This window comes from Delphinapterus leucas, chromosome 6, assembly GCF_059928025.1.
Source record: "Delphinapterus leucas isolate spDelLeu-1000000601 "Yukka" chromosome 6, BTC_Dleu_Yukka2, whole genome shotgun sequence".
In the NCBI taxonomy this organism is placed as follows: Eukaryota; Metazoa; Chordata; class Mammalia; order Artiodactyla; family Monodontidae; genus Delphinapterus; species Delphinapterus leucas.
This window is the reverse complement of record NC_143134.1, coordinates 122,532,556-122,813,422: the sequence shown is the minus strand read 5'-3', so window position 1 is coordinate 122,813,422 and position 280,867 is coordinate 122,532,556. Positions and strand designations below refer to the sequence as shown.

At 59.3% G+C, this 280,867-nt stretch overlaps 4 protein-coding genes across 25 annotated transcripts in view; 1 reads left to right on the top strand and 3 right to left on the bottom strand.

Moving 5' to 3' along the window:
* The window catches only part of SARDH (sarcosine dehydrogenase), a 62,686-nt gene extending 33,953 nt beyond the window's left edge, over positions 1–28,733 (bottom strand). Inside the window, exons 1-11 of the mRNA XM_089913982.1 lie at positions 28,403–28,733; positions 27,095–27,273; positions 25,432–25,611; positions 24,605–24,728; positions 24,313–24,413; positions 16,327–16,431; positions 15,063–15,192; positions 10,726–11,227; positions 6,500–6,641; positions 3,861–3,944; positions 1,585–1,698 (exon numbers count right to left, since the gene is read on the bottom strand). Coding sequence (XP_089770108.1) covers positions 1,585–1,698; positions 3,861–3,944; positions 6,500–6,641; positions 10,726–11,227; positions 15,063–15,192; positions 16,327–16,431; positions 24,313–24,413; positions 24,605–24,728; positions 25,432–25,611; positions 27,095–27,273; positions 28,403–28,733 — 1,992 coding nt within the window. The remainder of the gene's footprint in view (positions 1–1,584; positions 1,699–3,860; positions 3,945–6,499; positions 6,642–10,725; positions 11,228–15,062; positions 15,193–16,326; positions 16,432–24,312; positions 24,414–24,604; positions 24,729–25,431; positions 25,612–27,094; positions 27,274–28,402) is intronic.
* Positions 28,734–39,713: 10,980 nt separating this feature from the next.
* VAV2 (vav guanine nucleotide exchange factor 2) lies at positions 39,714–219,425 on the bottom strand. Of its 13 annotated transcripts, none has more exons than XM_089913960.1 (28): positions 219,070–219,425; positions 178,732–178,848; positions 122,173–122,231; positions 101,627–101,695; positions 84,728–84,830; positions 81,847–81,945; positions 79,734–79,802; positions 78,621–78,721; positions 71,475–71,574; positions 70,517–70,612; positions 69,759–69,827; positions 68,153–68,239; positions 65,531–65,616; positions 64,441–64,573; positions 61,999–62,108; positions 60,798–60,899; positions 60,357–60,445; positions 57,766–57,782; positions 56,885–56,906; positions 55,762–55,889; positions 54,931–55,047; positions 54,406–54,480; positions 53,075–53,127; positions 51,657–51,773; positions 48,998–49,085; positions 47,783–47,906; positions 45,711–45,868; positions 41,770–41,934 (listed from the first exon to the last, which is right to left on the bottom strand). In XM_089913960.1, exons 1-28 carry the CDS (start codon positions 219,271–219,273, stop codon positions 41,887–41,889), a joined length of 2,640 nt encoding a protein of 879 aa, XP_089770086.1. In that variant the 5' UTR covers positions 219,274–219,425; the 3' UTR covers positions 41,770–41,886. The 13 variants fall into 13 exon arrangements, with proteins under 13 accessions (XP_089770084.1, XP_089770085.1, XP_089770089.1 ...); XM_089913961.1 differs by having other exon boundaries at positions 45,711–45,865; XM_022578205.3 differs by lacking the exon at positions 54,931–55,047 and adding an exon at positions 46,907–46,993.
* On the top strand, positions 216,894–247,129 carry BRD3OS (BRD3 opposite strand). 10 transcript variants are annotated; one of them, XM_089913980.1, is made up of 6 exons: positions 216,894–217,752; positions 218,116–218,177; positions 233,647–233,737; positions 234,714–240,096; positions 241,025–241,069; positions 241,408–247,129. In XM_089913980.1, the coding sequence occupies exon 6, from the start codon at positions 242,014–242,016 to the stop codon at positions 242,266–242,268; it is 255 nt and encodes an 84-aa protein (XP_089770106.1). In that variant the 5' UTR covers positions 216,894–217,752; positions 218,116–218,177; positions 233,647–233,737; positions 234,714–240,096; positions 241,025–241,069; positions 241,408–242,013; the 3' UTR covers positions 242,269–247,129. The 10 variants fall into 10 exon arrangements, with proteins under 10 accessions (XP_089770106.1, XP_089770103.1, XP_089770098.1 ...); XM_089913972.1 differs by lacking the exons at positions 234,714–240,096; positions 241,025–241,069; positions 241,408–247,129 and adding an exon at positions 221,881–222,076 and having other exon boundaries at positions 216,906–217,752; positions 222,442–233,738; XM_089913979.1 differs by lacking the exons at positions 234,714–240,096; positions 241,025–241,069; positions 241,408–247,129 and adding an exon at positions 221,881–222,076 and having other exon boundaries at positions 217,558–217,752; positions 222,442–233,738.
* Positions 246,651–280,451, bottom strand: BRD3 (bromodomain containing 3). The gene is made up of 12 exons (XM_089913970.1): positions 280,352–280,451; positions 265,585–265,910; positions 264,597–264,734; positions 263,864–264,011; positions 262,887–263,101; positions 260,705–261,076; positions 258,239–258,367; positions 255,874–256,065; positions 254,469–254,692; positions 251,226–251,518; positions 249,984–250,112; positions 246,651–248,226 (listed from the first exon to the last, which is right to left on the bottom strand). Exons 2-12 carry the CDS (start codon positions 265,795–265,797, stop codon positions 248,111–248,113), a joined length of 2,169 nt encoding a protein of 722 aa, XP_089770096.1. The 5' UTR covers positions 265,798–265,910; positions 280,352–280,451; the 3' UTR covers positions 246,651–248,110.
* Positions 280,452–280,867: the final 416 nt, after the last annotated feature.

Sequence of the window (280,867 nt, the reverse complement as noted above, 5' to 3'; positions counted from 1 at the left end):
CAAAGCTGCCACTTAGGGAGCATTTACGGTGTGTGAGGGGCCCACGCCATCTCCTCCCGCCCCGTGTGGTACAGACACCACTGCCTGGGAGCAACTGTGATTAGCAGCCTCACAGCCGGGTGCCCTCTGAGGCCCAGGGGCAGTTCGTGGGCCACTCAAGTTTACACAGGTGGAAACGATGAGCTCTTCGTCAGCTGGGTCTGTCTAGTAGTGCCCCGACCCCGGGAAGCCACTGTCCTCATCTCTCCCCGCTCTGCGCTCAGCGATGCCGCGTGGGTGGGTGGGAGGGAGCGGACGGTGAGGGCATTTATACAGGGGAAACTGGCCAGCGCCGGGGATCAGGCTTCCCCCCGGGACAGCTGGTCGTTACACGGCACCCCATGGGGTCTGCACAGCTCCTGAGCCCCAGAGACTGCTGTTCACCCCTCTCCAGACACCACTACTCTTTATGGAGCTCCCTTCACCCATCAGACATGTGGTACCTTCGCTTACACTGCTGGGGCTGCAGATCAAACCCCAAAACAGCTTCCTGGGCTGACTCTCGTCTAGCCAGGCTGGGGAAGTTGCCAAGGCTGAGAACAAGTGCATGTTTCATGCTTTGGGACTGTCGAGGTGCCTTTGCGCGGGTGGGATGCAGCCACGAAGCCAAGTTGGCATCCCCTCCCAGCGCCCACATCCTCAAGGGCCTGAACATCCCGCAGGCCTTGGAAGCCACCGTGCGGAGGTGCCAGACGGGTCCCCGTTTGCTCCCCGGAGAGGCAGCCCCCAGGGACTCCTGGGCTTTCAGACGCACATGCCTCCCCTTCCATTTCAGAAGCCCCCTCCTCCAATGCCTTTACTAGAGCAAACTTTGGAGGAAAGCGTGCTTCCTCCCCTTCAGGACCGGGTGCAGAACTAGTCATGATAAAAATGCGGGCCTGTTCAAAATGTATTAAGAGTTTCCAGGCAGCAACAGCAGAGCTTTGCTTCTAAGCAGGGGGCCCCACGTGACTGCAGGGGTCCCAAGCCCAGGAAGCTTCCCAGGCCAGCCATCCCTGGGGACCCCCGGGCTGAGGTCTTGGCCCCCTCTCAAACAGATACCGAAGGGACTTCTTTCCCTCCCCAGTCGGCCACGTGCACGGGGACACAGCACGTTCTGCCGGGCAACAAAACAGCTGGGCGGCTCAGAGGGGAAGCTGGCGTAGTCTTTTCTGCAGAAGCTGCCTGTGAGAACTTCCCTGTGTGATGCAGACTCAGAGGGACTCACCTCAACCCCAACAGAAATGAGGAGCCGGGAATAGAAGGAAGGGGTCAGGAGCCGCCAGGAGCGACCTGAGAATCGGAGCAGCTCCAAGAGGCTCAGAGAGGTGAAGCCCTGGCCCGAGGCCACACAGCCAGACCCAGGCCTGGCTCCAGCCCCACTCCTTGAGCAGGCCTCACCGCTGCCAAAGTCTTGGTACAGACGGGAGGGGAGGGCAGAGGAGGACATCACCGATTCCTCCACGAAACTGAGTCGGCCAAGAACGGGGGTGGGGATAGCCGGCAGAGAGGGCCAGCCCACAGAGACGCCCGCCTTTCTATCCCGTCAGGGATGGGGCATCCTACCACGTCGTGGTGGGGCGGGAAGTCAAAGGTGTACTCGTGGCCCAGCAGCCTGCCGTAGACGTAGTCCTCGTGCGCCCGCTGCCTGTAGGCCCCGTAGTAGTCGTAAGGGAGCACCTGGGGCAGAAGAGGGGTCGTAACCGGTCCCGCCCCCTCCTCCCCCCTACACGCACAGCGTGGCCCGGTGCCCGCGGCCTGGCCAGCCCTGAGCTGGGTCCTGCGGAAACAAAGGTCCACAGGGCAGAGCTGGTCCTGCCCTCTCCGAGCCCCGCTCTCGAGGGGCAACGTGCTGTGGACGAGGCCGGGGTGGAGGCGGGGCTCGGGCATGCCCTCCACGTTGCACAGGTGACACCATAATCTCCATGGCGGTGGGAGCGCTGGGGCCCTGGAGGGTGGAGAAGGAATGGGGTGTGCTCGGGTAGGGAGGGACGGCGAGGGATGGGGCTGAACGGGAAACAGAGGCGGGTTGACTGGGACCTCGGGGGCCACGCCAGGGCTTCCGATTCAGCGCCAAGGTGCTGGGATAAGGCCCGGGGATCAGCTTGCGGAAGGAGAGGGAGGGGGAGTCGGGGCTGGGGTGGCCGCAGCGGTAGCTCCAGGTGCTGTTGCCATGGTGAACCGGGACCAGGTCCTGCTCGGGGTCAAGCCCTGCACAAAGGGCCTCGCGCTTCCGGGAAGGGAGATCCTCTCTACAGATGAGGAAACCGAGGCACCGAGAGACCGAAACTTGCCTCAGGTCACAGGAGAGTCCTGAGCGCCTGGCGTGAGCCCAGGTGGTGGGCCCCAGAGGCTGGCCCTCAGCCATCACTTGCCTTGGCTTCTCCTGCACTCGGTCAGCCGCTCTCAGAGAGGCCCAGGACCCAACACCCCGCACCTGGTCCTGTTCCTGTGGATGGGGCCCCTCCTCCTCCCCCAGCCCTCCCTCCTAACTCTGCGGCCACTCCTGGAAAGGTGTGAACAAGCCCGCCAGTTCCCGCCTACCAGCACGGCCAGCCCTGCCCAGTCTCTTGTCACTGGTGAGAGCCGAGTGTGAGATTCTGACTGCGTCAGGCCTCTTTGCTCCCCCAAGCACACCCCCTACCCCACCCCACTCCAGCTCAACCTCTGGCGTCCAGGGAGGGGCCTTTACAGGAATCTCTGTAGGAAGTCATCTCCCTGGCCCGCCAGGTGGCTCCCCCTGGCACCTGAGTCCCCTGCAGGAACATCCCAGCCCACCGTAGCCTGGCCAGGGGTCAGGGGTTTGGGGACGTCTCGTCACCCAGTGCCCTGGACTCCCAGGATGGCTCCCGGGTGGGGATTGCACAGCCTGCCCATCTCGGGACCAGGGGTATGTCGCCGATTCCTGCTCTGGTCTCATCGCCTTGCCCGCGGATTCCGGGGGAGAGGGGCTTCCAGGGCGGACCAGGCTGGCTGCAGTGGGTTCTGCAGAGGCCTGCTCAAGGAGGGGTCTACCTAGGCCCCTCCTCTCTGCTGACCCCAGAGAAGCAGGGGCAGAAGCCATCAGGAACTCTGGCCTCCATCCACCTCACCTAACGTGCCCTGGAACTTGCCTTGGCACATAGCTGCTATGGAGATGGGAGATGGGTCGCACTGGAAGGGGACTGGTGAAACATAGCAACGGGAAAGGGGTTTTAATTTGTACAAATCTGGATTAAGTACTATCCCCCTGGTTGTATTAAAGCATCCCCTCAGCATCACATCACCTGCTCCAGAGACCGCAGGCTGAGGGTCTCACAAGCAGGACGGTTTTGACTCTTCTCTGAGGACCCGGGTCCCTGAGAGGCACTGGGTGGGGGCTGGGCAGCCCCCAGGAGGGCACCCAGAGGCCAGGATGCTGTGAAATACCAACTTACAAGCTAACACACAGAATGCATAATTTTGTGCTAAAATCCTCCTACTAACGTTCACAGTTGCAGTTGCCAAAAATATATGAACAAAATTACGAGAAGATACTCTAATTTCTCCCGTAAACTTGGGGAGTCTTGTGTGCAGCCTCCACTCTGTGGAACACCAGCTCTCCTGGCCCCTGGCCCATTTGGACCGTGGAAGGCCAGGCACCATGCGCGGTGAGGGATGCCTGTGGGGACATCCCACGACCTCAGGTGGACCGGCCGGGGCTCGGCTTCTCCAAAGGCCAGGTGACTCACCCGCCCCACGGCACTAAGGACAGAGAGACACACAGCCACCTCCGGTGGGGAGGACGTAGGCGGGACGGTGGGCAGGGGCTGGGCGCAGCCCGGGCTGGGGGCATGGCCGCTGGGTGCCGAGGAGCCACTCACCGGAGCCGCGCCGTGGGGACTGAACCATCCCGGCCTCTCCCAGCCGTGCCGCTCCTGGAACACGCAGCCTCGTGCGAGGAGTTCCTGGTTGTGGAGGGAGAAGAGGCCCACTCAGGCCTGGCCAGACGCGCAGAGCAGGGCAGGGAGGGGAGAATCCGCCACCCGGCACTGCAGTGGGCAGCGGGCAAAGAGGTCCCGGTACTCGGAACCAGGACCCAAGCCCAGGCTCTGACTCCAACTGTGCGGCCCTCCCAGCACCCACACTGCCCGCCTCAAGAATCCCCTGTCTGCAGAATTACCTTCTCTTATGGACCGAATTGCACCCGGAAATTCCTATGCTGAAGCCCTAACCCCCAGTGTGACTGTATTTGGAGACGGGGCCTGTGAGGAAGGAATTAGGGTGAAATGAGGCCCTAAGGGTGGGGTCCGAAGCCTTATTAGGAGAGGAGAAGCCACCAGGGCTGTCCCTCTGCCAGGAGCAGACACAGCGGGAAGGCGGCTGCCCTCACCAGGAACCGGTCAGCGGGCACCTGGATCCTGACTGCCCAGCCTCCAGAACTGTGAGAGATGAATTTGAGCCCCCCAGCCTGTGGTGTCTGTTACGGCAGCCCGAGCAGTCTGGGACACCCAGTGACCCAGCAATGCCACAGCTAAGTGTACACCCAGGAGAAATGACACCAGGGACGCAGACAAGCCTGTGCACACATGCGTTCACAACCACTCAGAGGTGGGGACAGCCCAGGTGCCCGTCAGCTGACGAATGGATGACCAGTGTGGTCCATCCATACGATGGGATGAAGGAAGAACATTCTGACACCTGTTACATCATAGATGAGCCTCAGAAGCAAGCTAAGGAAAAGAAGCCCGGTCACCAAGGGCCACACAGTGTACGATTCCATTTATGTGAAAAGACCAGAACAGGCAAATCCAGAGAGACAGAAAGTATAGATCAGTAGTTTTTCTAGGCTGGGGGGGTGGGGGCAACATGGGGAGTTATTGCTTAATGGGTACGAGGTTTCCTCTTGCAGTGACGAAAAGATTCTGGAACTGGATAGTGGTGATGGTTACACAGCTCCGTGAATGTACTTAATCCCCCTGCGTTGTATACTTTAGAATGGTTAAAATGGCAAGTTGTATGCTATGTGTACTTTACCACAATAAAAAATTATAGCAGGCACAATAAAGTAATATGGTGGCAGATTTCTTTGAAAATAAATTTAGCCTGGGGGGAAAAAAGAATCTCCGCTCTAAGGTTTGGAAGGGCCCTGTGCCTGGGGCCAACCCAGCCCAGCGCCCAGGAGGAGTGGGCTTCGGAAGCTGAGCGTGGCCAGGCATTCAAGTGCCAGGACCGATGGGCGCCAGAGGCCAAGACGGCCTGAGTCTCCCCCTCCCCGTGGGCCACCATCTCGAGGGGGAGGGTGCTCCAGGTCACATGCCAACTGGTGACCCCCGGATGCGTCCTCCCTGGACGTCCAAGGGGGTGGCAACCAAGGACACAAAACCCACTCCCCTCCAGTGAGCATGGAGACACCTCCACCAGAGACGCATCACCCTTCCTGGGAGGGAAAATGGAGAGCAGGCTCCTCTATTTAACAAAACACACGCCAACCGTCAACGGCTGGGAAGTGTCACCAGGAGGGTGCTGACGAGGAAGTGAAGTGTGGGTGAATGCAGATTCCTCCCCGGGGGCAGGGCTGCTGCACCCGCCAAGCCCCCTCCAGGCAGAACTGTGCACATGTGAGCAACGTGTCTGAGCCCATCTTCCACCTGAGAGTCATCGAGCAAGCCCTGCGCTCCTTGGGAGGCTGCTGCACTGCGGGGACGGTGCAGGCCCGGGGACAGGCTGGGGGAACCCGAGCCCACGTGGGGCCCAAGATTCCCAGCTGGCCCTCTAGGCCAGGCTGGAGGACAGGGCAGCCCGGGAGCCAAGGATGTCTCTGTCCTGGGGAGGTGCCGTGGGCACCAGCTCCCTCTGGGGTCCAGACGCTGGAGCCCCAGATGAAGGAGGCTTCTTCTGCTTAAATGTTACCTGCTCACTGCACCCTGCTCACCTGCCTCCCACCCCAGCCACCCAGTCAACAAACATTCCCTGAGCACCTACCCAGAGTCAGGCTCTGCGCTCAGAGTGACTGGGGCCCAGCCTCCGTTGCCAGGGTCCTCGTAGACAGGCAAGGAAGGGGGAACAGAGATGGACTTGGGGTTGTGGGGGTGGGTAATGGGAGCACAGGGAAGGCACCTGGGTTGTCAGGGGCCTGGGAGAGTGCCCAGGGGCAGGCCCCAGGAAAGGGCACCTGACGATGGGTTTCATCATGTAAGTAGAAGCTTGCCGGGGAGGAAAGACATCCCAAGCAGGCCCCACAAGCAGGAGCACGTCTTCTTAGCACGCCACTGCCTGGTCCTGCCCTCCTGATGGGCGACTGCACACACCTGCTGGCGCACCTGGCCCTCACGACCCCCCATTGTGCTCCAAGCACATTCCCTCGGTAAGTGCCCAGGGAGCGAAGGAGCCAACGCCTGCCCTGCAGCTGGGGGCGGGGGGGCGCTGCATGCACTCTGTCACCCCACACCTGGGGCTCCCCGAGAGCGCCGGCAGCCGGCACAGAGCAGGCACTGCGGGGGGGGGGGGGGGGGCGTGGCACCTCGTGCAGGGGGTCTGTCCTCATGTTGCGTCCAGCCAGGGGCTCGTCGTGGGGGAAGACGACCGAGTAATTCCTGGAGTAGGACTCGTGGCTGCGCTCTCGAATCCAGCGGCCGTGGGCCGTGAGCGAGTGATGGAAGCGCCTGTCGTGGATGGAGTGGCCCGTCACTGCCTTGGGGACCCTTGTCCCCTCTACGGGAGTCCTCCCTATGGTTCAGGCCTCAGGGGGGCTCCTGGCTCTCCGTTCTCCCACCAAGGGGCCTTGGGCAGCCCGCAAATCTTGGGGAGCTCAGCGTCCTGACCTGCAGCCCCCTACAGCTGACGGGCGCAGGGAGCGGACACCGCAGGCTCAGGGCCTCAGGCTGGGGACGTGCGTGGGGTGAGCCGTGCTCCTTGCCCCTGACCTGGGCCCCGGGCCGGACAGGCCCCGATGATCTCGTGAAAGCTAACGTGAGGGATCTTCGGAGTTTAGGGTTAGCAGATGTGATGGAGCGCCCCTTTCCCCTCGGTGCCCCTCAGCGGAGGCAAGGGGTGAAGGTGACGGCCTCTCGGGTCAGACCCCCAGGAGGCGCGAAGGAGCGGGAGAAGTCCCAGCTGTGTTGGGGGCCCCGCTCACAGGGATGGCGTGGCCGCGATCCCTGCACGTTTGTCCCCTGGCAGCTGGGGGGACACCAGGTGCAGCCACTCCACCCATGGTGGTGTCCAACTCTGCCCGCGGGTCCCACGCGATTTCCTGCTGAGCTGAGAGGCCCCTCCCCCAGCCTTCACAAAGGGAGGACAGCCAGGGCCAACCAGCAGCCCTTCCGTCTGGTCCCCAGAGTGGCCACAGCTGCTGGGCTGCGTTACACGCTGCGCCACGCAGCCCCTCCCAGGAACAGCCCACCTCTCAGGCGCCCAGCTCACTGCGGCCCCCGCCTGCCCACTCCTTCACTCCCCACCTCCCCCCAGCTGTGTCCCCAACAGTGCTGCTGTCCTCAGGGGCCTGGCCTGAGCCTCGGCAGGGCTACTCAGCGTGCTGCTCTGACCTGGGCAGGGGCTGGTGCTGCAGATGTGGGAATTAGCATGACAGATATTATTCGTAGTGATTGCCGTCGTGTAAGGAGCCCTTTTCCAGGGCAGGCCCAGGGCTGAGGGCCACCTGCAAGAACCCCTCGTGCAGTCCTCAGAGTGGCCTCAGGTGTGGGGCTCCTGGTTTGACTCATTCCACGCGACAGGAACCTGCTGCACTGAGCCAGGAGCTTCCGGAAAGAAGGCGGGCCATGAAGAACCGCCAGGGGCCTGGGGAGGGGTCCCAGCGGCGGCACGTGGGGCTGCAGGAGCAGGCTGGCGAGGGGCTGAGCCGGGGCGGGAGGAGGCCAGGAGTCTCACCCTCCTTGGCAGCAGGAGCCCAGTGGCTCCTGGGATGGGACGTGGTCACCCACCCAGCCTCGCTGAGAGTGGGGCTCCTGGGGGGCTCTCAAGAGGGGAGGTGGAGCCTCAGCTGTCCTCCCAGACCCCCTGGGTGGCAGGGACCAGGGAGGGGGATGGGCCTGAGGCAGGGCTGGGTGATCCCTGCACAGGCACATCCGGCCCCTCTAGACAGGCCCCCACCAGCCCCTCTGCTCGCCCCTGTGCACACCTGTGGGTGTCAGGGGCGGGGGCACTCAGCTCAGCCCAAGCACGACAGGGGTCAGCTGTGGAAGGACCACTCCCCGTGGCCCACAAGGACCTGGCTGCTGTTTTCCACCTGCATACAAGCGGGCAGAGGAGCCTGCAGCCGGGGTCCGGCGTCCAGCCACCCTCCTGACATAACAAAGAGCGACTTCTCCTTCCCTGGTTGCCAGGACCCCAAGAGCTTTCTTTAAAAACAACGGCCCGTGCTCTGGGCCCCACCTATGCCAGGCCCTGGGGGAGGCGACGCATCCCTACCATGAGCCTCAAATGACTCCACTGAGAGGGTGGATCATTGTTCCCATTTCACAGATGGAGAAACCGAGGTCAGAGAGGAGGAAGAACTGGCTAATTGGTGGGGAGCCGGGACAGCTGAGAGCCTGTTGGGGTGTCCAGAGGGGGTGCCACCGCCACCATCCGCGAGGCAGCTGCTGTAGCCTGGAGGGCACCTGGTGCCAGGCCAGCCCCGGGAGCCTCGCATGCAGGCCAGGGTCCAGACACGCCCTGGACCCGGCCCTGGACCCCGATCGCCTTCTCAGGTACCTCTCTCCCCAAGCCCGTCCTCCGCGTGTAAGACGAGGAGGTGACATGGGTCAGAGTTCTGCTCTGACCTCCTGAGTGTCTAAGCAGGGGCACAAGGCTGGCGCTCCCTCGTCCGGGTTTTTTGGTGACTCCCTGACGCAGTGCCCTCGTTTCCTGGCTCTGCCTCTCTTGTGGCGCCTGGGTCTCCATGCCCCGCTCAGGCCAGGGAAGCAGAACATCCCATCAGTGCTGAGAGGCCCTGGGTGCCGGTGCCACAGCTGGTCCGGTGGTGGCAGCCGTCCAGTATGTGAGTGGGGATGGGGGGGGGGGGGTGGGTGCTGGGTGGACACGGACGCCCCACATCAGTGACCGCTCAGGCCCGATGCCATGAGCCGGTCATCTCCTGGGTGCATTGCCCGGACCAGAAAGGCAGGTGGCCCAGATCACAGCCCCGACCCCTACCCACTGGGCCCCAGCACTCAGGGGCTCCCTCCCTGGGCCCTCTGCCTTCCAACCTGTGACGCAAGGCCCCAGCCAGGCCGGGGCAGAGGCAGGAGCTCTGCCTTCCACCCACAAACCCGCCCACAAGAGGCTCCCTCTAATGTCACACTTGTGAGAAGAGGTGGCTGAGGAGGGAGGCTCAGACCCATGCCAGGGGCCTCCACCAGCCCTGGAGGTGAGAGGCCACTCGGCGAGGTCAAGGATACGCCCTGGTCCGTCCTATTCCAGTGCTGAGGCCTCACCCCGCGAGGGAAGCCGGACGGCAGACAGCCCTGCAGGGCTGGAGCTGGGTCCCTGCCCACTCTGGCTCGCACGCGGGGTGACTTCAGACAAGATGCCTCTTGCGACGGCGCCTCTGTTTCGCTGTTTGTAGTGGGAGGGGCTTGGACTGGCCCATCCCTGAGGCCCCGTGCAGCTTTATCATTTCTGGAACATTCCTCTCTTGGGAGAGCACGTGGGCACAGACCCAGACAGACTCCAAGGTGGCGCCAGAGCGGACCATGCTGTGCCAGGCGCCATGGGGCGGGCGGCAGTGGGGGGGACCTCAGGGTATGTCTGTCTGTCTCTGTGGGGGCCAGACATCCCCCCCAGTGGACACAAGGTCCCCAGCGGGCCAGGCAGGGACGAGGTGAGCAGAGGAGCTGGGGTGCGCTGAGCTGAACCAGCGGCACCTCCAGCCCTGCCACCTCCAGCCCTGCTGGGCAGCTGGGATCTCCCCAGTCACGGCGGAGCGGGCCGAACACCCACAGAGGCCCCTCCAAGCCACTGCCTCGACTGCCACCTGCAGGGCTCGGGGCGCAGAACTGCCACCTGGGGGCCAGACCCCAGCCCCACGGATTGCCACCCTCCGGACCCGGCCTGGGGGCACCCGCATCCCTGTCCTGACTCATAGAGGTCAGTGGGCAACCAGGACGCCTCCCAACTCTGATATCAGTGCCCCCTGGGCTCAGCTCGGCTTTGTTTAGTGTTTCCGTGTGCAGACCTGATGCCAAGCGTTTTACCTACACAAACACGCTCACTGCTGCCGGCGACATTTACAGCATATACATCACACCCCAGGTTACAGAGAGGAAAGTGCTCGGCACAGGGTCTGACTGATTCCAGACACCCTGTGAGTGAGGGATGGATGCAGCTGACATGTCGCTCAGGGCTGCCTGTCTCCCAGACCCGCACATGTCCTAACAATGACCACCAATTCAGCCCCATTTCCTGGGCAGACTGTGCAGTCCCTCCTGCTCCCCGGGCCTCAGTCTCCCCATCTGCAAAGTGGGACGATAAGATCCCACTTCTGTTCCCAGAGCTGTCAGGTGGGTCAGGCAGGACACTGGGACAAGAGGTCCTGGAAACTGTAGAGGGCCGAGGATCTGCCAAACCCAGGGACCCTGCAGCACCGCCCCCACTGGCAGGCTTCTTCCCTTACTGCCACCTCTTCCAAGAAGCCCTCTGGATTTCAGGGAAGGCTCCTTTCTAAATAGCCCTGGATATTTACCCCACCCCACCCCACCCCATCCTAGGGCAGCCACCTCCTGCCCACGGGTCCCAGTGGGCACTTGCCTGATGTCGTAGCTGTGCATGTCCTTCTCCGGGCGCCCGTGGATGATCCAGTGGGCCAGCTCCTGCCCACAGCCACCTCCCAGCATCATTCCTGGCAGGAGCAGAGCCGCAGGTCTGCAATCCACCCCCAGGGCCCTGCACCTCAGTTCTGTGCCCCTCCCACCTCTATGGGCAGCATCAGCCCCTAAGCCCTGGATCTCACACCTGGGGTGCCACACACCTCCTAATGGGACCTCACCCCCTCCCGGCAGGCTTGTCCCATCTCCACCCCTGTCAGGGCTGCAGTACTGCCAGGCCCAGCACCCCAACCCGGGGTGGGGTGAGGGGGCTCTGAGAACTGAAGGAGAGGCCCAGTTGGCTGTCTTCACTTGCAGGGATGCCAGGGAGTCGGGGACGCACTGCTGCCCACGCTTACCTGCACTGTTGAAGCCGCAGCCCAGGAAGAACCCACGGAGCTCGGGTGCCTCCCCCATCAGGGGCTTGTGGTCCGGTGTGAATGACTCTGAAAGGGAGGGGTAGGCCTGAAGCTCCCTCCCGGCCACATGCTCCTGGGTGGTGTCTCCCAAGAGGGCACTAATTGAGGTGGGGGTGTGTAGGTGCCTCCTTCATCCAGACCCTCCCTATCCTCAAGACCCAGCTCAACGCTGCTTCCTCCAGGAAGCCTCCGTGATTGCTCCTGCCACATTCCCCTGAGTTCCTCAGCATTTACGACCTGAACTGGGTTCTGCCTTGGGGGGGGGGGGTCCTGGTGTGTCTCATGACTATCACCATTCTCCTGCTGGTGAGGGGCCGCTCCCTGAGCCCCCATCACTGCACGGGGCTCCCGGTCACTGTACCATCTTCCTGCTGTGTCACTGCAGGGCACTCTTGCCCACTGGACCACGAGTACCTTGAGGGCAGGGGCTGGGCTTTGCTCACTGTGTGCGGTGTCTCGAGGCCTAGCACAGGGCCCAGCAAACAGTAGGTGCTTGATAAATGTTCGCTGAGTGAATGAAGGATCATAAGTTCTTTGGGAGAGGAGACCAAGTCTCTCGCTTCTGTCTGCTGCCAGTGTGCCAAGAGCAGAGGCCAGGATCGGAGGGAGAGGGATCCTCGGGCATAACGATAAAGAGCTGGACTTTGCAGACACAGTCCTGGGTTCAAACCCTGCTTTACCCCTTCCCAGCTGTGTGACCTTGGCTCAGAGCCGCCTTGATTTCCTCATCTGTAAAATCCGGATCAGGGTATTTACTTCACGGGGCTGTGAGTTAGTCAGTCTGCAAATATTTGCAGCCCACCTGTTTGTGCCCAGAACTCGGCCACGGGAGGTGGCTCCGAACAAGACAAGCCCCACCCCTCGGGGAGCCGACGGGAGAGTGAGAGGGACAGAGAGTAAATGGGTAAATAAGGGGAAAAGGGAATGCCTGGGGAGAAAACACAGTGGGATTCTGGGTCTGGAGTGACCGGAGGGCTGGCTGCTCCTAACCGCCCCCCTGGCGCCATCATGACCCCGGGTCACAGAGGAGGACGCTGCACAGCAAGGAGCTGGGGCCACCGGTCAGGGCTGCCTGGCTCCCAGCCGGGCCCTCAGCCGCCGTGTGCACTGGTCACAAGCGCTGTCTTTCTCCCTGCTGGTGACCGGTGACCCTGGTCTCCGATCTTCAGCATCTGAGCTGAAGGAGGCCACCAGCCCTGGGAAGCTGGGGAGCCTCCCAAACAGCCACAGGGGAGGGTGGAAGAAGCAGGGCGGAGAGGAGGGCAGGGCCTAGGGTGAGTCCCTGGAGGCCACGGTGACACTGGTGAGCCTCCGGGGGAGGCGTCAGGAGGGGCGAGAGCCCTGTGAGGAAGCGTCAGGGGCCTCTCCGGGGACTGTGTGGAGGTCGGGCTGCAAGAGGCAAGCCGGGGGTGGGGGGCAAGCGGGGGGCGGGGGGCGCGGCGCAGGGGGCGGCTCCCGCGACAGTGATGGGAGGATGCAGTTATGTTCGGGGATGACCCGGTGAGCACTTTGGGAGTGTTGTAAATGTTTCCACAACGTTCTGAGCAGCCTTACAGAAAGCCAGCAGGAGGGAAGTTTGGGGGTCAAGGTCGCCTGGATGTTTAACAAATGACTCGAGAGGATGCAGGATGCACGGGACAGGGGCCCCCACCTTGGCTCTGACCTTCCGACCTTGGAACGAGAGGTCTCCCCGCCCCCAGCTTCCCCGAAGTCAAGGGGGCCTGGGACTTCCCTGTTCTGCTCCGGAGGCCGAGGGTCGTTGACCGGCCTGTCCTCCCTGGTGAGAAGTGCTGATGTCCCCACGGAACCTCCCTCGCAGCTGGGAAACCAGACTCCACATGCATCTCCCCCGCAGTAGGGCTTCCTGGGGGCCATGACCCCCAGTCCAATTAAAGCGAGAATGCTCCCCGTGCCCCAGGGATTGCTTCGGGCCTGGGTTTCTCACTGCCAGCCCCACGCAGCCCCGGGAAGCTGCCGGGGCAGTGAGCCCTCGGCCCTTGCCTCGCACCCTGTGCCCCAAGACCCTGGGGTTGGCCGGGGGACCCCAGCTGCCTCTCCCCAGAAAGCTGTCCTCTCACCAAAGGCTCTTTCATGAGCTGAACAGATTAAAGCAGTCGGGGCTGGCGGCTGTGCAGACACCGTGTGTGCCGGAACCAAGAAGTCTGGACTCCCCGTCAGTCCGCAGGCTGGTGTCGGGACCCCTCCCCTCCCCTGGTCTGGCCTGCCCCTCACGCCCTGCTCGGCCTGTAGGAATGGCTTTGCTGGCTGGCCTGGGCCTTGCCCTGTAACCTAATGTGTGGCTTCCTCGTCTCACTCCACCTGTCACCCATTTCACAGATGCGGACACCGAGGCTCAAGGAACTCAGAGCCTCAGACACAAAGTTTCCTCTTTGGGCAACTGTATCTTTCAGAACCTCTCTCCACCCCTAGGTAGGCACATCCTACCCGTTTCTTGCCTTTCTTGAGGATTAAAGCGATCCCATCCGCGCAGGAAGGAGGGGGGATGCCCACACGATTCTGCTGGAACCAGCCTGGAGTGGCGTGTCTCGCCCGCCCGGAACCCTGGCCCTGCAGCCCCCCACGGCACCCTCTGGGTGGCCCACCCTGCTCCCACCACCCCTGTACCTCCCGCCCTCAGCCCCGCAGCTGAAACGTCTGGGCCCCAGGGCCAGCTTGGGCCCCTCTACGCCCAGAGGCCACTGTCTGCCAGGACCCCAGGCCAGCAGCCTCACCCCTGCACCCCAGTGCCGTCACACGGGAACGTGCTGCCCCCCTGTCCCGAGCCCACCCGCCTTGGGTTCCTGCTTCGGGAGCTCCGCCCAGCCTCCCACACAGGCTCCCCCGCTGTGCTCCCCACGTGCCCGGGCACGAGGCAGGCGCTCAGCTGTCAGAAGGAGCTGGGCGGATGCTGTGCGAGCTCCCCCACACCACGTCCCCGCTGACGTTGTCCCGGGCTTGAATCTTATTCTAGAACCTTCTCCATCTGCACACAGCCTTTAAGACACTCAGCGTGCCTGGGCCTCCCCCACCCTGGGGTCCCTGAGCTCCCTGGGCAACCCCAGGATGGCCCTCTCTCAGGCTCCGTCGTCGAGTGGTCACCTCTCCGTGCTGAGCTGTGAGTGACCCGTGCTGGGACAAGTCACATCAGTTTGAATGTCCAAAGTCTAGCCTGGCCGGCAGGCCCTGAACAATAAACTAGTGGCCTTGGCCAAACGCGTCAGTGCTGGGGGTCTGAGTCCGTCCTGCCTGGTGTTCAATCCCCGTGGGCACCGGCCAGCCGGGCAGGGTCAGGGGCTGCACCGTGCATACCCAAGGGGGGCATCGGAAGTTGAGCCACTCTGTTCTCCCCCTTTCCCTCCAGCTTCCTGCAGCTCAGCTTTCCCAGGGGCCAGAGGGGAGGCACTGGCTTGGGTCTTTCCATGCTGTGTGGGCGTGCAGCCCTGCTGGCCTGCCTGCCGAGGGCAGAGGGCAAAGGGGGCGAGGCTGACCTGGAATGGGGGTCTCCAGGCCTGTGAGAATGGCATCAGGGAGGAGCTTGGCCCTGTTCTCCGTGCTCAGCCTCACCAGGCGCTGGGAGGGTGCTCATCCCATCTTACGGATGAAAACACCAAGTTCCAGGGACAAGTCAAGTAGGGATTGAGCCCGGCGGGACCTCAGGAGGGACTCACGCGGGCGTGGGCGGGAGGAAGCCTGGCCATGTGCCCGTGGGCGGACTTCTGCCCTCACCGAGCTCACGTCCTTTGCCTGCAGAGAAGAGCGAGCGCGGCACCCGAGGCCCAGGACGGAGGGACGGCCGGCGCGCGCCCGGCACAGGCCAGCCTCAGGGGGCAGCCCCCCTGCCGGCTCCAGGACCCCCACTCACCTGGGCCGCAGACTGTGGACTTAATCCCTGTTTTCTCCAGCACGGGGACCCGGTTGATGGCACCTTCAATGTGCTGGGTGAACACATCCCAGTCCAGGTCGAAGAGGCCAAAGGCAAACTTGTCTGACACCTGGGGAGGTGGGCAGGAAACCTGCCCTGTGACAGCGCCCCATGGGAGTGAGAGCCAGGCAGGGCCTGGCCAGCCTCTCGATTAGGTGGTGACAGCGCTGGGCTGGTCCCCGCAGTGTGTCTCCTCTCCCCCGACCCCTCAGCGGCCCGTCTGCACCCCCTTCCAGCCCCGCCCCAGGCCCGCCTGCTCTGCCCGGTCGCCCTGCCTCCCGCCCTCCTTCACCCCATTCACCTAAGTCAGATCGGCCCTACGTGAGCGGACCCTGCCCACGTCTACCACCAACCCACAGCCACGCTGACCTTCCTTTGGGTCTTCGGGAAAAGCAAGCCTGATCTGACCTCAGGGCCTTCACCTCCACCTGGGGCAGCTCCTCCCCCGCCTTCTGTCTGCAGGGCTCTCTGCTCGACGTCAGCTCCTCAGGGAGCCCTGCCCGACCACAGTCCGAAGGACATCCTTCCACGCCAGTCTCGCTAGGCTTATCCTTAACCTGCTAACTTCACTCAGGGCACAGACCACAATCCCAAATTGCATTACTTCTTTGCTTATTTACTGTGTGTCTCCCCACCAGAATAGAGGCCTCTGGGGACAGGGACTCTTATATTGGTCTCCCTCTTTCTCCCCAAAGTTAAACAGTATCTGGCTGAAAGGACTCATTTTGTTGTTCAATTTGTAGACTAAATGTATGAGTATGGGAGCTGGGGTGGCCCGTACATGCTCGAGGGGGCTGGGGGGTGCTGAGGGGGCCGCTGGCCCTGCATGAACCCCAGGAGCTGTGCCGGAGGGAGATACAGCTGCAAGCACGGGGGGTGGGGGGGCATGGGATTGTCTGTTGATGGACAGAGGGCTTCAATGCTTTCATAATCTTCTAAAGTCATTATTTAACACTTTGCAGCCTCTGACGATTGATGTTTTGAGGCAAGCCCTCCACCTGCCCCGAGTCTGGATTTGCCCGTGTGCCAGGTTCTTCAGGGGTTGCATAAAATGGGTTTGACCTTGACCTTGTGGGATGGGGGACCTGCCACTTCTCAGGTAAGCCCCCAGGGTCGGGGGAGCTCCGGGGGGACAGTCTCCGGAAGAAGGCTCCTCCACGCTGAGACGCAGCCCCAACCCCTCCCTCGAGCCCTGGTGTCTCACCTCCTCCCAGAAGATGGGGTTGGTCTCGTAGCCGCCCACGGACAAGGCGTCCCCTTGGAGGCGGAGGTAGATGGAGGCGTCGTGGTCGCGGACGTTGGGCATGTTCTGCAAGGTGGAGCACAGAGGCCTCGGGGTCAGGGTCACAGACCCAAGCTGGGCCCACAGCGCCACCTCCTCGTTGTAGGACCCTGAGGACAGGGTGGACCTGGGGCCTCTGCGTCACACAGTGGACAAGCCACCCCACTGAAACCCCATAAGATAGCAGCAAAGATGGAAGGATGGAGGGAGGGAAGAGAAAAGGATAACCCACAGAACACAGCAGACGGGGGATCTCAACCAACACCGGAGGTGCAGAGTGGATGGGGGAGGGCCGGTGCCTTAGCTCAGGGCTGGGAGAGGGGAGACAGTTTGCCAGCCTCTGTCCAGTCCCCTCCAATCTGCAAAGGCCGAGCCTAGGGCAACCCCAGGTCCCTCTGCAGGGGGCGGTGGGCCGAGTGTGTATGTGTGCATGCACGCATGTGTGTGAGTGTGCACGTGTGTGTGAGTGTGAGAGGGAGTACGTGCGTGTACGTGAACAGGAAGTTGGACCGGGGTCTTTTCAAAGCAATTGGACCCAGATACCTTCCATCCCCGCAGCGTGCAGCCCAGGGCCTGGCCCTACCCTGCAGGGGCCCTGAGGTCTGTCTCTGGAGAAATGGGTCCCCAGGGGCTCCAGGCTCCGGGGAGGTGAGAAGCCGGCTGCCATCCCCCCTCGACAACAGATTGGAGAGTCTTCTGTGAAGACACTGAGTGGTCTGGGGAAGACTCCAGACGCTGACATGGAGATCCCTCACCAAAGAGAAGGGCATTTGACAGAAGGACTGGATAAGGCCAAGGACATCTTCCAGATATTAGGCTAAAACAGATTAAGGCATGGAAATCAGGAAAGGGAAAAAAATAAGAAAATTAGAAATTCAATCCTGAAGGTTCGATGTCCACCTTACAGGGGTTCCAGGAAGAGAAAATGGAGTAGAAGGAAAGTCAAAGCAAAAATCCAAGATGATTTCTCCGACTGAAAATCGTGAATCTCAGTATTGAAGGGCCCACAAGTGACCAAGCCCTGTGACTGGACCAGGCCTGCACTAAGGCCACATCAGGATGGAACATCCGGTGAACAGGTGGGTCCTAAACAAAGAAACAGCATTCCTGGAGGCTGAAGACCTGAAGCAAAGTCCTCAAAATTCTGAAAGACGATTTTAAATACAGAATTCTCGACCCAGTCAATTCGTCAACCGACTGTAAGAAAGAATAAAGATTTTCTTCAGACATTCACGGACACAAAAACATTTACTTTCCAGGTACCCTTCTCAGTAAGTGGCCAGAGACCATATGCCATGGATCCAGAGAGTGGGAGATTCAAACAGAAGATGGGTGAGGAAGGTCCCAGGGTAACAGCCGATCAGAGGCTGATGGAGAAGATAAGAAGGCAGCGGGAGGAGTCCTTCAGGGAGGGGAATGGGACTTACAGACTTTATGGGATTTCTCTGCCACGTATGAGTATGCAGAAAATATTACTGATATGGGCTTCCCTGGTGGCTCAGTGGTTGAGAGTCCGCCTGCCGATGCAGGGGACATGGGTTCGTGCCCCGGTCCGGGAAGATCCCACATGCCGCGGAGCGGCTGGGCCCGTGAGCCATGGCTGCTGAGCCTGCGCGTCCGGAGCCTGTGCTCCGCAACGGGAGAGGCCACAACAGTGAGAGGCCTGAGTACTGCAAAAAAAAAAAAACACACACAAAAAACGAAAATATTACTGATAGGTGTTTGACAGATCTGTTGAGATGTCTGGGGGAAAATTGTGACAGTTATGAATACAGATGCAAATATCCTTGACAAAATACTAGGAAACTGGATCCAGCAACATAGAAAAAGGATTACATACCACGACCAAATGGGATTTATCCCAGGAATGCAAGGTTGGTTTAACATCTGAAAATCTGTGTAATATACTACGATCAATAAAGGACAAAATCCACTAATTATTTCAATAGATGCAAAAAAAGCATTTGACAGATAAAACACTTTCATGATAAAAACACCCAATGTCTAGGAATAGAAGGGAACTTCCTGATGAAGAGTATCTGAGAAACACCCACAGCAAATGCATGCTTATTTGCAGTGTTTCCCATAAGACCAGAGGTCAAGAGGGAGGTCCACTGTCGCTACTGCTATTCAACATTGTACAGGAGGTCCTGGCCAGGGCAGGAGTCAGGCAAGAAAGCGTAATTAAAGGCAACCAGGGGGATAAAAAGTAAAATTATCTCTAGGTGCAGATGACATGATCTTACATAGAGAAAACCCTAACGACCCCACTAAAAACTATTAGAACTTATAAAATAGTTCAACAAGGTTGCAGGATACAAGGTCAATATACAACAAGCAGACAAAACCCACTGTATTTCTATATACCAGCAGTGAACAATCAAAAATGAAATTAGGAAAATAATTCGATTTACGATATCAAAAATAATAAAATGCTTACAAATAAGTTTAACAAAAGAAGTGTGAAACTTGTACTCTAAAAACTAGAAGATGCCTTTGAAAGAAATTAAAGAAGATGTAAATAATGGAAAGGCCTCTCAAGTTTACAAAATGAAGACTTACTATTGCTAAGATGACAGTACCCCCCAAACTGATCTACAGATTCAACACAGCTCCCACCAAAATCTCAGCTGGCTTCTTGGCAGAAGTTGACAAGCTGACCCTAAAATTCATATGGAAGTGCAAGGGACCCAGAATATTCAAAGCAATCTTAAGAGAAGAACAAACACAGAAGACTTACACTTCTGATTTCAAAACTTACTACAAGGTTAATATAATCAAGACAGAGCGGTACAAACATAAGGATAGACATATATAGATCAATGGAATAGAATTGAGAGTCCAGAAGTAAACCCTCACACTTATGGTCAATTGATTTTCCACAAGGATGCCAAGGCAATTCAATGGGGAAAAGGATAATCTTCAGAAAATGATGCTGGAACACCTGAATAGCCTCCTGCAAGAGCACGAAGTTGGACCCCTTCCTCACGCCACACACAAAATTTAACTCCAAATGTGTTGTAGACCTAATTATAAGAGCTAAGACTATAAAATTCTTAGAAGAAAATACGGGAATAAATCTCTGTGGCCTGGTTTAGGAAATGCCTTCTTAAATATGATACCACAAGCACAAGGGACAAACGAAAAAATTACATAGGTTAAAATTACTTCATCAAAATTAAGAACTTTTGTGCTGCCAACAATACCAACAAAAGAGTGAAAAGACAACCCACAGAATGGGAGAAAATATTTGCAAATCATAAATCTGAGGAGGGACTTGTATCCAGAATACATGAACTCTTATAGTTCAATAGAACAACAATCCAATTAAAAATGAGCAAAGTATCTGAATAGAGGTTTCCCCAAAGAAGATATACATATGGCCAACAGGCACATGAAAAGACACGCAACATCATCACTCATTAGGGAAATGCAACTCGAGCCACAAGATACCACTTCACACCCACTACGATGGCTAGAATCAAAAAGATAGGCAATAAGAAATATTGCTGAGAATGTGGAGAAGTCAGAACCTTCATACACTGTTGATGAGAATGTAAAACAGTGCAGCTTCCTTGGAAAACAGTCTGACAGCTCCTCAAAAAGTTCAACATAGAGTTACTCTATGACTTAGCAATTCCACTTCCACCCAAGAGAAAGGAAAACATGTCCACACAAAAACTTGTACATGAATGTTCATAGCAGCATTATTCGCAATAGCCAAAAAAGTGAAAACAGCCCATATGTCCATCAACAGACGAATGGATAAATAAATTGTGGTTTACAAGAGTATATTATTCAGCCATAAAAAGGAATGAAATTCTGCTACATGTACCACATGGATGAACCTTGACAATGTCATGCAGAGTGAAAGAAGCCAGACACAGAGGCCACAAATGGTATGATTCCATTTCATTCAAAGTCCAAAACAGGAAAATCCATAGAGACAGAAATTAGATTAGTGACTATCTAAGTTGAGGGTGGGGTGGGAAATGGGGACTGATAATGTGTATGGGGTTTTAAGGACTAAGATAATGTTAGATAGACAGATAGATAGACAGATAGATAGATAGACAGACAGATAGATAGATGATAGAGATAGACAGATAGATAGGTGATAGATATAGATAGATAGATAGATAGATAGATGAGAGATGATAGATAGACAGACGGATAGATAGATAGGAATAAAGAATTAGTCACAGCTACATAGGAAACTGAACAACCAGAAAAAAACTATTAGTAACTCCAGGAAACACAAAACGTTGGACACTATTTGTTCAGGAGTTAACAATGTTCTCGTCGCCATTATACTGCAAATACTGACTACTGATTTAACCAATAAATGAACGGATAAACAAAACCAAAGCATTTTGGAAAGTGAGCGGAGTGGGGAGAGGCCCACCCCCACGGGGGTCCTCAGCACTGGGGCACCTGCTTCCTCTCAACCCTGCTGTCCGGTGCCCCTGCCCTGGAGATGGACACGTCTGATGTGACCCCTCCGCCCCACCTTCGAGGACATGCAGAGACCAAAAGGGATGACGTGGCAGATGCCCCTCCCTGCTCCTCCAGTCTCCTAGTGGCCTGGCTCCCCTGCAGAGCTGGACTAAGTACGTCTGCACTGATTGCAAGAAGGCCCCCGGGAAGCTCTCGGGAACCGAGCACGTCAGGAATAATAATAGTGAGAGCGTTGCCTCTGCCGTCACTACCACTCTGCAAACAAAACCAACAGAACGCCAGAGCTCTGTAGAGCAGGAGAGCGGGGACACCTGGTGGCCAGGGAAGCCCCTGGCTTTCGCCCAGCAGGATCAGGGTCCCCATCTCCCTGCCTTGCAAGGCCCCAGCTGCCCCAGAGCGGCCAGCACAGGCTCAGCTCAGCCCCAAGGCGTCCACAGGGTACCCTCACTGCTTCCTCCCTCCGGAAGCCCACCCTATAGGTGTAACGCCAATTCCACGGGTGTCTCTGCCTCCTAATCTCAGCCCGTTCCTTCCATCTGCTTCTCCCGGCCCCATCTCCATCCAAATCTTGTCAGCTGCTTCCTCCAGGAAGCCCGCCCGATGGCTCCAGCCTTCCCTGCTCTCTTCCTCCGAAGCACCGGCTGGCTGGACCATCCCATGCCCTTAGTCACGGTCGGTCATCGTGGCCGTCACCTAATGAGCACCTGCTACGTGCCAGGCACTGCGCTCAGCCCTTCAGCCCATCACTTGCTTCCTCCCTCAGCACCGCCCTAAGAGGTAGCTACCATTTTTACCCATTTTGCAGAGAAGGAAACTGAGGCTCAGGTGGCACCTTGACTCACCTGGCTGGGTAACGGGGGAGTTGGGATGCAGACCCTGAGCACGGGCCCTCTCCCATTGCTCTGTGTCCCAACAGAGCAGTTTCTGCAAAAGTGGGTCGAGGATAGCGGGGATGCCAGACCATGAGGGAGCATCTGGGCCACCACGTTTGACAGACGCAGAGGCCAGGCCCAGAGGGGAAAGGGACAAGGTCACAGAGGAGCTGGGGGCAGCATTCGGCTAGGACCCAGGACGGGGACGGCTTCTCAGAACTGGGGTCCCTAGGGCAGCACAGCCCTCTGGCCACCCATAAAGAAAGATAAAGGGCATGTGGTCCAGGTGGCAAAGCCCTGAGCCCTCACTGGCCAGCCCGGGGCCAATACCACGAGGCCCAGATCTGGGCAGGTGGTGTCCTGCTGCAGGACTGTCAACCCAGGGAGCGTCCCGAGCAGCGGAAGACAGGCCCAAGTGTCAGGGACCTCCCAGCATGAGCCCCAGAGCCCTGACTGCAGGAGCTGCCGTGGCCTAAAGGAGCTTGTTTTCTGACCCACCATGGCATCAGACCACGTGGGAGGTCAGGGTCAGAGGCCTGCCCTTCTCCCAGATTCAGGCTGCCCAGGTGTGGCCTCAGGAGAGGCTGGCCTCCCAGACTCCCCATGTGGAGGGGAGCATGGGGAACTTGGTCCCCAGCCCCAAATCTCCTCTTTTCTCCTGCAGAAGTCTCAGAGTTTCTGGGGCTGGTGGCCCTTTCCTGGAGCGCAGCCTGGGGTTCCCAGGACACACAGGTTGCTGGGTGGGGGCAGTGTTTGTGAGTTACATGAATAACCCCAGCCTGGCTCTGACCTTAAAATTCAGGGTGCGGGTCCCTGGGCCCAGAGTGGGCCCTGCTTCTCCCTGAAAGCCGCCTCAAATCTGGGCATCCTGCGCACCAGGACACGGAGAGACTGAGGCCCCAGTCTTGGGCTCTGTAGGACACAGCCCTGCTCTGCCCCCAGCCTGTCCCCAGCTTTAGCCCAGCCCCCGAGAGCCCACTGCGGCCTGAGGGCGACCCCTGGCGGCCACGGGGTATATTTCCCACAGAACCAGGGCCAGGGACTCTTCGCACCAACAGCTGCAGTGATGCCTCTTTCCCCAGAGCCCCACCCGGAGGGCACACAGCAGCCCTCGGGAGGAGTGTGTGTGCTGGATTGTATTAAACTCTTCCACGAACGGGGGAACCTTGTGTGGGGGGGGGCGGGTGGCAAGAGCGGTGGAGACCCCGGTCCCGTGCCAGCTTCCCCCACCCCTCCGCCACTGGGTCCACCCAGTGGCCAGCCTGGTGACCAGAGAGAAGCCAGGCTTGTCCAGGGCAGCGACGAGGCTCCCAGGACCCTCTTTGCTGGATCCTGACCCTAAACAAGGTCAGTCTGGTCTCTCACACTCTCCCCACACCCACACCCTCAGGCCCGCTTCTCTGAACTGCCTGCAGTTCCCCAGCCGCCAGGCTCTGCGTCCTCCCCTTCTCCCCCTCGTTCTCTCTCTGCCACCCTTCAGATGCCTCAGAAGATCCTTCAGACATGGCCTCCACCAGGGCACCTCCCTGGTCCATAGGCTGGGAGTCCCTATAGCCCCTGTTCTTGCCCCCTGGGAGCCCCTGTCAGCCTGTTTTAAAATAAATAATATCTTCACTTGTTTGTACCCTTCCCCCAGCTCACCTGGGCGAGAACTAGGTTCTTATCTCTGTTATAGTCCCAGTTTCTAGATGAGGGCTTGGAGCACAGAGCTTATCCAGTGAATGTTTGATGCAGAGAGGGGTGGGGAGGGAGGGTTAGATGGATTAATAAACGGATGGATGATGGAGGAATGGGTGCAGGGAGAGATGAATGGGTAGAGGGGGTGATGGCTGGATGGATACATGAGAGAAAGGACAGACAGATGAATGGATGGATAAATAGATGAATCAATGGATGGATGAAGGGCTAGAGGGAGGGAGGGATTGGAGGAGGGATGAACGGATGCAGGGATGGCAAGAGCAACAGAGGGAAGGAAATGAGTGGAGGGATAATGGATGGAGGGAGGGAGGGGGAGGAGGCTGGAGGGAAAGAGGAGTGGTCAGTGACAAGGCGACAGGAAGCCGCCTGCCACCAGCACAGGAGAGGGGAGGTAGAAAGGGAGGAGAGGGGAGGTAGAAAGGGAGGAGAGGAGAGAGGGCAGGGGGTGCACAGCTCCCCTCCCCACCACCACCTCCTCTGGCAGAGGTGTCTCCAGGGCTCCCTGGGAGGTTCTGAGGGCCAGGGATCAATGTCCTCTGAGACTGGCACCCAGGGCACATTTGGGAGCATGCAAACATTCAGAGGTTCCCAGAAACACCTGGGGCACAGAACATGGCAAAAGCCAGACTGGCCGCACCATGCAGGATGGGCTTGGGCATCAATGAGAAGCCATGCTCCGAAGGCAAAGGGGCTCGGGACCCTCGGGTTACACCTGTGCTACTTCATTTCATTCTCAGGCCACCCAAAACCTCCAGTCATGAGGAGTCCCATTTCACAGATGAGGCCACTGACGCTCAGGGCGATGAAGGAACCTACAAGTGTTGGGCTTCACAGCCAGGTCTGTGCACCACCCACTTGGTGCCTGGGACCGTCTGCTCACCTGGATCCCTTCAATGCGCTCGGTGACGACGTAGGCATGGTGCATGGCCACCAGCGGGACCTTGACGCCAGCCATCCGGCCCACGGCGACTGCCCACACTCCTGCAGGCAGAGCACAGACAACTCAGCTCTGCTGGCACCTGGCGGGGGCCAGCCAGCTGGGCGCCTCTGCAGGCTTGTCTGCCATGGCAGTGACTCCCCAGGTCACGCCTGGGCCCCCACCCCTAAGAAAGGTCAGGTTTAGGGAGCAGCCAGGGTGGCCACTTGGGAGCCCAGAAGAAACGTGTTCCCACCTGCACAATTGACCACGCAGGGTGTCTGGATGGAGCCGTGCTCTGTCTCCACAGCCTCGACCCGCCGCACCCCAAAATCATCCGTCCGCACACTGATGCCGGTCACCGGGCAGTTCTCGATGACCTGAGAGCGAGAAGAGCTGCTTCCAAAGCCATGTGGGCGCTCTGAGCACTGACCACCTACCCTCTCCTACCTCCAGCCCAGGCGGTACCCAGGACACCTGCTTCTGCTCAGGCAGGCTTCATGTGACCCCACTGGGGAAACGGGGTGACCACAGGGTGGAAACTAACTCCACGTGTTCCTTGACTTGGAGGACTTGTCCCCCCAGACAGAGGGTTTTTTTGAAAAACAAAACGAAAAGGAGGGCTCATTTGACTGAGAGATGCTTGCGGTAAAAGGTCACATACAGTGCAGTCTGCCTCCATTTGATTTACATAAACATCTTCATAGAAAAGTACTTGCAGTAAAACTACAACGTCAACATTGGTTACCTCTGGGTGATCCTCATTTCTTCTTTCTTGCTTATTTGTCTTTTCTAATCTTTCCTACAACTATGTGTGTATTCGAGACAAAAGAAGATAAAAATTACAAGAAGAGATTTGGGGCGGGTTCACTCTTCCAGCAGGGCCAGACCTCGGGGAAGGGAGGAGAGCTGACCTGGGGGACAAACCTGAGGCCGGCCGGCCTCTGCAGGATCGGATTAGAGGCTCAGGTCCTATGTGGAGCAGACAGAACGGCACGTGTTCTCTTGCCTTCTGGTCTTGGGGTTCTTAGGCAGGAGGGGTGGGCTGGGAGCAGGGGACCCAGGGCCGGAAGGCCATTGTACCTGTGCTCCGCGGGCAGTGGCGGCCCTGGTGAGGGCGGTACAGGTGCCGGCGGGGTCCATGGTGCCGTCATGAGGCACGTACAGGGTCCCGTAGAGGTCTTCCACATTCATCAACGGATACAGTGCCTTGGTCTCTGCCGGGCTCAGCACGTGGGACTCCACGCCATAGGCCTTGCCCAACTGGGGGACCCAGAGGAAAGTAACTGAGCCCTCGGGGAGCAGACCCCCCCTTGGCCACTCTCCTCCCCGTCCGGGCCTCCAAGGGTCAGTTCGGACCCTGTGTCCCCCAGGAACCCTTAGCCGGCCACTGTGCCCCAGCGGCCCCCGTCCCTCGGGCCAGCTCCGAGGAAGAGTAAGGAGCCCGGGTAGTGCTCGGAAGCAGGCTCTGGGGCCCTCCCGCCTCCCCCATCCAGCTCTAACATGAGCCATGTGACGTGGGGCAAGTTGCTAACGTCACCTGGGGGAATGGGGGTGATAATGGTTTATGTGGTTGACACCTTTAAAGAGCTTAGACCAGTCCCTGGCACATAAGGATTTACTGTATAACATAAATAAAAATAATCCCCATAGGTCTGATATTTTGAGCTTCAACCAGGTTTGATGGTCAGACCAGCTCCCCAGACGAGAGACCGCTGCAGTCCTCTGTCCCAGGCCCCGGACTGTGTGACAGACCACACCCCCGGCTCATTTGATTGGCCCAAGGGCAGCCAATCAAATGCCCCCAGGCATCCATCCATCGGGACAGGCTCCGCCCAACTGGAGATGAGCTGAGCCAATCAGATTCTCTCCCCGAGCAGTGGGCCTGAAAAGCTGCAGAGACCTCGCTCAGCACTTGAGCTGAAAGGTTGCCTGGGCACCTTTGGAGCCTCCATCGCAGCTAATGAGTGAGCAAGGCGGCGGGGGGCGGGGGGGGGCGGGGAGAGGTGGGGGGAGTAGGCAGAATGAGGCCACCTCCTAACCCCAGAGACCCAGCCCGTTCTAATGAAGCCAGGTGCCGCTGCTTCCGCCTGGGCAGAGGAACTCGGCATCCCTGTGACAATGCACCTCTGCTACCCACACAGGCCGCTCTGCTCGCTGGGCCCTGAGCCACTCTTCAGTTGGTGCTCAATAAGGAATGAACTGCTGGAGGAGCCAGTCTCGGCCACGCCCTGGAATTTGGGGTCCGGGCCTGGCTGCCCTGGGTGAAGAATCAACTCTCCACCCCAGCAGAGGGCCTTCCACAGCGGAAGGCTTTCTCTGCCGTCTCGCCCACAATGGCGTTCCCTCAGCCCCGTCAGCGGTGCCGGGAGAAGGGTGGTCCTTCCTCCTGGGTACTGCAGTTTCTCATCATGCATCCTGACTCCTGTGAGCACCGTGCATGCCGACACCTCCCGGTTATCGGGCCTCTCCTGCCTTGAGGCTCGGCAAACGGTGCTGCGTAACGCAACGGTCCCATTTTAAAGGTGAGGATGCCGAGGCTCGGAGGCAACGCCACTTGGCCCAGGTGGCCCGACCAGCAAGGGCAGCACCAGGGCTTGAACCCAGATCTCTCGGGGCTCCTTCCCTGTGCTCCGCTGCCCCACCCACCACCGGCAGGGGGGCACACACCAACACGAGCCACTCACTCGCCCGGGCGGGAGTGCACCCAGGGCATGAGTCCCCGCCCTGGCAGGGGTGCACCCACCGACATGAGCCTCTTGTACTCATCCAGACGCTGCCGGTTGGACGCGATGAACAGGCCCCCGTTCTGGATCCAGCCCGTGTGCAGCCCCGTCTCCTCCCCCAGGTCGCGGCTCACCACGCGCCTCGTGTGGGCCAGAAGCTCCACCTCCACGTCGCTAGGCCGCAGCTGCCACAGCAGGCCTGGCGGGGGAGGGGCGGGGCGCCGTCAGCCCCAGCACTGCAGTGCTGCACCCCGGCTCCTCCCAGCAGGCCAGGGGTCCTGAAGACCAGGCAGTGGGCGGGGAGCGTCTCTGCAGGCCGTGGAGAGCCCCGGGCGGGAGCAGGAAGTGATGGAGTCAAAGCTGAGTTCCAGGACGTCGCCCTTGGGCAGCTCAGAGCGTGACGATACCCAAGGCTCCCATTTATGGAGCACCTGCTGTGTACTGAGCCTATCACTGGGTGACAGAGCAGTCCTGGGAGGCAGGCATGACTATTTTATAGTGAAATTAAGGTGGCACCAAACGGTTCTGTGCCCAGGATCACAGGACGGGTGATGATGGGGCCGGGACCCCAACCCAGGACTGACTGAAGTCCAAAGGCAGCCTGTTCACCAACAAAGCTGCTCCCTTCCGAGCAGAGTTTGGGGAGCGGGGGGCCAGGGGAGAGGTAGCAGTGGGGGAGAGGCTGTGTGGGCCCGGCCGAGACAGGACGGTGGGTAGGCAGGGGCAGTGGCATGCAGGGCCGGCTGTGTCAGCTCTCAAGACACGTGATGCCTGAACCTCTCCTCAGCTCCACATCCAGTGACATCACGCTCACATTGGCCAAAGTGGGAGTGTTTTCCCCACAGAGCCTGGCAAACTTAACGCAGGGTTAAGGCAAAAGGTTGGCTGCCCTGGGGACGTGCACACAGTAGGTGCTTTTACTATATGCCCACTGGCTAGTTGGCTGAGAACCATGGTGCCCATGGAGGACACCCCCTGATGGCCCCTTCCCCGTCCATCCTCTGCACCCCGTGGACGGCGCTCACCCCCGGTAGCTCCGTCCAGGGAAGGGGCTTCTGCTCTTTGAATACACAGCTGCCTGGGCTCCCAGCTCTGGTCTCTGCTCTGCCCTCCAGGATCCCCCAGTCAGCGTCTGCTCCCTCCTCCCCTCCGCAGCTCTTCAGAGACTCAGGGGGCACGCAGGCTCACCCTCAGAAGGACCCCGCGTCTTTTCCCCATGTCCTCCCCCTCCAGCTCAGCTGCCTCTAACAGGCCTCCGGCTGCCAACCCAGAGCTGGCCCCCGGCTAAGTGCAGTCCCTCCCGCCCCCACGTGCACCCAGGCCCCTACCCGCCGTGTGCCAGGTGGTCCCGGAGGTCAGCCGCTCCCGTTCCAGTAGCACCGCCCCGCTCATGCCCAGCTTGGCCAGGTGGTAGAGGGTCTGGCAGCCCAAGCTGCCCCCGCCGATGACCACCACATTGGCTGTGCTGGGCAGGGGCCGGCTTGGGCCCTGGGCGCCTGCCCGGGGGTCCCGGGCCTCTTTCAGGGTCTGCTGGTAGGGCACACTCTTCTCAGGGCTGGGCCGGGCCCCGCTGCTCAGGAGTCGCAGCCCCAGGCCCCGGGCAGGGCTCCGGCGAGGACAGGTGGCGGCCACACGCAGGGCTCGGCTCAGCAAGGCCATGGGGACTCGGCTCGAGCACCGCAGGGAGCTGGGGAGAGAGTCGGGGCTGCCTGGGGCGCAGAGGGCTCTGTGCAAGTGAGCCCCAGGGCCCCCGCGCTGTCACCCTCTGGCCGTCCTCCTGCCACCCACCCACGTCACGTGTGCACCCGTGCATTTGTCCACGTGTACTGAGGGCCTCGTACGCTACAGGCTCTGGCTGGGCCCAGGGGAGACCACGGTGGGGGCAGAAGGGGGGCAGTGTGCGTGGCGGGGCAGGGCTGCAGGGCTGCAGGGCTGCAGGGCCACAGGGTGGGTGGCGGGGAGCCTGGGGCAGGGACACCCAACCCTCCAGCCTGTACCCAACACGCCCTCCGGGGCAACTCCCGTCTCAGCCCCAGACAGAAGTTATTTCTGCCACGTTGATTCCACAGCCCTTTGGGACCCGAGGCAGAAGGTGAGCAACGCAGCGGGGTCCAGGCCCCCGGCTCCCTCGGGCCATCTCGAATCCAGGTAGGGACTCGGAGGATGGGCAACCAGCCTCCCTCCTCCTCGGTGACCTCCCAGAAGCCTGCAGGGCTCACCTTGCATCCCTCCCCGGTCAGAAGAGCCTCATAATTCTAAGAAGAAAACTGTGGCGGGGACCCACCTTCTAAGGAGACAGGATGCAGCAGAGGTGTCTCCCCGGAGGCGAGGAACACAGAGGGGAAAGGACACCTCAGAGAGGCTCCTGGGCCCACTTGTGGGATCAGCAGGAAAAGTAAGAGGGGTTTGGCTGTGGTCGAGGGACTGAGGTGGGTCCCGCACCTACGTTAATAGCCGTGATTGATATCAATTAGCCAGTTAATTAAGACCACTTCCATTTCCAAGCATGTGCCACATGGCAAGCCGGGAACACACGCTCTCTCTGCTCAGAAGTCAAGATGACTGTTGTCCCCATTTCACGGAGGGGGGAGACTGAGGCCCAAAGAGGCCCGCCAAGGTGACCAAGGTCACAGGGCCGCCGTGTGGCCAAGCCTGCTGGCTGTCCTGCCCCCTCCCAAACTCCCAGTCCGCAGACATCTCGGGGCCTGGTCTGGGGGAGGAGAGGCTGGGGGGGGACCCACTGCCACACTCTTTCCCGCCCTCACAGGTGGGCACTGCCCACTGCACCCCCCTCCGCTCCCCCGCAGGCACCCGGGCTCTCAGGTCGGTCAGGGCTGCCCTGCCCTCACCACAGAGACACCCCCCCAGGGGGTAGGGGCAGAGGAGGGAGCAGGCAAGGGTGAGTTGAGGGGCTTCGGGGTGGGGGGTTGGAGGCTGGGGCCGAGCACCCCAGTCCCTCCGTCAGCTCTGCCCCGCTTCAGGCGCCCTGGGCACGGGGAGGTGCAGCCCGGCTCGTGTCTGCACTTACCTTTCGTCCTTGGATTTCCTTAACCTTCCAGGAGCCGCCAACAGTGAGGACCTACTGTCAGAAACTCAGCGTCAAGTGGGTGCCCGGGAAGCCTTTCCAAGGCCAGGCATCTGCCCGTCCCCTGCCCCGCCCCCTCCTCCTGGCCTCCGACCCAGATTCCTTCTTCCCTCCCCCTGTGCCAACGCGGGGGCTGCCACGTGCTGCCACGTGCCCCTTCCCGGCGCATGGCCAGTCCCGTTCTCCCACCCAGGCTGGGGGTAGAGGGGGCACGGCCCCAGCAGGGGCAGCCCAGTGCCCTCCCGTCAGGGCAGCTGCTTCCACATTGATCTGCACTTCTGCCCCCTCCAACTCTCTCCCACCCGAGTCCGCAGCCTGACCATTCATTGCCAGGGTTCGGGGTCAGACAGACCGGGTTGGCCTCGTGCTGTTAAGCGGGGCGGCCCAGAGAAGTCCTCCCCGCAGGTGGTAGGATGACGGGCCCGGGGGTGGGGGGATGGAGGGAAGGTCCAGGCACAGGCCTCAGCGGGAGAAGAAGGGCTGGGAGGGTGCCCAGGCCCCCTGGCCTCCCCCAGAGTGTCCCATGGTCGTGCCCAGCCAGCTCTGGGCCTGTCCCCACCCCGCCGGCCCAGGGAAGGGCCTGGGCCCTGCCCTCCCGAGGGCTGTACCTCCGGCCGGCCACTGCCCCTTGGCCCCGAGTGGCCTGCCAGTGCCGGGCCCAGTGGCTGCAGCAGTGCCGTCACCTCCTTCCTCCCCAGCAACAGCCAAGCGGGAACCCGGGGCCAACCCTGCCCCCACCCCCCGCTGGCCCCGCCCCTGGAGGCGCTGCCAGCCCCCATCCCACCCCCACCCTTGGCTGGGGCAGGATGCACCGCCCACGGCCAGGCTTCTAGGAGGCGGCCGGGCACAGCCAAGCGGGCAGTTCTGAGGGCAGCAGCACCAGGGCAGGAGACCTCTCCCCCTCCTCCCTAAAACAGGGGTCACAGGGTTCTGCAGGTGAACCCGTGCACCCCTGCCTGCCTGTGCCCGCCATGCTCCCCGTGCCAGAAGGGAGCTTAGCACGGCCAGGTGGGCAGAAAGTGCTGGGTCAGCAGCAGCGTCGTGCCGGGGCTGGGGCTCCTTGGTGGGGTGATCCAGGGCCTTAGCACAGAGCTGCCTGTCCAGCCTCAACTGCTCACCCCCAGGGAAGGGGCGCTCACCGCCCTCGGAGGCAGGTCAGGAAGTCTGGGTTGCCCGCACCACCAGCACTGGACAGTGCTCCTGACCTGTCTGCCCTCCAGAGCTCCCAGATCCTTCTGTTTCTGGGCGAGATATCCATGAGCCTCTGGCTTTTCCACTTCACAGCGACCAGCTTCCCAGGGCAGGGATGCCTGCCTCCATTTGACTGTTGGGGGCACCAGGGCCCAGAGAGGGGAGCCAGCTTGCCTCGGGTCACACAGCAAGCTAGTGGGGGAGCCAGACCAAGCCTGCAGTCAGACAGACAGAGTGGGGCCTCAAGCTAGGTCTAGGGCGTCTGGTTTGTGCTCAGGCAGGAGATGCCCAGAGGAGACGCCCAGAGGAAAGCTGGAACGAGTAAGTACGTCCACCTCTGAATGTGCAAAGAATCAGAATAGGTGCTGATGTAAAATAGGACCTCCTCCTCCCACTGGGTCAAAGAAAGTATTTAAATTTCTGTCAGTGAACAAAATAGTAATGCCAGCTGCTGATACAGGGAGTGACAGAGGCACGATACTGCTGTGATTAATACAGACAAACAAACATGTGTGTACTTATTCCCACTGAGCTGTCCATTTGTGTGCCCTCTACATTTACTGAGCACCTACTGTGTGCAAAGAACTGCAGGGAGACCCAGAGGCAACTATGACCCATTCCCTGCCCTTGAGGGCCTCAGGGTCCAGGAAGAAGATGGAGGCAGGGAGGGGCAAGGTGACCACGAGGCTGGCTGTGTTGGGGGTTGGTCCTGAACAAGCTGTCCTTCTTTCCAGCAGAAACCCAGGAGGCCATCTCGGAGGAGGTGGCTGGGGGCTCTGGCCTATGTGCTGTCGCCATTGTCAGTCCCTATCATGGGGACAGAGACTGTCACTCACCCCCCTTGGCCTCTCTGGAGGAAGGCTGGCTCCACCAGCACAAGGCTTCCCGGGGCAGTGCTGGGGTCCAGGGCAGAGAGGACAGCAGCCCGGTCACTCAGCAGATGGCAGGCTTGGCCTTGCAGCCCGAGGCAGGGGTGCCCTCCCTGGATGGGGTGAAGGACAGGTCAGAGAGGGCTAGGAAGGAGCATGACCATGTCCTCCTCAGACCCGTAGACACGAGATGCCCAGGCGAGGGACACAGTAGTCACTGCAGCCCCAGGACAGCAGCCGAGGCAGCCCAGACCTCTCTTTGCCCTCTGCTCAAAGACAGGCAGCTGTTGCAAAATTGTCCCAAGCAACTGGGCAGCACAGTCCCCCTGGACTTTGGACGAGGGGTGGTGGCTGGAGGGCTGGGCTTGCCTGTGGGTCAGCCTTGTAGGATTTGTCATCGATTGGGTGCTGCTTGGGTCTGGAAGAGGGCCACAGGTCAGGAGGTGGGCAGGCTCCAGCTAGGGACCCTGGGCCAGGGTCCTGCTGCCAGGTTGCTGTGCCATCTGGGCTGGTCTCCCCTCGAGGAGCCTCTTTCCCCATCTGGGAAGCAGGGACTACAACCCCCGGGCTGTCAGTTTCAGGGAATTTTTGTAAGTTTCTCTGCATGTTATTACCAGGCCTGAGACACCTCCTTCTGGCCCAGACTGGCCCTCTCCACAGCCCCGGCCAGCCCTCCACACCCACCTGCTGGCCAGGCTCCCAGGGCAGAGGGAGGCGTCTGCAGGCCGCCCTCTGACTGGGCAGATGTCCAGGGTGGAGCAGGGGGACTGGCCAGAGGAGGAGGTTCCTCCTCGGAGCTCTGCGTGTGGCCCTGCAGAGGAGGGACATTAAGTAACCAGCCAACAGTACCTGGCCACATCTGACCCAGCCACACCTGGTACCGGCCCCATTTGCCCCTGAGCCTTGCCAGCAGGGCACACCTATGGGGGGGGGCGCAAGGGGGGCCAGCAGTGTGCTGAGTAATTCATGTGTGTCATCTCAGGGGAGGGAGGAACACTGTTGCCCATTGTAGAGATGAGAAAACCAAGACAGAACACAGCTAATGGGCACCAGACCCGGGCAATTCATGGACCAGGGAAGTTTCCAGAACAACTGTTGAGGGCTGCATTTGCACTGCCAAGATTTTATTTTTCCAATAAGAACCTTAAAAAAAAAAAATGACATCAACTCCCTGCCCATGCCTTCGTGAAGACAATGTTTTATCATCTGGGGGTAAGTGGTGGTCCTTCCAGAGAGGCAGGTGGGTGCCCCTCCCCCTAGACGCACATGCCGAGGTCAGGTGAGGACGGCTGCGGGCTGCAGCTACCTGGGCCCTACCTCCACACACACACACACAGCGGGCGTGGGCAGCTGCGTGCCAGGGCCTTGAGGCTCGCACTTCACTCCGTCATTTCTTTCCAACGTTATTTGTGATGGAAACAAATGTAGGGCTGGAACTGGTCACTCCAGCCGCTGAGCCCGTGTGGGCGGGGCCAGCACCATGATCCGGACAGCAGGGGAGAATGGGCCTTCCCAGGAAACATCGTCCCCTGGTGGCCACATGTGAGTATGACACCCCCGGGAACGCTGAACCCCGAGACTGGGGATGCAGCCCCCTGGACAGGGACTGTCCCCAAAAGGGGACCTGCAGACGGGCAGGGAGGTGGACCCCCACTGGGAGTGACAGCCTGGGCTCTGTCTGACTGTCCCGCTGTCCTCCACACGGAACACTCCCCTGGCAGGGAGCTTCCTTACTGAATACCGCCGGCTATCTCTGAGTGCTGTGTGAGTGTCCCCCTCTGCGACTGAGATGTGTCCACTTCTCCCCATAATTCTGTGTGTTTTTGCTTTATGTATTTTGAAGCTATGCTGTGAAATGTATTAACCTCCAGGACTGTCATAGCTAATCGTTGTTAGCGAGCATCCTTATGCAGTGGGGTGCCGCTAAACGTTTAACACTTGGCTCTCCAGGTGGAGAGCGCTGGCTGACTTCTGCCGTGTACGTGCCCCCACCAGGGCCAGTTTCAACCTGCCGATGAGAAGGACGCCACCGAATAGAGACCTGGGAAGAGGCTACACCCTCAGCTCCCATGAGCTGGCACCAGCCCGTTCCAGTGCACCCACATAGGTTTTAGGTGCATGTGTGGGTTTTCTTTTTCTAGGGAAAGGAAAAGATCAAAACTAAATTGTTAAGGAAAATAAATTCATCAACTTGTGACTAAGGAACAGGAGTCTGAGTTAACCCACAAGCGTTGTAAAACCTTCTCAGTAAAGCTCCCCACTGCCACCACCCCCCCAGAGCACAGGGAACCAGCCGCCCTAAGACAGCCATCTGAGCCAGAGCCGTAATTTTAAAACCCTGTAATCTGTGCACATTTAATACATTTGTAATTTTCTTGGAAAATTTGGAAAAATTACTTTTCCAACTTGGAAAAATTGTTATTTTTTAAACAAATGGAGGCCACACATTTTATGTCTGAATATTTTATTTGATTTTGGCTGCGCCGCGCAGCATGAGAGATCTTAGTTCCCCAACCAGGGATCAAACTCGTGCCCCCTGCAGCGGAAGCGCAGAGTCCTAGCCACTGGACCTCCAGGGAATTCCAAAATTACATTTTAAATAGATAAGTTGAAAATGCTTAACGGAGACATAAAACTTTTGTTCAAGGAATCAATGTTTTGTTCCAGCCTGAAAGAAGGACTATGTGTGAAAAGAACAGCTACTTCCAGCCCTCTGCTTTTGCAATGCAAGCTATCAAGGTCACAAATTTTGGTTCAAGTTCAGCTTTAGTATTAGTCGACAAGTTTTGTTACGGAGTATTTTTTTTTAATTTATTTTATTTTTGGCTGCGTTGGGTCTTCGTTGCTGCACGTGGGCTTTCTCTAGTTGCGGCGAGCGGGGGCTACTCTTTGTTGTGGTGCGTGGGCTTCTCACTGCGGTGGCTTCTCTTGTCGCGGAGCACGGGCCCTCGGCACGCGGGCTTCAGTAATTGTGGCTCAGATCAGACAGAATCAGAGAAAGAGTAGCCCCTCCTGCACCCCAGGATCTGCAGGGCAGGGCAGTAGGCATTCCCAGACAACTCCCATAAGCACTGGAACCCAAGGAGTTTGCTTGTACTTCTCCCTCTGACATGGCCATTTTCTCCTGCTCCTACTATAAGAAAGTAGTCTTGGGGTAGGGGTGACGGTGTCATCCTCTGGAATGCAAACACACTGTGTCTCCGCCAGCAACACTGGCTTCTAGGCTCGCCTTGCAAATGTCTCCCAACAGTGCTTCTTCCTTGACCCACACCATGTCAAGCTGTGGTGTCCAGTCTGAGCCCAGCTGCCCGATGGTCCCAAAGTTTGATTACAGGTCTAGAAGTTTCGTTTGATTGTCTAACTGGCTTGGTTATTTTTCATGGTTCCTTGGTCATTACACACAGTTCCGATCCCCTTTAGGCTGATTTTAAGCACAATTATTTTGTAGTCTGCTTGTGGATCCGATCCAGTGGCCTGTGGTTTTTGTTACCCGTTTCCTTGTGTTACCTATGCTTTTGGACAGTGAGTGTGTATTTCTTGGAACTTTCCCTCAGGGACTATTTGAGGCTGAAATTGAAAGCGGATTCTTCCGGAGATGATTTGCATTTCCTTTTTCCGGGCACTCAGGAGTATCAACAACCTGTGATCCTACTTTACACTCTCAGCTCCTGGTTTTTCAGACCCGCAGGAAGCGCAAATTGAGGCGGCAACCTTCTTAGGTGCCAAGTTAGAGTTACACATGGTATGCGTTTCCTAGGGCTGATGTAGCAAAGTACCACAAACAACAGCGATTTATTCTCACAGTTCTGGAGGCCAGCAGTCCAAGATCAAGGTGTCAGCAGGGCTGACTGCTTCTAAGGGCTCTAAAGGAGGACCTGCTTCCATCTCACAGCCTGTTCTCCCTGTGTGCATGTCTGTCTCTGTGTCCAAATTTCCCCTTTTTATAAGGATACCAGTCATATTGGATCAGGGCCCACGCTCGTGATCTCATCTCAACATGGCTACACCTGCAAAGACCCTATTTCCAAATCCGGTCACTTTCACAGGTACTGGGACTTCATTGTATCTCTTTGGGGGGGATACAGTTGGACCCATAACACGTCCTCAGGGAAGTTTTTGCTTCTCCCTCCACCCATTGTCAAGGTCCAAGAAAAGGAATTTTCTCGGCCGTCCCATGATGGCTGCGGTGGCTGCAGCCGTGGTGAGCTCCCAGTCGTCTTGACGTGTAGAGTGAGGTCCACTGGGGTCCCAGCTTCAAGAAAGAGCTCACCTATTAGATTTGGTACTTTGGTGGGGGGCTGGGCTTTGTCCCCTCTCCTCCACACCCAGCCGGGCTCTATGAACTGGTGGTACTCAAGCTCTCACTAGGTTGGGCGAGGGAGCCAGCTGACCTCTCTGGACTCCTGCCTACACTCACCTTTTGGCTTCTGAGTGTTTCTTCTTCATTACCCGCTCACTGATGAAATCAGAAACACTTTCCCACCGCTTTTGTTGTGCTTACAAGGGAGACTGGTCAGAGTATCCAACGTATGGTTGTAGGCCAAATAACGGCCCCCCAGAGACAGCCACGTCCTAATGTCCGGCACCTGTGACCACGTTACCTCTCATGGCAAAAGAGACTTTGCAGATGTGATGACAGCGAGGGACCTTGAGATGGATTATGTGGGCGGGACCCATCTGATCATGTGTCCTTAAAAGTGGAGAACCTTTCCCAGCTGTGGTCAGAGGGAGACAGAGAGACGTGACCACAGAAGGGTCAGCTATACAACCTTGCTGGCTTTGAAGATGGAAGAAGGGGTTATGGTCCAGGGAATGCAGACGGCTTCTAGAAGCCAGAAAGGCCAGGGACAGATTCTCCCCTAAAGCCTCCAGAAAGGAACAGCCCCGTGCAGCACCTTGATTTCAGCCCAGGGGGACCTGTGTGGGGCTCCTGTAACCCACGGAACCCTAAGACGACAGCGTGTGCTGGTAATTTGTCATGGCAGCAACAGAAAGCCAGTCCCCCTACCCACCGCCGGAAACAGACACCAAGCCTCTTCTTTTCAGGCAGCATCCATCACCTCTACATGAGCTGTGATGAAACTGGACTATTTTCTCTTCCCTACCCTTCCTCTCTCATCTCCATCCAACTTTAGTTCGTTATCTCTTCTTAGTGTTTATCTTTATGCTGTTAAGCATACTTACACCTCTATTAGTTTGCAGGTTTCAAGACCAGGTCTTGACTTCTACCTGGAAAAGATGAGAAACCAGTGCACCTATGCTGCCTCTCACCTCCTGTCTTTTTCTCTTCCCAGCGCTTTCCTGAAATCATTTTGACATTCGTTCTCTCCAAGGGACAGGGTTTAGAATCGTTATATTAGGTTCTGAAACCAAATCTTCACCTTGTCTGAGACGTGTTCCTGCAGATAGAGGTTCAACATCCCCCCGATCCCGTGGTGGAGCATTCCCCCTCCTCAGGCTCCAGGTTGGACCCCGGTCCTTTCTGTAAGCAGCGCTCCCACGCGGAACAGTCCCTGAGATGCTGAGGGTGGGACATGGCCTACTTGCTGCCTTCCGTTTAGACTTTGTGAGCACGAAGGCTTGGGCACACTGACGGGCTGAGGTCCAGGGCAAACCCAAGCTGTTCTCCCGGTTAAGGCACTTGATCTTTCGCTTGCTGCCCTATGATTTTATTTTCTCTTCGAAGCCCAGGGTTAACCATTCTATGTTAATTCATTCTTTTATTTCTGGAAAGTTTTAAAAACACACATTGAAATATTTGTCCTGGTCCGTGATCTTGTTTTGATCCACGTGTGTTAGAGTTCCCTTTTGTTTTGATCCACGTGTGTTAAGAGTTCCCTGGCCTGTGAGGACCTGTGGCTGATGCCACGCGTGTTAGAATCCCAGGTCCCAACCCAACCCCGGGTGGCCCGAGAGCCTAGAAGCTGCCCTGGCGTTGGCTCCCGGTAGCTGCTCTGCTCCAGGTCTCTGCTCTCTGGGATGGGCCCCTTCTCTCAAGCTCAGCCTTGCATTCTGTGTCTTCCAGGGTGTTCCTGTCAGCAGTGGTGGAGTGGCGGGATGGAGGGGTCCACGTCACCTCAGCAAATGGGTTGTTTCCTTCTTTCACTTAGGGAGTGTTTCTCAGACTCTGGACACAAGAGGCCTCCACAGTGGCCCTGCCCAAGGGGAGTCTGTGGTCGTCAGAATCAAGGGGCAGGACACTCAGTGCCCCTAAGAGCCCGCAGGCAGCCACCCTGAGACCGGGAGCGCACGGCTCCCACCTGCTTCCCAGCGTCTGGGGTAACCTCGGGCGGGCAGGCCTGTCCCCGCTGGGCCTGCACCCCGTCCACACGCAGGCCTGGGGCTTCCCACCCTTTTCCGGTCTGGACCCCTCGGCGGGTGCTGCTGGTGCCCTCCCCAAGGGCCCCCCGCCCCATGTTCACCCGCAGCTGCCCCTCAGGCCGCCACAGCTCTCTGCTCCCCGGCCTGGAGCTTTCTCCAAGGCCGTCCAAGCTCAGGGCAGCTGAGTGCCGGCCCAGGGGCTGGTCAGTGAGGGTCTGGGCCTTTCCATCCCCTACGTGTGGACACGAGAACTCAGAACCAGAGGCTGGTTCTCGGGGAGGCGGTGTGGGAACACCTGGCCTCTCGGGGGACTCAGGCCTGAGAGATTCTCAGAGAGGGGGCGGTCCCCCCATCTGGTTCTCGGGGCACCAGCTTAAGCCAGGCTCCGAGTCTCCCTCGGCCCTCACCGCCCCAAGGTGGGTCCCGTCCGGTCCCATCTCCGCAGTAACAAGACCCAACATTCTCCAGGCTGTGCACCCAGCCCAGGTCCTGCGTCTGCAGCCCCCGGTGTGGCCACATGCCCAAGCCGGGGTAAGGAGAGTGAGGGGGAGCGCTGTGTCGGCTTCTGCATCTGCCCACAGCCTCGACGGCAGCAGCTCTGGCAGCCACCTTGGACCACGAGGTAACAATGAGGAAGGAAGTGCTTGCTGAAGGTGAGGGCAGCCTGGGGGGCGGTGGGGGCCCCAAGCCACCCTGGGCTACCACCTCTGCACTGCTTCCCCGTAAGGGAGAAGTCAGTCTCTACCATACTGTTCTGATTTTCTCTACCACAGGCCACGGAGTCACCCTCCGGAGAGATTATTTTTATCTCCAACACATATATATAAAGAAACACGCTCAGGAGGTGAAGGACATGCCCAAGTGGCAGGGCTGGGTTTTGAATCCCGTCCAAACAGAAGACAGTGACACCCGCCTCTGAGAGCTGCTGGAGGGGTCACAGGGCGCTGCATAGGAAGCCCGTGACCTGGGCCGGTCTGGAGGTGCCTGGTCGGTGGCCCGGCGTCACTGTCGCTCCAGACCCCCAGCGGGTGGCTGAGGCCGAGCCACCCCAAGGCCCATGTCTGACCCAGGCCACCGCCCCCTGGGCCGACAGTATCCGGATGGGGCAGACCCTTCTGGACACACAGGAATCCAGCCAGTCCCTCCTCCCCAGCATGAAAGGCCAGCCACTCCTGCAGAAAAGAACTCAGGTTTATTTGTGGTAGAAACCGTGGTCTGAAAAAAAACCTATTGGCAAATGTACAGTTTGCGTTGTGTTTGGGGTCCCCACCAGCTGCGGGACCCCCAGATCCCTGACCCACATGCGTCGGGCTCCTAAGTGTTCACAGCTAATCTCAGGCCCCAGGTCCGAAGCCCCGCCAGAGGGCGTCCCATCTCCTGCTGCAACCACCCGCGTCCCAGCCTGTGCCCGGCCCTCCTCCCCTGCTGCTTCCTGCAGTGCAAAAACTAACCCAACCAAGACAAGCTCCCTAACACACAAAAACAAAGCAAAACAGTCACAAGAACCAGGGTTCTAAATTAGGTTTTCTCAGTGTCCTTCGTTATCACGACGCCTTGTTTCATGATGACCTCAAATATACATTATTTTCTTGCTATTATAAAATCTCTTCCTTATTATCCACAGATATATAATGGGAGTTTTGGAGGAAATAACTACCAACCTGTTTTTCCCTTAAAAAGCAAACGAGCCAAACCAAAACCAAAACGAAACGAAACAAGACCCTATAACAACATCAATAACAGAAACCAAAGCTTTTCCGACAACCGTAAACACGAAAGGCGCTGGCCGGCTGGTTTTCTCCCCTCCCATCCCGGGCTCACAGCTGGGCCAGCTGCGCCGAGGTCACGTGCAAAGTGCTGGGTGCACCCTGACAAGGATTTGGGTCTGCTCTCTCCGTGGAAAATCCTTCCTTCCCCCGCTTTGCCCACCGCCCCCAAATACAATTCTGTGACCCTCATTTCCCAAAAGCCTTTGCTGGCTGCCTTGTCTCTCCTGCCTGCACACGCCCTCTCAGACCCCTCCCCATCTCCTCCCCACGCCAGGATGCTGCTGTGTTGAGCTGAGGCTGGAGATCTCAAGGCTGACCTCAGAGGAACCCCAGGGTGCAGTGTGGCCACCAGCGCCCACCCCGGCAGGGGCCAGCCTTGGCAACGCCCGACCTCATGCAGCTGACCGAAGGGAAAGGGGGACCCACGAAGCCCACGCTGCACCCGTAGCTTTGGCACGGAACTCGGAGGGGACAGCGTCACTGGGTCTCAGGCGGCATCCGGGCGGAGAGAAGAGGGTCCGGCCAAGCCAGCCAGAGGTCAAGGGCCAGGCGGGGTGCGGAGGGCAAGCTCGGGGGTGGAGCTTCCCCAAGAGCACTGACTTCGGGCTGTGGCCGCAGGCCCTGTTTCGTGGGCTGCAAGAGCCCTTGGAAGGAAGACTTGCCGAGGGCTAGAACCGACATCTGTGCAAAGGCTGGGAAGACCCTCAGGGACCCCCCTGCAGGACACGGGACACCCAGAGAGCCCGCCTGCTTGGGGGCGGTGGCGGGGGGCCTCCTTCTGGAGAGGAAAGTGAACAGCAGAGACCAGGCCAGCGGAAAGCCCCGTCTGCTTCCCGCCCACGGGAGGGCTGGCAAACCATGTATCCACCTGGCAGCAGGACAGGACAGACACACACCAAGGGCTCAGGGCAAAGGACAGTACCACTGACTGGGGAGCGGGGTCGGCAGCTTCAAGGTTCCTGAGGCTCCCTCCCGAGAGAGCGGCCACCCCAGGGTCTCTGCACACCCCCGGTGCAGAGGGACAGCAGGAAGCCGGGGGGCCGCACAGGCCCTGGCGATGCTCCCTCCCTCTGTCCCCGAGCACAGCAGCCTGGCTCTGGGCCCTTCCGCCTCCCCCTGGGAGCAGCAGGGCGGAGGGTCCAGAGGCTGAGCGGAAGGGACCAAGGGGAAGGTCCCCAGCCCTCCCTGGGACAGCATATGCCATTCAAACCTAAGCTCCTGCAGGCCATCTCGACAGGACAAGGGCAAGGTGAGCTCTGGCCTCAGCTGTCACCCAGAGCCTGGCTCGGGACGCCACAGGCGCTCCCTCTACTCGGCACTCTGGTGGTGGCGGCCAAGCAGGGCTGGCCCAGATCTCCTGTATGTACAAGTGGCGTACCCAGGACAGGCCACCAAGGGCAGGCTGATGGTGGGACGGATCACATGTAGGGTTCTGAACACCCTCCCCATCCCCATGGGCTGTTGAAGACTGGAAGGTTGGCGGGCATTTCCCCTCTGAGTCTCAGAGCTGGAGACAGGCTTCAGCACCGGAGCGACTCTTCCAAGAAAATCGGCGAGTCCTGTCCGCGTCCTTGCTGTCACTGGATGCCCTCTTCTTCTACGTACGTTGAAGGAAACCAGCCGATCTGAGAAAGATGACAGACTCACGTTAAGAGTGTGTGAAGGGTGAGGGCAAGTGGAGGTCTGTGGAGGTGGGCGACTCTTTAAGAGACTGGCCTCCTAAGGCAGGCCCACCCCCAAGAGAGGCCCTGGAGAAGAGGCAGAGAGCCTAGCGGAGCCGAGGCCCAGGAGCAGGGGTGACCCTGAAATGCACCAGCCCAGAGCAGTTCAAGGCGACCTGCCCGCCAGCTAACTGCCCGCCAGCAAACAATTAAATCCTCTCTGGAGGAAAATAACATCATCCAGAGCCTCTATGGTCTTTTATACGCAAGCTCGGCATTTAATCAGGAACAAGTGACAGAAACTAAGAGAAAATGCAGACAGCAGAAACCAGTCTACAGGTCATCCAGATACTGGGGTCATCCATCAGGAAACGTAAGTGACTCTAACCTGTCTGTTTCAGAAAACTGATGAAAAAGCAGAAAATTTTCCCTGAGAACTGAGATCAGAAATCAAATGGAAATCCTAGAACTGAAAAATATAATGACTGAAGTTAAGAGCAGATTAGACAAAGCAGAAAAGAAGACTAATAAACTGGAAGAGAAGTCAGTAAAAAGTAATGAGATGGAAAACCAGAGAAAATGGATGAAACACACATAAAAATATTATGTGGGCCATGGTGAACAAGATCTACCATCCATGTGAACAGATCCCCAGGAGAAAAGAGAGAAAATGGAGCAGGTACACTATCTGAAGAAATTTCCAAAACTGATGTAGGACATCAAACCACACATTCAAAAAAATCTCTGCAAATCTCAAACAGAATGAATCCAGAGAAAACCATACATAGGCACAGTAGAGTAAAACCGATGAAAAACAAAGACTTTTTTCCCATGGAGCCCGGGGGGGGGTAGTGCAGACACTTCCTCCAAAGGAATCACCATAAGGATGCTGATGGACTTTTCTACAGAAATGATGGAAGCCTGGTGACAATGGAATGACATCCTCGAAGTGCTGGAATAAAAGATCTGCCAGCCTAGACCTCTAAACCCAGTAAAAAATACCCTTCAAAAATGAACTCAATAAAATGGCTCACAAAAAGGAAGCAGGTCTCATTGGAGAGATGACGGATTGCTGGGGGAGAATGACCAAGCGGAGAAGAGAAAGCTTTTCCTTACAGTAGAACGCCCACTAATAAGTGTATAAAAAAAGATAGAAAATCACTATTCTCCACCGTGATAGAAATAACTGAATAGGCAAAATTCATCAATGAATGATAAGACGAGTAGGTGAAAGTTTGATGAGGAAGAGCCTGTTTATCTGATTTCAAAGTACTGCCCTGCACATTACTTATCAATTACAGTAAATTCAGAGTGGAGAAACTTGGCAGACATCACCTTAACCAAGTGATCAGAGTTAATGTCACAATAATGGGGCAAACAATAAACTTCTTGAAAGGACCCTACAGCCACCGAAAAAGAGAAAACATCCCCATTGTGGTGTTCCCACCAAAAAACACAACCTCGGTCTAATCACGAAGAAATATCAAAGAAACCTAAATTGAGGGATAGTCTACAAAAATAACTGGCCCATACTCTCCACATTGTCAAAGTCACGTAAGACAGAGAAAAGCTGAAGAACTGTCCCAGATTAAAGAGAGTTGAGGGTCATGGCAAGTAAATGCAATTCATGATCTAGGACCAGGGGAAAATAACTAGAGAAGACACTATTGGGACAGTTGTGAAATCTGAATATGGACTGGGGAGTAGATAATTATAGCAAAGGGAAATGTCCTTGATCTTAAGAAATACACACTACAGTTCTTTAAGGGTAAAGCGCTATGATTTCTGCAATTGATTTCCAAATGGTTTAGAGAAAAATAAGTGTGTACACACACACACTTACAGAGCGAGAGAGAGAGAGAGAAAGCAAATGAGAAACCAAATGAACAAACCATTCTTAATTGGTAAATTTGGGCATATGGGAGTTTTTGTAGGACTGCTACTTTTCTTTAAATTTGAAATTATATCAAAACAAATTACAAATATTTTATAATGAAAACATTTAAAAAAGAAAGTGAAAGAAAGATGTGTTCAGATCCAACAAAAACTGAGAATCTCTAAGTAGCAGACTTGCACTAAAAATCATACTAAGAGGGAACTTCAAGCACCAGGAATGTGGTTTTGATTGTGTGTCTGACAATGCAGAAAGAAATGAGGAACCCTGGGAAAGGTAAAGAGGTAAGTCTAAAGGAAAATTAACTGCTTAAAACAAAAATAATGTCTTACGGGGTTAAAAAATGTCAAATTAAGAAACATGACAACACCTGCCCAGAAGTTGGAAGGAAAATGAATACAGTCAAAGGGCGTCCGGTCCTTGCATTGTGTGGTAAGTAGTGAAAGTACTAATTTAAGGTGGTCTGTCAGAAATCAAAGTGTACATTGAACCTCTAAGGTAACCACTTAAGTAACAGGAAAAGAACGTGTAACTAACAAACTAAGCAAGGGGGGTGAGAAGTGGAATAGAAAAACTGACTAATCCGAAAGTCGGAAAGAAAGGACAACAAAGAAGGAATAGATGTGAAGAACAGAAAATAAACAGATGATACATTTAAATCTAAATATCTCAGGAATTACATTAAATGTAAATGGACTGCCTATACTGATCAAAAGGTCAAGGCTGTCGATCAGACTGGCTTGTAAAAGTCCATTTATAATAAGATTTTGTCATCTATCTTAAATGTAAGAATACAGCAAAGCTGAAAGTAATACAGGAAAGAAGAAAGTATGCCATGCAAAACACTAATCCCCTCAAAAAGCTGGTGTCTCTCAAACAGCGGGAAAAGCAGACTTCACAGCAAGAAGAACTGCGACATTTCATAACAGGGTTCCAGTATCAACAACAGGAATATCTAGCAACACTCTAAACCAGTGGTTCTAAAACTGAACGCTGCATCAAAATCACCTGGGAAACTGGCTGACAGCATGACTGGGGTGAGGGCCCAGCTCCAGGCGCCTCTTGGCACTTTTGAGAGCTAGCAGTCCCAGCCCTCTAGGTGGACTGCCTAGGACTCAGAGGCCTCACACTTCTGAAGGGCTGTCAGATGGAAAAAGGATCAGACCCAAGGGCCTCCAAGGTAGAGGCAGACCAGTTCCTTCCACCCAGCAATGGAATGGTAAGTGACGGGAGCCAAGTCTGTGGGCAGCTGCAGCCCCTGCAAAAACTGGACGTTTCCTAATCGGTGCTTTGTGGAGCCCAGGCACCCTGTCGGGTGACTGCCAATGGAACTGGTCAAAGCCAGGGGGTCCAGACAGGGTACCAGGATAAGGAGCCGTGGGGTTTCAGAGTCGCAGGCTGGCTGGGGACACTGTGTGTCCCCTCCCATCTCACCAAGGTGTAAATGGGGTCTTATGGAATGGCAGGAGCCCTGTGAGGACATCCCGACCCTACTCTCAGTCCTGCAGCCTCCCGGCCTGCAAAGAGGGTTGGGCACGTGCAAGGGACTTAAAGACAGCACCCAACATCTGTCCTCTGCCGTTTCCACAACGGACCGTAAAATAGGACCAAGCACAGATACAGCGTCAGACAGGCCGGGGTCCAGATCTGAGCCAGGAAGTCGCTTCCTCACTGTGACCTTGGCTCACGGAACCTGGGGACACCCAACCTCCTGGGCGCAGTCAGAGGGCACGGGGTCGGGGCAAGGTGGTGCTGCGGTGCCAGCCTGCCGGATCCCCACCTTCCCGAGCACCACAGGGAGGCGGAGCCCCCGTGGGGCCCAGGACCCAGGGCCGGTCCCACTCACCCGGCCGTTGGTCTCGCCCTTCCACCAGCCCTGGTCCCCACCGATGCGGCTGTAGATCTTCACCACGTCGCCTTCTCGCAGCGAGAGCTCCCGCAGGTCCCGGGCAGCGAAGTTGTACCTGGCCACGGCCGTGCCGATGACGCGGGGCGTAAACACTGCTGGAGGGAGACGGGCGGTGTCACACAGCTGCCAGGCAGGGCCGCCAGGGCTGAGGGTCCTTCGGGCCGAGCTGGGTCTCTCTCCCGGGGCCCAGCCCTGTGCCCACAGAGGAGCCCATGGAGCAGAAAGGCTCTGGCGGGACAGACCAGGCTCCAATCCCAGGGCCCCTCGCTCCTCTGTGGGCGCCCCAACCTGTGGGCACGTGGCCCACCCGAGCTCCACCGTGATTAAGTCAGAGCCTCACCGCCCCACGGGGGGCCGTCACGGGCGGCGAGCGTGCCCACGGGGATACGAGCGGGTGTCAGTGCTCTGTCACAGCTCCCTCGGGGCCTTCCCCCGTGTGCCCAGGGCCTGGGCATCACATGGCCAGTGGACAGCTGAGTGCCCGCTGCCCAGCTCCCAGCCTGCAGTCTGACAAAGTGCCTGGAATTGGACCCCAGGGCACTGCCGCCCGACTTCCCTCGTGTCCCCAACTCCAGAGCCCAAACGAAACCGGAAAGCCGGTTGGACCAGCTTGGCCCGGGACCCAGGAGTCCTGACGGACAGATGACAATGGCCCGTGACGGGAGGGGCAGCACATGCGGCTGCTGGGGAGGGCTCTGCCTCTGGCAGTAGAGGGCCGTGCGGTCAAGGCCAGTCGAGACCTGTCCCCCTGCACCCAAGCCCCACAGGTCCTCCTTAGTGTCGCCGAGTGGGGCCCGCCCCGGGTCTACTCCCACCTTCACCCCGAGGGGGTCGCCCAGCTGTTTGCTGCTGCCAGACGCAAAGCTCCCGGGGAGCAACGGGGGACAGTGGCTGATGAGCTGGAGAGGGGTCGTGGGGGTGAGCATGGCAGGGGTGAGGGCAGCGCCAGGCCGGACTGTGTCTGCAGGAGCTGCGGCAGCCCTGCCCCCCGCGCCCCCGCCACTCCCCTCTGCACACACCCGCCCCGCCCCGCCCAGGCTGCGGGCAGCTGCGGACACTTTCAGGCCGGGGCCGTGGCCCGCCAGGCAGCTGGCGGCAGGCCGGGCCCCCCACGCCCCGAGCAGCAGAGGTACCTGGCCAGAAGGGCACGGAGGAGCCCTGAGAAGCAAGGCTGAAGCCCTGAGGACTGAGAAAAGAAAAGTTGTAGGAAGCGCAGGAAGCTGCAAAGAGGCGAGAGAGACTGTGAAAGGGGGGCCGGGGAGCATCCACATGCCGTCCCAGACGCGGTCCCAGGCGGCGGGGAGGGGGCCCAGGCCCCGCCCAGGGCACCAGGAGGGCAGCGGGACGGCGCGGGCCCTGGCTCCACCTCCTGCACCTGTTTCCTGGGCCACCTCCTCCCAGTGGGCGGGCTCACGCGAGGATACAGGAAACTATTCGTGCAGATCACAGCCCCTCGCCCGGCACACAGTAGGTGCTCACTAAAGGCCCGTCGTTCCTCTCCTGGCCTGCTCTGCCCCCGTGGGACCCGAGGTCCTGCGGGCCCCTGCAGCTGGAGGAAGTGGGGTGGCTGGCTCCGAGGCAGAGGCCTGGGCCGGATGCCAAACACCCTGGGCCCAGGCTGCCCCTGCCCCCAGCTGGCTCCCATCTGCGCTATGTATGGAGCCCCATCTGCAAACAGAGGTACTGGCTCTGGCTCCCTCGTAGCTGGGGTCCCTGGGCGGGGCGGGGGGGGGGGATGCTGGGGCACAGGGATGGATTTGAGGACAGAAGGGACCTGCCCTGTTCCCTCCCCACTCTGACCTCCAGGCAGAGGTATCGAAACTCGGAGCAGCAATTCATAGCTGGCACCCCCCACCTGTCACATGGGGCCGCCCTGGCACCCTGGCTCAGGAGGGTGCTGGTGAAGGGCTGGGGGGCCTGGGCCACTGCTCCCCGGGGTGGGAATAGGGAAGGGGCTCCTGGCCGAGGTCAGTGTAGCCCACCGGAAGCCTTCCGCGCACGGGCGTTACCTGGGGACCGGCTGGAGGCCCTAGAGGCCACGCGTTCCCGTGACTTGTAGGGGTACTTGAGCGTGGTGTCCAGCTGCTTGAAGCTCTCCTTGAGCGAGTGGCACTGGTAGTACTCTACCAACTCCTGCAAGACGCACACACTCACTGCTACCTCCGCCTCCAGGCAGTCCTCCCAGACGCCCTGCCCTCCCTCTCCCACCTCCCCAGGTTCTCACAGGGGACTCATCTCCTTGACACCCGAAAACACCCCTCCTCCTCGCTGCCCCTCCTAGAACCCAAACTGGGGGCAGGGTGGTCAGTATCGCAAACTTTTGATCCTGCAATTTCTCTCCCAAAAGTTTCTAAGGGAAGAGTCAGGGAAGAAGGCCGGGATTGATGGACACAAATGCTCCCTGCGACACTCTTCGTAATGGAGAAACAGTTGATACGCCCACACGTTCAACACCAGGGAAGTGCCTCGAGAAAATCCCAGCATATTCACGTGACCGAATGCCACGTGGCTACAGTGGGGCAGGAAGAGGGTGGTGCCCCTGGTGAGCATTCATTGTGTTGAGAGGTAAACTAAGAGTTGGGTCCAGTGTGACCAGGGGCTTTGTTTGAAAAAAGAACCTATAAACCACACCTAGGCTCTACTTAGAGGCGGTGGGGGTTCACCCTGAGACGAGAACATCAGGTTTGGGGGCAGACTGTGGATACTCTCTGTTTTACTGGGTGTGTTTCTGCGGCCGCAGTGGGCAGTCTAAGAGCTCAAATGCTCCAGTTAGATGTTCTCCGTGCACGGAACAAGCGTAATTTAGCAAAGAAACACCAGGTCCAACTTTAAAATCATTTTAAGAAGGACTATGCCTCTCGCGGCTTTCTGGCTGGGCTGGGACAGCTGGGGGTAGGGGCGTTGGAAGCGGATGGGCTGTGATGCTGGTGGCCCTACTGTGTCCACCACGGGGTTTGGGGGACAGAAGCCTGACTCGGGGGCCTGCGACGAGGCCCTCCCTGTCCCAAGGTGCCCTACAATCCAGTTTCCCTGGATCTTTCCCACACTGGGAAGACTCTCCTCCCCGGGGAGACGAGGGCCCCTGCTGGGCTCTCCCCCTCTGCAAGCCCGGCCCGCAGGAGTGGGTGCAGGGGGCCCCTCCTCCTCGGTGTGGCTGCAGTGGGGGACCTGGGGCCTCCTACCCCCCTCGGGGATGGGCCGGCTGGAGCTGCGGGATCACGTACTGAGAGGCTTTCAAATTTCTTGGCTTCGGTGATGTGCACCCAGCTGTCCTTCTCCACCACCTTGATGTGTTTCACCTCGTCATTGAATCTGGGCAGAGCACACGGGAGCGCCGGTCACTACGCGAGCCACACGGCCCCCGGCCCCCCAGGGGTCCAGGCTTATTGTATGTTTGCTGAGCGAAGACCCCGGCCCTCGGCCCACACCTCCTGCTCCTATGGCTGCCACCTCTCTCCCCGCCCCGGCCGGGGCCTGTCTCCTACCGCTTGTCCATCCATCCACCAGACCACCCGTCTGAAGCCCAAACTCCCGGGTCAGCCAAGGCCTCAGGCCCCGAAGCTCCCCTCCTCTCCTCCATCCAGCGCCGCTGTGATGTCCTGCCCCGGATTCCACCTGTTCTCTGCACTGGGGACGTCCCCCTCCCCATTCCCCCATCACCTGGTGAGCCTTTCACAGCATGGTTTGTAAGTCAGAGGTCTGACCTTGGCCTGTGAGACCCGAAGGGAGCACCCTCACCCCAGCTGGCCCGAGGAGCTCTTCCTCAGACACGCCAGGCACAAGCCTGCCATGCCCTGGCACTGGCTGTCCCCTCAGCCCAGAATGCTCACCCTCTTGCCACCCTCACGACCCTGCCTTGTGTCCAGGTCTCAGTTCAAATGTGGTCTCATTGGAGAGCGTGCACCCCTTGCCTCCGAATCACAAAGCCACACAACGACACCACAAGTAAAGAAAACGACACGCCAATATCCCCTATGACGATGGAGGCACGAGTCCTCAACGCACTCTCTCCATATGCACATCTATACACACCAACGTATAAAGAGGCCTTTACACCACGACCGAAAGGGACACTCCAGGAATGCAAGGCTGGTTTAACATCCGGAAACCAGTTAATGGAATAAACAGTTGTTAAATAAGCAAACGCCCAGCTGGCCAGCCTCCTCTCCCGTGGGGCCTTGGAGAACACCTACCACTCTGTTTCTCCTGGATTCAAAGTGAGCTGAGCGTGCGCAGCCCCACCCCAGCTCCTTGGACAAGACCCGTCTGAGCCCCACTCCAGAATCCTGCGGGCCAGGCACCCAGAAGGTGCTCCACGAATTCCTATCAGGCGAGAGACGCCTCTGCCACTTCACTGCTTGGTGCTCCCAGTCTCTCTCACAGGCCTGCCAGCACGCCTCACGCGCCACTGACCTCCCAGGGCCCTGCTGAGACTCTCACTGCGGGAGGCCCCACCTGCACTGGGTCACACACCTTACGATGCTCCCACCACCCACGGCGGATACAGCTGATCTCTGCTTGAGAGCAAGTCCTATGTACCAGGTGACCCAGGTTGTGCCCAGCTGACATTCACTAGACATCTGTCACTTTCAAGGCTGCAGGTGTCCTTTGGTTTTTGTATTTTAGAAAAGCCAGCGCATTTGTTTCAGGCCCAAACATTAGTGGAGCCTCTTGGAAAGCCCGTGGGGACCATCGCAGTTTGTCTACCTAGGTGGGGGTCTCGTCCTCAGTTCTGGCTCCTCCTAGCTGCCCAGATCCCGACCCCTCCAGCTTTTCCACCCCAGGGGTCCTCCAACAGCCATTCTGTACAGTGGGACCCTGTCCTGGATGACCAGGGCATGACCATCTGCAGCCTCCCAGTAACACAGGAAGGGGATGGGGGTACGTTCACGCACGTGCACACGCGCAGGCACGCTGGCCGGCGGCACGTGCTCAGGCCGGGACCCGCGCCCTGCTGCTGGGGCGCTCATGCCCTCGGCCCCCACTGGGCACAGATGCAGAGAAAGCTGATGCAGGGGGCGGGAGAACAAAAGCTGAGATGGAAAGATGGGAGTGGGCTGTGTGCTCAGGACCTGGGTGCGGCCCACTGAGCCTGGCTCCCGTCTGCCCCTAACAGCCAGAGGCGCTCCTGCATCTCCTACCGAGAGGGCCTCTCTGCTCCCTCGCGTTGGCTTCTGTGACTCGATACCAGAAGCACCCAGGCGGTGACTCTGTGGCCGTCCGGTGGCCTGGTCGCTGGGCCTGCCCCACCCCCCACCCAGCACCCACCCAGCAGACCCGAGGGGGCCTTCCCTGGATACAGGTCACCCTGCTGGGGGCTCTTGACCCCATCAAGGTCACGGCAAACCAGAACCCTCTATTCACCGGCCTGAGACTCCTGTCCAGTGTGTGTCCTATGCCGATGGTGACCAATGACCAATCAGATTCTGTCTCTTGAAGAGAAGACAGAAGACCCACAAGGGGGCAGAGTCTGAGCAGGGTGGCCCCAGCCCAAAGGCCACGGGCTGGAGCCCCGAGCTGGCAGCAGCGTGACTGCCCGTGTTCTCCAAGGCCACCTGCGGGGCCGCTGGAAGTCCCTGACCTCTCACCACAGGCCTGTCCCCATCCCTGAGCTCCTCTGGTCCCCACCACCTGAAAAACGCCAGACCAAGCCCACGGGGCGGCTTCGGGCAAGGCCGACGGCAGGCCGGGATCACTCACGCTTGTCCCGGGCCAGGTGCATTGTGCAGACCCGCTGACGCCCTTGCATCTCAAAAGTGCCCTGGCGTGGGCAACGCATCCCAAGGCCACACCCAACAAGCCCAGAATCCGGAGGGGGTGTGGGCTCCTTGGCTCGGAACGGCATGAGGGGAGGGGTCTCTCTGAGCCCCAGGCTCCACGTACTTGATGCTTATGGCAAAGCGCTCGGCCTCGGCCGGCCGCTCCCTGATTAGGTAGGTCCCGCTGGCGTGGGATTTGAGCAGGTTGTCGGTCTGCTGCCGTTCCATGTTGCCGGCAAACCTGGAGCAGAGGGGGAAACGGGGGCTGTTCACTGACACGGCTCTAATCTGCCGAAGAGCCTATTGGGACGTGAGGCCACGCCCCCAGGAGGAGGGGCGAGCAGTGGGCGGGGTCTGGAGGAGACGCGCGGGGCGGGGCATCCGCGTGCCCGCTCACAGCCCGCACAGGGAAGGTGGCTGGGGGAGAGACGAGGACCCCAAACAGGCCCCAGACACTCCACCGCGGCCTCCACCCTCCAGAACCTTGGGCCTGCAGGAGGCGTTCAGGGTAACAAGACATTAGATCAAACTTCCTTTCCAAGTTGTCATTGTTTAATAAGCAGCGATAAACACAAACTGCTCATGGGGGGTTTTGTTCTGTGTCTAACATACTGGAGACCATCAGCATCTCCGTGGGTGGGTTTCCGACACACTGACTGAAAGCTTTTCTCGCCAGCTCTTTGGAAATGAAGCCCACCCCGACCCCCAACCTCAAGAACAAAGCCTGACCCCATTTGCACCTCCCTGTCGGGCTGAATTGGGACTTTTGTAAACAGATTCATTAGAAAATTAAAGTTCTGTGCGTTATCCCATCAAGTGAAAATCACAGCTTAAGTCCTCCACCCTCCACATTAGGCCCAAACGCAGGGTGAACAGCGTACTGGAACGGACCCAGGGGTCTCAGAGACCCAGATGGGGCGGTGCCGGGGAGGCCAGGGACACCGAGGGTGCAGGCACATCCCACCACTGGGCACAGGGGTCCCGGGGTGGCTTCAGGGATCAACCCCAAACCGAAAACCACAAGGGCAGACCCTCCCGGGGTCGAGCGGCCCACTGCCCTGGGGCTGCCACAGGGCGAGCTTCTGCAGGGCCATGGTCACTGAAGGGCAGTCATTCTTCCAGGCAGCCGGTGAGCCAGGCGGCAGAGCGGTAAAAGCTGGCCCCGAGGCCGACCTGCATCTGAGACTCGTACCTACCGCGTCACCTCCACGTTTTATTCATCAAACAGCCCCACTGCTCTCATCAAGCCCGTAGGAGCAAATACAATTATAATTTTGGCCTTAAATATACCTCCTTCTATATACTGGTATTTTAGACAAGGCTCAAGTAAGATCACATTTTAAAAAGGGCTTTGTTCTCCCAAATGTTAGAACCTGATGATCTGTTTATAGACGGGGGAAACAGCGGCCTCGGGGTAGAGAAGACTGCCCCGGGGCTCCCAGCGATTCAGAGCCGAGGAGGGGAGAAGGCGGCCGCGTGCAGCCTGGCTCAGCTGCCCTGGAGACACGAGAGGCAGCCTGGGGCCCCCGCTGATCCACTCACCAGGGGTATGCGGTGTAGTCCATATCCCGGGATGGCGGCCGGCTGATGGGCGGCTGGCAGGAGAGAACATTCGGGTTGGTGTATCCCCAGGCACTGTCCACAGAGCAGGGCCCAGCGACGTCCTATGATCAATGACCCCGGGAGCCCAGCACTGGCTACCAGGACGTCTGTGGACTTAGGCCCAGAGCCACCGTCCTGGGAGGTCCCTGAGGGCAGCAGCCAGGACTCACCATCTCTGAGTAGACGCTCAGTGGGTCTGATCGAATGAATGATTGATTGACTGACCGAATGAATGAATATATAGCATCCAACTAACAGTGCAGTGTAAGGAGAAAGAGAGCAACCTGAAGGCGGCTACGACGGCTCAGCAGTGGACAGGAGCACACCCTATACCTCGCATCCCCTGCAGCGGATGGGCCGCAGCCCCAAGGACAGGCATTGGGCGGGCAGCAGCCGCTCTGCAGGTGGAGAGCCGCGTCTGCAGCAAACCTCGCGGCTCTCCAGACCCCGCGCTGCGCCCTCGCTGGCCTGACCTCCCCTCACTGGGCCACAGGCTGGGAAGAGCCTCCCAGACTACCTGTCCCTTCCCCACCCCATTCACCATGCAGATGGGGAAACTGAGGGCCAGGGTTGGGAAGGGACCCTGAGGGACCCCCTGCCCCCCCGCAGGCCACCCAGTGAGTTAGTGACATTTTCTTCCTCTGCTGTCTGGTCCCTTCGACCTGCCAGCAAAGCCTGTCCTAAAATGCTTTCTCCTTCGACTGGGCAATGGCCTGCACAGAAGCACAGGCTGGGCGGTGGGGCCAGAGGCCGGGCAGGGCCCGGTAGGTGGACCGGGGCTCCCAGGGGGTCGGGCACCTGTCTGCTGCTCCTTCGGGAGAAGTTTCACTCTCTCACTTTTAGCTTTTTCTGGGGTGTGTGTGTGACGCAATTGCTGGTTGACAGCTCGATGCCTTTTGTAACAGAGCAGAATCTGCGCCACAGTGCTCAGATGCAAGAAATGCCATACTGCCTCTTTTCTAAACATCGTAACATCTAGCTCTGAGTCCTTATGTTCGAGGGAGAAGACTTATAAAGTCCCTCCAGTGTGGAGAAAGGCGGCTGGTCTTTGGTCCATTGCACCTGCTGCAGAGATGCCCATTTTAGTGTTTTTAAAACAGCCAAGCCCTCCGAAGAGGAGGGATCCCCTGCCCCTTGGCCCTTCATCCCAGCTCCGGGGCCAGCTCACAACGGCCTGAACAAGTCCAGGGCGTCCTGAGTGAGGAGACAGCTCTCAGCACCCACGGCACCCTGGCCACCATGCTCCAGGAGCTTCCATGGGAAGTACTCACCCTTCCATCCACTGGACAGGGCTTCACAGACGAGCTAGGGAAGTAACCTGACTTCCTGGTTTGCACCAACCGACCCTGGGAGAGGACAGATGGTCAGGGCCGGCGGGGCCTGGCCTGGCCAGTGGTGGGGGGAGGGGGCATTGTAGTGTGCACTCAGCTTGTCCTGAGGAAGACGAGGGGAGTCCCTGAGAAGCCCAGCCCAGCACCACCTTCCTGCTGTGACCTCAGCTGACCTCATCACCGTTTGGGGCGCCCTCACTTCACAGATGAGGACACGCTGAGGCCCAGAGAAGTTACACGGCTTGTTCGGCACTGGGACCAGAGCCCCCTCTCCTGGCTGCTGTTTCCTCTTAGCCACACCGGCCCTCCCCAAACTGTGAGGGGCGTGTGGACCTGGGGGTCTTGATAAAACACAGCACAGCGTGGGAGGGCCTGGGGGTGGCTGTTCACTCTCTCTGCTCGCTCTGCCTGGAAGACCCTCCCAAGGCCTTCCCGGCCCCCACTTTCACGTCAGCAAACCCAAACCTGATGGCCCTGGTGACAGCTAGGGAGGGGAACTGGGTGGCTGGGGTCAGCGCGGGGCAGACGCTGTACTGCAGACACCTTCTCAGCTCCTGAATCTCCAGTTACATGAGGCCGAGTCTGGTGCGATAAATCCGTAAGTAAGTACGTGCTGACAAGGACCACCACACAACAACGACGGCAGTAACAGTACTTGGACACTTGAACACACGCACTATAGCATCCGCTCTAAGCAGGTCGCCCCGGTCACGCAGCCTGGGCAAGTGCCCCGGTTTCCTGCGGTACCACGTAGACCCCGTGGACTGGGGCTTGGCAGATCTCGGAGCAGCACCGATGGCTCCCCTTTCTCAGGCCTTATAATCAGAGCAGCAGGTTTCATGGCTCAGAGCCGTAAACCATCACATGGACCTGTGTCCGTGTTTGGGCCTCCTGGGGCAGGGCGGTGGGCGGGTCTCGGTCATGCTGCACCCCCAGTGCTGAGCAAGGTGGTGCTGGCCTGAACTGGGGCAGGTGGGGAGCAGGGTGGGCGTGGCATGGCCTGGGCAGGGCCTGGGGTGTGTGTGTGTGCAGGACATAACCCAGGCGGGAGGCAGACAGGGAAAGGGCTTGGACGCCAGGAGGACGATCTCTTCCGTGAGGGGATGCTGCACTCCCTACCACCTCAACGCAAACACCCCAAGACCCGGGCCCTGCTAACAGCCCACTCCTGTCGACCCCGATGGTCTCGCACCCCAAACCTACCCCTGCCTGGAAATGCAGGACCCTCTGCCTCTACCCTGGGGAGTGGGGACGGGGTAGCCGGGGGCCCGAGACCCTCCCAGGTCCAGGACCCACCTCCCACCACTGAGACTCAGGGTCGCCTCTCAGTAGCTCAATCACATCACCCGTCTGGAAGGTCAGCACCGGCTTCCCGGGGGGAGCAGGGTTGCCATGGTAATTCTGCATGGCCACCATCTTGGGACCTGCGAAGGACAGGGCAGGAGAGGGCGTGGCTCGGTGGCTTCGTCCTGGTGGCAGCCCACCCCAGGTTGACCTTGACCTCCCCGGCCTTCTCAGACCTCTCCAGACCTCTCGGGGCTCTTGGAAGCAGGCCATGGGCCTGTATCGCCCCTCCCTAAATTCTTCCCGTAAGGCTCCCACGTCCCTTTGTTACACATCGTAAGTAAACTATTTATGAGATTAACAGATTCAGGGTATTATTGCAGTAACGGCAACTTATTTTTAAAGAGCGCTTTCTGTGCCGTCATCCAAACACCTTTCGAAGCAGCAGCATGGAGTAGAAGACGGGGCACCCATCCTGTTAGAGGTAGGGGCCGGGGTCAGCGACCTGCCAAGGCCACACAGCCACTCCGGGGCAGCCCTGGGCTGATGGGGGGGCCCGCCTGAGCCCCCCCCAAAACTTGTAGGCCTCTCCTAGACCGTGCCCTGCTCTGACCGGCCCAGCCCTGCATGGGCCGCGTCTGCCAGGCCTGGTTCCTGAAGCTGGTGCCCCAGAGGCAGCAGCATGGTTTCTCTTTTCTGTTTTCATGATTAGGTTGGACTCTGTCCGCAGCTCGGGCTGCCTCATACCTGGTGCTTTCAGTTCTCCTGCTACCCAACGCAGAGCAAGGGGGACGTGGGGGGGACGGAGAAAATGGTAAAGTAACAGCAGCAGTGTCCCAGAGTCTGCTCTGCTCGGGGTCTCCGGGCTGCAGCTCAGGGCTTCTACTGGGCTGAAGGGACCCTGACTGTCTGCAGGCTGGGCCCTGGCCCCATGCCTGGCGCTGCGTCATCAAAAACTAAGGAAGCTCCCAGGGGAAGTGGCCGTGGAGGTGGGAGGGAGATGGGGCCGGAGGGCAGCACACACCCTGGGAGCCCGGAGCCAGGTGGCAGACACCGCGGCCAGGCCCAGGCTCGGCTCCCAGGGTGACCGCTGACAAGGACGGTACCAGAGAAGACCCAAGTCCCACAGACTCACCTGGCCCCGCTCCAGAGGTGTCCTGTGAGAGCAAGGACAGAGGGCAGTGAGGAGGGAAGGCTGCCCAAGCATCCCACACCCCCTGCCCCCACACCCAGAGGGAAGGGTCAAGGCAGGAAGCGGGGAGGGGGCCAGGGACACGTCCTGAGCGCCCACGGGCATTTGTGACACTATTTCCCTGTGTGACACGATTCTTACTTACACCCTCCACCTTTGTACCCCTCCGCAGCCCTGGGACATCCGTCCTCTTCCCCTCCCATCCCTTACCAGTAACTCCCACCTCCTCCAGGAAGCCTGCCCTGACCACCCCAGCCCAGGGCCTCCCTGCTCAAAGCTTGGGGTTTGTCGTCTCCGTCCGGGACGTGTCCTGCTGCATACACTAAATGTTCTGTCTTCCCTCCTCTTTGAGGGCATCTCTGTAGCCCACGCAGGGCCCAGTAAGAGCCCGTTACATGCTGGTTAATTTGACTGGACCCCCACGGCTGGGGAGAGAAACGACGTCCACAACCCATAAGTGAATTCAGTGACTCCGTCCCCAAGTCAGCTGAAGAGAGGCCTCTACGTCTATCAGGATGGGGGGCAGGTGGGCAGACGCCTGTCACAGAGCTGGGCACCCACAGCTGCCAGCAAGCCACTGGGCAGGTGGAACGGGTGGGCAGCCGGGCAGGGGGAAAGCTATCAGGGCCCAGGAGGCCATGCACAGGGACCCATTTCTACTGACGACCACGAAGGAAAACAAAGGCCCCTCGAAACCAACAGGGGCTCTGCAAGCCGGCCTGGTCCCAGAAGCGTGAGGGCCGGAACGTTGGGTCTTTCCGGCTCCAGGCACGGGGTGGTATAGGGTGCAGGGCAGCGGGAAGGGAGTGGTTTGGGGGACTCACCAAGTCTGCAGGAGAACCTGAAAAGGAAGCACATCGGGGTCAGAGCCGCTGGGCGCGCCCGCGTGTGTGAGCGAGGTGAGCTCCAAGGCCCTTCCTTTCAGACCTGGATTACGGACATGCGTGCTCGGTGACCGCGAAAATCTCTCGATTACTTCTGATGGCGACTTCTGAGCTCTGGTTTTAGGGGCCCCACGGGAGAACACGCACTGGGTATCAGACCCAGTGGCAAACAGGTTTTCCTGCATGAGCCAACTCTGCTCCAACGGCAGCTACTGCCTGATCACTGGACAGAACCTGGGCTCAAAGGGAAGGTTTCCACAATTGATTAGTGATGCCTGCCGTGGGCAAATGACAGAAGACGTGGTAGTCGTGCTACTCTATTTGTCAGCACCTCGGACATGGGACACCTCAGCTCATCAGATGGAAGGCAAACATTCTAAAGATTCTTTCTGCCTGCCCTGGGGCGACCCAAGGGGAGAACACAGCTCCAGGCTGGGCCCCGGCCATCTGACAAGCTGAGCTGCCACTCCACCACAAGACAAAACAAGCACTATAAGGGCTAACGTGTGGCTGATGTGACTTCGACACCGTCTAACACACGCACAGTCGCAGCCTGCTTTGCGCAGACATAGGATCCGACAGACCCTGCAGATCAGAGGTTACAGGCGTCAGGCATCAGGCACGTGCCCTTGGGGGAAGCACACGCTCCTTAAAATAAAAGCAGGTGCCCACACGGGCTCTCAGTGACACGGGGAGGGTGCTGATGACTTCAGCTTTCGAAAGATGTGCAATAGCCTAAGTGGTAAAGCCTCAACTACACACATCATGAAAAACACAAAAGCCTAAAAAGAGACAGGGGACGGGGGCGGGGGCATTGCAAAAAAGGGAGAAGGCAGGTGATGGCTAACGGCAGCTGTTTTTGCCTGGTGTGACAAAAACCAGGATCGCTTTCATCTCCCTTACTTTTCTCTATATCTTCTATGGGAAATGGGTATTTAATAATCAGAGGGAAAAGGAAACAGAAAGATTATTTAAAAATAAGAAAACTTGGGCTTCCCTGGTGGCGCAGTGGTTGAGAGTCCGCCTGCCGATGCAGGGGACGTGGGTTCGTGCCCCGGTCCGGGAAGATCCCACATGCCGCGGAGCGGCTGGGCCCGTGAGCCATGGCCGCTGAGCCTGCGCGTCCGGAGCCTGTGCTCCGCAATGGGAGAGGCCATAACAGTGAGAGGCCCGCGTACCGCAAAAAAAAAAAACAAGAAAACTTGACAGGAAATACACCAGAATATCACCTTTGGTTATTTCTTAATCTGTTCATAAGTGATAATTATTTTCTTCTTTTATTTCATTTCTCCTCTTTTTTTTCCTCTAAGTTTTTGATAAAGAAGTATGTTACTTTTAAGATCAGGAAAAAATGTCAGAAGAAATGAACTGTCCAGTCGCTTGACGCAAAGGACACATGGCCACAAGAGGGCGGTAGCCATGGGCGAAGCTGAAAAGCTGCGTCGGGGCCAGTCAGGGCCGGCAGCACCCTCTAGCCTGGAGGAGACTGGCAGGGTCGCTGAACTTCCACCGGGCCGGAGTGGGCTGCATCGGGCGGGCCTTGGTGGGGACGAGGGGGTCTGGGCTGACCTGTCGGACCCTCCTCCCAGATCAGGGCACTGGACCAGCAGTCACAGTAAATGAGGAATTAACAAACTCTCCTACTCTGGGTGGTGGTGTCTCGGGGGACGAGCAGGCCCGGCATGTTTCCCTGTCTACCTGGAGCGTGGTTAACCCGCTCTGAGCACAGCTCCCCTGAGTGTGGATGTCAGCATAACAGCCCCATTTCACGGGGATGTCGGAGCACCTGGGCCCCATGAAGCAGGGCGAGCAGCGTGGTGCTTGGCGGGTGCCCCATGCCCAGATCCAGAGCTCAGCCAGCCCCTGACCGTGGCGGCTTTGAAACCTTTCAGAACCATCTCAGGCTTTCCGGCGGCCCGTCCAGCTGCTCTAGGCTGGGCCCTCCCCCAACTCATCCCCCAAACCAAGATGATTGACAGGAGCCTCAGGCTTCCCCCATCTGAGGCAAAGGGGAGCACAGTAGGTGCCATGCACACACGTGAACCATCTACAAACAGGGCTGTCGCTAAAGAGGGCCGGGCCTCTCCAGGGCGGGGGAAGCCAGGGGTGAGGTGTTCCTCTGCGGTCGGAAAGCTCCATGCAACTGCCAGGAATGTTCTGTGCCCTCTGCGGGGTGGAGATTCTAGAGGCTTACAACTGCAGCACGGCAGGGGGTGCCCAAGAGGCCGAGAGAAGCCAGCCAGTATGCAGTTAGGAAGAGGGCTTTGCCATGGAATCCCCGCAACCGCTCCGGCTGGGCCTTTTGACACAGTGTGACCCGGGGCCGGCGTCCTCCCCTCTCTGAGCCTCTGTTTCCTCATCTGGTCCCTGCCCCATGGGGTCACCATGGCAGGAAAGGAGAATGTGGGAACACTGCCAGAGCCGGCAGCTATGAGGGATGACGGGACCCTCGGCTCGGGGTGTGTCGTGGGACCCTGAGGATCAGCCCCCAGGGCCCGTGCCCCACGGGGAGGGCGGGGATGGGTACTCACTGATCTTGCAGGGAGGGGTCACCTCCAGGCACTCCTTGTGTGCCCCGACGCCACACTTGGTGCACAGGTAACCCTGGTAGAAGGTGCCTCTGCGCCAGAGTGGGAGGGGGAAGGGGCAGGAGGTGAGGTGGACCACCAGACCCACCTTGCCTTCTGCCCCCCAGGGCATCACCCCTCAAAGCCCTGGGGCCCAGGACCCCCGCCCCGATGAGCAGCCTGGCTCTGTCATCCCCACAGGGGGCCCTGGGCACCCACGGGGACAGTCACCTCCCCTCCCGGCTGGATCCCAAACGTCCGAGGGCCGGCTGCCTCCCACACGATGGGATGTCTCCCCGGGTCCCTGGGGCCCAGCACAGCGCTGGCCTAGGGGTGCTGGGCGGCGATGGGGGCACAGGAGGGAGGCAGCACCGGGCTCCCTCGGGGGCCGGGAGAGGGCCTCACCTGAGGAACATCCCGCATGCTCTGCAGTTGGTGGTCTTGTCAAACGTGTACATCTGGAAGCTGTGCTGGTTGGCGGTGGCTTTGTCGGGCTTGATGTTTGACCTGATGGGAGGGAAAGCGGGATCCAGGTTCCCTGAGCCCCCCCGAAACGGGAGCCGCCAAACCAGCCGGGCTCCGGAACGCGGCCGGGAGTCAGGAGGCCAGGACTCAGAGCCAGGATCTGCCCCGCCCCCCGGGCAGACCCGAGGGGCCCTGACACCCCGGGGAGGATGAAGGGTCCGAGTGGGAGCTTTCGAGAACCTTCTGGGGTGATGGTTAAGGGCTGTATCTGGACAGGGCTTGGGTGTGGGCCGGTGCAAGCGTTTGTCGTGACTCAGCAAACCGCACCCAGGGTGTCACTGTGTGCGAGCCTGAGACATAAAGATCTAAACGAATCGTGACTTCACGACGGGCACCCTCAGTCGCACTGGCGTCTGCAGTTCACGACAACACGCCCACTAGCAGGTGGCACCAGGGCTGGGGGACGGCATGCGACAGAGGGCAGCACAAGACGTGAACGGAGCAGGCCGGGCATTTACCGTGACGTTCTTTCAACTTGGATCAATGCTTGAAAATTTTCATGAGAACGGTGGGGAGAAAATTACAACCCCTAGAAAGCCTTGGGGCCCACCGCCTGGCCGCCATCTATTCTGATGTGTCCCACGCGGGACGCCGTTGGATCCTCCCAATGATCCCAGAACCTGGACCCTCCCTTCGTGTGCATCTCACCAGGAGGAAGAGGCCAGGGAGGTGAGTGCACCTGCCCGGAGGCCCCCAGGACCTGCCACCCTGGCCTGAAGGTCTGATGTGGCCAGGCACCCCCATGATCACCTTTCTCTGTTGGGCTAATTGGGGTTCCTCCTAGATTTCATGGAAAAACAGCTCTGGGGCTTTTCCCCAAAGGTGACAATCCACCGGCCTGTAAGGGACCAGGGATCTGGGTCACCGTGAGTCCATCTGGCACCATGGCCATTCCTGGCCACTCGCTGCCCTGCCGGTCAAGTGTGGGAGGCTCGGCCCCAGGGGGAGGGCCCTCTGGCCACTGTAGATTAAAGAGCGAGGCTGCCACGCGGGGGGAAGGGGCTGGTATCCCCGGGGGGGCGGGTTCCCCGAGAAAGATCCACGTGGCCTCCCACCCGCGCCGCTGCCACGGCGGACTCACATGGCCATCTCAAACTGTTCCGTCCACTTCCTCTTCATGTCTTCTGTCTTGCAGAAAAACTGGAAGCCTTGCTTGCCTTGAAGGTGAATTAGATAGAAACCGTAGGACCACTGTGGGAGGAGACAGGGGACACGCTTGCAACGGGCACGGCTAGGTGCACACAGGTGCACGGGCACATGTACAGGCACACTCGTGCCCGGGCCTGTACGTGCACACATGTGGGTATGTGTATGCAGCCTCTAACGAGATGTCCTGGGACCCATCTCCGACCCCCTCCAAGGTGCAACCTCAACTGAGGTCTCTGCTGGTTTAGCCCAGGTCACCTCTAACGACCCGCGTTGAGGCGTTCACCTGGGGCCCCCTCCAGGACACCAGCCCGCCCACTTTCACTTCCTAAATGTGATGCCAAAAAAGCTCACTGGTCTGAATCAGAACAACAGAAAAAACCAAAAAAGGCAGAGGAGGTCATGGGCCTGGGGAGCTGCAGCGAAGTCAGCCCAGCCTTCCCACCCCTCAGCCACCACCAGGCCCGGCTATCGCTCGGGGCTTCTAAAGGGGCCCGGGAAGAAGCGTCTGGGAAGTCTGAGCCCATCTGTGTTAGGAAAGGTGGAGGGAAAAAGGAAAAGAGGGAAGGAGGGAGGGAAAGAAGAAAGAGGACAAAGGGCGGCAGAGAGAGAACAGGCCAAACCCCAGTGGCTCTGAAACCACCCAGGTCCTTAACCTCCAGGGACCGGGAGTGGGTGGGGCAGGCGGGAGGGGGGGTTTCACTTGACACCCTTTGCAGCCGGCAAATCTGTTATCACGAATACATGTCTCCTCTTAATCCAGACACTGAGGGGAGGAAGGAGGAGAACGCCAGGAACCCAGCCCGGCTCAGGCCCACCCGGCTCCCCAGACCCCACTCCCAGCTCAGGGAGGAAGTGCCGGCATCGGGCCCGGAGGTGAGGAAGGTGGCGAGCACGTGAGCGTCAGGGGCTTACCATTTTCCCGTGAGACTAGGAAGCGCGAGGAGAGGAAAGGAAAAGGGGAGACGAGATCATCAAGAGGCCTGGTCCAGCGCCACGGTGGGTGCCGCAACCCAGGACACTGCCCACTGCCAAGTGCCCCAGGATGGGGCCACCATGGCAAGGGCCTTCCTCCCAGAGGGGCAGGTGCCGGGGCGGAACTTGGGGGGCTTCGTCTTCAGCCCTGAGCCTGGGAGGTGGCCTCAGGTCACTGCTTCTGGGGCCCCAGTGGCCTGTTTTGGACATCAGGGCTAGGCAGGTCACCCCCAATAGCTCTTCCAGGTGGCACCTGCATTCTACCTGTTAGCTCGGGAGTCCAGCCTCTTTTAGCCCTTTGGTGCCTGGCACCCACACCCAGCCCAGGACTGCACACCATAGGTACTCAAGCACTGGGTGCAGAAGCAGGACTGAACCAGTGAGCACGGCAGCCCCAACTCAGCATCCACCACCCCACCCACAGCACCCACGGCCCCACCCCCAGCAGCCATGGCCCCACCCCAGCAGCCATGGCCCCACCCCAGCAGCCATGGCCCCACCCCCAATAGCCATGGCCCCACCCAGCAGCCATGGCCCCACCCCTAGCAGTCATGGCCCCTCCCTCACCAGCCATGGCCCCACCCCCAGCAGCCATGGCCCCACCCCCAATAGCCATGGCCCCACCCCAACAGCCATGGCCCCACCCCTAGCAGTCATGGCCCCTCCCTCACCAGCCATGGCCCCACCCCCAGCAGCCATGGCCCCACCCCTAGCAGTCATGGCCCCTCCCTCACCAGCCATGGCCCCACCCCCAGCAGCCATGGCCCCACCCCTAGCAGTCATGACCCCTCCCTCACCAGCCATGGCCCCACCCCAGCAGCCATGGCCCCACCCCCAACAGCCATAGCCTCACCCTCCAGCAGCCATGGCCCCTCCCTCACCAGTCATGGCCCCACCCCCAGCAGCCATGGCCCCACCCCTAGCAGTCATGGCCCCTCCCTCAGCAGCCATGGCCCCACCCCCAGCAGCCACAGCCCACTGGCTGGACATCAGAGCCCCACGAGCCACAGCAAGGCCCACCCGGTGCCCTCCTCCAAAGCGGGAGGGCAGGGGAGGGGCAGGAGGGTCTGCTTGCTGCAGGGGGCCACATGCGCCAGGCGGCCAAGGTGTAAGGCTGGGCTCTCACCAGCGGCCTCGGGCCACACCCCTCAGCTCAGGGTCCTCACTGGGGGGCTGCAATCTGGATCGTGCCCCTCCAACCCCCGCCAGGAAAGACTCAGACAAAAGGCCGGGGGGGGGGCGCGGTGCCGGGCCCAGCACAGAGCGGGTGGAGGCCAGCCCACCTGACCACGCTTTCTCTAGCCACCCCACAACTCCTCCCTCAGGGGGGGTCGGTGCCTGCCCCGCACGGGTGGCCCAGCCTTAGAAGCCCCTCCGTCACCACCAGGAAGCCGGGGCTCACCTTCTTGACGTCCTTGTTGTTCATGGGGTCGTCGGTCATCTTGTGGAAAAGCAGCTCGATGATCTCCTTCAGCTCGTAGCTGTCGCCCCTCCTCTTGCACACAATGACCGCCTTGTCAAACAGGAACAGGTACCTGGCCCGACAACGCGGCCACAGGGGCCCGTCAGCGTGGCCACAGGGGCCCGACAGTGCGGCCACCAGGGGCCCGTCAGTGCGGCCACAGGGGCCCAACAGCGTGGCCACCAGAGGCCCATCAGTGCAGCCACAGGGGCCCGTCAGCGCGGCCACAGGGGCCCGACAGCGCGGCCACCAGGGGCCTGTCAGCGTGGCCACAGGGGCCCAACAGCGCGGCCACCAGGGGCCCGTCAGCGCGGCCATAGGGGCCCGACAGCGCGGCCACCAGGGGCCCGACAGTGCAGCCAACGCACCGGGGTCCGAGGCCACGGGACGGCTGTGGGTGCCTGGGTGGGCAGCATGAGGGCTGCTCCCTCCCCGAGCCTGAGCCCTCCCCCGGCCTGGCCCACCCGGCCGACTCTGACCCCTCAGCCCGGCCTTGGATCCTCCACGCCCCTGCCCCCGCTGGCCTTCCCCACAGCACTGGCCTCTGCCGGTCACTGCCCATTTACACGTCCATCCTCCACGGGATTAGGAGCCGCGTGGGGCAGGGCTCACGTCTTCTGTGACCCTGGCCACGGCCCCAGGCCTTGGACGCAGCAGGTGTGCGTGGAGGACTGAACAAGCTGGGGCCGTGCCAGCTCCCCGGGAGCTTTCGCGTCGCCTGCCCACACTCCCGCCCAGTCCTTTGGCAAACAGCTCACACGGCCGCTCCCAGGAGCCCGTGCGCTCGCAGGCCGGGCCTCTGGCTGTCCCCCAGCCCGGCCGGTCCAGTGCCGGCCGCAGGCAGGGCAGCCCCATGGGCGCGGCAGCCACTGGCCATCGCTCTCACCGGGAAGGAAGGAAGCAATTAAAAAGGCGCAATCCAAAGACAAGTCCACGTGAAAAGTTGTTTCCAGGCCCGCCGGGGAGCGGGGTGCCCTGGAGCGGCGTGTCTGACTCGGGTGCCACCCAGCCCGGCGCCCGCTCCGCTCACCTGTCTTGCTTGGTGTGGTTCACTATGGACCGGACCTTCAGCTCCCCGTCGATCTTTGGTCTCCCAAACTCCTCCAGTTTCACTTGCTGGGAAAGAAAGGGCAAGGCCGTTAGTCCCGGTGCCAGAGCAAGTTCCCTACGTGGAGAGAAACGCAGGTGGGCACGCGTCTGGGGCGGCCGTTTTCCGCAGAAACCGAAGGCGGGAGCGATGTGAGACGAGCCCCCCTGGATCCCGGCTGGTGCTGAGGACAGAAGGGAGGAACTGGGCCTGCAGACTCCGTGCCCCACAGACCCGGCCCTGCTGAGGACTCCCTCCAGCTCTGCGGCAACAAAGGGCGACTGATGGTGTGGGTCAGTTAGCAGGCCACTGTCATCATGGAGCCAGGGCGGGAACCTTGTGGGAAACGCCAGACGCCTGACCCCGAGAAACCAAATTAAACAGAACAAACAGCGCTTATCATATAGAGGGCAGGCAGGGCGCGGGGGTCCTGCCGGTGGCTCATCTACCACAGGAAGAGCCTTCGAGTTGAACCCCCTCTCTGGTTTGCAAGGATTTCATTTCGTTTTCTGCCTGGTTTGCATCTCTGCTCTGCTCTGATTCAGAGAGACGTCTCTGGGCACGTTCCCTGTGCGGTCTACGCGGACAGAACAGGAAGGAGAGGATGCCGCAAAACGCTATCAGGCCAGCCCGCCTGGCGCTACGACGGGGGCTCTCAGCATCTTCTTTCAGAGTTTTCTGCATTTTCCGGGAGCTGCCAGAGCAAAACGAAGGGCGCAGCGTGGGTGTCACCCAGGGTGGGACCAGCACCTGCTTAGTGACTAAGGGCCTCTGTGTCTCATCTCCAAAGGGCGGGAAGAAAGGTACCAGCTCCACCTGCTGGGATGGGGTCCGGAGGAAACCACACGGCTGGGCAGAGCGGGGCGCCCGGCCCACAGGAGCGCTCCACACTTGCTCCCCTGCTGCTTAACTTTTTTCATTTGATGCGCAAGAATTAGTCGTATGTAAAAACTTAAAAAAAAAAAGGCTTCTTGTCACAAAAGTAGTGCCCATCCATCCATCGTAGAGCATGTAGAAAACATCCAACGCTCAACGAGGGGAAAACCAACAGCCCCAGGCCCCACCGGGCACTAACACCACCGCTAACAGCCTGGGGCACAGCCATCCTTAACCTCCTCTGCCCTCTGAAAGGGAAGAAAAATGGGGTCGGGTCATAATGCTGTTCGGCGACTTCTTTTTCCTTTGCTGGACGACACATTACGATTGTCTTCACGCCACGTGCCTGTACCACAGTCCTGTTTGGGCTCTTCTGACTCTGGTCGGGGAGGACCAGACAAATGGGCACCAGGTGTCAGCCTGGGCATGCGGGGCTTCCTTTGCAAAAGCTTCTGTGCTGATTTGCTTTTGACAGACACTCACCCGGACTCTAAAAGTTCAGGGACCAGAGAGTGAAAATGCATGTAAACCAGTGGTCCTCAGCCAGGGCTGATTCTGTACCCAGGGGACATCTCGTGATGTCGGGAGTTGTATCTGGTGGCCATGACTTGGGCCCCTGAAGGGTGGGGATGCTACCAGCATCTAGTGGACAGAGTCCAGGGGTGCAGCTCGACATCCCACAATGCACAGGACAGGCCCCACAACAGAGAATGCTCCAGCCCCAAGTGTCAACAGTGCCGAGGCAGAGAAACCCTGTTTAAACATTCAGCAGATCAGCAAGAGGCTGGTACCGGTTGGCACAGGCGGGGAAGTGCCTGCTTCCTGGGATGGCCCATCTCCTCGCCCCGCAGGACACAGTGGTTCACCCAACGCCCCGAGGCTGAGCCTCTGATGGGCCAGGATGAGGATAAGGTCCCACGAGGTGTCAGCCCTGCCTGCTAGAGGTCAAGGGGGAGGGGAGAACTCAAGGGCAACTCCTGGGCAGGGAGACCAAACCCTCTCTATTGTCCCTCATGGGGACAGGAGATGTGGGTGAGCCAGGGGTCCCAGAGCGTTAGGAGCCTCATGCTCCCCTGGGCGCCGTACTCTCCTCTTGGACCCAAGAGAGTCCCGGTCCAGGCCAGGGAGGGGGGGCAGAGCAGAGCAGTCAATACCGTTCCTCTCCTCGGGCCCTCAGCCAGTGGCCACCTTTGTGCACAGGGCCCCTGGGCTGGTCTCGGTGCACAGCCTGGCAGTGCAAGGTCAGCCTCCGCTCCCGAAGCTGCTCCACCCTCTTGGCGGAGAGCGCTCAGCACGGCTGCACGTGCCTCCACGACCCGGACGGACGGAGTGTGTGATCACCCTTCCGCTTATTCGATGCTGAGATTGTGAAAGTCATTTTTTTTTTTTTTTTTTTTTTTTGCGGTACGCGGGCCTCTCACCGTTGTGGCCTCTCCCGTTGCGGAGCACAGGCTCCGGACGCGCAGGCTCAGCGGCCACGGCTCACGGGCCCAGCCGCTCTGCGGCACGTGGGATCTTCCCGGACCGGGGCACGTGGGATCTTCCCGGACCGGGGCACGAACCCGTGTCCCCTGCATCGGCAGGCGGACTCCCAACCACTGCGCCACCAGGGAAGCCCTGAAAGTCATTTTTGAAAACATGCATATATGGCCGTGACTGTCTCCGCTCTTGGGGAGCCAGCGCACTTACCAGGTTCTCTATGGAACTCTGAAACTCGCCGATTTTCTTCAGGGTCTCTTTGTCCCGTTTGACTTCGTTGATGTACATCGCCAGGTCCTGGGACACAACAGAGGCGGGGAGCGGGTCAGCAGGCCCATGCTGGGCAGGGCGTGAGGGGCTCAGCCACGAACCCCACGGCACCGTGCAAGGGCTGGGCATCTCCAAAGTACCGTCCACCGTCCCCAGAAGTGGCTGGCCCTTGAAATGACCGCAGGGGTGAGAAGCGTCACCCCACTTGACAAACGAGGCAGAAAAGCTGTGCCCCATTGGTGGGCCAGGAAATCCCTCCTCCTAGAACAGCTTCCTTCTACCCCGTCACTCGGCCACCTTCTAGGTCAGAGTAGAAGGAAAACAACCAGGTCGACCTGGACCAGCCAGTTCTTGGCCCTACAGAGCCTCGGCGGAACAAGGGCGACCCCACCGCGCAGCCCGGCTACCCACATGCTGCAGTCTCCTGCTGGCCGCCAGGGGGCACTGCCCACCACGATCCAGAGGGCCCAGTGGGACAGACACCCAGAGCCCAGGGTGGAGCCCCTGAGCCAGGCGGTGGGTAGGGGGTGAGAGCTGGTTCCAGCCTCCCCTCCAGTGCCTCCGGCCCGTCCACACTGGGAGCCCACTGGCCAGGCAGAATCGGAGACCCCGAGGCAGGAACATTACAAGATGGGCCTGGTGAGCCATGCAACCACCGGGGCCTCCATGGCACAGGCCACAGAGTTCACACAGGACTTGGAGTAAAGAGGACAGGCTGCTCAGAGAAGCTCCCGAAACAGACGGCCGAGCAGAGCAGCGGGGGGACAGAAGCCAGAGAGGGGGCGACCCCCCTTGGAAGGTCACTTCGCAAAGATGGAGGAGGCACAGGACGTTGCCAGGTGACAAGGACAGGTTCAGCCCGAGCCAACACACAGGTGGGAAAGAACGGACACCTTCAGGGGCCTGAGCGTGGCCAAGCCTGCCTGGAAGGTGGGGCATTAGGGGTAAACACAACTGCAAAGCCAGCGCAGCTTTGGAGGCCTGTGTGCTGGGGGGAGGGTCTGGGCCTGACTCAGCAGGCAGTGGGGTGCCACAGAAGGGTTCTAAGAGGGGGAGGGACGTGAGCTGGGCTCTCCTTCCAGGGGCTGAGCTGCAAAGTGGGCTTCCATGGACAGAGGGAGGAGGGGAGAGGCGCCGTGCCTGGGTGGAGTGGGCATTTCAGAAGCAGATGCCACACACTGGGCAGCAGGCAGGGGAGGGCCAGGTGGCCCAGCACTGGGTCCGGTGCCTGGACTCCGGCGACTGTCTGGCAGACGGTCAGGGAAGCGAGAGGAAGGGAGGCCTGGGGGTGGGGGTGGGGTCACTGTGGGCCAGGGGAGGCTAGAGAAGAGAATCCTTAGGGAAGCCCCCTCCACCCGCCCCCTCTGCCCCTGGTGGGTCCCATCCACCGCCCTGCCCCTGCTCTGCCTCTTGCCGTCCCAGGAAGATCTACATCTCCGATCCCTGAGGTAAGGTTGTTAGCGAGGCCAGGTCCAGTCAAAGAAGGCGGGCACGGTCCATGAAGCCCCAGGCTGGCCCGGCCTCTCCCCTGCCTCGGTTTACCCACCTGCATGGCCTCCAGCGCTTCTTTGAGCTGCTGCCTCTCGGGCCGGTCGGTGGAATGGCTCAGAAGTTCCTGGGGGGGTGGTGAGGCGTGGGTGACCACTCAGGGGTCCCAGCCTGGGCCCGCTCCCCACCAGGCCCCGGGTGTGCAGACAGAGCCAGGCCCTCCGGACAAAGCCCCCCGCCCCCCCCCCCCCCGGCTCTGGTCCAGCCACCCAACTCCAGCAGACAGACAGCGAGTCCTCCTCCAGGGGACACACGGCTTCAAGGCGAGGTGTCTCCAACTCTTGTGGATAACGGGGGGAACATTAAGACAGCACAAAGCCAGGGGCCGAGCTAACAGGTGACCTGCTGATTCACTAAAGAGGCTTGGCTGGCACCTCACAGAAACCACTGTCTCCCGCGCAGGTCTGTCTGTCCCGAAGGATTTCCTGTTTCCATGGCCACCAGGAAGCTCAGGGACTGGGTTAAGAGATGAGCCCCAGGAGCTCTTACTTCTGGCCTGAGGATGCTTTTCTGTCTCTCTCGGCTTTTCTTTTCTCTTACCGATTTAAATCATAATTTTCCTTGCGTACTAACTGACAAATATTCATAATACATACAAATACTGCGTAGCTCCCGGCACTTATTTTGCAGTTTTTAGGCGCTAAGCACGGGCTGCCTTACTCTATGTGCTTGTTCATTTGTCACCCTGGACTGTCTGTGGGCTCCACCCCACGCCCCGGGGGCTGCCGGGCCCTGACCCACTCCAGCCAGTCTCACCTTGAGGAGCAGGTGGTATTTGAGCACCCTCTGCATGGGGACCACCAGCAGGTCCTGCAGCTTAAACTTCCCGTCTTGGACCTTCAGGGTGCATTCCTGGGCGTCGGGGGAGCAGCAGGTGGATTTAGAGCATCCTTGCCCGGGCACACAGGACCCCAACACTCCCATCCCCCAGCCTGGGGATGGGGGCAGACCCAAGCCCTGCACTGGGGCCCAGGTGTCTGGTCTTCCTCCAGTCTGGCTCCCAGAGACCCCCCCACCGCCAAACCAGGTGTGTGCAGAGGGGTGGGCTTCACAGCAGGCGGGCAGGGGCCCTGCTGCCTCATAGCCTCAGGGGTCTGCAGTGGCCACATGGGGGGGATTCTGAGTGACGCCTGGTCTGGGGTCTACCAGAGACCCTGGGGGAGGCCAGCTCACACTAACGGGGGCACCGCCCTCAGGAACCAGGGGCTCCCCACTGGTTGCCTGGACACACGAGGGCATCGGGCCTCTCCGAGGGGCAAGTCACCCCCAACACTGCCGGAGCAAAGGGACGTGGCACCAGGGCTCACCCTGGGAACCGTCTGACCGGCCAGATACAACATGGGAAGCCCAGCCTCTGGGGGGACGACACGGCAGGGGCGGGAGGCTCCCAGCAGAGGTCCGTCACCTGGGGCCCCCATGGGGTCCCGATAGGCCAGGGTCAGGGCTCAGTCACAGCCCCCCACTCAGCTGGATCTGGTCCGGGGGTCCTGCCACAGCTGCACCCAGGCTGGGCCCTGGCCTGGGACGGTGACCTCCCTCTGCCCACTCTCAACCCCAACAAAATGCAAAGGAAAAAAAACCATCTGCCAAAAACATCTACAAAAAACGTCCCATCACTGCCCCGTCCCCAGCTTCCCATGAAACGGGTAAGAGGCCAGGGAGCTGGAAGCTCGGAAACGGCAAGGGACAGGCCAGGCCGGGAAGCCCCAAGTACCTCGACTTTCTGTCTGAAGTCCTCCCTGCTGGCCAGGAGCTGGCTCAGCGTGCTCTGGGCGTGCTCCATGCGGCTGCAGTACTCCCCGTAGATCAGGAGCCTGGATGGCGGGTGCACACGCGCGCACACACACACACACACACACACACACACACACACACTGGGTGTGAGCCCGAGCCGTTTTCACGTCAGGCTGTGAGCGCAGCAAGCAGCTCTCTCCCCGCGACATTTAACGGTTTTGTTCTTTCCATGAGGCTGCTTTCCTTCCCTGCCCTGCCCAGGAGGAGGGCTGCCAGCCGTGGGGAGGGAGGGGCACCCTGCCTTCCCCGAACCCAAGGAGGCCCTCTTCTGTGGTTCTGTTCCAGGTCAGGACCGGGTTTGGAGGTGCCGCTCTCAGCCCCCCATCCCACCCCTGGAAAGGGCCAAAGCCAGACAGAAGCCCCCGCCTCCCCAGGCGACTCACGCTGCAGCCCACAGGCAGTGGGCACCAAGGCCCAGCCCGGCTCTGTGCTCGCCCTGGGGGGCCGGCCCCTGAGCTGACATTTCGAGGTGCGGGGACCCCGTGGGCCAGCCCTTGTTGCTGCCACATGGCACTGATGGTCTGTGCCTGGGTTCCAGCCACCGGCCTCTCAGGGCAGGGTGACGTCAGCCCCATCACCTGGGAGACGGGGGGGCTGGGAGGGGCCGCGGATCCAGGGAAGATGCGGGGTGCAGAGGGGGAGAAGGAGCTCCCTCTAACCCAGCCCCGCCTCCCCCGCTTCCGGCCTCCCCTGCGTCCACTGCCTGCCTGCCATCCTGCTTCTCTCCTAACACCCTCTGCTTTGCTCCCCACCACGATCCTCCAGGGCCGACAGACCAGAGCCCCCGGCACTGGGGCCCAGCGCTCTCAGGGCCTTGGGTTACTAGCCTGAAACCTCTTCTTTCAAAATCTTGTCACCCGACTACCGAGTAGGCCCCTGGAGAAGGACCAGGCAGGTGACATCGTTGGCTACAATAAGGATGGCTGCAACAGTCACCACCTCTGGGAGCCACCAGGGCCAGGAGCTTCACGCACAGCGTCACGACCCTTTAACCCACTTATAGAAGTGGGGGTGATGAGCCCCACTCTCCAGTGGGGAAACCAAGGCCTCAATGAACTTGCTAAGAGTCACCAGCTAATAAAGGGCGACACCAGGAGGCCGGGCCCCGCGCATGATGTTCCAGGGACGCCCTGCCAGACGCAGGTTACGCTGTGTGTCAGCAAACGTCTGGAGGCCTCTCCCGGCCCAGCTCTGGGAAGCTCGGGTGAAGATAACGTCAGGCCCATTTCTCTGTCCTCCGCAGACGCTGCTTCACCCTGAGGTACCTGGCGAGGCGCTGCGGGTAGGCAGTCAAGGCCTGTTGCTGGCTTCACTTTGGAGGAGATGACACTGCATCCTGCTGGGTCTGTGGGACTCCCCAGGCTCTCCCTACGCGGCCTGAGGGACCCGCGGTGACCACGCCTGGGCCGGGCATCCAGCACCCTGGCTCTGCCACGTGAGCCCCCGGGCAGGTCTCCCCTCCCTGGAGCCTTGGGGGTTTGGGACAGATGGCCGGGTCCAGAGTCCCGAGTGTGACACACTGACCAGGAGGAGCCACTCTGCATGAGAAACTGAGCCCTGGTTTCCACTTCAAGGAGTCTGCTATTCAATTCAGAATTTTCATAGAAAAGTTGATTAAGGGGCTTCCCTGGTGGCGCAGTCGTTAAGAATCCGCCTGCCAATGCAGAGGACATGGGTTTGAGCTCTGGTCTGGGAAGATCCCACATGCCGCGGAGCAACTAAGCCCGTGTGCCACAACTACCGAGCCCGTGCGCCACAATTACTGAGCCTGCGTGCCACAACTACTGAAGCCCGCATGCCCTAGAGCCCATGCTCCGCAACAAGAAGCCCGCGCACCGCAGCAAAGAGTAGCCCCCGCTCGCCGCCACTAGAGAAAGCCCACGCACACAGCAACGAAGACCCAATGCAGCCAAAAAGAAAGAAAGGGAGGGAGGGAGGGAGGAAGGAAGGAAGAGAAAGAAAGCCAGTTTCGTGTACCAAAGTTTAAAAAAAACCCCAGAAACTTGGAAGTAAGGCAACGCACACGCGGAGGACTTGACGGTTCAAGGTCCCACCGGAGCGCCTGGGCACGCCAGCCACCCGAGGCCCCGGGGAAGGCGGTCTCCCTGACCCGGCCCGACGCAGCTGCGTGACCCTGTTCTGTACACGTGATTTCCATCACGCTGGGGAAGCAACCCAAAGGTTCCAGCGCTCTTGCCACGGAGGAAATCGACCGGTTTGCATGTAACGTGGCCACCTCATTCCTAACTCCTGTCCCCGCTGACTCTGCGTGCCAGTGTCCCGGACTGTCAGCTGAGCGACCTTCGTCAACCTTCTGCTCTTTCATGAGGTGGTAGATGTTGGCCACCAGCTCCGGGATAGGTTATTTATTTAACTGCTTGACATTTCAACTCCGACCCCATAAAGGGAGCCTGAATGCCTCTCACAGAAATACATCTGACGCCTTATTTCCTCACTGCGTCACTTCTGTCTCAGCCCACACAGCCGGGGACAGGACGGAGCACGTCCCAGGACACAGGTGATGCGCCCAGGTGTTCACCCGGGACACGGGAACAAGCTGAGACCACGCGTGGCCAAGGCCTCACCCCTCTCCCGTCCTGAGCTGCCCCATCTGGGAAAGGAGCTCTGGACAGGGCGGGAGGCAAAGGGCTCTCCGGCTGATGGTCCCAGGGCAGCCCTCCCGACAGAGCAGCCACGTGAACCCCTGCGGGGGCTCTAGGGGGTACGAGAGCGTTGTCTCCGTGCAGGACCACCTGACCTCGGGCTTTGAGGTGAAAGGCCCCCAGAGACCCTGGTTTCCGTGAATGGAAATCACAGCCAGAGGGCAGCGCCATCCACCTAACCTAAGAGCAAGGAGAAGCTGCAGAGCGCCGAAGCCCTCACCTGCCCAGAGCCTCTCTCTCCACACTCACGGAAAGCCCACGGGGTCCTGGGATGGGGAACCTGCCTTTCTGAACGACGTTCCTCCTAAGAGCACGTGTGCAAAGCCCCACAGACAGTCCCTCCTAAGAGCTCGTCCTCCCACCTTACCACCGGGCCACCAGCTCCCCAGGCCCCATCCAGCCCGAACCACGGACCCACAAGAAGTCAGGCTCCAGGCCCACCTTGGTCAGCCCCAGCGATGAATACAAAAGGTGTGACTTCAATGCAAACCCTGCCCGAGAGCCAGCTCCCTCCGTGTGGGAGACGTGGTCTCCTTTAAGCCCACACGGCAAGGTTAACAGGAGCCTCCGCCTTGTCTGAGGATCGAGGCTGCATTAATGGGAGAATAAGCTCCAAAAAGAGGTGGGTGATTGCCCCCTGCCATTCTGCACTGCTCATACCACACCTGGATGCCACCCCATCCTTCATCAGTGACGAGCTGCCAGCATCTTGCCCCTTGAATTCCTCAATGGCTTCTCCTGCCCTCATTTAAAAAATTATGGGGCTTCCCTGGTGGCGCAGTGGTTGAGAGTCCACCTGCCGATGCAGGGGACACGGGTTCGTGCCCTGGTCCGGGAAGATCCCACGTGCCACAGAGCGGCTGGGCCCATGAGCCATGGCCGCTAAGCCTGCGCGTCCGGAGCCTGTGCTCCACAACGGGAGAGGCCACAGCAGTGAGAGGCCCGCGTACAGCAAAAAAAAAAAAAAAAAAAAAATTATGAATCCCTATCTTCGCCCACCAGATCCTGCAGAACCTATAACTGCTCCTTGGAGAACCTCCCCTTCGCCCCCTCGGTCCCGCTCCTCTGGCCTCTGCCGGTTCTCCAAACAGTCAGAGCTCCTGGCTCTCCTGCAGCTTCTACTCCCCACGTGGCTTCAGGGCTGATCCCCTCTCCCCCAGGTCCTCAGGGGGCCCCAGCCTGTGCTACAAGTCCCTTCCCCACATCCCCCTCCCCTTCCCTGTGCTCTCAGGCACTATCACAGCCCACAGTAAGTCTCTTGTCTGTGGACTCGTTTCCCAGGGAGAGCTGAGCCTGCTTCGCTCACCACGATGTCCTTGGCCCAGAGCTCTGCAGCCGCACACAGCAGGCACTCCATAAATGCTTGCAGAATCGGTAAGCCAGCGACCATCAGGGCCTTAGGGGCTGACTCAGAAATAAGAAGGGACTTGCCAGAAAAGGCGGATGCTGGGATGAACAGTGATTTGGCAAATGAGGTCTGATGAAATGCAGCCAGCCCCTCCCCCAAAGGGACCGCAAGAAAAGTGTCTGGACCCCCGATGCCTCGCTGGGCGGGTGACCATCTGCAGAGCTCTCGGCGCCAGGATGCATTCTGCTCACTGCAGTTCTCCGAGGCGGAAACGTCCGTCATCCCCAGAGGAAAGGAGGCCTGGGGGCAGGCCAGCCCGAGGTTGTGCGTAGAGGATGGCGCGAGGTCTTGTTCACAGGCAAGCTGGACCACAGGGACAGGCCAGGCAGCAAAGCCCTTGCGCTGGGGACGTGGAGGGTCCCAGGAGAGAACAGGTCATCCATCTGTACCTCAGCCACGCGGCCTAGAGCTGGGTTACTGGGCCTCAGTGCCCGTCCGACCCCCAGCCAAGGCGCAGCACTGACGAGATGCTGAGAAGTGTCTGCCGTGCCTGTCACCTGGGCGAGGGTCAGGCCTGACAGTCAGCTCAAGTCCAGCAGCGGGGCGCCATGGGCCCACCTAGCATGGTGGCTTGCAGCCAGGTGAGAGGAAAACCTTGTTGGGGGCAGAGGGCGGGTTAGGGAGCCGGCCTGACCCCCAGACCTGATCCCCACCCCCTTGCCCGGGCCGGCCAGCATGCCCACACCTGCTGGTGCCTGGAGAAACCTCGTCTGCTCTCCTCTGGCTGCGTCTGCCACCTGTACATGGGCACTGCCTGCTCCCTCATGGCTCCCGGGAGCCCCCCGACTCGTGGCCCCTCAGAAAGCAGGCTTGAGGACCCTTGCCTGTTCAGGAGGCCACAGCTCCTTGCCTGGAGCTACAGGGCACCTGGGGGAGGCACGTTCAGGCGATCCTAGGTGAAGGCGCCTGGGAACGCAGCTGCCTGTGCAGACAGGGTCGTGAGCGGAGCTGAGCGTCACCTGACGGGCGATGCAGGGGACCCTCCTGCAGATGAGGGCGACATGGACCCAGGGTCCCCACTGGCCCCTGTGGTGCCTTCTACAGCTCCCAGGACCCCTCATCAGACCCTAGGAATCGGTATTTTTTTTTTTTTTTTGGGCTGTGTTGGGTCTTTATTGCTGCATGCGGGCTTTCTCTAGTTGCGGTGAGCGGGGGCTGCTCTTCGTGCGGTGCACAGGCTTCTCATTGCGGTGGCTTCTCTTGTCGCGGAGCACGGGCTCTAGGCGCACGGGCTTCAGTAGCTGTGGCACGTGGGCTCAGGAGTTGTGGCACACAGGCTCCAGAGCGCAGGCTCAGTAGTTGTGGCGCACGGGCTTAGTTGCTCCGCGGCATGTGGGATCTAGTTCCCAGACCAGGGCTTGAACCCGTGTCCCCTGCATTGGCAGGCAGATTCTTAACCACTGCGCCACCAGGGAAGCCCCAGGAATTGGTATTTTTAACAAGCTCCCAGGCAGAGGCACCACGAAGACAGAGCCTTCAGGCTCCTTTTGTCCAAAGATCCTACGAGGGACGGAACGCCGGGCACCATCTAATGATGCATCTCTTGAGATTTCAGTGGCTAAAAGCCACCATCTCCCAGGACCCTGCAATGCTGGCATCCTGCGAGACCTCCACGTCACCTGGCTTCGTCCTTGTCAGCAGCCCGTCTTGAAGCGCCAGCTGCCAAGGCGCCAGGGGACGAAGCAGGGGCCCGGGCTCTCCGCTGGGACGGCAGAGCCATCCTGACAGCTGCCCCCTCACACCTAGTTGGAAGCTTCCAGAATTCCACGCCCCCCGCCAGGCTCTAGCAGGACATTCTAGAGAACAGAAGGCTGCCTCCGTACCCCCTCCATCAACTGGGGTGACCAACAGAGGCGCTTAAAAGCAAGCAATCAAATAGATTCACAGGGGCCACGTAAGAGCAGTATAATTTTTTTTAAAACAAGGTCCCTGCGTTGATTCCTAATGAGCTGTCACTCTCTCCCATTGACAGTCTTGATCCTGGATCAGGGACCCCACTAACGGGCATGATTATCACAGGTGACTTTCTGGCGGGGTGGAGGCCGGCACCCTCTCTGCGTCTAGACTCAGCCTAACCACCTGGGAGGGGCCTGGAGGAGAAGGGCCGCCTCGGATCCTGACAAGAGCATCTATACCCCTTCGGGCTCCAGGGACACTTGCCCCGAAGCTGCGGAGACTCGTACAGGACCAGGGCACCACTGGAAGATCCAGGGCTCTGCGCTTCTCGGTCCCGGAACCACGTCTCCCCACGTTCAGGGCTGAAGCCAGCTTATGCCAAGACGGCCACGCAACCGTGTCCGGGGCTGCCGTCCGCACCCCCGCCCGGCTGCCCAGGTCCGGCCCCTACACCTGCCCGGTCACCGCAGCCTTCGCTGGGTGTGGACCAGCATGTCGGCAGCGCCGGCCTGGCCTCTGCTCACCCTCAGGGCACCAAGTGGCACAGACGCCATCGTGGCCCCTGACCGACAGATAAAGAAGTCGGGCTGTGGTGTCGTGTAGAAGCAGCGGCATGGCCTCAGCCCTGGGGACCCAGAGCCTGGGCTCTCAGCCACGGCTCCCTGCAGCCCCTGAAGCCCCTCACTCAGGCCGGCACAGGCGGGGGTGAGTGCAGTTGTAGCAGCAGGTGCCACAGGTCCCCTCCCCCCAGGCACAGAACTCAGGGGCAGACTCTCCCGGTGCCCGATTCCCGTGGGGTCTGCAGCACGGCAGGGGCGTCGTGATGGCACGAGTGTCCTTCAGCCACCACGACCCCCAAGAATAGAGGCAGAGGGGGCGGCTGGAGCCCCCGAGAGGCCCCTCCCACGCAGGCTGTGACGGCAGGGAGGACAGGCAGTTTTCTCAGTTGACAAGTGAGGACAGGGTGAGTGTGGGAGCCCCGACCCCCGCCTCAGCACCACGCAGCGGTAACCTGGGTAAACTCACCCACCAGCAAGGCCCCGTCCCCACTATGGAACCGGAGAGGCGCCCGGACGCCCCAGAGGCCCCGGCCACTCACCTTTCCTTGAAGTCCAGGAAGACCTTGGCCAGCGTGCTGCCCCCCGCCATCATGGACACGTCGATGGCCCTCAGGAAGCTGTGATGCACCTTAATTAGGTCCTGGGACAAAAAGCAACCACGCATGAGCAGGCACAGCAGGCTGGGGGGGCACGCGGGCTCTGTGATCACCCTCCTTCCCGGCTGCCGTTCCGATGGAAGGACATCCACGTGAGTGGCCGGGCGCTGGGCGTACTTCCTCACGTACACACCGGCTGCCGTTCACTAGAAGGTGCCACAGCCGTGCAGAGTCTGCACCCGCCTGTCCAGACACACGGTGCCCGACCCCAGCCAGCATCCTCGCGACCCGCCCGCTGTGTGCGGGAGTGCAGGGGCTCAGGCGCCCTGACGGGTGAAGTCTCTCCACTGTGGAAGGGGGGCCTTGGCCCTGGGGAAGTGTGTCCACACTTCAGAGCAGAGGGGCGGCTAGCAGGCAGCACCATCTCCCATCCAGGTTTCCAGTCCTTCTGTGGCCACGTGTGCCACTGCTCACGGCAGGATGAACTCTGGGTCGGGGGGGCGCAGGGGCTGCGAAGCTCCGGGGTCTGCGTCAGCCTCACCCAGGAGGTGCCCAGCGCCCACCCCTCAAGCCGTCGGCACCCCGAGGAAGAGTAGGGCCAGTGCTCCCCGACGAAGCCCACCCACACGCAGCTTCTGTCCCCGGCTCTGCTGACCACATCGAGGTGAGCCTCCCCACGCGGGATGGCCCTCCGGTGTCCGTGTTCAGACACCGCAGAGCAGTGAGGGCACTGTTTGCTCAGAGAGGGGGAGGGGACACACTTCCCCGCACTGATGACAAAACCTGGTGCTTCCTCCAGGGCGTGTGCGTCGCGGGCACACCCGCCAGCACCGTATTGGGCAGGGAAGCTCCCAGAAACTGTCCTCTGTCTCCTAAAACCCAAGTCCCCGAGAAATGGGGGCCTGCTCACCGCCCCCCATCCGTCAGCCACGAAAACACCCTTTAGCCAGGATCAACCATGCAAGCCCTGGGGACGGTCAAGTGGGAGCCCGCCTGACGTCCGGGCAGGTTAGGACCTCCAGCCCACACACGGTGAGCCAGGGGTGGGACCCTTACCTCCAGGTTGATGAAGATGGCCGCCATGTCCGCTGGGCTCAGCACCAGCCTCAGAGGGGTCACGTAGTTCTGGAAGAGAGAAGCCCATCACCGCCTGAAGGACGCCAGTCACCTTCGAGGCCACAGTCGCCGGTCGGAGGGGCTCTAACGGCCTCAGAGAAAAACAGCCGACTGCAGGCAGCGCCCCCGTTCCCCCATCAAGGGTCCTGCGGGACGGCCGCTCACCCAGCACACGGGGGTGCTCCACGCTTACTGGAGAGGGGGAGACCTGCGCGGGAAGTGTGGGACCGGGTGGGGGTCAGGCCTGAGGACCCGCCAGGTAGGCAAAGCTCCGCAGAGGGCCCCTTGCACGTGGCGCTGGACTTCCACCCTAAGGCCAGCCAGGGTGGGCTCTGCTGTTTGAGATACTTGAGCAAGTCGGGTCCTCCCGGGAGGCGAGAGGCATCACCCAAGGGAGAGCCTGAGGACCGAGAAATGCCGTGATTCCCACCCGACACCCATTCCTGAGCCTACACCCATGAGTGCACCCCCAAACCTGTCATCAAGAGGCCCGCTCCGGCCCCGCAAGCGCCACAGTGGCAGGGGTGCTTCTGCCCCCGGCCTCCTGGAGGCCCCCACGGGGAACGACCAGCCACCCTCCCCTCTCCCTGCCCCTTCTCCCACAGGGTCCTGGTCCCCTCGCCCTCTCCTTGGCCGCTGTGTGCAGCAAGAGAGACCTGTCCAAACGAACAAGCACTAGTGGCTGCTGGACGCACCCAAGCACTTCTCCCTGTGCCGTGCCGACACCGGCCACTGTGTGACTCGGTTTCCTCACCTGACACGGGGATGGCAACACGGTTAGGGGAGGATTGCAAACACGATCATCCCCGAGAACACACAGCACATGCACACCCCGGCTGGGCACGCGCCCAGCTCAACCCCCGACGTGTGCTGCGCCCGCAGACGGGCAGCACCCGCCCCCAAAGCCCACACTGAAGGGGTGGAGACGGGCCACAGCGGCCCGCCGGTTTGCTGCGACGAAACTCGGGCTACGTGAAGCCTGCAGGGCCCTGGAAGGAGCTGACCCGGGAGCTGGGACTCGAAGGAATGGGCAGCTGGGACCATGTGTCTGCAGAAAAGCTGGTGGTCGGGGAGAAGCTAAAGGGCGGACACACAAGGGTTGAGTGGGGCGGGAGAAGGGGAAAGGTCAGAAGCCTGGGCCAGACCTGGGGCCAAGGGGCATCTCACGACTCCCGGCTGGAGGCTCCACAGTGCCCTAAACAGTGGGGACCTTCTTAGGCCACCCCATTATGGCTACACTTGGCCCTACTCTGCAATGAAAGACCAGCCAGGAAGGGTCCGTCTCAAAAACCGTGTTGGTCCTTTCACGCCAGCGTGCACTGGCAGCTGGCAATGAGGATGCCCAAGTGACAGGGAAACGGCACCGTGCCAGTGGCCACAGGAGGCCAGGGCAGATGGCAGGAGAAGGCCCGTCCGTGGTTCTCCAGGAGCTGGGCAGGCCGGCAGGGAGACAGCGCTGACCAGCCATTCAGGGAAGCACACAGGCCGCCACAGGAGCTCCAGAGACTCACGTCACTGGGCCCAACTGCGTCCCAGGTGCAGGATGCCCACAGTGGCTGGTACTGCTGTTATCGCAGCTTACAGGGTGGGGAGGCTGAGTGCAGACAGCACCCCAGGGAGGAGAATACACCAAGAGCTCACTCAGCGCCTGGCCCGGGGGAGAGTGTATACAGAAGGCGTCTAGCTCTGGGTGAGGATAAAAACGTAAAGAGCTTAGCTCGGCGCATTCCGGAGCGGAAGCCATAACGACGCCCCGTTTAGGCTGGAAGGAGCCTGTGAAACAAGCTCAGGAACAGTCCAGGGTCCGAGCTGAGGCCAAAGGGTGGGAGGTGGGACCAGGGCCAAGGGTGGCAGCTGACGAGGAAGCTGGACTGAGTGGAACCCACAGCTTGTGTGGGGGCAGAGGGCAGAGGGCAGAGGAAAGGTGAGGGCGACCTCCTTTTTGGTGGAGGGTGCAAAACCGAGAGGGCCCCTGAGCCCCGCCTCCGTCACCGCTGCCCGGAGTCCCTGCCCGGTGGCAGGGGTCCTGGGTGGACCCGGCGGCCACGCCCACCTTCTCGATGTCCTCCAGGGTCCGGTAGTACTTGGCTTCCGTCTCCTGGATCTCCAGCAGGCAGCAGCTCCTCTTGTCGTCCTCCGTCATGCCCATTTTCTAGAGGGGGCACAGGAGGTCAGCCAGGACCCCGCCATGCCCTCCACCTGCCGCCCGCCCGGGCTCGGCCGTGGGGTCACTGAGCGTGAAGGGGGCCGCGTGGGAGACAAAAGGCCCTTCCCCTCCTTTCTGCAGACGGGCAGGCTGAGGCACAGGGGAGGGGATGTGGTGTGACCCTGAGAACTGACGACAGCGCAGAGATGGGACAGAGGCTTCTGAATCTGTCTCCACCAGACTGGTCACCCCCTCCAGCAGATACAGCAGGCGTCACACATGCTTAAAGCGCCGACTACGTGCACAGAGAGAGGGTCTGACCAGCTCCCTGAGGACACGTGTCCACCAGCTGATCCACGCTCCCAGCTTCAGCCTGCTACCGCCTCAGAGAAAGAAGCCAGTTCCCCACAGGGCTGGACTTTCCAAATGTCCACTGCCTCAGACCAGGTTCCGAGCTACCAGCCCGTCGGCAGGGGTCACTGAGGACACACCTCTGAGGCAGGGCCTGCCCCGCCTCTGGGGTGGGACTGACCAAGAGACTGTGGCCACAGGGGCCGGAGAAGAGACAGCAGGTGGGCTGACTGTCGGAGGTTCTGTGGACGGTCCAGACACTCTCCTTAAGTCCTTTCAGGCTGACTGAGCACGCAAGGCTCCGGGGAAACAGTGCTGGGACGTGGGACGTGCCATCTGGACTCATACCTGCCCTGACGTCATCCTCCCCCTCCTCCAAGAAAGGCCCCAGGGCCCCGCGTGGGTTTGCCGGGGCCACAGTTCTCCAAAGTAACCTGCCAGGTGGGCACATCACCCAGGCCCCCCAGGCTCCTTCCCAAAGCCCGTTGTCCCGCTCAGCATGGGAATTCAGTGTTGAGGGTCCACAGTTCCCCTGAAACTGTGTGTAAGAATGTGGTGCCCAACAGCGTCTCCCTGGGGACAGGGTCCCGAGTTCCTCCCGGAAGTCAGAGGAAGACGGTGCTGGCAGAACTGGCCCCGGGCCTCCCCTCCACCTGCCACTTACCTGCATGTATCTAATCTGAAAGCATGGAGAAACAAATAGGGCAAAGAACCAGTTAGCGGTGCTTATGCTTATTCAAGCCGAGCTTGGGGAAGTCAGGGAGCTCGCCCCCATTAGCCAACGGCCCCAGAGGTCACATCACACCCTCCGCCTGCCCGCATGGCAGCCTGGCGGGGCGGCGGGGACAGCGCCAGGACCGAGCACATGGCAGCTTGCCCACGGCCGGGCTCGGAGAGTGGCACCTGCCATCTCCTGGCTGTAGCTTCCTTTAGAAACATCACTATTCCCCATACTTTCCACTTAGACCGTTCAGACAGCTCCAGACATGACAGGAGAGGAAATAAACCCAGCTGGGTATCTCAGAGGACCTGGCGAGTGGCAGGAGGCCCGCCCTGCCTGGATGGACAGGACAGCTCGTGAGCCCAGCGCCGAGACTGGGGACGCTACGCATCGCTGGGCAGGTGGGACGCTGGTTTGTCCCCAGGACACAGGCGGGCATCTCCCCCAGCCCCGCAGGTCCTGCAAACGCCCCGGGTCCTGTCATGTGCTTTCAGCACCAGGGACAGCAGCGGCCTCTGGGGAGCGCCCAGTCCAGGGCGGGCTTCTGCAAGCCAGGTGCACACGGGGTCCCGTGGGAGCTTGTACAGCCAGGGGGCAGGGGATCCCCCCAGACAAACACACAGGCCACTACACCCACGTGCCCTCGCCTAACCCAAGGACACCCAGCTTCCAAAGGGCTTGGGGAGTCGGGCGGCGCCCATCTCACTCAGCCTGCTGGCGATGCGGGAGGGCAGCCAGCCTCTCAGGCCGGGTCGGCTAAGCAGAGCCCTCCGGCCCCCTGAGCCCACTTCCCTGGAAGGTCCAGGAGCAGAGCTGCCTACCATAAGGCTGCCCGGGGCGGGGGCAGACCTGGGCTCACAGACCCACCGCTGACTCTCCAGAGTGAGATTCCTGGTAATTGTGGGGAGCGAAACCCACCTCCAGACCCTTGAGGGGCAAAATGAGAAACCCGTTCTTAGAAGCAGCATCTGGGGCTGTGAGCCACTGCCCGGCATCTCGGCATGTCTCCCGGCACAGAGCGGGAAGGGCCTCTTTGAGAGGCCTCGTGGGGAGCTGTGTCCTACCCTTTTGTTTCTCTACCACCAGCTGGTGGCCCCCACGCTGAGGGAAAAGACTGAAACCTGCTTTCAGAGAAATTTCCCCCATTTCTTTGGTGAGGGCAAATGGCATCAAAGGCCTCCATAGTGGGCAACTGGCATCGCGAGCGCCCCCGGGAGCCTGGGGGTGCGAAAGGGCTGTGGCCCACGCCACCAGATCCCCGTCTCCCGTCCTGGCCTGGCAGGAACCCTCCCGCCCCAGGACAGCAGCTGTGGGCAGCACACGGGGCTGCAGCACGCGAACATCCCAGACGTGATTAGCCGACGCCCGTCGGAAATAAACATCCTCACGCAGGAAAGACGCACGGCTGCTAAGGGCAGAGGGAGGCAGGCTGCCGGAGACCAGCACCGCGTCACCATCTAAGGCTCCCTGGGCAGGAAGGACTCGGGGTCCTGCACGCCCTCCGGAGGAGACTTCCAGAGCAACACGTCCGGGGAGGCGGGGTGGCAGCGGTGTCACATCCCGGTCTCCCTAGACATTTCATAGGAAAGAAGGGACCTGGCCGACCGGCGCAGGAAGGACCGGGTGCAGCTCCCCACCCCCCCACGCCCGTGGCTCAGACGGTGGGGTCTGCGCAGAGGCTTTAAAGGAGGGGCGGGGCGGGCAGCGGGGGCTCACCATGGGCTGCTGCACTTCCACCTTGATGATGTCCTCATAAATGTCGTCCCCTTCATCTTCGCACGGGACGCAGTCGTAGATGTCCTCCCCCACGTCATGCTCACTGCACAGGAGGGAAGCGGGGGAGAGGGGTGGGGGGCTGAAGCCACGTCCACGACGGGGCCCCCCGGAGGGGAGAGGCAGTTGGGGCCACCATGAGGCCCACCCTCTCGGCCTCAGTGTCCTGGTCCAAGGACAGGGCGCCCGCTTCCTGTGGTTTCTGGTAGTTTAACCCAGGCAGCCTGGGAGTGCCTTGTGCTCTGCCTGCCGCCCTTCTGGAAGGTCCCACCATGACAAAGCGCACCCACCCCAGCCCTTTAGTAAAAGCAGGGACACACGCTGGGGCCCGGGGGCGAGATGCTGCCTTAACGGGAATCTTTGCATAGCTGACGGACAGGCATGCCCAGCTCTGGGGACCAAATGCCCTCTCCCTGGGCCCACGCCTGGGACCTGGAGCCCCGAGAGCTCTCAGCTCAGCCCAAGGTCTCCCCAGTCCCAGCAGTCGAAGTGTGAAGGTCAAAGTGCAGAGCTCACAGGCACGTGGACGTTTTCCCCACCAGTCAGCAAGGAAGCAGAGCAGAGGGACGAGGAGTTTGTGATGCGCCTTCCCAAAGGAGCAAGGAAGTTACCACTTAACTTACGATTCAATAAACCTTTGTTTTCAGCTCATGACCTTGCCAACAAGTTATCCCCTCTGATCTGCAAGCCTCCAGTCAAGGGACACCTCCTCCAAGAGGCCTTCTGGGATCCCCCGCCCACTCTGCCATCCGGGACTCTCCATCTGGAGCTCTTGTACCAAGGGCATCCCTCTCACTGCATCTCCAATTATTTTATAAGTGCCTGTGGATAAGCCTGTCTCTTCCCCAGACGAAACCCAACTTCTTCCTCCCTTCTGATCCCCACTCCTGATACAAAGTAGGTGCTCAGCAAATATTTCACTGAATGAGGCAACAGCAAGTGAGCCAACCCGACTTGTCCCTCACTTCCCACAGGCTCCCGGCCCCCAGGGGTCACTCTGGCCTGGGGATCGGGGACAGGACTCACCCTGGACCCAGGGCAGCCAGCTCTTCAGCCTGCCGTGGGGTCCATCCTCGGGGCAGGCTATGCTCAGAGGCCAGCTCCCCCGGGAGGCCCACGCCAGCCCCGAGTGCCTCTCTGTGTGAGGACACATCTCATGGCCTGGCTCAAAGGAGGCCTGGCAAAGTTCTCTTCTGAAAGGCGTCAGCATGAGGTGGACCACTTCCCCTCCCCACCGCACAGAGTCCGGGGGGTGGGGGGAGGGAGGCGAGAGCAGAAACGATTCCCCAGCGGCTCTTACGAGTAGGTTTCTGGCCCGTCCCAAACCTAGCTTTTGAACATTAGCTGTCATTCTAGAGGCTGGGGCGGGGGAGAGAGATCGCCACAAACCTACTGGAGAGAATGTGTCGTACTCGAGGAAGGTCGCGGCAGCCAGTCTCCCCAGAGCCCTGGACACCTCCCCCGTGGGGCTGAGCTGCAGTGGGACAGTGGGTAGATGCGTCAGACTTCCCTCTGTGGGGGGCGATTCCAGGCACGGGGGTGAGCCAGTGTCTACCTTGATGGGACCCCCGCAGATAGCTGATGAGAAAGGGCGGGAGAGAAAGCTGCTGCTTCGGGGTTACGTCACTTGCTGTCTTACCACCACCACTCCAGGAAGCAAAAGTTGGCCTGAGGACAAAGCCACATCACAAGGGGCTCGGCCAGCTAACGGACCCCCCTGTAACTGTGACGTCACCTGCCGATCGACGGGCCCGTCCACAGGGATGCCAACGCACGTGTGGGCACTTGGAAAACATGTATGCTTTTCAACTTAACACACCCTTGGAGATGGAGAGCACTGAGGCCCTTTCACAGATTAGAAAACCACACACTGAGGCTCCACAGCGGCTACAGGGAGCTGAGGGGTGATCCCAGCCCCAGCTCGTCCTTTCTCCCCTCTCCCGCCCGCCCTCCACTGCGAGACCAGTGTCTGGACGTCGGCAGTGCCAAGAACTGGGGTGGGACCCAGATGGTGACAGGGCTCCCAGCTCCTGACAGAACCAATGAGAAGGCGGAGAGGGGGTTCTGTCCCCCAAGGTGGGCCTTGGGAACGGTCACTCGTGTTGACAGCCTCTCCAGAGGCTGCCCCCAAAGGAAACAGTTCCCGCAGCCCTGCCCACCAGATTACTGGAGGTCCAGGCAGGTACCTGCAGGGGTTCCTTCCGAAGGATGCCAGACACCCTGGATTTCTGTCGTGCAGCCAAGCGAGGCTGGTGACAAAGGCACTGTCGCGAATTCTGACAGCGTGGAACAGAAGGGAGACATGGAGGCCCCCGGGCTGCTCAGTGAGACACCTCAAAGGCAGATCAGCCCGCTCGTACCGTCCGAAGACAGTCATCAGCTTTGCTCTGATGGGCCGGTGGAAGGAAGTGGGCTGGATGGGGGGACCTTGACAGTCAAATATTCTACGAACCGATGAAATGAATAAAATGAACGTCAGCCTGGAAAGGGTCCTCGAGACCATCAGGTGAAGGGACAGCCATCTGCCAGCCCAGGAGCCCCCTTTCTCATCCCACATTTGGGGGAACATCCTAACTGACTCCAGGACTCTATCCCATCCAGCTCAGAATGTTTTTCAGCAAAGACCCCCATGCAGCCTCCACAATCAGTCAACCGGAATCAGGGCTCGAGATGCAACTGAGCCCAAAGCTCTCTGTCGTGCGGATGGGGAAGCCGGGGTGCACGGGTGGGGAACTGGCCACGTGGTCTTTCGGAAGCCGCGTTCCTGCTCTGCTATCTCCTGGTCGGTGGACCGGTCAGAATGCTTTCATTGGCTGAGGACCTGACGGCGTGGGCACTGAGGGCTCTTCAGAGAAATAGAACCGGCGATCTGTCGATCTTAGGGTGATGCAGGCACCCGCCCCATTAGGACCCCAAGCAAGAGCTGTGCTTGACGGAGGGGACACTGAAGGTTGGAGAGGTCAGAAGCTTCCCAGACAGCGGGACTTGAAAGACGCTTGGACACCAGTGTCGACCGTGGGGTCCTATGGAAGGTGCCGAGGGGCAGAGTCCCTTCTCTGCCACCCTCTTCACTGGCACCATCCACAGATCTAGGCATGCACCGACGTCTACATGCACCTATTGTGTCTACAGAGCACCTACTGCATTTCGAGCATGGGGCGGAATGCCATAACATAGGCTTGTCATTTGGGGGATAGGATTTATGTAGATCGAGATGTACCCTTAGCTCTACCATTTTGACAAGGGGACGCCCCTGTGTAATTCACATCCTGTAGCATCACAGAGCACCCTCATCTCCCCTGAAAGTCCCCCTCCTCCCTGATCGACCCCTCCCCCTCCCCTAGTAACCCGCCTCTGACTGTTCCTCACCAGAGATTCCCTTCGTCTGTTCTAGAACGTCGCATCAACTGCACCGTCTGTTACATTCACGTCTGTGTCTGGCTTCCCCTCCTCAACATCAAGCCCCTGAGATCCAGGCTGTTGCCTCCATCAGCAATTCATTCCTTTTTATTGCTGAGTCCTAATCCCACAATTTGACATCCATTCTCCTTTTGATGAACATTTGGGTTGCTTCCAAGTTCTGGTTATTGTAAATAAAAGCTGCTATGAGCATTTGCCTTTTTTTTTTTTTTTTTTGTGGGCATGTGCTCTCATTTCCTTTGGAAATGAAATTCCATGAGGAGTGGAATTGTTGGATCAAAGGGGAGGTGTGTGTGTTTATCTTCAAATAACTGCCAAGCATTTTTCCAAAGTGGCTGCAGCGTTTACTCCACCACCAGCAGTGTACACGAGTTACAGTTGTTGCGGTTCTCTCCAGCTCTGGCGGGTTCCAGCCTTTTTAATTTTAGCCACTAGAGCGGGTATGTAGTGAGATAGAATTGCAGTTTTATTTTGCATTCCTGCAAAGATTAATGATGTTCACATTTTATCTGTGTACTTATGGACGTTTGTGTATCTTCCTATGACAAAGGCTTGCTCAAGATTTTTGTCCATTTCTAAAAATTGGTTGCCTTATTCTTATTGAATTCTAGGAGTTCTTTATATATGATGGATACAAGTCTTCTGTCAGATATGTTTTTTGAACTTTTTCTTCTCAGTCTCTGGCATGGCTACTCGTTTTCTTAATGGTGCCTTTTGATAAACGTTCATTTTTCATTTTAATGAAGGTTAACTTATTGACTTTTTCTTCTATGGTGTCCTGACTCCATCCTGTGTTGCACCTACAAAATCTTTGTGCCTTGTGTAAGAAATCTCTGCTTTCTTCCAGGTTGCAAAGGACTTTCTCCTGTATCTTCTTCTAAGACCTATATGGTTTCAGTGTTTTTGTTTAGGTTTCTAATCCATCTCAAATGGATTTTTGTGTATGGTGTGAGGTAGGGATCGACGTTCATTTACTCATCCCCACGTGGATATCCAGATGTTTCAGAACAATTTGTTGAAAACTTTCTTTTCTCCATTGGATTGCTTGGATCTCTTTGACAAAAACCAATTGACTATACATGTGTGGGTCTGTTCTAGAATGCTCTATTCTAGCCCATCAATACATTCAGCTATCTTTATGCCAATACCACTCTGTCTCGATTAATTTAGTTTTATAGAAAGTATAAAACTAAATAGAAAGTTTTATAGAAATCAGGCAGTGTAAATCCTCCAGCTTTGTTCTTTTATAGGACTGTCTAGACTATCCTGAAGTCCTTTGTACTTCCACATCAACTTTACAATCACCTTGTCAATTAAAAAGAAAAGTCTGTTGGAATTATAATAGGAACTGTAGTGACTACAGTTTAATCTGGGGGAAAACTGACATCTTAACAATATCATCTTCTAACCCACAAACACAGTATACACTTGCATTTATTTAGGTCTTTAGGTCTCAGCAACATTTTGTAGTTTTATCATAGAGGTTTTAGAATTTAGGAAGCTTGGGACTACTGTTTTCTTCAATTTTTTTTTTCCTGCCTTATTCTCTCTTTCTTCTCCTTCTGGGATTCCAATTATACCTGTTAGACCACCTGATATTGTCCTATTTCTTCTGAAGAGTAATACTTGTTCTGACAGTTACCTCGGCTGGTTGTACTTAAACTTCAAACTCCACCTTCCCCGCAGGGGGCAGCAGCTGAAATGGCTGCTAAATCCAGTTTCCAGCTGCGACATTTTTTGCTGGAAACCTTAGGGACTCTCCTGTGTGTGTGAGGTTTAGTGGTCAACCCAGGATTTAGGTGGATTCTATGAGCAGATTTGAGCCTGTGGGTCCCTCCCTTCCAGCATTCCCTGCCTAACTTTCTGTCTGCTCTACCACCCCCAATTTCTTTCTTCTGGCACCTCCAGCCAGAGGATTGGGGATGCCCTCATACAAAAGACTACAAGCGCTCGATCCCATCCACAGTGAACAGCTCTTGAAGAAACAGTGGGTTCCTCCGGGTAACAGTAAGATGATACCGTCCCCCTCCCCCCCCCCACCCCGTACTCACAGAAGGAACAGGACTGAGACACCGGCAATACAGCCCTGGTGGTTCCCCCAACACACGTCCACCAGCATGATCTCAGCTGGTCTTCTTTCTCAAAATCAATAAAGACAAGGAACAGCCATTCACGCAGGATCAATTTTCACCACATTCATCTCTTCTAATTGACACAGGGCACTGAGGTTAAAAATAGGCAGAGCCAGAAACACCAGAGAGAGAGAGCTGTGCTCTGGCATCTGAACTTGGGACAGAAAAATCTCAAAAATGCAGACCCAATCACTTCTCTCCATTCTGCCAAATGTCTGTTATCCAGAGCCTGTTGAAAACTTGTGGGGGAGGGAGGGGTAAATCGGGAGTTTGGGATAAACAGATACACACTACTATATATAAAATGGATAACCAACTAGGACCGACTGTACGGCACAGGGAACTATACTCAATCTTGTAACAACCTATAAGGGAAAAGAATCTGAAAGATAGATATAGATGTATGTATAACTGAATCACTCTGCTATACACCTGAAAGTAACACAACATTGTCAATCAACTATACTTCAATTAAAAGCAAAACAAAACACCTTGAGTACTGAATGGTCAGCTTCCTGCCTGTAATGTCCTAACTTTACCGCTGTCTGCAGGGCCTCATTATAGAGCCATGAGGGCACTCATAATCCTACTCGCTACATTTACGATTTTTTTTAATTGTGAAAATACTCCCCAACCATTATTTAACTCAGGTCAATGGACACTAAGAAATACACGTTCACGTATATTACACAAAATTATAAAACAGGAGCATTAACATTTCATCTTGTGCATGTTCCACATTATGGGAGAAGGGGAAATAGAAGAAAAAGCAAAGAAGTGGGGTTTTTAAAAAAATGAAAACAAAGTCATAAAAGTAAAGTTACACATATTTGGTCAACTCAGCAATTAAGATGAAAAGACCATCAGATTTGATCGGCTTAATCGATACTTATCCTGAGACCAGTTCTGTGCCGGTAGGTAACCTGTGGAATCTGGGGGGACACAGAGATGACAGAGGCACCAACGGACTCTGTCCCGTGGACCTCACAGTCCAGATGGGGAGACAGACAGGGCAGCGGTTACGGTTGAGACGCAGACCCTTCTAAACTGGAGGAGTGTCATTCGTGTGGGGTGACAGGCTCTGGTTCCCAGCAGCTCTGTCCCTCTGGCGAACATCACATGGAAGTTCCACCGTTACCCAAACTCTCAGCTAAGGCATCGCCTCCAAGTGTGAGTCTCCTGAACAGGGCAGGGGATCCATTACAGGTCTTAGCACCTGCTAAAGCAGATGCGTTAATGCCGTGACCAGCTGTGCCCAGTGCATCTGACGGCCGCGGCTCTTGAATGGAGGAAAAGGAAATGACAGGTGTGGGCTCTGGAGTGGGGGAGGGGTGCAAAATGAGGTCCCCCGAGCGTCTGAAGTGTCCTGGAGTGCAGGGCGGTGACATGGAGGTAGATGCCATGGGGTATGGATCCCGGTCTGTTTCCTCCCTGCAACACGAGCTCGATGACCACCCAGCTCTGCCCTGGCCCTCAGAACCGGAGCCAGCCCCCAGCAACCCCGGCACACCATCCCACGGCAGAGAGGCAAGGAGTCTGTACCCCCATCTGGGCCTGGTGCACTCACCCCAAACCCCAGCCCAACCTCCCACAGTCACTGAAAAGGACCCCAAGGCCCTGAAAAAACCCGAAAGAGCCTCTGAGTCACCCCAGCGGGATTCCATCATGGCAGGTTGTCTCGGCTACACCCTGGTTCTTTTCCCATCATCACTTGGACCAACAGAGCCTTGTCTTGGGGTTTCAAGTTATCAGAGGCTGCGTTTCATGGAGAAACTGCACGTCCCCGCCGTGCTGGAGCCATCTGTGTACGTAACCGTGCTCGGTCAATGCTGGACCGCAGGGCTGGTGGGTCCCCTTCTCCTTCAGCTCAGGCCGGGGGCTCTCGTGGTGGGAACCTGACTCTCCCAAAAGTGACCCCCGTGGGGGGAAGCAGTCAGGCGAGTCCGAGATGGATTCTCAGCCCTGCCAGTGTCTGGCTCTGCAACTCTGGGCAGGAGAACCTAAGCCTCAGTCTCCCCATCTGCAAACTGAGAATAAGGCCAACCCCCCGGTAGGGTCATTGGAAGGACCAGCCTCAAAGGAGATGACCAGCAGAGGCCCAGCATACAGTAGGTGCTCAGTAAGTGACCGTCGCCCACCACCCCGTGGGTGAGAGGGGAGGGTCAATGAGACGATACTTAGCTCAGGGGTCCATGCTCGATAAACAGACACCAGCAGCATTAAATACCTCGGATGTTCTGAAACGCATCAGACTAGACAGTTGGGAGCCGGGTGTCAGCACTGATTTGTCCTTGGTAGGTTTCAGAGATCGCCCTTCTCTGTCCAGTTGTCCAGGAGAGAGCGGAGGACGATGTGAGCGGGGGAGTCCGGGACCACGGTGGGGACGTGCATGCCTGCTCACAGATGAGCCTCCCGGCCAAGCCCACACCACCGCGAGACCTCGGCTCTCCCTTCAGCTGGACGCCACGGCCTCCCCAGCCCCAAGCCCACGTTCCGGGACAGAGACCTCCCTGCTGGCCTCCTCTCCCCTCACCCTTTCACTCCCGCTGCTTTCCGGCAGCAGCTGAGCTGACAGATGCTAAATCCCCCAAATAATTCTGGTCCTGACAATGGCCTGAGATCCTCCAGGAGGGCCCGAGCGTGGCCTGCTGCCCTCCGGAGACGGCAGAAAGCTCCCCTCCCGCCGAGACCCCACGGCCCGCGCCCCCCGCCCCAGAAGCCTCGCCTGCCTGTTCCAATTCTGGTACAGAAAGTCAGCTGCTCAGAAGAGCCCCCCGCCGCCTATGGAAAATCAAAGAAAAGCCAACAAACTCTCCACTTTCTGCCTCTGGCGAGCCTCTATGTTTATGACGGACATAAAATATGGCTACTGACAGATGCGATACGCACTCTGGCCCCAGGCTGTCTGATGCTGGGAAGCAGGATCCCAAATCACCGTTAAACTGTTACTAGGAAACCAAACCTGACATCTCCCGACCTCCGTCCACACCATGCAGTCCGGGCGGCAGGGAGAGGGGGCTTCAGAGGGCCCGGAGAAGCCAGCTGTCGGCTGGATGGGCTGCACGTGGGGACAGACAGACAGATAAGGCGCTGCTAACACTAGGGAGGGTCAGCGGACCCTCCCCCCAACAGTCGAGAGAGGGGCTGCTCTCCCTACAGATGGGGAAAGCAGGGCCCAGAGAGGGCAAGATGGTCCCCCAAGGTTGTAAAGCCATTTAGGGGCGCACCTGGAGAAAGAGGCGGCTACCAGATTCCCAGAGGCGGCCCGGCTCGCCCGGCAGTGTGCTTCCGGCCATAACTCACCCTTTTCCAGGGACTCTTTCTAAGCAGAAGAGTCTTCCCGCCGTGAGCCAGACTCGGTCACAAGGATGAGGCCCAGAGGACTGTCCTAGCCAAGCAGCAGCTGGCTCCTTTGTCATGTAAAGTGTGCTGTGCGACCGCAGGCCAATCACTTACCCACGCGGAGCCTTAATTTCCCCAACTACAAAATGGGGGCGGGGCCACCCACCTTGCAGGTCCGGAAGGCTGAGATAACAGGGCAAAACTCAAGCACCGGGCCTGGCGCTCAGGGGGACCCACTGCACGGCACCCGGAACCACGCTTGGATCCTTAATATAAGAGCAGCAGATGTCCAGGGCCTCCATGGTGTGCGGGGCCCAGCTCAGGTCACCTGCCTTTTCTGTGCTCTGTTCCCTTGAGGATGACCCTCGTGGGGAGCTTTCCTCTGGGGCATGGGGGACAAATGCAGGAAGACAACGACAGCACAGTGACAAAGATAATCCTGGTGGACGTTGTCATCTTCTGGGGAAGGGGCACCTCATTCAGCTTCTTGGAGGTGACCTCTGGGCTGGGTTATGTAAGAGGAATAAGGGTTTGGCAACCAATACAACAGATATTATGTACATGACAGGTTTTTTTATCGTTAAATCCAACGTGTTGTGCTTATTCATTTTTTAAGGGAGTATTTCTTAAGTGCCACTGTGTGTCAGATCTGTATTGAACACATGGGAAACAATGTAAAAAGGGCCTAGTCTATCCTCATGGGGTCCTGGAAGTCAGTATCAGGAGAGTGATTTGGAGAGGCCTTTATTAGACAGACTTCTGGCCACAGCCCAGCTGGTCCCTGCTCTCTTCTTGAAAACAGTAAAATGAATGCATACATCCTTCCACACTGGCCTCCCCACCCTACAGAGACTGTGCTAAATCTGACCCAGAACCGCTGTGACAGCCTCGTCCTGAAAGAACCCGGGGTTAACTAGGTATTAAAAATAAAAATTCATGTTAAGTCTGTGTCGTATCTGCTGGCCTGCATAATTTAAATATTTAGCCAGGGCAGAGTGGCAACCGGGCATCTGCTCTGCATTCATTCAGAAGGGCCCCTGTGCTCTCTCTAGCAAGAGAATGAACAAGCTTCTTTCCTGAAGTGCTGCAGGTCAGGGTTTCAAGTTCGATGAAGCCCTGGGCCCCCACAGCAGCCAGGACCTTGCAAAACTGCACAGGCCCAGGTACCAAGGGGCCGAGATGTCCCTGGAGGGCAGGGCAGGGAGCCTAAGAGCCGCGGGGCGCAGAGCCCGGGGCTGTCATTTGCACCGGCTGCCTCCGTAACTAGAAGAGGGGGGAGCTACGAGCCTGTTTACCGCTCAGGGTGAGGATGGGCTGCCCTCTGGCCAGACGACAGTCCTGCAGCCAGCTCTGGGAGGGCGGGGGAGCATCGGGCACCTGGTCTAGGCCACAGGGGCAGGAGAGCCACTGGGCTGCACACACACGGTGAATCTGGGGCCGGCACGGCTAGCCCTCAGGTCCTGAGTAACAGACACAGCTGAGACCCAGGCTCTCCCAGGACCCCAGCCCAAAATAAGGCAGTGGCCGGCCTGGTGGGGGCGGGGACAGGTTTCCTAAGTCACGTTTTGGCAAATCCTATGCACCTTCCATCCCCTTCCAGCAACACCTCCTCTGGGAAGCCCTCCAGGTGTCCTGGCCTGTCGAGGTCTGATCCCAGTGGACACCGCCTGGATAGCTCCTGTGGGGCTTAGAAGAGTTGTAAGAATGAGAACTGCAGGGCCCAGGTCACCACAGGGCCCTACCAGACAGCCCTGGGGCGGAGAGGGTGGTCAGGCAGGTGGCCTTCTGAGTCAGACCTGCTTCAAATCCCCTCTGCCCCTCAGCCACAGGGCTCAGTGTGGGGACAGACCCCCGTGTGCCCCGTGGACGCTGGATTCATTCCCTCCACCTGGCCGGTCCCAAAGCCGGGCCGGGCCTCCCAGACTTCCCGTGAGGATGGAGAGCCCCTCGACAGGGAGGCACACAGCTGGCGCTCGCTAAGTGCATACTGTACAAATGAAGGCCTAAAGGCCAGAGGGGAGGCAGCTGGGACGGCAGACTGGATGGCCCTGTCCAGCAAGGACCATGGGAGAGCCTAGGCCTGCCTGTGCATGGCTGTCCCCACCTCAGCAGCCCGGAGCCAGGGCGCCCGGTCCGGGGAAGCAGGCTGCAGAGCAGGGGGGAGACCTCCGCAGCGCCCAGGGCTCAGGGGACCCTGCCCGTCCCTGTCCAGCCAGGCCCTCCACCAGCCTGAGGAGGGCGGCCACCGCCACCGCCACTTTGGGGGGCTTTACTGTCAACCCCCCTTGGGCCATGGTGGGGTCTGTGTTCTACATGAAGCGGGCTTTGTGGTTTGTTTGTAATGGGGCTGTTTCTGTGTAGTCTGCTTTCAAACTTGTCCCCTTGGAGAAGCAATCCTTTGGGAGAAACACGAGACGCCCCCAAACCCAGCGACCCGTCCAGGCCTCACACTTGGGTGTCCCCCACACGTGCAGGTCTCCTGCTGGACACTGGACTTTCACACAAGGCGGCGTGAACGTAAGGGAACTTTCTTTGTGGCTGGGAGCAGTGGGCGGGCAAGGTCACCGGGTGGGGTGGGCATAGGCTCTCCTTGGCTGAGGGTCACAGTCGGGCAGAGCGACAGCTGCCCGTCCCCTGGAGTAGGGGGCCGGCAGGAGGGGCGTGGCCTCTGCCCTCCCAGCAAGCAGCCCCCCACCCCCAGACCTGTGCACTCCCACCTCGCTCCCCAGGGACCAGGAAGACCAGCTCCAAGAAGATGCCCAAAAGCCCCTTGAAAGCGGCTTCGACTCGGGGAAACTCCTACATTTTATGCATCTTAAAAAATTACCCCAACGATGCTAACACGACGCCTTTAAAGCTGCGAAGTCATCTTACGATGTAGGAAAGCATGCAGCTATACATTTACGGATAAATTACATTCCCTGCCGTGTCACGACCGCATTTGTTTAAGCCTGAGAATCACTTCAATTCCGAGGAAAGCGAAACCGGTGTCGAGGAGCGGACTCCTCGATCGTGAAACCGTGGCTCCGTCAAGCTCGAGGTGCCCCACGTAGCATCTGGGCTGGTGCTTTCACTCTAGAGATGGGGGAAGTGAGCGCCGAGAAGGATCGAATGGGCCCAGAGAAAGACAGAAAGCCACCATGTGCGGCCGAGACGGACGCGCCCCTGCCGTTCCTCGGCCTGCGTGATGCTCTCTCTCCAGCCGGCAAGGATAGCCTTGAGGCACCCCCTCCACGCCGGGCGCCCCCCAGCACTGAAGCACACCCAGTTGGGGGGTCTCTGCAGGCCTTCTGATGCAGGCCGTGCCTTCCTGGGTATGAGGAGGGTGGTCCTTCCCAGCGCGTCCCAGGGTGCTTCGATGATCCTGATTTCTTGCAAACACCTTGCGGTGTCTCAAACCTGCCGCACCTCTGCGGGGGCAGGCCTTGGCAAGGCTGCTCCTTCCACTGGGACGCCAGCCCCACCCTTCAGCCGCTTCCCACTTGGGCTCCAAGACTCGGGGGTCACCTCTTCTGAGAAGCCTTCCCTGATTTCTGAGCTGGCATTCACCCGGCCCCACTCTGGACTCCGGTGGTGAGCTGTCTCACGAGTGTCATTTTTCTGTGTGCAAATCTGACTCTCAGCCCCTGGGTGGGGGGCTCCCCCAGCGCAGATGCCTAAACCCTGGCCCACCCAGGAGTCGGGCAGGTATGAGAAGGTAGGGGGGCAGCTCCAGGTTCCCGGGAGCACCTGGAAGGAAGCAAGGGGTAGCGGGAGGGACGAGCCATTAGGCAAATGCAAGGTACTGATCGTCAGGGCAGTTTAAAAACAGGCCTCTCATTTGGGGCTCAGTTTGCTTGATGAAGCGTTTTTTAAGTGGCACTATTTTGTATTAATTTTTTCAACCAGCTGCTCTATTACCTGATTATACATTATTCAAGGATCTCAAAAGTGAGCTTAGAGCGCTAGAGAGCATAATCTTAGCTCAGCATCATCCATTCAAAGGCAGGGGACTCTGCGCTGGCCCCCGGAATGCTGCTCTGGATCCGAGACCCGGGCTGCCCACGTGGGGCCCCTAAGCCACACGTGGCTGCGCGCTCACAAACGTGGCCAGTGGACTGTGCACGAGAGCGTCAGCTGCTTCGTTAACGATCACGTGTTGGACTAGATGACACACTGGGTTCAGTAAAAATACATTCTTAAAATTCGTTTCACCTGTTTCTTTTTTCTCTTTCTGGTACAGCTGCTAGAAAATTAACAATCGCACAGGCGGCTCATGTATGGTTTCTCCTGGACGGCGCTGCCATGGCCATTTGGAAACCGGAGACAAAGGCCACATCCTTGGTAGACCGGGAGGATGGGAACCGCCTCCCCTGCCTGGGCGCTCAGGGTGTGCTCGCTGGGCGCTGTGCTACCGCAGTGTAGCTGACGACCGACACCGCGTGTTACACACTGGGGAGTCGGGGCGCAGAGACTGGGTAACCTGCCAAAGCCCACGTGGTAGGACACGCCAGGGCCGAGGCTCCAGGTCTGCCCAGAGACGCCCTTGGCTGCTCTGGGAACAAGGCAGAGGCTCCTGCGCGGCCCGGTCGGTGCTCCTGCTTTAGGTGGGTGGAAGGGGGCTCTCAGTGTGGAGCGGCGTCTCGTGGGCTGAGGCTGCAGGGCCCTCAGTGACCCGCCGGGGTGACACTGGGGGGCTCTGAAGACACGCCCGGTAGGAACGGCGCCTCTAGCGAGGATTCTGAGGGGCCCACGCGGGAGAGCCACATCTCTCCTCCAGCGATGCCCACGCTCACCCCTCGCAACCCAGCACGCTCCCCACTCTCCACTCCCGCTGCCCTGACCGCGCTTTAAATTTCCAGAAAGCGCACAGTAACCAGCTGGTGGCTGAACAAATACATGACTGATCGACTGACTGAACGGCGAAGGCGTTCTTGGGGCCACGCACAGCTGGCGGTCCCCCACTGGTGCCCAGACCCCCCACCAGGCTCGCCTTTCCCCAAACAGCTGCGGAGCGTCGAGGGGCCCCTTAGAAACGCGAGGTGATCATCCTTTCTGACACCTGGCCAGAGCCCAAAGGAAAGAATTAGCCGGTTCTGCTGGACACGTCACTCCCCGGCTCCCTGGCGCTGCCTGGCTTCAGATCCGGGCCAGTGCCCCGTTCCCTGCCCCGGGGAGGCCAGGGAAGAAATGACATTTCTGTTTGTGTCCTGTAAATTGCCATAATGGATAAATATGAATCCCAAGTCCGCAGAGACAGGATGCTAAGAAATCTTGATTTTCAGTAAAAGGAGAAGGGGGAAAAAAAGCATGAAAAATTTATTAACCTGGAGCCTCTGGGACCAAACCGCAACTTCAAGACTCAAATTCATTCCCCTCCCCTATTAATGTATGATTTACGTTTGCAGTAACTGCAGTCATAAGGAACTCATTGGATTAAGGAGGCTCACTCTTAATGTCATGGAATAATATTATTGAACTGTGTGCAAAGCCGCGCATCCCCCAGACTGGCTTCTCCATGCGAGAGGAATTCCATCCTGTGAGAGGTCAGACACATGCAGAATAGACCGAGAAAAGGGAAAATGGGCACCCGGGGTCGCTGGCCAACTCACCGCCCAGGAATCCTCCAAACTGAACGTGAAAGAGCCATTGGGACGGGCTAAGCGGGGGGCCTGGCTGGTACAGAGGAAGCTGCACGAGGGCACCGTGGGCCCCATCATCCTGGAACCCTCAGCCTCTGCTGACCCCTCATGCGTGTCTCAGGAGGGCAGAGACCCCCCAGCCTCAGCTTGGGGGTGACTCGGGAGAAATGGCAGGTCAGGGCCCGGCACTCGGCACTGGGCAAGGGGCTCCCCGGACCCTGCGGGGGGCACTGACTTTGCATGGTGGGGAGGTGAGGGTACAGGCTCGGGATAAAAGGGTAGCTCTGCCGCTCCCTCGCTGAGTGACGTGGGCCCGTAGCTTCCCTCCCGAGGCCTCAGTTTCCTTATCTGTAAAGCGGGGGCGCCCCTAGAACACCCCTCACAAGGAGACTGTGGGGCGGAGTGGGGGATAGAAGGAGATGAACATTATCGCTTGGGATGGGCTGTTAGGCCGCGGGCACGGGGTGCCAGCTGCTGGAGGGGGGGCGGTGACATGGAGATGCAGGGACTGACCTCGGGAACCTTCCGGTCTATCACAGTGCACCCCACAAACACCCCGAAGGCCAGACAGGGGTGTGGGTGCTCTGTGATGCGTGGGGTGTGACTGAGGGTGCTGGCTGGGCAGGCGGATGGACGGAGGGTGACAGGCTTCCCAAAGTGGGGGGCACTTAGGCCCGGACTCGGCAGACAGGGAGAGGCTCTCCAAGGCGGAAAATGCCGGGAGGGCGGGCGGGAAGCAGTTCCAGCAGCTCAGCCAGCAAGGTGGCTGCAGACGGGTGGGGACCCCTGGGGGCCTCCCTCCGGCCGTGCCTCTCTGAGCCAAGGTTTCCTCACCCCTTACGGGGGGTAGGGGAAGGTGGGCAGCCACTCATTCAGCCCTGCACCTCGGGAGGCCCCGTGGGTTGGAGTGCACCTTTCTCGAAATTTTCCAGGTCCTCCTCTGATTCCTGGGACTGGGCAGTAGCACCCAGGTAGGGAGCCCCAGGCCCTGGTTGGGACTCGTGTGGACCCTGGGCCCCATTTGCCCCCTCAGGGTGCTCTCCACCCTCGGACCCACATGGGGTCGACCAGGTATCCCGAGGATCGCCACCATTCACACTGGGCTCAGCCCAGTTTCCGGAAGATGGGCTGGTGGCAGCTATGCCCACTGGCCAGTGAGTGTTTCACTCAAAGATCACATAATGTTGGGCCGCCAGCTTGCTGCCCACAGGCTGATTTTTCAATGACTCAAATTATTTAAACGGATAGAGATCCTGCAGAGAATGTCTGCCCAGGCCCCATGTCCTAGAGGCAGCCTGGACGGGGGCGTGGAACAAGCCGGGGGCTTTGACACAGCGAGTGCGCAGCAGATCCCGGCTCTTACTCTGATCATGATTCTCATTCCCAGTCTGTGCCGTAAGACGAAGGAGAGAGAGGCCACGAGGCTTCCCAGAAGGAACGGCCGTTTATCCGGGAACAAAGACAGGAAAGAGGCCCCCAGGGGCAGGAATCCGGGGAAGAGGGTCGTGGGCCTGCCAGGTCAGGAGCCACGTGGGACCACGCCACGGCCTGGGCAAGCCCGTCATCTCCCGGGCCTCGGTCCACCCCCCTGCAGGATAGGGCGGCCCTGCCAGCTCCACCCCGCCGCCCCTTCTCCGAGCAGCAGGCCACATGACCCCACCCCCGGCCACAGCTGACCGCGCAGAACCCAACCATCTCTTCTGGAAGAGCCGCCGCCCGGGGATTCCTGCCAGTCCCTGGGGGGCTCCAGGACCATAAGGAGAAACGGCCGGGGAGGGGCAGCTGGACCCAGGCTGCACGAGATGGTGCCAGAAATCCTCGGAGAGGGGAATCGGGGGGACCCGGGGCAGGCAAAGACGGGGCCTTGGGAGAAGGGGAGACGCCCCAGTGGCTTCAGGTGGCCTGGCCTCGGCCCAGCCCCAGCCCGTGTCAGGCCACGAGACAACCCGGAGTCACCATCTGCCTTTGCCTGTAAGCTGTGCTCCAGGGGCCTCAGCTTCCGGAGACGCCAGCTCTCTCCATCCGCAGCAAGCCTCCAAGGGCCGAGCTAGGACACCTCCCCAGCCCCACTGCAGCTTCGACAGAGAAGCCCGGCAAACGCCGGCCCTCGTCACGCCTGAGCCTGGGGAGGAGGGCCGCAGCCACGTCACCAGCAGACACGCTGGGAGCCTCCTGGAATGTGGGGGTGAAGAACCGCGCATCCTTCCGGCAGGGGAGCCACACCACCCCCCCCAGGGGGACGGCCCGTGCAGACAGCCGAGACCAGCGCCCGTCGAGGGGGCCCGCGTGAAGCCCCGCTCCCCACCCTCCCCCGCCTGCCTCCTTACTCTGCCAGTTCCTCCAGGCTGCGGTAGACGTCATCGTCATTCTCCGCGGTCTCCTCCGAGGGGAAGGGCCTGTGGGAGAGGAGACGTCAGGGGAGTGAGCAGGTCTCAGTGGCACCGCCGCCCTGGCCAAGCCCCCAGCCTGTGGTCCACCACGGGCCCCCCGGAGCGAGCGCAGGAGCAGGCGGGCTTCTGTCCACTCCCTCATGGAAGGAAACGGGGTGCACATTATGTGGCTGTGTGACGCAGGGCCGCCCAGCTCGGCCCTGGACACCGGAAGTCGGTCCCTCTGTCCAGGCCCCGGCATCCCTGTTGGCAAACGAGGGAACCGGGTCAGGGACAGCAGGAAGCTTCCGTCCGTGCAACTATCCTGCTTCCACACGCCAGGGGGACCCCAGACACGGGGATGTGGGCTCCCCTGGGCACCCTCAGCGGGGAGCACAGGAACCTGTCCTTAGGAGACAGGGAGGGTAGGCCGTGAGCCCCAAACTTATCTGGACTTGAGACCCTTATTTTCCATGAAAATCTCCCAGTTCTGTATTGGGGGGATGCCCAGGGTCCCCGCAAACTCTGTCACCCCAAAGACGCATCTGGGAGGAGTAAGAGAAGGGCCCAGGAGTCAGAAAGCTTCCCGCTGGTGTGAGGAGGGCGGCGTGGCAGGGTCGTCACCTGCAGACAGGCGTCTACCTCGGCAGCTCAGAATCCGTGGGAGGGGAACTCACGAGGAGGAAAATGGGGCTCCCTGGAAACGCGGGGTCTCGGGCCGCAGCCGTCACTACTGCAAAGTGAACCTGGGCCTGACTCCTGGGAAAGGGGGTGGAGCCAGCCCACGCTGCCCAGGTGCTGGGGGCCAGCCAGTACAGGTGAGGAGTGTTAGGGCGTGAGATGCAGGTGACACAGCCCTGGGCGCAGCCGGGCTCACGGGAAGGAATGCAGGCGCGGCACCGGCCCCAGCCCCGCCTGCACGCGGCACGTGCTCGCGGGGAGGGTGGGTGAGCCCACCGGCTCTGTCACCCCGAACTGGGATCTCATCTGGAGACTGATATGAGATTCCAGTTCACAAACTGGAGGAAACGGGCAGGTCCGCAAACGGAACAGCGCATTCTGGGTAAAGAAGCGATTGGGGTGGAAATGGGAAGGGCACGCTGTCGGCACCATACCCACACCTGGCCCCCCCACGCCCACCACCAGCACAGGGAGCCCATGCAGCAGCCCTTCAAGGAAATGGGCTTCCGACACACTCTCCGGGGCTCCCCGGGGTGCCCTGCACACCCACGTGCAAGCGCCCACTTCTGCCTCTGCCGCAGGGACCTGCAGACGGGTGCATGGTCCCGACTAGGTTGAAGCAGCCCACGCCGGGCACAGAGGCCAGCCTCCAGGAGGACGGGGCCGGAGGGGGGTGAATGCTGCCAGGAGGAGGGAGCTGCCAGCTCGTTCGAAAGCAATGGGCCCAAATTAACCACCTCCATGGAGACAAAATCGCCCCTTTGGTTGAAACGAGCATCTCCCCATCTCATCTCCCCATCTCCCAGGGCACGGGTTCTGGTAGGAAGTCTGTTACTAACGATCTCACAGGAGACCCGGCTGGCAGCCTCCTTGCTGGGGGTCAGGCTGATGTGCTCAGCAGGGCAGTCCAGTGGGGATGGATGCCTGGACCCTGCAGCTTCCACTACCAAGGCTCGGGGACTGTGCTCCATGGGGTGGGGGCCTGGGGAGCCCACTGAGCCAGCAGCTGGAGGCCTGGGTCCTGCCCAGCTCTGTCACAGAGTTGCATGGCCCTGGGTCTGAGGTCCCAAGGCAGACCCACCAGACCAGGGGTCCCCATCACCTGCGGCTTCATGGCGGTAGCTCGTGGCATAGCCCAGCCTGACCTCTCTGTGGTGGGCTCCCCCTCCTCCCTGTGGCTCTCCCCCGCTTCCTCGTATCACCATGACAATGGCATCCCCCACTGGGCATCATGTGGCAAGAAGGAAGGAGGACAGATGTGTGTCTTCGGGTCACAGGGAGAGCTGCAGGCCATCAGGACGCCCTGGCCCTCAGCAGACGAGGGACCCTCACTGACCCAGCCATGGTTCCAGCCAGGAAAGCACTCCCACGATACAGGAGAACCGGAAGCCGACCCAGATCCCACGTGGTTGACGGGGTGCTGGAACCGAGCTCTGGTTTCTTCAAAGTCAGTCGAACGTCAGTCACCCCAACTGCCGAAGGTTCCGGCCCCCACCCTACTGATCACAGGAAATCTCAGGCCAGGCTGAGACGTGACTGCAGGACCCAGAAGTGGAGCGTTCCCCCAAAACCACTCCCTGACCAGCTTTCCACCAGCTTGACCACTCTCTCACCCTGGGTCCACTTCCGCCTAGCACGGTGCCTGACATTAGAAAGGCATGGATGGACGGACGGATGGATGAATGGAATGGATGGATGGATGGACGGATGGATAGACAGATAGGTGGGTGGGTGGATGAATGGTTGGATAGATGGATGGACAGATGGACAGACGGATGGATAGATGGATGGATGGGTGGGTGGGAGAACAGGTGAGTGGGAGAGGGATGGGATTTGTGGGTTGATGGACAGATGAATGAGTGAGTGGGTGGGGGCATGGGGGTGGAAGGATGGATGGGTGGCCAGGAGGACAGTTTCAGGGAGGGTGGATTTGTTGGGGAATGGATGGGTGCACAGATAAATGGATCTTACCAGATATTCTCATGCTATTCTCAAGATATTCCAAAACAACAAGTGGCAGCCTCCAATTAGATACAAGGAAGCATTTTCAAGAAGCGCTTATGAGAATCCACGCAGAGGTACCCAAGTCAGCCCTGAGCTGTGACTTTACAACACTGACCCTGACTTAACCCCGAGGAGACGCATTTGCACAGAGGGCGTTTCTGGGGCCACATTCCAGCTATAACTTCAAGCCCGAGAGGGGCTGGAGCAGGTGTGACTCTCGGGCCACTTGCAACAAGGCCTGGCTCCACCCTCCTGTCTCAGGCACCCACTGATCATCCAGACCCCACCGTGCAGCATCTGCCACCCCCGCCATCAATGTCCCCCTCCCCGGCTAGACCAGAGATCCAGACGTTCGTGGTGGAGTTCATTTGTTCTTGAAGAGGAGGGGATGAGAATCAAGTATGCAGAACGGCACAGAAAGGCCCGTGGGCCAGACACCAGAGTGCGGCCATCCGGGTCCTCAGGGCGGGGGGGCCGGGGGTCAGGGCGGGGCTGGGTTCCTCTTATCCCATCAGACCCTTCCTGAGGACGCATTTCCTCGTGCTCCGCTTCTGGGAAGCCAAGTTTCCCACTCGCACCACTGAGAGAATTAAAGGGATGCCCAAGACGGAAGCAGAAAAGCTGCCACGTGCCAAGAAATCCCCAACAGAGTCCATGCGTCAGGCTGTGTCAAATCCACCCTAGCACCCCATCCTCCTGGGCGGGGGGCGCGGGGCAGGGATGAGGGGCTCAAGCCACTGCTTCAAGGTCCCACCAAATTACGCCTCCCACCCTGAGGTCAACGTGAGCATCCGGCTGCTTGGCCGGCATGGCCGTGTGTGGGCAGGACAATGACAGCGCCAGTGCCAGAGGCTAGGGAGGTCCCCCGCTAGAGGAAGAAGGCCCCAAAACACGGCACCCTAAGGGAGTGGCTGAGCCCAACCCCCCGAACAAAGAGCAGAGGGGGGCACAATTCTTACGCCAAACCACGCCTTGCTCTCCGTCCCCCACCCATTGGGTGGTTCCTGGACACCTGCTCTGAGCTGGGCTTGGGGGCTGCCATTGTCACTGCTTCAGGGAGAAGGCGCAGCCTGAACGCAGCTCTGGGATCAATAAACCAGCCTCTGGTCCTAGTCCGCGAGACTTCTTTGAGAATCTGCTGTAAAACCATGGCCTCTGAAAAGTGCCCGCGTGCGTAGCTGTGCATACGGCTGCGTGGGGACAGGACACGTGGTCGGGAAGGGGGCAGACCCAATGCTCCGGGGTCATGGCATGAAGGTGGCGGACACAGGTGCACGCCAGCTGGGACCCAGGAGCAGTCGGACGGGGACACTGGAAGACCCTGCACGGCGGGCAGCAGGCCCGATTTATAGGACAACAACCCAGGAGCCAACGAGAGGACCCCTTGGGAGGAGGTGCCAGGTCTCCGGGTTCTGGGGGGAGGGGGGGAACTCATCCAGCTTCACCTCTTCCCATGCTGTGCTGAGGGACTCGGGGCCTGGACACAGGGTTCCAGGGCAGTGCAACCCACTTGTCGGCACTGATTTACTATTTTTCCAGGCAGCAGCCTGATTTTCACGCACTTCAAACCCAGCTCCGGTGCAGCACTCAGTGTGCCGACCCCTCCTGCTATCTGGCAGCGGCCTCCCCTGCATTATCCAATCCAACCCAGGGCTCCACCAGGCAGGGCTATGTGGTGGCTCCCGGGCCTGCTTCCCTGGGGGTCCCTCCACCCCAGACCAGGGAGCCCCTGGCACATAACAGGTGCACATCTCATGACTGTGCTGTCTGCAGATGGCCCGCCAGGACAGAGAACGTTGCTTCCTAGAGCCATCGCTCTACACCCTGGCAAGAAGCCAAAACAGAGACCCCCCCCCCCCCCCACTGCCACTGTCACCTTCCTTTTCAGGGAGACCTTGTGGGGGGAACTAAGAGCCAGGCTTCTGCAGGTAATAGATCTGGGTTCAAATCCTGGCTCTGCTGTGGACTCGCTGTGTGACCCTGAGCAGGAAACTCTCCCTCTCTGAACCTCAGTCTCCCCAACTGTAGAATGGGGGCAGTAGTCATTGTTAAGATTAAATGAGATAACACACGTAAGCCTCTCAGCCCAGGTCCTTGCTCCCAGCAAGCGTGGCAGCCTGAGTCACTTTCCCTCCCCTTCTCGGGGGCTCATCCCAGGGGTCCACTTCCAAGTCCAGGGCCTCAGACTCAGGCAGTCCCCACTGTCCCCACGGCCTCCTGAGCAGCAGCCCCAGTGGGCCCACCCCGGGTTTCCGTGACAATTAGGAAATGCCCCTCACCCAGGTGCCTCCAGCCCTGCCCCAGGCCCGTGGGGTCAGCACCACCACGGGGTCCTCCAGCCCACCCTGCTGAGGTCGTTCTCCCCGGGGGCCTGGAAGAAGAACGGCATATCCAAACAAACACTCATATTCGGGAGGTAAGAAAGCTTCGGGTCCGACCACCGAGCGCCACGCAGAGAATCTAGGACACAGGGTTTATTTTTCCACGCTTCAGATGAAAGCGACCCGGGCCCAAGACGGCTCTTCACTTCTCCATCCTTCACTTGGCGTGTGTAGGGAGGAAAGCGGAAATTCAACTCACAGAAAATCGCTCCCTGCAAAGTGACCTCCAAGGCCCGTGGTTCGCCAGCAGCATCACAGAGGAGCCCCATCGGCAGATGCCCCTGGTCCTCTTTGGCCGGCCCGGGGCGTCCGAGAGAAGGGGCAGAGCCTTGGGTTCCCACCCTGGAGGGCGAGACCAGCTCACAGCCCCCAGAGAGCAGACTCGGCCTCAGAGGGCACCTGTCCTGCAGGGGTGACCACCGCCCAGCTTGCCCCAGACGAGGGAGTTACCAAGGATGCGGGAATTCCAGGGCTAAATCTGGGACGAGCCGGCCACCCCAGTCGGGCATGTGGCGGACAATGGTGCCTCATTTACGGCGCTGGCACTACCTGGGAGCCCTCAGAGGTCGCTCCCCCAGACGGGCAGGACACAGTTTCCGAAAATGGCCTGAGAATTAGGTGCAGTGGGCCTGCGGAAGGCCTGGCACGGGGCCCGGCCCCGGGACACTACTGGGTTCAGCCTCACCTCACCAGGGGTGATGGGGGCCCAGGCAGGTGCTAGGTGAGCAGGAAGAGAGCAGGGTGGGCGGGAGGGACCGGGAATACCCGGCCCACAGGGCACTGGGCCACACCCCGTGACATACCAGTTTGCCAGGGAGACGGCAGCCAGGCAGACTTCAAAGGCACGTCAAACCACAGCCCGAAGGCCCTGGCAGGCGCCCATTTAATTATTCAGAGTCACCTGGGTGCCGCCTGCTAATTGGCAGGGAGGCCTTGAAGCACTGGATTTTGCTTATTAAAAACGGCTCTCCAGCTCAACAGCCCGACCGCCCAAACAAGCAAGGGATCATGTCCCTCTCTCCAGCCCACCACACTCCCATGCAGACGGGCCACCGTATCAGGGGCTGCGACGGGCCCCTCCACCCACTCCCACCACGAGGGCCACACAGGGCTAAAGGGCATGGGGACGGCCACAAAGGTATAGACGGCAGGAGGAGGAAAGGGAAACCGGGAGGGCTTCCCGTAGGAGATGCCGGGGAGCTGACTTGGAGAGCAAGGTCTAATTTGAGTTCAGAGCTCCAGCCCTGCGTCAGACAGACGGGGGGCTGTAATGGGCCACACAGCTTCCTGGCCCCTGAGCTGGCCAAGGGACCTGAGTTAACTCACCTATAAAACGGGGATAAACCACCTGCTTCACACACAGGCCGTGTGTGAAGCTTCATGACGTGCGGTGTGGCTGTGCCCTCCCACAGGGCCTGGCCCGTAAGGAGGTGAGGTGATGGTCAAGATTTAGGGGCTGGAGGAAGCAGCCTGGGCAGAGGTGATCACACCAGGCACACTCGGGGGTGTGCGGTCTCAGACAGGCTGGGGCAGAGCAGAAGCAGGCTGAAGGGCCAGGTGGGGCAGGAGTCCGATGGGGACCAGGGCAGAGGGAGGGAGTGAGGGATGGGCCGGCCCAGGTGCCACCACCAGGACCTTAAGCCCAAGTCAGCACAGAGGTAGGAGGTCTCGAGGTCCCCCTGTGACGTCTGCAGAGGCAGTCGGGGGACGAGGTGCGGCCGCGGCTCCAGGCGACCGGGGGAGACCCAAGTGAACCCCCAGATGCCAGCCAGGCGGTTTCAACCCTTGCTTCCAGAACCCTAGTGAGGCAGAGGGGGACACTGACCTTGGGTCAGGAAAGAATGGATTGTTTCCCGCCATCCCACTGTCTGAGGGAGGGAGGGGCCTGGAGCTGCTGCTGAGACAGACGAACGCGGTTTCTCAGCAGCTGCGATGCTCAACAGACTTTGGACTTTCCGGCCCGCTTCTCGGAACGGCTGCAGTTTGGAGCGGAAAGGGCAGCGGATCAGCGGGGCCGAGTCCCCTGCAGCCACTCGGCTGCCACCTTGACCTCTTCCCAGGGGACACCTGCCTGGCCTAGACGGGAAATCCCGGCGTCCTGCCAGGGCCCTGCCCAGATGGAACGCTCTAGAAACGGCCATCGGGGAACGAGAGGCATCACAGAGGCCACACAGCCAGCACGGGGGCTTCCCAGAGCCACAGTCCGTACGGCACCCCCTGCAATAGCCTCTCTCCCCAGCCCAAGGCCCAAGGCCTCTTGCAGCCCCGTTTTCACCAGCAGACTCTCTGCACAAAAAGTTTCCGCACTGCTCACTCATGGGCCAGGGTCCCTTGGCCGGGGGAACCGCGCCCAAGCGCAGTCGGGGCCCCAGGGGATGGACCGGGGCAGGCTCGGCTCCAAGGAGGAAGCAGGCTGGGCAGGCGGGTGGCTCTGGCCAAGGCTCCAGAGCCCATCGGCTGTGGGGCAGGGATGGGGCCCCCCACCAGGGCAGCTCTGAGCATGCATGGAAAACTACACCCTGGAACACCCGGGAGGCTACTGGAAACGCTCTTCCCTTTTCTCCTTCTCCACGTCCAAAGCTGTCTGCTCCCTGAAATGCCCCTTCTGGCCCTGTGAGGCCTGTAACAGCAGAGCAGGGCCCCAGCTGCCCCCTGACCCTCCCCCTGCTCCCCGGTCACGGCCCGGCCGCACTGAACACGGTGACAGTGGCCCGTCTGGGTCACATCCGGGCACAGCAGTGAGAGTCAGAAAGAGAAGAACCGGTAGATGGCTGTGCCAGGTGGGTGTCTAGTCCACACTGCTGGCTCTGGACGGTAAACCCACTGGGACGTGTCAGAAAAGCAGATCTTCCGGGCTTCCCTGGTGGTGCAGTGGTTGAGAATCCGCCTGCCAATGCAGGGGACACAGGTTCGAGCCCTGGTCTGGGAAGATCCCATATGCCACGGAGCAACTAAGCCCGTGCGCCACAACTACTGAGCCTGTGCTCTACAGCTCTCGAGCCACGACTACTGAGCCCACATGCCACAACTCCTGACGGCCGCGCGTCTAGAGCCCGTGCTCCGCAACAAGAGAAGCCACCGCAATGAGAAGCCTGTGCACCGCAACAAAGAGTAGCCCCCACTCGCCACAACTAGAGGAAGCCCGCGTGCAGCAACGAAGACCCAACGCGGCCAAAAATAAATAAATTTATTTTTTAAAAAAGCAGATCTTCCTCGTAAATACATGGAGCCTAGGAGACTAGCTGGGGACCCTCCTCAGGAATCTGGGGGGACCCGGAGGGGGGATTCTGAGAGACCACCAAGCCGCTGTGTGACCACAGGCAAGACCCCTCCCCTCTCTGAGCCACGTTCTCCCACCTCCGAGAAAAGATGGTGGCTGGGGGTCTGCCCCACTTCCTGCTGGTCTGCTGGGAATTGAAGGGTCAGTCCCTGGCCCTTCCACCAAGTCCTAAGAAGGCCTCTGCAGGCCCGCAGGGAGGGTCCCTCCCCTTGGTGGGTCCGCCAGGATGGAGAGGGCAAACCTGGGCCTGCCTGCCATCACCCCCTACCTTCCCATCCCCTCTGGCCGGGGCAGGCATCACTAGTTGATCTCTGTGTTCTCCGTGGCAGAGCTGGGATGGATGATGCTCCAGCTGGAAGACTGGTCTGTGGACTCCGGTTAGAGAAGGAGGTCCTCTTCCTGGGGCAGTTCTGGCCAGCCCTCCACCTACTGCCCAGAGGAGGGGACTGTTCCAGGGCAATCGGGCCAAGCCCCTACCGCTGGGCTGAGGGTCTGGGGTGGAGGTAGGAACACACACACCCTGCTGCAAGGACACAAGTGAAACCCAAGCCCTCCCCCCAGTTCACAAACGAGGGGTCCAGGAAAGGCCTCTGGATGGGGGTGTCCTCAGGTTTCCCCGTCAGTCATGACAGCCCCCCACAAGATGGGGGTTACCATCTCATCACAAATGAGGACACCAAGGCTCAGAGAGGTAGAGAAATTTGCCCGAAGAGACCAGCCAGGAAGTGACAGAGCCGGGGTTGGAGCCAGGACTATTCCCAAGAGGGGTCAGAGCAGGGAAGAAACCCAGGCGGGAGCAAGCCTGCATTCCTCGCCCCTGCCCAGGAGTCCGGCAGCGTCTGGGCTGCAGCTCTTGGTCACCCCGAGGGACTGACCTGCCAAGCGGGTGGGTGGGATGTCACTCCCTGCACCGCCAGCCCCTCCCGTGGCCTATCGGGCTCTCGCTCCCCTCCCCCCATGACCCCTCCCCCGAGCCACCATCTCTCCGGCCTGGACACCCACGGCAGCCCCTCACTGGTCCTGGCCTCCACCCTGGAGCCCCTGCAGTCCACACGGGGCCAGCAGTTTCTAGACAAAATCTCAGAGGCCACTGCCTGCTGAAACGACCCCCAGGGCTTCCCCTCACACTCAGAGAGACCAGAGACCCCCCCCCACCCTGCCCACCCCTCCCAACACCATCTTCCTCCCACCCCCGGCCCCTCTCCATCCCACAGGGACACCAAGCACATCCCCTCCCCACCCCACACCCCCAGCACCTCTGCCTGGGCCTCCGATGCCCAGACCTGTCCACACTGGCTCTGCTCGCTCCTCGGGGGCTGGCCAGATCGAGGCCACCTCCTCGGAGAGGGGCACTGACCACTGCATCTGAGGGCCTCCGTCCCTCCCTTTGCCGCCATAGCCTCAGACTCATCCCCCTGGAGCAGGTGCACACAACTGGTGACGGTGCAGGGCAAGGTGCGTGCCAGCGTTTGGGCAGCAGGCTGCTCTGGGCTCATGTGAGGGCACGGACAGGACTGCTGCCCCCCACGTGTCCCGGGGGTCCGGCTTGGCTACTTCAGAGCAGAGAACTGGACTGCAGCCCTTCTGGATGGCGCCAGCCCTGGGTCTGGAGGTGGCCCTGGGCAGGGAGGGCTGGGCTCGGGCCAGCTGTCCAGCCTGTGATGCTCACCTTGGAGTCTGTAGGGCCGAGGGCCCAGCCAAGCCTCAGGGCCGGGCTCCAGGCCTCGGCGTTAATCAGAACCACTGCTGCCCTCCTGGGAGGGGCCAGAGCCGGACGCCCACCCCATCCAAACCCCCCTCCCGGACTGCCAGTCAGATTCCCGAGCTGGAGAGACGTGCAGGGCCCATGGGTGCTCAGTGGCAGGGCACCCAGCCTCCTGCAGCCACCAAGCCCACCAGGGGCGGGGCCAGGACCACGCCTCGGCCGTTGGGCAGCCCCGCATCACATCGCATGGTGGAGGGCCGGACCCTCCAGTGCCGAGCAGGGTAGAGGCCTGCCCTAGTCTCCCTACCAGTGACCCCAAAGGGAAAAGTGAGGCTCAGCTGCCCCCAGGGTCAGCAGGTGAGACCTGAGGCTGGTTTCCCAGCCCCCAGAGGCCAGCTCCGCCAGGACCTGAGGCTGGAAGGGCCCGGAGATGCCCCGGGCAGCGGATCTGTGCCTGGGTCAGTGCTGGGCCCATGCCCCAGGACCCCTGACCCCCAGATGACTCCCATGGGAGTATGGGAGGATGAGGTCCCAGTTCCACCCCAACCGGCTGGGCAACCCCGAGCTAGAGGTGCCCTCTCGGGGTCTCAGCCTCCCCTGCAAAATGGGGTTGAATCCTGATTCCCGGGGTCCAGGTGCGCGTTCTGTGAGCCGACCCGTGGGGAGGGCTCTGCCCCATGTGTGTCGCTGCTGCTACGATGGGGTGGATGGGAAACGGGGGACAGGAGCAGCTCCAGAAAGGCCAACGTGCCTCACAGGACAGAACTGCACACCATGACCTGACCGATCACGTGACGGCCGTGAAGACAGCAATCCCAGGAGTCAGCTTACACCTGGTGACTCTGTATTAAAGGTCGAAAACAACGGGGGCTCAACGAGACTACGCATGAAATACAGTAAGACTAATTTTACAGGAGCGAGGAGGTGGAAGACCCGAAGTTAGGGTGGTGGCCAACCATCCTTCCTGCTGGGGCCGCCGGGGCCAGGACCCAGGAGAGCAGCAGGTGGTCATACGTTTCTTTCTGCCCTGTGAGCTAGAAGGTTCTAGTTTGGGGGTTGAATGCTGGGCTCATGAGACTTAAAAATAATGAAAAACTAAATAAATGAATCCATAAAAATAAAAGAAGGAAAACTGATAACCAAGAGGGAAGAAGCAGGGAACGTTAAGGGAAGCCAGACAGACGGTCGATTCCAAGAGTCCCTTCTCTCCTGTCAAAATATCGCCACAAGTTGCCTAAAAATGAGGCGTATGGTGGTGGGGACCGGCAGCTGGGACCCGGTGCCTGAGCGTGAAGCCGGAGGTGAGGGAGACACGGTGGGCGGCAGGCAGGCTCAGGTGGCACGGGCTCACCCACCGAGGGCTGGACGGTGCAGGGGCCCCTCCGAGGCAGCCTGGCGGGGCCGTGTCTGAGTTCACTCCACCAGTCCCTAAACGCCTGACCTCAGGCCAGCCCCCCAGGCTCTTGGCCTCAGTTTCCTCATCTCTAGAACGGGACACAACAGCCCCTCCTCGCAGGGATGGGCAGCATCCCGCAGCAGGGCAGGTTGAATTCCGGTCGCTAGACATCCTGGCTTCACCGACGGGGCGGAGGCTGTAGGAGCCAGTGGGTGACTTGCTGGGTCTCCTTCCCCTGCCACGGTGGCCACTCTGTTCCAGCAGGAGGCCGTCTGTCAGCCTGGCTCTGGGGGCAAGTGGCGTGGAGGGGAACACGACCGACACACACGTGTCACTGCAGCAAGTCATCGAGACTCGGGGCTGTTTGCTGGCACTGAGGAGCCTGGTTCATCCTGACCGCAGCAGCAGCCGGCACGGAGGAGGGGCGCGACAGGAGACCCACAGTGGGAAGGATGACCCAGGTGACATCGGGGGGGACTGTCCCTTTATTACCAAAGCCCCTCTCCCGACAGTGAGATGAGTGGGACTCAGGCTTACTGAGCGCTGCTGTCACACCGCATAACTGGATGTACCCAAAGCACCAGACCGTTCCCCTCCCACCAGCCACAGCTGGGAGCAGAGCTCAGGGCTGCACAGAGAGCAGCGCTGACCTGGTGGCCCCAGAGCTGGGCTTGGGGGGCGGGGGCTGGTGGCTAGCAGGGCCACATCCCCCCATACCGCTGGCCACACCGCGATGTCACATTCTGTTCCAGAGCATTTTTAATGACCTCACATCCCTTCTGCATATGGATAAATCCCACTGCAAAACAGGACAAGATTTCCTTCTCCTCTCTGAAAGCGAGCGGATAATGTTGCACAGCTGCCCAATAAATGTTTAATGGTGGCATTTGCTGAGAAGACAGCGTTTCATTGTTTTGCCTGTTACAGAGTGAAGCAGTCTTCGCTCCCTAGAGGGAAGGACAAGCCTGGGGAGGGGGGCGAGCTGGGGCTCCAGTGCCCGAGGACATTCTTACAGCCCCCAACACTGCATGTCGTTGGGGACAGGGCACCTGCCAGTGACGACACCGCTGTCCTTGGAGGCCCACCTCCCATCCCTGATAACTGGAGGGGGGCTCTGAACCCCAACCTCCCTGCCAGCCGCTGGCCTCCTCCTCGGCAGTCAGGTCTCAGGCTGGCAAGGGCTGTGCTGGGACCGGGTTGGGGCTCCTGGGGGCCCTTGCTCAGCTTTCAGGAGGTGCAGCTTTGCGCCCCCACGCACCGGGGATGCCAGAGGCTGAGGGACCCCTGCCTGGGCCCCGTCCCAGAGCTCGCTGCCCAGCAAAACCCACATCCCCGGGCTTGAAACAATAGAACTTCATTCTCTTGGTGCTGGAGGCCCCAAATCCTGAAATCAAGGGGCAGGCAGGGCCACAAGAGGCTCTGTGGGGAGCCCTCCGGCGTCTCCCAGCTCCCGGGGGCTCCAGACGGTCCTGGGCTTCGCAGCGTCACTCCAGTCTCTGCCTCCGCCTCCATCTCCAGGTCCCTCCTCTGTCCCTGGGTCCCTGTTCCGTGTGCCTCTTATAAGAACACCTGTCTTTGGATTTAAGGCCCACGGGGTAGTCAGGATGATCTCATCTCAAGATCTCTAATTTAATTACATCTGCAAAGACTTTTCCCCAAAGCTCACATTCACAGGTTCCACGGCATATCTTCTTGGGGCCACCACTCAGCCCAGGACACCTGCCCTCCTGCGGGCTCACCGGGGGCCCCATGGGAAGCCAGGGCTGGGAGGCAGCGTCCTCAGGCCTCGCTTTGAGAACTGTGTTCGGGCCACTCCACACTGGCCCTCGCCCCGGGCTCTGACCATCAGCCAAGTGAGCCTCCTTTTCAGAGAGCAGGAAACAGGCCCAGGGCTAAGAAACCTGCTAAAAATCACACCGGCAGCCCAGACCCAGGTCTCTTAGGCCCTTAACCCCGTGCCTGTGGCCTGGGGTCGCGCTCCGGCTTCTCCCCACACCCTGCCCTGCACACGGCTGCCTGTGACCGGGGTCCGGTGTCCATCTCCGCACCTGACAGTGACTGGTCCCCCATGTGTCCCAGCACCTGTGCAGGGCTGCTGGCATCCCCAAGCACTGACAGAATGAATGAATGAATGAATGGGCAAAGGAATGAATGAATGAGCAGACGACTCCCTGGGCCCCGTCACCACCTGCTCGGGAAGCTCTCTGGGCCTCAGTTTCCCCGTGTGTAAAAGTGGGGGATGAAGGGCCAGGTGTGGGAGCCGAGGAATCGGAATGGGGAGATTCACACTCGGCCTGCCCCAAGCCTCCCAGCCTCCCAGACAGGTGCGGGCAGATCCCCCATGCAGAGAGGGTCCTTCTCCTCCTCCTGTCCCTCAGTGCTCTGGACCTACTACATGCCAGGCCCTGTGCTGAGACCGTCACGGCCATCCTGTGGATCCTCACAACAGCCCAGGGAGGGGGCTACCACTCTGACCCCACTTTACCCAGGAGGCCATGGAGGCTGGGGGCGTGCAGAAACTGACCCAGCACCCCAGCACCGCCCCCAGTCGGCCGGGTCACTTCGTCATCCGCCCTCCACTGCAACACACTGTCGAGGGCCTGCTCCATGCTGGGGATCACTCTGCCAGCCATTGACCACCTCAGAGCACCACGTGGAGACCAACCAACTGACGTTTATGTGAAAGAGGACAGATGGAGGAAGGGTGGCAGGACGGGGTGTGGACGGAGAAGCGGAAGCACAGATGGGTGCACGGATGAGGGCACAGGTGACGGGCAACTGGAAGAAGGGATGGACAGACAGATGGGTGGATGTGTAAGTGTACTGATGACGGGTGCAAGGAAGGATGGACGGACGGACAGACAGATGGTGGGTTGGATGGGCAGAAGGACAGGCGGGCAGGTGGGTAGGTGAATGGGAGGGAGCGAGTGAGGGTGGGGGAGGGGAGGGAACAACAATAAAAGTCCATTAGCTCAGCCAGATGCACATGTTCTGTGGGCACGTCTAGCCGGCAACGACTGCGACGATCTGGGAGTGCGGCAGAGAGACATTCAGCTGCGCTGTGTCTTTTTAAAGACCCCCGCCCGCCGCGGAAGCTCCAGCTGGCTACTCACGCCCCTCCTGCCGGGCTGCATCCCGCTTCTCCTGACCACCTCCAGCACGGATCACCTCCCCGCTGCCCCGCGGGAAACGGCCAGTTAACTTCTTTTTGAACAAACGTGTCCCTTTCCAGCTCTCGTGCCCACAGTGGTAGCGGCAGAGAGAAGCAGACACAGCGCTCCTTCAAAATTCTGCGCAGGGGTGAGTGATGGGTGAAAGGAAGCGGCCCTCCCGATGTCTGCGGTGGCGACGGACTCAGGAAGAGTCAACCGGCCACCGTTTGCCACCGTCTGTCCAGCACGCGGCCCGCCTCCTCCATGCCGTCCTCCCGACAACCCCATTCACAGATGGGGCCCAGGCTCAGCTGCCGGTGGCAAGCACTCAGGTGTCCAGGGAAGGACGCTGCAGGCCCTGGATGGTGGGGAAGGTTCAGAGGCTCCATGGTGCCTCCCGGGAGCTCCGTCCCCGTGGCCAGCGTGGACAGGACACGGTCTTGGTGTCGCCAAGGCCAGCGTTGGGTTCTTCCTGCTGCCCCAGGGCTGTCCCCTCCTCCCCGAGTGTGTCACCAAGTGGGGGGAGAGGGTTCTCGGCAGGGGGTTTAATGCAACAGTAGATTCCTTCCCGGGAGGGCCCTGCATGCAAGCAGGTGTCACCTTGTTAGGAGAATGCGAAAGGAATTCACACACTGCGACCACTGTGTTCGCCAGGCGGGGGCCCCACACTGGCCTCAGCTGCCCCTCCTTATTCTGAGGTGGGTTCTGTGTGAGGACACCTGCGAGGCCAGAGTGGGGGGACAGGCCAGGCGGAGCCCCATCCGCACCTGCTCCCTCGAGCGAGGGCCTGGCCCACACAACATGCACTGCTTTGAGGCATGAAGCACCGCACCCCACCCCACCCAGTGACGGCGGGTCACCAGCCTCGGCTGCCACATCACAGCAGCTCTGGGGTCCTTGAAACAAAGGAAACCAAACTGACCAGGCCTGACTGCCCACCCTCCCCTGCCTGCACGCCCTCCTCCAACACCTCCCAGACAGGAGCTCCCTCCCCACCAGCCTTGCCTCTGCCATGAGGAGCACCCTCCCCTTCTAGAACCTTCTACAGAGCCCCAGGCAGGATCAGGAACACTGCAGGCGCCGCTGCCCCAATTGGTGGGATCCCTCCGTTCAGGTGAGAAACGCTTGGGAGTAAGACAGGGGTGATGGTGGCACAACACTGAATGTGTGTGAGCTGCCACCGAACCGTGCACTTCAAAGGGATGAAGCTTATGTGAAGTTTAGTGCAACTCAATAAAAAGCCAGAGAGCACAAGACAGGGTGGTGGGGCTGGGCTAGGACCAGGGAATCAAAGACGGAGGCTGGTCCCTGCTCCCAGAAGCACTCAGCCCAGTGAGGACCCAGAACCCAGCCCACCACCCGGACCCAGCGCGGCGTGTGTGCAGACGTCCACGCGCCCGGGGCGCCACGACAGGCCCCCACCCGCTCCTAAGGCTCCTGTCCCATGCCATCTGCGTTCACTCCCACTGCTGCTGTCACAAAGCACCACAGTGGCCCCAAGCAACACGGGTTTACTATCTTGCAGTTCCGGAAGGTGAGAAGTCTGCAATGGGTCTTAGGGACTAAAATCAAGGTGTCAGCAAGGCTGGCTCCTTCCGGAGGCTCCAGGGGAGGATCCGTTTCTCTTCCAGCTTCTGAGACGACCCGCGTTCCTTGGCTCATGGCCACATCACTGCAACCTCCTCTGTGTGTTGTCACACCCCCTTCCTCTGACTCTGACCCTCCTGCCGCCCTCTTACAACTACATTTTTATAGATGTAAGTACATCTTTAAAAACGCAACCTGCAGAGAACCGTTTCCCTGTCACACAGGGTCCAGGAGTTAGGAGGTGGATGTATCTTTTGGGGGGCCACCTGTCGGCCCACCACCCAGCCAGCAGCCCATGGGCGTTCACTGAGTGTCAGGGGCTGCACTAAATCACGCTGCACAGTGTACGGGCTCACGGCAACCTTGCGTGGCAGGGAGAGCTTTCCCAGCCTACAGAAGAAGAGACAGAGGGTCCAAGAGCTTCCCTGCCTAAGGTCACTCAACAAGCAGGTGGCTGACAGATGAGACCTCCGCCGGCGGGGGGCGCCTTGGCTTCACCTTTCAGTTTCAGCCGCAGAGAGGGTCTCACAGTCTCCTCCTTCCCAGCCATTCCCAGCAGTGATGATCCCTCAGTCTGGAGGGCCGGCTCCGGCTGCGACAAGGACCCACATCCCCACACGCTGAGCTGGGTGGCTCCCCAGGGATCACCCCCACCGCACACACACATCATTCCTGATCCCCCAGCCAGCACCAGGGTGCGGCTCTTTGCTTAAGTCTCCTAGTCATCAGCCTCTGGGAAGCATGATTGGGGCTTTTGTGGAAAATCGGCTCATTATGCACAGAGCAAGCGTTGTGAAAATGATCATTTTTCTAAAGGACCATGTTGGGCTCCTATCCAGCCACGAAAGAAAAGAGGAAGAGATTCTGCAGGGCTGCAGGCTTGGTCTGTGGGTTTTCAAAACAGAAAAGGGTTTGGCTAAAGGAACACCTTCTGCTAATTAACAACACTGTGAGATGCTCTTAAGGGAAGGGAGCACAGTGAGCGTTTTGTGTCAGCGCCGGTGGCTCCCAGAATGGTAAACTGCCCGTGAAAACTCAACCTGTACGGCGCACGAGGAGAGACGATTCAAACGCGTTGTGCTACAGGGGCGGTCGGAGCCGCCTCCCAGGCTCAGGGTGGGTGAGCCGTGTGAAGTGATGGAGGTCCTGTCCCCAGGGGGCTGCGGAGGGAAGGGACCCTGGGAAAGTTCTGGATTGGGGCTCAAACAAGGAGGGAGAAGAAACACAGGGTGGGGATGGGGCACAGGGGAAACCGAGGGATACGGACGGGGAGGAGATGCAGGTGAGCCGGGCAGCTCTTCCTGCAAAGGCTCTGCTCCTGCCGGGAGGCCCTGCCTCTTCCTTTTGTCTGCAAACACCTCCCCCCATCCCCTTCATTTCCCCCTCCCCCGTGTGCAGTAAAGGGTTAACTCAGCAGACCTGGGCTGCCCACACCCTGCACATTCAAGAAAGATCAGGTCCTGGTCCGTTGGCTCCCGGCAGGGACCTCTGTGCCCTTGGGATGTCCTGCTGATAAGAGCATCTTTGTCTACCTGGGGGGCCCTGGGCCCAGCCACAGAGTCTGGGAAATGATGGGGTTTATGGTGGGGCCACCGCTCGACCTCTGCAGGGGCTGGAGGCTAAGGTCACCCACGTGGGCAGTCAGCCACGTCTACATGACCCACCCCAAACGAGAACCTGGGCACCAAAGCTCAGGGGGACTTCCCTGGCTGGCAACCCTCACCCATGGCATCACACATCGTTCTGGGAGAATGAAGCACTGTCCATGCAACTCCTCGGACAGAGGAGACCTGGAAGACTCGTGCATCGTCCCTCCTGGACGCCAGTTCATGTGCCTTTTCCATCTGCTAATTTGTATCTGGTTCCTTTTGCTGTAATAAACCAGAATCTTGAGTATAGCGGCTTTGCTGAGTTCTCTGAGTCCCAGCGAATCGTCAGACCCGAGGGTGGTGTTGGGGGCCCCGATGCACCCTGTTACATCACTGCAACAAACTACAGTATGTGTTGAGCCCTTCCGTGGGCCAACACTGACCTCGGGATTTACGTGCCTTATCTGAATGAACCCTGATGAGCCCCCTGGGTGAATCCCCATCCACCAACTCAGAGAGGGGCTTCCCACACAAGGCACACAGCCAACACGATGCAGGGTTTACAGCCAGGTCTCACCAACTCCGCAGCCCAGATCGCAACCCTCTCTGCTCACCATTGCCCTAAGGGTCTTCATTCCCCATCCAGGGGGCCACTGTGCCCACACACTGCCCGGGCGGCTCCCGGAATAGGGAGGGGAGAGGGCAGGTTTCCAAGTTCACCTGCCAGCCTCGGAGAGCACCACGGGAGCAGCCTGGGAGGCACCTGGGTCATGGGGCGGGGGCCCTGGGACCATGGGGGCGGAGAGGTCAGGGGAGATGGGGGGATGGGGGCGAGAAGGCCAGGAGGAAGGGCACCGCCCCGTCCCCCAGGAGCCTCCACACTGATCAGAGGTCACACGCCCGCTCTCAGGCCCCTCACCACCTTCTAAGCCACCGGCAGACCCTATGGCTGGCTGTCAACCCTCAGGGAAACTGAGGCTCCAGGAGCCTGTAGACAGGGCGGCCCCAGCCTCGGTCACGGGCCTCGGGCACGGCAGGGCACGGCGTGGGGAGCCTGGCACGGTGCTCAGGCCACCGCAGGACCGAGTCCAAGCACAGCCAGCTGGCTCGTCCGCCCCAGGGGCACTGCGGGGCTCCCTGGCAGCGGGCCCCTGTTTGGGAGGATGTTTAATGGATTGAGAGAAAAGCTCACGTTACGTGACAAAGCAGAGAAAATGACTAACTTCTGTGGCAGGACTTCATTCCCACCTACGTGTACATGTAGACACGCGCACAGGTGGAGAATGTGCTGGAACGGGTAAGAGGCAACCCAGAACACCGCCTGTCGTCCCGGGCTAGCGGGGGAAAGAACGGACGACCATTTCTGGGAAAAACACAAAAAAATCCACGTACTGTCTTTGTATCCAGAAACAACTCGCTTTTCTCAATTAAACATTTTTAACGTGTCCCTATTACAGACAAAAGCTACAATGAAAACCAGCCCATGCAACTGGGGGCCTCACAGCTGAAGTTCTAGAACGTAGGCTGGGTGGTGGGTACAGGGGTTTCGTCTTAATGTTATTCCTTGTACCCTAAACGTGTTATAAATATTCTCGAATATGTGTTTAATAGCAGCTTAAAAACATTTTTAAACAGCCTATCCTTCAGCTGACGTTAAAAAAAAATCCTCAATTCAATGAAATTTCTGAGTCCTTGGAGAACCCAACAGAGAAAGAGGTTCTGGGTGGGTTCCCTAATATTTGCGTCTGTTCCGGTGACCCTCTGGACCTGGGCAAACAGCCCCACCAAGGGTCCCACTGCAGTAGGCACCCTGGTCCTGGGACCCCCCAGCCCACGCATGTGTAGCGCCCCCCTCTACGACAACACCAGGGTGAAGCCCCTCCGTAGTTCCACCACCCTCACAAAGTCGCCTGTACCCAGCCAGGTGCGACCCCATCCACTCCACCCGCAGGAGGAGCTATTTCTGCCCTCCCAAGCTTCTCATCCCCACCCTGCTAGCCCACAATCCCCAGGGACATCGAGGAAGGGAGGCCCCGTGCTTGTCCTCACCGGATATGGAACCTGGTCTCCCTGACCCCAATCCATGGGTCAGAATACACAATGACCAGTCCTTACCCGGGGCTGCCGCCCCGTCCCCCTCCCCCGTGGCCAGCATGCCCCCATCCCCCCATCTCCCCTGACCCCTCCGCCCTCACAGTTCCAGGGCCCCTCGCCCCACGACGTCCACGTGTCAGGGACGAGAGATCAGACCAACGGGGGCCATGGGATTCTCTGCAATCCAAGCAGAATTAAAGCTGAGTGGAGAGATTCCTGCCGGGAGGCCTGCAGCCCCAAGCAGACAGGTCCCCTGGCTCGGCCCCATCACAGCAGACAAACACTGCTGCTTCATGCGAGGCAAGACCCACTTCTGATGTGTGGAGAGTGCATTTAGGTAGGCGATGATCTGTGAAAGGATTAATCTGCAGATCTTATTACCTAAATCGAGAGAGATTTTGCAGCCATCAGTAACACGCTGCAAGATTTCCCCGGTGGGAGCTGAAGCCTCTCCCCTCCTCCCCACCCCTTCCAGCCGCTGCCAACAGGCAACCCGACAACACGCTGAAAATTCATGAGAAAGGCACAGGGCAGACGGTGTCTGCTCAAAACTCCAATATCTGTGACAGGGCACGCGGACGGTGGATGAAGATGAAAGGGCAGGCACTCAGCAGCACGCGTTCCGCGAAGCTCACCTGATCCCTTTGGTCTGAGCCAAGTTGTGCAGGGAGAGCCTCGACACGGCCGAGATGACCTGGGGGGAGACGAAAAGATGCTTCTGTAATTTCACCAGAAAGCCTAAAGTCATCATAAAACTGTAATGAAGCGTTTTGTAGGTGTCGAGAACAGTTCACTGAGCCCGTTTCATCTTGGTAAACAATAACGAAAAAAACACAGCGTAAGATTTTTTAGGCAAGACACCTCTTTTGTATTTGTCGTGCAAAATATGTCATTTTGGTGCACTAATATTTGCCGAGGGCTGCTGCACGCCCGGCGCAGCGCCCTGGAGAGGAGCAGGGCTGGGCTCACAGCCCCCCGCTCTGCCGACTCCCGGGGCTCCGACATCAACCGCTCCCTGAGTCTCGTTCTCCCCCAGGAGAGGGTCTGCCTCATCGGGGCCACTGAGAGTCTGTCTGCTCAGACATCGTGCCTACAAAGTGCTCACCCCAGGCTCCTGTTCTGCAAGTTACCATATGTTTAATAACAACTCCTGTTCCGAGGAGGTGCTGATACATTTCAGAGATGGGGAAACAGTGGCCCAGAGAGGTCAAGAGATTTCCCCAAGGTGACACAGCAGCCCGGGGCACAGCGTAGAGGCAAACATCCCAGCATAATGCTCCCTTCCCCTCCAGCCCCTCCTCTCTCCAGTATGACCATTTAAACAGATGCCCGGCGCCCTGGGGGGTCGGGGTGTAGAGGGGAAACGAAGCAGCCCAGGTTCAGATTTCATGAGGGGATCCCAGCAGGCACTCCCCAGACCGACAAGGCTTGTCAAAGTCAAGTTCCCGAAGTGCCCGGCGAGAAGCACTTCCAACCTGCCGCCCCCGCCCCAACCCGGTCCTGCCCCGTGTCCAGCCCCCTCCAGACACACAGGCCCCGCCCAGCTCCCAGCCTCAGAGGCCTCAACGCGGCCGTTCCACAGATCTCCAAAATGACCAGTGGCAAGAAGGGATGAGGCTCCACAGATGGTCATGGGGTAATGGAGGCCGGGAGAGGGCGGTGACTGACCCCGAACACAGAGCATCACGCACTCGAGAATGACTCACAACTCACATAAGCTGCTCACGATTCCCGGCAGGACTGACGGGGCACCTGCCGTGCCAGACACTTGAGCACCGAGGAGGCAGGGGCAAGCCTCGACCCTGAGAGCCAGCTGCGTGTGCACGGGTGCGGGTGTGGGTGCGCGTCTGAGGACGGGGAACATGAACGTGGCCCGTGATGACCACTTGCTAAAGTCACAGACACCCTCTGCTGAGCGCCGGCTGTCTCAGAAACTGAGTCTGACGGGCCTTTCGTGGCCATCATCCCAGCGAATCCTCACACCCCTAAAGGCCAGGCCTGCCGTGCACACTTGGGAGACGGGAAAACTGAGGCTAGGTCACCTTCCCGAAGTCCCCCATCCGGGACACACGCCTCCGACTTCCTTGTGGGCAGCTCTCCTTCTAGCAGGAATTTCTTTTTAAAAAGGAGGGGGAGAGAACCCCAAACCATACAGAAGGGCCCTTTCTCAGCTGGCGAGACGGGAGATTGGGCCAACAAGCTGAGTGCTGTGCGCTGTCTTCCGGTAGGGGTTCTATTTCAGGGGCCGGGACGCACGGAAGTTATGAATACAAAGAATGACAGGGTTCTTCTGTGTTTTCTCAGACAAGACTCAATGGGTTTATTGTGCAGCTGGCCCAGCCAGGGCTGCCACACTTGTGTGCTCCGAGAGGCCTTTCACAAACAATGAGCAACTTGGCTTCTGCCGTTATTCTTGGCTTTTAAGGGCTCTAAATATTTAGGCAGAACAAAAATTAAAGCAATGTTGCTTGATGGCCTTATAGTTACTAGATAGAATGCTGGAAGTGTTAGGGCCAAAGGGCTTAGCAACTAGAGGGCACACACGCCACCCCTCTCCTACGCCTACCGTGGCAGGCATCGCTAATCAACTGCCGCACTCCTCCGCGTGGAGCCAGACACAGGCCTAGAGTCAGTCCTTCCTGCGGAGTCCACACGAGGCACCAGCAGCCCGCCAGCATCGGCACAGGAGACGAAACCTGTCTGCCAACCTGCAGTCAGGGCCGAGGCCGAGTCCCATACAGGTGGAGCCCAGGACAGGGAGGAACTGCCACAGCGGAGTGAGCTGAGGCCAGGAGACCGGTCCCTGTGTCCACGTGTCCACAGTCCCAGCGGACAGAATGGCTTCTCCTGCTGCCAGGACCACAGCAAAGCTCAGTCCTGAGCTCTCAGTCGCTTTGCTCCAGGCTGGAACCTGTCACTAGCAGTCTGTAAAGGGCTCCGCTCTGGATGTGTATCACCGGACAGGAGCAGCTCCTTAAACGGGGTTCACAGGATTAACTGTCCCAGCTCTGCCGGAGGTGCCCTGCCCCTCGCTCCGCGTGGGCTGTGCATTTCCTGGCTGGTGTCTGTGCAAGAAGGGAAATCTCAGGTCTCACCAGGGGGGACCTCACTCCAGTGACCAGAGGCCCAGGGCAGGGGCTGCTAGGGAACAGACGTGGGACCCCTCAGAGCCGTGGGGTCAGATGAGGGGCACTGGCCCCGCGTGAAAGGTTAGGGGTGCGGGGGGCGTGAAGCACCTCAGCGGCTTCCCGAGGCGCCTTTGGCCGGTGCCTGCCCCACCCCAGGATGCAGGAGCTGGGCTTCCCCAGAGGCATCACTCTCCCGGCCCACAGTCCCTGCCAACTCCTCTGAAAACGTAAATGTCAAAGGATGACATTTCCCCAACTTTTATCTCCATTTCTCATCTGCATCCCTGATAATGAATGAAAAGACACGGCACCTGCTCTCCCTCCTCCCTCCCTCTTCCCCTTCCCTCCACATACAAGCGGCTCAGACCTTTGGGCTCAGCGATCCACCAACTGTTCCCGCCTGGGCCCACGGAGCCTCAGCTCCAGGCAAACAAAGAAACGTGTGTGCAGGGGCCGGGCACGGGATTGACAGGAGAAGGGTGTGCGCCCACGGGGACCAGTCCTGCTGGGAGGAGAAACGTGCACGGCCAACTCCCCAAAGCCACGGCTGTCTGTGCTGTTCACTTGCATCTACGTCTTGACTGTGACTTTTAATGTTTCAGCTCCTTTAAGACTCGGTGAAGGAACAAGAACGGGTGTGACAGCCCAGAGGCTGGGAGGCCGGGGTCCGGGGTCTGGACCCTGGACGGCAGTCTTGGCTCCGTCCCCACCAGGCGTGGCCTGCTTCGACCCTGCAGCTCTCCACCCGGCCTCCATCCGGGCAGACAGATTCCCAGACACCGGTGGCCAACCAGCTTCCACACGTGCATGGGAGGAGCTTTAGAGTGCAGACCCCCGGGCCCAGGCCAAAGGCTGGGACAGAGGTGGCGGCTCCTCCTCAGAAGGTGGCCCAAGCAGAGCATGTGTGGGGCTCGGCTGGGGGCCACCGGGGCGGGTCTGGGCTGCAGCCAGATGGTCTGCTGGGGAGGAGGAGCCCAGACAGTCCTGGGTTCAAATCCGGCCCCCCTGCCTCAGTTTGCCTGTCTGTGAAATGGGGGAGAAAAGCGCGTCTCTCATGTGACTCTGCTGGACTCGGCGGAACGTGTGTCAGGTGGCTGGCCTGCAGCAGGTGCTCACAAACGGCTCACAGAAGGGGGTTTTGCACAACCAGGGGAGCGAGGAGATCCACGCGGTGATTAAGGGTTGCCTCACCCACCCCCTATTCAGATGAAAACACAGGAAGAGGGCGAAGCTCCTGGCTTCAGGCTCGCGCCTTTGTTACGACTTAAGAAGAGCAGTTCAGGACGAGGGCTGAAGAGGCAGACAGAGACCAGAGGCCGAGGGAGAGGTGGAGAGATGAGGAGACAGAGAGGGGATCTCGGACTCCAAGAAGCAGCATCATTCAGGGGTCTCCAGGGGGAGACAGGGAGGACAGCCCGAGGCCTCCGGGCAGCTCTGGACCTGTTACCCCTTTGCTGAAGCCTCTGCTGAAACCTGCACGGGGAAGCAGCCAGACAGCGGCCTCAAGGGCCTGGCCCCGAGTGGGTGGAGACGGCTCTGGGCTGCCGGGCTTGCCAACCCTCCTCTGCTCAGGTCGTCCCTGGGCTGCAGGAGGCCCAGCCATAATCAGTCAGCCTCCTGCCCAGCAAGGGCTGTAACTCAGGTGAGGACTCACCTTCTACTGCTCCGGGGCAGAGTTTGCAAACTGCAGGTGTTGACCCACTGGTGAGGCGTAAACTTGGACGGGTCCTAACGGCATTTTTTCAGTGAAGTAGGATAGGATGGGATGGAAAAGGATGGGACGGGACGGGAAGGGATGGGATGGGGTGGGATGGGATGATATGGGATGGTAAGGGGTGGGGGTGGGGGGGATGGGATGGGATAGGACAGGGCAGACAATACCAGAAAAGAGAAGTAAATTAAGTATGATCTCATGAAAATTTTGTTTCAGTCTAGAGGACATGAATGATTTTAGCTTCTCTGACGTAGTCACTCATCAAATGTTTAATGCGCGCTGCTAAGTGCAGGCACCGTGCCTCGTGGTCGGGACATAATAGAGGGTGGATCAGATTCAGGGCCACTTTGCTCCCCAACAGGCGCCATCTCAGAGCTCCGAGAGCCCCAGGAGGCTCCCTCCCATGAGATAGGCTGGACTGAAATTGTGGCCCCATTTTACAGACAGGAATTCAAGGCCCAGTGACCCACGGACTCGCTCAAGCTTACACAGTCAGCTGTGGCTCTGAGAGGAGAACCTTCTGTTATCCACCCCGCTGTACCTTTGGTGGGATGGGGGAGGGGTCCGTGACATGTCTCTCAGCCTCCATGCTTTCCCCTTTCCCTACAGGGCGAGCAGAGGCCATGGTTCCAGGGGCTCCATGCAGACAGCTTCAGGCATCCCAGACAATCGACACCTTTCATGTCCCATGGTCAGCTTTTCCAAGCTCTTCTGGGGCTGGCATCACATCTGACCTTCAAAACCAGGCTCTGAGCTGCCTCTTCACATTTCACAGGTGAGAAAAACTGCAGCTCACCGAGTTTACATGATGGCCTAAATCACAGAGTGACTTTAAGAATGCTCAAAGAATATCTGGGGATTTGGGTGGGTGTGTGGATGAGCAGACGTGTAGATGGGTGGGTGAATGGGGGATGGATGGATGATCCGTTGATTGGATGGGTGGACAGACAGGATCAACAGCAAAGGCTCCAATGAGAGCCTGCCTCCCAATCCCCACTTCTTAGTTATGAGAACCTGAGCTACTGTTTATTGAGCCCTTACTAAGTGTCATAGGGTTAGCATGACGCAAACATGGTTCCTGCGTGGAAGGTTCCCTCCCCCCAACTCTCCACTTACTAAGACGCTGGGGACTAGAGAGCACACGAACCCTGCCCCAGGTCACCCAGCAATAAGTGGCTCACTTAGGAACTGGACCCAGTCTGTGTCAGCCGATCCCGCGCTCCCATCAGCTGTGCCATACCCCACACGGGAGCCCGCGGTGGGCAAAAAACCCCCCAACTCCTCTCCAGGCCCAACCAGACCACATCTTCCAGCCTCGCCTGCAGTTACTGGGAACAGACATCAAGCAGGCTGCTTTGCAGACCTAGCTCACGAAACCGCCCTGCTCCTGGGGTGACCTTGAAAGCCCCACTTAAAGGTGGCAAAGCCGCCATCAGCCTGGATCCCAGAAGGCCTGCGTGGAGCAGAGGCCACACACGCACGCACGCACGCACGCACGCGCACTCTCTGCCCGCTGGGAAGCTCTCTGAATGGTTCCGCCACCTCCCGTGTAAGCCAGCCCAGCCCAGGTCTATCCGTCATGGCAGCTCTGCTGTCATCACACAAAACGTCACTGCCCTGCAACTCAAAATGTGAACCTAAGAATGGGCAGAGACGATCCAGTGCAAGAACAGAGATGGCTACAAGTCGGCCTTTAAAAGGGCCGGACGGGGCTTCCCTGGTGGCGCAGTGGTTGAGAGTCCGCCTGCTGATGCAGGGGATGCGGGTTCGTGCCCCGGTCTGGGAAGATCCCACATGCCGCGGCCGCTGAGCCTGCGCGCCCGGAGCCTGTGCTCCGCGACGGGAGAGGCCACAACAGTGAGAGGCCCGTGTACCGCAAAAAAAAAAAAAAAGGGGCCGGACGGCTGCCCAGTCGCTGACAAGTGGGCTTCCTGCCCCAGCTCCCCTCGGTCATTAGGAATCATTAAGCAGGAACTGCACAGGCCAGCAAGACTTTCTTATCAGCCAGAACCACTCATCTGCGAACACACCAGCAGCTCCGAGGAGACAAAACGGGCCAGATGATCAAACTCATTTAAATACGTTGCCCGGAAACTCACCTATCGGGGAAATCTACAGCTAACTCAGCCGCGTATTTAGAAGCAAATCATTATAAATTGCTTTCTCCAGCTCAGCCGGCATTGCCCTTCCTTTTTTCCTCTTTCCGCATCAAGAGCAAAAAAGGTCAGAAACACTTGTGCTGTTGCCTTCGGAATGACAAGCGGCCGGCAAGGAGTGATTCATTACGAACCACGGGCAACCACAGCTCCGTGTTCAAGCTCTGCCACTAGAAGGCCGGGAAACAAAAGCCAGTGGGGAGCACGGTCACCTCTTAGCCACCGCCTTCTGCACAGCAGTGCCGCGGCACCTAACAGATGGGGTTTTCCTTCAAGGGTGCCAAAAGGATGCGGGGAGATGGGAGGGAGCCAGAGCCCAAGCCCCAAGACAGCGATACAGAATGAAAAAGAAAAAAATGCCACTCACAGAGCCAAGTGACCCGCAGCAACCTGGGAGGGGAGTGCTCGGAGGGAGGGTCTGGTAGCCTTTAGAGGGTCGGAGCTTGAAAGTGATTTAGGAGGAAAGAAAAAGTTAGGCTAAGAAAGCAAAGACTGTGGATATCTCAGAATTGGCCCACTGCTCTGTCGTGCCCTTGAACTGAGCTTTCAGTGAGATCTGAAACGATTCCCCAAATCTAGCTGCACTTCCTCTCTCGGTGGGTCCAGATTAAGACCTTCAAACGCAGGGAGAAGAGACCACCCCGAGCCTCAGCGACCAGCAGCCCAAATCTTCACAGCTCGGACTCTGTAGCTGCTGACGTCTACGACCCAACACAGAGGGATCCCTGAGCCCCGGGCCCTCTCGGACCTGTGACGGTGGGCTCACACCGCTCTGCCTACAGGGCACCTCCAGCGGAGCCAGCGCCTGGCAAGCCCTCAGCTCCCTCTGTGCGTGGACACTCCTCCATCTCCACGGCCACACCCACCACGGGGGCTGCCCTGCTCTTACTTACAAGTTGAGAAAACTGAAGCCCAGAGAGGGACGGTGACAGGACCAAGGTCTCACCGCTGGTGGCGGGGACCGCACTGGAGCTCGGCTCCTAAAACACATAGGAGGCCCCGCAAAAGCAAGGACGCTGAGCACGTTTCCCAGCCACCTCCCCGGGGCCAGGAGACAGCCCTGGCCCCCACCTTACCCAAGGTGGGTGCTCAAGGAGGACAGGCTGGACCCTGGCTCCACTCTCTGCTCGGCCCTTTCTCTGAGCGTCCACCCCACCCCCCGGGCCTCAATTTCCTACTGGGAATGAAAGGCTGTGACCTAGTTTGGCGTTCCCCTGGCTCTGATCACATCTGAGAGTCCCGGGCCACGGCACACAGGACAGACCCAAAGGGCCTGGTGAGGCCCCTGGTGAGGGGGGCCAAGCAGAAGCCCCCAGGGACGTCACAGCTGTAAACGGTCCAGGGCCAGGAGCCTGGAGAGGAGGACGGCACGTGGCCCGGGGCCTCTGAGACCAGCTGACCAGTACACTGAGCCCAGGAGGGGAGATGGGGAGGGGCAGGGGCCACCGCCGTTCCTGCCCATGTCCTCTGCCGCCAGCACCCCTGCCCTCTCTGTGTCTCCGAGGCTACGCTTGGCGGGGGGTCGAGATTTAATATCCCCTCCGTCCTGACACCCTCCGGAGACCTGGAAGAGGAGGGCCAAGCGGCAGCCCCCGTCCCCCGGCACCATCCCCTCCCCACTGCAACCAGCTAAGGTGGCCAGCTGCCCCGGCCAGTGTGTAAGGGTGATGGGCCAGCGCCTATAACTCCAGAGGAGAAGGAAGCCCAGGACCCAGCCAGAGCAGGAAACGCCGGGGGCAGCACTCCATAACCCTGGGAACCAGGAAAGAAGAGGCTGGAAGGGAAGCTGGATCCAGATGTCCTCATGGAACACAGCGAGGGGTCAGGTGTGAACGGAGCATGCAGAGCCGCCCAGCCATGAGGCTCAGGGGCGCCTGCAACACACAGCGTCCATCCAAGAGTCCCTGGGCACCGGCTATCTATGGTCCCTGATCCATAACGTCGGGGCAAACGCTCCGTGATCACAGGGCTGGGAGAGGACCAGGGAGACCCTGAGCTGGAGCTGTTCCCAACGAGGAGGGTTTGCAGGAATCGGTCAGGAAACGTAAAATCCGTAGTGGAAGGAGCTTGGCAACCACCTGGTCCAAATTCTTCAATCTGCAGATGGGAAACCTAAAACCCAGCTAGGGAGATGTAAGTGATTTGCAAAGGCCACCCAGTAGCTTCCAGGCAGAGCCAGCCGGGGAGGCAGGGACGCCACTTGGAGCTCCAGGTCCCTGCCCTGACCGTCTTCATTGACAACCTCAGCTAACGTGCATCCAGGCCTCCCCCCGGCCAAGTCTTTACCAGGCTTATTTCTGTTTATTCCCCCAAACGCCCTCTCCACCGGGAGACACTCCTGCCAAACTTCCCATTTCACGGAGGAGCAACTGAGGCTCGGGGATTCACAGATGACAAGTGGTGAGCAGAGGTGGACGCAGCTCATCCATCCAGCTGCGGGGCCCCAGATCTTCACCCCGGCCCTGCCCCAGCAAGGCTGGTTCATCCACCCAACCTGAGGCCAACAGACAGCAGTGCAGGATCATAAACCCCAGAAGAGCAGGGTTGCTAAGTGAGGCCCTGAGGCCAGGAAGCCCGCCCACCACAATGGCGGCTTTGGGAGCCTGATGGGGTGGGTCCCCCCAGGCCACCACTCACCGTCTGTGAATGCGGCTCACCATCCCTCTCGACACTCCCTCCCACCTCCCTGTTAGCACAGCTGCTGATGGAGCTGCCAGGGCAGCAGGAGGCGAGCACAGGCTGGGCCTCCCCTCCCCCATCTGGCAGGTAAGAGGTGCGATGAAGGTGTGTCAAAACGTAGGAGGCATCTCAAAGCCAGCTGCAGACAGGCAGCGACACAGCTCCCCGCTGATCCGGGGCGAGGCCACAGCATCACGAGTCACTGCCCCGAAGGTAGGAGCATCCCAAGGGCGGCCCAGGGCTGCGATGCCCACACACTTTACAGAACAGCACTGGGCAGGGTGGGAGGAGCCCTCATCCCAGGAGGAGGCCTTGCCCTCCCGAAAGGCCCCCCGCTACACTTTTCCCTTCCCTCTTCCTAGTGGCGGAGACGGTGAACCAAGGGGCCAGGCAGCAGGCGTCTACACAGCCGGCTCCCTGAGCAGGTCCCCGGGGCCCACCCCAGACACACCTCCCTCTGCTGTTGCATCGACTCCCGCCTCGGCACGTATGGTTTGGCCCCAGCACAATCCCGTGGGGTCAGGACCATCTTCCCCAATTTCCAGATGAGGGGATTGCGACCTCACTTGCCGGGGACCCAACTGTAAGAGGCGGCTGGCTCCAGGCTGTCCGACCCCAAGCCCTTCCTAAGAGGCGTCTTCTGCATTTTCACACCCTCCTCAGACTTTACGTAGCTGCTGAGAAACAGGGAGTGGATTCTGTTTTCCTCCATCCCGTCCTAGAACTGCACTGGGGGACACTGGGTACTGAGGTGGTAGCGGCCTTCCAGCACACAGTTCCGAGGGATGCCAAGCCACAGCCCCTGGAGGCGGGGGATCCACACCCCCTGGGCAACCTGGCAGTGCTGCTGAGTCTCAGCCCGTGAGCAGCGCTCAGAGCCTCACACCAACCAGGGGCCTCGCTGGAGAAGCCTACACGCAAGTGAGCCTGAGCCCTGACCATGAACCTGAGCTCTGACCCTGACCCCCAGCCTGGCACTGGGCTGCAAAGTTACCCCACTGCCTCACTGAATCCTCAACCACATGAGGAGGTGATACTGTGTCCCTTGTCAGATAATGAACCTGAGGGTCAGAGTGGTCACCCACACACAGTAGTAGAGATGGCTAAGAACGTGGATGGTCTGATTAGCGCCTCAGCCTCCGGTCCGAGCCTCAGCCAGGAATCCCCGCCCCAGCATTTCTGGCTCATTGGCTCCCTGGGCCTTCCTCATCTGTCAAACTCCCAGCTTGCTAATGGGGGCGAGGTGACGGCAGCCATCACCTGGCGAGGGCCGATGACTTTCAGAGCTGCTTTATTGCTCTCCCTGATTAATGGCCATTTTAATGGCAAGGGGAACAAAAGCTGTATCTTTTACGCCACGGCAATAATTTTCCAATATACACACTTATCTCTGAAGTGATGACTTAGTAACTCAGTTATTAACTGCAAACACAACCCCAGTGCACTGGGCGGCACAAGCAGCAGAATCCCTCCTCTGCCGGATCAGCCCTCGCCCACTCCTTGCTCCTGACGCCAGCGCCTGCAGAGCCTTTGAAGCTCTGGCTACCCTGCAGCCCTGCAGTGTTTACTTTCTCCCTGGGCTTTCTGATGACAAAGGAGGGTGTGGCTCTGCCCCTCCCAGGTCCCAGTGCCAGGCAGAGCTCAGCTTGTGCTGTGTTCACAGGCTCCCGGCTCTGCTGACCTCCCGCAGGAGAGGGATCAGGGACGTCAGGGATGACCATCGGCGCCACAGCAGCCACGGAGCTGCGTGAGGACGGCCTCGAGCAGCTACACAAATTACAAGACAAACTGCAAACCCAAGCGCGTTCATGGCTGGGTGGGTGTTTCTGGAAAGATCTGACAGCACTGAGCATTAAGAAAGGTTGTTCTGGGGCTTCCCTGGTGGCACAGTGGTTAAGAATCCACCTGCCAATGCAGGGGACACAGGTTCGAGCCCTGGTCCGGGAAGATCCCACATGCCGCGGAGCAACCAAGCCCGTGTGCCACAACTACTGAGCCCACGAGCCACAACTACTGAAGCCTGTACGCCTAGAGCCCGTGCTCCGCAACAAGAGAAGCCACCGCAATGAGAAGCCCGCGCACCGCAACGAAGAGAAGCCCCCGCTCACCGCAACTAGAGAAAGCCCGTGCGCAGCAACAAAGACCCAATGTAGTCAAAAATAAGTTAATTTTTTTTTTAAAAAAAGAAAGCTTGTTCTGAGTCTGACAGACAAGGGTCCCCGTCCCCCCAACCGAGGAGGCAATGCTGAGTGCAGCTGAGTCCCAGAGTCTCCTTGCCCGAGAAAAGGGGGCAACACACACCCTGGTGGTTGAGGAGGTCCACCCAGCCTGTGGGTTCACTGTCAGTCATAATCATCATTTCTGCCCTTCCTGGGGGAGCAGCCCCCCACTTCCACCACCTCCAAGCCTTCTGTGGTTGTCTGTCACTGCACACTGGTTAGCGTTCGCTGTGGACTGAATGTGTCCCCCCCAAATTCTTGTATTGAAGCCCTAACCCCCGATGCAACTGTCTTTGGAGGCAATTAGGTCATGAGGGTGGAGCCTCATGAAGGGCACTGGTGCCCTGAGAAGAGGAGACTGGAGAATGTTCTCTGTTTCTCTCCAACACATGGGGACACAGCGAGAACGTGACCGTGTGCCAACCAGGAAGGGAGCCCCTACCAGAGCCTGACCGTTTGGGGGCCTGATCTCAGACTTCCAGCCTCCAGAGATGTGAGAAAGAAACGTGTGTTGTTTCAGCCAGCCAGTCGATGGCATTTTTGTCGTAGCATCGCTGACAGGACAGCCTTGAAGAGGTAATGCTGCAGACTCTGCAGAATTACCACCAGTCGTGGTACAATTCCCGGGAAGCCACACCTGGGAGCTGGGGGGAGACCCCCAAGCAGCAGCCCCAACACACTGCCCTCAGCAGGAGTCCCCATCCCTGCCGGGGATGGCGGGGAGGCTCCAAATGGGTCAGCAGAGTGGGAGGGTGGGGAGAAGCTGAGGGCAGCAACTGACCACGGGCTATGGAGCGCCTGCCTACCTTGTTCATGCGTCCTGGGAATTCCGCCTTTGACTCCCTGCACGAGGGAGCAAGAATGGGGGACCCTGCTGAGGGGTCTCCCCACTGCCTTGGCCAGGCACCTGCCCGCCCCCATCTCAGGGGCCTGTGGCACAGCCTTCCACAGGGGACAGAGTGCCAGGCTTGGTGTCGCTAAACCCGGCTTGATATCCAGCTGCAGACCGTCCCCGCCATCTCAGCCATGCCCTGAGGTCTCAGGGGTCTCAGGCCCTCATCTGTAGCGTGGGGACGATAATGAGGCTGGGGGTCCTCCTCTCCTCACCTACGTGTTCAACGTCCCCTCACCACTGTGCCGGGGACGAGAGACCAGAAGTGACTTCTGCAGCTCACAGGACCCAGTGCGTGCTCAGTGTTACGAGGACAGGAGCACAGCAGGGGACCTAACCAAATGCGGGGGCGGGGGGAGGCATCAGGGAAGGCCTCCTGGATGAGGTGCCTGACACTCAACCTCAGACCCGAGGGATGAACTGGACTCGCTGGGGGACCTGCTAGCATGTGTCACAGTGCCGGCATATGTGCAGTAGGCTCTCCATAAATGAGGGCACGCTGTCCACAGGACGGCCTCAGGAAGTGGCCTCCCCTGGCACCTGACGCTGCAGAGGGTGGCCGGCTCACACGGACCATGAAGAACCTCTCTCCTTTCCGAAGCAGTATCAGCCCAAGAACCCCTGCTGCCCGGCAACTGCGAGCCCCATTTGTGCAAAGGAAACCCTCGGCAGGAAAAGAGTCTGAAGTGATGTTTCCTCCCCTGCACGTTGTGAGGAAGGAGACGGATGGAAAACAGCCACAGACAAAGCTCCGGATCGCTCCCCGAAAAGAAGTTTCATCGCGATTCCTGCTTAATCCTGGCGCGTCAGGGGCCTTCCAGCGCCAGCCACTTCATGGATTTCTTCCTCCCTGAGGGTAGGCTTCAAAGATGCATTTTTCCCAGAACAGATTCTCCGTGACCACAAAGGAGAGGCCGGCCCGAAGTGGAGGAGAGAGAGCTGCTGCCTGGGGAGGGCAGCAGAGGAAGGGCCCACCCACGCCCCACTGCCGGGGCTCGGCTCCCCCACCTGGTCCGCAGGAACAATCTCCCACGCTCCATCCCTGGGCCCCCGCCCCCTCCCCCTCTCTGTTCCTTCCCTCCTGAGACGCAGGGAGGGACGTCCCCAAGGCTGCACGAGGCTTCATGCCCCACTCACCACTCCTCAAGCAGGTGGACCCTGCTTCGTTGCTTCCCCCAATGATTCAGAGAGGGTCCTGGTAAATGACAGTGACACTCTGCAAGAAGTCCAGATGGGGGCAGGCGACATGGCCCCGAGGGCAACACAGCAAGAAGTGGGTGGGGGGGGGATAGCAGAGCCAGCTGGTGACCTGCTGGGTCAGCTCAGGAACATGAAGATTAACAGGAACATATCGAAACAACCCGCTGTGCTCACCCCACGCGGTCCCCACCACGGCAGGCGGGTGCCAGGGAGGCAGGCCTGGGTGTCGTGGGAGCAGCCCCCAGGGAGGTGGGCTGCCAGCGGGGGTAGTGAGCAACTATGTCACGAGAGGCATACAAGAAGCTGATGCTGGCGTTGCACAGGCGATCGGACCACAAGACTTCCCAGATCCAGGGCCACTCTGGAGGTCAAGGGCACCGCAAAACCCTCACCTGAGGCCCGCGGCCGACAGATGACTTTGCTTACATGGATTCCAGAGGCTCTCACGGCCGAGGAGTGGGCACTCGAAATGAATGGTGAGCAGTCAGGACACCAGCAGCAAAACAGAATAAAATCAGCACATGCACACAGGCACGTACACACTTGACAGGCCACCGGGGTGAAGCCCCAGAGGCACACGGTGAGCAAACGCGTCGATGATGTGCCACCTCCTTGTGCCGTGACTTCACGGCCCACCGCGCCTGAGCTGCTCCCTCGGCCGGGAGCGCCCTCACCTGCCTCCTGCCCGACCATAGCCTCCTCCAAAGTGCCCTCAAAGGTCACCCATCCAAGGAGTACTTCCTTCTGTTCCTGGGCCCTCACTGGAGTCAGCCCACTGCCCTCGCTGGGTCCCGCCATACTCTGCGGGCCGATTAGAGCAGCCACTCCCACCCCACGGGGTGTGGTGGGAACTCCCCAGGCGCCCAGGAGATGCTGGCTCCGTCCTGTCTCTCAATCCTGGTTACCTGGTGGCTTCACTCTGTGAAAATTCATCGAGCTGTCCGCTTACGACAGACGCTTTTTCTATATGTGCAGGATACTTTGAGAAGTTATGTTTAGGAAAAAAAAAAAACCTCTAGCTTTAAATCTAGAGATTTCAAAGACATTTAATCAGCTTCATTCATTCAAAAACACACAGCTTGGGCTTCCCTGGTGGCGCAGTGGTTGGGGGTCCGCCTGCCGATGCAGGGGACACGGGTTCATGCCCCGGTCCGGGAAGATCCCACATGCCACGGGGCGGCTGGGCCCATAAGCCATGGCCGCTGAGCCTGCGCGTCCGGAGCCTGTGCTCCGCAGCGGGAGAGGCCACAGCAGTGAGAGGCCCGTGTACCGCAAAAAAACAAAAACAAAAACAAAAACACACAGCTCAAGGCCTTCTGATGAGATCGACACTTGGTGAGAACATGGAATACAGAGGAAGGAAACGGCCAGAGATGGGCAGGGGTCGCCCAGGGACACCTCGGCCCTGGCCTCAGATCCACACGCGCCCCCAACCCCAACGTAGCCAGAAGGAGCACGAAGGAGGCCACACAGGAGGGCTGTCCCCAGCTCATCCTCGTCCCTGTAAATGCAGAGACTCCACTCCTTCCAGAAGGGCCCCATCCACGCTGCGTCCACTGGCTCTGCCTGTGACACCCACGCAGACAGGCCGGGTGGGGATAACTCCGGCCGCCACAGAAGCCTCTCTCCAGAGGCTGGGAAGGCACAACCATATTCATAAACGCCTGTGAATCTTTTCCGAAGCAGTGGCTTCCTTTGCTCCAGAGCACCCTGCAATTCTTCCGAACCCCCGAGTGCACGGGCCGTGGGGGACGCGTGAGGTCCAGCGGCCACCTGCTCGGCCCACGGCCGGCTGCCCTGGAGACCCCCACCTCCCGCCCTGGCTTCTCCGGCGATTTCAAGGTCTGTGTGCTCAGGGGTCCGTGTCACATCGATGGCAGCCACGGCCCCGTGACGTGGCTTTCTCAGGGCTCTTTAATTCCGAAACAAGACTGGATCTGAGGACACCAACTTGCCTGCAGCAGAGCGGCAGCCCTTGTTCCTGCAAAAGCCCACCGTGCGCTCACGAGGGCCTCACGCAGTCATGCAGCACGAGTGCGGACGATCCCCTTCACTGTTCACCAGCCCGCGCGTCCTAGGGGGGCCAGAGAGACATGACCCCGGGGCAGCCCTCCTGCCAAGGCGTGGCCCCAAGGTGACGGGTGACATCCCTGTGGCCCACACACCCCGTCCCTCCAGAGCCATCCAACAGCTCTGACATGAAGGGCCTTCCGTAGCCCATCACCCCGGGATGCTCAGGACCCCCGAGGTGGAAGCAAGCCCATGCCCCGCAATGCCCCTGGGCCGGTCCCCAAGCGCCCCCCCACTTCTCTCTGGGCCAGAGGGAGCCATGGCTCCTCGTCCAGCTCCCACCGTGGGTGCCCGTCCATGACAACCCAGCTCAGGTGTTCAAAGCTCAGACCACAGCTCTCGCTTTTCTGGGGACCCACCTCTGAGAAGACTGTGCTGGACAACAGGACAGAACCTCGGTTACAAATCTCAGATGAGCTCGCACAGAGGCTGGTCCACCAGAGGTGGGTGGGAAGGCCCAGAGCAGCCCAGAGCAGAGCCAGCTGCCCCCGGAGGCCTTAGGAAGCCGCGAAGGCCTCAGGGAGGGTGGGCTGGGGGCATACCCAGCCCCCGCCACACAGAGCCAGCACAGGAAGACCCCAGTCATTTCGTACCAAACCCAGGCGGGCTGTCTTATGTGTTTCGTCCTGGCCAGCTCTCACGGTCCCCATCGCGCCACCTCTGCTCACCTTCTGGGTCTGCTGGCCCCGCTGGGAACGTTGAGTCTCCCCGTCCCAGGGACCCTTCAAGGACCTCACAGGGGGGCGGGGGGCAGCCTCTGGGCACGGCCAACTGCAGTCCCAGGCAGGACCCTCCACAGTCCAGGCTGAGAGCCAGCAAGACTGTCCCCAGGCCGCCGGGTCAACTTTCACATGGAGAACCATTCTGTTCTCCATCACCCTGACCGCCTGCGAGCTCCCCACACACTTCAGCCCACAGACCAGGCCACGACACAGCCCGCGGGTGAGCCCGGCGGGAGCCGGGCGGAAGGATTCGACCCGAGGCCTCCACTAAGATCCACATAATCGCTCCCCACCATCGAGGGAAGGAAGAAGCGCACAGGCGCTGCACGCAGTCCCAGGCAGAGGCTCGGGCCAGCAGCGGGTCCCGACTCACGGACTGGAACCAGCACCCGCTCTGCACGACGCATGGTGCCCCCCGCACACCGGCCCAGGCCCGGGCACCCAGTGGGCCTCGAGACAAGTGCTGTGCACACCAGGAGCCCTCGGCGTTGGGAATGACGGCAACGTAACTCCTGCCTGACACGCAGGCTCATCTCCACGTCAGACCTCGCGTGAGATCTCCTACAACTAATTACCAGCCCTTCAAAACCCATCACAATGCCCACAGCAGCCAGACTGGAAGCTCACTGCATGGACACGGCCACAAGGACCCCTCGCCACCAGCCTGAGTCCAGAGGGCGAAAAGGCCCCGACGGGAAGGGCACCCTGTCCTACAGCTCCTTCCTGAGCAACCAGCCCAGGAGTCTCTGATGCGAGGAATCCACCGGGCACAGCTCCCTAGGGCACTGACCCCCTCAGATGCTGCCCCCTTAGGGCTCTGGTCCCCGAGGGCTCTGCCCCCCAAGGGCACAGCCCCCCTAGGACACTGCCCACATAGGACACCGCCCCCCTGGGACACTGCTCCCCAAGGACACTGCCCCCCAAGGGCAAGGGCTGCGTCTCCCCAAGGCCTCAGCGTCGGCGGGGGCCTGGCGCAAGGTCTAATCTTGTGGCCCCAACGGCAGGTGGAGCAATTCACAGGCCCTCCCACTCCAGGAGCCGTCTGCACCCAGGTGGGCACCTGAGCTCAGGTAGAGGCACCTCCGGAGGCCCCTGCCTCACTCTCTGACATTCCTTCCAGTCAAAGGGTCCCAGGCCCTGCGCCTCACATGGGATGGGAGCCTAATGCTGCTCGATGGGCCTCGGGGACCCCTGAGGGGCACCCCAAATGGGAACCGATCCTCCCATCAGCCTTCAGGGTCCACCTCAATGTCCTTCTGTCCAGGAGCCGTCACCAGGGGCCGCCCGCCCCGTGCCCCTTGGGGTGCCATCACCTCCCTCCCCATCACAGGGTGAGGACGACATCGCCAGGGGCTCATTCTGCACGGAGTCCCTGGGGCCTGGAATCAAGGGGTGGGGTTACAGCGGGTCTGGGGGCCCCGGGCAGGGCTGAGGCACCCGGGTGGTGCGGGCACCCAGCAAAGTCCAGGAAGCACAAACCTGAAGCATCAGCCTAGTACCCAAAGGAAAACTGGAGTCAGCCTGTCCGGGCCCCGCCGCCCCAGCCCTGACTCGGGCGGCTGCTCACCTCGCCCTGCCTCAGCTTCCCCGTCTATTAAAAGAAAGTTCATGGGCATAAGTAATTAGTGCCCGTTTCACCGGGTCACCGCGGAAACTAAACATGCACGCTGGGCACACAGAGGGCCCACTGCCTGCACGAGTGCACGAGGAGGTGTTTGCCATTGTCAGCAGGGCGCTGTCACCCCACGTGCAGCTGAAGAGGCCCTTATGAATGACGGAGAGAGAACCCTGACCAAAGGAAGGACTTCTCAGAACCCACGTCTGCTCAGGGGTAGCCCCAAGGGCCACTGGGCTCACCCCACCCGTACACTGCAGCATTTGGCCCCCCATCACCCACCTGCCTGAGGGCTTCCACAACCCTCGGGGACTCGCTGACCCTCCGAGCCGCCCACTTCCTCAGCAAGCATGGTGATGACCTCGTGAGACAGACAGCAAACTGAGCCAGAGAACAGCCGGGCCACGGCCCCCGGGTGCTGCGTAGAAAGCCCAAGTGGGCCTGGGACTCTGGCCTGCAGAGGCCTCCCCTGTGATCTGCACCCTGGTCTCCCGTTGCCCCGTGCAGAGGGCTCCCCTTCCCAAGGCAGGCCCTCGGACCCTGGGAGGCACAGAGTCCCCGAGGCCGACACCTGCACCAGGTCAGCTGGACATACAGGGGAGCAGGTCTTGCGCTCTGCGTCCTAACAGGCCGGGACCTGTCTGCAGAGGCCCCTGGGTGACTGCAGTCACACATCGGCGCCCTCTCAACCACAGCCAGCGGCCGGGCCGCCGCCCATCTCAAGCCAAGACCCGCACGGGGCTGCCCCGTGTCCCAGCACATCTTGGCCAAAAGCAGGAATCTGGGGACAGCACAGGACAGGACACCCTGCTCACAGCCCAGCCTCCCGAGGAGAGGGCGGTGGTAACCTCACGTAGCGTCGCGGGGCCAGATTCAGAGAGGCTCAGTCCCCTGCCTGCGGTGGCCCAGCTAGAAACGGCGGCCCAGCTAGAAACGGCATGTCCGGGACTCACACCCAGCTCAGGCCTGACCAGACAAGGAGCAGCCCCAGACTTAAGGCACCAAGAGCATCCTCTCTTCCCTCTGGGTTGGGGTGTGTGAGGCCCAAGTGTCCGGTGGGTACAAACCCCTTCCCCTACGGGGGACAACGAGAGAAGACAGGATGTGGAAGCGAGCGGAGCGCGCTCCTCTCCTGGGGCACGCGGGCGCTGTGCTCACCCCCCGAGAGGCTAAGTCCCCACGGCAGGACACGTCTCTACGACCTGGCAGTTCCACCAACGGGGGGTCAGGCTTTCAGCCACCCAGAGACGCGAACTCAGCAAGCGCAAAAGCCTGCTTCCATGCAAACACCCCCGGAAACCTACCAGGACGACTGGCCACTTGGGCAGGGGGCAAAGTCGGGCTGTGGACAAGTTTTCCAAAATGCAGGGAGAGGCTCAGGGGCTGACACTGCCCCGCAGGCACCTTCTCGGTCTGTCCCCGCCCAGAGGGTAGCACTTCCTTTCCAGGTCACACAGAGGCTGGTCTTTCTCCCCTGCGGCGGGAGGGGGTGGGGTGGGGTGGTGGTGCTCCTGGTGGAGGGTGTTAATCCCAGGGTGGGTCCCTGGGCTCAGGCCCACTCGGGGAGGGCGCCAGCAGGCAGCCGCCTGGCGTGAGCAGGGACAGCAGGGCCCGTCACAAGCCGCGCCGCCTTCTGGGGTGGGGCAGGCTGGGCAGGGGGCCATCTGCTGGGCCCACTCAGGGGGAAGTGACTGCTGCACCCCGGCAGAGCCCTCAGGGATTCCCTGCAGAAACTAACTGCCTGGAAGCATAAATAACCCCGCCCAGGGATGGGGTGGGGCGGGGCCGCTGAATGGGGAACAAAGCAGGCCTCAGCTGCTCTGAGTCCACCCACCGCCCCCAGGGAGGGCGTTCCAGGAAGCAGCCCGGCTTGCAGAGGTGTGGACACCTGGGCCCAGGGAACACTCTGGGTCCTGTGAACCCACCTCTCTAAAACCATCGATCACCAGCCAGCAGCCCCCCCGCCCCAGTGGACGCCCCCCCAGCCCCCAAACACACACACAGGACCCACACTCATCCCAGGAGGTGCCAGGAGAGTCCGCTCTCCTATCTGACCAGCACCCTCCCTGACGCCAGCGCCCATGGATGGCAGGAGGGAGCCATGGGACTCGGGGGACAAGCCACAGCCACGGGAGACACAACGGTGCTCATCACAGCCGCCCACCAGCCCATCTCCACTTTCCCACGGTGGACCCATAAGCCCCAGGGGAGGTGGGGCGAGCCTGCCACCCCACTGAAAGATGAGGGATGGAGGCCCGGAGGGGAGGCAACTACCCGAGGTCATGCTGGCGACAGAGAATCCCAGCCACCTGGGGACCCCCAGCTCCCCGCCCAGGGCGGCCCTGGACGCAGGTGGAAGGGAAAGCCAGGGTGCTGGATCAGCCTCCTGCCACCTGCCCCCAAGGGAGAAGAAAGAGAGAAACCCTCGGAAGCAGAACAACAAACAGCGCCCTGGAGAGAAAGCAGCTGCTCCTGGGGCCTCCACTTCAGACGGCGGCGGGCTGAAGGGGGCACCCACTCACCCCGCCACGCCTGGCTCGGATGGGGAAGGTGCTGGGAGGCCAGGCCCGCGGGGAGCGAGGTCAGACCTGGGCTCAGGTCCTGGCCGTGCCACTACAGGCTGCTCCCCACTCCGCGCATGAGGATCCCATCCACGATGGGGGTCCCCGGGGAGACACCTCGATGTCTGATGGGGCTCCCCGTGCCCACCACCCCCCAGGGGATGTCTGGGCCCCCTGGCCTGCCTTCTGCAAGCATCTTGCTAGGTCAGCTTAGCCCCCAACCTCTTCTTAGCAACCTTCCTTCTCCGCAGCTGCGATCCCCACCCGCACAGGCTGTGTCCGGCGCTGAACCCGGCCTCTTTCCCCTTCTGCAACAGCTCCGACCACAAGCTGCTTTTACCACCATAACTACTGCCCAGGTCTGGTTCGCTTCACCAGGAAGTGTGAAGGCTGCACGGCAAGGTGACTGTACCTAATGCCACAGAACGCACACTTCGAAGCTGTTGGGAGGTAAACTTTGTGTGTTTTCTACCACAATTTCAAAAAGCCGCTGTGAGTACAGACGACCGCACCTTCGGCACCTCGGCTCTGGAACAAGGTCACGGACGCGCCCTCCCGCTTCCTCACAGGCCGGGTGGGCCCGCACGACAGTCTGGGTCCCCGTGAGCACCTTCTGCACAAACCACCGCGTCTGTCCTCCGGCCTCGCTGCGCCCAGGCGACACCGACGTCCTCCAAAGCGTCCAAGCAAAACAATCCGGGATGTTGCCCCAATTAGTGTCATAAACCTCTGCTAATTGATTTGTTCCAGAGAGCATCGTCCCATCAGCTGGCTTCAATATACTTAACGTCTAACTTCCAGATCCAGAGAGGCCGCCATTAGCGAGATTAATTGTAGGCACACACAATTTCATTTTCCTCTCTCTGCAGAAACAAAAGTGACACTTCTCCCAACTAAAGGATGGGGCCCTGGCGAGATGGCCAGTCATTCAGGAAGACGATACATCCCCACCATTTAAATGAGGTACCCATCAAGTACATCCCTGCCGGGCACCACACAGGGGTCAGATCTGAGAGCCCCTGGAGTGCGGGTTCTGGGGATGCAGAGACTTGACCTCCAGAAACCTCACCTCTGACCTTCTCCACGGTGAGTTGGGGGAGGCCTGAGTTAGGACAAAGGGAGAGAAGGGACTTGGATTCTGAGCTGAAAGGGGTGTCAGCCATCGACCTCTGTTCTGCCCTTGACTCGGGAAGTCGAGGCCCAGGGAGGCCAGGCCTTGCCCAAGGTCATACCCAAGGTCATAAAACCATGGACGAGAGGCCAGAAACGTGGGGACAAATGCAGTGTGACCCTGGACAAGTCGCTCCTATCTCTTGGCCTGGGTTCCTTGTCCAGGAAATTAGGATAATCACGGCCCCCACCCTAGCACGAGTGCTGAGGACCAAAGGGGCTCGGGGATGTGACACCTAGAAGACCCCCCTGAGGCCTTAAAGCACAGCTCTCTGTTCACAAGGCATTACATTTAGAAACATGTATTTTCTGGTTTCTTCCCTGTCGCCCAGTTCAACCGAATCGGGCTTTCCAAACGTGATGGTACTTTACGAATGCTTCGAATGTTAATACTGATACAAGACGGGGGACCCCGCGGCCTCCGCCGAGGAGGACTTGGGCTGGATTATTAGTGTTTTCCATGAATAATGCATGAGCTGGAGGGGCCACTCCTGGGACGACCCCACGAGTTATTATCTCTGCAGTGGGAGGGGAGGCAGACCCGGCAGGGGACCAGCAAAGGCTAATTGACAGCATCCCGGCACACGTGGGTGTGGAGGACAGGCAGGCCCAGAGCCCTGCACACGGGCTGAGGTTTTAGGGGGTGAAACCAGGGTGCGAGCCAAAGACAGGGCCTGGCGGACAGCTCCTCCCATGGAGTCGAGCAGCTCTGGCCTTGAACCCAGCCCTGCATGACCACACAGGGCAGTCTGTGCCTCGGTCTCCCTGTCTGATGGCGTCCACCTCACGACGGCCGCTGGGGCTCAAGGAGTAATATTTGCAGTGAACCCAGCAATGTAAACGCACTGTGGTTCCCAGCTCCTGATCAGATTTCTTCCTCCCCCGCAAGAAAAGCCGAGGAAAAAACCCCAAGAGAGGGAGGGAACGGGAGCTTAGCTGTCCCCACCTGTGGCAAAGGCTCCTAGCCACCCCGCCCCCAGATCCCTCTCCCTCTTCGGTGGGAGATGAGTTCCAGATGAACACAGGGCTGCCGGGCTACAGACCCCACTTCCCATCCACCCTTGCAGCCAGACGTGACCTTGTAACCGTGTTCTAAACGTCAGGTAAAGAAGAAAAAGCTGTGAGGAAGACCCCCGCTCTTAAAAGAAAAGTGCTGTCTCCCCCTTTTTCTTCTCTGATGCATGGAATAGAACATGGGTGCGATGGCAGAAGCCAAGCAGCCACCTTGCACCACGAGGAGGCCACATGCTAGGGACGGAGATGGCAGAGCAAGGGACGTTGGGAGCCTGAGCCGCGGGGACTGTGGCGCTGCCTAGACTTCTTCTGCCCTAGAGAGAGAAAGCCTCTGGCTTCTTCAGCTGCTTCTACAAGATCTCCTGTTTCAGCAGCCACGCCCATCTCACCACCGGCCAACAAGGACTGCCCATCTTCTAGAACCGACGTACAAAAACATTCAGACATCCTAATATTCATTTGGGCATTTTCTGGTCTGAAAAAAAAGTGAAAAAGAAACGAGCCTTTTCTCGCCAAGGCTCTTGTGGGTGAGAACCAGAATCGTGCCCAAGGTGGTGGCATCAAATAAGGGCTCACAGGGAACAGAGGAATCTCGGCGACCCACAGGCAGCAGTGGCCTGGGTGCAGGGAGACTGCCAGGACCACCCTGGGCGACCCTGTCTCCAAACTCAGCTTCTCCAAGCAGTGGCACCTCTCCTCCCTTATGCCAGCTCTCAGCCGCACTCACCCACTCTCTCCTGCCCTCTCCTCCTGACCACCTTCCCTGTCCACCAACAGTCCAGCAGGACCACCAGCCAGCCTCCCTGACCAGCTCCGGATCCAACTGCCCAGGAGACGGGTCAGCCAGGCCCTGCTCGTTGTGCTGAGCCAGGACACGGGACACGGGACACAGGGCAAGGACTCAGGGCGCAGGAGAGAGGGGACAGGGCACAGAACAAGGACACAGGACACAGGGCATAAGACACAGGGCAAAAAACACGGGGGACGGGACCCAGGTCAGAGGACAGGAACACAAGATAAAAACACAGGGCACAAGTCACAGGGCAAGGACTCAGGGCACAGGGCACTGGGCCCCGGCCAGCCCAAGGCATGGGACGTCCTAAGTCAAGTGCCCGCCCGCAGCCCAGGCAGCTACGGCCACGCCAGGGGGGAGGCTAAGTGGTCAAGAGCGGAGAACAGAACATCCGACCCCAGGCCCAAGCCCACCCCCAGCAGCAATCGCGCTGGGACATGAAGCCACGCCTGCCCCCACGAGCCTCAGTTTCCCCTCCACAAACGGAGGGAGCACCCTAGGATTCCTAACAGCCTCTTCTGTGCCGGCACTGCCGGTTCTCTGGAGACCTGCCCCTCCAGCCCCCTGCACACCACACCAGGTTGCAGGGCCGAGGCTGGTCCGGGCGTTGGACCAGAGGCAGGACCCTGGCAGGACCAGAGGCGATTCTTCCAAGGGGGCACCTGAGCCCACCAGCCACCCTCCTGGGATCTGGAGCGAGACTCGCCCAACCCACTCCCCCAGGCTTCCCCAGTGGTCAGTGTGCCCTTGGTCTCAGTCTAAGGGGCCCAGGGGGCCAAAGAAGGCAGCTTGTCCTCCCACCAACAGAGAACATTCTGGGCGTGGGCCTGATACCTCACACGAGGACCAGCCCTCTCGGGGACAAGGAGACGAAGCAGAAGCAAGAGAAAGGGGCGGGAGGAGGCAGGTGAGCCAGCCCTACCCCATCACCCTGTGCTCCCGACACACCACTGCTGCTCCCCAGCTCCAGTGTGCTCGCCCACAGAGGGTGGCAACGGGGTAACGAGGGGAGACCAGCATGAGGCAGAGCGTGGGGGCAAGGGTGGTGGTGTGGAGGATGGAGAGAGGATGGGGGGGAGGATGGGATGGGTGGAGGGGAAGGGAGGGAGGGAGGGATGCGGGGACGGGGTCCAGGGGAGGGATGCGGGGACGGGGTGGAGGGGAAGGATGGAGAGTAGGGAGGGTGGGGAGGGAGGGAGGCAAATTGTAAGACCTTGTGTGAGGGTCCCCTAGGGGCCCCTCGGGTAGCCACGGGGAGAGGCCGACTCCCAGGGTGAGCGTGTGGGGCTGTGCAGATTGGATTCAAGGCCATCGTGGCTCACGCGGAGGCGAGCGCTTTGTGAGCTGGGGAGCGTCCTCTGAGCACAAACAGGCCTGTGTTTATTTTGGAAACGTGGGCCGGAGGCTGAGGGGGCAGGGAAAGTGGACACCCTGTAGAGAAGGCTCAGACCACAGTCTATCAACACACACTCATGCTGAGACAGAATTAAGTCACCTGCCCAAGGTCGCTTGGCGAGGCGGTCCTGGGGTCCCCAAAAGCCAGCCTGCGAGGATTCCCGATGATTCCAGCTGCCTGAGGTGGGGTCTGGCCAAAGGGCAGCCAGGCGGTTGTCCTGAGTGGACACCGTCCGGGGTTGACGCCTGAATCAGACATCAGCACAGATGGAGCTGCAAGGGAGACAGGCAGGGCACCCAGGGCCCCCGGAGTCCACAGCGGGGGGAAGCGTGGGAGGGCCACGGGCCTGGCCACAGAAGGAGGAGGGCCAGCCCTTCCCACTTACTCCAGGCAGATTCTTAATCCCAGGCCCTCGGACGCCCCTGAGAATCTAAGGAAGGCCGTGAGCCTCTCCCAGAACACAGTGTGCCAGGGGGGGCCTTGGACCCTGGCACCTTGACCCCGGTGTCCAGGGCAAGAAACAGTCAGTGCCCCGGGGCCCCAGAGGAGAAATGGCACCTGCCGCCCACCTGGGCCTGCAGTGACACTCCCGGCACTGAGCACAGCCCCATGCTCTCGGCTTCCGCACCGGCCCCCAAGGCCAAGGACAGAAGACACGGTGGTCAGGGCAGAAAGCAACGCCACCAGTCTTAAAGCAGTCGGACGGGGGCGGGCAGGAAGTAGGGGGCCAGGGAACAAAGGGCAGGTGGCCAGTGTCCTGGAGACGTCGAGAGAGAAGCGGGAAACACACAGTGTGAAGATTACAAGGGCGACCGTGGATGAAGGGAAAATACCAGCGTAACGATCTGGGGAGGGGAGGCTATTCAGTGACTCACTACTGAGAAGTTCCACCTGCATAATAAACTGTCCTCCCGCTAAAAAAAAAACGAAAAAAAATCAGGGTAAGGGAGGGAGGCAGAGGCTGATCTTCTATAGCAAGGAATACAGAGACATTTAAAGCCAATAAATCAAGAGCGAGGGCTATGAGTGTATCACGCAGAGCCGCAAAGGTGACCAAAGGAGAGTTAAAGACACAGTTTTTAAAAGTGCGGCCCTGGGAGGCGGCTGGGTGGAAGGGGACAGGGCAGGAGCTGCCGCTTTCCGTTCCAAGCCCGTTGGCCTAGCTTGATTGCTTTTTTGCCGTGTGCATATATAATTACTCGGACAGAAATAAATAAGAATTAAAATGATCAACCCAAACCTCCACCAACGCACAAATGGATAAACAAAATGTGGCACATCCAACGGAACGTTATTCAGCCATTAAAAAGAACAAAGTTCTGGGCTTCCCTGGTGGCGCAGTGGTTGAGAGTCCGCCTGCCGATGCAGGGGACACGGGTTCGTGCCCCGGTCCGGGAAGATCCCACATGCCGCGGAACGGCTGGGCCCGTGAGCCATGGTGGCTGAGCCTGCGCGTCAGGAGCCTGTGCTCCGCAACGGGAGAGGCCACAACGGTGAGAGGCCCGCGTACCGCAAAAAAAAAAAAAAAAAAAACTCAGAGAGATCCCCAATGTGGAAATGGGATCGTGGTCACCACTGTGTCACTTACAGCTACGCACACCTCCCTCACTGCTCACAACCATCTGAGTTTCCGTTGGCTGCTCGTAGGGTAGCTCTCAGAGGCTGGTTGCTCATTTAATCGTATTTGCACACCACTGTGTTCGTGTAAACGACATTTAATTTCCATTTAACACTTTAATTCCATTTTGGTTTTCTTCCAAAACTTTCTATAAGCCGTTTCTTCCCTCCAGATTTGTATTTGAGAGGTCTGGCAGCTCAGAGGTCACGCCATAGATTTGGTTTTGAAAAGAAAGGCAAAGAAATTCAGCACAGAGCCACTCAGGGTCTGACCTCAAAGTGTGGGCGTTGCTGAAAACCAGCCTTTGAAGAAGGCTCTCGAAGGAGGTGTCCTGGCGAGGGACAGGGCACCGGTGCGGGGGGGGGGGCAGCCCGCGATCACCCACACAAGCACCAAGCCCAAGGTGGAGTGTTCCCAGGCGGTGCAGGAAGCTTGAAGACAATGGGATGAGTCTAAAGAAATACATTTCATGAATTGTGAACAGAAAAGTACAATTTGATAGTAACGTTATTTTTATCATGTGTTTTCTAAAATGTAAGTAAATTAAGAAATTAAACATTTAAGTAAGCGTTTGACTGTTTCATCTGTCTCTGAATGCTTATAAAATCATGGTGACCAAGAGATGTAAAATCCTCTCACTGGGAAAAAGGCGGGAGCAGCTTGCATTTGGGGTTTCTTCCTCTCGGGGCATATTCTGTGCCCCAGATCACAAGAAGTGCCCAGGGAACCCTCTGCCACACACAGCTCTGTTCTTCTGGGCCGACCCCTCCACAGAACTGAATACCAAACACTTTTTCTAGATGCTCAAAGAGCTTGAACAGGCAGACAACATAATCCCAAATCCTCCCTTTCAAATCCTCAACCATCTGATACACCAATAAAAGCAACTACGGATGCCTCATTGTCCGAGTTCCTGTCCTCCGGGGTCCCATGAAATCCAAACCAGGAAGTACCTCGAGCTGCTCTCGACCATCAGCCGTGCGGAACTGGATTAGCGCCACCCCGAGGGCAGCAGATGCCCTTGCAGGAACCAGACCTTGAAATGCACCGGCGCTCAGGGCACCGACCCATCCCAGCCTCGACCCATCCCAGCCTCTCGTGGCCACAGAACACGCGCTCCCGGTGGGGTCGGGCCAGGAACCCACTCGCTCAGGGTTCTAACTCCCAGGAGAGGTCCGTCATCTCTCCTGCCCATCACCATACACCCCCTCGAGTTCCGACAGTGGCTGTGGCATCCATGGGCACAGACTGGGTGCGGGGCACCAGTTCCAATCAGCTCCATCCCTGCCCTGCTCACCCAGCTCTCACGGTGCCCCATGGAGGGCACAGTCGTCCCGTCCCGCTGCTGGCGAGGACACTAGGGCGGCTCCCTCACCTGCTTCCGGGCTCGCAGCTGCAATTCAAGGCCAGGTAGGCCCGGGCTCCTCCCCCCATGCCAGGCCCTGCCTCCCGAGGGGCCATCAGTTGCCACGTCTGCAGCCAGGACCCTTCTGGGGAGAGGGTCCTTCTCCCACACGTGTGTCCCTTACTGTCCCTGGGTCTTGGGGCTACGGATTTCATCCAAGCCACTGAGTCAGCCCTTTGGAAGGCCCCGTGAAGCCCACCTCCCCGAGAAGCTCCCCTGCAAGCACTGAGGGGTGGAAAGAGGCCCTCTCTGAGCCTCAGGGTGTTAAAAATCTATACATTAAAGGACCTAAAAACACTGTCTGCGCTAAAAATAAATGACATTTCCACCTCCGTAAATGAAGGCGCTCTCGGCCAGCATCCAGGGCTGACATGCCAGCGCCCCTGTGCTGAACGGTCAGGCGAGGGGGCTGGACACAGCACGTGCTCACGAAATGGGAGAACGAGGGGGAGGGGGGAGGACAGCACAGACCGGAAGCTTCTCCTGGCAGGGGGGCCAAGTGCACAGTCACCCAAGCCCCCAACCTATCAGTTCACGCTCTCACAACATCAGTGGCTGCTCTGGGGGGTGGGGAGTGGTCTCCCGAGGACCAGGCGCCCGTGTCTGTCCCCCTGCACCCGGGTACGGCCACCTGGGCCTGGCCGCCTGCCATCGCCTTCCTGCCAGCCCAGTCATCGGTCCAGCCCCTGGCTCTCCCTCAAACAGACCACGTTCTTATTATGCTCCCAAGGATGGACTAGGTACATGAAAATGCTGGTGCGCACACGGCTGGGGGCTGCGAGGTGCCCCCCCAAGACCAAGACAGTGACCCCACGGCCCAGGGCTCTACACACAAATCCAAATCACCGATGATCTCATGTCACAGAATCCCGGGACAGCCCAAAGGTCAAAGCACCGACCTCAAATCCCCCAGTGCCTGGGAGCTGGGGGCAGTGGATCCCGCCAGAGCCCAGGCCTGAAGTCCCCCAGCCTTCTCTCCTGACATGTGGAGCCCCAGCTCTCCCACGGCCACCTGGAACCCACCCGGGTCACAGTGGCTGGGACACATCAAGGACCACGCCCTCATGCCTTCACCGCAGACAGACACAGCGACGTGCAGGAGGGCCCTGGGCCTGCCCATGGCATCAAGTGAGCCGGAGTCCACCTTCCCCCAACAAGCCTGGCTGGTCAACGTCCAAGAGGAGGGCGGGGCTTGGGCATCCATACCGTCACCCACACCTCCTTCAACCAAGGCACAAAATGTGCTTCCAAGGACACTGGGGAGAGAGGACACCTGCCCAGGACCCACGCCCAGCTGGGACACGGAGCCATGGCACTGCACCTACATCCTCATTCAATTACAGGAGAGCAAACCTCACAGGCCCTCCGATCACTAGGGCCGGTGAACCCAGCCAACAGGCTTCCAAACCCGAGGAGCATCATTCCTTCCCCGGGGCAGCGGAAGACCTACTGTGTGAGGCTAGTTACCCATCCCCAGTCACTGCTCTGAATTCAGGCTGATTCTGGCCGTTCGCTTGTCCCCCATACAAAGGACCGAAGGAGCCCCCAGCCTCGCCCATCTGACCTTGGTGACCAGGAGGCAGAGTGGGGAGAAGGCTCTTTAATCCAACTGGTCCAACAAAGCCAGGAGACTAACTAGGTCACCAGGTGACTGACTCCAAGCTCGGCAAGTTGCAGGTCCCCTCAGAGCAGATTTACGGGACAGGAGAAAGCCTTGCCGGAATCAAAACCGATTTATAGACTCTGGAGAGAGACGCTGACACTTCCTAGATGGCGCCGCCATCCTTGTAAATCAATTCCCGTTCTCTGCTCTGCTCGGGCTGCTGCCAGCCTTTGCAAATAAATGCCAAGCCTAATGAGTTTCCAAACAACCAGGCTGAAAGTAACAAAGAGAATGACAGTGGCAGGGCAGTCCCCAGCTCACTTCGGATGATCACAGATGCACAAACGGTGCAGGAGGGAGGGGGCAGGATGCATCCCTCCCACCACCACCCAACCCCACTTTGCTGCCCACCCCGGAGAGCAGGGGAGGGCAGAGGCCCAGCACACTGACTCTCCTGGTCCTGCCGGCACCACCATCCTTATGGCCACTCAAGAGCCCCAGGGCTGAGGAGGTGGGCGGAGAGGATGGGGAGCCCCGCCCGACAGAGAGAAAAGCCACCCGGAAACGGGAGGTGCAGCCCCTTGGCTCGCCCCACCCTCCTCTCCAGCTCCCCGGGCTAAGCTGGTGGGCAGCGCATCCTCCCCGAGAGGCTCTGTCGGGACGCCCTGGCCCCCACACCTCTCAGACCCGCCCCCTCCGACGCCCCTAGCAGACGAGGACCTGCAGGGTCCACCGCGGCCAGCCCCGTCCCTCATGGCACACCGTTGCTCTGTGGCCACGGCAGCCCTGCCTCTCCTACTCAGAGCTCCCCGAGGGCAGGACACACCCACCGTGAACCCAAACTGAGACCCGAGGAGGGGAAACGGTGGAGGCTCATCCCCGTACCCTCCCCTCCTTGTCCCCGGGTCCCTGTGGCCGCCGGGAAGCGGGGGAGCTGTACGGATCCACCTGGAAGACCGGTGGCAGAGGGTGAGGGTAAGCGCTGCAGGTTCCAGTCTCAGAGAACACGGACAGCCCCTTGAGGGAATGGCGCCCCCCAGAGTTGTGTGACAAGGAGCCCCGAGGGCAGGAAAGGTGCCAGGAGGGCCCCGGGTGGAACCCGGGGCGTGGGAAAGCCCTGCTCCCCGGGCAGTGGAGACGTGCCCCCAACCACCCCCTCAGAAGGAATCGGACCAAGAATGCATCTTTCTCGTTTCACATCAGCCTCAGGTGGCACAGAACCCAACTGTGGACAATTAGGGTCCCCAACAGGGCCTTCAGGGACTGTGCTATCTGTTCCTGGGTCATCTTCACTGTTCCTCCCTGTTTGTCATGGTCCTGGTCACGGTTTTTTCATTTTATAATATATGTATTTCTTGGCAGCCGCCCGAACCCCGTGTGTACTGAAGGAGGCTAATTAGTGAATGACTGGGTCCCACTTTTTTCCAGAAGCCATGTCTGACTTGGTACGTGAGCACCATTTACTTGGTATCACAAAGAAGCATTTGCTGGCGCTTCCCCAAAGCAGAAACCGGGCCGGATGGAAGAAGGGATTGCTGGCCCCTGCCCCCCAGAGACGGGCAATCATCACCTCCCCAGAGGGAAAGCCAGCCCCCCGACTCTGTCCCCCACAGAGAACCGCGACAGAAACGGCAAATACCCTGAGGTCGTGAGAGCTGGGCACCTAGACCAAAGCCTCCATGGAAAAGTCTGGAACCTTTGAACCTAATGGCCCAGGAAGACTCAGGGATGGGGCAGCAGCTTCAAGTCGATTCTGAAGCCCTGAAGGGGACCAACTGGAGAGGCCTTTTCTGTTCTGGGTCTCGGAGGCAGACACATCTACAAACCGCGGGGCAGGAGCACAGCCCCCCCACCCACCCCGGGTGGGTTTTGCAGCCCCTGCAGCTCTGAGAACTCCGTGCGGGGCCCAGTCACCGGTAACGTGATGGAGGCAAGAGCATCTCGGTCCAGCAGAGCCAGCCATGGATCTGGCTAGGATCCATGGATCCTAGGATCCTAGGATCCCAAGACAAACGTGCATACCTTCCAGTAGGGACAGAGGCGCACAAGGAGTAAAGGAGAACCACGTGATCTTTAAGTTACAAAACTGCCATGTATGGCCCAAACCCAGGCCCCTAGAGCAACCCGTGATAAACCACGGGTCTGCCCAGCCCCATCCTTGCAGAGACAGCACACTAAGAAAAATGGTTATGGAATCATTCCAACAAACCCTCTGCCGGTGGGCACGGTCTCGTCTCCTTTGCCTTCCCCAGGATGGGGTGGACATATGCCACCTTTTCAAAGTCCCTGGCCTGAAAGTCACTCCTGGGGCTGAGTTGGAGCCCCAGGGCCCACCAGGGGGGTCAAAACCCAGTTCCTCCACTGTGGAGCTACACAATCATATACAACCAGCAACTTCTGTGAGCCTCAGTTTCCCCACCTGCAAAATGGGTCAGGGCAGACCAACTGCCATAGCCAACAAGACTTCGGTGCCCAGGTACAGTCCAGTTTACTTCTCGCCCTTGACATGGTCGAGGGTGGCAGAGCCACCCAGCTCCCATTCCACCAGCCAGTCCACGGCCACGCATATCTGCAAAAGGTCTAGATCAGCCGCTCGCTGTTGGTTCCTTGCTAACACAGGAAGTGCTCAGAACAGTGCTTGGCACACATCGGCACTCACCAAACGGTGGTGGGAGGACGTTCGCAAACGCAGCCAGTGGCTGGGCTGTCTCCTCCGTCCCTGCCGATGTCTGGCCAGAGCTGTGCAAACCAGACGCCCGGACTGGGCCAAGAGGAAGAGAAAGCCTTGTAGAAGATGAAGGACACAGGTGCACGGGGCCAGAGGAAGACACCCAGACCCGACCCTCCTCTTCTCAACTCTGAAGCCTCACCTGAACACTGTATTTCTATTTATTAATGTGTCCCCTTAAATCCCCAAATGTGCATTAACTTCAAATTCTTTGTGCATGCCAACAAGGATGAGCTTACAGACTCGCTCTCCTAAACTCAGCTGCAGGACAGCTGGTGGCCTCCCACACTCCATCCTGCCCTTCAGCCTCACCAGGTGCACTACCTCTTTATCGGGGACAGCCCAATACCAAAGACCACGTTTCCAAGGCTTCCCTGTAATGGTATGAGGCCACGTGACTACAATCTGGCCAGTAACGAGGAACCAGAACGGTGAGTGGAGCTCCCACAAAGTCTGCTTAAATGAGTCTGCTTCCCCTTCACCATCCTCCCTACTGCCTAGAAGAGAGAAGTAACGGCTAGAGCTCTTGAAGCCATTTTGGACCAGGACCTTGAGACTGGAAGCCAGTGATGAGGGGACAGAAAGAAAGACGGGAGGTGCCTGGGTCCCTGACGATTCCGTGGCAGCGTCACACCTGCCCTGCATTGCCTACTTCCCAATTTCCTTTACGAGAGACTAAACGCTTGTGAGTTTAGGCTACCACTGTGTTGGGTTTTTTGCTATACGCAGCCAAGTCTATTCTAACTGGTGCGGGCTCGGGTCTTCCACGTGAAGACACAGCACCAGAGGAACGCCGTGCTGAGAGTTCCCTAATGTGCCCAGAACTGACCCCACTTTACAGATGAAGGGCCAGTGAGTCACTTTCCCAAAGTTGCAAGAAAATGGGGGGAAGGAAATGGAGCCCAGAGCTGTCTGACAGGAGCATCCGTGAGTGCTTGGGGAAGAGGACTTAGTCTAACAAATGCCTGTAAAGGGCACGGCCATCCTGAGGCAGCCGGGTGTTTATCTCCACGTGGGACAGAGCCAGAAACGAAGCTGCACCTGGGAGGTCATGGTCTCCTGGCTGTCAAAATCCCCGGCAAACTAAACAGGCCGTGGAGTGTCGGGCTGGGCATGGCCACGTCTCAGGAGCACTGATCTCTACTATGTCCACATTTAATGAATGGAATATATTCACACATTCACAGTGTACCTAGAACTGCGGTTTTTTTGTTTGTTTGTTTTTTCGTGGTACGCGGGCCTCTCACTGTTGTGGCCTCTCCCGCCGCGGAGCACAGGCTCCAGACGCACAGGCTCAGCGACCGTGGCTCACGGGCCCAGCCGCTCCGCGGCATGTGGGATCCTCCGGGACCGGGTCACGAACCCGCATCCCCTGCATCAACAGGCGGACCCCCAACCACTGCGCCACCAGGGACGCCCTAGAACTGTGTTTTTAAATAAAGAAAAACAAAACAAAAAGAGCACGCCTTACTCCAGGGAAGGTCCCAGAGCAGCGCTAACCCACACGACTTCCCGCGGGGACAGAAATGCTCCATGTCTCCAGACACACGTGGCCACTAAGTACTTGAAATGTGCCTGGTGCAACTGAGGAACTAAACGTAGTTACCTGTTAACAGCTCTATTCAAGTGTGATCCACATACAATAAACTGCACATACTTAAAGCGTGTAACCCGATCAGTTTTGAGATTTGTACGTACCCAGGAAACACAGCCCTCACCCCACATGTCCCCTCCTGCCCTCCTCGGTGACCCCACCCCACTGTATGGACAGTGTCACTCCTGAGGGAGCCTAGCCCCAGCCCAGGGCCAGCAGGCACTTAGCTGACTCTTCGCCCCCGGCCAGCCTCCTGGTAGAGATAAAAACCTGCAGCCCAAGTCTCGTGTCTGGGTTGCCCAGGGCGTGATTCTCAGGCCCGACCTGTGGCGCCACCTGGGCCCTGGTGAAAGGTTCAGAACCCCGGGCCGCCATCCAGACTTGCTGAATCACAGTCCCCTCCAAGTGGGACTCAGTACTCTGCATCTGTAAACACACTCCCTCTGCTTTACTGCTCTAATGTCAATTCAAGCTTGAGAGCCATGGTATGCGCATCACTGCCCAGAGGAGACGCACTCAGGCGGCTCCAGGCAGGTTTGCAGGGACTTCTTTTTCCCAGAAGACACTGTAACTGAGAGATCTTCGCAGCAAAGCCGGGTGACAGAGTTCACACCTGTGGGAAAAACTGTGTACGCTGGAGGGTGTGCGGTCCCCACCGTGACCTTCGTCCCTGTGCCAGCAGAAGAAATATAAATATTTGGTCTCTGCTCCCGGTTCCTGACATAGAGCTTCTAAGACCCTTGGGATTTCCAGGGTCGTAGGAGGCGTCTTTTATTCTAATGAGGTGACTGGGTGGGCTCAAGGGTAGTTCAGGATGGGGGCTGGTCACCAGAGAGACCAAGCCAGGATTAGAAACTTGGAACTTTCAGCCTCGTACCCCATCCTCCAGGGAAGGGAGAGTGGCTGGAGACTGAGTTAATACTCAATCATGCCGGCGTGATGAAGCCTCCATAAAAGTCCCTAAACTGTGGGGTCCGGAGGGCTTCCGGGTTGGTGAGCACATAGACGTGCTGGGAGGGAGATGCTCCCCGGGAGGGCATGGGAGCCTCACCCCTTCCCCATTCCTGGCCCTATTTACCTCTTCATCTAACTGTCCCTGACCTGCACCCTTTATAACAAACGGGTAATAGGAGGCAAAGTGCTTTCCTGAGTTCTGTGGGCTGTTCTAGCAAATTATTGAACCTGAGGAGGGGTTGGCGGGAAGCCCCAATTTATAGCCAGTCAGTCAGAAGCACAGGTGACAACCTGGCCCTGCGACGGGCATGGGGCTGAGCCCTCCACCTGTGGGGTCTGTGTTAACTGCAGGGTCAGAATGGCTTGGTGGGGAAAACCCGCACGCTTGCTATCACAAGTGTTCTGAGAATTAAGTAAAAGAAAGGGTTTTCTTTAGTCCCTAATTCACACCTTTCTGCTGATCAATGCATACACCTGTGGGAACAGCTGTGCACTGGAGGGCATGCTGTCCCCTCTCGGTGACATTCTGTCCCCATCACACTTTTCTATTGAAAAGTATCTCCTCAAAGTGCTGGCACATTCGTGACGTACTTTGGCCCCATAACAAAACCCCAAGAGGGGACGCTGTACAGGTGCCCCGGGCCGCCCAGCTGGATTGGGTCAATGTTCTGGATCCGTGCAGATAGCCGTGTCCACCCGGAAGGGCTGCTCAGAGAGCCCCCACTAAGACCCGCAGAGTCGCTGACTGCTGCAGGGACATAGTCCAGGCAGGGGTCCTCTGAGAACGCAGGCTCTGAACACTCTGCTCCCCGGATGCTGGACGCCCTGACCAGGTCCTGCCCCTGCGAAGCTGCTTTACGTTCTCTAGCAAACGCAGAGCACAACCCAGGCAATTCTGGGAGGTCCTGGATGGCTCCCGAGCGGGGTGTCCACACAGCACACTCAACCGGCATTAAGGGCTCCAGCTGGCCGTTCCCCAGAGTCTGGCTTGCGCTTCCTGCTTCCGGAGCGTGCAGGAGCCGCCCCCGGGGCCCAGCCCCACCTCCCTCAGCGAACGCATCACCATGGGGAAATCTGTTCTGCCTGCAGCTCTCAGAACGTGGGTCTGTTCAATGAGCACAGGAGATGAACGGTAAAAACCGGCTATACTCCAGAAAGACGCAGGCCCCCAGACAGAGGTCCGCGTGTATGTGGGGAAGAAAGAAAGGATGCCTGCGGCCATCTCCAGAAACTCCTGCCAGGCGGGGCTGAATCATTCGTTCAGTCTGCAAACGCATATGGGGCCGGAACCGTGTGCCAGGCCCTGCTCTGGTTTCTGAGATCCGGAGGTGAACATGACAGACCCCTCTTCTCATGGGACCAGCCTTCTCTAGGGCTAGTGACAGGAGCGCATTAATAAGACGCTTATCAGCATGCTGGAGGACACAGGGCAGGGGACGGGTGGGGCGTGGGGGGAGGGAGGGGTCAGAGCTGCCAGAGGACCTGAGGGCCGTGAGGGAGGGGCCGGGCAGCCCTCTGGGGAAGGTGGTCCAGGCAGGGGGACCCGCCAGCGCCGGGTCGGAGGGGAGAACAGCCTGGCTTGATGGAGCAGCTGCAAAGAGGCCAGCAGAGCCGGGCAGGGGGAGCCACGGCAGGGCCGGGTCCCGTGGGCCTGGCCAATCCTTGGGGGGATGCTGGCTGTTCCCCTGAGTGAGCGCGGACCCAACAGAGGCTTTGAGCAGAGGAAGTGCACAAGCAGACCTGCATCTGAAAGGTGACTTTGGCTGCTGTGTCTAGAACAGCCTGCAGGCGGCGGGCGCGGGAGCAGGGGCTACAGCAGAGAGAGCAGACAGGAAAAGTAATCCAGCGACTCAGCTGACAGCAGGGGAGGCGGCACGCAGAGGTCGAGTCTAGGGAATTCAGGCGATGGAGCTTTGGGGCTGGATGCTCTATGTGGGGGGGCTGTACCCCCCTATCCACCAAACGCCAGTAGCATCCCCTGTCCCCTAGCTGTGCCCATCAAAAACATCTCGAGGGGCTTCCCTGGCGGCCCAGTGGTTAAGAATCCGCCTGCCAATGCAGGGGACACGGGTTCAAGCCCTGGTCCGGGAAGATCCCACATGCTGCGGAGCAACTAAGCCCATGCGCCACAACTACTGAGCCTGCGCTCTAGAGCCCGCGAGCCACAACTACTGAGCCTGCGTGCCACAACTACTGAAGCCCACCTGCCTAGAGCCCCTGCTCCGCAACAAGAGAAACCACTGCAATGAGAAGCCCGTGCACCACAACGAAGAGTAGCCCCCGCTCTAGAGAAAGCCCATGTGCAGCAACGAAGACCCAACATGGCCAAAAATAAATAAATAAATTCATCTAAAAACTGTCTCGAGATATCAGCACGTGTTTCCTGGGGGCAGAATGGCCCCACCGAGAGCTGCTGGGATAGATCATGGGGGCAACGATGGATGTGGGGCGTGAGAGGGAGAGTGAGGGACAGCAGAGGGTTCTGGTCTGGACAACCCCCAGCTCCAGGTGGAGTCAGGACAGTGTGGCCTCCGGCTCCTTAGCTGGTCCCAGGGCCCCCAGCAGCCCTCCACCTCCCTGCCTGCTCGCTGGCTGTGAACAAGGATGCACAGAACCCAATGGCTAGTAAGGAAGCTAATGAGCTTCTTCCTCCCCTCCCCCACCCAGAAACGTCTCCCCCCACCCCAGGAGCCCCCGCCCCTGCAACCCTCTGGTATCCCTCCTGTCCCCAAATCCTCCAGTGGGGCCAGAGCAGAGGAGCTGGACGACACCCGACCACAAGGAGATGCTCAGGTTCTGGACCTGGGACGTGGAGACCCTGTCAGGGAGCCACAGGGAGGCCAGCCAGACAGTCACAGAGATGCAGTGGCAGACTGCCCTTTGGGGAAGGCCATGGAGAGGTTATGGGGGAGCAGGAGGTGGGCCCCCCATAGAGAAGAGCATGCAGCGATGCCAGCAGGTTTCCCCAGTCAGTCCCAGGGGAGAAGGTGGGCCCCCTTGGGAAAGCCCTGCCTCACGGGAGGTTTCTGTCCAGAGCCCCGTAACGCCATAAACATCCCGGCTCCAGTGGCAGGGATGTCAGCTCTGCTATAGGTCAACATTAATCCTGAAACACAAACACCACCCAACCAAAAATGACAACTCAGCCTAAATACCTCAGGCCCTAAACCCCAGGAGATGCCCTGGGCTGTCAAGTCAGAAAGTCGGTGGCCCTGGTAAGTTAGACCCAGGATCACCACGTAACCCGGCAATTCCGCTCCTAGGCGTGTACCCAGAGCACCGAAGCAGGCGGTCAAGCTAACACCTGTACACGAGTGTTCACACAGCTCTGTTCACGGTAACCAACAAGCCCGTGGCCATCGACAGAGGAACATGCAGATCCCACAATGTGATATTCCTCAGCCACAAAAAGGATAAAGTCCTGACATGTACAATGTGGGTGAACCTTGGAAACGTCATGCTGAGGGAAAGAAGCCAGACACAGAAACGACATGTAGTAGGAGTCCACTTACATGAAAGGTCCGGAAGAAGCAAATCCACAGAGCCCAAAAGCAGACTGGTGGCTGCCAGGGGCTGGGGGAGGGAGGAGTGGGGAGTGGCTGCTGACAGGTGCGGGGTTTCCTTCCAGGGTGATGGAATGTTCTGGAACTAGACAGTGGTGGTGATTGCTCTGCACTATGAATTTATTTAATGCCGCAGAACTGCACACTTTCAAGTTGTTAAAATGGTAAATTTTATGCTATGTGTGTTTAGTCTCCTTCCCTTCCTGGCACACACGTGCTGACAAGGGCCCCCGGATCTAGTCCTCACGGGCCCTGGTGATATCAGATTTGCCCCAGGTGGACACAGGGGCCCCTCGCCACCCAGCCGCCGCACCCTGTCCCCGCACTTCCTTCCCTGCAGACACACCCCCAGGAACCAGGAGCAGAGCTGTCACAACAAGGAAGCTTCTTTGGAAGAAAATGCCAGATGAGGGGCCCTGGTGGTTTTGCGAAGCACCCCAAGAAACGAGCCTTCAGTGAGTCCCTCGTCTCCGGGGAAGAGCCCAGTGGAAGCCCCGAGGGTGCAGAACTCACGTGCACAACATGGCACACAAGACACATGCACACAGACACACACCACACACATCACACACACACACCACACATATGCACCCATACACACACCACACAGGCACATGGACACACATACACACACCACACACACACGCACATGTACACACATACCACACATATGCACCCATACACACACCACACAGGCACATGTACACACACACACACACCCCACACACACATACGTGGACACACATGCGCACATGTACACACATCACACACACGCGCGCGCGCACCCACATCTTGCCTTCCCAGGGCCTGCCAGGAAATGGGCACAGGCCACGGCCACAGGGAGCGGCAGGAGAAGGAGGGTCTTTTCCCAGACGCGGCTGTGCTGCTCATGGCTTATCACCTGCTCCTTGGAGAAGGCTTGGTCTCGCGCAGATAAGGCGGACTAAAGGAGCACGACGAATGCATGAACTGCGCTGACAGCTAACTGACAGTGATTCATGGGGGAAGTTTCCCTCCTCGGGAAAAAGCCCTCTCTGTAGAGAGGGAAGGGGGTGGGCGCAGACAAAGATAGCGCAAACCCAGACACACGGGCATATTCGCCTGCTACTCCAGAGCTGGCATCTGGGCCCGACGGGGTCGTTCTGGGAATCCATGTGACTTTTAGTGGGGAGTCTGGTGCTCGAAGAACACGGGTGGGTGAGTGGGAGTCTCAGTGGCCATGAAGAGGGCAAAAGGGGGTAGGGAGGGAGAGCAGGGGATGGGGAGAAGCACCTCTGTGGATTCCAGAATTGGAGCAGAAGGAAAGCCGGCCCAGTTTGCCCGACAGACAGAGGAAGCTCCATCTCTCCACTCCCGCTGGGTTTCTTGGACTGGCCGCAGCTCTGTCTGTCCTGGACTTCCCTCCTTGCCTACTGTGAAAAGTCTCTGTCCATCAAAGCCAAGCAGGCTCTGGACCATCCCTCCCCACCCAAGGGCCAGTCTCGGGCCGGCCCGAGAGCTCATTCAATTATCCGGACTCTGCACCTCTCTTCCTCTGGGGCCCCAGCGCTGTCCTCCCCTGTGCTGGGCCCAAGCTCTATCTCCGTTCCTGATCATCATCTCTGAGAACCCATCCTCAAGAGAGGACCTGCAAACTCCTCGGCACTGAGAAGTGAGAGATAAAGCCTGCCGGCTTACCTATATCAATAGGAACTTAAGTCAAAGGAATGATTCTCTAATGGTGGAACGTCAAGTTGAATATTCTTCATGACTTATCAGAGATCTGGGAACCCACCACAAAAGAAGCAGAAAACTCATACTTTTGCTAGAAGGGTTTTTTTATGTTCACAAAAGATAGAGCTGTCATTTTCAGTGAGCTGCAAAGACATAATCCCCAAAGTGCCATTAGCGACTCAAAAACAAAATACTGGTCCCACTGAAAAGGTAAACACCGCACAGAGGGGCCACTATGCCAATCAAGTCAACTCAGACCTGACGGGGACTGACCCCATGGGGTTTCACTTGCTCCCTAAGTCCCCCCAGAGGCAGGTGTCACCCTCCCTTTTATGGGTGAAGAAACTGAAGCTGGGGGGACAACCTGCCAGGTGAACATCCTTAAAGGGCTGAGCTGGTTCTGTCTCCCCGCTCCCCAGATCAGAGCCCAAAAGACCCCAGAGAGAGAGCCGTGGAGACAGAAAAGGCTGGGTGGACCCTGTCTCAGTCCATCCAGGCTATAACCGAATACCGCAGACAGGGTGGCTGGCAGATTCGGTGTCTGGTGAGGACCCGCTTCCTGGTTCACAGGCCGGCTCGTCTCGCTGTGCCCTCACATGGCAGAAGGTACAAGGGAGCTCCCTGGGGCCTCTCTGATAAGGGCACGAATCCCATTCATAAGGCTCCACCCTCATGACCTCATCACCCCCAAAGGCCCCACCTCCTAACACCATCACCCTGGGGATTAGGTTTCAACATATGAATTTGGAGGAGAGGTGGACACAAACCTTCAGGCTACAGCAGCCCCACACCCTGCTTGCAGAGACTGGGACCATGAAGGAGAGAATTTACACTACATTGTGGAAAACGCTGGATCCCGCCCACCCTGCAGCCCTCACCCAGCTGAGACCCCCATCCAGACCCACCACCTGCCACTCCCAAACACTCCTGAGACTCTCCTTTTCCCCGACCTCCTCCAAAGGGCACCAGCGATTTCTCATTTCCCCGCCTCACCAACCCCATTTTCCAAAGTGATTGAGATTCTAACACCATTAAACATGAGTTAATTTGCTTTTCCTGATGATATGCCCACAGTGGTAGGACATCTCTCCTTTTCCAGTTGAAAGACGTCTTGCGGTGATTTCTCCATTTACATTAATAGGGAAACCATTAGAAACGCTAAGAGGAATGGATGCTTCCAGCACTGCTAGAAGCTGGTTTTCAACACTGAGGCTCAAGGTCTTAGCCGTGGCAGAAAGACTGCCAACGGTAAGGGTCTTCTTTCTGAGTTATCCAGTGCTTCTGTCACTCTAACCCATGCCCAGCACTTACCCCCCCGTTACCACACCACTAGACACATCTAGGAATCCAGGCCAGAGATGAGAGCCCCTGGGGGGGCGGGGATTTCTGAGCCCTCGCTGGTGCCAGCACAAAGCTGGCGCTCCAGACTCCCTCCTCCCGACTTCACGGGGCTGCTTTAAAGTGATATCATCTTGCTTCCCATTTTGTAGATGAGGCCAGCGAGGCTGTGCAGATGACCGAGGTGACACATGTAATGGACACGGAAGCAGAACTGAAATTGGGCGGGCCTGACTCCCCCGCCACCGCCTTCTCAGCCCCGGGGACCCACAGCCCCCGAAAGACCACCACGGTCCTTTCACAGCATCCCCACCACCTCGTATCCCCACCTCTCCTCTCATCCAGGCCTGGCTCGGCCCTCGGGGTTTACCGCTTGACTCTCCGCACCCCCTCTCGGGCCCCCCTTGCTGCCGTGTCTCTGCATTTCTGACACACACCCCGCTACCCACTGAAAGGTAAAACTACCACCACAGGCTGCTCCAGAACCTTCTATGCGTGGGGCGCCATCCTTCCCAGGTGCCCACAGCCCACCTGTGGAGCAGGGACAAATGGGAAACAGAGGCAACATCCCAGGCCTCGCCACCAGAGAGGGCCCAGCTGGGCTGTGAAATCAGGCTCGAAGGCTCCAGGCCTCCGCGTTCTTCGCTCGGCCGTGGAGCCGCGTCCCGAGACCCGCCCTGAAGCCGCGCAACCCCAGTTGAGGGGTTCCTGGAACCCAGGTGCCCAGACTCCCAGCCCAGGGCCTCACGGACCCCAGTGGCCGGCACAGCTGGCTGGTCTCCCTGCCATTCTAATCCACGGGTCATAGGCTGCCTGCTCAGCCAGGGAAGGCGCCAGGGCAACGGAATTTTCTTGAACATTCCTCTCGTCTCGGGAGGGAGAAAGGGCACTGGGCCATTTTTGCCACCCGCTAAAATATTTCAGTATCAAAAAGGAATGCAAGCCGGAAACGGCACAGAAGCCGGAGCCAGACGGATGTGGTCTGTTTCAGGGAAGCAAAACAAAGAGTGTGCCCTCGGCATCCCTGGGCCGAGAGGTGGAAGGCCCGGCCCGTCCTGCCCTGCCATCCTTCAGCAGAGCCCAGAGTCAGCTTCTGCTGGCCCCGGACCCCGGGGCAGCTTTCTGTGTGCTCAACCCTGCCCGGCCTGGGCACTGCCACCTCTGTGCCAGGTGCTATGGAGAGGCCAAGGAGGCCCGGGTGTGGACCCGCCACAGGCCGGACCCTACTACCTGCCAGGGGCCAGGCCTCCCAGCTGGGAAAGCGGCAGCTCGAACAGGTAAAGGGATCTGCTATAGATGTTGAGCTGAGAGCCTCATCCTCGTCAGCCCCTAGAGGCCATGCCCGGCCCTCCCATCACCCGGGACCTGGGCTCCAGGGGCCAGGAGAGAGAGCCTGGGCTCTCCTCAGACCCACAGAGGGCCTCCGTGCCCCACTGGCACAACAAGGGCTCTGGCTGGAAGACTGCCAAGGCCAGCCATTCTAGGATCTGTGCTGGAGCAACCCACGGCGGCTTCACGGAGGAAGAGATGCCGGGCCGTCCCGGAACCATGTCACTGGGTCAAAGAGGAGAGTCCGACTGGTTGGGCAGAGAGGCGTGCAGTGGCCCCTCTGCCTGCCCACTCGCGTGGGCATGGGGGCCCACAGCCCCATGGAGACCAGGCTGACACTGGCGGGGAGCCATTCCTCCCTAGATACTTGCCCTCCACCATCCCGGCTGACGACACAGGGGAGCCTTGGGTTGGCTCGGGACGGGGGTGCAGCCACCACAGCTGCCTGCTGATGACCCCCTGTGTCCTCCATAGTGAAAGGCGCTGGGGTCCTTGAAGGTCACAGTCCCCGGGTGAAGGTCACAGTCCCAGAGCTCTCCAAGTACCCTGAACACACCCAGGCTGAATGTCCCAACTCATAACTTCCCACCCGCACCCTTTCCGGCCACTGCGCCCTCCGTGTGGGGCAGGGCTATCGCGGTGGATCAAGTGTAACGCATAATTAGTCTCTAATTAAAAATGGGAAAACTAATGACTTGTCATTGGTTTCATATGTGTACTCTTTGAAAACTCAAAGTCCTAAGAGGAAACATGGGGACACTCAAAGGGTCCTTGGAGGACCCAAGCTGGGGATGCAGACTCGGGGTTCTCCCGAAGACCCCAGCCCTCGGCCTCCAGGCTCAGGCATGGGGGAGATCCGCCCCCGCCTCGCCAGCTGGAGAGCGGGGACAGTGGGAGCTGGCCACTCACCACCCTGACCCCTGCACCTGGCCCGTGGGCACGCCACAGTGTTTGCTGAATGAATGAAAGACCACTGAATGTCCGGAAGAAAAGCTGTGTCTCACTCTAAGGAATCCGGACCCCAAGTCTTGAGCCCAAATACACCAAGTCCCACTTCCCTGACCCCAATCTCTGCAGCCCCACAGACCGACCTGGGGCTGCGGCCGGGGACCCTCCTCTCAGCCTATCCCTTCCTGTCCCGTGACACCGACCTGTTCCTCCCGGTCTAAAAAGCTCTTCGCTCTAAGAGCTTCAACAGAGTGAAGTCATTTCGGCCATACCAAATTTATTTATCGTATTTTTTTTGTATTTTTATTTTTTAATTTTTTTTTTTGAAGTAAATCTGTAGTTACTATTGCGAAAGGATGATTGTTGACATTTAAGATTCTGGCCTAAGTTCAGTTTAATGATTTTGTCCTCCGCAGCACACAACAATGAATAAAACTCCAGCTAGTTATTTACATTTCAGATGCGTGCCAGTTATGTGTCTTTGATATGCGGGATTTTTTCAAATTAAAAAGCAGAATTCCCTGGCGGTCCAGTGGTTAGGACTCGGTTGGCGCTTTCACTGCTGTGGCCCCGGGTTCAATCCCTGGACAAGGAACTAAGATCCCACAAGCCGTGCGGCACGGCCAAAAAAAAAAAGTAGAATTCAGAATTTAAAAATTAAAATAAAAAATAAATAGAAGGGACCCAAGAACACTCACCTTGCCTGTGCCCACCTGCAGCGAAGAGATTCGAGCGGGTTCGGGACGTCCACAGAGCATGAGGCCACACACCGGCCGAAGCCAGGGGCCATAAAGGAGGTGTGACCGGGGCCGAGGTCACAGCCGCCTCATTCCCGGGGGTGCCTCATGACGGCCACCGTGGTGACACAGCTGCACCGAGCCCAAGGGCCTGGTCTTCCCAGGACGGCTAGGAATGGTCCAGTCCTCCCTAGACCAGTGTGCCGGCTACTGGCCACAACTGCCCCCACCAGGCTCTCTCGTCTGTAATCAGCCCAGCGTCAGCCCGTGTTCACGTTCTCCATGAACGTCACGCCCGATCCCCCTGGTTGTCGCCGACTCCTAGCCCTCCTTAAAGGAGGATCTTTACTTTCAGACACCCAGCGACCCCTACTGCATCTGAGAGGAGCCCCCCAGCATCCCCGGAGGCTGCCCTGGGGACTGGCTCTGGCTTCAGAGCTGCCTCCCCACGTGCCCACCCGGCTCCCCGGCGCACGAGGAAGCCCGGGGCCTGAGCGAGTGCGAGAAATCAACCGCTAATTAATACAAATCTCCACGGAGCCCATCTGCCCAGACGTTCACTCTTCATGGAAATTAAGCCACGAGGACTGGACGTGAGGGTTGTTCTAACGACGTTTGCAGGTAGCCCTTAGCCTGGGTGCGTCCCAGCGCTGGCAGGTTTAGTGGGCCAGGTAATGGCATGCAGGTGTGCTGACTGATGCCCGCAAGGCAGGACGGAACCATCGAGAGCTGCTGAGGGGCCCGGGCGCTGTCTGGTTTCAGATTGCTTTGCAGGCCCTGGAGGCTTCTCTACCCCGTTCTTGGGAGGCGGCAGGACAGCCCCAGCCCGCCCTACCTGGCTGAGCTGGGGGGAGAAGAACGTCCACCCTTGGCTCTGACCCAGCTGTGACCCCAGAAGTGTCTACCTGCCTGGGTTTCCCACCCAGGGAAGGGGCCTGATACTCAGTGCTGGGGAAGCAGGTGTGCCTAGTGCCCTGGTGGCCTGGTAGGGAGAGTACTGGGGTAGAGGGAGCTTTGGAAGGTGGGGTTCTGGGAACAGGGGAGAGTTAGGCTGGACTGGGCAGACCCTGGGCATTCTGTGAACATTTCACCAACTGCCCATCAGCAAGTGGCATGTGGCTGCCCCTCCCACAGAGGCCCTGTCCTAAAAGCTGAGCATCTGTCCTCCCTCAAATATATGGTCAAATGAAAAGGGAAAAAACAAGCCAAAAATATGATTAAAAGATGAGCAAAGACTTGAATGAACATTTCTCCAGAGGAGGTACACAGATGGCCAATAAGCACATGAAAGGATGCCCGTCATCACCGATCACTAGGGAATGCAAATCAAAACCACAATGAGAGACCACGTCGCACCCATTAGGGGGGCTATTATCAAACACACACACACACACACACACACACACAGAAGATAACAAGTGTTGGTGAGAAGGTGGAGAAATCGGAACCTTGTGCGCTGTCGGTGGGATGTAACATGGTTCAGAAGCTATGGAAACCATTACGCTGGTGCCTCAAAAAAATGTAACACAAAACCACCATCTGATCTGGTAATTCCACTTCTGGGTATATAATCGAATGAAATGAAAGCAGGAACTCAAAAAGATATTTGCACACCTGTGTTCATAGCATGACTGACAATACCCCCCAGACTCACCTGACCCACAGATCTCATTTGTAAACAAACCCCACATTCCGCAAGGCCTGCCCGAGAGCCTGGATCCATACACGTGAGACTGGAGACCAATCTTCTCCCACGCTTCCCCTCAAGAGCGAGAGCCACCAGGCTGGGGGTGGGGCATCTCCTCTTTGGACCGAGCACGGGCTTCACTCCATAGCGAGGGTGCTCGGCCTTCTGGGGCCCAGAGCCTTGGAAGGTGAGAGGGCTGCAGGTGTAGGAATCCAAGAATAAAAGTGGCGAACAAAGCTTTGCACACGCACGGGCACAGCAGCCGTGCTCACAACAGCCAAGACGCAGCAACTGCCCAAAGGCCCGGCAACGGGTGATGGATCAACAAGATCTGGTCCAGCCTTACAATGGAATACTACCCAGCCTGAGAAAGGAAGGGAATCCTGACACACGCTACAGCGTCGATGAACTTGAACACGTTACGCTGAGTGAAAGAAGCCCGAACAGAAACTAAAGGCCACATCCCGTGTGATTGTGTCTATGTGAAATGTCCACAATGGGCAAATCTGTAGACATAGAGATTAGTGGTTGCCAGGGGCTGGGGGATGGGAGAGGAGGAACTGGGGTTTCCTTTGGAACTCTGATCAAAAAGTTCCGGAACAAGACAGTGGTGATGGCTACACGGCACTGTAAATATATGGAATGCCACTGAAATGTATGCTTTAAAATGGTTAAAAAGGTAAATTTCACATTAGGTCCATTTTATCACAATAATTTTTCTGAAAGAACCACAGTCAAAAAGGACGATGCAGGATGAATACTCCAGGGCTCCAGCCGAGACTCCCTAACCGGCATGTCAGGTGGTTGAACCAGCACCCTTGCTGGTGCGGACCTGGGGTAAATGGGCAGAGGTCTGAACCACAGCGGGGTCTCTCCCCCAACAAGGTCACAGCCACACACCTTGTGATTCAGAGGCACTGCCCATAAACCCCGAAGGCCTGACCGGCCACAGACCCCCACCTGCCACGTGCTATTCGAAGAAGCAGTATTCCTTGGGAAAGGCCTTCCAGGATGCCAAGAAAGAACACTTTGTTACAATTAATTATTTACATCTTGTTTTTTTTCTTCTTTTTTTCTTGGTCTCATTCGGCTTTTTTGCTGCAAACATCAAGTTGTCAGGCTTCAACAGAAACAATCTCTTGGGGCGCTAGGGAGAAACAATTAGCCAATTAAAATTTAATTAACTGTGGACACAGACCAAAAAAAAAAAAAAAAACAGCATGCATGAGTGATGCCAGGACTAGTTGAGAAAATTCGAGCTCCCAGCCCCCTTGGGTGGGGCCCTCAGGGTACAAGTCACGGATGGGAGTGAACCACGAGGTGTGCAGCTTACCCGACACCCACAGGGACCAGAAAGGCCCCCCCAACAACCACCGCTAAGAGGTCAGCCAGCCAGTCCAACCCTCTGTTCACAGATGCGGAAACTGAGGCCAGAGAGGAGCACAGGGGCCTGCCCACGTGCCAGGAGGTGCAGCGGCCGAAGCAGGGCTTGGACGCAACGCTCCTAACCCCCCACCCCAACTTCTCCATTGCACGTGTCTGCTGCCACCATAGGCACCCAAGTCCCCTCTCCCCAGGAATGATCCTAAGTGAGAAAGGAGTCGATGGGTAGGACTCGCCCACCAAGGATCACGGAGACACCTCCCTGGCCATCAGCTCCTCCCTGAACCCCTTCCAGGGGTAGAGGGGCCAAAACAAAGGCCCAGAGGCTCCCGGGCCTCACACACAAGACCTGCCCATCTCCCACAGGGCGGTGGACCCAGATCACTCACAGCTCTTCAGACCTTCAGGGGCTCAACCACCAGAATGGAAACTTCCGGGGCTCCCCTGGTGGCGCAGTGGTTAAGAATCTGCCTGCCAATGCAGGGGACACGGGTTCAAGCCCTGGTCGGGGAACTTGATCCCACATGCCGCGCAGCAACTAAGCCCGTGGGTCACAACTACTGAGCCTGTGCTCTAGAGCTCGCGAGCCACAACTACTGAGCCCACGAGCCACAACTACTGAAGCCTGGGCGCCTAGAGCCCGTGCTCCGCAACAAGAGAAGCCACCGCGATGAGAAGCCCGCGCACCGCAACGAAGAGTAGCCCCCGCTCGCCGCAACTAGAGAAAGCCCGCGCGCAGCAACCAAGACCCAACGCAGCCAAAAATAAATAAATTTATAAAACAAAAAACGAGACTTTCCCAACCCTTGTCCACTATGCGGGCGATGACGGCCAGGAAGCAGAGAGAAAACCACTCCCAGCACCAGTGAGGAAACGTGGGGTCAGCATCTGAACAGCTTATTTGACTCTGCGTGTGCCTGCACGCGTGTGTACACACGTGTGCCCGGTGGTGAGTTCCTCTGAAAGCGGACGGGCTAAAAACATCCTGAAATGACAACCCTCAGTTAAAAGGAGGAAACGTTTTCAAGCAGAAGCTTGGATAGCCTCAGCCAAAAGGCCTGCAGGTGGCTCTGCGGGGCCTGGAGGCCGCGCCTGCCCCTCGGCAGCTGCATTTTAGTATTTTAATCGGTAATTAGCGCCGCGTGCATGCTGAGGACGCCAGCCTGGATCGCCTCCTGACGACATCGGGGCGGGGGTGCTGATGAACTCGCTGCAGCCTGGGCATCGGCAGCAGACAGGCCGCAGGTGAGCGCATGAACTAACGCCAGGGAAACGAGCGAACACGGGGAGGCCCGGGCGAGGAGATCGGGCTGTCGGATGGATGCCCCGAGGCTGCCTGCTCCTTCCCTGAGCAGAGCCCGGGAGCTGCCTGCATTCATCGGGGAGGAACTGACATCTCGATCTCCAACGCAGGGCAGTGGGGCGAGGGTGGCGGGTGAGGTTGGCACTCCAGGCACAGCGGGATGGGCTGTCGGCCACCCCCCTGCCCCGCTGCCAAGGCCACCGCCACCGGCTCCGCGCGGGCTGGTACAACGAGGGCACCACCCCCGGGACTCACGCACGCAGACAGGCAGCCGCACTGTCTCAAATCTTCCTCCAGCAGCTGAGACGGGGCCCATCTGCAGACCCATTTTACAGATGGGAAAACTACAGCCCCCAGGGGTGAGGCGACCTGTGTGGGTCAAGCCCACTCCCCAGCGTCACACTCTGTCCCAAGCCCCCGAAGGTGCCTCAATGGGTCCACTTTTACCTGGCTTCCAGAAGCATCGGCACTCTCAAGGAGTCCGGGGGTGAGTGTCTGCCGGAGGGGCCGGGGCAAGAGAAGGGGTCATGGCAATAGCGGGACAGATGGGAGGTCTGGCAAAGCAAACTGGTTTCCTCCCGTGTGCCAAAGCCAGTAGACTGCCAGGGTCCTGGGGGGCGCGCAGAGGGGCTCGGTGGGAAGGTGCTGGGATCGATAAGTGATGCCTGCCCAGGGCTCTGCAGGGGGTGGCGGCATGTGCCAGGCGCTGCCATGCCAGGGGGACGGAGGAGGGGAAGGACAGGCTGATGACAAAAGAGGGTCCCAGGCAGAGAGGAAGAGTGGGACAGAGGGCCAGGAGGAAGGGCACCTCTCCCGCAGAGACAACCACCGAGGGGCCCTGGGGCCGGGGCAGCAGATCCAGGCTCTGGACGCAGCCAGAGCAGGTGGCAGCTGACCTGCGGACAGTCGGACGGACTGGGATGCTGGCGGACAGGGCCTGCTTCCCACATCCAGGACAGCTGTGACCAGCCTGCCCACCACCAGGGCCCTCAGGCAGCCCGTGAGGCCCCAGCCCTAGCCCCCGCCTCCTAGAGCCCTGATTCCAGGGAGGTGGGTTTCCTCAGCTGTTACGGACCCCTCGTTTCAAACTGTGCTTTTAACCTCTTCAGAACACTTCCTATAAGCAAGATGTCAGGCACAATACGAAAGAGAAAACAGAGAAAAGTGGGCTCCCTCTGACTCAGCGAGGCCCTGCCTTCCGCCTCCTCCTGGCCTCCAGAGACAGGCCCAGGCGGTTTAATCCACCGCGGGAGGGGATGCACCTCCTCGTGCCCTTTAAAAAGCTGATGGTCAGGGCTTCCCCGGTGGCGCAGCGGTTGAGAGTCCGCCTGCCGATGCAGGGGACGCGGGTTCGTGCCCCGGTCCGGGAAGATCCCACATGCCGCGGAGCGGCTGGGCCCTTGAGCCATGGCCGCTGAGCCTGTGCTCCACAACGGGAGAGGCCACAACAGTGAGAGGCCCGCGTACCGCAAAAAAAAAAGAAAAAAGGCTGATGGTCAGCCCTCCCCTCCTGAGTCAGGCCTCCTGTGGCCTCTCCCCAGACAGCCCTGCCAGCCTCCACGCTGCCTCCCGGCCCCCATATCGCCCTCCTGGCCTCCACACTGGCCCCACGTTAGCTTCCCAGCCACCCCCTGCAGATGGCAAAATTCCACAGAGCTGACCACTCCTTGCCCCTGCAAACAGTTGCCTCGCTTGGCAGAGGGAAGGGGCACGGCAGAACGCAGAACTCGGCCTCCGCCATCCACAGGACCCGAATCGACCCCCCAGTTCCACCACTGCCGCGGGACACGAGCGAGACGCAGCCTCTCTCTGGGCCTCGGTTTCCTTCCTCACTTCCTGAGGCCCCTGAAGACGGCAGGAGCTCACAGATGCAAAGATCTGGGCACACAGCGCACTGGGCTCCGCAGGAGGCGGGAAGCACGGGAGGGGTGCCGGCGGGAGGGCTCCCGGCAGGGCCGGCACTTGGGGGAAACACTGCGCGCCCCACCTCGTGCACTGACTTAAGGAGAGGCCTGTTGTCCGCCCCCAGCCATGCTGAGGGCCAGGTTTAACCGCTTCGGAAGTTTCTGAGCCCAGCAAAATGTTTTCATGGATAATAAATAGGAGAATTCAACCCGTTTACTAGAGGGTGTGCTCTGCTCTTGAACTCAGATGAGAGAAACAGCCTCGCAGACCTTCCTCCCGGGTTGTTAATCCCACTCAAAACGGGGGGCCAAAGTGAGCCGAGCTGACCAGGTAGGGCTGCATGTCCAGGGCGGCCCAGGCTGGGGACACGCAGGGAATCGGGCCCCCGACGTGGGCGATGGGGCCCCCCCCCCCGGGCCCGCCTGGGCCTCCTGACCCATGGAGGGCACCAGGGCCTTCTGCGAAATGCCTCACCCTCACCCCGTCGCCACCAACAGCTTCCCGGCTCCTCCAGTAAGATACACAGACTCACGCAAAGACAGATTGGTGCACTGCCCCCCATCCCAGGTTGGATTCTAGGCACCAGAAGAGAGCATGAACGTCCCTACAGCCAGGCAGCCCGTGGTCCGGTCAGGGCACTGTGACCCGCAGCCCTGGTAAGGAAGGAAACTGCTTAGACGGTGGATAGCACTGGGCCCGGGGGCATCCCCGCCATTTTAAATAGCGCGATTTGAACCAAGGCCCCAGGAGGTGAGGGTGGTGGCCCTGCAGTGTGGTGAGAGCCTTGCAGGTCGAGGGGCAGCCTGCAGGAAGGCCCGCGATGAGAACGAGTGAGTGAGTGAACTGGCAGGAAACCGGGAGCGGGTCCCAGGAAAGACGGCCCAGGACCACTCAGAGCCAGAGGCCGGCCATGGCCTCCTGGAGGCTGGGGTCCACCCCCTGGGCCTCCGCTCCCTCCTCCCTCCCTGCCTGATGCCCACCCAGAGGACAGACTCGCCTCCTACAAAGCTTTCTCAGTTCCACCCCTGGCTTCACGGTGCAAGTAAACACGCCCAGTAGGTGGCTGGTCCACAAAGGATTATAACAAAGATGATGGTGAAATCTCCATCTGTTCACTGACCACCGGGTGCCAGCCCACACGAAGAGCTGTCCGTAACACAGCGCCCGTGGGGCGCCGATCAACGGGGGAGAGCTGGTACGACCATTCGCATCTTCCAGATGCGGAAATGAGGTTCCGGGAAAGTCGCCAGCCCAGGGTCACTGCCTGGACCGACCCCAGCAGCAATGCCAGGCGGGACCAGACGTGTTGGCAAAGCCACCACTTCACCGCCCTACTTAGGAGGCTCACAGCGAGGAGACGAGGCTGTCCTTCCACGGTGACTTTTATCCACAATCCCTGGGACCAAGACACCAGAAGAAAGCCACAAAAACCCTGCAGCCTCACCAGGATCCTCCGTCCAAAACTGCCAACCAGATTCCACGCTAAGGCACCCCGGGAAGACCCAGCCCATCCCGGCCGCCCACTCGGCCTTCCCGCACTCCTTCCCTTCCTGGGCCCTGTGCATCTGACGGACGCCCAGAACAGGACTCGAGGGAACGCGAGAAGGAGCCTTCAAGGAGGGAGCAGGGCCCGGGTCTCAGCAGCAAGCCCCACCGGCTGACGCTCTCCACACCAGGCGGCTTGGCCTTTAGCTCCCATCTCGGGCCCTTCGCTCAAACCTTCCCTGACGGGACTGGTTTGAGCAGAAACCTAATACCTTTAATGCGACCATTCGGGAAAATACCAGGGACAGGGGCCAAAAAAAAAAAAAAAAAAGACTTCCGGAACCAACTTTCTGGATCCCTCAGCGCCTGCTGGAGCTCGCCGGATGGGTGAGCAGAGGGACAAATTACTAGTAAAAGTGATAAGACCCGTATGTTTGCTTCCTGGCCGAGGCCGCGTAACACTACCGCACCCTGGGGTCACGTCCTCGTTCTATCCCTGCAGAAGCGAAAGCTCAGAGAGTCCAAGTACCCGCAGAGCGCGATCCACACTGGGTCTAACCGACAGGAAGCCCCCCTCCCCGCCGCCCACCCCCTCCATCGCCGTGCTCTGGATGGATGAGAAGGCTGGCTGCACCCGGGGGCCCGCAGCCCTCCAGCGTCTCCGGGGGTCCACCTGCCTGCCGCGGGCCGGGAAGCAGAGGGAGCCCAGTCGGCATGAGCTGCCCCTCCCAGCGCTCCTCCCAGGGTCAGGAAACACCTTCTGGAATTTCATGCACCCCAAAACATCACCTCCTCTCCAGGGGCCAGGGGCCAGGGGGCGGGCGGGGGACCCTGCTGGTTCTGGAAACAGGTAGAATATGCCGGCGCATCAGCCCAACTCCGCTCGGTGGCTTCCTGGGAAGAGGGCTGATCACTCCCCTACAACGGGGGGCTTTTGCTGCAGCCGAGCTCACACTGCACGTGACCCGCTCCGCACCCACACGACAGAGGAAGGGCTCCGGGGTCACGGCCACACGGCGGGCCAGCACGGCCAGCTCCAGGGGCAGAGTTCAGAGCCTTCACTTTCCCACCCCTTTTTTCTACCGTGACCTGCACAACGGCTCATCTGGGTGACCCTCGGAAGGCAAAGGTCATGCAAGTCTCTCTGTTTGATCTCTGCCATAGTAAGTGTTTAATAAATTCTTGGTCAATTGAATGCTTAACGGGTAGATGGGTGGAAGGACCAAGGAGTGAATGCCTTTTCGCTTCTCAAGGGATGACTCCAATTTGAGAGACTTGGGAAGCTGAGAGGTAGCTGTTTAGTAAAAGAACACCGCCACCCAGAACCCAGACAGGACCTGAATGCTACAAGCCTCCTTCAATAATAGCAAAGAAAAAAAAAAAAAAGACCTGGAAATTTCTAAACCAGCCTAAGAATAAGTAGCCAGCTATCCCATAAGGATTCTTTCTGCTCCTGAATCCTATGTAAGTGGAGGACGCCCAGGCAAAAAGTGCAAAAGAAACCTTAAAGCCCTGCTCCCACCCACCCCCACGAGAGACCACAGCCACCCCCAAGCCCTTTCCCAACCAGGCAAGAATCGGCCTCGGTGTCACTGTCAACACAGGCTCCAGGTAATTCCGGTCAGCAGAGACTGGACTCGACCCTACTGATCGATCCTTCTGCCCGCGCCGGGCTGGTGGTGGCAGTAAGGGGACAGCAGAACAAGCATCACATCTTCATGGTCTGACATCACTGAGCACCGCCAGGCACATCTGGACTAGCCTCGGCGTCCCCACTGGATGGGGCTCCTGGAGGGCAAAAGGCGAATCTGGCCCGTGGGAATCTGGGCGAGTGTCTGCTGTCTCTGTGCTCAGAGCCAACTCTCACATGGTGACGGCCTTCCCAAGCCCATCCCAGGAAGTCACACCTGAGTGAGGGGCCCGACCTCCCCAGACCTGCTCCCGTCCTGCAGTCTGGAGCCCCAGCTCTACCTGCCCGTCCACAACTGCCCTGGGGCGGGGACAGTCCCCAAACGGGACCAGGGCAGGCAGCGGTGCAGCGGGGAGGAGCCGGGGTCTTGCTTACGTGCGTGCTTTCCAGGGGATCCTGTCCCCGGACGTCGGGGGGACGAGCCGAGCAAAGCAGGCTCTGGTCAGTGGCTCCCACATGGGTAGAAGCTCCTCTCGGCACCCCAGCCTCTGCTGGCCCCACGTCAAACTCAGCTCAGGCTGCTGACCACGGGTTTACCACGCTCAGAAAACTAGGCAGGTAAGTGGGAGAGCAGTACACGGATGCTCAGCCAGACAGACACAGGGAGGACGGCGGGAGGGCCAGGCTGGGCTCCGGAAGTCTGCGCGAATAAAACGATGCAGAGAAACTAAGAGAGGGGAAGCTGCCACCAACGTGTGCTGGTCACTAAACCTGGGGGCAGCACCGCCGTTTAATGAGCACCTACTATGGGCCGGGCACCAGGCAGAGGGCTCCCCGGCCCACGTGGTCCTTGGCAAACCGAGGTGGGTCAGAGTCACTGCCAGTAAGTGGACCCAGGTTGTGAACCAGGTCTGTCGGAGTCGACGTGAAGGGCAGGAACGGAACCAGGGCAACCCTGCCCTTCCCAGAGCCTCGGGTCTCCCTGCAGGACGTGAGGCTGAGCCCAGGCCCCTCGGCTCCTGCGTTGCATTCCCGGCCCCCACACCGTGACTCACAGTCGAGATCCCCTGCCCACTCCTGGCCTGCCCCGAGCGGCCCCTCTGCAGGCAGCTGGCACGCCCCGCCGGGGCCAAACCACCCCACTGGAGCCGCTGACGACCATAAGGGGTGCCCCCTTTCACAGTGTTCGGCCATGGCTGGCAGCTCACGTGATGAGAGTCGAATCCAAATTTATGTACGTGTCACATGACTGCACTCGGCTCAAGTAAAGTGATGAGCGCCTACTACAGACCGGGCGCTCTGTGTGTCACAGCTGGCCAAGAAATGGGTTTGGCCAGGGCTGATCCTGTCTTTTCCTCTATGCAATTATTTTAAATACCAGTTGTGTGTATCAGTGTTTGTGCGTGTGTCCGTGTGTGTGTGTGTATGTGTTCCGAAGGCCGTTCCCCAAAGTCCAGAGCCACTGGCTTCTCCCCTGCCCAGGGCACACTGCTGGTCACAAGGAGAAATAAGAACAGGAGAGAGGTTCTAAGCCATCTATAAAGCAAGACTGTGAAAACTGAGAAAAGCCCGCTTATGGGAAAGGACACCAGCACAGCTCCATGCAAGCTCCCAAGGCTCCTGCCCCAGCAGACACGCCCCCAGGCAGAGGGGAAGAAGGCGGCCTCAGAGTCCTGGGCAAGTGCCCTACAGCCAGAGGGACTTGGGTGAGTCATTTAAGAGAGGAAGAGAAACCTCTAAGAGCTGAGTGCTGACACTAAGAGACAGGCTCTTGAACAGGTCCCGGAATCTCATTTCTAGAGAATTTCAGAACTAAAGAAGAGGACCGTCAGGCCCAGGTGGCTTATGGGAAACTCCTAGTCATTGATGCTAATTTGACACTTTACAGCACTTCAAATAAGGGCTCTTCTTGGAACTGACTCCTCAGCATTTGCAAGTGCAAATACAAAACTCCCCTCGCGTTTCATAAACCATGTATTCACAGAACTCGTCCGCAAACACCAGGTCCCTTACGATAACGGTCCTCAGATAAAGCAGGCAATAAATATCTCTGATATTTCCCACCAGCAGGTGGAAATGGCCCCGGGTAGTCCTGGGCCGGCAGCAGAGGGAAGGGCCCTCCAAGAGCACGCAGGAACTCAGGAACAGCTGGGCCACAGGGCGGCAAAGAGCCAGGCCTGATTCAAGCCCTCGGCCCCTGATCCATCAACAAGGTATCACATCCTGACCCCATCTTTTAAAATGAGGGACCTTGGAACTGTTGGCTTCCAGATGGAACGTGACACCCTGCTTTGACACTCTGAACACAGGCTCACCAGGAAGCCGCAACGAGCCATACCCTCACCTGGCCTTTTGCACCTACCTGCCCGGCCTCAGGTTCCCTTCACCTGTGCCAGCAGGACTCCCAGACAGCTGCCAGGGACACGTTCTGAGAACACGGGGAGACTTCCCGGGTTATCTGCCACGGACCCAGGGAATCACCTCCAGGGACCAGGGAGTTCAGATAATCCCACCCCCGCCTTGCCCGACACCTGCTCAGAGCCAGACGGCCCTGCTTGTTTCAGTATAATCTTGACGGCTCCCTTCTCGGAGCGCCACAGTAAAAGCGGTACCTGCATCACCTCAGCTGACCCACGGAGCTGGTGCCCTTTCTCCCACAAAGAATGGGATACTCGGGGCAGGAAGTAAATTCTTAGGGTCGCTCAGCTAGAAAGGCAGGGCCAGGGCTGCATCCCCGGTACTGGCCTCGTCCAGGCCCGGCTTTCCCCTCATCCTCCTGGATTCAGGATGCCTGACTTCACCCTGAGCAGCCTGAGAGGCGGGAGGGGCCGTCCTGCTGCCCCAGCCCCCGATGCACCCCCTCCTGTTTGTAACACAGCCAGGCCTGCACCTGCCCACCGGGCTCTGCGCGGAGGGGCCCATCCCGGAAAGAGGCCACTCACCTTCCCAAAGTCTCGGACATCGAAGAGGTCGAAGGGGTCAAACAGCTCGCTGTTCCTGAGTCCAAATTTGTCGTGGCAGACTTTAAGGAAGGTGCGAATGTTCTTCAAACACAGGAACTAGAGGAGAGAAGGGAAAATTACTCAACCTGCACGGTCTGTACGGGCAGTAACGCTAACAGCTGCAAACTCTGCCTCCGTGCGCCGACCTGGACCAGCGCTTCCCTGCTCGGAGAAGACACCACGGCCATCCCACTGGCCCTGGCCATTCCTGGCCATCTGCCCCGTGCCCCTGCCCAGGGATCCACACGTTTCAACTCCGACAATCACGGCTGGAACAAAATAGGCTGCTTTTCAGTCAGCAGGCACAGAGCGGGCACTCACACAAGTGCACACTGCCTTCCCCACACAGACGCAGCCCCCGTTACTTTACACATGACAAAGCCCTACAGCAGCTATGGGGACCCCTGGAGCAGCACATGCCAGACAGGCAGAGGGCCACTGGGAGCACAAAGGCCAGCATCAAAATCCCAGATCAGGGGCTTCCCTGGTGGCGCAGTGGTTGAGAGTCCGCCTGCCGATGCAGGGGACACGGGTTCGCGCCCCGGTCCGGGAAGATCCCACATGTCGCGGAGTGGCTGGGCCCGTGAGCCATGGCTGCTGAGGCTGCGCGTCCGGAGCCTGTGCTCCACAACGGGAGAGGCTACAACAGTGAGAGGCCCGCGTACCGCCAAAAAAAAAAAAATATCCCAGATCAGCATCCACAGTACCTCCTCCACCCAGTAACCCAGAGTCTGAGCTCCCAGCTTGCAGCGGGCTTGGCAACACAATCGGAGGCATGCGGTGAGGGGGCAAACAGGGTCGCCAGCTTCAGTCCCCGTGGAAAAAGCTGGTAAAGACTTGGGGGCAGCAGGCAAGGTGGCCTGGAGCGCAGACCTTGCAGTCACAGGGCCCTGGGTTCGAATCCTGTCCAATGACTCTGGCGGGACCAGGGGAGAGTGGCTTCGGCTCCTGAGGCCTGGTTCCCTAACAGGACGTGCCTGGCTGGGTTAACTACCCACCCTGACGGCACAGACTGGGCATTAGGTGGGTGGGAGCCATCAGCCCACACAGTCCAGTTCGGCGTGGGCGTCCACGAGGTGAGGACCACGGTGCACACAGCTGAACGCTAACCCAGGGTTCAGACCAGTTGTCCCCATGGTAACCACTCACTAAGGGCCCAACAGCTCAAATTCAAGAGACCTGCAGAGAGCCTGGACTCCTCACCAGAAATTCAGACGAACAGACAGATTTAGATGAAGGATGAGTCAGAATCAGAAGCTACGCAGGCCCAGCGCAAACCAAGATGTGCTGAGAAAGCCCGCAGGGCACACGGCGCCCCAGCAGAGCTGCGAATCTCCCCACCCAGGTGCACCCAGTGGGCATCACCCCCGGCTGGGGAGCACCCCCCTCATGGGGCCACTCCTCCCTCCTGGCTGGAGCTGGTCACTGGTCAGAGAAGACCCCAGCTTACACGCTTGTAGTATATTAACTATATCTGTGTGTGTGGGTATCTGGGTGTGTGGATCTGGGTGTGTATCTCTCTGCGTTTATCTTTGTGTATCAGGATGTATCTGTGTTTGTATCACTGTGTGTTTATCTGTGTATCTCTGTGTGTTTGTGTGGTTCAGTGTGTATGTGTGTGTGTTTATCTGTGCGTATCAGGATGCATCTGTGTTTGTGTGTATCTGTGTGTTTGTGTGTATATGTGTGTGTACCTCTGTATCAGTGTGTATCTGTGTACGTCTGTGTGTGTGTGTGTGTTTTTTCTGAACACCTGAGAGTAAAATGCAGACGTGACCCCCTTCCCCCAAACATCTGAGCGTGTATTTCCTGAGAGCAAGAGCACCCCCCTCCACAATCCCAGCACCAATGTCAAAATCAGGCAATCAACGTAGGTCCCACACCTTACCTCAACTAGAGGCGGGACTCACATTTCTTCAATAGATGAAGATAAAGGACAATCAAAACGTCCTGATAGAAAAAAATATATTCTGGCCCAGCATCCAATCTCGGCCCACACACGATTTTAGTCATCACGTCCCTTTTGTCTCCATGAACCTAGAAGAGCTTTCTCCAACAGAACTTTCTGGAAGGATGGAAATGTCCTGTGTGCGCCGTCCAGTAGGGCGGCACCAGGTACACGTGCCCGCTGAGCGCTTGAGATGTGGCCAGTCCAACTGAACAACTGCACTTTGTTTTAAAATAAATTTATTCATTATTTTTGGCTGCGTTGGGCCTTTGTTGCTGCGCGCGGGCTTTCTCTAGCTGCGGCGAGCAGGGGCTCCTCTTCGTTGCAGCGCGCGGGCCTCTCATTGCAGTGGCTTCTCTTGTTGCGGAGCACGGGCTCTCGGCGCATGGGCTCAGTAGTTGTGGCACGCGAGCTCAGTAGTTGTGGCTCGCGGGCTTAGGTGCTCCGCCGCATGTGGGATCTTCCCGGACCAGGGCTCAAACCCGTGTCCCCCTGCATCGGCAGGCGGATTCTTAACCGCTGAGCCACCAGGGAAGCCCAACAACTGCACTTTTAAGGTAACTGTATTCTAATGAATTTAAATTTAATAGCAAAACCGGCTACAGCTACTGGTTTGAACGTGTGGACCTAAAACACTCCAGTCTTTGTCTTCCTTGACCGGACATTTTTGAAGAAACACAAACACAAAAAGACAAATACTGTAGGATTTCCCTGACATGCGGGACCTAGGATAAGTAAATCCATGGAGACAGAAAGAGGGCGGAGGCTGGGGAGTTAGTGTTTAATGGGGACAGAGTTTCACTTTAGGAAGTTGAACAAGTTCTGCCTGTTACACAGCACTGTCAATGTACTCAATGCCACTGAATCGTACGCTTAAAAACGGTTAAAAAGGTAAACTTGTTTGTTTGTCTGTTATTGGTGTTAACCTGTTTTATTGTGAAGCATAACACACACAATGGATCCCCAGAAGAAGAAGGTAGATTTGTGGTTTGGGCCGCACCCCGCCCCGCGGCATGTGGGATCTTCCTTCCCCAACCAGGGATCGAACCCGCGCCCCCTGCATTGGAAGCGCGGCACCTTAACCACCGGACCGCCAGGGAAGGCCCAATGGTAAATTTTATGTCTTGTATATTTCACCACCATAAAAAATTTTAATTCACAAAACAGACCCACAGGGAGGAGGCCACGTGACGACGGAAGTGGAGACTAAGGTGATGCTCCCAGGAGCCAAGGAACCACCAGGAACTGGGAGAGGGGCTGGGACACATTCTTCCACCAAGACCCCAAGAGACAGCCCACCCTGCGGTCACCTGGATCTCAGATGCCCAGAACCGCGACTTCAGCTGTTTCAACCCACCCCCACCCCCCACCCGGAGGAGGGGCCTGAACCAGAGCTGCGCCGGCCCCCTCAGCCCTGCAGCTCCAGACCCTCTTCCCGCCCGCCCTGCAGGCCCGGCTGCGGCGTCCAGCCGGCTCCAGCCTTTTCTACACCACTCGCCTCTGATTTCCACTAAGCCTCTATTTTAATTCCTCCTCAGCCTCCCGTTTTTAGAGTTAATTACACAGCTCCTAACCATAATGGCAGCCGGCAAGGCCAGGCTTCCCTTGGGGGCTCAGGCGGGGCAGGCGACCCGTGTGCACAGTGTCTGCCCAGCCTGGTCCCACCCCCAATGTGGCCACTCGGGCCCCTCACCTTCCAGAACCGCTCCCTGTGTGGTCTGGGCCCACCCCAGGCTGGCAGTGGACAACAGCCGCACAGACAGGCTCAGACCGCAGGGCAAGGGGCACGGCAGGACTGGGAGAAAGCACCCGGGCCGGCAGCGGTCCACGGGTGCCTGTGCGCCTGGCGCCGCGCTGCAGCCTCTGCCCTCCCTCCAGGAATTCACCCCATTTCACAGGTAAGGTAACTGACGCCCAGGCAGCGGAGAACTTTGGCTCCAGATTAGAAGGTGGCCAAGCCAAGAGTTGAACCCACGTGTGCTTCCAGAGCGGTGACGGCCCTTTGAGAGGATGGGGCCTACCTCCAGGATGCCCTGAGTCCTGGGTCCCCCTTGTCCGGTGTGCTTACCAACAGCATCCCTTTCATTCCCATAAGTGGCCCCGTTTGAATAAGGGATATGGTCACCGTCTCCCTCATTGGACAATTAGGGAAAGTGAGGCCCAGAGACTCACCTTCCTCCAGTCCCCTCCTTCCCCACCACCCCTGGGCTGGGAGGGTGCGTCGTCAGAGCCTGGCCAATCAGAGCCACGTGGTCCCTCACTCCCAGCAGAATCGGCTTCTGATTCTGGGACAGAGACTCCTGAGGGGTGAGGGTGAGGGGACCAGGGCTGAAGCGGCTGCAGGCACGTCTCAGCCACAGGCTGGGTGACAGTGGGCGAGGTCAGCGGCCAGCGTGAAGCCTGAAGCTGCCCCCCCTTGTCTTGTGGCCAGAGAAGGCCTGACGGCCGGCCGTGTCCCTGTGGCTTCAGGGGTAAGTGGCATTCTTCTGTCTCCTCGGCCGGTGGGGCCCTCTATGAAGGGCGGCCACAATAAGGGTCTGTCCCGGGAAAACTGGCCCCTTGACAAGCGGCCCAGACCGGAGGCAGCGCCGTTGTATTGGTTGAGGGCATCCTGTGGGGCGTGGGCTCCCCCAGCCCCAGACACGGGGCGGGGGGGGGGGGGGCAAGCAATCCCTCACTGAGGCCTGGCCACTGTGCCGAGAGGCGGGACCGCCTATGTCCTCTAGTCCCAGGCCCTTTTCAGCCTCCTCCGACCTGATCAGGCTGAAATCAGATTGGCGTGAGGGCACAGGCTCCACGGGCCGCCGCCCACCTCCCCAGGCGCAGCCGGACAGGACAGCCCAGGCCTGCTGTTCACTGTCACCTGTCACTTAGCTGTTCCCAGGCCCCAGCGCGGGGATCCTGGACGTGATAGGCAGAGCAGGGTCCTGAGAGCCAGGGGCCGTGTCTGAGCCTCGTGGCCCCCGTGCGCCCTCGGGGGGCGGGGGCGGGGGCGGGGGGGGGACTTCCTGGCCAGGCTCAAGCGGCTCCACTACGGCCTCCTAGTGGTCAACCCACTGATCATGGAGACACCGCCAGGGACAGCCCCACCCTGTGGAGGAGACACAGAGGCCCTTCCCCACTGGGCGGGCAGCCTTCAGGCCACGAGGGCCCCTCCTGTTACACCCCCGCCCAGGCTTGTTGTCCCCCAGGCAGTACTGGGACGGGGCCCCCAGAGCTCACGTCCACTGCTCACGCACCTCAGCACTGAGAGGCTGGTGCAAAAGGGGGAACTGAGGCACCGGGTGCTGAAGCCACTTGCGTGAGGTCACATGGCAGCAGGGAGCCCGGGATTTGTGGTTTGAATGCAGGTGGCCAGGGAACCGCCCACAGGGCGAGGGAGGGAGGTAACAACGGCTGCTTGCAGTCCTGCTCCAGTGACAAACCTACTACCGCCTGCGACGGCCCCCTGAGCTGTGCACCCCATTCCACAGATGGACAAAGTGAGGCTCAGGGCAGCTAGACCATGGGTGGGTCCAAGTTCCTGCCAGAAACAGTGCGGCTGGGATGATGACCACAGGCCCCTGCCTGAAGGGGGGAGAGGAAGCCCTGTCAAAGCCCAGGATAAGGGAAAGGGGCGGGGTCTGTGTGTTCAAGGCCTGGCTGGCTGCCCTGCCCCTTGGAGCCCCCCAGGGAGCTGTGTTGGGCCATGAGGGAGGCGCCCGGCCCCGGATACTGGGCTCTGTGGGATGTGACTCACCCCTCTGTGCATACCTGGCTCCTGGTTCCAACCCCCCTCCCCCACCGTGTGTGCTTGGCAAGTCTCACTGCTACAGTGAGGGGCTAGACTAGGGTCCGGGGATCCCAGGCGTCTCACACTGGCTCATAAGAATCTCCAAAGCTCCCACGTAGCAAGGGTTTGCATGGCACCAGGCTCTGGGCTGAGGGGTGGGCTGCTCACGGCATCCCAGAGTCCTTACAGCGATTCCCAATTCACCGACGAAGAAACTGAGGCCCCAGGAGGTTACCTAGCCTGCCCAAGGTCACTAGCAAGGACGTGACAGGGCTGGGAACAGATCTGGGTCCGTTTAACCTCCAAGGCCAGACTCTTGATAGTTTATAGGTTTCTGAGCAGGGAGTCAATAAGATTTTTTTAAAAAAAGAAAATAATACTTGCAGGAAAATTAAGTCTGGCCGGGGTGATGGGGAGACGCTGAAGGTAGGAGCGCAGCCTTTGGACTTGACAGGCAGCCTCCACACACAGAAATCGTGGCTCACGAATCGGCCAGTGGGTGGGGGAATTTGGAAGGGCTGCTGTACACACAGGAACCGACCAGCACGCCCCACTTCATTGTTTACTGAGACCTTCTGCTTTTAGGTCTGCATTTGATCCATCCCTACGATGGACTTTCACTTTGAGCCCTAGTTTGCAGGTGTGGAAACCAAGGTTCAGAGATTTGGCAAAAGGAGGGGTGACCTCTCCTGGTGCCCTCTTGCCTCTCACAGGGCTTGTCCCAGGGGAAGAAGTCCCTTTGGCTGCCCCCAGGCTAAGTCAGGAGGCCAGGAGCCTTCAGCTCCCAGAAGTGATTGGGGCCCACATCCCTGCCAACATTCCTCCCCTCCGCCCGCCCCCGCACGTGGTCCCCGACACGCAAAGCTCCTCTGGGCACTCTGGCTGGCACCCCCGGCCCACCCACTCCACCACACAGTCCCACCACCCCCAGGGTCTCCAGGGCAGGGCAGGAAGGCACAGACGCACGTTCCAGCCCAGACCCTGGCCTGGCTGCTGGGCTGTGCCTGCTCCAACTCAACGGCCCCATCTTCTCCCACCTCAGTTTTCCCATCTGTAAAATGGGGAAGCCTTGCCCACTGACTCCTACAATGCTGGGCCCCTCACTCAAGAAAACTGCTTTACGAAGGGACAGTTGACACTGGGACCTCCCAAAGTCCCTGTGCCCAGAGCTTCCCTGGGCCACCATGCCCTGCAAGGGGGGAGGTGGGGTCTGGCCCCGACGGCCCCTCCAGGGCCCTGTGATCTGAACTCCCTCCTGGGCATAGTCAGCCAGAACTGAGGAGTGGCCGCACCCCAGACGGAGCTGGCCCTTCGTCCACACCTCTGCCGGCCTCTAAGCGTACCAGCCTAACTCCTCAAAGCTGATGCTCAGGGGCCAGGGGAGGAACCAAGGCCTCCAGGACATGACGTGTCTGAGGCTCTCTGCTCACGGCCACAGCAGCGGGACAACAGCGAGTAGAAGAGCATCCTCCCAGCACCCCCCAGCCGTAAGACAGAGCCCTGGACCCCCAGAGAGGGACCCGGGCATGCCAGCTACCCAGGTATCTCGAGAACGGGAGCTTTGTTTGAAAACCCCTGCATCTTTCTGCAAGGCGGGGGTCTCCACATCTGAAGTTCACGCTCTACAACACAGGCGCCAAAAAGTGCCCACGGACAACACTGAGTTTCTTGAAATATTTCAACAAGCGGCACTAAAACTGCACTTCACGATGACAAGTCGCTTTGCTGCAGCTAGAGCGATGCTAACCCCCCGTCCCCGCCCGGAGCCAAGCTGCTAAGCCTGACGGGCAGCTGATGACGAGGTCTTTGATCAATAAAAAACGGGAAAAGGAATTAATTTCTTGTTTTATTTATGCCACGTTCATTCCAAAAAACATCTTAAATGACTTCATTACTATTTAATAGAAGAAGCTTACTGGAATGGATCTTTGAAATTTGGGGCCCTTGGGGTAAACAAACAGGGGGCCTGGAGGTGACAAGCTGGCCAGATATTCCATGGGGGGTAGGGGGCCAAGACCCTCTTCTCCCCTTGGGTCCCAAATACCCTGGGCAATGACCCACAGCCAGGGTTCAATGTCTAGTGAATGAATGAATGAATGAATGAACAGATGACCACCTACAGAGCATTGACTGACATCTCCGAAATGGCCCAGCTTTTCCCCCAAGCAGCAGGGATTCCATGATGGCTTTACAGGCATCTGGGGCCCCTGGACGGCTGCAGCTGCATGGTGGGAACCCTCCCTTCCAGAAGCATCTCTTCCAAAAATAAAGGGGCAGGTGGAATTTGGGGTTGGCCATGACCACTCACTCCCTGATGGTACCCATCAGTACCATCCTCGGGCCTCTGTGCACCAGCCAGGTAGGGTCCACCAATTGCTAAGCCCAATGACACCTCCGGCAGGGAGGGATCACTTATCACCCATCTTACAGAGAAGGAACCAGGCTCGGGAGGTCGGGATCTGGGATTAGAATCAGTCCTTCCAACTCCACAGCCCCGGTTCCCACACCGTCGGGGGCGTGACCGCCCCCAATACTGAATCCAGGGGGAGAGGCCGGTGCACCTCCAGCTCACCCGCTGCTCCAGGCAGGGAACGCACAGGCCCAGCCAGGCATTTACTGAGGAGCGTCAGGGACTCGATTATGTCTGGACAATTTAACAGGAGCACTTCCTCCACTCAGGCTGTTTCCTCAGCTGCAGACGCACCAGGAGACAGGGGCTCACGTGGGCGCCAGCAGGCTGAACCCCAGCGGCCTCTGTGCAGGGCCTGCTGCAGGGAGCGGAGGGGGTTTTCTTTGTGCACCGAGGTCCTCCAGGGGCTGGCCTCGCCCCACATCACAGGCAGGCCACGTGCGATGGCGGCATCAGGCCCACCGCTGTGCCCGCCCCTCGCCGTCGCGTCGAGTGTCTTACCCCACAGCCGCTAGATTTTTGTCCAGAAAGGACCGAGTCACCCGTCTGGCTTGAAGCCGAACACTCACTGGTGCTGAAACATCATCGGATGGCATTCTACTTTCTCCAGTAACAGATCATCCACCAGCTGCTGGGCCTGTGCCGGGTGCTCCACAGAGTTTTTTTTTTTTGCGGTACGCTGGCCTCTCCCGTTGCGGAGCACAGGCTCCAGATGCGCAGGCTCAGCGGCCATGGCTCACGGGCCCAGCCGCTCCGCGGCATGTGGGACACGAACCCGTGTCCCCTGCATCGGCAGGCGGACTCTCAACCACTGCGCCACCAGGGAAGCCCTCCACGGAGCTCCGTATGTCCACGGTCTGCGCATTCCTCTACCCGACTCACGAGCTATCACGCGTGCCCGTTTCATGGCTTGGGGTCCACCCGGTTCAACCCCCAGCGAGGGGAGGGCCAGCTCTGACCCATGTGGTCTGGTCCAGCCTGGGCCACGAAGCAAGACACCTCCCACGAGGGACCGCCCCCGCCCCCTGCAAAGCCGTGGGCAGGGGAAGCCCCTCTGGGAACGACATCGGAGGAGGCCGGGGCCAACGCGATGTGGTGACAACAGCTGCACTGATCTCCGTGAGCTGGTGCCTCTCTGCCTGATCCCAGCTTTCCTGGGAGGAAGGGGCTCCCCAGTGATGCTGGCCCCTCCCCTTCCCCGGGACATTACCCTCCCGCCGTCACCATGTGATTCAAAACGCAGTGTGCCTCCTAGGCGCCGGAAGACGGGGTGCCTCTAAGGCAGACCCCAAGTCCGGCCTCAGCAAGCTTCCTGGCCCCTGAGCCCGGACCCTTCTCCCGCAAGAATGCCCTGACCCATTTCCAGCGCCCTCTGGCCACTTCCGGGAGCAATGGGCGTGGGCCTTGGCCCCCCACCCGGCCACGCCCTTCCCCCTTTGGCCCATGAGAAGGTGGATGCTGCACACACAACGCTGACCCCTGGCACCTCTGGGGCTCCCGGCCCTGCTGTGCTCAGTCAGCCCGCTCCCTCCGCACAGCCTTCCACCGTGGGTCGCAGCTGCGTGGGGGGTCCTGCTCGCCACGCCCCGGAGGGGGGGGCTTCCAGCGAAATGGGGAGGGGCTCAGCTGAGCCACGGGAAGCAGGTTCTGCAAGGTTAGGAGGTCAAGCTCCAGCCGGAGGGAGACGCACTGCCGGTCAGGCTGGACCAAGCTGGTGACAGATGTAAAGCCATCACTCCCCACCCTGATCTCGGAGCACGTCCTCATCGACACTTGAGGGGAAACTCACCAGGAAAACCCATCCTGGAAAAACACTAGGTTGGAAGTCTGAGCTCGTCCTCAACTCTGTCCATAGTCCGCAGACACTTAAAAGGCGCCTACTGTGCGCCAGGCCCTGCCGCAAGCCCCAGGCTCAGGGAACACACACGGGAGTGCAGCAGGAATGCCTCTGAGCCCTCGGCTGCCCAAGGAAAGAATAATCTGGGACTTCCTCCCGATGCCTGGATGGAAACTGTTCCCAGCAGTCCTCAAAAGATCCGCTGCTCCAGCTAATGGCCTGTTTGAGCCGGGGCGGGGGGGGGGGGGGGGCGGATAAAACGTAGCCCGCCTTATCAAGACTTCAAGGTCAGAGTCAAGCAAAGGTTTTCTACAAAGCCGGCAGGAAATTGCTTTTCTAGTGTTTCTATGTGCGACCATCTTCGCTTGAGCCAGAGGGTTCCATCCCGCTCTCTTGCTGCTCCAGTCCTCCAGGCGGGCACGGCTAGGAGAGATTAGCTCGGCCGCTGCCTGACACAAGTGCCCCCTACCACCACCCCAGCACCCTCCTGCGGCCCCGAGCCAGGCCTTTCACGCTGGCCCACAAGCCCTGTGAAATCGCCCCTTGTCTCTGCCACTCCAGCGTCTCCATCTCTACTTCCTGCCTGAGAGTGGCCTCAAGGTCAACATCAGAGCATCCTTCTCCACACGCCTCCAAGCTCCTCTTTCCCAGTCCGACTCCAGAGGCAGGTCAGCCCTGCGGACGTTAACAGGATGGTCCGAGCACAGACACTACCCCCCGTTTTCCAGATAAGGAGGCTGAAGCTTGAGAAAGCTGTTTGCCAAGCGTAGTGGCTTGAAAGATAGTCCCCAAAAAACACGTCCATGCCCTGGAAAAAAAGGTCTTAACAGATGTAATTAAGGATCTTGAGACCATCCTGAATCAGGGTGGGCCCTATGTCCAATGACGAGTGTCCTTATAAGAGACAGACAGAGGAGAGATGCGGGGAGGAGAGGAGAGGCCAGGTGAGGCCAGAGCAGGGACAGGAGTGAGGCGGCCACAGCCAGGGATGCCTAGACCACGAGGAGCTGAGGGAGGTGGGAAGGACCCTCCCGCAGAGCCTCCGGAAGTGGGTGGGGGAGCATGGCCCTGCAACACCTCATTTCAGATATCTGGCCTCCAGAGCTGGGAGAGGAGGAATCTCTGCTGACGCCAGCACCCAGTCTGTGATGCTACAGCAGCCTGAGGCTCCAGCTGGTGGGAGGCGCCTTTCATGAACCGCCCGCTGCCTGGCCTCAACACAACGGACGATGCCACACGCGCAGGCCCTCAGCAAAGGTTTGTGGGATGGATGGATGGATGGATGAGTGAAGAGGGTTTTGATGAGAAACAGAAGCAAAAATCCTGGTTTCTTCCACCGGTCGTCCCAGCTCGTGACCATTCCTGCCCCTTACAAGTTCCCCAACGGCCCCGCCTGGCTGCGAGTCCCTGGATCCTGGACCTGGCACCCTGGGGCCCTCAGTAAATGTGGTTTGGACCCCCCAGGGCCAACCCAGGGCTCTTTGGGGGTCAAGGGCCCCAGAGAGACTCCCAGCCGGATGCGGAAGTCGGAAGTGGCTGTGCTGGGCCCCAGACCCACCTCCTTGCTGCTTCTCTGAATATCATGGGGGCTTAGCTCCAGCTTCGGACCCCCTAAATTGGGGCGGGGGGGAGGGGTCTTGGCAGGTCCAGCCAGCTTTCAGGCAGAGAGATCTAGGTTCAAATCCTGAACCCTCCCACTGCCACACCCTCCCTGGGAACTCCGCCCCGCCATGACCCCAGCTCTAGGCTCACCACACGCCTCAGGCCCCCGCCCTTGCCTCCAGGTCTCTTTGGGAAGGTGCCCAGCTCGGGTACCCCAAAATAGAGCACCCCAAAACAGGCCTGTGGTTCTCTAGCCCCAGTGGGGACCCCTGCTCAGTGAAAGCCACCCGCCTGCTCAAGCAGGGGCTGGAGGGAGTACCAGCAAGCAGCAGAGACCCCCTCGCACGCCGCACTTCCACCCGGCGGCCAAGTGGCCTCCACGTGTGGGAAACCAACACATTACGTGCGGCGTTTGTGTCACCACGAACACCAGGGACATACATCCTTCTCCAAAGTGCCACAAACGCCGCAGAAACTGTCACTCAAGGCAGCACGCCGGGCGCTCAGGGGCCTCGCGCCTGCGTCAGCTCACATCACTGTGAGAAGGGCGGATAAAACGTCACGTTTGGTTATCATCCCGATGGCTCCCAGCGGCTCTGAGAAGCGGCGTGACAGACACACACCGCAGCTAACGTCCGTGGGCCACCTGCTGAGGGCCTGTCATCCCCACCTGCGTGGCGAGGCCGCTGAATCGGCTCTGTCGCCCTGTGGGGATGGGGGTGGTGGGGTTAATGCAGAGCCGGCCGGCAAGGCCTGCCGGGGAGCAGTGTCCACATGATGTCCTGCTGCTGCCTCGCTCTCCGCAGACACCGCAGGGAGCTTCAAGAAGCATCTCTCCTGAGATGTTGGAAAGGACCCCAAATGCCCCGGGCAGGGGCGGCCATAGGAGGCGCTCAGTGAAACCTGAGCCAATACACATGTGCCTCCTGGGAAGGCTTCGGTGGAGATGGGGACCATTCCCCATCCAGGAACGGAAGGCGCCTGCAGGGCAGCTGGGGGCTTCCTGGGCCCCCCAGGCTCATCTCCTCCCACACCAGCCTTGGGGGGCCCACAGCCCTGTGCAAACGGGGCAGGGGTGCAGGCATGCAGGAGCTTATGTGTGAGGGGCGGCCAGTGGGCGTGCGTGGGGCGTGCGTGGGGCGTGCGTGTGGTGCTGTACGTGCCCGCGTTGTAATTAACGAGGCCAAGCATGAAAACGTCTTCAGGTGCACGTGCACTGAGAGCAATAGTTTTCGAAGTCCAGGCAGGGGGACTTTTAATGGGACTTTATTTTCATTGCACTACGGTCCGTGAGCCATAAACGTGAGTTTTTAGCTAGATGAGGAAAGAAGGCACTTCCCCACCCCTGCTGCCCCAACAGACACCCACACGAGGAGAAGCGGACGTTCAGCCAGGCCCGAGTGCAGAGGCCAGGCCGCCTCCCAGGCTCTGTCTGCAGGGAAGAAGTGGCCTCCACGGTCCCCGGGGAGCGATGCCGAGGCCCTACCTCTCCCAGTACCTGTCCCAGGGGTCTCCAACCTGCCGAGAGCCCCCGACCTTCATTCAGTCCAATTTTCACTACTCGTGCCCCAACGAGGCGTCCATCGTATGCAACCCAGGTCCTAGGGGCCCCACAGGGGGCCTCAACCTCCATGAAGAAGCCCCGCGGTGAGGGTACAGCTCCCGACGCCACCGCCAGGCGCCCTCCCCATTCTCCCCACTCCCCGGGCCTCCCCGCACAAGGGACGCCCTTGAAACAGTAAACCTCAGGCTCGGCTTCTGAAGTCTCTTCTCCCTCACGTGGCGAAGGAACTATGGTTCCCAAGGCAATGCAACTGCGGCCAAGCACGGGCTCAGCGGGGCAGCCCGGGCCTCCAGCGGCGAGAGCGGCCTCTGCTCTCCATCTGGCTCCAGGGCACCACGGAACTCTCCGGAATCGGGGCCTCGGCTCAGTCACTACTGTTAGCCTGGAAGGGGGTTACATCGACAGTGGGCAGCTCGCCGGGTGACCTGGGATAGGACTGCCCGTCTCAGAACCTCGGTCTCCCCGATTCAGTGAACCTGAATGTACTCCTGGAGCTCCGAGGAGGCAGACCTCCTCACAAGGTCACGGGGGAGCGTGGGGAGGGAGGGGGTCCCGCAGCATCAGTACTGGCTTGAACGAGGTACCCACCTGACACCCGTTAGGGTGGCAACTAGCAACAAAACAGAAAATAACGTGTCAGCGAGGACGTGGACAAATGGGAACCTTGTGCACTGTTGGCAGGAAAGTAAAATGGTGCGGCCACAGTGGAAAACAATACAGCAGTTCCTCAAAACATTAAAAATAAATCTATCCTATGATCCAGAGATTCTACTTCTGGGTATACACCCCAAAGAGTTGAAAGCAGGGTCTCAAAGAGATACTCGTACACCCGTGTTCATAGGAGCCAAAAATCACGGAAGCAACCCGTCCATCAACATATAAACGGATAAACAACACAGGGTCTATCCGTACAATGGAATCAGCCCGAAAAAGGAAGCAACTTCTGACATACGTTACAGAATGAACCTGGAGGACATTATGCTCCGTGAAATAAGCCAGACACCAAAAGACAAATACTGTGTGACTCCATTTATGGGGTCCCTAGAGTAGTCCAAATCATAAAGACAGAAGGTAGCGTGGTGGCTGCCCGGGGTGGGGGAGGGGAACAGGAAGTTGGTTAATAGGTAGAGTTTCAGTTTTACAAGGTGAAGAGAGTTGCAGGGTGGACGGTGTTGATGGCAGCACGACAGTGAATGTCCTTAAAAATGGCTAAGATGGTAAACTTGGTTACGTGTATTTTACCACAATTAAAAAAAAAAAAAAACACCTCATTTGAAAACTTCAAAAACTGTATGGTTTGCAAGGTTCCCCCAGCATGAGGTCCACCCACCCCCTCCCCAGCCCCATGCCCTCCACCCAAAGCCCTGGCCTCGTGGGAGGGTCTCTGGCTTTCCCAGGAGGAGAAGCAAATACAGCATGGGTGATGGACACAGGGAGTCTGGGGGCCTCAAAGCAACGATGACACAGCTCCTGCGGGGAGAGGGAGTCCAGGGAGCTTTGCCTTTCTAAGGTGCTTCCTTTTACTCCTCCCATGAGTAGGCATTACTTTCAAGACTCCTTAAAGAGATTCCTCCACTTTGGATGGGGCCTGGGAGGAGTGGTTCCCACAAAAGGACTGAAAACACAGCCGGGCCAGCACAGCAAGCTCCCGAGGACGTCACCTTCCGACAGTCAGAACATGTGAAGATCAACTCAGACGCTGCACTTTCTGGAAATTCCAGCAGCACCGGCACCAGGCCCTGAGCGCAGGGCGGGCACGGGGAGCGGGGGCACGGGGAGTGGGGGCAGGGAGCCTCCATTGTTTGCCAGGCGAGCAGCTGGGCTCTCTCCCCTGAACTGTGGGTCAGGAATGTTCGCAGCTGCAGACTCCCCGCCCCCCCACCCCAACCCGGGTGGGAGCCGAGCGGGGGAGGGAGGCTGCCCGGGCCTGAGGACAGAGCCCATCCAGGCAGGAATGGGAAATCTGTGCACAGAGAAGCTGAGCCAGCACGCAGCCGGGCCCCACCTGCCCAGGATGCACGGGGAGGATGCACCGCTCACCTGCCCACAGGTGCCCAGGGCCCGGAGTCAGCCGGGGCTCAAGCTGCAGCCCATCCCTCTGGCCCTTTACTCTCCCGAAGGCCTTGACGCTTCCGCTGCTCCCGGGCTGGAATAACCCTCCCCACTTGGCCAGGTGGAGAAACGGAGGCCCAGACTGGCACTGAGCGGCCTCCCCCCTCACCAGCTGCCAACAGGTCCTGTGCAATTTTTTTTTTTTGGCCGCGTTGGGTCTTCCTCGCTGCGCGCAGGCTTTCTCCAGTTGCTGCGAGCGGGGGCTACTCTTTGTTGCGGTGCACGGGCTTCTCATTGCGGTGGCTTCTCTTGTTGTGGAGCACAGGCTCTAGGCGCACGGGCTTCAGTAGTTGTGCCTCGCGGGCTCAGTAGTTGTGGCTCGCAGGCTCAGTAGTTGTGGCTCACGGGCTTACTTGCTCCATGGCATGTGGGATCTTCCCGGACCAGGGCTCGAACCCGTGTCCCCTGCACTGGCAGGCGGATTCTTAACCACTGCGCCACCAGGGAAGTCCCACCTCCTGTGCAATTTTAACAGAGAAGGAAACATGCCTGGGGGGCACCACTCCATGCTGGAGGGGTGGGACTGAAATAAAGCGAAAACCTACAGGATGTCCCGGCCTAAAGCCCAAAGCACCACTGACCACTTAGGGTCTTTTTCTGTCCAGCTCCTTGACTTTGCTTTTTTTTTCCCTTCTTTGGATTTTTTTTATCGAAATATACAATATTATACTAGTTTCAAGTGTACAACATAGTGATTCAATATTTTTATAGATTATCCTCTTTTTCGTTTTTTTCTGGCCGCCCCGCGCAGCCTGTGGGATCCTAGCCACCCGACCAGGGATCAAACCCGTGCCCCCTGAAGTGGAAGCACGGAGCCCTAACCACCAGACTTCCAGGGAAGTCCCTATCCTCCATTTAAACTTATTATAAAATATTGCCTGCATTTTTTTTTTTTAACAAAATCGACTGCTGGGAATAACTGGCAATTCTGAGCCCTGGCATTTCCTCACTCATAGTGTAAGTGCCCGGCTCACAGCGCTCGGGATCTGGAATCTCCCCCTGGCCTGGCCACTCTTCCACATTCCATGCCCTCCCACCCCCTCCAGCAGGGCATTCCGGTTGTTTCCACAGTTTCACCATTATATTTGCAGGACAGTGAGAGGCTGTGTTCCTCAGATGCAATTCTCTCTTGGGGCCAAAGGCTCCACCTCCCCTAGAGGTGTGTCATGGCGGGACCACGAACAGAGGACGGTCATGACCCACGGCCTTCGATCCAGACGGGCTCCACCAAGAAGGACCTCAGACAGCTCCAGGCAACCGTCACCCACTTCCATCCATCCGTCCATCCAGCCATCATTCTAACGCCAGTCAGGCCCACCTTTGTGCAGGCACGGGGGCCCCAAGCAAGGCTGTGAATGCCTTTGCCCACCCCCCACGGAAGAGACCCTTAGTTAAACATTAAACCGAAGCTCTCAGGCCAGGTCAGCAAGGTACCCGACCACCTGCTGGCCCACCCCCACCCAGCCACCAACCCCGGTGTTATTTTCGGGAGGAGGGGGCGGGGGCAACGGAGGGAAGTGAGAAGGCAGCAGAGCAGCTCAAGGGGTTGAGAAATGAGTGCAGGCCAACCAGCTGTGACCACAGCCCCGCCAGCCCACAATCTCCCACGTCCACCTCCTTGACCTGCTGCCTGCCATCTCCACCTGGCCAAAATGTACCTACTCCCAACACCTGCCAGCCCCTGCCCTCCTGAGGGCACCACACCTCCACGTGCACCTCTCCTATAGCCTCAACCACACTCCATCCCCTAGCCCAGCCCTTCAGCAAGGCCTGAACCCCATACCCCCTCCCCACCAGGAGCCCAGGGCCTGAACCCAAAACCCCTCCCCACCAGGAGTCCAAGTACCCAGTCAACATCTGGACAGAAGAAAGAGTTAGCAGGGTGGGTGCAGTGGGTCCAATTGTGCTCCCCCCAAAAAAACCCAAAGAGATGTCTATGTCCTCAACCCCAGAACTTTAGAATGTGACCTTACTTGGTACAAGGTAAAGGTCTCAAGGTGAAATCATCCTGGATTAGGATGGGCCCCACGTCCAATGAGCAGTGTCTTTTTAAGAGACAGGAGAAGAGAGACACACAGAGGAGAAGCCACGTGAGGCCAAAGGCAGAGAGAAGCCAGGGACCACTGAGGTCACCAAAAGCTGGGAGAGGCAAGAGAGACCCTCCCCTGGAGCCTCCGGAAGGAGCACAGCCCTGCCCACACCTTGATTTCCGACCTCTGCCCTCCAGAACTGGGAGAGCATATATTCTGTGGCGTAAGCCCCACAGTCTGTGGCGCTTTGTTAGGGCCACCCCAGGACAGGAACGCACGGGGAGCGCTGGGGAGCCTGGCGCCCACCTCTAGGCCCTCACTTGGAGGCCCCTCCTTTGCCCTGGTCCTGCCACGGGGCTGTTTTTCTTTGCTCCACTGTCACTGGGAAGAATCGGACGGTTAAACCTGGTTGGGTGCCCTGCGCTCCTGAGGCCTGCCATCCAGCGCTTTGTGACACCACCCACTCCGGGATCACACTGCCTACGTCGCGGTGCACGGGGGTCAGGGCCGCCCTCCCAGGCCAGAGCAGAGCTGATCTGTGAGGACTTCCATCATCTCAGTTTAAATTGCAAATCACGAGACTAAAGACTTACTTCCCTGCCTCCCCCGGAGAGTCCTCCATCACTGGACAAAGGCCGAGGCGGCCAGGGGGCCGCTTACCCTGAGGCTCGCCCTGAGTGATGGCTAAAGGGACCTGCGACCAGAGAATCGCTGCACAAGGCTTCGCCCAGCCTGCCCTCCCCGAACAGCTCAGCCGATTACTCCTTCAGCCAGGACACCGAGAGCACCCATCTGCCAGAGGGCAGGGGGACCTAAGGGCACTGTGCCTCCTCTTCACCAGGAGGCTGCTGACGTCACCGGCACAGAAAAGGGAGGCTCCCGAAACTAGGGCGAGGCCACTTCCTCCCTCCAGACAGTTTACGTGGGACGTTCCGCCAGCCCAGGCCTGTGAAGCTTCCACAGCACTGTTGAGCACAGGGGTGTCAGACTCAGAGAAAAGAGGCCCCAGACCCTGGGAGAAGGGGCCTCAGATCCACAGAGAAGAGGTCCCAGACTCAGAGAAAGGAGGCCCCAGACCCTGGGAGAAGGGGCCACAGATCCACAGAGAAGGGGTCCCAGACTCAGAAAAAAGAGGCCCCAGACCCTGGGAGAAGGGGCCACAGATCCACAGAGAAGGGGTCCCAGACTCAGAGAAAAGAGGCCCCAGACCCTGCGAGAAGGGGGCCCCAGATCCAGGGAGAAGGAGTCCTAGACTCAAAGAAGACAGTCCACAAATCCTGGGAGAAGGGGTCCCAGACTCAGAGAAAAGAGGCCCCAGACCCTGGGAGAAGGGGCGTCAGATCCACAGAGAAGAGGTCCCAGACTCAGAGAAAAGAGGACCCAGACCCTGGGAGAAGGGGTCCTAGATCCAGGTAGAAGGGGTCCCAGACTCAGAGAAAAGAGGCCCCAGACCCTGGGAGAAGGGGCCTCAGATCCACAGAGAAGAGGTCCCAGACTCAGAGAAAAGAGGACCCAGACCCTGGGAGAAGGGGTCCTAGATCCAGGTAGAAGGGGTCCCAGACTCAGAGAAAAGAGGCCCCAGACCCTGGGAGAAGGGGCCACAGATCCACAGAGAAGGGGTCCCAGACTCAGAGAAATGAGGCCCCAGACCCTGGGAGAAGGGGGCCCCAGATCCAGGGAGAAGGAGTCCTAGACTCAAAGAAGACAGTCCCCAAATCCTGGGAGAAGGGGTCCCAGACTCAGAGAAAAGAGGCTGCAGACCCTGGGAGAAGGGGTCCCAGATCCAGGGAGAAGGGGTCCCAGACTCAGAGAAAAGAGGCCACAGACCCTGGGAGAAGAGGTCCCAGATCCAAGCAGATCGGAGGGTAGCGACAACTCCCTTAGAAAGACAGACTCTTCACATGCCCCCACTGTGCCAGGCCAGGGAATGAAAGCCCCCCAGGGCCGGCATCAGCAGGCTAGGAGTGGAGCCAGGCACATGGAACAGGGGAAGTGGTCTGAGGGGGCTGACTGGGCTGGCCTTGGAGGAACCCGAGGAGGGGGAAGTGCACACGGAGGGGGCTGTCACACGACTGGGTACCCCAGGGCAGGCTCCAATGGTGACGGCATTCCCTTGCACCAGGGAAGGCAGATAAGCAGAGTGTGTCACCCTCCATCCCCCATGCAGACGTCACTAATCCACCTGCACCCCCCAGCAGCCACGCCTAAGTGCCCCTCCCCACCCTGCTCAGCACAGGCAGGCTGGGCCCCGGACTGAGTGTGGCACCCACCAGTGAGGCTGAGGGTCAGCCTGTGACCACGGAGCCAAGGGCAGCTTAGGGGAAATGCGGTCCTTTAATGGGGAGTCTGGCTCTCCATCACATGGTTCGGCATCCAGAGGTGGTCCAGGCTCCTCTGATGAGAACCAAGGTTGGGAAGCGCTGGTTATCTGAAGCTGCAGACCCCACAGAAGGTCTGGAATCCCCTCTCTGCTCCAGCCAAGGCTCAGGAGACCTGGAATCAGGGGCACCAAGGGGGGGTGTGTGCCCGGCCCCTTCCACGAGCCCCACTCTCAGGCTGGCGCAGCAAGTCTCCTTTTACTGCTCAAGGGTCTAGCAACAGCTACCCACCCCCCTTCCTGACCCGGAGCCGGGGCTGCCTGGGAGAAAACTGGCCGGGAGGGCATGGCGAGGCCCAGCTGGCTGACCTCTGGTCCCCACGGGACGCACAGCTGCGGTCCGTTTTGTCTCCCATGGCCAATCCCCACACCGGCCAGCTCTGAGGACCGCTCAGCCAACAGTACCTTGCTCTTTAAGAAACGAGGACAAATCACACCCGAGCGGCTTGGGGACGGGCCACTGAGAGCCATGCAGAATCAGCACGCCACGAATCAATGGGTGTGAAGGAGCGTGGAAGGGCAGCCGCGGATCCCCAGAAGTCGCCCATCGCTCTGTACCTACCTCTAGGCCTGGAGTGGGGAAGGGGTACCCTCAGAGGACCCCCACCTCGACTCCTTGTGCAGAGCCCCAGCATCGTCCCCCATCTCCTGACAGCTCGGTCCTGGGACACCCCCTCCTAATAGCCCTCAGTCACCATCGCCCCCACGCGGGGGTCCTTATGGAAGCCAAAGTTTGGGCAAAGACGCAGCAAAACGAGCCGGCCCAGGGCTGGAGGGTGGGTGGAGCAGATCACAGGGGAGGCCCGCCAACCCCAACTCTACCTACCCGGCTCTTCCCACCCCCCCGGGTGTGCTTCCCCCCTCCTCGGGCCGATGTCTCCTCCTCAGGGAGGTCACGCAGCCCAGGGGCGCCCACCCAGCCCCGCCTCCTGAGCACAGCCTGGGAGACCACGCCCACCCGCAAGGCTCCGCCCACGCGCGCCGCGAACACCCGCATCTCAGTGCCTTTACCCACGAGGAGGAAACTGGAAACACCATTCGGGGTGAGCTCTAATGCCTCGATTAATTCCTTGACCGGTTTCTAGAGATCGTTGTTTGATTTGGAGTTTTTGTTTCAACTTCCAGTTTTCTTTCGCTAAAGGTATCTTCCCTGCTTCCCTGTGACCCTGGAGGCTGGACTCTCGCGTCGGGTTTTCCCTGCACTTCCCGCACCTTCCTGTCATCCTGAGGTCCTTTCCATCAGCTCTTATTCCTCCAGATTTCAGTTTCACCCGCTTTAGTCAATAATGAGTGTTAACGTGTGCAGCTTTAATGACGGTCACTTTTAGGACAGCACACCCCCCCCACCCCCCACCCCCGCCTGGTGAGGACAGGCTCTTCAAGGGAGGGGCCTTGTCTCAGACATGGCCTCGGAGACACAACCCCGACTCAAGGATACCAGCTGGACAGAGCCTTTGCTCAGGGAGCTCTCAGAGTGGCCGTCCCCATGGTAGAGGTAAACAGGACAGGCTTTCCAAAAAGGAGGGTGGTGAGCATCCAATCACAGGGGGGGCTGGTGTCACCTCTGGAACTTCCATACACCAGGCAGCCCTGAAACACCGGGGTGTACAAATGCCACGTCTAGTCACGTGGAAGGCACGGTCAGATGGAAGCCCGGCAGACTTCACGTCTCACTGGGAACACACTGCCCAGGAAACTCCCAACACACCCCGATTATAAGGCTCCCAGACCACGCTGACGTCAGAAAAGTGAGAACATGAGAAAATCCCCATCTTGGAGCGGGTGAAAGAAGGTGCGTGGAAAGATATTTGGGGCAGGTGTGGAAATGGGAAAAGCAGATTCGCCCAGCCCAGCCCAGTTCCACGACTAAAACGGGGTGCGTCCAGTTGAATATACGGAGAGTTCCTTTGGGTGTAAGCAGACCAGTCAGCCTGAAATATACATGCCTATAAATATACCTGGCACCACCCACACCGGGCCTGCAGAGGGGCAGAAGCTGCTTCTGGAGGCGCCCCTGGATGCTCCAGGGTCCCTACCCACGGGGTCATCCCCAGGGCCCTGGATAAAGCTGCATCTGTCCAGACGTTACAGAACCTGGTGACCCTAAGAAACAGAGGAGGGGTGCCCAGGAGAGGACCTCCTCCTCGATCTTTGATTCCCGTGTAGTCAGACAGAGGCTCCCCGTCCTGACACCCCTGGGCTCCCTGCTGGGTCGGCCCCCACCCAAGCTCTGGCCTTGAGGATGAGACCCCAGAGAGCTGGCTCATGTGCGGCAAACGCCCCCCGATAAAAAGTCAACGAGGCTGTCACGTTACCCTCCACAGACCCCACTGTGCGGTCGTTTCCTGATTAAAGCTTTACCGCATCAATGGCAATAAAGCAGTCCTGAAGAAATCCATCTGAGGCAATGCCCTTTTTAAGAAAAACCACTCTTTCCACGGGCAAAAACCACTTAAAAATAACACACAACTATTGCGGGTTTTGAGGCAGTTTTGCTGGGTCTCTGCAAAGGCCATCATGTTACCTGGAGATAAACCGTGTGCTGGGGATCCTGCCTGTCCCCAGAGAGCTGGGATCCTGCACGCTGGCCCCACGCGTCTGGGTGAGAACGTCAGCACCTGTTTGTAACCTTCTGCATAAACTGTGTGCTTCGGAAGGCAAAGCTGGTAGCATGGTGAGAATGGAGTTTGGTACACGGAGGCCAGACCAGCAGGATGACCCCCCCACCCCAAGTCCAGCCTGGACACTGGTCAGTCACACAGACACCGGAAAGGAAGCAGGAAGCTCAAAGCCAAACACAGAGCACAACGGGGGTGGGGCTGAAACATCCCCCAACTCCGGTCAGGGCAGATCCTGGACCGACCGCTGGGAGAGTCCGGCCTTCCCTGGGCCCTCGGCCAAAGCCGACCCCGAGCCCCGAGGGCCGAATCCGGACAGGCCCCACCACCTACCCACCAGCCCAAGCCCCACATCAGGGCGCCCTCTTCATCATCCCACGTCTGATGGATGGCCAGCCCTGCCCACCCTCCTCCTGGGCCCTGAAGCCCTTGTTTCCGTCCCTCCCCACACACTGCATACCCCCCCAGTGTAGGCCCGGTCAGTTTTCCTGCAGGGATGACCACATCCGCCTCCTCCCCAGCCTCCCAGACTTTAGGCCTGCCCTCCGATCCACTCCCAGCACTGCAGCCACAGCAGAACTTTCTGGAGCCAAATCCAGGCACATCGTGTTCTCTCCAACCCCTTCCGGGATTCCTTGGCACCCAGGATGAAGCCACCCACACACCAACCACACCCCGCCTCCTGCAAGGCAGTGGCTCTAAGTCCCTGTCACTTCCCCTAGAGATGACCACTGCTCCCATGGTCCCTCCCTGACCCTGCTCTCCCCCCAGACTTTGGACTCCTCAACGGAGGCACAGAATCTCACCTACCTTTCCCTCACCCTGAGGGCCGATCGCTCACAGGCTCAAAAAATGTTCCCTAAGAGCTAGATGGCCCAGATGACCTGTGCCAGTTGCAGGAAGAGCTGGTGAAATCCAGGTGGTCTCCCTGGATGAGGTGAGAGGTCTAGCAGACCTTAAGGAAAGAGAGAGCTCCAACAGGTGGTCGGGAAGGAAGACTCTCTAGAAAAGAGGCAGCCGCCCCCCCAACAAGAATCCAACTACAAGTGACGTGACCACCATTCGACTGACGGGCACAGAAAGGCCCAGGGCCAGATGCCCTCCACCAAGAGCCCACCTGTGCCCCGGCACGGTCCCGTCACACCACGCAGTGACTCAGATAGAAACCAGTGCCTGCCAGTTCCCAAAAGTGCACTTCACAGAGATGGCAGTTCCCAAAATGGACGAGGGGAACTGGTTCACCATCCAGTGCCCACTGGGAGCCACAGCCACACAGCAGCCCATTTTACAGACAAGCCAAGTGAGACTGGGTGCGGGGAGGGTGATGAAGAAGCTCGTCCAGGGCACACACGGCCACGTCAGCAGTGGGGCAGGTCTGAGCTCCGGCCCCGCCGGGCTCCTGACCACGACAGGGAGCCCACCCTTCTTCCCCTGAAGGAGGGAACACGGCCAGGATTGTCTGGGTTTAAAAGCCCACGGACGGGCTGCAGACACAGGGCAGCCTCTCCCTGAGTCCTGGCCACCGCCAAGCCCACACATCAACGGGAAGCCCAGCACCTCCCAGTCTTCAAGGCCCACCGCCAGCCCCTGGCCCGGCCACCACCAAGGATGTTCCTGCTGTCCTCAGGGACCCAAGGGGGCCGGGTACAAAGGCTCCAGCCCCCCCTCACCCCGTCACCGTGGCCTCGGGTGCTACATGTGCCTGCACGCGGGCGGCTCTGGCCGGAGAGTCCCTGCTCCTGCAGTAAATTACTTCCCAGGCGCTCCGGTGCAAATCCACAGCTCTGCTCGGCCTGAGCCTGTCTGGCTAACAGATGTTTCATTTAAGCCGCTAAATTACCACAAATACACCCAAAGAGATGACACGCCAATTTCTCCCAAGGTTTATCTGCATGAGGAGGGAGTGGTGTGTGAAAATTCTATCTTCCCTTTTTTTTTTGAGGAAAAAAAAAAAAATTTATTACACACATGAGTTAAGAAAAGAGAGGGGGTGCCAGCACGTGAATTACCGCGGGGAGTGTTCAGACGTCAGGAGCCCGCTGGCGCCTTGCGGGAGAGGATGCTGCTGCCACGGGAGCGCGGAGGCCACGGGAATGCTGTCTCCATCTCCTACAGGTAAAGGCAGACAAGGCCCTGCTTTCTGAGCCTCGGTTTCCAATGCTGTCAAATGGGTGACAGTGACTCCCACTCCATGGGGCTGCCCTCTGCCTCCAGTCTTGTGACTAATTATGACCATCTCAGCATCGCCAGGTGGCCCTGGGAGCAGCCCGGAGCAGGCACAGCAAGACAGGTGACTCCATCACGCCCAAGGAGTATCAGAGTGGGCTGAGCACTGTCCCGGCCGGGTCCACCGCCACCAAGAGGCAGCCCAGGTGCTGGCCTGCTCCTCCCCAAGTCACCAGATGGCAACGCAGGAGAAAGGCTGAGGGCCAGAGCCGCTCCACTGGGCAGGGTGAGACATGTCCATGACACTCTGGTCTCCTGCCCGGGCTGACCATTTCCCACCACCAGCAGGAGGCCCAGACAGGAGGGAGGGGGCAGGATGGGGGCCCCAGAGCTGGCCCAGGGTGTGGCCAAGCCACAGCCACAGGTCTCCAGCATCAACAGAACCCAGTTCAGAGGCCACCTGCACCACCTGTTTCCTGCCCCATGGCCGGGAGGTGGCCAGGGCTCCCCCCAAGCAGCCAGGGTGGACAGAGCTCTGTGGGCCAAACCCCAGAGCCCTCAGCCGCTTCAATGAGAGTGGATTCAGGCCCCAAAACTACCCAGAGGAGGTGGATGGCATCACCCAGACGTATCAGGGATGCAGACGGGCGGAGAGAGGGCACAGCACCGACGGCAGACCAAGCCTGGCCTCCCGACTACAAAATCAATTCGACTTTGTTCACACCCGCACCTGGTTCCAGAAATGAGCCCGCATGCTCCCGGGAAGCACAGCTGTCCACTGCAGAGGTAAGCCAGACGGTAAACACACACACACGAGGGCCGCGGAGGTGAGGTTTACAGCCTGGATTTACTGACTCGGTTATTCACTCCAGACAAGGCATGCGTCCTCCACGGTCCACCCCTCAGCTCCGGCCATGGGAACAACCAGGAAGCGCACTGCCCCCATGTGACCCTTCAACGGGTCATCCCCAAGTGCTCCAGCGTCCCTGCAGTGCTGGGGGCGGCAGGCGGGGATGCTCCAGGAACCTTGCGTCATCAGCCAACTCAGGGAAACCGAGGTGCTCCCAAACACCACAGAAAACCCACGTCGCTCCAGGAAGCAGACGCTGCATCCACACGCTGGTTCCTGGAGATGGTCGCAGCTCCCGGGACGCCCCTCCTTAAGAAGTGTTGGAAGAGGGAGCTTGTCAACCAGAACACAGAGACTCACGCAGCCAGGGGCTCGGTGGCTCCCGCCAAGAGGATTCCACACGCACAGATCCTGTGCTTCCCCTCCAGACGCCCAGAGGCAGGCGGCCCTATAGGGACCTCAGACGCCCCAGAGCCCTCCTCCCTTCCACCCTTGGAGGCACCTGGGGCAGAAATGATGGCCCCATTTTACAGGTGAGCCAACTGAGACCCAGGCACAAAGCAAGTGGCCCAAGATCTCCCGTGCTCCCTGGGCCCGTCTTCCCTCATCACCTCCAGGAAGGCACGTGGGTCACAGGAGGTTAGGACAAGTCCCTTCTGCATACGGAGCTACAGAGGCCACCGCCTGTCGGGTGTCGGGCCCTGCCTGGTCTGGAGCTAGCAGGCCCCGGGCATCATCTCCCTTCAGCCTCACAACCCATCTGTGGAGGAGGAAGCGGTGTCACCCCAAGAAACTCGGAGACAGCAAGAAACTTGTCAAAGTCATACATCAGGTAATAACGGCCCTCAGGTGCCTGCGAACACCTGGCTCCCTCCCACGCCCCCGGCTGGGAACTGTCACCAGAGCATCCCTGCCTACGACCCAACTCTCCAGGTGCACCAGCCCCCGAGGCCATCAGCAGTGGGCAGCAGTGCAGAAAATCCCCCATTTCCATTTTACAGATAGGAAAGAGACCCAGAGAAGCTGACTGGGCTCAGCTCACCAGAGTAGGAAGATGTGCCCAAAGAAACACAATCCAACCATCGGTTAAGGGCCCCAGGCGTCCCATCAAGAGCGGGCCCCTCATCCCCTGGGACCCCAGGGACGGTCCCAGCCCATGGCTGGTGAGACTCACCCAACCCATCAGCGCCCACATCAGTGTGCCCCCTGCAGAGCAAGGCCGATGCAGAACGTCCCCAGTCATTGGGGTGAGCGTCAAGTTCCCACTTGGCTTCTGCAGAGAAACAGCAGCCAGGACGAGAGGACAGGCAACCCAGGAGGAAAATAAGAAAGGAGGAAACGGGCTCAGAGCCAGTGGCTGACCCAGGCCTGGCCTGGCCTGAGATTGGCAAGCCAGGAACGGGGGCTGGGAAGTTGTCGACCTGTTCTAGAACGGCTCCCCTCCCCTCCCCAACCTGGCTGACTCCTACTCCTTGTTCAAGGCTCAGCTAAAAGGTTACTTCCTGCAGAAAAGTTCCCTGACTCCGCCTAGCCTGGGAGCGTCCCACACCACCATAGTGGTGGCTCTCCAACCCACCTGACGTGGAGCCCCGAGCAGTGACGGAGCGCCTCCTCCTCCAAAGCCTGTTAGGTCATTCATAACTGTTATCAGAAACCAGCCCTCCGCAGTGGTTAAGAATCCGCCTGCCAATGCAGGGGACACGGGTTCAAGCCCTGGTCCGGGAAGATCCCACACGCCGCGAAGCAACTAAGCCCGTGCGCCACAACTACTGAGCCTGTGCTCTAGAGCCCGCAAGCCACAGCTGCTGAGCCCGTGTGCCACAACTACTGAAGCCCGTGCGCCTAGAGCCTGTGCTCCACAACAAGAGAAGCCACCACGATGAGAAGCCCGCGCACCGCAACGAAGAGTAGCCCCTGCTCGCCGCAACTAGAGAAAGCCCGTGTGCAGCAACAAAGACCCAACGCAGCCAAAAATAAATAAATACATAAATCTATTTTTAAAAAAAGAAAAGAAGAAAGAAACCAGTGCTTGCTACTGCCCATACACACAGGGGGCCCGGTCCATCTCCAGGCCCTCTGCCAACAGCGACTCAGATGAAAGCTCCTTGGGCCGCTTCCTAGAGCCCAGAGAGGAAAGGTCTCATGTCATCATCTCTCATCCAGGATGAAGAGCCACCTTCCTTTAGCATCTGCAGGCACTCCGCCGACGTCCCCCAGGGCTCACCACTCCGGGGCCTGCCCCAGCACTGCCCTCTGTGCCCAAGGCTGCTGCCCGGCCCAGGACCCAGGAGCAGTGACAGAAACCCTGGGTTCCCCTCCCTCGGGCTGTGCCCCTCGAGGACCGTCTTGCCCCCAGCACTCAGTGCCCATGGCAGGAAGCTGCTGGAGGAGGAGGGCCTCAGCCTCCATCCCTCCCTCCCTGGCCTCACTGGCTCACCTCCCGTCTCGGGGTCTGCTCCCCGGGGCCCAGCCTGAGACCCTTACACTGGGGGGTGGCAGGGGAGGGGGGCGTAAAATGGGCCGGACATCGGGCAGAGCCTGCCACCCACATGAGCTTGTTCAACTTTCGGAACAGTGTGGTGAGGACCCTTACTGCCAGCACCAGCACCTCCAGTTTATAGAGGAAGGAAAGTAAGTTCCCCAGCATCACGCAACACATCAATGACAGACACCGAAGTCCAGGCTCTCACTTCCCTGTCCTGCCTGGAGTGGCCAGAGAAGACCACGCGGGCCTGACTCACCTGCCGGCGCTGCGGGCCAGCACTTCTAAGAGCCCATGAAAGTGTCTTAGATCGAAGACAGTATTTAAATATTTAGATATTTAAACACACTATTCGTATATTTGCCTTTACACCAATGCAGGCATCAAATGTGACTTGACATTCCTTATGGAGGAAGAACACAGGGGCAGGTGTCCGGGCCACTGCAGTCCCAGGCCACAGAGCTGCTCGAATTCCTCACGCAGTTCTCCCAGTCCCACAAGGGCGGTGCTACTTTTTTTATTCTGGTAAAGTACACATAACGTAGGGAATTCCCTGGCGGTCCAGTGGTTAGGACTCAGTGCTTTCACTGCCATGGCCTGGGTTCAATCCCCGGTCGGGGAACTAAAAATCCCATGAGCTGCGCGGTGTGGACCAAAAAAAAAAGTACACATAACATGAAATTTAGCACATTCCCCACGTTGTGCAACCACCTCCACTATCTAGTTCCAGAACTTTCCATCACCCCTAACAGACCCCGTACGCGTTAGCAGTTGCACCCCCCCACCCCCGACAGCCACCGACCTGCTTTCTGCCTCCGTGGATTTGCCTGTCCTGGTCATTTCATAGAAATGGAATCGCGTAACGCTTGTCCCTTTGGGTCTGCCTTATTTCACTCAGCGTAACGTTTTCAAGGTTCATCCATGTTGCAGGATGTCAGTGCTGCGTTCCCTTTATATGGCTGATAATATCCCATTGTCTGGATAGACCACATGTTGTTTATCCATCACCCACCGAGGAAGACACTATTTTTTTTTTTTTTTGGAAGATACTATTTTTATCCCAGTCCTACAGAGGAGGAAACTGAGGCTCCGCGAAGGTCAAGCTCACAGTGGTCAGTGGCACAGCCAGGGCTCCAGCCCTTGGCCCTAACCACACAGACTGTGCCCGGACATCACAAGAGATGGGGGCGTCTGGTCCCTCTAAGCTAGGAACGCAGAGGCCCAGAGGGGAGGGGGAATGCGGCAGGTGGGAGGAGGCCGGGGGAAGCCAGGGAACCCGTCCATCTGCAGGCCCGGGTCACACCCCACCGCCTTGCCTCCTGCCTGCTTCCTCTGAGCCCTGGGGTGAAAAAAAACAAAACCGCTTCAGGCGGAGAGAGACCTCTGGCATCCAGATGGGTGCTCAGGTGCTCAGAATCCGTATGTGTGAGTAACCCGTCGTGTATAGAGGAAAACAGCTCGGATCTGAAAGGTTCCTTGTCTCTCACCAAAATGACTATTGGGTGTTTCTCTCTCCTGTTCCGGGAGCCAGATAAGCTGGGCGAGGCGGGGAGGAAAACACAGATGCCCAGTCTCTGGGGTGGAGGGTAGATTAAGGACGAGAGGAGCTTAAAGGCAAGGGAGGGAGGGTCTCAGGATGTGACTGTCATGAGCTTAAGGGACCAGAACCTTCCACCACCTCAGGGGTACCTGGAGGCAGGGCGTGAACAGATAAACCTCTCCAGCTGCCCCGTGCGCCAGGGACCGGGACCCAGACACCCCTCATACAGCTGAAAGGTGGGACAGTCCATGCTGCACCCACGACCACTGTCCCAGGGGGCACCTCCCCATTCCTGGAGGGACACGGAGGCCAGGTGCGGAGCCCCGCCTCCCCTACCAGGCCAAACCTGGCAGAAACACTGCCACCAGCCAGAGCCAACCCCGAGGGGAGGAAAGCAAAACGTGGGCCTTGGACTCTGGGGTCAGGAAGGCCGGGGCGAGCCCAGGCCCAGCCTCTCGCAGCTGCGTGGCCCCGGCAGGTGGCTTAGCGACTCTGGGCCTCAGCCGCCAACGGGGCCGCGCTGGCCCCTCACCGTGGGGCTGGGGTCGTCCACGCGCTCAGCACGGTGCCTGCAGCCCCCTCCCCTGACGGCATCCTACGTTTGTGAGACAAATACGACCATCAGGCGAATGTGGATGGAAGCTGGCAATGTGTGGATGGCACATTCAGGAGAGAGGCCGGGCAGAGGCAGGGCTGGGGTGGGGGGTGAGACACGTGGAGCAGAGAAACATCCGGAACCCGAAGCCGCCCACCTGCCAGGTGACTCCGGTCCTGGCGACGGCCCCCCAGCACCCCACCCTGCCGCCCTCCACATCCCGGGAGACACCCCTCCTGCCGCAGCCGTGAAGCCCCCAGCAGCGCGGATGAACTTGGCAGGTGGCAGTGGGGCAGCATCTCAGAAAGTCCTCTGACAGCACAAGACAGACAAGTGCCCCCCACTCCGCACAGACGACAACCGGGCCTCGGTGGGGGGGGCCTCAGGGGGGACTTGGAAGTGGGCCCCATCCCTGGAAAGGCCCGGAGGCTACCGAGCCCACGGAGGGATGGGAGGCCAGGCGGCAGGCAGCCGGGGCCCCCTGCCTGCCTGGACCAGGCTCTCACCGGACACCATGTGCGCACGCTGCCTTTGAAACCAAAAGCACAAAACATAACAAACCGACAGGAGCATTTACGGCCTGAAGTTTAAGTTGGCTCAGGGGAATGAGGAGTAGGTGTGTTAAAAATAAGTGTTTTAGGGCTTCCCTGGTGGCGCGGTGGTTGAGAGTCCGCCTGCCGATGCAGGGGACACGGGTTCATGCCCCGCTCCGGGAAGATCCCACATGCCGCGGAGCGGCTGGGCCCGTGAGCCGTGGCCGCTGAGCCTGCGCGTCCGGAGCCTGTGCTCCGCAGCGGGAGAGGCCACGACAGTGAGAGGCCCGCGTACAGCAAAAAAATAAATAAATAAAAATAAGTGTTTTAATCCTTATATAAACTCTGCAGAGATGACAAACAATCCCCACAAAACTGAAATGTCGTGCGTTTCTAGCAACACTTAAGCTCCCAAAGGCAGGGAGCCTCGCTTGGGGGCCCCCCCCGCTCCCCCATCCCGGCCGGCCGGCACCCACGGCACGGCCCTGCCCCCTCTGCAGCCGTACGTTGTTATTCCTGTTTACCATTTGGGTCCAGAAACCAAAACAGTCAGAGCAGCCACAGGATGCTGACCGGAGCGGCCCCGGAGAGCGTGGAGCCTCAGAGGACCAAGAACGCGGCGCGAGCAGAGGGCCAGGGGGCCCCTTCTGGCCGAGCCCGAAGCTTCCCCGGCTGAGCAGGGCAAAGGGTTCATCCCACACACGCGCGGTGCTGGCTCCTGATCCGGCATTGAAGCAGGTCTGCGGGGCCTGCCAGATCTGCGCCCCTGCCCCGACCTCTCTCCCGGGTCAAGCTCAGGGGCAGGTGCTAGGGGAGGGGCATCTACAGGGAGAAGCAGAGCCCCAGGCTTCAAAGGGCCGGGCTGCCCAGGGTGAGGGTGTGGAGGGGTGGGCAACACCCTCCGAGCACACATCACCTCCAGATGCTGGGCTGAGAGCTTTGGGTCCCCTCTGTCTGCTCTGTCTTCAGCCAACCCCCAGGAGGTGGCTGTCAGAAACCCCCTTTCACAGCAGAGGAAACAGGGGCTGGGGCAGGGGTGGGGCACAGCACACAGCCGAGAAGTGGCGACGAGGATTTGAACCCAGGTCCGAGAGGGTACAGCGCTGCACCCGTCTCCACCCCAGGGACGAGTCGGAGGCCGCCCCACTGCCTAGCAGCACACGAGGCCAGGCGCAAGGTGGGTCCAGGGTCCAGGGCGGGGCGGTGCTGCCCCCAGACAGCTCGGCCAAAATGAGCGGCCCAGGACCCCCGGGTGGTGGAGGCGCGAACGCCACGCAGCCATCGGGAACGGGACGGAGGATGTGGGCGGGGCGGGAGGAGACAAGGATGCCACGCTCTGCGGCCCAGACTTGAAGCGGGAGCCACAGCTGCTCACAACCGGACGGCGCAGAGCTGGCCTGGCCCCGTGGCTGGGCCTCGGGTACACAAGGAACCCCCAGAGACCGCGGCCTCGGGCAGCCGCCCCCCACTGCGGGGCTGAACTTCACTTACAGGCCACGCGCCCCATTCCAGCTCAGAGCTGAGACAGCACCCGAGGGGAGCAGGTGCAGGAAGCAGGCTGCAGAGGGGCCCCTCCTGCCCCCCTCGGGAGCCTGCCTGGGCTTCCTGAGCCCAGCCACCAGCCTTCTGCCCGCTGTCTTTCTCTCCATCTTAATTCTTCACGAATCCCTTATTCTGTCTCCCCTCCAGAAGGTCAGACACAGGTCAGGGGTCTCTGCCTCTTCTGCCCAAGGCCCGTAGGCAGATGGGACTTTGAGTAAATGATGGAGTGACTCTCCCCCAACCGCCTGGGAGCAGGTGAGGGGAAGGCTGAGCCAACCAGCCCAGCCATGTCTGGACTCAGGCACTGCGTGGCCCCCCAGACTGCTCACCCACGGAGGACCGTGCCAAGGCTGCTTTGCTGGCGAAGGGAGGAGCGAAGCGAAGGGCACTCCAGGCTCCAAGAGACCTGGGCGGATTGGCGAGAGGCCTCGGCCCCCACGCAGCTGTGCGCCCCCAGGCCAGCCTGTCACCTCTCCATTGACGGGGGGCACAGCCGCCCAGCCCAGTGCCTCACAGGGTCTCCCCAGGCCCAGGGGAGGCGCCCTGGCTGGGCTGCCAGGGAACAAAGTTTGTCAGGACAGGGCATGGCCAGGCAGCAGCGATCTGCCTGGGGGGCAGAGTGGAAACCCCCACACCCCAGCTTCTGCCCCCACAGAGCCCCATCCCTGCAGCAACCACCCATCTCCAACCTTTAGTTACCTAAAGGCGTCCAGCTTTCACCACCAGCTCAAGTGCCACCTCCTCCACGAAGCCCTCCGAGGTCTCTGCCCCCAGGGATCCAAACACCCGCACCTGCTGAGGACCAGCACAGCCCCGCACGGGACAGCAAGTCCTGCCCCACCCAGCCCAGGAGCTCCTCGGAAGGAAGCGGCAGAGAGAGCGTGTGAGGCCCCTTCCGGCAGGAGTCCCCGGTCACCCCCAGAGGAAGGGGCAGCGCGGCGGTCCACCAACCCTGGGCCCCTCCACTCCTGGGCCAAGGATCCTCCATCCTTCCCCTCCCCACTCCCCCTACCTGGGGCCGAGTGGGAGGGGCTTAGGGGCTAGGGAAGGAGGGAGAGGCAAGCCCCGGGCCCCCTGGCATCCCACGAGGCTCTGCAGGAGCTGGGCCGCCAGAGGCAAGGTGAGGCCAGGTGGACGGGGGAAGGCAGCTGGCCCAAGAGGCAGGCGGCGAGCCGGGGCCGGGGTCCGGCCAGCCGGGCGTGGGGTGCAGGCACAGTGCTCTGAGACTTAGCGGGCCTGGTGGGAGCCCACGCAGGTGGCCACCGTCACCCCCTTTCCAGGCAGGGAGAGCGAGGCTCAGCCAGGCCAGTGACACGTCAGCACCAGGGTTCTCACGGCAGCCGAGTGGCCGAGTGTGGCCCCCTCCACCACCATTTCAGGCAGCTCATCGGGCTGAGAGCACAGCCTCAGCCACACGCACTCCGGGGACGAGAGGAGGTCATCCCCACGGGGCTCAGCACGTTTTCTGGCACCAGGGAAGTGGTGAGGAAGCTTTGTTCCATGGATCACTTCCTGTCTGAGGAGCCCATGCCAAGGGCTCTGGATACAAATGGAGACACGATTGCCAAGCGCGGTGGGAACAGGGAGGGGGGAGCCCCGGGGACCAGGACACCTTCGCAGGCCCCGGGAAGGGCCCTGAGCAGACAAGCGGCAGCGAACCGGCCCACTGCCTGGTTTTACCCAGCCTACAGGCTAAGAAAGGTGTTTACATTTTTAAATGGCTGGGGAGAAAATGAACAGTATTTCGTGACATGTGGAAAATATATGCAATTCACGTGTCATTCTTCACGCATACATGTTGGTGCACAGCCCCTCGCTCGTTCACAGATCAACAGCGCTGCCTCGGCACGATGAGGGCCGAGGTGCGTACCCGCGACAGGACCGTCTGGCCCACGGGGCCTGAAGTACCTACTGCCTGGCCCTCGACAGAAAACGTCTGCCCACCCCTGCTCTGGGAGGGGGTGGTGGCTGCCGGCTGGGCGCCGGGGGAGAAGCAGTTGGGTTCAAGGGGCAGTCGGGAGGGAGGTCCACCTGGCAGGGTCTCAGCGGTAGGGCTGCAGGGCGTCTTCCCAGCAGCACTGCCCGGTCCTGGGAAGAGGCAGCCACAGACGTGGCCTGGACACGGGGACAGGAGTCAGGGGCTGGAGGGCACCGCCCTGCCGGGGAGGCGACATCCTCGGTCACGTGGACCTCATGGCAGCAACGGGCTGAGATGAGACACCAGGGCGGGGGGGTCACCTTGTGCCTTCTCACCCTTGTCAGGCCCTGGGCCCACGCGCAGCAGGGCCCCCATCCCCGGCACGGAGATGCCCCATCTCCAGGGCCCAGACCACAGACAGGTGAGGGCCGCCCCTCGCGACGGACTCCCCACCCAACACAGCATTCTTCGCCGTTCCACCCCGGCAGCCCACGCCAAAGCCAGGTTTCTGTCATCAGCACACGTGGCACAAACAAACCACGTTCCACCAACGCCAGCTTGCGCCCACCCATGGCCTGGGCAGGCGATGCCCAACGGCCTTCCCTGCCAACTCCAGACCCAAGCCTCGGACCCTGCCCCACACAGCCCTGCAAGTGACCCTCCAGCCAGCAGGTCAGTGCTAAAGACGAGACCCCTGGTCCACCGGCCTCTGCTCTCGCCTCCCCCATCCCCACCCCCTGCTGCACAAACTGGGTGCCACAAACCCTGCTGCCGGGAAATGGTAATATTCGGGAAATCAGCGTCTCTCAACCTTCTTGTCAGTATCACCCCCCCTAAGGAGCCTTTCCCGGCATTGTCTTAATCGCCCTCCCCGCATGAAATTTTAATACCACAGATGTACTGTATATCTGTACCGTACTGTTCTTTTCTCTGGGTACATCTGTGCTTGATGCATAAAAAGAATATGATTTCTTTACCCCCACAGATCTGATTTCTGCCCCCTTGGTCATGGATTACATAAAATGTATTATTAGAATTAACGTTACACAGTTCTTTTCACTTTTTTAATGTGACCACCAGGAATTTTAAGAGACAGATGCAGCTCACACGTTTTCTACTTGACAGCACTGATACAGAAGTACAAATGTGAACACGTGCAGCACACAGACGGGGACACACGCACACACACACACGCCTGTGTTAACTCAGCGGTGCACACTGCCCAGGTCTCAGGGCTGAGACACCCCAGCACAGGTGCGCCTACACCCAGATCCTGGTTTCTACATATGCCTCTGCACTGCGGACCCGGAGCTCCTTCCACAAACGGCTGATTCCAGAGCTGGACAAAATAAAATACAAGATGAGCTCAGATATCTTGTGCCAGGAAGGAGACAGAGCTCACAAAATGATGGGAACGTGTCAAAAAGACACACGGAAGCAGCTTGAAGCAGTTGCCACTGGTCAAACCTGAGACCATCTGAGCGTCAAAATAAAGAGTGACGGTAACAAATGAGAATCCGTGGAAGAGGCTAGGAAACCACAATCCACAGTGGCAGACAGAGAGAGGAAGGAAAGGAAAAGAGGAAGAGAAGAGGGAGGGAGGGAGGGAGGGAGGACTGATCCTGTCACTGTCTCAAAGCACCTTCTCAAGAATATTCGTGACCTACAAGGGGGATCGGAGGGCCTTCGCGGCGCAGCCGTCCGGCAAACAGTGCCGGCGTCAAGTGGTTACAGCCAACACCCCCAGCCAGGGGACGCTTGGAAACCACGTGCCACCTACTAGACAGGATGCCAGGAGAAGGCAACAGCGTGCTCACTCCACCCGCTCCGGGTGCAAAGCCTGAATCCAACGCAAGGAAACGGCAGATGAACCCAAAGGGAGGGACATTCTGCAACAAAAGGGGCCTGTCACCTTCAAAGGCATCCAGGTCGGGAAAATCAAGGTGAGGCGGAGGGGCCGTCCCAGCCCCCAGGTGGACCATTTGCTGAAATGGGCATTTGTGGAGACACGCATTGAAGCTCGAGTGGATTCCAAGGCGGCACCATCCCCGCTGTTTCCCGGGTTCAGGTGGCGGCTCTGTGGCTGCAGAGGGGACCTTCTTCTGTAGGAAATGTGAGGGTGCAGGGCACCAACTTACTCTCGAGTGTCAAGATATGTTCACACTTAAAACGAAACCTGGGGCTTCCCTGGTGGCGCAGTGGTTAAGAATCCACCTGCCAGTGCAGGGGACAGGGGTTCCATCCCTGGTCCGGGAAGATCCCACATGCCGCGGAGCGACTAAGCCCGTGTGCCACAACTACTGAAGCCCGCGTGCCTGGAGCCTGTGCTCCGTAACAAGAGAAGCCACCGCATGAGCAGCCCTCGACAACTAGAGAAAGCCCGCGCACAGCCACGGAAGACTCAGAGCAGCCAATAAATAAATAAATAAATAAAATCTTAAAAAAAAAAACAAAAACAAAACGTGACTTGAAAAGAAAAGGCGTCCTAGTTTCCGCTGGAATCGGCCTCCGTGTCCCTGCTCCCCGGCAGCCCAGGTATCACACCCCTTGGCCTCAGGAACCGCGTCCCCCTGCCTGCACTTGGGAGCTCTCAGGACACTTTAAAGGCCACTTCCTCATCCACAGGCACCTCAACAACCTGCTGTGTGTCCTGCTCACCTGAAAGCATCTTGGAGCAGGGACTGGGCCCTTGCCTGGAAGCACAGGGGCTCGCAATTATTCCTCGAAGGAAGGACCGGAATGACACAGCAGCAAAGGGAGGCCCGTCTCGGCAGGACCCGGAGACCCCTTGGGAGGGCTCACACCAGTCCGGAGGGGGAGGGATTCACCGTCCTGGGTTCAGGACAGTGAGCTACGAGCGTGGCTCCGAGGGATGCTTGTTTACTAAAGCAAAGTGTGGAAAACGCAGGGTTAGAGGTACATACCCAGTACATGGTGGGGAGGGGGGCGGGGGGTCAAGGGCCAGGCTCGCAACGCCTCAGGATGGGAGAAGAGTGAAATCAGAGGAGGCTTCCTAGAGGAGGCAGCCACTAGACTAGCTCCTACAGGAAGAACCAGGACAAAAGGAGGAGTAGTCTTCCAGCATGGGCCCGGCACACGATGGACCCTGATGGAAAAGGCTTAGGGGAGGGGGGGCGCAGGCTGGAACGTCGGCACAAGGCTGGGACGGGAAGGACTTGAAGCTGGAGGTGTGGGCGTGGGGGAGCTCTCTCTGCCGTGTCCCTGCAGCCGAGCTTCCCAGCCTTGTTCTACGGAGAGGAGGCCTGCCAGGGTGGGGGGGCAAAAGGCTGGGCGGCTGGTGCCCTAAAGATTCAGACTGCAGACCAAACGCAAGGGCCGTCTGCTGGCATCAGCGACCTCAGGACCTCGTAACTGAAGCTGTTCCAGACACACGCGGGCTCATTAGGGTCAGCAGATTTGGCCGTACCGAATTACTTTAATTAAACCCAACGTGGCTGCCAGGCATTTTGGATAAAAAAAACAGAGCACACCCGAGCAGATCCAGAAGGGCAGGACAAGGGGCAGCTTGGATCTGCCTGTGAACCCTTCCTAGCACCTGGGGCTCTATACACAGCAGATGCTCAGCAAGTGCGTGTGGCTATCACGCGCCTTTGGGGCCAATAACCCAGCTGAGATCCACGCAGCAAACGGGAGGGGCGCTCGAAGCGCAATACTTGGAAAACAGGATGTCACCTGTCACAGGAGAAGCCAGAGCGGCATTCTGGAACGAGGGGACGTCAGGCAAGGCCTCTGAGCTGGACGGGTCCACGTGAGGGCACAGAGCGACAGCAGGAAGACGGAAGGGCCCTGCCCACTTGCCAGCAAAGTGTCCAGACCCCCCAGGAAACAGGCACGCACTCCCCACCCCATCCATCCCACGGAAACAGACACACACCGTGAACACCCTGAGAAGCGGGCCAGGAGCATCCATCAGAAACTCAGCGAGACAGCAGAGGGAAGGCTTCTGAAATAAACAGTCCTGGAAGGGAGACCTAAGTCCAGGTTTTAGTTTTACCACTTACTACCTGTGTGATGTGGGGTAAGTCACTTGACCTCTCTGAGCTGTAGCTGTCTCATTCATGAAACAGGGGTGACATATGCCTCCCAGAATCATGACTAGCTCAGGGCAGGGCGGGTAAGAAAAGGCAGCTGTGACTTTTCTTGTGATACCACCACCACGGACCCGGAGGACCACGTCGTCTCCCCTCCTCCCCACACAGCAAAGAACAGCCACACAGACAGACCGCCACGTTCCTCTCCCAAACCCTGCACGGCCATACATGGTCAAGAGAATTGTTTCTTTAATCGTGAATACACAGATGGGGCCATGCGCCTTAACCCAGCCATCCCTGTGCCAGCAAGAGACACACAAAGATGGGTGTGACCAGCCCCACCCTCCGTAAGAGGACAGGCAGGGGAGACCAGCCCTCAGACACAAGGGGCCACACCTGCCCAGATAAGATCTCTAACGTCCATCCAGCGCAGCACTAAGGATGTTCTCTACCCTCCCCTCGCCGAGTCCTCACAACCTGGCTATGAGGCAGCCACTAGTACTGTCCTCATTACATAGATTGGGAAACTGAGGCCCCCAAAGCGGTCACTACAGGGAGGTGACAGTGCCAGGTTTCAATAAGAGCACATGGCCATGAAGACACAGACACTCGCCCATCAGGGTCTCCCTACCGCCCAGCCCCCCCGACACCCCTTCACCCGGGCTGGAGCAGGGGGGCTCAAGGAAACTGTGCCGGGTCAGCGTTGCTGGCCCAAGGATGGCTCCAGGGACCCCAGGAAGCACAGGGGCTGAGCCAGGCCACCTACCACAGCCAGTGCGCCCTCTCCCCCTTCCTGGCCAAACACAGCTGGGAGGGGCAGCTCCGGGACCCAGCCAACGCCCCCAGCCACCCCCCGGCCGTGCCCTGGGCCCCAGGCTCTCTACCAGTCAGCCAGGAGCCAGCAAGCCTGGGCAGCCCCTGCAGTTCACAGCCGAAGGTAGACACTCCCGCTCAAGACCCAGCTCTGCCCTCAGCAGCTCCAACACCCTCAGTTCCCCCAGCTGCAAAATGGGGTAAGTATGTCCCAGGCCCCAGGGGGGTGAGGGCAGAGGAGAGGACTGGATCTGAGGGCACCCGGTCCCGGGGACTTGGGCTACTTAGCACTGAGAGGGCCCAGAATAGTTCTGGCTTCAGTGGGGCCTGGGGACCAGACGGCAGGCCAGGGCTCCCTCCCTGGGCCGTCCGCTTCCCGTGGAGTGGGAGGGTGGCCCCCTGCCCCCGTCCCCTCAAGACTCTTCTTGGTCAGCGGCCACCCCCATCCTCCCTGAAGGGGGGGAATGCCCCCATCTCCTTGGAAATGCGGTCACAGCCAAAGGGCAGAGGCCACGCAGTCCAGCCTGGAAAAGCAGTGACTCACTCCATCCCCCTCCCCCCAGCCCGTTTCAGCTGTCACACTGGCTTGTGAAGGCCAGAGGGTCACAGAAGAAGGGGCTGTGGGGTGAGCAGGAAGGTTGCTCCTGGGCAGTGCTGGCCAGACCTGGGGTGGCCCCTGGCCCCGCTGGGCACCCAGGGCCCCTTCAGAGGTGCTGGGGTGGGGGTCGTGGAACCCGGTGGGGGGGGGGCAGGACAGCAGCCTCCACTCTGCTTAAGTCTTCGCCAAGTTCCCTCTAAGGGGCCACGAAAGGCAGCGCCCGCCGGCCAAGCAGACATTTTCCTGCCCGCCCGGCAGCCACATGCGCCTCGGCCGCGACAAAGGCCACACTGGAGGGTACAGGGAAGCATAAGGGGCTCCTGTTCCCACCAAGTCGCGCGACCCTGGGGGACTGGCGCTGCTTGCCCCCCTCAAAGGGTTCGGGAGGAGGCTGAGGCCGGCGAGGGGGCGGTGCCCCCAGCCCAAGGCTCCCGGCTCCCCGCCCCGCCGGGCCCCTCCCGCCGCGCCCCGAGCCCCTGTCTTCCAGGGCGTCCAGCCACCAGGCGCGAAGCCAGGGACCCTACACCTGACGAGGCCACCGGCTCGGCGGGATCCTGGGGTCGGCGGCGGGGCGGGGGCGGGGCACTCGCTGCTTCCCGGGGCCCAGGCCCGGGAGAAGGGGCGTCAGTGGTGAGCGCCCCGCCGGGGTTCGAGCGCCCCTCACCCCGGGAGGCGCAGGCCCAGCAGCGGGTGCTCCCAGGCAGGGCCCGGAGGCGGCGGAGGCGCAGCCCAGGCTTGGGGCACTTTGCCAACTTCGTGCCTCCCGGGGTCGCCCCTCGGAGGAGCCGGTTCCGAGGCCCGGGGCGCGCCGCCGCTCCGCTCACCGTCCCGCCGCCTGCCGACGTCCCCGAGCCCGCCGCTCTGACCGGGGTCCCGGGACCGCAAACCAGGGCCCCTCCCGGCGCGCCCGGACCCTCACCTGGGACATCTGCGGCCGGAAGTTGACGTCCTTGAGGTCGATGGAGCCGGGGGAGAGGTTGTGCAGCAGCTGGCACAGGAGGACGCCGTCGCGCAGCGCCTGGGCCAGGTCGAAGACCACGGCCGAGGGCCACACGACCCGGTGGTTGGGCGGCAGGACCTTGCAGTCGATGAGCCAGCGGCCGCACTGCCGCCACTGCTCCATGGCGCCCGCGGCGCCCACCCGCCCGCCGCTCGCTGGGCCGGCCGGCCGGCTCAGGGCAGCGCTCCGGCCGAAGTGCAGCGGCCGCGGGGCATCCCGCCCGCCCGCGCGGGGCTCGGCGGCCGGGGCGGGGCTTCGCGCGGGCGGCCCCGGGTCTCCGCTGCGCCGCCGCGCGTCCCTCCTCTTCCTCCTCCGGCTCCTAGCGCGCCGCAGCTCCCGCCCACGTGCGGCCGTGGGGCAGCCGCCGGGCAGCGCGTCGGACCCCCGCTTCACACACACAAGTCCCCCCGGGCCCCGGGCCGGCCTCCGCGCAGCCCGCCGCCGCAGCGCTCCGCGATCCGCCCCGCCGGGTGCCGCATTCTGCGCTCGGGGCGCTCCGCGGCCGCCGAAGCTCCTGCCCCGCCCGAGACAAAGGCCCGGCGGGTCGCCTGCTCCGCGCGTCCGGGGCCTGGGCCGCCCTCGCCGCCGCCGCCGCCGCTTTGTTCGCCCCGCCTTCGCGCTCAGCGCTCCACGCCCGGGGCTCCGACTCCGCGGCTCAGCCGCTCCAGGGCGCGGGGGGCGCGGGGGCGCGGCCACTGGCGGGGTGGGGGCGGGGCCGGCGCGCTCGCCTGGCACCGCCCCCGCCCCCCCCGACTTCCTGCCCGGCTGCCGCTCACAAAAGTTGCAGAGGGCGGGGGTTGCGGCGCGGCCGGAGCCCGGGGTCCGCCGACTTCTACGAGGGGCACCAAGATTTTGAGGAAGCTCTGCGCCCGGGGCGCGCGACCTCGCCTGTGGAGTGATGGCCGGTCGTTGTTTCTGCGTCTCTCCTGCGTTTCAGGAGGAGCTCAGGAGGTGGCCCCTGTCGCTCTGGGGGGCCTCTGCACGGTCCTTCGGGAAGGACAGACCCTGGCGGGGGCACCTACTGCGCGGAGTCGTCCCGCGCCCTCTCGGTCCACCAATTGGTCCCCACGGGAGAACTCGAGGCGGGAGGCACACGGGCCGGGGACTCGCCCAGATCCCCTTCCTATCCTGTGCGCTGGCTAGGGACCCGCAGGAAGCCCCCCGACCTCGCACAAAGGCCGGGATTCGCCTGTTTTGAAACCCAGAGGCCTGCCACTCGCAGCTGGGCAAATCCTGGCGTCCGAGATGGAAGATGTGACATAAGTTAAGTGGGAGAGAGGGAAAGAGATGCGGCCAGACCCGGCCCTGGGTAGCGCCCGCCTCCATGCTGGCTGCGGGGTCTACTGACCGAGCCTTGAACTCCTTCCTGGGCCACGCCCTCCGGGAGGGGGTGGGCAGTGTTCTCTGGCCTCCTGTGACAGTGGGAGGGCTTCTAGAACATAAAGAGCCCATCTGGCGACGAAATGATGTGGGTCCTGGCTCAGCTGTTGGGAGCCCTGGGCTCTCAGCCGGGTGACCCTGGGCAAGTCTGATCCCCCCTCTAAGACTGGCTCAGTCATGGGGTGAGCCTGGAGGTGACCAGTCTCTGAGCATCCCCACACACTTGGGTTGAACCCTGGGGCAGCACCCGGCAGCCGCCCCTATGACCCAGTTCCCCTCTTCCTTTGGCATTCCTGGGGCAGGAGCCAGAGCAGGGTGACACCCCACCTCATTGCGAGCCCAGTGAGGGTCCCCTGAGCCCTCTGTTCTGGGCAGTGGCCTCTGTAGAGAGTCAGGCTGGCCCCTTCCCAAACTGAAGAGGAAGCATGGGGACCCAGGCAAGGTTCTGGCCCACAGAGAGGAGCGGAAGAGGGGCTGGGCTCCCAGGGCACACCCCAGACTCTGGCAGGAGTAAAATCAGGCCAAGTGACTGGTGAGCTCCAAGTTCCTGTCCAGGCATCCTTCCTCCGAGGAAACGGGTGCGGCACCTTCTTGGACACGGACAGGAAGGAGCCTGCCTCAGACGGGTGAGATCGAGCCTGCCTTGCCCGAGACAAAAGGAGATGACCCCGCGGTAGCAGGCGGCTTCTTCTAGCATCACCCCGAGAAATCACAAAGTGGGGGACAGAGCCTGACTCCCGGCGCCTCCAGCCACCCCCGCCCCCAGAGCCTGCACAGGCACCTTCCCCTGGCAGGACCGCCCTCCCTCTCTGTAGAATGGGGAGCGCCCCATCCCGTCAGAATCGCTGGTGAGGACTGAACAGAAGTAATCATCCAGGTGCTTTGCACAGTGCTTGGGGCAGAATGGGGCACCCTATTCGTGTCCTCACTGTTCTTGGCCTTCTTGCCTGGGCAGGGAACCAACCTAGAGGATGAGCCCGGGCTGGGACTCAGGCAGCCAGCCACCCTCCAGCCATCAGCACCGATGATCGTCTGCTGCCCCCTGGTGGGTGCAGAGGGCATTGTCACCGCCTGGCTGCCCCTTGGCGGGACGCTGCCCAGCGGCAGGAAGATCAGGTTTGGCCTGGAGAATAGCCAAGTCAGGAGACGCAGGCCTCACTGCTGTGTGTTAGCCAATCACAACACCTTCCTGATCCCCGGTGTCCTACTGGGGACACTGGCCCACCTGTGTACCTCACAGGGTTTGGGGGAGGCTCCGCAGGGTGGCTGGGTGTGAGTGAATGAATGACTGCATGAATGGAACCTGATAGGAACCCTCCTCCAAACACTTGGCGTGGGTGTCGTGAGCAGGTGCAGACTGTATCAACTCAGAGTACATATCAGGAAGAGGGGACGCCGCTGCAGAACATCCTACCACCGTCCACGTCTTCTCAGACTCAGAGCCGTTTGCCGGGACCGCCCACGGCACACCTCCAGGGGGCGCAATTCCCATCACATTCTATAGAGGTGGCACCCTGGAGAGGAGCCCGCAGGCCACAAGTGAACGGTACCCTCTGGGGGTTGCCTCTCAGCTTGGCCCACCTTTAGCACCACGAGTGAGAAAGGCCCACAGGAAGCACCGGGACAGCCCACAGGAGAGGCGGGAAGCTGGGCGTCCCAGTTCAGTGGCGTAGATGAAACCCTTGGGGCAAGAAGTCACATACCCCAAAGTGAGGGAGGAGGGTCACAGGCCCCCACTTACTGGGCCCCTCAGCCTCCCCCTGCGCCACCCTTGCCTCCTTCAGTCTGTCCTCGGCAGCCAGCAAGGACCCAGTGAAACCTTGGTGAGGCCCTGTCACCCTCCTGCCCAGACGGGGGACCCTTCGTGGCTTCCCCCTCACCAGAGATAAAATCAAATCTCATCGCTTGCAGGTCCCATGTGGCGCATCCCCTCCCCGGATGACCTCGTTCCCACAGCCCTCCGGCCACGCCCAGCGGTGCCCCCACCTCAGGGCCTTTTGCACCTGCCACCCCTCTGCCTGGGATTCTTGCCCAGATGGCCACATGGCTCACACCCTCACTTCCTCTGCTGACCCTCTCCCGCTATGAGACTCATTCTTCTCTGCAGTTTCCGCCACGGTGTCTGTTGCTCGGTCGCATCCCTCTAGATTGTCAGCTCTGTGGCAGCAGGGGACCATCTCTGTCCTGTCCCCAGTTCACTCCCAGCACTGCAAACTGGGCTCAGCCCCAGTAGGTAGTCAAAAAAGAGTCGTTAAATGAAACACCAAATAAGGGCCTCCCTGGCAGTCCAGTGGTTAGGACTCTGAGCTCTCACTGTGGGGGCACAGGTTCAATCCCTGGTCCAGGAACTAAGATCCCGCGAGCTGCGTGGCGCCGCCAAAAGAAAAAAAATTGAAATGCCGAATAAATAAACCAACAGGTCAGCAAAGCACTGCAGCTACGACTTTAAAATCCAGCTATCTTCTTTCGTAGAAGCCACAGAAATGGGTAAAACTGATACAAAGGTTTAAAAAATAGGCTATGTAATCTGTTGATTTGTAGCATATCTCACCATTGTTATGTGAATCTATAACATTACATCCTGTGAGATTTGCACTGACTTAGCGTATTATTCTAACTATTCACGACTAATAGCCACTCCCATTTCTTAAGTGCTGCGTGGCTCGCCTGAGGGCTTTGTATGTGTCACCTGGCCTCCGTTAAGCCTCGCGGTGAGAGTAAGAGTCATTGCCCTGGGTGGTTAAACACAGAAACCGAGCACGCTGGGAACTGCCCAGCATCACCCAGCAAGGTGCAAAGGAGCCTCCCCGGCACCTGCTCACGCACCCAAATCTTGCTGTTGCAAAGGGTTTCCATGCCTGGAACCGAAAGCTGTCGGTCGACATGCTGGTTTGGGTGGACAGGAGACCAAGGAGACGGGAAAATGCTGTGGTGTCTAAAACACAGAGATCCTGACTCAGCACGGAGATCCTGAATGCAACAGCCTTAAAAGGCCAGCACGCACACACCCACTGCAGAAATGGGTGCAAGCACAGCCAGCAGCAGCAGAGCTGGCCGGGAAGGGGCTGCTGGGGACGCAGCCTGTGTCTGAGCTGAAGGAGGACAGGGTGTGGAAGTGCTGCCACCGGCCTCGAGCTCCTGGAAGCCTGGTGGCTGCAGGGTCCCGGCGGGCCCCAAAGGAGGCCTTTGGAGGGAGGTCGGCCGACAGGCTGCGGCCGCTTCGTGGGAGCCGCCCCACTTCTGCCTCGCAAGGTATGACCGTCCAGCTCCAGGCCATGCGCGTTGTTATTCTGTTGTTAGCGGATGGTCACGGAGCTTGAGGTTAGGCGTTGGGCAGAGGCAGGGTTGGAGCCCTCGTCTGAATCCTAAGTCTGTCTCCTGCAATGCCTCCTGCTGGGGACTTTGCTTCTTCTGCCTGAAGCTTTCTCTGCCCATCCAAACATCCCAGACCGTTCCTTTCCACACAGGCCTCCTCTGACAACCAGGTTTCCCCCAGAATGCCAAGGGCTGCTGCGAGGTCTCAGTGCTTCTTCGCAACAGGGCCCTTATTTCATAGCCAGGGACTCAGGGACGTGCTGGGAGCTTCTCCTGCAAAGGCCCTCCCCAGAACCTGCAGTCCACCCATCCCTCCCACATCTCTCTGTCCATCCCTCCTTTATCCTTCCACCCATCCCTCCATCCCTCCACCCATCCAACCCACCCATCCCTCCTGCATCCTCCCCCCAGAACGCATTTACTAAGCACAGGCCTTGTTCTTGGGGTAGGGGAAGTGAAAGTTTTGACTCTTCCCAACATGACTGGGTGAAGGACTTATTCTCACGTCCAAACCACGTGAACACACACATTTTGCAAATTCCATTTGTAGCTACATCATGCAAATTCAGCTGTCACAATTTCCTGGGAAACCATAGGTGTAGAAAAAGACCTCTGGCCCGCCATGGAGTCAGATTACACCCCACTGAATTGCTGGGTGTGGGCTTTTTACGTTTTGTTTGAAAAGGCAAAATACAGACTTTTCACTGCTTGTGCTTCGACTTTCAAAATTAAGTCAAATGCCATGGTCCATGGATTGTACCCCTGACTGTGACCTCTGACATCTCACCTCCAGTGGGGCTTGTCGCACTTCCTACCCCTCGTGCCGGGCAGCTTCCTCGGAGCCCTGTTCGGGGCTTGGGTCTCTTCGAGAGGCGCCTGTGAGGTCAGGGTGCAGGGTTATTTAAGGCTCTAAGGAGGGGGGAGGGTCTCCAAGACTTAATTCATTTGTAGGCGTGAGGCTGAGAAGCCGGTATTTGCGGCAGATCCCAGATTTCTGCAGGAGCCCCATCACTGTGACCCCAGCAGGCCACCTCAGCGAAGGACAGAGGGGGGAGTCCAGTCTGGCCAAGGGAAGCCCCAAGCCCCATGCGGCTGGTGGTGCATTACGGGACCCGAGGGGTGGCCCGGGTGCCGCTGCCGTTGAATGTGGTCCTGGGCCGGCTCAGCCTTGACATTGGCTGCCAGGAGCTCGGGCTGTCATTGAAAGGAGGAAGCACACCGTGGTATTCAGAACACAGAGCCATGGAGAGCCCTGGTCAGGGCAGGTCTGCCCCTGCCCTTCCTGGTGTTCAATACTGCCCTTGGCCTGGGCAGGAAGGAGCCCTCCTGGGGCAGTAAGTCAGCACAGTCAAGGGAGTGTGACCCTGCTAGACCCTGCTTCTGCACCCCAGCACGAGTGCTCTGAATCCTAGAATGTGCCCATCACCCCCAAAAGACACCCCATGCCCCATAGCTGCCATTCCAACACCCTGCCCATGCCAGACCTAGCAACCGCTAATCCACTTTCAGTGTCCATGGCTTTTCCTGTCCTGGACATTTCATATCAATGGAATCGTGTAATGCATGGCCTTCTTTCACTCAGCATAATCCCAAGGTTCACTCGTGTCTATCAGGAAGTACTATATTCCTTTTTATGGCTGAATGATAGCTCCTTGTAGGTGGAATCCATTTTAATAATTCATTCTGTTTGAATCCACTATATCTGAAACATTATCATTTCAACATGTAACCAACCTGAAAACTTATTAATGATACATTTTGCAGTTTACTTTTCATGCTAAAGTCTTCAAAATCCAGTGTGTATTTTACACCCCCAGCACATTTCAGCAGGGGCACTAAATTGTCATCAGAAACGTTTGATCTGCATTTAAAGTTCAGAAAATGTATCATTGAAAAAATACATTCATGTACCCAAGTCATTTCAAATATACTTGAAAGTTTGCCAAAAACTGAATTGAGTATCCGATTTTACGTTAATTAAAATTAAATGCAATTAAAAGTTCGGCTCCTCTGTCAGGCGAACCGCATTCAAGACTTCAGAAGCCACACGTGGCTCGTGGCTGCAGTCACGCTGGGCAGCGTGGGGTCTGTCTGAAGCCTGGCCCCGCTCCCCCAGGTGTGACATTGTGGAAAGCACACGTCCTCTGTCTTCTCACCTGTGAATTCATGAGACCTGCCTCCCCATGGCGGGGGTTCCCTGGGATCGTGGATGGAAAGGATTTAGCACTGGGGCTGTCATTCACTGCATCGATGAAAGCAAAGACGTTACGATGGAGGTTTTTCTCCTCCATCACGTCAGGATCAGGCAAGTTTTGCCTATTCCAGGAAACTGTAACAAAAGCAGCCTCCTCCAGCGTGCATGCTGGGAGCCGAGGAGAGCAACTGTGCATCACACTTCCCCAAGGCTTGGAGGTGTCCTTCTAGTCTCTCTCCCCCACCTGACCCCCGCAGACACCCCACCCCTTGCAGGAGCGACCCTTCTAACCCACAAAGCTGGTCATACTGCCTTCTGCTCAACGCTCACCCACCGTCCACACAGTGGACACTCAAACACCCACGTACACAGCAACATACTCACAACAGCCGAAGGTGGACACAGCCCATGTCCATCCACGGATGATGGAGAAACCAAATGTGGTCCATCCCTAGAATGGAACGTTATTCAGCCATAAAAAGGAATGAGATTCTCACACCTGCTACAGCATAGATGAACTCCTTTCTAAACCCTTATGCTGAGTGAAAAAGGGGTTATAAGTTATATGACTCCATTTATATGAAATGTCCAGAATCAGTATATCTGTAGTAAGAGAAAACAGAAAAGCAGCCGCTAGGGGCTGGGGGAGGGGATGGGGCATTACCGTCTACCGGGAAGAGCGTCAGTCTGGGAAGATGAAAAGGTCCTGGAGATGGATGGGGGTGATGGCTGTACAGCGATGTGAACGTGCTTAATGCCCCTGAGCTGTGCACTTAAACACGGTTTAAATGACCAATTCCATGTTATGTGCATTTTGCCACACATACACAAAAAGGAATGAAGCACTGGAACGTGCTACTACGTGGACGAAGCTAGAAAACGTTACGCTAAGTGAAAGAAGCCAGACACAAAAAGTCGTATGTTATGGGATTCATTTGTATGAAATGTCCGGAATTGGCAAATCTAGAGGCTGAAAGTAGATTAGTGGTTGCCTAGGGCTGGGGGCACGTGGGCAAATGGGGCGTGACTGCTGATGGGGACAGGGTTTCTTTATTTTTATCTTTGGGGCCGCGCCACACAGCATGTGGGATCTTACCTCCCCAGCAGGGATCGAACCCACGCTCTCTGCAATGAAAGCACGGAGTCTTAACCACTGGACCGCCAGGGAAGCCCCGGACAGGGTCTCCTTAGATGAAAATGTTTTCAAACTGACTCTGGTGATGGTTGCACAGCTGTGAATAAACTAAAAGCCATTAAATTGTGTGTTTTAAATGGGTGGATTTTATACAATTATATCTCAACATAAAAAACAAACCACGGCTTCCCTGGTGGCGCAGTGGTTGAGAGTCCGCCTGCCAAGGCAGGGGACACGGGTTCGTGCCCCGGTCCGGGAAGATCCCACATGCCGCGGAGCGGCTGGGCCCGTGAGCCATGGCCGCTGAGCCTGCGCGTCCGGAGCCTGTGCTCCGCAACGGGAGAGGCCACAGCAGGGAGAGACCCGCGTGCCGCAAAAAAAAAAAAAAAAAAAATAGCCCTTGGTTCCCACAGCCCTCTGAGCACAGCCTCCTAGGCACAATTTTGGAGTCGCCTGCACCCCATCACAGTCCCCTCAGTCTAACCCGTGCCACTTCCTAACCCCCACCCCTTACCCCATCTTCATCCTTCATGTACCTGCAATTCTGAACTGCCTGCTCCTCAACTAGAGCTGGCTCCAGCCATGGGCTCACAGGAGCCTGGTCCACTCAGAAAATGTGTGTGTTTCCTAAAACCCATCTCAGCCATCTCTTCATTCAGGGACCATCTCCTGCCTTCTCAGTGTCCCTCAGTGTTTTGCTTGGAGACATCTGCTGGGAGTGGGATGGACGGTGGCCTCCTCTGGGCCCAGCCTGTGGTCTCACCTCCCTGTGTCCTGCATGCATCCAACACAGTGCCTGGCATGAATTCATTCCTTCATCCACCCATCCACCCATCCTTCCATCCAACCACCCACCCATCCATCCATCCATCCATCCATCCATTTTTCCACCCATCCATTCCATTCAACCACCCATCCATCCACCCATCCATCCATCCATCTATCCACCGATCCATCCATTCATCCACCTGTCCATCCATCCATTCATGTATCCATCCACCCACCCATCCAACCACCTGTCCATCCATTCATCCACACATCCATCCCATTCATCAACCCATCCACCCATCCATCCATTCATCCACCCATCCATCCATCCTCCCACCCATCCATCCAACCACCCATCCATCCATCTGTCTGTCCGTCCATCCACCCATTTATCCACCCATCCACCCATCCATCCATCCTCCCACCCATCCATCCAACCACCCATCCATCCATCTGTCTGTCCGTCCATCCATCCATTTATCCACCCATCCACCCATTCATCCATCCATCCATCCATCTACTCTTCCATCCACCCATCCATCCATCTACCCTTCCATCCACCCATCCACCCATCCATCTATCCATCCACCCATCCATCCACCCATCCACCCATCCATCCCCCATCCACTCACCCAACCAACCCCCATCCAACCAGAAAACACTTCTGAGTGCCCGCCCTGCACAAAGCTTGCCCCTTGGTGGGGAAATGAAGCTGGCCCAGGATTATCACGGTCAAGACAGAGGTCTCAGGCGGGTGCTACAGAGGCTGCACCAAGGCCTTCTGCAACCCAGGGATGTCCCAGGGGTCCCAGAGGTCAACATGTTGTTTGTCTGAGCAGAGCTCAGTCCCCCCACTGACATAGTGAGCCCCCATCCACGCCCAACACACACTCCCATGCTTCATCCTGATGTCATGTGGTGATGCCACTACCCCAGTAGAAGTCCCTGTGACTGAGTGATCCTGCAGGCCCCCCAAGTGGGCTCAGCACTTGGGGGGCCTGCAGGATCAGGAGGGGCTTCCCTACGAGGGGCCTTTGCAGGTTTCTTGACTCCAACTAGTGGGAGAAGATTATGGCCCAACCCTGCAGCCAGGAGGCCAGGCTCAGTAGGAGGTGCCCCTCACAGACCCCACCCTGGGCACACAGCAGAGCTGGGGCGGGAGAGGGCCATAGGGGGACCTCCTGAGACTTGACGCCCCTGTGGAGAACCCCGAGATCTCACCTCTCTAGCCTTTCTCATGTGCTTGAGCTGGAGGGCTAGGAGTGCCCCTAGGAGGGCTGGGGGCTCCCTCAGAGAGTAAGGCTACGAGTGAGGCCTCCCGAGTTCCATGCAGCCACTCTGTGCCCTTTGGCAAAAGCGATATGTGTGTCTGAGACTCAGTCTCCTCGTCTGTGAAGTGGGTACGACGGTGAACCCAGGGCGGAGGCTGCGCTGCTTGAGTCAATAAAATCAATGCGCACACAGCACTCAGGACAGGCCTGACCCTGCACCGGCTCACGGTCAAAGGCAGTCCCAGCTCGTGTGTTTTCCCAGCCAGTAGCTTCATGCCTCACTTGCTTTGACTCAGGAAGTCAGGGCTTCCCTCCAGTGACGGGCCTCCACTTCCCTGAATTGTCCCAATGCCCAGAACGCAGCCCACCTGCGGATCCCAGTGCCTCTGCCACACGGGGCGGGGGGTGCTATGGGGTGCCCTCCCCAGCCCCCCGCCAGGTACCAGCCCCTGCAGGACACAGGCCATTTCTATCACCTGGACCTTGGCTCAGAGCATGGCCCAGCTGGCCTCGTCCTCCCAGGCCCCACTGTCCCCGATGTTGCCCTGCTCGCACCCTTAGCCACTGCCGCCTGAACAAGGGTCTGCCCCTGGGTACTGGCATGTCCACCAGGACAGAGCGCTGCCATCTCACACTTTAACTTGAGCCTCACCAGGCACCTGGTTATGGTATTCCAGTCACCCACCTTCTCTCCTGCCTTTGGCCCTAGATCTCCTCTCCACCATCCCTCCAGGGTCTAGATGCAGGTCAAAGTTCTCAAGGTCCACCCTGCCTCGGCAGCCTGTGACGTCATGAACCCCGCTCATCTTGGCTTCCAGGGGCCACACGTTGATTTTCTTTGCAGTTGCCGGCGTGACAGGTCTTTGCCAATAGATGCCATGCCTGGCCTGGCTGTGCTCCGCTCTTCCTGTTGCCCTGGCCAGAGAGGGGCCAGTAGGACCCCCAAGCCGGGGTCCAGGAATGGCCCGATGACTTCCTAGCCACCCCACCTGCCTTTCCTTCCAGGCAAAACAGACCCTGCTGTTCCCCTGAAGCCCAGGTCCTTCCTGCTCCCCGATCCCCACTCCCAACCCTGGGTGTGTGGAGGGGTCCCAGGAAGCAGACCCGAGCAGCTATTATGGACTGGCTGGCCTCGGCCAGCTAGTGGCAAGAACCCCACTGCCAATGGAAGTCAGAGTACGGAGAGTGCCTGGTACGGGGCAGTGATTGTTAGAACTTTCCTCACTGGTGAACTGGGGCGGGATGCCTACACAACAGAAGGTACTGGGGTGCAGTATCTCAGACGTCTGAATGGTGAGGGGAGAGTAATTAGTGGAACCACGGAAACATTGGCTGTCACAGGCACAGCTGTGAATGCATCGGAGGAGAACGTCAGCAAACGGCTGAGTGATCAATCGCCCACTGGAGGCAAAGTGTGTAAGCTGGAGCAGCACATAAAAGGACATGGCGGGCTTCCCTGGTGGCGCAGTGGTTGGGAGTCCGCCTGCCGATGCAGGGGACGCGGGTTCGTGCCCCGGTCCAGGAAGATCCCACATGCTGCCGAGCGGCTGGGCCCGTGAGCCATGGCCGCTGAGCCTGTGCGTCCGGAGCCTGTGCTCCGCAGCGGGAGAGGCCACATCAGTGAGAGGCCCGCGTACCGCAAAAAAAAAAAAAAAAAAAAGGACATGGTATAAGGGGACATCATCCCCCGGAGCTGCAAGGCAGGAAAAGCGTTGAAGCTCCCAGGAAGGCTCCAGCCAGCAAGTGTCCTGGGTCAGGATCAGGGCCCTGATTGAGAAGCAGTGCAGCCACGAGATGGAGGGATGGGGACACCTGAGTCAACTCACTGGGAGCTCGTCGTCCCATGCTCCCTCCGGAGCCTCTGGGCAACACTTGAGCAAGTATGAGAACCACCATTCTAGGGGAACATGCCCTGTAAAACTTCTGTGACAGAGACGTCAAAAGAAAATACTGCCTTTAGGGAGAAGTTAATCATCCAGTCCTGAATTGGTTAGAATCCTGGTTGTTGCAGAATCGGCCTGCTACCGGAAAACCTTCAGATCTCTGAGGCTGGCCCAGAGGTGGCTCGTAGGGGATCTTGGCATTGCAGTATTCATTCTGAATGATCATGCGGTCCTCTTCTGCCCATGCAGAGTGGCCATTCCCCCCTTAAAGGCTAGCCATCGCCCAGCCTGAAAACCACCCGGAGGCCTCTGCCTCCTGAGATATCACACCTCCGCTTCTGGCCGACGGCATCCTCGGCTATCAGTCTGCATCTGGGACTAAAATGGAGGAATCATAGCTTTTCATTCTCTTTTTGATGAGCCATTTAAAAAGTATCCCACACCGTAGCCATTCACTTCTTTTTTGGGCACCATTCCATGGTCCTCCAGAGCCTTCCCCTGGGCCTGTCACTTCAGGGTGCCACAGGAAACGGTTTACTCAGCTGTGTGGCCCCTTTTGTCCCGTCTCCTAAGAAAGCTGTATTTTCACTGCTTTTAGCCACAGCCTGGCCAAATAACCAATCCTAGATTTCCTCCATCTTCCCTGCACCTGTTTCCGTGTTAGGGTTTGTAGTGGGTTGAATGGTGGGCCCCAGAAAGGGCTGTCACATCGAACCCCTGAAATCTGTGAATTGTGACCTTATTTGGAAAACAGATTTTTGCAGCTGTAATTAGCTATCTTGAGATGAGATCATCCCGGATTAGCTAAATCCAATGACAAGTGTCCTTATTAGAGGCACCCAGCGGAGAGACACAGGAAGAAGCGGACCAGGGGGCGGGGGGACGCAGTCACAAACCACGCAAGCTAGCATGCCGGCGGCCACCAGAAGCTCGCAGAGAGGTCTGGGACGCACTCTCTCCCCAGAGCTTCTAGACCGAAGGGGCCCGCCGACAACTTGATTTCCTACTGGCCAGGCATAGAAAATCCTGAGACTCAAACACAATCAGGCCATTCACTGAAAGACATCAAATACATTTAAATTCATGATGTCATATTGATAAGATTTTTTTAAATCCCTGACTTAAAAGAAATCCTTTTGGTGAGACTTCCCTGGTGGCGCAGTGGTTAAGAATCCACCTGCCAATGCAGGGGACACGGGTTTGAGCCCTGGTCCAGGAAGATCCCGCATACCGCAGAGCAACTAAGCCCGCGCGCCACAACTACTGAGCCCGTGTGCCACAACTACTGAGCCCGCGTGCCGCAACTACTGAAGCCCACGCACCTAGAGCCTGTGCTCCGCAACAAGAGAAGCCACCGCAATAAGAAGCCCGCACACCGCAACCAAGAGTAGCCCCCACTCGCCGCAACTAGAGAAAGCCCGCGCGCAGCAACGAAGACCAAACACAGCCAAAAATAAAAATAAATTAATAAATTTTATTTTAAAAATAATCCCTTTGGAAGTTGATAGAGCACTGACTCATTATTCTGAAAACTGACAGGTAAAGAGAAAGAATGAAGCATCTATTCTGCCTTTTCTGTATGAACTGTATTTCAGGGTAACCCAAGAGTTGATGAAGCACCCCCAGCCCTGATTCTTCACCCCAGCAGCAGCAATTTTGCAGGGCCAGGCTCCGGCCTCGGGACAGCACCACCAGCCCCTCCTCACCCATCTGGGTCCGGGTCTGGGCCCAGGAGGCCGCTCCTCCACAACCAGCACCGCCCCCTGTACAGAGCTCCCCGGGGCCACCTCTGAGCTTTGTTCCCTCAGTCCTGGGCCAGGGGCGGGATGGGGGGAGGGTTGCTTCCAGCAGTTGTTACCTTCCCCATGCTTAGAGTTCAATGCGTTCAGTGATCTGATTGACGGCTTTACACTGTCAACGCTTCTTTATGCTTTTAATTTTATTTATGTATTTATTTTATTTTTTGGCTGCGCCGCGTGGCTAGTGAGATCTTAGTTTCCCAACCAGGGATTGAACCCGCGCCCTCGGCAGTGAAAGTGTGGAGGCCTAACCACTGCACCGCCAGGGAAGTCCCCAGCAATTTTTTATTTTAAAGTTTCTTTATTCAAAGAACTGGCGTGGTTTCTGTTTCCTTGTGGGACCTTGACGGATACCTGAATTGGTACCAGGCAGGGTCTCAGGAAGCTGACTTTCAAATGTGGAGTTTGGGGAGTGGGTTGGTCATGGGCTTGAGCTTGGACAGGGCAACGAGCTCCTCACGATGGAGAAGTGGGATTCTGGTGACCCCAGGCCAGCCGTGGCATTGCCATTAAGCAGACTACTCCCTGCGGTGATGCTGGTGGACAGAGAAGGTGTCTCAGGGGCACCGATACCCTTGACCGTATGACAGCAGTGGTGGCCCCAGGACTGTGGTGTGGGACGGCTGTTTCTGAGCCCTAGGAGAGTTTCACAAAGAAAGGAAATCTCAGGACTTTGAAGCCTCAGCTCAGGTCATGGTCAAGAAAACCATGGAGTCTCCACCACAGTCCTAAAAGAATTTCTTTCTTGCAGCCACCAGGCCAGTGTCGCTGAATATCAGACACCAAATTGCATTCGGTGGGTTGCAGAATTACAACACGTGTTGAGTCCCCAGCCTCGCCAGGTATGTCTTGTGAGCGTGTGACATTGGCTGGGAAGGCGTGGGACCCTGAAACTTGGAAAGGGACATCTGGTTAGACTCAGAGGAAACTGAGAAGCTCCAATCCCCCTGCCACTCTGAGCCTGTCTTGCCAGGGGACATGACTCGAAAGCACCATAATAACCTCACCTGGGGAAACTGTCTTAGAAGGAAATGATTTTTCTCCTCAAAACCCACCCCAGACACCCTTGTTGCACTAGATCCATAGCCAGGTTCAGATCTCAGCATGCTCCAGGGTCAAGTACAAAGACTGATCCAAGAGGAAATAGCTTCTACACTAAAAGAATGGAAAGATTTCTCACATAGAGATTGGCAGAAACCAGAACAATCTATGTGGGGATGGATTCCGAGAGTGTTAGACCAAGGAAGACAGAACATAACCCTGGATCAGGCCCTGTGTGCTCGTAAGTGCGTCCTTATCGGAGATTCTGGATTTAATTGTGTAGCTCTTGCAGCTTGAAGTGAAATGGACAGAAATTGGACTGTGGACTGTGTTTAATGAGACTGAAATGCCAGAACTTCACTGGTGTGAAAGAGAAGGAATCAGAAGGCTTGGGCAGAGAGGAATGCCACCTGCCCACCTCCCCTCCCCCACCGACTATATCTCCCCAGAGGTCCCAGGGAACACTCCCTCCGCTCAGGCACTGAGGACTGCATTGGTGAGGGGCAGCTGAGCTAGCCATGTCCTACAGCCATGTCCTACAGTCCTACACATTCCCACCATGTGATGGTGGGAATCCCTGGGCTCCCTGATTTCAGAGATCCTGGGGTCCCAGAGTAGCAGAGACAAAGTGGCAGCATTAATTCCCAAAGCCGAGGTGAGCCCAGTTCCTGAACAGGACAACGGGGGCTAATGTAATCAGTGAGCTCCACCAGTATAGTCGAGGGTCATGGCCCTAGGAACGAAGTTGCCCACTAAAACGTTGCTTGATCCCTATAGCAGGAAAAACTCCAGGTCTGGTGACCCAAAACCTGACTTCGGTGGCCAAAATGGAGATTGATGGCCTCTTCCCAGTTTCAAGACTTGACACCGGTTTGCCGATCCACAGCTCATGACTGACGAGGAGGCCAGGTCCCTGGAGGGAGGACCCTGCAGCACAGACACAGGAACGTGCTATAGATCTTTCTCTGGACTTTCTGCAAAGGCAGCTGTGGCCCTTCACCCAAGTGACATGCCCCAAGGAAAAGGAAATACCAGGTCTTTGGGGGATTACTAGAGGCTGGCTCTGGATTAATGCCAACTCCTGGGACATCTCTATGGCTGAAGAACAAACCTAGTGGCTTAACAACGGTTATTTATCGTGACCTCTCATGGTTTGGGGGTTGGCTGGCTTGGCTTGGTGGTTCTGGCTTGAGGCTTCTCAGGTGTCACAGGGCCTGGGGCTGGCTGGAGTCACATGGAAGGCTGGCTGTCAGGACCTCAAGCTGTTGGCTAGAACACCCATGAGAGGTCTCTCCGTGTGGCTTGGGCTTCCACACAGCACGGCAGCTGGCTTCTATGAGCAACTCTTCCAACACAGAGAGCTGGGGTTGGGGGCGGGGGGCGGGGAAGCTGTACCACCATCTGTGGACCCAGCCTCAGAAGTCAGGCACTGTCACTTCTGCCACATACTGTTCATCATGAAGGAGTCACCGAGGCCAGCCAAGAGTCAAGCGGGAAGGATTAGGCTCCATTTTTGAAGAGAGGGGTATCAAGGAATTTGTGGACATGTTTAAGCCTATTACAGTCCATCCTCTGGCCATGAACTGTTTGTAATTCTTGAACATGAAGAATAAACTCACCCCTCCCAAGACTTTGCCCCAAAGCCTCATCAATTATGGCCTCATGCTCTTGGCATCTAAATCAGATCCAGGTACAGATGAGGCTGCACAGGTGCATCTCCGCAGGTACAGCTCATCGTGCAGAGTCCATCTAAAGCCTTACGGACTGAAAGGCCAGCGATCCGTCCCTCCCCACACACCCAATGTGCAAAGGCAGCGTGGGCATAAGTAACCACCCTAGATGCTCCCTCAGAAAGAGGGAAGCCAGCGCTGGGGGTGGGGACACAAACCACAGCCCCAAGTCCATAACCTTTCTAAATTTCTGGGCATTCTTTATTTATTTGTTTGTTTGTTTATTTTTGGGTGTATTGGGTCTTCATTGCTGCGCGTGGGCTTTTCTCTAGTTGCGGTGAGCAGGGGCTACTCTTCTTTGCACCGTGCGGGCTTCTCATTGCAGTGGCTTCTCTTGTTGTGGAGCACGGGCTCTAGGCGCGTGGGTTTCAGTAGTTGTGGCACGTGGGCTCAGTAGTTGTGGCTCGCGGGCTCTAGAGCACAGGCTCAGTAGTTGTGGCGCACGGGCTTAGTTGCTCCACGGCATGTGGGATCTTCCCGGCCCAGGGCTCAAACCCGTGTCCTCTGCATTGGCAGGCGGACTCTTAACCACTGCGCCACCAGGGGAAGCCCCTGGGCATTTTACCACTTCCTTGAGGCTCAAGGGATGGTTCCTCGCAGGTCTTGGCTCCAGCCTCTGAGTTATTCCTTTCCTCCCATGACTGTAGCTGTGTCTGTCGCTGAACATCTCCTGTTTGAGGCTTGTGTTTGTTGTCGAGTGTGACTCCTGCCTAGGAGCTTGGGGGTCAAGACTTCTTGTTTCGTACTTTCTCCGCCCGCACAGACCAAGCTGGCAGGGCTGACAGCTAGTGCGATGCTCTTAAAATCTTTGTGGGAAATCAGGGGTAGGATAAAGGAAAACACCACAAAGTTTGCTGTTTGTACCAAAAATCAGTCTTAAAAGAAAAGAAGAAGTGTTCCTGGGTTCCTGCAAGCCTTTCGTTAATTTCCCCAGTTGCAAAAAAGTTTATTGTGACAATTTTTGCCTATATTTTCCTTTCCTTTGTGAAGGGGCAGAATCTGGATTTCCTATTCCACCATTTTTGCTGACGTCTTGAGAAAGTTATGATTCTTCTTTTAAAAGCAGCTTATTGTGATAGAGCTCACGTACTATACAATTCACCCACTGAAGGTGTACAATTCAGGGGTTTTTAGTATGGTCAGATGATCATGCGACCATCACCCAATCTAATTTTAGAACATTTTAGCCTCTTTAAAAGCAACCCCAGGGACTTCCCTGGTGGCACAGTGCTTAAGAATCTGCCTGCCAATGCAGGGGACACGGGTTCGATCCCTGGTCCGGGAAGATCCCACATTCTGCAGAGCAACGAAGCCCTCGTGCCACAACTACTGAGCCTGCACTCTAGAGCTCATGCGCCACAACTACTGAAGCCTGAGCGCCTAGAGTCCGTGCTCTGCAAAGAGAGAAGCCACCTCATTGAGAAGCCCACGCACCGCAATGCAGACCCAACACAGCCAAAAATAAAAATGGAAATGGCAAAAAAAAAAAAAGCAACCCCATACCTAGCAGCTGTTACCCTCCATTCTCTCCCAATCTCTAACCCAGCCGTAGGCAACCACTAACCTACTTTCTGTCTCTACAGGTTTCCCTGTCCTGGACATTTTCTATCAGTGGAGTCATACTATGGTCTTTGGTAACTGGCTCCTTTCACCTTGCATAATGTTTGCAAGATTCATCCATATTGAAACATGTATCAGTACTTCATTTTCTTTTAAATTACTGAATCGTCTCCCATTGCATAGATCTACAGTGATTCTCAAGTAGTTGCTACTGGTTTGGCTGGATGGTTAAGGGCTTGGAAAGAAAAGGATTGGGAGCTGGGTGACAGCGAGCTCTGGGGAAGAGGCACCAGATGGACTTCTTAGAAAGGACGCAGACTGTGACAATATCTGTATCCCAGGTGGACAGATGTCTCCAAGGCCCGTCCAGTGCAGAGGAGACTGGAAATATCAGCTGGAAACAAGGACCATTCTGTGGAGGTCTTCGGCCTCTTCATCGAGCCGGTGCATTGCTTATTTGATGCGCCCGTGTGCAAAGTGATCTTGGAGGGAGGGATGGAGGCGCCACGTGGATGACAATGCAAGCTCCACCACCGAAGCCGCCCTGCCCACCACCACTGCAAGCCAACGCTGAGCCCCCAGTATGGCATCATTACCCAGGGATCCAGCCAGCCAAGTGGTGGCACATTTATTACGTGGACTCATCCATCATGGAGGGGACAGAGGTGCAGTCTTGCTGGAATAGACACGGATTCTGGACTTGCTTTTCCTGCCAGCACCCCCATGCACAGACTTAGGGAGGGACTCGCTGACCATCACACCATTCCCACAGCAGTATTCTGTGCAGGGACCTCGTTGCTGAGAAAAAGGAGGGAAACTATAGGCCCTTGCTCGTGGAAGCCACTGGCTTTATATGCGCCCATCACCCAGAGCGCCCCCCTAGCAGAGAGCAGAGTGGCCTCCTGAGGACGCGGGTGAAGCACCCATTGGGAACTTCACCGTGTATGCTTTGAACCATAGAAAAATATACGGTGCTATCTTCCCCAAAGCCACACCACAGGCGCCCGGGAACCAAAGGGTGGAGGTGGGAGAGGCCCTCCAATGATGCCTCACGTCAGTTTTAATTCTGCCCCACGTCTTTGAGCTTCTGATGACTTGGAAGGCTTGGTTCTAGAGAGAGGAATGGGCTCACCAGGGAGCACATCAATGGCTTCTTTGATTTGGAAGATGAGACTGCCACTTGGAAATCAGGGGCTCCTGATACCACTGAATCAAAACACTGAGAAGTGGGTTACCTTACCAACTGGGGTGACGGAGAAAGTGAGTTGTTGCTTCACGTTGAGGTTGAGGGCAGGAAGAACTATGTTTAGAACCCAGGGGATTCTCCCTGGTACATTTTAGTATTTCTACCACCAAGAGCAAAGCTCATGGAAAGCTGCAGCCACCAAAGATGATGGATGGATGGATGGATGGATGGATGGATGGATGGATGGAAGGACGGACAGACAGACGGATGTATGGTTAGATAGATAGATGGATGGATGGATTGATAGATAGATAGATAGATAGATGGTTAGATAGATGGATGGATGGATAGATGGATTGGATAGATAGACAGACAGACAGACAGATAGATAGATAGATAGATAGATAGATAGCAGGATAATTGAGGGTTTGTGCCCTTCAGGAATGAAGGTATAAGTCACCCCACTAGCTAAAGAAACCTCGACCAGCTGAGATCTTGCTGAAGGCAAAGGAAACCCCATCTGACTGTTACAGAAACAAGGACGGTAACAACTCTCCATATTGCCCCCTGCCTGTTAAGTACGTATGTATTTGTATCTAGCTCTTCTTTTATTTCCTCACTTCCCTTATGACTTTCAGTACAGTTTTGTTGGAAGTTAACTTTGCAGTTTAGTTTCAGGTAAAAGAATATTCAGACAGAAGGAGACTGATAGGAAAGGTAATTAACCTAACCCAGAAAAGGAGCCCTCGACTGGTGGGACTTTGTATTTCCTCTATTTGGGACCCCCCCGTCCTTGGGGTCTGGGTCCCTGCCCTACGGGGACCCTATTCTTGGTGCAGAGACACCAGCTCCAGCTGCCAGCAACCCCTCCTCAAAAGTCTGAGTTTCAGCTCTTTGGTGTCCCTCCTCTGAGTTTCTAAATGTTCACAATTCCACCCTCCTCTCTCTGGTCCTTCTGCTTCCTGCGGTTACCACCTCTGAGATACTTCTAGAGGTCTTTATTTTAACTTGAAAGTTACCTAGTTAACAACTTTGTACCTAATGAACAATCCCTTCTATTAATCTCTTTCTGGTCAAATCATTGGTGTGATTTCTGTCTTCCAGGGACCCTAAGTCCCTCATCAACTATACATATTGCCAGTTTCTTCTCACCTTTGTGACTTTCTTTTTCACTCATTTTAAAAATAAGCTTTTACATTTTAATTTAGGACAGTTTTAGATTTACAGAAAAATTGCAAAGACAATACTGAGAGTTTCCATATAGCCCACAAACACACCATACACGTGTATATTTTCTTGTATATGCATTTAAGACCATAAACTTCCCTCCAGGCATGATTTTTAACTGCATCTCACAAGTTTTGATATATTGTATTTTTATCATCATTCAATTAAAATAGTTTAAAATTTGTACTGTGAATTTCTCTTTGACCCATGAGGAATTTAGAATTTTTTTTTTTTTTTGGTATCCCTGGGTGGGCTCGAGAATATATTTTAAAGTAATCATATATAGGGGTTTTCTTCTAGTATCTTTTTATTGTTGTTTTATAGACTATGTTTCCTGTGACCCTTTTCGCCTAGGATTTAAGTGCTTTGAAATGTATCGAAACTGATTCAGGGACCGGCATGTGGTCAACTTTTGGAGATGTTCTGTGTCCTTGTAAAGAATGTGCATTCTACAGTGGTGGGTTCAGTGTGCTTGAATGTCTCTTATGTCGACTTCCTGAATTAGCGTTAGGGGAAACCGTAAAAATGAAAGTTCAGTAAGGAAAAGGACAGATACCAAACGAGAGTATTATTGCAAAAAGATTTGGAGGTGGGTGCGGAAGGAAACAGACCTAATTTTCATGGCAGAATGGGGACCTGGCCCGGCTGGGTGACATGGGTTAGTGGGACACGTGGTTTTAAGAGAGTACGTACGCCCGGGACAACGTGAAATTATTAAAAACAACGCTATAGGTTATTAGGGGTAAGAATGCTAATAGCAGTAGCAACAGCAGACGCAAACAGCAGCACAAAGCTACGACCTACACCATGCTACGACCTACAATAATGGTCACGTGGCTCCCGCAGCTGCCCCACCCCCAGCGGGAGACCCCGCCCCCGATCCCGCCCCGCAGAGCCATCGATGGCTCCGGCTCGTGGCGCCCGCCTGCCGGCCTCGGCGCTCGGCTCGGCATGCCTGCGACGCTGCCATAGCGACGCGGACACGCAGCCAACTGGCGCCGCCCCGCCCGAGGCGCCCGGCCCCGCGACCCGCTATCCGCCGAGGCCCCACGGCGCGGGCGGCCGGGGCGGCGACGACGGGGTGGCGGGGGGCGCGGGTCAGGTGACGGGGGCGGGCGGTAGGGGGACGCTGGGCGCGGGCCGGGCCAGGCGGGACCCGGGATGCCGGGGAGGCAATGGGGACGCGCCCTGGGGGCGCCCTGGCTGCGGGCCGGGCCGGGCGTTGGGGGCTCAGCGGCAGCCGGCAGTGATGACTCGGCAGGGCGATGGGGGCGCGGGCCACACAGAAGGAAAAGTGAACTTGCATGGCTGGGAAAGCATGGGCGGGGGTGTTGTGGATGCTCCCGTTTGGTTTTCACCTGACGTCATTTTTCTTTCTGGTCCAGGGGCCTCCCTGATGCTTGGAGCAGAAAGAAGGCGCTGGTGGCTGGGTGAGTACCAGCGTCCCCAGCATGGGCAGGTCACTTCTGTGCCCCGTCAAGTTCTTAGGACTTATTTCGCAGATCTGGACACTAACGCTCCAACAAGTGGCTTCCCCAGGATCGTCCCCTTAGTTAATAAAAGAACTAGGGTGAGGCACAGGTCTACCTCTTAAACCCAGGCTCACCGCGTCACGAGAGAGCAAATGAAATACTGGAATGTGTCGGTCGGTAGCTTGGTTTAACGCTCAGATGCCAAGAGTTAAGGAGGATTCTGTGCCATATAACCTGCCATTTCTGCTGGGGCCCTTTTCTCCCCAACACCTGACAGCATGTTCATTTCTTTGTAGCATCACCTTGGACAGGAGCTGGAGACTAGCCAGATAAAGAGCACTGAACAAATGCTGGTTCCAAATCCCTGGCAGGGATCAGAACGCCTCTGCTGTGCTGAAAGCCGACCCGAGCACAGATCGTGAGCGGGCAGTTACAGGAGCTGCTGCCTGTCTGTCTAGTTGTACAATGTCCTTTCATTCGGGACACCAGGTATACCTTTGCAAATTTAGTGGTCCACGTCGTGGTGTCAGAATCGCTGCAGACACAAGTCCCCCCTGAGGTGGGCGCCTCGTCCCTTGTCAACTGCACGCCTAATACAGTGTGCACAGCCGTCACCAGGAAACGCTGCGGCCAGGGCACTGCTGACCTGCTTGCCGACTCACGTGTGGTTCTTAAGTGTCTTTTCAGAATGCTCGGAGGCTCCTCTCAAGTTTCCTTGCAGAGAACCCTCACAAGGGTGTTGCCTGTAAATGGCCTGAATTTCTCATTTGTACCAGTAGGTTAAAGAAGGAATCCTCAAAACCCAGCAGCTGAAATACCAGTTCATTAGTGCATTTAGCGCAAAGCACGGGCTCAGAGGCCTCCTGCGCAGGAGCCCAGGAGAGGGGAGGTTCCGGCCAGTGATGAGCGGCCGCGTCCCGCTGGCAGAGAAAGCCCTGTCCGAAGGCTACGCCCGGCTCCGGTACCGGGACACCTCCCTGCTCATCTGGCAACAGCAGCAGCAGAAGTTGGCATCTGTGCCGCCCGGGACGTACCTAAGCAGGAGCCGAAGCACGTGGTACTCACAGTACGGAAATGAGGCCATCCTCGTCCGGGACAAAAACAAGCTGGACGTCTCCCGGGACACGGGGCAATCCAAGTTTTGCTCTGTTATGTAATTCTGGTGTGAAAGCCTGAGCCCAGGCACCCAGCCGCCTTGTTGATCCCTAGTCCTTACTGGGAGATTCTGAACAGTGAACGTGAAGGTTGAGCTGTGGTAGAAGAACCCCAAAATCCCAGAGATGGCGCCCCGGCCCATTCGCAGTCGGGCTGATGGGTGGACTGGGCTCCTGGACTCCATTCTGATCTTGCAGGCGCTGTAGGCACAGGCCAGGTCCGGGGCCCGGCTAGATGCTGTTTTGGTCATGCTTCCGAATAAGTCAAGCGGGAGGGACACCCCGGTTACAGACCCACCTCGTCACATTCTTACAGGCTGTCCTTTAGGTTTCCCTTCTGCCTGGTAAAGAGTGGGTCAGATCTAGAAAAAGGTGAAGGAATTGGCATCATGTCGGGTTGCAGATCCACGTGCGGGACCACGATGTGCGGGACCAAGACGGATTCACCCTAAACGGTCGTCGGCAGCAGCATTTCAGCAGGGACTTTGTGGCACTTGAGTTTTGAGTCTAGTAACCAAAATGATCACTGCGTGTGATGCACTGTGATGGCTCCTACACTAGCTTCCTGATGCTGGAGGTTTGTGGGGCAAAGGCATCCCCAAAACATTAAGGAAACCCCCAAATTATTAAGTTACACAAAAGCTGCTAACAGTGATTTCAAATTTAATCACAGGGCTGAAATAGGCAGGTCCTCAGCGGACAGCAGTTCAGCCTCTACTCCGAGGCTGCACCTCCCGGCCACCTGCAGTGTTTGATGTGCGTGGGCCGTGATCACACACAAGCAGCCTCGGCCCACCTGTGTGGGCAGCTTTATGAGTCATTTTTAAAGGATTTGCTGTCTGCTGTAATTAAGGTCTGTGTGGCGAGGTAAACGTGGAAGTGTCTTTTGTCAAAGCTGAGTTTTCTTTTCTAAATAAATCTCCTTTAGGAGCCGCCTTCCTTCCTCACTCCTTATTTTGATCTGTTTGCTCCTAATATCCTAACGTGGCTTTCAGGTTTTTTTTTTTTTTTTTTTTACAACAGTAACATCTAACGATTGCTAAAAACCCCAGTGCAGAAACGCATGAAGCGCCCTCCCCAGAGGCAGCAGCCGTCAGCAGCTCGGCGCGTGCGTGTGCCGAGCTTCCGGAGGCGGCATCCCGCACCACGCAGCGCCTGGTTCTGTGATGTTTTGCTCAGCTGTACAGACGGGGCGATTACGTCACGCTTCCAGCGGCCTGCTGGCAGCGCTCCCGTGAGCCCACAGGTGGGCAGAGACCTTCCGGCTGTCCATGCACACGGCACGTCCTGGGCTTCCCCTTGCGTGGCTCCTCGTGCAGGCGTGCTTAGCAGACAGCAACCAGAAGGGAGCTGCTGGGTCAGACTGCTTTCCCCCGACGTCACGTGTCCAGCCAGAGGCCTGGTCCTTGCGCAGGGAGCCTCGGCTTGCTTACTGCCTCAGGTGGGGAGGCTGGAAGGCAGATTTCCTTAAGCACCTCCCCGAGGCGAAGAGGGAAGCCTGTCTCGTCGACACAGTCAGGAAGGACTCTGCAGCAGAGGCTCGCCCGTCCAGGCGCCCTGACACTGGAATTCCCCAGTAGACAGGCCTTGTCGGCATCTCTGCGCTCCTTCGACTTCAGTTCAGTTTGGGAAGGCGGCAAACTTCTGACTTAGCTGGAATGCCTCTGTGCTGCATGCTCGCTGCCCCTCAGACTAACCTAGAAACGGGCTGTGATTGGCTCAGCCGCAAAGCACAGAGGCGGTGGCCGGGAAAGCAAGCACGGGCCACGGCCGCCGTCTGCACTGGTCGGGTGTGCAGGTGACCGACGTGCCCTGGGCCGCTCGCACACAGCTGGCACTAAGCTGCTTAGCGAGCAGGGAGGCCACGTCTGCCCTGGGGACGCCTGGGCGGCTGGCCCTCCCGGCTGGGGCTGGGGATGCCGCGGCGGACGTGCTCAGTCCCCGTCCTCGGGGAGCTCAGTCTGGGTGACGGGGGGCAAGGGAATACAGGGGAGGGGGGCCTCGGGCCTGGACTCGGGCAGAGCCTTCTCCCGGGACGTCACTGCAAGGCTCGGCTCCAACAGCTGTGACTGTTTTGAAAACGGCGTCAGGACTTGGCATTTGTCTCGATACCTCCTTCATTCCTTGCTGCCGCCTCCACTGTGGACGAAACCTCAGCGCGCACAACGTCTCGACGTGGTTTCCTGGAAACGTCCGTTGGGCCAGCGGACGAGCGTTTGATGCCTCTGGTCCCGGAAAGCACCTCAGTGCAGACTGAGGGCACAGCGGGGACAGGGGATGGATGACCGAGCAGGCGGGAACCGAGGCGACCGAACCTGTGGGTCATGGAGGGGGGCGGCCCATCCACAGAGCTGCTGACCTGAAAAGGTGACAAAGCCGCTCCCTAAATCCCAGGGGCACCCCACCCAGGCTTTGGACCAGAGCCACTGAGCTCTTTAAGACCCTCTGGGATGCTTTGGGTATTCCTGCCAGAAGCTACGGGATGTCAAAACGAGGGACTCCCCCCGTCGTCACACGCCAGCAAGGGGAGAGCTGGGAGCCCAGAAAGCACAGGATACGGCACCTCTTTTTTTTTTTTTTTGCTTTTATTATGAAAACAAAACAAATGCCCCAGGAGAAGGGTCCATGATTACCAGAAACATCAAAGAGTACTTTCTACCACTTTTATTCTGTTGTGTTGAGGCCAGCATTGCAATAAACAAGCTAAAACTACTTACGCCGGGCTCATTTTCAGTAACTGACATTTACAGGAATATACTAGAAACGGCACTAAAAAGTTTAAGAAAAGTTACGGTAAACTTGCATGCACATCATACAGAAAAGTAACATTGTAAACATAAAAGAAAAACCTCCTGGAAGTGTTATGCCAGTATTAGGGAACAGCGCTACACCAGGTGTAACAAATCTTTTATCGTGGGCGGTGTTCCCCCCTCCCCCGCAAACTGTAAAAGATGTGAATGTTGCAAAAGAACAAAAACCAAAAAACAAACACAGAAGAAAAACGTATCTTAACAGTTTGTAAGCAAGATGAGTGAGCAAGCATCTCTGGAATTCAGTTAACAGCCCAAGCCGCCCCCTCGACCCCCAGGGATCACGAGGACTGTTTCACAGCCATTTCTGTGCCCTGCACGAGGCCAACCCACCGAACACAGGCCCTAAGCCTCGACAGGCTGCCCTCCGGTTCTCGGCACTGGAACTCCGCTTGCCCAACGCAGAGAAATGGAAATGGCGAACACCCACAGGCTGACCTCGGGGGGGGGGGGCGGTGAGGGGGTGGAGAGGGTCCCCCCAAAACTCTGAAATCAGTTTTGAAGTCTGGACAGAAAGCCTTAAAAAAGCCAATGAACTACAACCGCTCAGCACGGACTAAGCCCTCCGGCAGCGTCTAAGCCAGCAGATCTTTCAGAGGAAAGGAGCACAGGTGGCTGAGACTCCACATCTCTCCCAACACGGAACCAGCAGGTAAGGAAATGCTATGCTCCCGCTGTGCTCAGCTCTAGGGCCCGATGTCCCCCGCTGAGTGGCTGGCACAGGTGACCCTCCCCGCTCGCTCGCGGCTGGAGGGGCGCCCCACGGGAGCCCCCAGCACCTCCAGGCCCCCCAGTTGGGGTCTGTTTGTTACTCAGATGCGTGCCTGCTGCATTCTGCCCATGAGATCCCGCTTCAGGACCTTCCATCCTGTCGTAATTCCTTCAAGCCATAGGTTGTTTACTCCATTAAAGATCTGCTTAGAAAACACCTTTGAAAAACAGGGCAGCTTTAAAAAACGGCAAGTCTAAAATTCATTTATATTTTTATTACAAACAAAACTTAATGAAAAAACTTGAACAGACTGGCTCAAAACTCACCCAAAGGTCAGAATCACCAGCAGTCAGAAAAATGGTAACCCACCATCCATCGCGTCATCAGAGTTCTATACCCATCAGAGGTATCCTCTAGCCATAAGTGTTAGTGGGATCCAAGTCGACTTTAGGAATTTTAGAAACCACCGCCTGTTAGGATACCAACGACTAGTCTCCCGATCCATCCAGAAGTGCTGGCAGAAAGAACTCGCCACCAGACAAGAGGCCAGGCCACCCCCAGCACCCCCGTCAGTAAAGTCTCACGGGGAGAGAGACTATTGCGGTCACTTCTGTGCTAACTGGAAAATGCGTGAGCAGGGAGCCCCGTGCCGCCACTGCTGGCGGCTGGAAGACCGCGTGGGGCAGCGGGGGCCGCGCCCCTCTCCTGGAGGTGGGGGGGGTGAGGGGTGCCCCATCCGGGGGCCCTTGCATTCCTGGCCAAAGCCACAATGGTCAGAGCGTAGGTAGGCAGTGTGGATGGGGCATCCCTGCACTCAAAGGCCGTATGGCAGCCTCTGGAGAAAACAAAACCAAAACATAACCTTCTGTTAAACTCTGTATATTATTATTATTATTTTTTTACAATAGAAAGTTAAAAATCAAGACTTAGATTTACTATACATTTTTCTTCTCTCAGATTACAAAGTTTATATTATATAACTGGGGTTCCCTAAATTGAAGTCTTTTAAAACAGTCCTAAGAGAGACCAGACGTGGATACAAAAGAACTAAACAAACGAAATAAAAGCCCAGAACGTGCTGCAGCTGGAAGTCGTCTACGCCTGTAAGTGTCCAAATTTCATACACACACGAAAAAGAACAAGAACAAAAACCCCAGCAGCCCCGAGAGGAGGGCAAGCGCACACAGACGTGACTGAGCACCGGCACGGGGACAGCAGGCTGTAGCACCTGGAGGTGAGAGGCCCGCTGGCCAGCAGGGTCTGGGGCTCCCCTTCAAACCATTTAAAAGGCCTGCGTCTCTGCCACTTTTTTTTTTTTTTTAAATGTGTTTCTTTTGCAGTTTTGTTTTTCTTTCCTTTTTTTTTTTTTTTTAAAAAAAAAATGACCAATGATCTTAATAAATAAAGTATTCATATATACATGAAACTGGGACAATGGTTCCGGAGTGCGTGGCAGCGGCTGGGCTGGGGACACACGTGGGGGCTGGCCTTTTGTAGAAAACTGCTGAACCTTACAAAAAAGTCTCCTCCTGTATTTTTTTATTTTTTAATCTTTTCTTCTTTTTTTTTTCTTTTTTTTTCTTTTTTTTAAGTTGAGGTAAAAGTTTCAGTGTTTGGGAACCCGCGCGTTGCACACGCAGCCACCGTGTTCCCTCCCGGGAGCTCCCGACGTCACAGAGATCAGAAAAACTCGGCTCCCTTCCACGCCCACCCTCGCCGGTCCGCCACCCGCGGGAGCTCTGGCTGCAGAGACGATGACCCCTCCCCGCTTGGGCCCAGCCCTGGCCCTCACGGCAGGGGCAGGCACGGCTGTCCTCAGCCCCTGCAGAAAGAGGTGACCCCTCGGACGTGCGGGTCAGAGCCCAGGCCCCCAAAGACAAAGACAAACGCCTGTTCGCAAAGCTGGCAGCTTTCACATACGGTACCATTTCCGAGACATCTCCTTTGGAGAAATTCTCGCTGGAGCTACAGACCGGGTCGGGCGTAAGAAAAGGGATTTTGCATGAACCTCCGGATCACACCTTACGTGTTTTTCTACGGTCATCAGGTTAGCGTTTGAAGTTGTCATCTCCAAGAGACTGAATTCAGTTACGAAGGATAGGCGTTATGCAGATTCACAGCTTCTCATAAAGTCTAATGGACACACACGGAAAGATCTTTGACCTATTAAAGCCAAAACTGGAAGATACCATAACACTGAATTAAAAAGAGAACCTGCACACCATGGAACGAAAATAGTATATTAACCATAGAAGGGAACACTGCAGAGTTTCGGCGTGGGCGACGTCCACTGGTTTTGTTCCGTCCCGTGAGAGCCCAGAGTTTATTCCGAGTCGCTGCTGTCGGAGCTGGATCCGCTGGAGCTGCTGCTCCCGGACTCAGACGAGCTGCTGCTGCTGAGCCGGGAGGGCCCTCCCGAGGGCGCGGAGCCTGACTTCTCTGGAGGAGACGCGCGGGTGAGGGGTGCGCCCCCCACGCGCCGGCCGCCCCTCCCTCCTCGTGAGCCCGTCCGTGCCTCCCCCGCCCCCCCCCACATGCCCCGACCCACCCGGATCCTGACCCGGTCACGTGATAAACGTTAAGAGATTTTGTTGAAATGCAGCAACGCGTTAACGAGGTTGTGATGGTGTAAGAAATGCGTCTGGTGCTCGTACCCTGTTCCCGGCACAGAGCTCCTAAATCCCCGGCAATCTCCCTAGTGGCAAGAACATCTTTTACTGCTAAGGAGCCCCTTTAGCTCCCACCTGAGTTTACGCTCACGAGTGACTCGGGGCAGGGGGCCCCACACAGCCCAGGGCTGCTCACCAGGAAGACCATGGGACCGGGGGCGGGGACTTTCAGCTCCCCCGCCCCCCCCCCCGCCCCCATGGCCGAGGAGGGGCGGGGACTGGAGACTGTGCTCCAGAGAGAACCCCCGGTTCAGGGGGCCTCCAGCTGCTGGGAGGGTGGTGGCTGGACAGGCCTGGAGACTCCATGCCCCCACACCCTGCCCTGTGCCGCTCGTCCACCTGGCTGTCCCTGAGTTGTGTCCTTTATAACAAACCACAAGGGGTTTCACTCATAATTCCTGAGTTCTGTGAGCCGTCCTAGCCAATTTTCAAACCTGAGGAGGGGGTTGTGGGAATCCCCGATTTACAGCCCGTCAGTCAAAGGCACGGGAGGCTTGGGACGTGCACCTGGCGTCTTGGGGAGGGGGGGAGGGCGCTGAGCCCTTAACCGAGCAGACAGCATCAGCAAGAAGCTCAACTGCTGGACACCCTGCTCGTGTGGGAGCTGGAGAACTGGCGTGAGAAAAACTCACACGTTTGGTGTCGGAAGTGTGAGCAGAAACAGCTCAGAGATCAACACATCTAAATACACTTAGAGGCTGGGAGAAAAGGCAATCTACTACGAGAAACTGATGGGACGTGCGGGGATGTGGCCGGCCACATGAAGGATCCACAGTCACACGCTCTGAGCAGTAACCACGCCCTCCCCAGGGCTAACGCAAGGGGGGCCTCTCAGCCATCAGTGGGAGCGAGCAGGGCTCTGAGCCCCAGCTTGGCACTGGGCAAGGGGGCGAGGCAAGGGTGTGGCACCTGGCCACTGCATGACCAAGACTGGACCTAGAATCTGACCGCCACCTGGGCCCCACTGTCCCTGGGGCCAGGACAAAGGTATTTGCCTTTTCTTACAGGCCCCAGGGAAAGGAGGCAAGGAATCAAATCACCTGCTCGCCTAAAATAAGACCCCGAGTCCACAGAGCTGAGGGCCTGGGGCTGGAAGTCAGACCCTCCCCCTCCACCTGTGATACTGGCTAACTGGCTGGGAACTAGTGTTCCTGTCTGAGAGCAGCCAGAAAGCCCACTGCTGGGGGCCAGGACCCACTGAAGCTGCAGGGTAGGACCTCAGTCCCTCCCAAGTCATGGGGTCCAGCCCCCCAAGACCACAGCTGCGCCCTTCCAAAGGGCCGTCTCCCAGGGGCTCTGCAAAGCGGCGCTTTCACACACGCCTGTCATGTGCTCAGCCTCCCTGCAGGGCTGGGCTCTGGTCCCAGTTTGCAGATAAGGAAATCAGGGTTTCGGGGGGTCAAGAGCCTCCTCCAGGGAAACGCAGCTCGTTACGAGGTGGAGCCACAGGCGCAGACCCAGGTCAGCTGCCCGCTCCCTCCCACTGCCCTCTGCCCCCGGGCGGAGCAGCGCCAGGGCCACGGGTACCTCTCTTGGCAGGCTTCTTGCTGTTGCCCAGCTGCCCGCTGACATCCTGCAGCCGCCTCTCGAGCTCCTTCTTCTTCTCCTGAGCCAACTCCTCCTTCGACTTGGCCGCCTGCTTCTTCCCGCTCGTGGCTGTGGAAGAGCACGGGAGCTGAGGCCACAGGCGGGGAAGGGCGGGCGGCCCCAGGGGCAGCCCACATGTACAGAGGCCCCGCCACACGCGAGGCTCTGCAACCGCCACAAAACTCCTGAGCTGGGACAGACCACCCCCACTGCAGACAGCTGCACAGACGGCGGCGCCCCCGGGTGAGGGGCAGAACTGCGGCTTGAGGCCCTGACCCCCCAACTCATGGTTTTCCTTCGCCACGGCCGAGGCTCTCCCTCGGCCTCAGTGAGGCCCAGACTCCGCCCTCGAGCCAACTCCACCTCCTGGCGTGCCTGCGCCAGCACCTCTGAGTCCACAGGCGACTTACCGAGGGGCAAACGTGCCGTGACTGCAGGGGTCACGCCATGCTCCATCCAGGAGAAGGCAGTTTCCCCCCTCAGAGCGAGTGAGGACCACACAGCCCGAGGGGGCCATGCACAGCAGCAGGTGCACCCTGGGTGCTGTTCCTCAGGGCCGGGCGGCTGCCCTGTTCTCCTGCCACCGTGGGGCGGCCTGGGGCCTCCTGCCCTTCCTCTCACTCCCCAGGACCCAACAACCCAGGCAGCGACTCGTTCCCGTCCAGTGAAGTCATCGACTTCCAGGGTGAGCCTGAGCCAGTGCAATCGTCCGTCCTGGGAGGCCTCTGGACCTCCACCCCAGGCAAAGGGAACTGGTCTGCCCAGGCAGGGAACCATCGACAGGTCGCCTGCAGCCCAGGCCCCAAACGGAGCCTCAAGAAGGCTTGTGGTGAGGGCCTTAGCCAGCATTTGAACGAATGGGGCTGGGGACCGATCCAGGGGTCCTGCCTGCTCTGGGGAAGGATGAGGCACACAAGTGCTGCCCACCTGCCCGGGAGCAGGGGAAGAAGGGCTCCGGCTGGGGTGGGGCCGCAGCTGGTCTCAGCCAAGCCCCGGCCCCAGCTGAGCGGACAGAAGCTGTGTCCCTGCATCCTCAGGGCACAAGGCAGAAGAGGGGCGAGGAGCCTGGCAGCGTGCGACCCACTCCCACTCCCACCCCCGGGGCTGCCTGGCTGTCTGCTCTGGCACCGAAGGGGGTGATGGGCAGGGGCGGCAGCAAGGCACCCTGTCCCGACGACTTACAGAATGGCTTCCTTTGCTTTTTCTGTAAACAAGACTTGACGTATCTCTCTAGTTCCCGCAAAGTGGTGGGTTTTAGAGTCTCAAAGTCAATCTCTATCTCGTCGGGGTTGGAGTCCCTGAGCGAGGGCTCCCGCGACTGGATGATGTGCACCACCCGGCCCAGCTTCTCCCCCGGTAGCCGGTTGATGTCCAGGCTGAGCTGGCGCTTCTCATCGTAGCTCATGGGCAGCCCCTCTTCCTCCTCCTCCGAGTCATAGGAGGCCGACGCCTGCTTGCCGCCCTTCTTCGGCTGTCTGAGGCAGAAGGCAAGGAGCATCATGGCGTGGAGCCCCCCGTCCCCATCCCTGGAGCCCCCTACCCCGCCCAGCCCCTGCCCCACAACCCCAAGTTCCCCCCACTGCCCCCGCCCCAGACCCCAACCCCTTGCCCGCCGGCCCTCTTCCTCTCCAGGACCAGGCTCTCTTATCAAGGAGCAGCCCAACCCCCAGACAGAGAAGCCGGGCGACTGCCTGGAGACACACATACATCTCCAGGGACACGGAAGACCCTGCTCCAGAGGTCAGAGCAGAGGCTGCTACCGGCCTAGGGAGGCCTTGGCCAGGAAACAACCGTGGTGGTCAGCTCCCCTCAGTGCCCCATGGGCATCTTAAGCAGGACAGGTCAAACTCATCTCCGTATTCAAGTAACCCAGAAGAAGGCAGGAAGGGGGACAGAGGAGTAAACAGCAGGGACAGACAGAAAATAAGGGAATGGTAGGTGGAAACCAAATTGTATCCACAATTACATTAAATATAAATGGTCTAAACACACCAATTAAAAGAAAGGGGTGCTCAGACTGGGTAAGAACCAAGACCCAATTTATATGCTATCTAATCTACACAACCCCCCTTGAAATATAACGACAGAGGTAGGTTAAAAGTAAAAGGATGGGGGGAAAATATTCCATGTAAATACTAATCAAAAGAAAACGGCAACGGCTGTAACAATTTCAGACAAAGTAGACTTCAGAAAAAGGAATGCTACTAGGAAAAAAGAGGGACACTGTATAATGATAAAAGAGTCGACTGACCATCACAGTCCTACACGTGTGTGCATATAAAACCAAGCTTCAAAATATATAAACAAAAGCTGATGGAACTGAAGGGAAATAGGAAAACCTGCAACTTCACTTGCAGAATTCAACAATTCTCTCTCGGTAATTAATAGAACAAATCAGCAGAACAGAGACGATCCCAACACCACCATCAACCAAATTAACTTATTAACTGACATGTTTTTGTCTGTTTGGGGTTTAAAGTTTTTTTTTTTTTTATATATATACATGTATCTATTCTTTTTCAAATTATTTTCCTATTTAGGTTATTACAGAATATTAAGCAGAGTTCCCCATGCTCTACTGGAGATCCTTGCTGGTTATCTGTTTTAAACGTAGCAGTGTGTCCATGTCAACCCCAAACTCCCAGTCTATCCCTCCCCCCCACCCCCACCCCTACCCCCACCCCCACCCCCGTCCCGCTTGGTAACCATAACTTTGTTCTCTAAGTCTGTGAGTCTGTTTCTGTTTTGTAAATAAGTTCATTTGTATCTTTTTTTTTTTAAGATTTTTTTTTTAATCTTCTAACTGATGTTTATACAACACTCCACCCAACAGGAGGAGGATGCACGTTCTTCTCAAGCGTACATGGCACATTCACCAAGACACACCGTATTCTGGGCCATAAAATCCTAACAAACTTTAAAATGTTGAAAATATATAAAGTGTGCTCTCTGACCCTAGAAATCAGTAACTGAAAAATATCTGGAAAAATCTCCAAGTATCTGTAAACCAAACAACACACTTCTGAATAATCCATGGTCAAAAAAGACGCCTGAAGGGAATTACAAATTATTTTGAACTTAAATGAAATCACAATATATCAAATTTGTGGGGAACGTTCAAAGGGACTGAATTCGTGGTTAACAACCTTCCAACAGTGAAACTCCGGGCCCAGATGGTTTCACTGGTGAATTCTATCACACATTTAAGAATTAATATACCAAGGCTATAAATCTACCCCAGAAAACAGAAGACAAGGGAACACTTCCCAACTCCTTTTTGAGGCCAGCATTGTACAGACACCAAAACCAGAGACAGAGACAGAACAGGGAACCTGATTTCTGCCTCCCCCTGCAAAAGGGGGGAGAAAACCCCTGACCGTTCTCGCTGCCGCTCTCGATGGTGCCACTGCCCGCCCAGCTACCAAAGCCCAAGTCCCCAGCTCTGCATACCCCTCCTCCTACGTCCAGGGACCAAGGCCTGTCCACTCTGCCTCACAGAGAGTTCTCAAAGCAACACAGCTCCACCCCCGTGGCCACACCGGCCTCTCCTGCCTGCGTGACCGCGGCAACTCCAGAGGGCATCCTTCCTCCCATTCTTGCCTCTCGCTAATCCATCCTCCACACTGGCCAGGATCTGACCACTTTCACTGGAGAACGAACTGCAAACACCTCAACCGAGCCGGCCAGCCTCGGCAGCCTAAACCCTCCCCTCTTCCCAACCTGGCCTCTGTTCTTCAGCAGTGCCCACCCTTATCCTCATTCCCACGAGGAACACATTCCACTGGCCTCTACAGCTCTGTGCCCGCTGTTCCTGACTCTTGGAACCCCATCCGGACCCTCTGTGCAGCCGTCGCCCCTCCTCCAGGACGCCCTCCTTCCACCCCGCCGGGAGAGGCGCCCGGCCCGGCGTGCCTTCCCACCACCCTCACCTCCCCATGTCGTCCCTGCTCATGTGCGGCAAGCAGTCCTCGGGGCAGTGCGTGGCCACGGCAGGGGCTGAGTGAAGGCCGTGGGGACCAGGGAGCTCTGCGCCAAGGTGCACCTCCACCCCCGACCCTCCACCGACCAGGCCACGCGGGGATGGGGTGCCAAGGGCCCAGGACACGGCGCCAAGACCCCCCAAAGCAAACTCCCGGGCCCAGACCAGGAAAATGTCCCCGAAGCCTCTAGATGCTGAGATCTCCCATGCCTGTGACTGAGGCTGGCCCCACGGGGAGCTGAGCGCCGCCCTCCGGAGCCCATGCTGTCGAGGCAGAGATCTCGTTTGGTCCTCCCAGTCTTCCCACGAGGCGGGCAAGACGAGGGCCACCAACCCCCGCCCCCATCTCCCCGTAACAGCCCAGGGTCCAGGTCACCAGAACAGAGCCCCGAATCCAGCATCCTCCCGCCACATGGGTGTCCAGGACACGGGGCGCCGGCGCCCACCTGCCAGCCACAGTCGCGCTGTTGGCCTTCTTGGCGGGAGCCTTCTTCTGCTGGGCCTGCTTGGCGGGCGGGGCCGCCTTGGCCTTCTTGTCCTCCTCGGACTTGGCCTTGTGCCTCTCCTTGTCCTTGTCCTTCTTCTTCTTTTCCTTCTTCTCCTTCTTCCTCTTTGGCTTGTTCACTGGGGCCTGAGACAGGGCGGCCAGCTGCTCGTGCACGGCCTTCAGCTGGAAGAGACAGGCAGCTGAGCGGGGCTCCCCAGGGCTGGCCCAAGGGGGCCGCGGGCGGGGGGCTGGGGTGCCCAGGAGCTGCCGCCACCGTGCGGGGAGGGGAGCCGGGGAGCCAGACAGGTCCCGGAGGGCGGCAGAGCCCGTCTGGCCCTCCCCGCCCCTGCGACGGCGGGCGAGCTGCTGGGCATCAGTCTCCCCGCCTGAAGTGCAGGGCAGGTGGCACCCGAAGGGCTCGATAAATGGTGCCTCCTGGTTTTCCTGCTAGTTTCTGTTTTCCAGATGAGGGAGACTCTCTAGGGCGAGGTTTAAACGCCTGCACAGAGGAGACTTTCCACTCGTGGGCAGCTGCTGGGATGTTACACGGCAGTTCTGCAGGGTCAAAACGGTCCAGTGCCGGCAGGAGACACTCATCTCGTCCGGCAAGTGGCTGCCAGTGTGCTACGTGCTCTACACGCTTCTCACCTCAGCAGACCCCAAGGGGAGGCTCACGCCAGACGGGCGAGGAAACGGAGCCCCCAGCCTCTAGCAGGTGGACAGGCCAAGACGGCACCAGGCTCGCACACGCCAGCCGCGTCACGTGGCGTGGGAGGGACCCCGGCCCGACAGCTACACCTCAGGGCCATGCTCCCTGCACCGTCATCCCCGACAAGGCTCAGCTCAGATGCCCAGCCCCACAGGGGTGCCGGCAGGGTCACTGTTACCCCACTGTCTCCTCCCTGCTGGAGGCCCCCCACCCCCCAGGAATCCAGCACCTCTTGGTCCCATTTTGCACGTGAGGCGCGCGAAGCGGTGGGGAGGGCCGACTCACAGGTGGTCAGAGGCCGAGGCAGGACAACCTTGCTCTGGCAGAGCTGCGGAGCCCGTGCCCGCCCCCAGCCAGACAGGCTCGTGGAGCCCCACGGCTGCGGCTTCCGCAGGTGCCTCCCAGACCTTTCTGGAGCGGAAGGAGGCTCCAGGGCTCCAGGGACGTCCCGACCCGGTCGGGCTCACAGGGCCCCGGGCCTGCAGGCACTGCCGAGGGGGCCCTCGGAACCGACACCTTCGCTGGGTGCCCTGCCAGCGACACCGCCGTGGAGGACGGCTGTGGCTTGGGGTGGGGGTGGGGGGTGACCAGGGCAAACGTCGGATCAAGGCCTGGCCGGGACTGGGCCCCCGCGGTCCCCGGCCCGGCCACTCACCTGCTCCTGCAGCTCCGCCAGCCGCGTGGCCCGCTCCTCCTCCGAGTCCGAGCTGCCTGAGTCCGTGGAGCTCTCCTCGCTGCTGCGGCTGCTCTCCACGCCCTTGCTGACCACAGGGGCCACGGGCACGGGCAGCGTGGGCGCCTCCACCGGCTCGTCCGGCATCTTGGCAAACCGCATCTCAAACACGTCCTGCGGGACAGCAGGGGCCGCCTGGGTCCTGGACGCCCGTGGGCAGCCCCGGGGGAGTCGGGGAGACTGGACCCAGCCTGCCCAGGGCGCAGGGCTGCCTCCACGCCACCCACTCCGGCTTGCTCTCTGCCCCTCCCTCCCCAGGCCCTGAGCGCGGGTCCAGGGCCAGAGGGCGCAGAGTCAACAGCCACAGACACGGCCCTTTAGGAGCTGGCACACAAGCTCCTTTATTAGACACCCCACCTCCCGTCCACGGCTTGCAAGTCTTTTCAGCATCCCGGTCCAAGGCTGCCACCTACTGACAGACAATGAGAGGACCTTCCTTTGAGCTCTGACCCTGTTCTGGGGGCCCCCAGCCACTGGATCTGGGAGCTCGTTTGGCTTCCCCATTTCTCTCCCCTGTGATGTTACTGTAGTATCACATCTCGTTCTGAGTTGGGTCCAAAAGTTGGCTCAAAAGGCAAAAGTCTTGTCCTATCCAAACTGCCTGCTCCTACACAGCCTTGGGAGCACACGCTCAACAAAGATCCCCCCCCCCTTGGGAGCACGCGCTCAACAAAGATCCCCTCCCCCCACTTGGGAGCACATGCTCAACAAAGATCCCCTCCCCTCCGGTGGCCCAGGTTCATTTCAGACAGGATGAGCGGCAACGAAGGGAGACTTCTCTCTGCTAGCTCGGACACCTGAAGCCACATACACCTGGTTTACACGCAAAAGGTGCAGCCCCACCGACCAGGCGTCCGGCTCCCGTAAGAACCTACTCTGGGTCCTGGTCCCCCAGAATCTCCTCCTGGGGTAAAGACATCTCAGAGGTATGCTGCTACACAAGGCCATGACCTGGCCCGCTCTGGGCAAACGCCCCCCCCGCCCCCCCCCGCCCCCCCCCCCCCCCCCCCCCCCGGCAGGGGGTGGGTGGGTCTACCTCAGGCTGCTGCAGCGGCATGCTCTAACCCCACCCAGCCTGACTTGACACAACCAACAGCCAATTACTGAACAGGCATCGGTGATTAAGGTGCCCAACCTCCGTGGCCGCACCGCAGAGGCCACCTTTTCTGGAACAGAATCAGAGCCGCTGCCCTCGGCCCGTCTGCTGCCAGCGCCACCTGGCTTCCTCGTGGAGCTACTCGCAAGGTTTAGGAGCATCAACAGAGCAACGACAGCACGGGGCTTTGCAGAGCCTTTCGGCTTCATGGTCTTGGTATGAAACCGTGGGTCCCGGTGGCTTCCTCTGGGTGTACTGGGACCACCAGGACCGCTCTACCACACTCCCCAGTGGGAGCCAGTGCACAGAGGGGGCAGCCCGCAGCAGCCAGGGCCCACAGGCAGGAGGAAGGTAAGGAAGATTAAGGCAGGCACCCAGAGGCCTGAAGGAGGCTCCCCCTGAGGCCCCATCCGGGGCCTGGGTGACCAAGGATGCTCCCGAGTTACCGTACCGGGTTTTCAAAAGGATTCTGAGCAAGGGACTGGGAAAGTCTTACAGGACAACATTCTGGGTCCTGTATTTACAAAAGCAACAGGCTACGTGATGTCAAAGAGAGATAAGAACAGGCTCGGTGTACTGGCCTACGGGCAGCCCTCAGGCTCTGACAGATAATCACATACAGGGGTGTGCGCACACTCGGCCTGTGAGATCCGTGTGCATGTACGCAAAGTCCCACCACTGAAGGCCAGACTGCGCTTCCCTGCAGGCCCGCTTCTCCCACGTGCCGTCCGCCTTGTGGTCGGGAAAGCAACAGGCTACACAAACAGCCGTCCCCCGCTACGACGCCCACGGGCCGCACCAGCAGGCTCCTGACGAGGGGCCCCCGGCACGTGGTTAAGTGCAGGGCAGCAGGCGTCTGCCTTCTCTCCGTCTCCACCCTGGCTAGAACACCCGCTGGCCCCCACCTGCTTGCCGCTGCCCACCTGAGCCTGCAGCTCCCAGGAGGCAGAAACTGGCCTCTTGGCCACCACGTCCCTGGGGAGCAGGCTCGGGGCCTGGCCGCCACTCGGCCGCCGCTCAGGGGAAACATGCCCGTGGACGAGGTCCCCAGACACCCCGCCCCTCAACCCCGCACCTCCCCCGGGAGACATGCCCTCCCAGACACCCATGTCTTTCCCGGGTGCCTGCCCTGAGCGGCTAATCCCACCTGTGCCCAGGTGGCCCCTCCCCACACAGAGCACCTGGCGTTACCTGCAGCTTCCTGGCCATGGCCACCACCTCGTGGTCGGGGGGGTTGTACTTGTAACAGTTGGAGAACATCAACCGGATGTCGGCTGCAAAGCCCTGTGCATCTGGGTACTCACGGCTGTCCATCTTCTTCTGTAACACACAAGCCACGGGGCGTGAGGGCGCCGCTGTGCCTCGGGACCCTCCGCACGTCCACCGCCAGCCCGAGACGTCGTCTGGGAGCCCAGGGAGAAGGTGGAAGCGTGGCCCCGAGGGCTTGGAGGGGAGGGCCCAGGACCCCACAGAGAGGCTGACACTCAGGGAGAAAGAAAAAGGTGCTCCCCAAAGTCCCAGCTCCCGCAACCAAAGTCCCCAGCTCTACGTTTTGGCTAACTTTTCACACGCCGACACCCCTGTTGGCAGGAGCTCCGGTGGGGAGCAAGCAACTTCTGGCGAAAAGCCGCTCTCTACCAGTTTAGGGGGCTACTCAGTTCTCAGCATGAGACGTTTAATTTTCTACCCTGAGAATCCAGGTCCTGTTAGCTAGCCTGCTTCACAGAGCACCAGGTCGTCCCACTGCCCCGCCGGGAGCACGGGATGACTGGCTCTGCAGGTGGGGACAGAAGTGCAGCCAGCCAGGGACCACAAAGTGGCAGCTAAGATCGGGGCAGACGGGGCAACGGCTCTCGAGGGAGAGAGCTCCCCACGCCTGATGGGTTCACACAGATATGAGCTCGTCAGTCAGGGACCGCGTGTCGGGGGTATGAGGTGCCCGCTCATCCTGGGGGCCATGCTCTGCTGCAGTGGGACACTGTGGGCTGGAGCCTAACCACCTACCTCGCCGGCACCTAGACTAACAAAGTCCTGGCCTCGACAGAGGGGTTGGTGGTGGTCAGACTCCAGGACCTGCAGCCTCTACAGCCTAGGACACACCGTCCTCCTCTACCCCCCCGGAGAGCTTCCCACAGCACTGGGGCTGCCTGGCTCCAGCCCTCTGCACAGCCTCCCCAGTCTGGGGTAGCTCAGCCAGGAAGGAGATATGGGCACCTGAGACCCTCTCAACTTCTGCAAGATTCTCAGACTCCGGCCCTAATTTGACAGCCGGCCACTTTCCTGGTGCATCTGGGAGCCCAAGTACCACTGCCCCACAGTCAAAACCTGCTTGGAAAGAGCCAGCCTGAGCCAGGAGCTAATCCAGAAAGATGTAACCAAACCATTAGCTGGAAAGATATCTGGAAAGGGTGGCAACGATACCAGAGATTAGGTCTTCTCTCCACCCACCTCTGCTTTGCTTGGATTTTTCACCCTCTGTTCCTATCTTACACAAATTAAAAGAAAAAAATCAGTCAAAGAAAAGTAGCTGACACTCCTGGGCTCCCAGGAGGAGCAGGGCCACTGCAGCACTGAGCGAGTCCAAGAAGGCCGGAGCCCTGCCCTCGCAGTTAGGACGAAGATCAGAGAAGGTGAGGAAGCTGCTCGGTCACGCAGCCCAGCCAGACCCGCCTGACTCGGCCAGCTCCCCGGGAACCACTGCCCTAGATGGCCAGGTCTGTCCTGTCCCTTGGCGGGGAGGAAGACTTCCATTAAGGAGAGAGAGTCTGCCCCAGACAGGTATACACGAGGCAGTGTCCAGGTACACGAGGCAGAGTGACTGAGCCCAGTGGCTCAGGGCCCAGACCCCATCGGTGCAAAGAAACCACCTGCCCCTTTTGTGGGGTTACCTTTCCAGGTAACGGTCCAACGGCCAGGGACGTTCCTCAGACCGTCAGAGACCGATCCAGACCGAGGAAGGGCAGCTGTGCTGGGGCCCAAGCCCGACGGGGGCTCAGGAACCCCTCCCGCACGCACTCTGGGAAGACCCCAGGTCTCCTGCCCTCGAGGCTGCCGCTGCCAGCCGGGGAATTTTCTCCATCTCTGCCTGGCCCAGACCTGCTCTTCCCTGCTTGTACACAACTGACCTGACCCGGAGGAAAACCCACAAAAGCCAAGGGGGAAGCCGCGAGTGCAGGAAGACCCTGCTGCGGGAATCGGGAGGCCGGGGCTCCCGGTCTCAGCTCTGCCACCGCCCCGTCCAGTGCCCACTTCTGTCCAGGGAGGGGCTGGGCCACGGGAAAGGGCCACCTTGCCTAACGTTATTACAAAGACCTGCAAACGCGCCGGGATGAAAATGAACGAGATGACGAAACCGGCTCAAGAGGGATAGATGACGAGGAAGCTGCCGGTCCAGTGAGCGTGAGCGTAGGGCAGAGCACACCTTCCTCCCTGACCCTGCCAGACCCACGCCAGGGCCCCGGGCCATCCCTGAGGCCCCGTCTGCCGCTGGAGGGCAGGCCAAAGGAGCCGGGCAATGCCCCAAACCTGCTGCATTGCCCCCGGGCTGGCACAAGACATCAGCACCACGACAGACCCTCGGGACGTCAGGCCGCCCTGCAGGTGCCAGGGGCCGCCCAGACAGGGAAAGGGGGCCCGGCTGGCTCACCACCCACCTACCTTGACGGTGCTCAGGTCCATCGGGTGCTTGATGATGTCGTGGTAGTCATGCAGCTCCAGGGCCTCGGCATCCACCGGCTTGTAGAAGGGCCAGGCGTAGGCTGCGTGCTTCTTGGACAGCATCTCCTTGAGGATGCTGTCGCAGTGCCGCAGGTGCTCCGAGAGCCGGCCCTTCTTGCCTGCGTGCTGGGGCACCTCGCCGTCCTCCAGGTCCTTCTTGGGCGGCTTGATGGGGCGGCCCCCGCTCTCCCGCCGTGCCACCACCTTGGCCTGCTTGGGGTCCGACAGCGGCGGGGGCGACTCACTGCGGCTGGCGGTGATGGCGGACGTCGTGGGCGTGGTAGTGTCTGCCTTCCGCTTCACGCCCTTCTTCTGCGACAGCAAAACAACAGTGAGCCCCGGGATCCGGGATCAGAACCGCTGCGGTGGCGCCCCTGGAGTGCGGACCAGCCGCCAGGCACCGAGCGAAGCAAGGACATGCATGGTCGCGGCCATCCTCCCGGGGCCCCGCGCCACGCAGGACGCCGAGGCTCAGAGGGGCCACGTTGCCGGCCCGAGGTCACACAGCTGGCGGTGGTGAGGCTGGACTCCGAACCTACCCCCGGGCCATCCCTGAGCCCCACCCACCCGCCAAGACCCCAGGCCCCGCGCGGTCACGGTGGGCGCTCACCACCCCGAGCGGCGTGAGATGCGGCACGCAGCCCACCCGCGCCTGGGGCTGGGCCGCGGCTCAGGGACTCGCACAACCGAGGTGGCACCGTGACTGGGACCGTCACCAAGTGGGACTGGGGCTTGGGGACAGCAGGGACGAGAGAACCCCCTCTGGTCAAAGGCCAGAGGGGCGTCCCAGACGCGGGCCTCAAAGCTGGCGCTCCCAGGACAGTGGCAGCCACGGGACGAGGGGGGCGGGAGGAGCATGCGGGGGGCGGGGCGGGGGCAGCGGCCCAGCCGGGAAACACAAGCAGCAGCACGAGGTTGGGGACCAAGGACTCCGGGGGGGGGGGGGGCTAAGTGCCTGGGCAGGGCTGGACTTGACCCTGAGGGCAGCAGATGTCACAGAGCTACTTCCCACCGGGGGAGGAAACACTGAAATGACCAACGAGCACTTGGTGGGTGTGTCCAGTGCGTGAGAGCGTGTTTCGTGGCTGGGTGGCCAGGGTCGCTGTGACCCCGAGGCCAGCCCAGGGGGCTCCCCTCCCCTCAGCTCAGGCGGGCGGAGCAGCCCCTGGGAGCCAGGCGCACCTGGGCCGCCGGCCTCACGGGGGTCTGCTGTCTGAGTGCCACCAAAGTCGCCGCCCCAGCCAAGCCGCTGCCCCCAGGCTGGCGGGCACGAGCCAGCCACCCACACACACTTCACGGGCGCCCACGGAGGCCAAGCATGTGCCACGGGGCCCGGGGGCTCATTGGGCCATGGCAGACAGGACATGCTCCAAGACAGCCGGGCGCTGAGTGGGGCGGCCGGGCCAGGCGCCGCCCGAGTACAGGCAGTGAAGGCCACGGGGGAGAGGAAAGCGACGGAGATGGCGTTTTACCTTGGGGGAGCCATTTAACCCCTCTGAGCGCCTGCTTCCTCATCTGTAAGATGGGGGAAATACTGCCTGCCCCAGAGGGTCGCTCGCTGTGAGGGTCAAATCGGAGAAGACGATACACATCAGTGGCCGGCACGGGGGCCCGCTCAGAGCAGGAGACTCAGCCGTCCTCGCTGGCCCCCGGATCTCGCGGGGGGGCGCCCGCTCCGAGCCCAGGCCCGGCCGTGGAAAGCCCGCAGGGAGCCGGGGGAGGGACGCGCGCACACTCACGGGGGCGTGAGGAGCAGGCGGAGGCCGCCATCGCCCTCCCCACGCCAAGGCAATCCGGGCGCAAGCGCGGGCGGCGAGGGCCGGGACCCCCCTCCTTTCTGCACCCCCCACCTCGGCCCATGCCCTGCAAAGGCCGGCGAAGCTGGGGCTCAAGCGCAGCCGCCCTCACCAGCTGTGTGACCTGCCGCTCCGAGCCTCGGTCTCCTTGTCGGTGTCAGGAACCGCGGCCCACCTCACGGGCGTGGCGGGGGAGGGGACCCGTCCAAAGTCACATAGGCCCAACGCCCGACAAGCGGTCGGTGCCAGGGGAAAGCGGCGGAGCGCCCTCCTGCCCGCCCCACACCTGCCTGCCTCCAGTACGCCCGCCCCCGGGGGAAGCTCACCTTGACAACGGGCGGCGTGGGAGGGACCACAGGGATGATGGGCGTCGCGGGAGGGGGCGGGGCGGCAGCCGGGGGGACAGGGGCCGACGTGACGTTTGCAGTGATGGTTGGCACAGGGGTGGCAGCAATGACGGGCGTCTGGGAGACCGTGGGGGGGACGCTCTGGAAGGGGGTTGCCGGGGAGACAGAGGACACGGCCGCCACTTGCTGCGTACCTTGAGGACAAAGGAAAGGAGGCTGAACTGACCCGGCTCTACCAGCGATGCTTCTGGACGCTGCCGGGACCATCCCCTCCAGCCAGGGCCCGCCGGGTGCCAGCAGAGCCCCTCCTGTCGAGACCCTTGCCCTCATCGTGGCTGCCTCCGTGGTCCGAATGAGCGAGCCAGGACAAGGTGCACAGCCCGGTAAGGAAGAGCCAGGGGGTTGACTCGGGTTCCACAGGTAACCAGCCTCAGCCCCGTCTGTAAGTGTGAAACACCCTGGCCTCTCTGGAGGGCTGGGCTGCCCAGGAAGCTCACCATCGGGGTGCACCTCCGCTCCAGGTGCCCGGACCAGGTAAGGTCACCCCCCGTGCTGACCCTAATCCCCACCGCTCCCTGACAGGCCACAGAGAACACAAAGTGTGCTGAAGAGGCAAAGTCCTCGGAGGGGACAAAGGGACAACGTGGCTTCCAGAAGAGGTGTCCTCAGAGCTGGGGGGTGAGGCGGGTGGGAGAGGAGCAGCGCGGGGACACAGCAGGAGCACGATCCCTGCCCGGAGCGAGGCTCCGAGGCAGGCGGCAGCAAGGTCACCGGGCCTGCAGGCCACACACAGCAGAGGCCCGGTTCCCGGAGCTCCGATCATCACTGACCCAACCTTGCACATTGGGTCAGGAAAACTGAGCCCAGAGGGGCGGAGGGACCCTCAGAAGATACGCTGTCATCGGCACCCTGCCCACCTGCCAGAGGTGGAGAGGACTGCACGTCCACCCCTTTACCTGCACTCTGGGTTCCCGAAGCTGGCTTCCGGCCTTTGCCCTTTGGAGCAGGGGGTAATAACTCAACTTCCTCCTGGGGCATCTGGGCCACTTTCTGCAGAAAAATTTTCTCTAAGGCTTGGGCCATGAGCACTATGTCATCTGTGGGCTGAAGACACAGGAGAGGCAAGGTTACCTGCTGGAAAGGAGCCGTGTGTCTGCAGCAGACAAACACATGGTGGTTGCTCAAGAAAAACATTTATTTAGCAAGCTGTGAAGGGATGTGGCGGGGCAGGAGGGAGGCAAAAAGAATATATTTTAACGTGGAAACTCTTGGAAGAATTCAAAAACCACAAAGGATAAAAACCACCCTTTATCCCATCCCACGGAGGAAAAAAGGTCCAAGCGTGTGGACGTTTTAAAGCGTCTGGTATATATCGACGCCCTCCGAAAAGGCTGTTCTAATGTTCCCTCCTTGGAGCAGGGGACGGGGCCGGGGCCGGGCGGGGCGGTCCACACACAAGGCAACCGCTCAAACGCGTAGCCTGTGGGACCCACACAAGGGGATCGCGGCCAGACAAGGGCTGAGCGCGAGGCTGGGATGCACCCTGGGCCTGTCTGAGAGCTGCTGCAAAGCGCCCAGCCCAGCCCGGCGGGCACCGGCCAACCCCAGGCTGGCCCTCCACCCCAGGCCTCCCCGGGCCAGGGGCAGCTCACAGGGGCGTGTAGGGCCCACGCCACACCGTTTTCTTACCTTGTTATAAATATAACAATTTGTAAACATGGTGTTGAAGTCCTGCATACATTCACTCGCGCTCCAATAATAATTATTCTCCAGTCTCTTCTTAATAGTCCCCATATCCATTGGGTTTTTTATTATCTTATGATAATCCTAAGAAAGAGATTTTCAGGGGTGTTACTGTTGGATTCAAATTCATGACGACTTTCACGACTCCCAAGCACAGAGACTGTGCAGGGGGCAGTCTCCTCAGGGATCTGGGTACTGGGGCTGGACCCAAGTTTCTGTTCACCTGAGGGCAGGTGGGCGTCAGGTCTGGGGCAAGCGCTCGGCCAGCATAATCTCTGCCAAGCCCCTGGCCTAAGCAGGGTTCTGTGTGGACGCACAGACCCGCAGGGCTGGGGCAGAGCCCAGGGCTGTTCTAGGCTCTGGAGGTGGGGCTGAGACCCCTCCCCAGATTCCAAACTTCGCTTGGGGGCCCGCAGTGCCCAGAAGCCAAGCTGGCCCAGGACCCAGGCCGCCAAGTGCTAGCCCAGGGCTTCCCCTCGCAGGATTCAGGGGCTCTCTATTGGGGTCCAAAAGAGAAAGCCGTCAGATGGTCAGGTCGGCACCGGGCATGCAGCTGAGGCGCTATCCCTGGGAAAGTGGGCCGCACCCCTCTCGAGCACAGGGTTTCAGGTGTGCACGCGTCATTCCGCAGGACAGTGCCGGGCACGGGATGAAGACACAGGTGAGCCTCTAGGCCTGAGCCCCATCGCCGGCTCCCCCTTCATCCCCCCACAGGCCAAGGGTTCTCCCCGCTACCTGCCCCTGGGCAGCCGCCCTCCGTTCCCCCACTCGCCTAAGTATCCCCTCTGCTCCTTGGTCATTGTGGGTCCTGAGCTGTGCCTGCCTTAGCAGGACCAGCCGCCTCCAGGCACCATCTCTGCCAAGGCCAGGGGGGCCGTCCTCCCAGGAGTCGGGGCCGCGGAGGGGCAGGGCCGGCGGGTAGGGGGCCACTCACGGGCAGGTTCAGCTTGATGGCGTCCACGGGCTGGTAGAAGGGCCAAGCGAACTGGTGTTTCCAGAGCGTCTTCACCACCACGTTCTGCATGTACTGTAGCTGGTTGGTCTTACGGCCGGGCTTGGCGGGGCTGGAGACCTCCGGCGGGGGAGGGTTCACGGGGCCCGGGACCGCCGGGATCCCCGCAGGGGCGACCGTCGTCGTGGTGGACATCCTCCGGCTGCTCGCTCACTGGCCGTCACGGCAGCAGCTCGGCGAGGCCCTGGCTTCCTCTGTGCTCCCCGCCGAGGTGCGACATCCCATGTCTGGGCCCAGTCAGGCAGCACCTGCGGGGGAGGAGGGACGGCAGGGAACGGCCGGTCACCCCAGGCCCCGCCGCCTCATCTGGGTCCCCGAGCACAGCCGTGCGGTCATGTGAGGCCACGTCGGCGCACTCCCCCCGGTCAGGCCAACCCTCACCTGTCAGAGAACCACTCTCCCACTGCTGCCCTCAGGCTGGGGCAGGGAGAGACACAGGTGACGGGACAGAATGCCAGCAGGTGACACCTGGGCAGGCGGGGAGGCGGCCGTCCAGGTGGGGGCCACTGTCGGCTCACCGCCCACCAGCCTCCTGCTGCCCTTGACCGTGGCAACACTTTAGGGACTGATCCCCACGCAGAGAGCTACGATGTGGACCCGGCACGACGTGCGTGGAACCACGTGTGGCACACGGAGCCAGGGCCCTCTGAGTGAGGCCACCGATGGAGGTTCTAACGTGACCGTGAGGACGGGCTCTGGTTTGTGATGGTGGCTGGGCTGTGGACACGGCCGGCCCTCAGCCAATCGGGGTGGGGGTGGAGGGAGAAGGCGATGGGAGCCTGCAGCCTCAGCGAGTGAGGGGCTGTAGGACCACACCCCGACTCTTGGAATGTTGTGCAGGAAAGGATGAAGGGGCTGCCCCCAATATCAAAACCCCACCACGTCTTGGGAGGAAGTCGGTGGCCCCAATGTCACTTGAGGACGCAAAACGCGCTGGGGGCTGCATACGAAATCTGGACCCGGGCGGCATCTGTGCACGCTGCTACCCCGTAGGTGGTTATTTATGTGCACCTGTCACGGGATTGAGCCGGGTTGGGCTGGGTGGCAGGGCCCGCCTGGGGGCCAGCCTTCGGGGAGGACAGAGCAGCGCGTGTCGGCCGCTGGAAACATGCTCTCTACGACATGCGAAAGCAGATCGTTAAAACTTGGGAGAGTTCTCGAGCTGGCTGACGGACATCCTGCCGGAAGCCTGCTCTGCCACGTGGGCGTGTTTACACCACGGTCATCAGCACGAGGTACAGACCAGGGCCCCCCCATGCCGGCTTGTTAAACCCCAGCCAGTGCCTGCTCAGCGCCCCCCGACCACGAGGGAAGAGGACTCAAAACAGACGCCGTGCACACCTGGCCACCAAGCAAACCTGCCCCGCCTGCCCGCCCTTCCTTGGAGGAGCGCTCTGGAGCACCCCTAGGGGCCCCCCGCCCATCATCCTGGGGGCCTGCAGCTCCTCTCCTCCACACTCTCCCCGGGCGAGCGGGCGCCTCTCACGCGCCCCCATCTCGCCAACCTGGGGCAGCGCCCTGGCCCCCAGGGCAGCTCCGTACAGAGGGCGGCCGTGCCCGCCAGGCTGGCGGCACTGAGGCTGCAACACACCACCCGACGGAAAGGCGCCTGAGTGCTCACCCTGGAGCCCCACCCCCAGCAGGTCTGACCCCTTCTGGCCCAGCACCACCGCCTCCTGCTGGGGTCTCTGCGAACCTCCCACGGGCCTGCCCTCCCCTCGATGGCCTTGCCCTACATGGGGCTCCTGTCCAAACCAGCACTGCCTGTCCTGCTCTGGCCAGTGACTTGTCTCCCTGTCCTGGCTGCTGTGGCTACGCAGGCCCGCATCCTCCCTCTCCTCCTCTGGCTCCTCTGCCCCAATGCCACCACCTGCCAGGGCCTCCCGGACCCTCCCGGACCCCGGGCAGTTCAGGGGTGCAGAGCAGATGCCGGGGCCAGGCTCCTGTTCGCAATCCCAGTTCTGCCCTTCGCCAGCCATGGGATCTGGTCCCCCTGTGTCCCCACAGGGTTCTGTGAGACTAAAGGGATCCAACACAGAGCGCTAAGGTCAGTGCTGGACACGTACCAATTGCCGCACGGTCCTGCCGGGACGGCTGAGGCGGCTCCCTACGTGGGGGGACCCGGGATCCGTGAAGGAAGGATGCACCCTGTTCCTGCCACCCCCCCACCCTGGGCCTAGATGCCAGCCCGGTGCACTGCGGGCCGCCAGATGTGGGGCGGGTGGGCAGATGCCCAGTACCCAGCGCTGCTGCTGCACGGTCCAGGGAGCAGAAAATGGGCAGGACACAGCACACCGGCCTCCTCCGAGCACAAGGACAGACGGACACAGCTCTCTGCAGGGATGTGCTGGGGCTGCCATCAGGACCCTCGGCCTGGCCTCTGCCCTGCCTCCCTCTTCTGACCAATCACCAAATACCCCACACCCACGGCTGAGCAGGAAGCTGGCCCCCGCAGCAAACACAGGACACAACCCCATCGTGGGGTGAGCACCCACTGGCTGCAAGGCAGAGCCGGGGCGGGGTGGGTCCCAGACTGCGTGGCTAAGCTCTGAGCCCAGGGCCTGGCCCAGCACACGCTCACCGAATGCCAGCGTTCACCCCAGGCCACAGGGAGTCCCGAGGTGTGGAAACACTTGGGACCCCAGCAGGGTCTGTGAGGTCTAGAGGCGACACATGCAAAAGGTGCTGGATGCCCCACGGCCTGGGGGATGGCACGTGGCAATGGGACCTCCCCCTCTCTGCAAACAGGAATGTTGCCCCCAGCACCTCCACTGGAACGAGGCGGGGGGGCCCCCCATGCACTCAAAGCCCTGCAGGAACGTACGGATGACCGCAGGGGTCACAGTGTCCCCCATCAGGTGGTACCACATAGCAGCCCCACGGCGGAGGCAGGCGCCTGGCTTGTCCTCTGTCCCCGGCAGCCTGGGCACCAGCTCAACAGGGAGGAAGGAAGGAAGGGCAGCTAGAGCGTGAGAGGTTGGGGGGCACCCCCCTCCCCAAGCCCCTTCCATCCCAGGAGCCAGGATCCATCTCCTGGGAAGGGCTGCGTGGCTGGGGAGGAGATTGGCAAGGGACAGCCGGGGCGCTCGGGCATGACCCTCTCTGGTGGGACATACAATCACACAGGTCACCCCGCGCTGTGCCCTCTGGGATGGCAGGCGGAGTAAAGGGGCCACGCAGCTCCCTGCTGGGGCACCGCCTTCACTCCTTCACACAGAGCCCAGACCTCAGGGCCAGCACGTCCGGGGCGAGCGGAGCCGCAGCGAGAGCCGGGCCTTGCCTCTCCCGCAATCCTGCAGACCCGACAGCGACCCCGAGGAAACCAGACCCTGGCTGAGCATGGACGGGAATACAGAAGGCCCCCACGCCGCCTCGGGACGCTCCCACGAGGGGCAGGAAGATGATGGACGTCCCCAGCACTCAGGCCCTCACACCCACAGCATACGGGCCCCAAGGCTGCTTTCTCCCTTTCTGCTGGCGGTTCTGAACTGGTGGATTTTTTTTTCTTTTTAAGAACGTGTTACTTTTGCAAAAAGAAAGAAGTGTAAAGGGATTTCTCTTTTGGAAAAATGTACAAACATGGCCAAGCATCTCAGAGCTCGTTTCCCTTCCTCTGGGGCCTGGGGACACTGCCCCAGAGTCTGGCAGGCAGCCAGGCAGCCCCGTGTGCTCCGTCCAGGGGAAATCCGGGGGCCGCGACGACCCCGAAGTCTTGGCTGGACCTCGGCAGGGCCACCAGTGGGAGGCGCAGTCGGCAACCCCCGTGTCGCCCGGAGGGCCGAGAAATCCCCCCAGCGCCCACCTGTCGGGGCAGCAGAGGGACGAGGATGGATGCCAAGGGTGCCGCCCAGCTCCCCGCCGCCAGCAGCTGTGCTGTCTGTCAGCCTCCCGGTCTGGGCGGGGGTCAGGGCCACATTCTGAGACCGGAAGGCACAGGCTGCTTCCAGAGAGAAGCTGGAACTTAAACAGTCTACCAGCTGACCCTCTCACAGGGCTCAGCCCTGAACCGCCATCAGTAACGGACAAGAGGTGTGGAGGGACACGGGGGTTTGAAGCAACAGGAAGGGGAGACCGCGGGGGAGTCCCCCACTACCCGCACCCAGGGTCCCCCGGCCGCACAGGAACAGACTCTCACCGTGCTTCCTGGAGAAGCACCAAGAAATGCACTGGGTGGTCGGCCACGGCCAGGAGCCCTTCAAACCTCTGCCGAGGGTGAGACGCCATGTGGTCCTATGAGGTCAACGACCAGGCCCATCGCACAGATGACAGAGCTGAGGCTCCTCCATCCCCGGGCTACTTCCTGAGCCTGCCCACATGGAGATTCGGGGACATAAGCCCAGGACCCCGTGCCTCCCCGACCTGGCTCCTGGCATCACGGGTGACACAGGGTGAGAGGAGGAGCCGGGCAGCTAAGGAACCAGATGACCCCACTGCAACCAACGGCAAGGCCACCTGGCGAGACCTGGGGGCAGGCACAGGCCAGCAGTGCCCCTCCAAGTCCCTGGCCTGATCCTAACTTCCGGCCAGAGATGCAAAGAGGACCCCAGACACGAGGAGCATGCAGAAGGGCAGCGGGGAGCGCCCCCTTGGTGCTGCCACACCGGGGTCCAACGCCAGCTCCCCTCCTGGCTGAGCCCCGGCAGCATGGCCATCAGCTGTCTAGTGCCCCCGACGCAGCCCCACGGATGGAGGCACGGCTCCCCACCCACGAGGACGTGGGAGGCCAGGGACATCACGGAGAGTGGCTAGAGAGCTGGGTGACACTGGCCCCTCGGGTGGAAAAAAGGAGGTGCCTGTGGTTCCCAAGCCACGCAGGGAGGGGCCACAGCAAAGGGACAGAGCCCGAGGGTCCCTGGATACCCACCTCTGCATGCCATGAAGACACCGTGAGGTTACACTTGGGATGGGCCCAGCCTATGCAATGGGATGGACCCGTTTAAAACACAAACGCAGCTTCCCACTTCTCCCAGCCGCCACGTCCCGGCGCACCAGGAGCAACCCGTCACCCTCCTCCCGACCCCACGTGGTCCTGGCAGGGAACCACAGGCCACCCAGCTGAGCCGCCCTGGCCGGAGCCGGCGAGCTGCGCAGGAGACGACGAAGGTGCAGACGGAGGCGGCCTGTCCATCGGAGAGCAAGGAAGCAAGCTGCTCCTCCCCACACCTCCCCCCGGGCCGGTCCCCTCCCGGCGGGCGCTGGGCCCTCGTGGGAACACAGGCCATGCCAGGCCCCACCCAGGAGAGAGGCCTGGTCACCCTGCCCAGCAGGCCTCACCAGCCGGGGACCCAAAGTTGCCATGGGAGCCGCCAGACCTCGTCCTCGAGGGAATCCCAGTGGGGTGCCCACAGGCCCCCAAATCAAGGGAAACAAGGCAGATTCAGAGTGGGGGGTGGGTACCAGAAGGGTCCGGCCCGTTCCCATGTTCCAAGCCATTGAGGCTGGGCGGAGACACCACGAGGGGCCACAGAAGGAGCAGACAGAAGGTCCGGCTGGGACCCCACCCTGGGTTCCCTGGTCAGCCCGTGGCACCCAGAGCTCACAGGTGGCGTGCCAGCTCAGGCTCTCACCACATTGTCGAGCTGCCCCCTGGGGGCGGGAGCAAAGCCCCCACAGACGCCCACCCTCCTGGGACAGCCCGTGAGCCCCGGGAACACCTGACATCCCCTCTCCAGCACTCGGACACGAGAAGGCATCGCCCACCAGGAACGGGGGAGCAAACACCGCCCCCCGGCCTCATGGGACAGGCCAGAGCCTGACAGCCGCTCTCCCCGAGCCAGGTGTGTCCTGAGTGAACCTTTCGGGTCTCAGAACCCAGCCAGTGCACCATTCCGTGGGGTGGGGGGAGGGGGTCTCCCAGAGACACCCCCAGCCCCCTGGGACTGAGATAACATACCAAATCAGACAGGACATTCTGCAGGGAAACATACAAATGTTCAGTCTACGAGTAAATAAGGACCACAGACAGCCTTGTATCAGCTGTCAAGGGTCAGCTTTCATTGCAAAAGAATCAGGAGGAAAGCTCACCCCTCCCCGTGTAGCGTCGGGCCCCCCAGGGGTGCCTGACTCACCTGATCCCTGAGTCACCTGACTCAGGAAGGCCGGTGGGTCTGAGCAGGGCGAGAGGGAAGGCGGGGCAGGCGAGGTGGTGGCTCCCGACCCCAGCGCCTGTGCCCTGGGCCAGTTTGTGAGAAGCACCTGCCCGGCAGTGAGGCAAGAGGCATTTACCTCAAAGCTGTCTCTCGGACCATCTCTGGGATCCAACGTCAACGCTCTGGGGGTGACGGTGGTGCTGTGGCTTTTTATAACTCTTAAAGAGCCCTTGTCCTTTAGACGTGGGTACCAAACGTCTTACGAAGGAAATGTGCCTGGAGCTTGCTTCGTGAAAACGGGGAGGTGGGAAGGGGGCTGAAATGAGCGGGGGTCTGGAGGGGACAGGACGGAGCAGGGGTGCTCGTGGCAGAAGCTGAGTACTCTGGGAGCCTTTGCTGTCTCTCGACTGGCCACACTGGAAAGCCCCTGCCCCACCACAAGAAGAGGGTGATGCCCCCTTTCCCTGGGTGCTCAGGACCCTGCATTGCCCACCACCACAGCAAAAGCGAGATTTGGGGGACATGACCCTACTCCTCGTGCCACACACCCCCCCCCCCACCGCCTGGCAGGGCAAAGGACTACAGGTGAGGGGGTGGGGGGAGATGGACTCAGGCAGGATAACCTGGGACCGGGTGGGGCAGTGCAGGTGACAGAGCCCAGCGCCCTAAACCCAGACGTATAAAACCCGCAAGTTACCAAGTCTCCCCTTCACCACCCCCAAGCCCCCAGCGGGACGGGGGTGTCTCATCTCCTGCGGGCAAAGACGTGCAGCCCAATCTCACCGGCGTCCCAGCCCACCGGGCCCGCTCCACACCGGCCGAGCTGGAAACCAGCCTTCTAGGAGGTGGGGTTCGGAAAGGAGCCTTGAGGATCCGCTGGCCTGGCCGGTGGTGCGCACCGCGCGGGGACACCCGGGCCGAGGGCAGGAACGGGGCCCCACCCCTCAGAGGGGAAACCGAGGCTCGGAGAATCTCCCCCACCCCCACCTCCCAGGGCTGCCCGACGGGGCGGGAGGCGGAACCACAAACAGGGCGAAGGTCAGAGTGAAGACAACCTTCCCTCGAAACCACCCAGAGAGGAAATGCTCAGACAGACCACAAAAGCCCTTGAACAGCAAGAGAAAACCCAGAGACAGGGCTTCTGGTGGGATCCTGAGGAAGCGTCCAGAAAGCCAAATGGCTGGCCAGCGGCAGGCGGGGGACACAGGCCAGTCACCCCACCCTCCAGAGTCACACACTCGCCACTCCGTGAGGGACTCACGGGAGCTGGACACACCTGGCTGCAGACCGGGGCAGGCGGACCCGGAGGTCATGGCCATCTCCCCGCCCCTGGACTCATCCTCTGGGACCCACCTCATTCCTCCCTGGGGAACTGGAATCGGAAATAAAGTGCAGAGAAGCGGCCCCTGTAGGCTCGCCCAGCCCAGAGGGACACATCAGAAGAGCCTGGACACCAGAGCTATTCAGGGTCCTGGACAAACAAGGAGAGAGTGGGGACCTCTGTCCAGCTGCCACTGTGGGAAACACCCTGAAAACGCAGCAGCAGCAGCTCCGGCCCTCCCGCCACAGACAGGACCACAGCAGGCAGAGGAGGGCACTCCTGGGCAGCCTGGACCCCGACAGGTGTCGAGGGGATGCTAGATGGAGGATGCCGGACAGAAGGGCAGAAAGAGCCTCACTCACCAGCATCAGGGGAAGGGCCTCCAGCCACGGGGCGGGGATGAGGCCGGGGGTCAGAGGAGGAAGCAGGTGGAGGGGTCCTCAGGAGGCTCCTAGGTTGGAGGGCGTTGGGCCTGAAGGGGGAAGTCCTGAGCCACATTCAGGAAGGAGGGGAGGCTTGTAGGGGGTGCTGACGTTCAGAGGGGTGATCAGAGGTAGGAAAAAAGCCAGGGAGTGACTCCACCATCCTGGGGGGGGGGAGGGGCAGGGCCTGCGCTCCCTCCGCCTTCCCTCTCGCCCTGCTCAGACCCACCAGCCTTCCTGAGTAGGGTGACTCAGGGATCAGGTGAGTCAGGCACCCCTGGGGGGCCCGACGCTACACGGCCCCGACTCCCTGGGCCCCATCCTGGCGTCAGTGTGGGTCACGTGGGCTCCACTTTCCAGGTGGGGGGGGCAGAGGCTCAGAGATCGAGGGGCACGAGGCCATCCAGTCAGAAGCAGAGCCAGGCTGTGAGCAACGCCGTCCCCCCAACCCCAAAGACTCCTCCACCTGACCTCCCTGGTGGCACGATGGTTAAGAATCCGCCTGCCAATGCAGAGGACACGGGTTCGAGCCCTGGTCCGGGAAGATCCCACATGCCGCGGAGCAACTAAGCCTGTGCACCGCAACTACTGAAGCTCGCGCTCTAGAGCCCGTGAGCCACAACTACTGAAGCCCGTGTGCCTAGAGCCCGAGCTCTGCAACAAGAGAAGCCACCGCAATGAGAAGCCCACGCACCACAACGAAGAGTAGCCCCCGCTCGCCGCAGCTAGAGAAGGCCACGCGCAGCAACGAAGACTCAATGCAGACAAAATTAAAATAAATAAATAAATAAATTTATTAAAAAAAAAAAAAAAAAAAAGAATCCGCCTGCCAATGCAGGGGACATGGGTTCGAGCCCTGGTCCGGGAAGATCCCACGTGCCGCGGAGCAACTAAGCCCGTGCGCCACAACTACTGAGCCTGCGCTCTAGAGCCCGCACACCACAACTACTGAGCCCAGGTGCCACAGCTACAGAGCCCGCATACCAGAACTACTGAGCCTGCGCTCTAGAGCCCACGAGTCACAACTACTGAAGCCCGCGCGCCTAGCGACCGTGCTCCGCAACAAGAGAAGCCACCGCGATGAGAAGCCCGCGCGTGGCAATGAAGACCCAACGCAGCCAAAAATAAATAAATAAAACAAATAAATTTATTAAAAAAAACACTCCCTCACTGCCTCCCGGAGCTCCTGCAACAATCCCGCAGAGACAGGGGGCGGCGAGCTGCAGGAAGGGGCAAGGCCCGCCGCCGCAGCTCCTTTGCCCCCGGGCAGCCGGGCCTCAGGAAACAGGATCCGTGCGGGCAGGGTCGGCTTCAGTGACAGACGGAGCCCACTGCCTCCTCCCGTGGGGCCCCAGGGGACGTTAGGTGGGCGAGCGGGGGTCCTCCGCACACTGGGCCCTGCTGGCCACCACCCCCTGCCCACCCCCTGCCCGGGCAGGGAGCAGTGCTACCACGGCTGCCCCCGAAGGGGCTCTGCCTGGAGCGCCTTGGCCCCGACCAGGGCCCCAAGCCCACCGTTGGTCTGGATCACTTCTGCTCCCCACCGGCAAGGGACCCCATCGGTCCCACGGAACGTCTGCAGCACCCCGAGGCCTATGGGGTCTCCTGAGGCACCCTGCCTGGCCCATTGAGGGGCCGGCAGCCATGGTCCCCCTTCCTGACGCCACCATGTCCTCTCGGCTCTGCACCCCCGGCACCCAAGCACCTAAGGCTCCTTCTCGATCCAGTTTTCCCTGATGCCCCATGTTTCTCCCCAGCCCGCCAGCCCCCCTCGGGGAAGCCAGCCTCTGAAGGTTTCCTTTCTGGCCAGAACGTCGGCCTCACCGTGGACCCGAGATACTGGCTCTGGTGGGCGTCGCCAGCCCTGCTGAGTGGGGCTCACTGCTCACGGCGGGGGTCAGGCCAGCCGCCCCCGCCCCACCTCTGTGAGGCTCTGTCTCCTCCCACCTTTCAACCAACCTACCCAAAAGAAAAACCAACTGAAAAACCACAAGACGCTGCCGTACCAGCGGTGTGTGATGTGTGTGTGTGTGTCGGGGGGGGGCGTGTAAAGCTCCATGGGGCTTCTGGGAGGGGGTGAGGGACCCACCACTCGAAGGGGAAGGTCCTCAGGGGACACAGTGAGGACAGCGTGACTGGCGCCACACTTTGTCTTGGAGAGGGAAAGGGGGGACCATCCTCTCTGCTAGGGGTCAGGCGGTCACATGCACTTACTGGGGGACCCGGCCCTGCGAGCACCAAGGCTCGGCGTGCTGTCATACCCACAGGGGGTGTTCTGTGCCCGTCCCAACAGGACACCCCCCATTCAGTGCCCGACGCGTGTGCGTTAGCAACCCCGAAAACCCCGAGCCAGGCACTGTATCCCAGACCAGACCGAGGAAATGGCTGTCCCCCCAGGTCCCTCTCAACCTGAGACCCCAGGGAAAAGCCCTCAGAAGGAAGCTCTGACCCCATCACCCCACCTAACAGAGGGCACATGAGGCGGAGAGGGCCTGGGAGGCCACGGAGCCCAGAGGCACAGCGGCAGGCAAGCAGACTGGGAGCCCCCGACCACTGCCGGATCCTGATGTCGAGGGGCAGCCAGCCCTCCCCACCCGTCACCCTAGCTGCCCCTCAGGGTCAGCGGCAGGAAGGGTAGCCCGCCGGCGCCAGCCCAGAGCGGGGCCGAGGATAGGATGGTGCAGCCTTGGTAAACCAGGGTCCGAGTTAGGCTCTCACCTCCCCGACCCTGCCCAACACAAACACATTCCCCGGGTGCCCACGCCCTTCCAGAGCAGCAGGTGCTCCCACGGGAGGGCTGTCCGGAGCCTGGGAGCCCTGGAGAGGGACCGGCACCCATTCCGGCAACCAGCACCAGGCTTAGCTCAGGCTCCCAAGGGCTGAGCACCCTGGCCCGCCGTCGCTGGGACGTTTCCCACAGCCCGGGTGCTCGCAACTTAGCGCATCCTGCTGCCCCTCCCAGCCTGCGGGGCGTGGGGGGGGGGTCTGTCAACCCAGGGGACAGTCACACGGTCACTGGTGTCTCCCCACCCCAGACCTACGACAGCCTGGTGGCAGCTAAGACAACAGAGCACAGGGTGGGTGTGCGCCTTATCTGGGGTGCACAGCCAGCAGGGCCCCAGCTCTTAACAGGCAGCCTCCAGCACCGGGCTGGCACCACCACGGCTCTGCCCGACAGCGCAAGCGGGCTTGGAGCTGGGCAGCACCCCGTTCCTGCCCTTCCTTTCCCTTTGCTCCCAAGTTTCATCCCTGAGACACCTTCAGGCCAGGCTGCCCCCAAGCTCCGCCTCCTCCTGATAATGCATCACGAGGGTCCAGCCACACGACACGCATTCGGCCTCACAGGAGGTGAGGACGTTCCTGCCCCCGCGTACCGGGGACCTCGGCGGGGACCCCGGAGCCCCAGATCCTCACGATGGTTTGACACCTGTGACACAGGTACCCCCAGCCCCCCCCCCCCGAACACCCTCCGGATCACACTCCTGAACATCACTGTGGAAACGCTGCCACACGGGTCACCGAGCCCAGCTTCCAGCACTGGCAGAAAAATCCCACTGGGGCACCTGAAGGCCCCCCACCCCGCATCCCAAGTGGCAGTTCCCAAGCAGCGGCGAAAGGACTCTCCCAGGCACCTCGTGACCTTCCGGTGCACTCTCCCAGTACTGCAGCAGGAAGGGAGGGGGGTTTCCCCCCAAGTGCACCTGCCGGTTCTAACTCGAGATCATAAAGGCCCTAAAAAAGGAGTTAGGTTGAGAACTGATTCTCCTGTGGGATAGTTAAAACCTGGCAAAAGAAATAAACACTCACCCACAGCACTGACACAGCAGAGCCTCCGGCCTCTGGACAGACACCCCCACACAGGTAACCGTCATCTCCGCTCCAGATCCAGAAAGTGACGCTTTGCCTTTAAGAGGCCCGTGCTTCTCAGAGGCAGGACCACAGGCACCCGGAGCAGGGGTGCAGGTGCCAAAGGGATTCACAATGGGCGGGGCGGGGTGGCTGAGGAGGTGCAACAAGCCACTCACCGCCTGGGCACCTACCAGCAGCCCCGAGCCAAGCACAATGGGCAGTGCGCGCTGCTCTGACACCTGCCGCAACCAGGGGGCAGAGCCTCGGGTGGGACGGCGGGCAGGCTCCCAAGCAGGGGCTCCCCTGACAAGTTCCCAGCAGGCAGGAATACGGCCAGCAGGACGCTGCTTTCTGCCACCATTCACTAAAGTCTCCTTCGGAAGCAAGGAATGCTGACTAGATACTGCCCTGCTAATGCAGGGTCTGTGGGCCCTGCCTGGGGGCTCTGTCGCTTTACAGCTAGACCATCACGTGGGGAGACGGGAAAGGCGGACCAGGCTACTCACTCGCCCACCCACACGACCGCCCCGAAAATCCAGCGACCTGCAGAGAGGCTTGAAGCAAGCGGCCAGATGCAGCCGCTCGCTGGGGGGCGGTGGACCCCCCCCCCACTCCCGACCCGGCCCAGCTCCCCCTGGACCCACTGGATGAGAGCCGTTCTCCCGAGGAGAACAGGACCCACCAGCGGCGGACGGAGAGCCAGGCAGACGCTGGAGCCGGCCCGCTGGTCCCGAACCAACCACTCCACTCGGGGCCGCGGCCAGCACTCCCCAGGGAAAGCTCTGCCGCCGAGAACCAGGAAATGGCCGTGCGCCTCGCCGCTTGCCCGGCGCAGGGCTCGGGCAGCTGGCAACTCGCCAGCCTGGAGGAAGAGGGCGCAGGAACAGCCGCCGGCTGCGGCGGGCGGTAGGCGGTTCGCTTTTTACCCCGCCACCCCCCCCCCACTTTCACTTTCTGCCCGTGACCGCTCTGCTGGGCCAGGCAGGCAGGAGCAGAATATTTACAAATCCTCTCCCTTTATTCAGAGCTCACTTCCCAAGCACGCGCGGGCTGTGGTGGAGAGAAAGCAATTACTCCACTTTCTAAAAACAAAACAAAAATTGACCTGGTGCTGCCCGTCCCTCCTCCCCGGACGTCCCCGTGGCAGGGCTGGGACTGGATCGAAGCTTCTGAGAAGCTGCTTGGGGCGGGATTCCAGAGTCCTGGGGCCCCCGAGGTTACCAGAAAGGTCAAAGCGAAATGGCCCACACCGCCCGCCCCAGATGCCGTGTGCCCTATCTCTCCCGATCTGTAACCACCAGCACACATCAAGGCCTCAAGACAGAAAAGGGCAAACACAGAGCTTTATTTGCAAATGAGAGGCCGCACTCAGGGCTGCCAGAGGACGGAGGGAGGGAGGGAGGGGGGAGGGACGGGGGAGGGAGGGAGGGAGGGAGGGAGGGAGGGAGGGAGGGAGGGAGGGAGGGAGGGAGGGAAGGAGGTCCCTAACTCTTGAAGACTCAGCCTTGCACGGGTTCAGGCCTTTTCTTGTTACCCTTGAAAGCCAACTACTCCCCCAGAAGACATGCCGCCCAGGCGACTTTGCGTAGATTTCAGGATCTCCCCAGAGCCACTCCATGGACCCAGGAAAAGAACCCCTATTTTAAAGAAAGAGTCAGGAAGAAGGCCTACAAAAGCAGGATTAAAAAAGAAAAACAAACAAAAAAAACTTTCTTCTACGTCTTCACTTGGGGGGGGGCACGAGGAGGAGGGGCCAGAGCGACTCCTTCATTTACTTGCCTTCCGCCCTCCAGCCAGTTTGCCCACTGATACCCAATGCCACCTCCCCATTAACTCTGCAGCCACAACCCAGGGAACACACGGGGGCAGCCCCAGTTATGCACTTTTGGGCAGAAAGCTTTCAGCCAAAATGAAGGATCATAGGATGGTCAGGGACTGGGCCCAATGGCGGGAACCCTCAGGATGGACCACGGGACCACCCCACGTGGGTCTCCAGGCGGACCGGTTCCGTACCCCCACTTTCATCTTTCCAAAACTGCCCCCTAGCCCCGAGGGAAAGGAGGCGGCCCAAGACCTCCACCCCGGCCTGCCCCCGGATGAGCAACCGGTGGAGGAAGAGGACTCCCCCTAGCCCCAGCTTTATTCACGGGGAGCCCACGAGGGCCGGGAGTCCGTGTGAGATTTGGGGTGAGTACTTCTCCCCGATGAGCTTGTGCCGTGCTGTCAGGCCGCGGCCCACCCTGAGTGGGAAGGAGGGCACGCACCCCCGTTCCTCCCGCAACTCAACCTCGCCCGGATTAAGCGCTTTTCGGGCTGATTTCAAAACGGGAACTGGGTCTCCTCTTGGCCGCGCTGCAACGACCCAGCAACTCCAGAGGGCTCAAAGTCAGCTCGCGCCCCTAACTCTGGAGAAAGCGGCCTCCACGCCACGCCGCCCGCTCCCGGGCCCGGCCTCGCCCCCCGCCCCGGCCGCGGCGACGGCCCCCGCGCGATACCCGCGGCCAGGAGCCAGGGCGGGCGGGACGGGCGCGGGGAAAGGGGCGCGGGGAAAGTGGCGCCGAAGCGCACCTTCCCCTCCACGTCCGCCCCGATCCCCCCTTCGAAAGATGGCGGGCGGAGGAAAGGGGGAAAAAAATCCTTTCCGTGAGGGAGGGCGCGCGGGAGATCGCTGGCGCGGGGCGCGCGGGCCGTGCCAACTCCGGGCTGCGCGCCCCGGCCGCGGCGACGCCCCCGAGCCCGGGACGCGGGCGGCCGGGAGGGCGCGGGCGGAAGGGAGGGGGCCCGCGCCGCCGCCGCCGCCGTCGCGACCCCGGGCCGCCGCCGCGCTTTGTTGCATCGTGGCCGCGCACAAAGGCGGAGGCGGCGGCGGCGTCCCGGGCGCCCGGCTCCCCGGACGCGCCGGCGGCCTGCGCGGGGCGTACGGGGCCGCGCTCCCCGCCCCGCCCGGCCCGCCGCCACCCGCGCCGCCCGCCGCCCCGCGCGCGCAAGGAAGCAAGAGAAAGGCGTACTTGGCCTCGGGGGCTCCTGCGGCCGTCCCCTCCCGGCCCGCGCGGCCGGCTCCTCTTTGGCTCGCCGGCCCCGGCAGCATAATAGACGCGCCGGAGCCGAGCAGGGCTCATGCGCTGCGCCGCGGCGCCTGGCGGGAGTCGTAGTCCGCGGCCGGGCCCGCGCCGGGGCCGCCCAGGAGAGGCCATGGCGCGCGGACTACATGTCCCGGCCCCGCCGGCGCCGCGCCCCGCCCCGCCCCGCGCGCCCCCGCCCGCCGCCCGCCCCGCCGACCCGGCCGCGAGCGGGCCCGGGCCGGGGGGCGCGCGGGGGCGGGGCGCGGCGCCGGCGGCGACTCGGGGACCCGGCGCGGCCCTCCCGCGCGCCCTCCCGCGCAAGGGACGTGCGCCTCTGGGCGTATTTCCTGGTGTTCGGGGAGGCGCGCAAAAGGCGGGAGAGCGGCCAGCGCTCGCCCGCCGCTGCCGCCCGCACCGGAGGACCCCGGAGTCCGGGGGGGCCGCCCTCGAACCTCGGGCGCG

Coding starts and splice junctions, on each gene's coding strand:
- VAV2 (XM_089913958.1), bottom strand. CDS start 219,273: ATGGAGCAGTGGCGGCAGTGCGGCCGCTGGCTCATCGACTGCAAGGTC. Junction 71,575..78,620: donor TTCCTGGACTTCAAGGAAAG/GTGAGTGGCCGG, acceptor CCCGCCATCCAG/GCTCCTGATCTACGGGGAGT. Junction 65,617..68,152: donor AGAGTTCCATAGAGAACCTG/GTAAGTGCGCTG, acceptor TTTCTTTCCCAG/CAAGTGAAACTGGAGGAGTT.
- BRD3OS (XM_089913977.1), top strand. CDS start 227,757: ATGGGCTCACAGGAGCCTGGTCCACTCAGAAAATGTGTGTGTTTCCTA.
- BRD3 (XM_089913970.1), bottom strand. CDS start 265,797: ATGTCCACCACGACGACGGTCGCCCCTGCGGGGATCCCGGCGGTCCCG. Junction 264,735..265,584: donor CCATCAAGCTGAACCTGCCC/GTGAGTGGCCCC, acceptor TCTCTTTCTTAG/GATTATCATAAGATAATAAA. Junction 264,012..264,596: donor ATTGTTATATTTATAACAAG/GTAAGAAAACGG, acceptor CTGTGTCTTCAG/CCCACAGATGACATAGTGCT.